Here is a 210536-nt window from a genome sequence, read left to right as displayed (position 1 = left end):
TGCACACGACTTATTTGCAAATGTTATTTAAGTGACCCTGGGTCATTCACAATCAATTTGAAAATGAGCCAAAAAGAATGTTGGGTTTTTTTCTGATTTGCCCAATTTGTTGAGGTGAGTCAGCCACTAATGGACATAACAAAAAGTGTCCGTTAAAAAAATACCAACATTCAGTAGAACAGCAACTCCGTTCATAAGCTTACTTGTCGTCATGGAATATGATAAGGTAGGCCTGTCGCCTCGCTCATGTTGTTCTTGTCTGGAATCCTGCAAAAAGCTCTGTCCAGCTGGGGTTCAGCAGAGCCATAGATAAAGGCTCTGAAGCCTTCTACCTGTGGGAGGGAAGGGGAAGAAAACACTTTATATGTAATAAAGAACATGGATGAAAAAGGCTTAGTGAACAAAGCAGCACTACCCTGTCACATCTGGGAACCCTGGTTAAAAAAAATCCAATTAGTTCTAACTGTAGTTACTACAGTGGTCCTAAATCAGCCCCAAGAGGACAATTGCATCAGATAAGCACATCACGCAATTACTCCAAACATTCTCTCTGAGGTTTGCCACAGATGGCAGTCTCCTTCCAAGAGAGATAGGTGCCCATTAGCAGAGAGTCAGAACTCAACTAAGTGCCTCTCTTGCTCCCAGAGAAGGGGTGCTGGCAAGAAATGGAGTCGCATGCTAATGGTGATGTACTGAACTTTCCCTTCTGTGCAAAAGAGACCACTGTTCTACAATCTAACGTCTAAAAACTCCTGGCAGATATTCTTTCACTGTAAAGACACTTGGGTAGGGCCCTCAGCATTGAGCCCTATTTATTCAAGTGCTGTAGTTCACTAAGTACAAACCACACCATATCAGGCTAGCAGGGTTCTCCTGCTGGTTCACCTTGTGAGATGTTGGAACCCAGTAGGGATCTGCAGGTTAATTAAGACCAATTTACTAGGGCTGGAGTAGTTCGTTAGACTCCATCCTGGAATTAAGGAAGGCAGAAGTAGCCCTCTGGGGAGAGGAAGGCAGTGTCTGTGGAAAAGGAATCTTAGGTACCGTGAAATCTAGGGAGTAGGCTGAGGGTATATGCAACTTGGTTGAACTATGCCGTTCATTAACAAAACCAAACCTCAGAAGGGGGGTTCTTTTTGACTCTGTAAAACAAGAGTGTGATTTGATGAAGGTCAGTGGTGACTCTGGTACCTGACATACAAAACCAATTAAAAAAACCCTACACCATCCTGCTGGACATCTCTGAAAGTGACTGCATGGTGCTATGCGTTTAGGACTTGATCCACAAAGGGGACTTAGACTCAGTATTGCAACACTTAATATTGAGGCACTCTGCTGCCTGGTGAAATCCACAACTCTGAGTTAGGCACACAGGCTCCCTACAGGATGCACAGGGAGAGTTAGGCATCTAAGAATGAGATCCACAGAAGCCAGCATGCTGAGCAGGGAGATGCCTAAGTAAGCCAATAGAAACAACCCAGGTGAGGCATGTGGCCTAAGCTCCACCCCTCTCCTGGAGTTAGATGGCTAAGCCAGGTCAGCCCTTTCTCATACAATATAGCAGTGGGGATACCCTCCCTTCTACTGTACAGCCTGGTGGTGAAAGTACTCCCCATCGAGGAGGTGACAGACCTGGGTTCAACACCACACTATACCTGATTCAGAGCTGGGACCTGAACACTAGTCTCCACTCCTAGTTCCTAAGAGGGTGCCCTAACCACTGTTCAGGGAGAGCACTAGCAACACTCCTTCCTCTTTCTCCATTTTGTACAGAGCCTGATCTGGCTGGCAGTCTCTGAGCACACCTACCAGACAGGCCCCGCAGGTCAGATAGGTGATGACATCCCAGTCTGAGGATCCCCCGGGGCTTAGGTGTGAGTTAGGTGCTGAGCTGCTTGGTAGTGCCAGGACTTAGGTGTCTGTGTGCACGCCAACTGGCAGAAAATAGAGGCCTAGAGAGCTTTGCCCTAAACTTAGATGCCTTGGGAATTTAGGCACCTACAGGGTTAGGCAGTGGTTTTAAGGATCTGAATTTTGGATTTAGGCACCTAAAGTGGCAGATAGGCACCTAAATCCCTTTGTGGACCTAGCCTTCGGTTGTTGTCTAGGTTTGTCATTTTAGGCCCTGAATGGGATTGGGCAAGTCACAATATTTTTAGAAAAATATGCTATTAGTTGTAGAAGTTTGATTTAGACCTGCCATCCTTTATGAAATCTCAAGTCACACACAAATCAGAATTGCTTGTAAGCTCCTATAACAATGAAAACCCCAGCACTGTTGCCCTTTCTAGAATTAAAAACCACTTGTTTTTTTTCTTTTAGCACTCCTGATAGAAGTGATGGGCAGCAAAAGGAGTGTGGTCCAATTTCTCAAGAGACAACATGTAGGTACTTACAATATTTCATGTCAAATGCACAATAACAGCAAGCTGATTATCATTTTAGATTATTTCCTCGGGACCCACAGAGCTCTCATCTCAGTTTGCTGTCAGTAGTGGATTCAGAACAGTCACCTATTGGGCATTTGGTATAGTCGTAAAACAAGGTTAAGAAAATCACAATGAGGCTAGAGATTATTTCCCAAAATACCCAATCTCATGGCAACTTCAGAGCTCTGATTATGTGAATCCACCTCCATCCGTGATGTTTTATTGTGCTGAAAGCTCCTTTGTTAACTACAAATTAGACTATGTGATTCTTAAAGAATCCTACAGGACAGAGATTATGGGCCAGATGTGGGTGTTCAGCTAATAGGATGTGGCATAGGGTCAAGCAAATTTAGCATAATACTCACTGGGCACTATTCCTCTCCTGGAGCCACTGAGCCTAGTCCATGCTAGTTGCTTCTGTGAGCCACAATCAATCATGTAACAGAAATCAGAAATGACTCAGAGGAATAGAAATCCCATATTCTCTATTCATGGAACAAGGTGACAGAACAGTGTACAAGGGTACAGGAAAGTGACATTCTCCAAGTTCAGGTAAACAGGCAGCTCTCTCTGGTACCATTGCCCTCCGGGTACTGCTGTAGACAAAAACCCAATGTACAAGTCAAGAAAAGCCAGCCACTGATATATTTCCTACAGGGATAAACATCAGAGACTGGAAAATAGTCACCCTATATTAATAGGCTTTTGAGCTATGCACATGAAATGAAATTGGTCAATAAGTTACACCTTTAATGCATCCTGGTCATGTCTGGGAATGGTTTCAGCTGGGCCTGGAATCAGCTATTTTTTTGCTTGCTTTCTCAAAAGAGAATCATCAGTATTGCCAACCCCAAGTATTTACAAATCATGATACAAGCCCCCCAAAAATCATAAGGTGAAAAATATTGCAGTTCTTATTTTCTTTGGGGTTCTGAGCCTGTGTGGAGTCACGTTATCAAGGTTTTCTCCACCACAACCACAAAGGCTAGAAACTTTCTTATAAAATGATGTGGAGATTCTAACAAAGCCCTAGTTGCTGGAGTCATTGGCTTAGTAAATGTCACCAAATGTCACAAGACAAGTAAAATCATGAGAGTTAGCAATGTTAATATATGTAGCTGTCTTTTGGATTAGTTTCAGCCTTTGGAGGGACATCAGTTCCCTTTCCGTTTCTCTCCAACTCGTAATCAACAAGATCAGAGCTGCAGAATATGAATCTATTTTGGAGTCTATGAAAATACAAACTAATGGTGAGACTGCTGTACTTGGGCACATCAATCATTTCTATGGCAACAGACTATGATACAACAATAACGTATAGAATCAAGCAGAAGCTGGATTGTGTGAGAGAACCCATTTATACAGTACAAGTATTTTCATTGGCTGCTTGTGGTAGTAAAAGCAAAAGGAATAAAGACAATTATAGGTAAAAATAAATGGATTTTTGTTTAAATGATCACAGGTTTTAGTTTTCCCTAGTAGAAAAATCTTTTAATACAATAGTGAACAAACACCTTGCTATATTCTTCTCTGGGTATTTGTAGGTTCTTATTTCTACTACACAAAAGACTGTATATCTATCTATCCATACATACATAATCAAAGTTTATTCCTCGCAGATAGCACAGATGGTAATAAGCACATGGGAGTTCAATATCAGTATCTGTTTCACCCTATCACAATCATTCTCTTATTGCCATGATATCAATCATTAATACCAAATTGTGGTAGTAACAGTTTCAAAACTAAATATTATGATGTAATTAATATTATAAACCTATAACTGAGCCCTTAAGAGTTCCAATCCTGTACCCTTTACCCATACAGCAATCCTAATGCCTTCGAAGGCAGGCAAGATCAGGCCCAGAAAGGATTGATTTACTTTGGATGTGTTGTCTTGGGGTTTGGGGGGGGCATGGTGGGGAGGAGGAACTTTTCCAGAAGCAATTTAAAAATAAAGGATGCTTTATACTAGGGAAGTCTATACTACCTTAAATGCTACTTTTCTGTGGTGTTCCAAAGAAATTGAGCCATCTATACCTACCCTTCTATCAGGAGACCATACTGAAATACTGTTACAAGTATTTTATACATTTTGCCTTTTGTTTGGATTTGTTGTTTGTTTTGTTTTTTCACTTTTAAAGTGAATTTAGTGTTGATAAGCAGTGGATGACAGCCGTGTAGACTGAAGACCTCTCTCCACAGAGCAGTGCGGGCAGCGGTAATGCAAGCAGCGTGGGCAGTGGTAATTGCTCTGTAAAGATTCTGCAAACCTGACCCAGAGGAAGAGTAATTCATTCTTATGCCCATTTAATCTGTCTGTCTACTTAGGTGCCAAATAGTACTGACCATGATTTTTATGATTTGGACACCTAAGAGAAACTGGATGAAACCAACTTACATATCAGAAGTCACCATACAGTTGTCAGATATACACATTTAACTTTTATTGGAAAAAAATGTACAGCTAGCAGTGGCAGCAGGTTTGTATAATTTTTGGTGGTGCCCAGAATGGGTCCAAGTCCCCACTCTCCCCCAACTGCCTTGTAAGCTGATATATATATTTTTTAAATAATGTAAAAATGGACTGGAAACAGCGTCGAACAGTTTCCCTGTCAATATCACTATCGTAAGAAAAATTAATTTAACTAAGAATATCAACTTTATTAATACTCTTTTGAATATGGAAACAACCAAGCACTCTTGGATCAATAACCCTCAAAAGCAAATACTTTCTAAAATTAAAACAAAATTTTGTTTTTTGTGATATTCTTCAGGAGGCAGCAAATAGTATTTTCAATGGAATTTAAAAGAATAAAAGAGGGGGAACATTTTTCTGTTGTGTCTTAAGAGTTTGTTTTTATAAAACTAATTTTTAGATAAAGTGAAGTTGTCACCTTACTAAGGGCTTGTCCACACTGGGGTTTCACACTGAGTTAAACTGTGCCAACACAAGTCATGGTTAACTGGGTATGGATTGTCTATGCTAGGGGCTTGCACAAATGAAACTATGTTGGTGTAAAATAACCTAGTGCAGACAAGGCCTACAAGTCAGACAGTCTAGCACCCACAATCATAGGCGCCAACTTCTCCTGGTGCCGGTGGGTGCTCAACCCCCCCAGCCCGCCCCGACTCCACCCCTACCCCGCCCCCATTCCAACCCCGCTCCAAACTCTGCCCCTCCCTGCCCCTATTGGACTCCTTCCCCAAATCTCCGCCCCGGCCCCGCCTCTTTCCCTGAGCGCGCTGCGTTCCTGCTCCTCCCCCCATTCCCCCCCACAACTTGTTACACCATGAAACAGCTGTTTCGTGGCAGCAAGCACTGGGAGGAGAAGCGGGGACTGGGCGCTCACAGGAAAAGAGGTGGAGGTGAGGTGAGCTGGGGGCACAGGGCAGGGAGCTTGGTTGCCGGTGGGTGCAGAGCACCCACCAATTTTTCCCCATGGGTGCTCCAGCCCCGGAGCACCCACGGAGTTGGTGCCTATGCCCACAGCAATGCACCCCTAAGAACCACTTATAAAGAACAAAGGAAAGAAATGCCAACTCCGAAGCAAAGAATGGGGCCAGGGATGAGGGGTTCACGGTGCAGGAGCAGGCTCAGGGCTGGGACAGAGGGTTGGGATGCAGGGGGGTGAGGGCTCTGGGTCGGGGTGTGGATAAGGGGTTTGGGGTGTGGGAGGGGCTCAGAGCTAGGGCAGAAGGTTGGGGTGCGCGGTGAGGGAGGTGGGGTGGGGGTGAGGGCAGCGGGGTGGGGCCAGGAATTAGGGGCTCACAGTGCAGGAGGGAGCTAATGGCTGGGGAAGAGGTTTGGGGTCGGGGGGGTGAGGCCTCTGGCTGGGGGTGCAGGCTCTGGGGTGGGGCTGGGACGGGGATGAGGAATTCAAACTTCGGGGTGCAGCAGGCAGGATGGCCCAGGGCCCATACAACTCACTGTCCCTGACAGCTAGATACGAATATTCTTAATCTTGATACAAAATGGTCTATTGCAAGAGGACCTACATAGTCACACACTGAAATATGAAGTTTTGCTTTACATTTATATACACAAATACTATTAGACTAGATCTTCAGGGCTGGTATTATGTCATGTACATTTCTACCACTGTAAAGCACTATGTACATTTACAGTGCTATATAATCATCCAGTGCCAGACAATGCAATGTAATAGCTGTATATGTTTTCCAGGAAGTCTCTCTTATTTCAGTCTCCATACTTCTGGCCAGGAGGACTCAGGTAATAAAAATGAACATGCGTCAGTCCGCACTGCTTTGGATTGTTATCGAGCAGAACCTGTCATCAGTATGGACGCGTGTCCCCTATATGAATCTTTAGTGCATCTGACACATAAATATCTTGTGACACCGGCTACAACAGTGCCATGAGAACACCTGTTCTCACTTGCAGGTGACATTGTAAACAAGAAGCAGGCAGCATTATCTCCTGTAAATGTAAACAAATTTGTTTGAGCAATTTGCTGAACAAGAAGTAGGAATGAATGGACTTGTAGGCTCTAAAGTTTTACATTGTTTTATTTTTGAGTGCAGTTTTTTTGTACATAATTCTACATTTGTAAATTCAACTTTCATGATAAAGAGATTGCACTACAGTATTTGTATTAGGTGAATTGGAAATACAATTTCTTTTGTTTTTGTACAGTGCAAATACTTGTAATAAAAATAAATATAAAGTGAGCACTGTGCACTTTGTATTTGTGTTGTAATTGAAATCAATATATTTGAAAATGTAGATAACATCCAAAAATATTTAAATAAATGGCATTCTATTATTATTTAACAGTGTGATTAATCATGATTTTTTTTTAACATTTGCTAGATATGGCTGATGTGTTAAATATGTGTATATAGATATTTCATTCAATTTAATACAATCACTAGAAATGACAAAGGTGTTGTACTGATGCTTTCTCTGTAATATAACACTGTTAAATAGAAAGATCTGATTACTATAGTCTTCTTTAAACAAAAGCTAATTGTTGTAATGATTGTTTTGTTTCTGATAGTTACATGGCAAAGATTTGTAAACATATTAAAACTTCCTAAATAAACACATAGAAAAAAAGTAGAAGTAGGAGTTGTTCTGTGCCTTTTCTCTAGCCAAAGTGACTTCAGTGTGGTTTGCTGAACATTACAAGTGTCTCTAAAAGTTTCATCACTAGGACTTTCGCTATTCCCACTAGTGGCTTGCAGCTGAAAACAGACTCTATTATGTATGCACAATACAACTGAAGATACAAGTCTGCTTTGAGACATAGCAAAAACAACTTTGTGATTAATGTGAATGTTGTGTTCCTGGTGACGAGCTAAGTATTTTCTTCACTCCAAATTAGTTACAGGCCAAATCCTGCCCTCTAGCAAGGCTCCCACTAGAGGCAAAGCGCATTTTGGCAGACCAGGAATTGGGTAAAGACTGCAGGATCTGGACATATGAAGACTACAGCTTTACTAAAACACACCCATAGAGTTACAGTGTATTCTGCATATGAAAGGGTTTACACTGCATTACTAAGTACCTTGAGGTGAATAAAAATTCCCTCAAATTGTAATGTTTACAAAGGCACCATATGTCAAAAGAATAAAAAAATCAGAGAGGAAGGTGGACACATGTAAAGATTTCATTGTTTGGAACTAGTTATTTCAGATGTTGCTTGTGGCACTTTATGGCTATTTACTAGATTACTATAAGAGGGCCACCCTCCCTGGAAATGCCAAGGTCAGGGCAGGCTGCAAAAGGGATAGCAGATACTCCCAGCACTGATGGGTAACACTGAAGTTAATCTCCCCAACCAGTCACAAACTACTTCTGATCCATCAAGAAGCAGAAAGAAAAAAAAAAGGCATCACATAGCCCCTTCTTGCATTCCAGTTCTCTGGCTCCCAGTTAGCACCTGGGTCCAGTACAGTGAGAAGTTATGTAAAAAACTCTGCTCACATATACAAAATGTTCTTCTGATCTGACCCCAAAGGGCCAGCCACGTTACCAGGTATAGGTTTGGATCTCACCAAAATACCAATCCGCCAGCCAATCCTTTAGTGCCTAAAACTAAAGGTTTATGATAAAGAAAAAAGAACGAACAAGAAGAGAGGTGTTAAATGGTAAAGCAGTCACATACATACAAAGACGTCAAAGTCCATATATCAGGTTCTTAGCAGTATTGGTGAGTTTGCTGGCTTGAAAGTCCCTCTGGAATACATCCACAACTTGGATGGGTCACTCAGTCCTTTGTTCAGAGCTTCATTTTTAGAAGTTACTCCAGAGCTAAGAAGCAGGATTGAAGACAAGAAGCAGGACTGAAGACAAAATGGAGATGATACAGCTGTCCTTTAGCTATGTGTCTGGTACTTCCTTTGTTTCAAACACAAACTCATAGCACATGGCATTGGAAGGCCTTAGCGTTCTCTCCATAGGCATGCCTCTGCATGCCTTGCTGAGTCATAAGATGTATTACCAGCCCTTTCAATGGGTTCATTGTAGAGTTGATGTCCCTTGATGGGCCATCAAGCAGGCCTACTGCCTATGCCAACCTGTCTGGGGGTGTCAACCAGAAACACAGCACAAGTTTGGAAATACAGATCTACCATACATATCGATAATTCACAATACGAAGGTGATACAAACATATGAACAAGATCATCATAGTTGGCAAATTATGACATTTTTGCAGATACCTCACATGGCATATCTGGCACGATTCATAGCAATTTTATAATATTGGTATCAACAATATCATAAAGTGTCTCCCATGTTCCATACAGCATCACAACATGTTTATTCTTAAGTGAATGAGAAGAAAAAAGACTCAACATCTCTCACCAAAAATCAAACCAAACACAAATAAAAAGCAATTGTGATCTGCACCTCTGAGGTGTGACACATTTCCTCTAGAATTACAAAACAGTCCTATATTTTCATTACAAGATACATTGATATGTGAAGCTAACACACCTAATGACAGGGAACGGCTGCCAGCAAGCAGGTGTGAGCTAGCTTTCCTAAGACCAGGCCCTTATCCAACTGGGTGGAGACAAAGAAAAGGAAAGATCTTTTCACTCAGCTATATCATTGCAGGGTGAGTCAAGGGAGTCATACTCCTACTTTGGTGCATTGAAACTCAGAGTGGGTAGGTACAGTCATGTTCCCATTAACTTCAGTTCCAGTCTTTCAGGCTGCTAGCTGTCCCCTTCCCCTTCATCTCCCCAGTGCAGGAAAGCAATTTATGCCTGTCCCTTACATGGCTATTCCCTCTCCCTGCATCCTCTTCCTTTCTCACACAACAACACAGCAGGGTGTTGCAGTTTAGCCCTATCAACCCATTTTTTTTCCTTTGGACACTTGGCCGCCGGTGCCATTGGCACCAATGAAACAAATTCTGCCCTCTAACATGCACACACAGCTCCCACTGGCTTCAGAGGAATTTGCAAAGGAATAACTAAGAAGAGTTTTGCTAAAAGGATCTAAGAACTGCATCTTAATAGAGTAAATGTAATGAAAATGCAACATCAGCTCTGTGAATGGCAGTAGTGAATATTTTTATAAAAAAGAATTCTACTTCATAAATAGAACTGATTGAAGAGTAAACAAAAACCTGGTTCATTAACATTTTTGTGATGAAAGTGTTGAATTCAGCTCATTATTATTTGTGGGGGACTATATTATTGATTATTTGTGAATATTCACAGAACTGCTACATATTTCTGTAAATGCTCACAAATCCTGTGTTATGAATTCAGCATGAATTATGTGCCTGAAAAGGCATACAAGAAGCAAATTTATCATTCCTTATCTTTCTGGTATAAGTTGTAGTCCTCTGATGAGGGAGCAGAAGCCATGCCATACTTAGGTGATCAAGCACTCAGTGTGAATAGTTAGTAGTCAAATCAAACATTTCACACACAACCCATAATCTGAGTATTTGAAACAAGTATATTGAAAGAAAATTAGGATTGTTTGTGAACATTTCACTAACTCAAAAAGGGGTTAAATTAATAATTAATATTTTCAATTACTTTCACCAGGTTTACCCAGAAAGTAAAACACAAAATACTTAACATGTTTGGAAAATCACTGTTGCTGCTAGCTGCAACACAAAGGAAAAAAAGTCATCTGTTGTATAGTCCAGAGGTTTAAATTAGCAAATTCTCATTTTCCTACCCAATCGTAGAACTTAGAGAGGGAAAGCACCTTTTATATCAACCCATCTCCTTCTGTCAAGGATTAATCTTTAAAAGTACAAGCAATGGGGCTTTCATCACTTCTCTGGGAGACTATTCCATGGCCTAACAGATCTCCCTGTCAGGAAACTTCAGCGGGGAGCAATATGTTTCACTTTTATCCCTAAACTAAAATCTGAGTAATTGGCCATCAGCAGGGCCGGTGCAACCATTTAGGTGACCTAGGCGGTCGCCTAGGGTGCTAGGATTTGGGGGGCAGCATTTTCTTTGGCAGTGACTGCGGTGGCCGGATCTTCGGCCGCCCCGGTTGCCGCCGGCATTTAGGCAGAGGGAGCTGGGGTAGAGGAGTGCGGGGAGGGCCGCCTGCAGCAAGTAAGGGGGGGGGCACACAGGGTAACTCCCCGCCCCAGCTCACCCCTGCCCCGCCTCCTCCCCAAGCACGCTGTGGCTGCTTCACTTCTCCCGCCTCCTAGGTTTGCGGCGCCTAAGCTGATTGGCGCCGCAAGCCTGGGAGGCGGGAGAAGTGAAGCAGTGACGGCGTGCTCGGGGTGCTCATGGTCGTGTGCGGAGTAGGGCTGAGCTGGGGCAGGAGGGTGCCTCAGGGCGGAGGGGGGGAGCTTCCGTGGGGGGGGGCACCTCAGGGCGGGGGCTCAGGGACGGGGGAGGGCGCAAGGTGGAAGTTTCGCCTAGGGCGCAAAACATCCTTGCACCGGCCCTGGCCATCAGGAACAGTTCAAAACTTTCTTAGCTGGCTGTGTTATATTTCAGGACTGGCTGAGCCATGATACACAAAGATTTCCAATCACCTCTTAATGCCGAGCCTTTAGTGGGATACAATGCATGTGTGAAACATGAAGCTTCAAATACCCACTGTCAGAAGCTTCTAAATTACCACAGGCCAATCCACAATAATACAACATAAGGACCCACTTAGCTTACATAGGTGGGTCAGTGACTATCTGTAGCTCTTAAGAATGGAGATGGGTCCAAATCAACACACTGAATCCAAGCATCCAAGAAGTTTTGAGGACATTTAGATCAAGATTCAGCAATGAACTTTCTGACTGATCCTAAGGGCCCCATCTAACTTCACTGATTTCAGTGGGAGTCTCCCTTTACTTTAAGAGTAGTTGTATCAGGCCCTGTATGTGGAATGGACTGGACCCAAACTCCAGATCTGAACACCTGCAAGCTTAAGGAATACTTAGCTTCTGATCTGAACTTTGCAGCTTAGATTTATCTCTAATCGAGAATCTTCCCCTACCTACAGTATATTTAAGAGAAATTCTCTGTAATGAGATTAGTGTATCTGAAGCCAAAAGCTGACCTTCCACTAGCACCTAGGAATGATTTTCAATAATCTAGAATACAGGGTGCATTCTGATTGTATAAATATTGTATGCAGTGATGTGATTAATGATAATGATGCATGAGGAAATGTTTGCCATGGGCTTTGGCCAAAAAGGTCTGAGTAAGATCATGCATATTTTTAGCTAAACTGAAAAAGCTGATATGAAATGGATCTTTAAAATGGAAATGAGCTAAAAGAAAACAAATCTTATCAAGAAGAGAGACAAGTTCTGCTTCCTGATGAACAATTATTTGTGATGTAAGCCTGGAGATTTTGGTCCAGATCCTACACTGCAACTGGGGACTGCAGAAGGCAGCTCAGAGTGTTTGTGTGTTAGGGGTGGGGGGAGGAAATCAGTACAAAAATGGCTTTAAACTCAACTGATTCTGGGGCTCTCCACGCACCAGGCAAGTCCCCAGCAGCCAAACATACATAAGGGATGTTCCAGAGAAAGAGAATTCAAGCTATGCCTCCATTTCTCCAGCCACGTGCCCTGCACTGATGGCCAGGGATGGGGATGCAGGAGCTGCTATAGTAGCTCCACCTGGCACAAGGATCCCCTGACAAAGGGAGACTGCTCTAGTGGCCAGGTTATATAGTTTAAGGCAGCATTTTTCAAAGTGCGGGTCGCAACCCAGTACTGGGTTGTGCCATATCAAGCACTGGGTTGTTCTGGTCAGCACCGCCGACCGGGATGTTAAAAGTCCCATCAGTGGTGCTGCCCAGCTACCTGTTCTGACACCGCGCTGTGTCCCGGAAGCGACCAGCAGTGGGTCCGGCTTCTAGGCAAGGGAGCCACAGGGCTCCACATGCTGCCCCTGCCCGAGCACCGGCTTTGCACTCCCATTGGCCGGGAACTAGCCAATGGGAGCTGGGGGGGGCAGTGCCTGCGGGCCTCTGCCTAGGAGCCTGCCTCTGCACCCTGGCTGCGCCGCTAACTGGGAGCTGACAGAGGTAAATCCATGCCGCAATCCCCTGCCCCAGCCCTGAGCCCCCCCCCACAAACCCAGAACCCCTTCCGTGCCCCAAACCCGTCATCCCCGCCCCACCCCAGAGCCTGCACCCCCAGCCCAGAGACCTGACCCCCTCCTGCACCCCAAGCCCCTGCCCCAGCCCATAGCCCCTCCCACACCCAGAAGCCCTCATTCCCGGCCCCACCCCACGGCCCTCACCCCCACACCCCTACCCTCTGGCCCAGCCCTGAGGCCCTCCAATGCCCCAAACCCATCATCCCCAGCTCTGTTGGGTCATGGGCATCAATAATTTTTTTCAACTAGGTCCCCAGAAAAAAAGTTTCAAACCACTGGCAAGGTAGCTTCACACTGACAGTGGCTTCCTAACACAGGACAGGATCTGGACCTTTGTGTTCCTGTTGCAAAGTAAATAGTAGTGGGGTGTCACAGCTGTGTGCCTTACCCAGTATCAAGACCCAGCCACTGATTCACATTCCCCTCAAAGATGGTCTTTCGTAGGCTGATAAAGTGATTTGACCTTCTAGCCAAGTCAGTAAGAAACCTCCAGGGCATGAGAGAAGAATGCAACAGTCCTCAGGTCCTCACCAAGCACAACAGTCCTTCTTCCAGAATTTACCTGGGCTTCTCACTTGGTCGGAATCCTTTCTCCCACTCTTTGTGGAAGTCCCCGACTGGGGCTCTAAACAAAGACACGTGCTACCACTGAATCTGCCACCACCACACCAATACTTTGTCAGGCCTTTTCTTTCTTTAGTGTCATTCCTCTCTAGTGTCCTTCTACATTCTGCCCACATACAGGCCTCTTCCACAGTCTCTCTTGAGCCAAGAGTTTCTCCAGTTCTCTTTGTGTAGAGCCCCTAACCAAGTCTGGTCTCTCCTTGTGCTACTGCAGAGACACTTACAAGCACGTCCTGCTCTCCTCAGTCTATCGCTTGTATAAGCCACAAACAGTTTATTTAAATCTTGCCATCACATGACACCACCCCTCATCCCTGACCCTTTTAGAGACTACAGCTCCTGTCTTCTAAAGGCCAGACTTCAAATTAGGAGGAGCTAGGCCCAAGCCTATCCTTAAAAGGACAGCTCATCCTGTGACATGGGGGAGACCAAGTCATTTTATGATGAAATCTATTTAAAACACCCTCCAAAACAGTGGTTCTCAAACTTTTGTACTGGTGACCCCTTTCACATAGCAAGCTTCTGAGTGTGACCCCCCCTCGCCCCCCGCTTATAAATTAAAAACACTTTAAAATATATTTAACACTATTATAAATGCTGGAGGCAAAATGGGATTTGGGGTGGAGGCTGACAGCTCACGACCCCCCTGTAATAACCTCATGACCCCCTGAGGGGTCCCAACCGCCAGTTTGAGAACCCTGCTCCAAAGAGACTTCTGTTTGTCTTCCTTGTTTGTGCGTCTGCACAAGGCCAGGTCACACTGTCTGGCTCCAAGTGACTAGTCCAAAGTTGTACAGTGAGTCAGCAGCAGAGCTGGTAATAGAACTCATGAGTCCTGACTTTCAGGTCTTACCGTAATCGTGAGAAGACAACAGACTTTGCTTTCCCCACACTTTCTCCAGCAACATCTTAATGAGTAATAAGGGTACAAAAATACCAGCCATAATTATGATTTTTCCATTGAAATTCTTGATAGAGTAGCATTGCTGCAGATTTATGAGCCTCTGTCTGGATTTTCTCCAGTCTCTCGTCTGAAATGCCATCTGTAATTCCTTTCCCCTTTATCCCCCATTTTTACTTCAATAACATTTCACCAGTTGAATTCTGTAGCTTTTATTACTCATAGTGTGAGCAAACTGAATGCAGCTTTTGCAGGTGAAAAACTAATTTCGCTGCAAAATAAATAAATAAATAAATAAATAATGATTAATAATAATAATTAATAATATTTTTGCTGTGAAACCAAAGAATTTCTCAATTCTGCCCAAAGGAAAGTGAAAGTGTATTGCAAAGACTAGTGTTGAGTGACAGAAAAGGCAGCATTTCATAGGAATTCAGAAACAATGCTCAGGAAAATCCTTTCCAACCCCAAATTGGTCATTTGCCCAATTCAATATCCAGTATTCTTAGTCATTCTTTAGTAACAATTCATCCTCCTGCAGAGGGGTGGCATAAAGCCGTTTACAACAAGACCAATAGGGGAACTGAGGGCAGAGGCGTCATGCAGTAAGGCTGCCACACCCTCTGCCTGCAGCACAGACAGTCTCCATGCTAGCTCTAAATAGGCCAATGTGCTCACTACGCACAGTGTGCAGAGGGCAGCAATTGATATGCTAGCCTTTAGAAATACTAGAGAGAGAAATTAGGTATCATAGATAGAATGGTATTTAGCGTAGATAGAAGTATAGCCCCACAGCCTACCCATTGGTTCAGGGATTGGATTCTGTTCCCCATTCCTGCTTGTTCTCTGCACAAAGCCAAATTACGCAGGTTCTGTGCTGTAAGAGATGAATTTCGCAGTCCTTGTTCATTCCTTACTCCATGTTCCTATTAATTTTGGACTTGCAGGATATGGCCCATTCAACCAGCAAGATATACATTTGTTTATGTATGACATAAACTGATGTCTAGGTAGAGATATGAGGTGATCACTTGTGAATTGATTTTCCTTGATACCAAAATCTTTTCTAAGCGCTGTTGTCGCTAGGCATTACAGTTAAAGACATTCTCAAATGTTTTATATTACATGGCAGTTTTATATTTTAATTATGGCAACCTTAAACAGCCCCTACAAAGATACAATCTTTTCAATTTGCAGCAGAAGATCTGACTGCATGAATGACAGTATCTCTTTTGGAATCTTTTTTTTCATTTGACTAGAGAGCATGAATTATATAAATGCATTTATTTAAAAAAAACAATGGTGATAGAAGTAATAGAGATCTTGTAATGAACTCATCTAAAAAATCTTATTTATAATAACTATCAGACCAACTATGCTGTTTTACGGACACAGGAAAAGATATTCCAGCATCCTGCAGGGATATTTCTTCTAGTGAACCTCTTGGGAAGAACTAACAAGTGAGACTGAGGTCATAACTCCCAGACTCCTGAAACATTGTCTTTGAAGATAATATTGTAGCAGTATAATCACAATACCACTTGGTTACAACCTTAGGGTAACATTTTTATGCTAGTATTTGCATAGAAGCAAACCCTTAATTTTTTTTTAAAGAGTATGCTCTCTGATCCACTATGTTTAACTCACAAAAGTATGTTGGGTGAGCTATGATTCGTTGCCCACTTCACATTGCATTTTGGAAGAGTTATGCTTCTGTTGGTGCTCTACTTTATTTTACTAGTACAGTTTAAATCTGGCCTGAAAGTGTCTAATATGATGTGCTAGTTAGTACATTTTCTCCAGTATGACTCATTGTCATAATGAGCTTACTAAATTCAATGTGATCATTGTTTGCCATGTCAGCAGGCATTGCACAGACCTTAGCGTTATCTCTTCCTAGCTTTTAGACCACTGACTGGGGCAAATAATTCTCTCTTCTCTCCTGCCTCACCTGTGGGGACACAGTAGCAAGGGGGAGCTAGTTCAGCCAGCGCTGCACTCTACCAGCCCCACCAGAAGCAGTAGGAAAACCTAAATACCCTTAAAGGGGCTGGCTCCCAGTTCCTCCAGCCATTCACTCCTCCTCCCACTGCTGGGTTCATGGCACCAGGAGAGGGGCCACTGTTTACTTTTGAACAATTTTGAAAATGATTGAGGAGACAATGAGAGAGATTGAGAGCTGTGATTCCTCTCCCAGCCCCTCCCTTCAGTATGGGAGTCCCCATCAGGAACAAGGCTCCCAAAGGGCTCTGCTGCTCTACAGGGAAGCTGCCCTAAGCCTAAGCCCTACTCTTCCAGCCTTCACCACCATCTTCTGACCAGGAGGACATTTTACAGCTGCAACTCTCACATACTACTCAATAGTAAGTGTGATCTCCCTTCCTCTTTCCCCTCCCCTAAAAGAGATAAAGGCAGCAGTGGCATCATGACAACAGACAGCTTATTTCAAGGGAATGGATGTCTGATGCTATTGACACTCCCATTTTCTGGGTTTTGACCCTACCTAATATTATTGTTGCTATTATTATTTCCATTGTTGTTTTGCCACCATGCTTCCAACACACTCACCGCTCCCAGGGCAGATTGTGCAAGCTCCAGCCATTCTTGAGAATCAACCAGGTCAAAGTGCCAAAAGGTTATCCATCAGACCTGCCTTTCCCATGGTATTTGATGAACTGAACAACCTTTCCTCCACTCAGAGCATCTCAAGACACAACTCACTATTTCACTTATCACAGTTCAAATTGAGAAGAACAGTCCAAGGAGACAGCAGAGCAGACATAAGAAACTGGACACTAGACATTTAGAAAGTGAATAAGAAAGTGTTATTTACTCCTTCACATAGCACAAGAACTAAAGATCACCCAATAAAATTAATAGGCAGCAGGTTTAAAACAAACAAAAGGAAGAATTTTTTCACACAACGCACAGTCAACCTGTGGAACTCTTTTCCAGAGAATGTTGTGAAGTCCAAACTATAACAAGGTTTAAAAAAAAAGAACTAGATAAGTTAATGGAGGATAGGTCTATCAATGGCTATTAGCCAGGATGGGCAGGGAAGGTGTCCCTAGCCTCTGTTTGCCAGAAGCTGGGAGTGGACAACAGGGGATGGATCACTTGATGATTACCTGTTCTGTTCATTCCCTCTGGGGCACCTGGCATTGGCCACTGTCAGAAGACAGGGTACAGGGCTGGATGGACCATTGGTCTGACCCTGTATGGCCATTCTTATGTTCTTATATTCTTATGACTAATCCATTGCAAAGGACCATTTCTGAGACATGAGCCCAAAGGAGGTAGCAAAAGGCTAGTTGAACTAAAACTGATGCTGATCAATGGAAGATCTATCACCAAAGAACAATATACAACTTCATCAGCAACGAAGCACCCAATAAAGCTTGCATCACCAGGGTCTGTCTGGATGACCCCAGGAGCCCTATGCTAGCCCATCTTGTCCCCCACTCTCCAGGATACTTGGCCCATCACATACCACACAGACAAGAAGGCAGGCAGCACTGCATTATCTTCTCTTCACACAGGCATGACAAGTTCGTTTGAATTCATTCACCTGACAATAGAAACCAGAGCCAACACTAACATAGATTTAATGCATATTTACAGACCACATGAAACTAAATGATTCATAAAGGAGCTCAATGATACCTTGCTGGTGATGGTAGTGAAGTACCTCAGACTTGTCCGGAGAAAGTTCAACATTCATATTGACAAGACCACAGATGCCAAAGCCCAAAAATTCATCTCGTCACTTGCCTTCCTAGGACTTTAGTTGGTCATCTCTGGTCCAACACACACAGCCAGTCACATCCTGGATTTGATCTTCTGTTTAGGTGACAATATTAAGGACAAAACAAAACATTGTCTTAAAGAGCTATCACCTAATTAAGGCAGTGGTCAGAGATCTCCCAGCTCCCAGACAACAAGAAAGACCCCTGACCCTGATTCAGCTATGAATCTTAAACTCCCTCTAATCCAAAGTATGTTGTAAGACAACAGCACTCCACCTACAAGATAAGAAGTTGAGAATCATTGTATGCTAACCTTGACCACTGACACACTGACCCCCAAGCAGCAAATAGATCTTCTTGGGTTGATGCCCTTCAGATGAAGAAAGAGTCAGAGTCAGAAATTCAAGCACAGCTGGTAAAAAATGAAGGCTGAAACAGAGAGATTGAAACAAAGAATTACTCCAAGCTTACACTGAGGCTGTATTATAAGCCAAGAGAACCTTCCTATCAGCCTCCATTGAAGCTGCCAAATCTGTGCCCTAAGGAGCCACCCAGGACAGTAAACCATTTCATCATTTCTGAGTGCCACAGGAGAACCCAGCACCAAGTACTGTAAAGAATTATCATCCTACTTCATGTAAAAGATTGTGCACGTTTGGGAAGGCCCTCAAACAGATTGGATCTGTTCCTCCTATCCTGGCCATAAATCAGATTACCTGCATTCCCAGACTTCAGCACATTCATTCTTCAAGAAGTATTGGACACCCTAAAGAAGTCTTGACCCATGGCCTGTGAATCTGACTCAAGCTCTTCATGGCTGGTAAAAAAGAGTCATGAGTAGAGCTGGGCAAATTTTTTCTGAAGACTAGTAAATTTGCCCAAAACTGCATTTTGGGGAGGGGCGGGGACCAAAACTATTTGTGAATTTCAGTTGAATTGGGCGAATACTTTCAGTTGAAAAAAAATTGGAAAATTTTTCAAAAATGTCAAAATGATTTTTTTTCAGGTTTTTTTAATTTTTTAAATGAACTGTTCTGACATTTCAAATTGCAATGAAATGTCATTTCAAGATCATATTTGAAATGTTTTGTTTGACTGAACACATTTTTTCAGATTTTTGTTTTGGTGACAAAACCAAAAGAGTCATTTTGAAATTAAACAATTTTTCGGTTTGGCCACTTTGACTATAAAAGCATCCCAGTGCAAGATGGCAAGGGGCTCACTGGTATGTGGTAGTGAGTTTCAACTGGCCTGACCAGTTCAGTGTACCCCAGGGGCCACCGCTTCCCGCAGCTCCCATTGGCCAGGAACGGTGAACCGCAGCCACTGGGAGCTGTGAGTGACCGTACCTGAAGATGCTCAGCTAAACAAAGCATCTCGTGGCCTGCCAAGGCTTACCCTGAACAAGCTGCGAACCAAGTTTGGGAACCCCTGGTGTACCCCAATTTTTAATGTCATAAATTGTATCTGATATGTGTCATGTAAGGTATCACTGGAAAACTAAAAACCCACTGCTCACTAATATTCTTGCCTGGTGTCTGTACAGTAAATGCCCTAGGGACCATATAAATACGAAGGAAATGTGAAACTAAAAATGTGTTTTTCAGACAAGTCTGGGGAATGGGTAAACAGGTTTCTACCAGGCAAAGGACAAGCTGATGCTTCCAACCAAGTGTCATCAGAGTCGATTGGCAATCTTATATCAAATGGCCATTCATTTACATCAGAAGAGGCAGGAAAAAAAATCTATTTTCATTACAGCAAACAGCAGCAGGGGAAGAAACTAGCATGGGACTTCCTTCCCCACCAGACTCCATGTTTCCTTCCTCACAGATTAAATGAACTTTATTTTGGGGGATAACCTTCAGAAGAATCTATTTTAAAGGGTCACTGGACTACAAAAGAGAGGGGCAAAGAACCCCAACTTATCTTTCACCTAAGAAGACAAAGGAACTGAGCACTTTGGACTTTGTGGGAGATCCTGACCAAGGGGGTGGTCAACCATCTTGCTGGAAGAAAGTTTGATCAGAATCTTATCTTGAACCAAGACTGCATATTCATTAAATCTTAGCCCCTAGAAAGCATTTTTTACTTTTATTTGCTTGTAACCACTTCTAACTTTATCCCTTACACTTGAGCTCACTTAAAATCCTATCTCCTTTTGTTAATGAACTTGTTTTACTTTTAATATAAACCAACCCAGTGCTGTGTCTGAATTGAAGTGATTGTTAACTCCAGTTAATGGGGCAAGCTTTTGGATATTGACTCTTTAAGGGAGCAAACCAGTCTTATTATTCCTCTGAATGGTCCAGGAAAGGACTGGACATTGCAGAGTCCATGATTTTGGGAAAATTCAGGCCTGAGAGTGTGTTGGGGTCACTTGCCTAATAATAACCAGCGCTGGTGGATACCAGAGTGTGGTTGGGGTGTAACAAGCAGGCTGCAGGAATCAGAGTTGCTGAACTAGAGCTGTCTAACACAGAGACATTCAGTGCATGCTTGCCTGCAAGCTGTTGGCATCCAGGCTGTGAGCCAAGCAGCAGAGCATTTAAGGCACCCAAGGTTACAAGGGAGGTGATGACACAACCCCTTACTTGTCCGTACTGCGCCCCAGAACATGGCAGTCACTGAACCAAACAACCAATTATTCACTCAGTTCTAGTCATACTTGGTGCTATTTGTGACCAAAACAGCAAAAGCCTCATTTGGGAAATTAATGTTCCCTTCCCTCCTTCAAATATGCAACAGTCCAATCAACACTGAAGAAATCCATCCTGGATATATCCGTTCTAGCTACCGCCCAGTATCACACCTTCCATTCCTGAGCAAACTCATAGAAAAGCTAGCCAAAGGCAACTACAAGTTCATTTGAACTAACCTTGTTATCTCTAGCCTGCTTCTTGCTTGCATATATATACCTGCCCCTGGAAATTTCCACTACATGCATCCGACGAAGTGGGTATTCACCCACGAAAGCTCATGCTCCAATACGTCTGTTAGTCTATAAGGTGCCACAGGACTCTTTGCTGCTTTTACAAGTTCATCTAATTCAAGATGTTTCCTTGACCCAGCACAATCCTGATTCAGGCTAGGACATGGGACAGAAACAGCTTTAGTGGCACTAGTGGAAAATCTCCTGCTGTCAGTGGAGAGAGGGACAAGATCTATTCTCATCCTCCTGGAACCCTGTGGAGCATTCAGTATTGTTGAGAGGTGGCAGGGGTTCAGGAGCATACACAATTTACTCCTGGGGGAATTCTGCACCAAAAAAATAAAAGTGCCGCGCACAACATTTTAAAATTCTGTAAAATTCTGCAAATTTTATTTGTCAAAAATAACACTACAGAATCACATCAGTTTTAGTTATTTTTGTAATTTATTTCAAAATACCCATCAGCAAGAATGTCTGTAACAATACAGGCACAAAAATTCTCCCAGGAGTAGAGAGTTAAAAAAAAATGTATGACAAACCAGTTCCTGTTTCTCTGCTCCCTCCTCCTCCCAGTCCAGCCGGGGGACCAGACACCCACAACCCCTCCCTCCCAGAGCCCAACCATCTGGCCCCCCCAGCCAATACACCTGAATCCCCTACCTCCCATAGACTAGCTGCACCCTCCCCGCAGCTAAGACCCCACGGATCCAGAGGGAGAAACAGCCTGATGCTCAGTCCCAGACTTGTGTGGAATTACCTGCACGTTGCCACCTCCTTTCCTCAGAATATGCTGGGAACTGCAGTTTCCGAGATCCCTGTAGCTCCTTCCCAATCCCTCTGGCAGGATCTTCTATGTGTGAGGGGGGCTCTGCCATGTCCAGCGGCCCCTAGTGGTAGCCAGTAGCACTGCAGCCCATCTCTGTGGGGGAAAGGAAATTCTGCACAAAAAGCATTAATTTCTGCAAAATTCTGCATTGCGCAGTGGTGCAGAATTCCCCCAGGAGAAAGAAGTAGTGATTGGAAACTGTACCTTTGCCACTAGACCCCTCTTTTGTGGATTCCCACAACAATCAATTCTCTCACCGGTCCTGTTCAACGCTTCCCTGCAGCAATTAGGTGAATGGGTCACAAGACAATGCAGCTGACAAACAGACCTGCTTAGCCTTCACCACATATGACCACAGCACCACCACCAAGATGACTTTGTGCTTGGATGAGATCAACTAATGAATGTAGAACAGCTGAACCAAGCAAGACAGAGGTCATGCTGGTGGGCAGAGGAAAGTACTTTGAAGAGTTTGCAGCCATGGGGAAGTATCCTTTGGTTGATACACCCACCCCCCATTGGTCAATTCAGTGTGTAGTTTAGAAGTGGTCCTGGGCTCCTTGCTGATGTTGAGCTCTCACGTAGCAGCATCTGCAAGTAACACTTTCTATCATATCCAGTTGGTGAGGGGACTCCATCCCATTCTGGCAGATGAGAACCTGGCCTCAATTATTCATGCCCTCAGCACCTCCCATCTGGACTACGACAATGCAATATATCTGGGCATGCATCCATCAGCCCTTAGGAAACTTCAGTTAGTACAGAACACTGCAGCATACCTCCTCAGCAACACAGGTTACTTCAAGCACATTAAACCTGCCCTCTGGTCCCTGCACTAGCTTCTCAGTACTGCTTTTGCCAGAAGATGGTTAGACCATTTGTTCTGACAATGTTATGTCCTGGGGGTTTAGTTGTCTTAACCAGTTGTGATCAGGGTGGATTAATTTAAATCAAAGTGATTTAAATCACCAATTTTAATCATGATTTAAATCAGCAAGTAAGGAATCTTGATTTTAATAATCGATTTTAATCATGTTTTGCATTTGTACTTCAGTTATTTTTCTAAAGAAAGGTTTAATGGTAGCCCTTAAAACATAGATGTTGTTTTGCAATTAAACAGAGCCTTTGTACTAAACTTTGTAACCAGGAGGATAGATTATATGTACACACATTTATTTAAGCAATTATGTACCTTAATTTATATTTATTCAGTTCTTAATTTGTACTTTTATGTTAGAAAATAGTGAATAATATTATTTACAAGCTGATCATTTTTTTTATTTGTGATCTGTGTCAAGCTCCGTTTGGATAGAAATTCAAGTTCAATTAAAATGCACTAAAGCAGCTCTTAAATTTTGTTTTAATTTAATTAAATACCTCTAATGTGCTAGATACATAAGAAAAAAAAGGTTATCTAAAACAATTTTGCATTTAAAATTAACTGATTTATTAAACAAAGGAAGTATTATTTGTAGATAGAGAACTGAACAGATTTGTTTCTGATCACCATGTCCTTTAAGATTTTATAGATTAAGAGGAAAACAAGTTTTCCTGCTTTTTCAGCTCTCAGCCAGTTTCTTATCTTTGGATGAATTAGCCACTGAACCAAACTAGTTCAATAAACTGAAATGAAGAAAATCTTTCTGCACCTGCAGAAGAGACTATGGCTGTCAAAGGCTGGTTTCCAAGGGCTTAGCAGTGACTTCCCCAAGTTCAGTGGTCTGACCTTCTTCAAAACTTGGCAGCAAACGTACTACTTAATATTTTTTTAAATGTAATGTTTTAATAGATTATAATAAGTTTAGGCTTTGACAGAGGTTGTGAATTTCAAATTTAGTTTTAAATAGGTGAATTTTTAAAAAACAAACTTGTATTTAAATTTAAAAACAATGATTTAAATAAAAAATGCTATTTAAATGAAAACAATCTGATTTATTGATTTATTTATTTAAATAATCAACTTTGAACCACTCTGGTTGTGGCTGTTGCCTAACTGAGACTTTCTGAGGCAAAATGGCAAACTCATCTCCCCTTATCTCCCTCACTTCTGGAAGCTGGAGATTCTGTCACTTATTCTTCCTCACTACACGTCCTTCTGGGCTGACAAGATTGTAAGAATAATGAAGTAAATAAATAACAATGTCTATTTCTTCTATAGCATTTTTCATCAGTAGATCTCTAAGTGCTTCACAATCTTTGAATATATTTATCCTCAAGCATTGTTTCCCCTATTTTACATATAGGGCTGCCCAGAAGATTCAGGGGGCCTGGGGTCTTCGGCGGCGGGGGCCCCCTGCTTTGGCAGTAATTCGGCGGCGGGGGGTCCTTCCGCTCCGGGACCCGCCGCCGAAGTGCCCCGAAGACCTGCGGTGGGGGCCTCCCGCCGCCAAATTACTGCAGAAGACCCAGCACTTCGGCAGCAGGTCTCACTTCGGCGATAATTTGGCGGCAAGGGGTCCTTCCCCCTGGGGTGGAAGGACCTCCTGCCGCCGAAGACCCGAAGCGGAAGAAGCTCCAGTGGCCCGGGCTCCGCGAGAGTTTTCGGAGCCCCTGGAGCGAGTGAAGGACCCCACTCCAGGGGCCCAGAAAAACTCTGACGGGGGCCCCTGCGGGGCCCGGGGCAAATTGCCCCACTTGCCTCCCCACCCCGGGCGACCCTGTTTACATATGGGGAAATTAAAGCACATAAGAATCCTGTGGCACCTTATAGACTAACAGACGTTTTGCAGCATGAGCTTTCGTGGGTGAATGCCCACTTTGTCGGATGCAAGAGTGGAAATTTCCAGGGGCAGGTAAATATAAGCAAGCAAGAAGCAAGCTAGAGATAACGAGGTTAGATCAATCAGGGAGGATGAGGCCCTGTTCTAGCAGTAGAGGTGTGAAGACCAAGGGAGGAGAAACTGGTTCTGTAGTTGGCAAGCCATTCACAGTCTTTGTTTAATCCTAAACTGATGGTGTCAAATTTGCAAATGAACTGAAACTCAGCAGTTTCTCTTAGAAGTCTGGTCCTAAAGTTTTTTTGCTGGAGGATGGCCACCTTAAGATCTGCTATTGTGTGGCCAGGGAGGTTGAAGTGTTCTCCTACAGGTTTTTGTATATTGCCATTCCTAATATCTGATTTGTGTCCATTTATCCTTTTCCTTAGAGACTGTCCAGTTTGGCCGATGCACATAGCAGAAGGGCATTGCTGGCATATGATGGCATATATTACATTGGTGGATGTGCAGGTGAATGAACCGGTGATGGTGTGGCTGATCTGGTTAGGTCCTGTGATAGTGTTGCTGGTGTAGATATGTGGGCAGAGTTGGCATCGAGGTTTGTTGCATGGATTGGTTCCTGAGCTAGAGTTACTATGGTGCGGTGTGCAGTTACTGGTGAGAATATGCTTCAGGTTGGCAGGTTGTCTGTGGGCGAGGACTGGCGTGCCACCCAAGGCCTGTGAAAGTGTGGGATCATTGTCCAGGATGGGTTGTAGATCCCTGATGATGCGTTGGAGGGGCTTTAGCTGGGGACTGTATGTGATGGCCAGTGGAGTCCTGTTGGTTTCTTTCTTGGGTTTGTCTTGCAGTAGGAGGCTTCTGGGTACACGTCTGGCTCTGTTGATCTGTTTCCTTATTTCCTTGTGCGGGTACTGTAGTTTTGAGAATGCTTGGTGGAGATTTTCTAGGTGTTGGTCTCTGTCTGCGGGGTTAGAGCAGATATGGTTGTACCTCAGTGCTTGGCTGTAGACAATGGATCTTGTGGTGTGTCCGGGATGGAAGCTGGAGGCATGAAGGTAGGCATAGCGGTCGGTAGGTTTTCGGTATAGGGTGGTGTTAATGTGACCATCACTTATTAGCACCGTGGTGTCTAGGAAGTGGACCTCCCGTGTAGATTGGTCCAGGCTGAGGTTGATGGAGGGGTGGAAGCTGTTGAAATCGTGGTGGAATTTTTCCAGAGTCTCCTTCCCATGGGTCCAGATGATGAAGATGTCATCAATGTAGCGTAGGTAGAGAAGGGGTGTGAGTGGACGGGAGCTGAGGAAGCGTTGTTCCAGGTTGGCCATAAAAATATTGGCATACTGTGGGGCCATGCGGGTGCCCATAGTGGTGCCACTGATCTGGAGATATATATTGTCATCAAATTTGAAATAGTTGTGTGTGAGGATAAAGGCACAGAGCTCAGCAACCAGTTGTGCTGTGGCATCATCAGGGATACTGTTCCTGACAGCTTGTATTCCATCAGTGTGTGGGATGTTTGTGTAGAGAGCCTCTACATCCATGGTGGCTAGGATGGTGTTTTCTGGAAGGTCACCAATGCATTGTAGTTTCCTCAGGAAATCAGTAGTGCCATGGAGATAGCTGGGAGTGCTGGTGGCGTAGGGTTTGAGCAGAGAGTCCACATATCCAGACAGTCCTTCAGTGAGAGTTCCAATGCCCGAGATGATGGGGCGTCCAGGATTTCCGGGTTTGTGGATCTTGGGTGGTGGACTCTCTGCTCAGACCTCAACTGCTAGAACAGGGCCTCATCCTCCCTGATTGATCTAAACTCGTTATCTCTAGCTTGCTTCTTGCTTGCTTATATTTACCTGCCCCTGGAAATTTCCACTCTTGCATCCGACGAAGTGGGCATTCACCCATAAAAGCTCATGCTGCAAAATGTCTGTTAGTCTATAAGGTGCCACAGGATTCTTTGCTGCTTTTACAGAACCAGACTAACACGGCTACCCCTCTGATACTAAAGCACATAGAGGCTCTGTGACTTGCTCAAGGTCACACAAGAAGTTTATGGCAGAGTAAGGAATTGAACCAAGGTCTTTCACCTCCTCAGCAAGTGCCTTAACTACTAGACCTTTCCTCCCTTCAGCTGATACCAGTGCGCTTTGCAGCCATTGATTTATAGCCACACTGGAGCAGGAGGTGTAATTTCCACCTTGGGCAGACATACCCACAGTAGCTCTGACCTAGCTAGCACATTAAAAATAGTAGTATAGCGGGAGTGGAACTAGCTAGCTGCCCTGCCTATGCTCCCTCTGAAACCTTAGGTATGTACTTGAGCAGCAAGCCCACCCCCACTGCTCATGCTGCCACGGCTACACCTCTATTTTTAGTAAGCTCGATCAAAGTGGGCAGGGTATGTCTACCAGAGTTGGAAATTATACCTCCAGCTCTGCTGTAGACATACCCAGAGATGCATACTGTGTCACATTCATGAAGTGGTGGCAGCTCCCAGGGCCCCAAATCATATTGCTTTTTTTTGTTTAGCTTTATCTGTCTTTTTATATTTCTGTCAATCCCCAGTTCCTCTGACCTCAACTTCTCCCATGACAGGCCTTCTAGTTCTCTTTTCTGTTAAACAAAATGTCTGTATGTGACAAACCATGTTTTATTGGTGTGGTTCTGTAATTTAACAGTGCTAAGTACAGATCAATGTTTTACTCTGTAGCCTTTTTCAGTAGTCACCTTATTATTTTAACATCATTTTCCAGCCACCGGTTGTGTTATCTCAAAGGGGAGCCAAGATAACTCTCCATGTGTGAAGTGGTGTAGGTATCGGAATAGAAACAAGCTCCTTTTTCTCAAAAGAGCAGATTCGCCCTCTGCTGTATCTGTCACCGATGGACTGGGGCAGATCTCCTCCTCTCTCCCCTCATGTGGTGCACGATAAATATAACTGACAAGAGATAAAATTCAAAACAAACAGGTAAATGTAGGCCTGCATCCGGAGGGGGAGAGGATGGTGTTCCAGGCCAGAGTTTCCCGCTCCTCTTGCCTTCCCCCCAACCCTGCTCCACCTTAGGTACTCAGGTATGCTCCCTCGCAGCCAGGCCCTTCTCCCTCTAAAGGCAGAGAGAGAGACTGTTGAGCTCCTGGCTCCCAGCCTCTTTATACAGGCCAGCTGTGGCCTGATTGGGGCATGGCCCAGCTGCAGCCACCTCAATCAGCCCAGCTTAGCCACTCCCAGCCACAACCTTCCCCCAGGACTGTTTTAAGCCCTTCAGGGCAGGAGCTACAGAAGACCAGCTACAGAAGGCCAGAAGAAGGGGTTTGGGAAAGATTTCTTTTACATCCCCCTCCCCAGTTTCTCCAACCTCTTCGTCAGAAGGAAGTTCCCCACGGACCAAGACACACCAACTCAAAGTGGTACCAGACCCTGCCAGAACAACAGATGAGAAAACCTGGAGCCATATGTCCACTGCTACAATGATCAACACCCCTCGCAACACACCTTTCAAAATCCAAGGGTCCTACACATTCCTATCACAATCTGTGATGTACCTCATCCAGTGCACGAAATGCCCCAATAGCAACTATGTGGGTGAAACCAGACAATCACTACGCTCTTGAATGAACTCACACAGGAAAATGATAAAAGACAAAAACACCCTATCACCTGTGGGTGAACACTTTTCAGAAAGCGATCACTCTATAGCTAACCTAGCAGTCCTCTTCCTCAAGTGAAACCTGCACAACATTGTCAAAAGATGGAAATGTATTAAGGTGGGTTGAAAACAGGGCTTTCGGTAACCTCTGATGGACTACAATAAATATCTAAAGTAAAAAGCAACAAAGAGTCCTGTGGCACCTTATAGACTAACAGATGTATTGGAGCATAAGCTTTCATGGGTGAATACCCACTTCGATGCCACATTTTTATGTTGGCACCCACAAAAGCTTATGCTCCAATACATCTGTTAGTCTATAAGGTACCACAGGACTCTTTGTTGCTTTTTACAGATCCAGACTAACACGGCTACCCCTCTGATATTATCTAAAGTAAGTACATGGCTTGTGTCTTGTGGTTTCTTCTTAGCTGAATAAGGAAGGTGTTCTCTACAGTCTACCAAGCCCATAATTCACAGCCACTGGAAGAGTGATAAGGTAAGATGAATCTTCCAAATCTTTTATGAAGCTCTCTTTCTACAGTATTCTCTGCATTGGATGAATTATATTCAAGAGTAAGGTATGTTATTCTAAAGTATGTTAGGGAAATGAAGAACTATGGAGGTGCCCTGACACCTCATGCCCCCAGTCCAAAATATACAATATATATTGACATAAACCAAGATATCTTGGTTTATTCTAATACTTTGGATTTCAGTTGAGTTCAGTTGCATGAGATGGGTTCATATCAGCTACAGAAATTCAGAAAGAGAAGTTAATACAAACAAGCAAAGCTGATCCTTCCTCTCTTTGGCTTTATGACCAATTCTCAGAGCCCCTCTCAAAGGAAGCAGGGGTAAAAGTGAGTTTTCATGATTGTATGGAGGATACAAGGGCACCCATTTGTATATTGCAAAGGATGTCCTATGACTTTGGACCAGACTTGTGGCTAAGAGCTATAGTAATGGCAAATGACATACCCCCTTTCAGGGGCACCGGAACGGAGCGGTCAGGAGGCCATGGCCCGATCACTTTTAAAAGTGGGAGGGCTATGTCCTCTCACTTTTTACCAGCCATAAGGGTGAGTGACCGGGGGGGGGGAGAGGGCGGAGCAAGTGGGGGACTGGGTCTTGGGGGGAAGAGGCAGTGTGAGAGCAAGGTCTCAGGGGAAGACGCAGTGTGGGGGCAGGGCCTTGGGGAAGAGGCGGTGTGAGGGTGTGGCCTTGGGGGAAGAGGAACAAAGGATTAAAGAAACAATGTAATAAATCAGTACAAAAGCTGAAATACAATGAATAACTGCTTACGCTTAATAAAGATCTTTACATGTATACATCTGAGTCAAGTCCATGGTGCTTTTTTATTTGAATGTCCAAGTGAACCTGGGAACAAATTATATTGTTACATGGAGTGACAATATGCATTTTCTTTATTCATTATACATGACTCTTGCAGTAAATTCTTTTCTTAAGACTTTTGCTCCCTTAGCTCTACTTTCTTCACCAGTGATGTCCCAGGAAAGGTCCTATTCACATGAAAAGATCCAGTCAGCACTTTGACAGTGGTGCCTAAATTAAGTGGCTGGATTTTGTAGCAACTCCCATTGAACCCACTGAGAACAATCAGAACTGCTGGGTGCTGGGTACTTCCAAAAATGCTCATAAGGATCTGATCCAAAGCCTATTGAAGTCAATGGAAAGACACTCATTAATTTCATTGTGCTTTGGATCAGACCTCCTAAGTGATGAGTTCTGTAAGACAGCCCTAAGCTGATAGATAGATATCTTCGCTATCACAGAGCATTAGAAAGCATTATAGATAGTTGTATTGGGCAGCTATATTTTCTTTGTGGTATGACCAATAGTTTCTCTGATAAGGCCAAAAGTAAAGGTGACAATGAGTACTCACACCTATTGTGCCAAGCAAATACCATTAAGCTATAACATCTGACTCATAAACGCTGCTGTGATAGACATACATACATGAAGTGTTTTTTCTCCAGACCATAAAGTTAGGACCTAAACCACACAGAGCTTAAAATTTAAAATCCCTTGAGACCTCCAAATGCTTTTTTCATTGTCAGATGATAAAACAAATGTTGGAACTTGTGAAGGCTGAGCAGAGTAGTTCTGATTTAGTGTTTGCATTACACTGCCAAATGAATTCTGCCCCTGGACAAAACTCCCCTGGTCTTTTATGCCATACTGTTCCAAGTGTACTTGTTAGAGACTTGACCAGGGCCTTAACATTTGTGTTAAGGTGCAGAAAATGCCTATGTGGCCCCTATATCCTAAGTAAGTCTACCTGTTTTTAACAAAATAAAGGTGGTTGCATCACACAGACTAAAAAGTCTTCATTTATTTATGTATTTGTTGATGTATTAGAAGCACTTATCTATGACTTTAGGTGCTTTTACATCATTACAATATACAAAAGAAAAGGATTAAAAACCACAAAATGCATAGCAAGCCACCCAACAAAAAAACATCCAGACTAGAGCATTACTTATAATAATTGTAATAATAATTTTTAAAAACCCACTCATTTAAATCCTTTGGGTTAAAAATATAAAGCCTGTTGGATATTATGGAAGCACTACATTCTGGAACGCTGTAATATAGCTTATTCTTTTTCTAAGTAAATGGAATTAATTAGAGTAAAAAGTTTAGTGCTTATTATGCAACACTAGTAAAAATGAATTGAAGTCTAAAAATAACGGGTACAAAATATTTAATTTAGTAAAATAATTAGACTCCAGCAATACTTTTCTAAAGAAAGAGTTTGCTGAAAAACTTCAACATACTAAAAGTACCACGTAATAAAGTGCTTGTGCAATTAGTGATTAATCACTTTTACCAGTGACCTTTATTACTTATGAGAACAAATTAAAAAACTGCTTTAATTTCTCTATCTAAATCCTCAATAAGTAGCAGATATAGAGAAAACATCATAATGGATTTAAAAGCAATGCCACTTTTACCTCTGTGAGAATGATGAAATAACACTTGGCCCAATTCTCAGGTACATCTGAGCTGCTCAGACCTGTCAGAATCAGTACAGGACCTGAAAGGATGGGATCAAAGGTGGTTTTATACCACCTTTACATCCCCTTCCCTAATCCTGTGATTAGTTGGGACCTCCAGCACAATTTAGAGCAGCTTGAGAGCTGCTCTAATTTGGGGCTGTTGGCAACTGAGCACAAGTGGCTATTCTGGCACCCAGAAATATACAGAACACAGTGGTCCTGCAGCCAAACTCTCTACATGCTCCCCTGGGCTGGGAGCTGCAAGCAAGGGGGGTCATAGAGACAGGTGTGCCAGCTGTATGCCACGTAGGGATTCCTTCAGATCAGGGGACTCTTTCGCTGGCCAAAGAAATAAGCTACATATTCCCTTTCCACTGACAAGGCAGCACAAAGGGTCAGAGAGAAAAGTGTAGCCAGAAATATTGAGACATACAGCTTCAATTGGCTTATTCAAAGCAGCAGTGAGGTTTGGAACTGGGTATCTCCTTTGTTCAAGGGGCTAAGGCATTAGTTCATATTCTGTGCATTGCTAAATCCTCCTTGTTGATCACACTAGTTTTTACAAACGTTTTCATGTATATCTTTTGAACATTAGGGTGAGAATTTTGCCCCAGTTCTGATCCAAGTAGGCTGACTGGCAAATTTCCTGTGATTCCTTTTGCCACAGACTCAGGCCCTTAATTCCTTTCAAGAACTACAATGACATTGTTCTTTTATTACAAGAAAAGGTGGTTGACAGAGCCTGTGCATGTCCACAGGCTGCCCTCAGGGACCACCCACATCCAGCGTCCAGCTCATGTAGTTGGGACATTTTATTCATTAAGTCCTTACCTCAGTGCTTTGCAAGTGATACGGATTATGCCTATTTAGTCTGCTCAGAATAAAAGTATATTTCCTAAATGCAATGAATATTCCTAAAAATAATCCTTTCCACTACTTGGGAGCCTGCAGGAGCTTGGTCGTTCACCGGGACCTTGGTGTCTCTGGCTTCTGCCATCAGGGGCCTCAGCAGTTCCCGCTGAGTTGGGCTGCTTCCTTTTATACCTGGTCTCCAGCTGAAGCATGCCCAGCAAGGCCGAGGGAGCATGGCCTCATCAGCCCAAAGAGTAGAGTTAGCCCTTGCAGTACCAGTGCTGGGCGAGTTTCTCCTGAATGTTATTTGAGAGATGGGACAAGGTCACTGCTTCAGCTACAAAAGGTTGGATAATCCAGACATTCAGGGTGCATTTCTTTTGGGAAAATATTTATCCAAACTGGCTCTGAGAGAAGTCAAGTGATTCTTGATTGGCTCCACAACACTCAATTGTTCAGATTCTGTTTCGTCAATATCGTCAGTTAAGAACAGGAATGGAATCCTTAAACCAGTTTTCATCTTTGTTTTCCAGAGCTCTAGCTTTCTCTTGAATGCCGATATCTTGTTGTGCAGGTCAAAAATAGTACATTCCACTCCTTGCAATGAGACATTTAGAGAATTCAATTTGTCAAAAATATCAGCAAGGTAAGCCAAAAGCACAATGCAGCAGGGATCACAGTGTGTCTGCGTTGCTGAAATTCAAATCCAATAGGAAAAGTCAAATTTAATTTCTCAGTTCATAAATGTGTTGCAATACTTTCCCCTGGATAGCCACCTGATTTCCATGTGAAACATCAAAGCATCGTACTCTGATCCCATTTCTGCACAAACCATTGCAAAGAGATGTGCCTTTTTGGGCTGCATCTTGATAAAGTTCATGATTTTAATAGCAGAATTCAGAACATCAGTAAGTTCTCGATCCATGTTTCGAGTTGTTGTGTATCATACAATGAGTCCACAATATATGTGAAGTAATTCCAAACACTTTGGCTTTCTAGCCTGCCCTACCTCTAGACATAGAAGGGGCTCCATCTATGCAGATTCCGATGCAGGCTTCCCACTTCAAGTTGTGAGAAGTTAGGAAGTAATTTAAAATGTTAGAGAGTTCGAATCCAGTTGCCCACCCGCATCTTAATTGGCTTGCAGAACAAAAAAATCTTCCAATATTGATGTTTTGTGAGAGTACTGAACATAAGCAATTAAATGAGCTGCTTTTGATATATCCGTCACTTCATCCAACTGGATTGCAAATAAACTGGACTGCAATCAAGAGATCAGCTGTGCCTTGATATTTTCTGACATGTCAGAGATTTGGTGGCTGACTGTGTTGTCTGACAGTGGGATCATTTTTAACTTCTCTGCCGCACTGTCACCAAGCATCATCCTGCAAATGTCAGTTGCAGCTGGGAGAATCAGTTTTTCCCCAGTTGTGTAAGACTTTTCATTCTTGGCAATGTGGTATGGAACTTGCTATGATGTGCTTATCATACCGCATTTTTCATTGTGTTTTTTAGTTAGTTTCTTGTAGATTTCATTCAAAAAAAATCTCTGTTCTCTCCTACCAGATTACCATGTTTTGTTTCTAAATGGCATCTTAATTTTGTTGGCTTCAGGCTATTGTTTGCTTAAGTTACTGATTGAAGCCTAATTTCTTATTAACTGCAATGGAAGTGAAACCAAAAGTCCAAATATGCTTCATAATATTTTTTTGTTGTTGCAGATTTTTTCTCTGTATCAACTTTAGCCATTTGAGATTCTGGCTTCCGTTTTGGAACACTACCATCTTTTGGCAATATGTAACAACCCATTTTTCACCATGCAACGATATGAAAAAATATCAAACTCACCAGCAGAATAACTACTGCACAACTGTTTGTTGTAAGGACAGCATATGATACTGAACTGGAAGGCGGGAAAGGTAGTTGTTGCTATAGAAACGAAGGGCTGGTGGTTGGGCTCGCACTGTCAGCCCCGGCAGCTAAATGTGGGGCTCTGGCTTTCAGCCCCAGGGCAGCTGGAGCTCCAACTGGCAGCCCGGGGTAGAGGTGGGGCTCCTGCTGGCAGCCCTGGGTGACTGGCAGCCCCCCAGAATGTTTCCCAATGCCAGTCCGCGGCGGGGAACCCCACACTTTTAAAATCTCTGACCTAAAGGAACATACTGAACTCCAGAAACATCTGTGCTCAGAGAAACTTCAGAGCTGTATTTCCTTTGGAGCAGTTCTTTTCTGCTTTTATAAAATTCTCTTATATGGACTTTACATTAAACATTTTTCTAGCCAGTCCCTGACCTCATTCCTTCCCCCACAATTCATAGCTTCGCTCCACAAACATCCCTGACGCATAAGGGACAGTCAAAAATGGTTTGCAGGTGGTCGCCTACTCAGGGACAGAAACTAATGTCAGGGCTGCTGTTTTATTCACCAGCCTCAGAGTGACTCATCACCACTTTTTTATAGAGTTTACTCAGTTATTATTTAATAAGTGTAGCATACAAAAGTATAGCACAGTTATAGCCTAAGTAACACATTTATTCATCTTATAGCACAATCACCAATGGCAGATGATCATCTGTTCCTATTTAACGGAAAGATAACCCAACTACACATTCAGCATCATAAACAGCACAAAAAGAAAGAATGAGTTTAAGCACAATAAATACCATTTAGATTTGGAGAAACAAATTTGGCATCCTGTGCCAAGAACAAGTGAACAGGTTGCATCATCCATCCTATAAGTTTTACATCAGTCTCTGCTGGACAGATAGGCAGCTAAGCCCAGATCCTCAAAAGGTTCCTGGTATGGGCGCAGAGGTGTTACCTCAAAGGGGAGCCAAAGTAACTCTCAATGTATGATGATGTAGATATTGAGATGTAAAACAAGCCCCTTTTACAGACCCGCCCTCTGCCGTGTCTGTCAACTGGTGGACTGGTGTACAGGTCTTCCTCCCTCTTCCCTATGTGTAGTGCAAATAATAAAAACTGGCAATAGGTAAAGGTAAAAACAACAGGTAAGTGTATTGGGGGGATAAATTTACAAATCAGGGAAGGGGTAATTGTGAATAAACAGTAACTAGATAAACAATACAAAACAGTGAAACAGCAGCTTTAAAACAGGAGCATGAAGCTCGGGCCTAAAATATAAATCACCCTGGCAATAACACATATAAACCACCAACTGAGAAAACCCTATTTACCTCACTATATTGTCAGCACGTCTGTGGCGGCAGTGAAGTCCAGGACCTACATTCATTGGGTAATTGGAACCTGCAGAGGAGGAGCACTGGAGAGTCCCTTGATGTCTCAGGTGGAAGAAGCGGACCGAAACCCTCTGGTGATGTTGTATCCAGGAATAGGAGCAGGTAAGATGGAATGTCTTCTTCCCTTTCTCTTCACCTCAGGAATGGCGGTGCCCTTCAACGATGCACTGGTGCTGTGAAGGCCTGAACCGTGCACGCACAGTCACTAGGATGGACTGCGCCACTTGTCAGTGAGTTCAGTCCCTTTATGCCTTTAATGGTGGAAAAATATGGTACAGTCCCAGCAAAGGCGGGAAACAGTCTGAGGTAAAATTGTCCTTGGAGTTGCCATTGGCGGGAAAAAACAGTTGGATCCAGTTATGACTGGGCCATGATAACAGTAAACAACAAGATGGCGGTCACAAGATGGCAGCTCAAACTCCATCTTGGATTGCTGCTATATATTTACAAACTACATATTGGATTTAATATGTACATATTTTAACTATATGACTATAACACTATAACAAAATACACCCAACAGAGGTCCCAGGACCATATATAATCCCTGATGTAAGTTCATAGGTCTCGCCACCTGAAGCTCCTCAAGATCAAATTCTGGGTCTTGAATTGGCCAAAATGGCCCTCAAGTGGTGAATCATGGAATAGTTTCAATATCTGAAGACTAGGTTGACCCTCTGGAACATAAAGACAACTCTTGTGACAGAGGAGGCCATTCTGTAGTCAGAACTCATTGAAGGTCTGGTGGATCTGGGTCGCAAATATGTCATCAGGAAGCAGAGTGTGCATGGAGGACATCAGACTGCTGATGATTTTCCCCTTGACAAAGTTGGATGCCTTGAGCATGAAAGCAGAGGGCTCTTTGCCAGTTTTGAGATATTCATCTTTATGGGATAGGGCGTCTGCCTTCCCATTTCTTGGTCCTGGCCAATAGGTTACAATAAAAGTCAAAGTAAGTGAAGAGGGACCAATGGATCTTATCTTGGTTAAGGTGTCTAACAGTCAATAGGTATTCCAGATTCTTATAGTCTGTCAGGACTTACTTAGGGAATTTGGCTCCATCTGGAAGGTGGCATTAGGCCTCGAAAGCTGCATTGATAGCCAATAGCTACTTGTCACAAATATCATAATGTTTCTCTAGTGGTGTTAGCGTCTGAGAATATAAAGCACAGGGGTGGAGTAGGTTGTGAGATCCTGCATATTGAGATAATACTGCAAAGCGCAGTACTGAAAATATGGCAAAGTTCAAGGCATTGGCCTCAATCATCAATGTTGTACTGGCATCTCGGTGAATCAGTTTAGCTGCCAAGGTAAATGTCCTTTTCAGTTGATCAAAGACTGACTGAGCCTCTATGGACTGGGCCCCCTTTTGCAGGAGTGTCATTATAGGTGCAGCAAGTCTAGAGAATCCTTTAATAAATCACCTGAAGAAACTGGGAAACCCCAGGAATCTCTGCACTCTGCATACATCCTTGAGTGCAGCCCAGTCAGATATTGCTGCCACCTTATGTAGGTTCATGATGAGTCCCTCAGGTGAGCCAATATATCTCAAGAATTTCATAGTATCTTTCTTGAACTTGCACTTCTTAAGCTTTTTGTGGAGGTAGTTTTGGCAGAATGTCTCCAAGACAGTGCATACATGATGATTGTGGAGGCCCTGACTTCAGCAAAAATGAGGATGTTGTCCAGGTAAATGACAAACTGTCATTTATGAAATGACACTTATGGAATTCTGGAAAGTCACAGGGTTGTTTCACAACCCAAATGGAATGACCAAATACTTGAGGGGACCATATCTGGGAGGCAGTCTTTCATTCATCTACTTCCTAGATCCTCATCAGGTTATAAGCTCTGTGGAGGTCCAACTTTGTTAAGACTTTGGCAGAGTGGAATCTTTTGAACAGCTCATTAATAAGCAGTAAGAGATACTGGTTTCAGATTGCAATCTTGTTCATCATTTGGTAGTCACACAAGGCTGAAGGAAGCCATCTTTCTCCGCCACAAAGAAGATTGTGGCCCCCACTCAGGATGTGGAGGAGTGCATGAATCCTTTTGGCGGGTTTTCATCTAGATAGTTCCAGAGTGCCTGTAGTTCGGGTTCAGATAAAGAGTAAATGTGCCCAAAGGGAACCTCTGTTACTGGCTGGAGGTCAATGGAGCATGCATAGCTGCAATGGGGCTATAAGAAGTCAGCTTTCTTTTTGTTGAACATGTTGACAGAAAGTTGCTATTTAACAGGAATCCCTGCAGCTGCTGGGGAAGTCATGGGGGATGCAAAGGTCACATCTGAATCCTCTCTTTATATCTCTGAATTCTTTGGAGGACCAAGTAAGCCACAACAGTTGCTGGTCCTGGATTGGTTCTCAGTAAACAGGATTGTGGGCAAGACAGGGAGTCAAAGTGTATCGTCACTTGTCAGAGAGAAGGCTTTGGATTCCTTGACCATAGGATGGTATTCCAAGAAGGAGGAGTGCTAGGCAGAGACGAGCTCCACCTAACGACGAGAGGGAAGAGCATCTTCACAAGCAGGCTGTCGAACCTAGTGAGGAGGGCTTTAGGGTATGTCTACACTACAAGACTATTTCGAATCAACTTAATTCGAATTTGTGGAATCGACCTTATGAAGTCGAAGTTGTGTATCCACACTAAATACACTAGTTCGACTGTGCGAGTCCACAGTAACGGGGCCAGCGTCGACTTTGGAAGCGGTGCACTGTGGGAAGCTATCCCACAGTTCCCGCACTCCGCGCTGCCCATTGGAATTCTGGGATTTCCCCCCAATGCATGCTGGAGGGAAAAATGTGTCGAGGGTGGTTTTGGGTAACTGTCATCATTGAACCGTCAATCACGCCCTCCCTCCCTCCCTCCCTCCCTCCCTGAAAGCGCCTGCGGGCAATCTGTTCATGCACTTTTCTGCTCAGTGACAGCGCGGGCGCCACAGCACTTTGAGCACAGATCCCGCTGCAGTTATGGCCGTTGTCAACTCCTCGCACCTTATCGTCCACCTCTTCCACAGTCAGCTGCTGAGAAATAGGGCTACATTTCAATGGTGCTGCGAGCACTGGTGGACCATGGGGGATTTTAACAACATCAACGTCGAGTGGCCAGGCAAAGTTCATGACGTGCGTGTTTTCAGGAACTGTGGTCTGTTTAGACGCCTGCAGGAAGGTAGTTTCTTCCCGGACCACAAAATAAGTCTTGGGGATGTGCAGATGCCTATAGTGATCGTCGGGGACCCAGCCTACCTGCTAATGCCCTGGCTCGTGAAGCTCTGTGCAGGCGCCTTGCACAGCGACAAGGAACTCTTCAAGTACCAGCGAGCAGCGAGCAGCGTGACCTGTGACTGTTCAGTTTCTTTACAGAGAAGCTGAACCTGCCCCTGTTTCTTTACCAAGTGACTGTTGACTAGCATCTGCAGTTACATACCCCGCCCCACCGCTTCCCCAACTTCCAACACACGTTTAAAATAAAATACATGTTCCACTGTAACTTTACAAAGGTTTCTTTATTGATGACTTTGCGTTACAGGGTTGAAACCGGGACACGGACTGTGCTGGGTAGGGTGTGCAGTGATGTAAAGACCGCCTGTAAACTCGAGGAATGACAGGCTCCTGCTCCCAGAGCAGTCTGCAGTGCCGGACTGGATGTTTCAACGGAGCCTGCCATCCCTCCTTTTTGGGACTCTGTGTGCGGGGGCTATGTGGCCTTTTGGCGGGGGAGGACGGATACAGATTCCTCTGCTGCGTGGCTCTGTGGTCCAGGACAGGGACCGTTGCATGAGATCTGTAACCCCCCTCCCCCGCTACAAAGTCACGTACCCCCCCACCCACACAGAACCTGCAAACCACCTCCCATACCGACCAGGGTGCGTACTGACTGCAGTGTGTGTGTGACCTGCTGCTGATCCTGCCCCCGTGTCTGTACCGTGGTAAAGGTGATTGTCCTGTCAAATTACCAACCCCCTTCCCCCCCTTCAAACACAGTCTCCTCTAAAAGAACATGACGGAAACAGTAATTAACAGAAAAGTATTTTTTATTATCAATTAGACAGTTAGGGGATGAAACTGGGTTGGGGGCTTGGGTGAGGCGGGAAGGAAAGGACTTCTCAAAATTTAGGGTATGAGAGCTTTTGGGTACTTGAGCACTCTGCTGGGGTGCAGTGACAGTTTACACGGCCTCTGGCGCCCCTCCTTCTGGTTACCAGCCCTTTTGCACTGCCCCATGTGCCAATAGGCTGATGATGAGGACGGATACCAGCCAGATTGCACCATCAGCCATCCATAGCGTGGGGGGAGCAAGGATGTTGGTGTTGAGTGCTGCACCATCGCGTCTATCTGCAGCATTCAGTAAAGATAGGGTGACATGTAAAAGAGTCAAGAGAGGATTGTTTTCCCTTTCACTTCTGGGGGTGGGTGGGGGGCTGCGTAAATTGCCTAGCTATGCCCTGACCCACCGTGGACACTGTTTTTGACCCTAGAAGCATTTGGAGATCAGCCAAGAATGCAAATGCTTTTCGGAGACAGCAGGAACTGTGGGATACCTTGCGTCCTCAGTCCCCCCTCCCTCCATGAGCGTCCATTTGAATCTTTGGCTTTCCGTTACACTCGTCACGCAGCAGCGTGCTGAGTCTCTGCTATGCCGTCTGTCCGGAGATTTTTTACAAATACTTTGGACCAGGCGTAACATTACAGTAATTCCCCTAATTAGATGCAGGAGTCTCCGAGCGAGATCACCCTGAGGACGGTCACTGAAAGAGATAGAGAGCGCATGCTGCGTGAAAGCCAGCACAAACCAGGGGACTATGCAGCCGTGCTCGGGGAGGCAATGCTCCCTGAGTAGCTCATGAAAGCCTCGCGCAGAAAACTGTGCTACCACGGAGCACCCAATAAGGCAGCTCTCCCCAGGAACCTCCTGTGGAGGCTTTTCGATTACCTCCAGGAGAGCTTCGTGGAGATCTCCCAGGAGGATTTCTGTTCTATCCCCATATATAGAGAGACCTCCTTTTCACATACTTCAGATTCCTGTTATATTAAGAATAAAAGTTTACATGGTTAAAGCACTTACCGACTGCTCCTTCCCCTGATTCAGGATCCGGGTTAATGGCCGGGGAGGGTTGGTAGGGGATCTCCGTGACGGTGATGAAGAGATCCTGGCTGTCGGGGAAACCAGCGTTGTAAGCGCTCTCGCCTGCCTCGTCATCCACAAACCCTTCCTCATCTTCCCCGTCCGCGAACATTGCCGAGGAACTGGCCGTCGACACTGTCCCATCGTCAGAGTCCATGGTCACTGGTGGGGCAGTGGTGGCAGGCTCCGTAGCGTCCGTTTGCCGCTTTGATTTTTTGGTAGCCTTGTCTGGGGTCCTTGATTTTCACGCGGCGCTGCGTTGCATCCTGGCTGTATCCTCTGTCTCTCATGGCTTTGGAGACCTTCTCGTAGGTCTTTGCATTCCGTTTTTTGGAGCGCAGCTCCGAAAGCACAGACTCCTCGCCCCACACACCGATCAGATCCAAGAGTTCCCGGTCAGTCTATGCTGGGTCCCTCTTTCTATTCAGAGATTACATGAACTCCTCTGCTGGAGAGCTCTGCATCGCTGCCGGTGCTGCTGAGCTCGCCCCGATGTCCAACCACGAAATGAGATTCTAAGTGTCCAGACAGGAAAAGGAATTCAAATTTTCCTGGAACTTTTCCTGTGTGGCTGGTCAGAGCATCCAAGCTCGGACTGCTGTCCAGAGCGTCAACAGAGTGGTGCAGTGTGGGATAGCTCCCGGAGCTAGTAAGTTCGATTTGCATCCACACCTAGCCTAATTCGACATAGCCATGTCGAATTTAGCGCTACTCCCCTCGTCGGGGTGGAGTACCAAATTCGAACTAAAGAGCCCTCTAGGTTGAATTAAATGGCTTCCTGGTGTGGACGGGTGCATGGTTAATTCGAATTAACGCTGCTAAATTCGAATTAAAGTCCTAGTGTGGACCAGGCCTTAAACTAGGTTCACCGGGGGAAGGAGACCAAAGCCCTGAGGTAAGAGGGGAAGTGGGATACCGGGCGGAAGCATGAGCAAGAGGGCGCAAGAGGGGAGGACTCCTGCCTCATACCGAGAAAGAAGGATGATCAGCGAGTTATCTGAAGTGCCTCTACACAAGTGCAAGATGCTCAGAGCTTTGGTATGAAACTGCAGAAAAACCTGAGTCTCTGGATTAAGTTTAGAAGTGTGAGCAACAAGGGTGATGTTGTGGTGGGAGTCTGCTATAGACCACCAGACCAGGGGGATGAGGTGGACAAGTCTTTCTTCTGGTAACTAGCAGAAGTTACTAGATCACAGGACCTGGTTCTCATGGAAGACTTCAATCACCCTGATATCTGCTGGGAGAGCAATACAGCAGTGCACAGACAACTCAGGAAGTTTTTGGAAAGTGTAGGGGACAATTTCCTAGTGCAAATGCTGGAGGAACCAACTAGGGGCAGAGTTCTTCTTGACCTGCTGCTCACAAACAGGGAAGAATTAGTAGGGGAATCAAAGTGGATGGGAACCTGGGAGGCAGTGACCATGAGATGGTCGAGTTCAGAATCCTGACACAAGGAAGAAAGGAGAGCAGCAGAATAGGACCCTAGACTTCAGAAAAGCAGACTTTGACTCTCTCAGGGAACTGATGGGCAGGATCCCCTGGGAGAATAACATGAGGGGGAAAGGAGTCCAGGAGAGCTGGCTGTATTTTAAAGAATCCTTATTGAGGTTGCAGGAACAAACCATCCCGATGTATAGAAAGAATAGTAAATATGGCAGGCGACCAGCTTGGCTTAACAGTGAAATCCTTGCTGATCTTAAACACAAAACAGAAGCTTACAAGAAGTGGAAGATTGGACAAATGACCAGGGAGGAGTATAAAAATATTGCTCAGGCATGCAGGAGTGAAATCAGGAAGGCCAAATCACACTTGAAGTTGCAGCTAGCAAGAAATGTTAAGAGTAACAAGAAGGGTTTCTTCAGGTATGTTAGCAACAAGAACAAGGTCAAGGAAAGTGTGGGCCCCTTACTGAATGAGTGAGGCAACCTAGTGACAGAGGATGTGGAAAAAGCTAATGTACTCAATGCTTTTTTTGCTTCTGTCTTCACGAACAAGGTCAGCTCCCAGACTACTGCACTGGGCAGCACAGCATGGGGAGGAGGTGACCATCCCTCTGTGGAGAAAAAAGTGGTTCAGGACTATTTAGAAAAGCTGGACAAGCACAAGTCCATGGGGCCAGATGCGCTGCACCCGAGGGTGCTAAAGGAGTTGCCAGATGTGATTGCAGACCATTGGCCATTATCTTTGAAAACTCATGGTGATCCGGGGAGGTCCCAGATGACTGGAAAAAGGCTAATGTAATGCCCATCTTTAAGAAAGGAAAGAAGGAGGATCCAGGGAACTACAGGCCAGTCAGCCTCACCTCACTCCCTGGAAAAATCATGGAGCAGGTCCTCAAGGAATCAATTCTGAAGCACTTAGAGGAGAGGAAAGTGATCAGGAATAGTCAGCATGGATTCACCAAGGGCACTTGTGCAGACTTCACTGGAGTTGCAGTAGGGTAGTAATGGCAGAATTTGTCCCTTTATTTTTAATAATTCCTCATAGAATAAGCAAGTTGTACCTGTAGGGGCAGAATCCAAACTGCAGTCTAATCATTTACAATTCTAACCACGTGTAACTTTAGCGCCCTCGTGGCCAAGATGGAGTCTGCTCTGCAGGCAGCTTTGGCCAAGAGAAGGCACGCACAAGAATGCAGCAGGAGAAATCCCTTCCACCCCAGGGGCAGCTGTTCCAAACCCCCCAGAGTGAACAAACACACCCACCAGAAAAGTACAATGGATATCAGAAAGGGAGATATTTATTTACAGAGGGATAAGAGGAGAAAAACAACAAAGGGAAATATAGGGGGAACAGTAGAATAGGGCTGCATCCAAACCAAGGCCCCGCGGGCCCAGTGGTAGCACAGTCTGGAAGGGCAGACACTGAGCAACGTGTCTGCACGCAGAGTTCAGGAGGCCTGAGCAAAGTTCCAGCCCCGTGGTGAGTCTTGGGTGCTCCTGGTCATCTTCGGCACCAGTGAACTTTCCCCCAACAAACCCCTCCGGTGCCCTCTTCTGCCGTTTTCTGCAAAGCCACACAGAGCGACCACCTCCCCACTTAACTAGCTAGCAGCCTCCCTCCTTGTTCCCAGTGCAGAGTCACAAGCCCCAGTGCTCACAGCCCCATGCAGTGCTGGGCAGCCATGATACTGGGTCCAGCTCCAGCCTGTCCTTCTCGGGCGATTCCTCCCTGGCACAGGGCTCCTCCTGGCTCCTGTCCTGGGGTGTCCCCAGTCGGCCGCCCTGTCCTTTCCAGGCTTCAGGCAGGTTCTCTGCTACTTCACTTTGCGAGGGCCTCCAGGCCACCCCCTCTCTCCCTCCCAGCTACAGAGTCACTCCCTGGAGTTTCTCTCCTTTTTTCCTCGCTTCCCCCCTCCCACCTAGGAAAAAGATTTAAAGGGGCCATGCTCTCTAAACCCCAAAGGGGTTACAAGTGTGACTTGTTCATTTGACCCTGGACTCCATTTTGTGCCTGTAATTTTCCACAAACTGTGCTGTGAGGCTTTTCCATGTGTCTGGAGATTCTCTGTTTCAAACAGAGGATATGAAAGAACCTTGGATTATCTCCATGTTGCCTCTTTCCTGCTCTGATCTCTGGACTATGGATTTACACTAAAAGGAGCATTTGAACTATGGACTGAGGACCTGAAGTTACCAGAGACTTTACAAGCCAGCAGATTGTAACATCACTGCTACAAACCTGATCCAAGAACTTTCAATGATTGTGTATCTTTATATATATATATATATATATATATATATATATATATATATATATATATATGATTTCTTGGACCAGTTTGTAACTCTCTTCTTCTTCTTTTCTCTTATAAATAAATTTCAGATACTAGATACTAAAGGATTTGCAAAAGTGTGATTATTGGGTAAAATCGGAGTTATATATTGACCTGGGTATGTGGCTGATCTTTTGAGATCAGAAGAACCCTTTTGTTTGATGAAATTTGTTTTCAATAACCACTCATCAGAAAGTCTAGTGAAACAAGGGCTGGAATGCCTAAGGAGACTGCAGTTTGGACTTCTTGCTAACCAGTGTGGTGAGACGGAAGTTTCTGGCTTGTTATATCTAATAATAGAATAACCACCAGTTTGGGGTGAGTCTGCCCTATTTCTCAGCAGTTTGTCTTGAATCTGGCATCCTCAACTGTGACCCACTGAGGCATGGTGACCCCATTGATGGCCTTCATCCATACAATGCCAAAATGACCTTCATGAAGAACTTCCAAAACCTAAGACTGAAGTGATTTTGGGATGGTCACTCACATTCCCCATAAGATGCAACCATGATTCATATATAATTCACATTGACATGACACAAACTGTGTAAACAAGGGATTTTTTTGATCCAACACTGCACCTCTCACTACCATTCCCTTCACAAGAGAAAGCACATCATTCTTAGTGGTTTCTTTGTTGATGTCTGTGCTAGTGATGCATAACCAATCCATCACATTGAGATAGAACACTTAGTCTGAAATCATTTTGGGTTGACAGGAACTTGGGCATGGCAGGCATGACAGCCCATCAGCATTGCTGTGCTGAGTTCCTTTATGGAATTGAATAGTATAGGAAGGAGGAAAGTAGCAATGCCCATTATTGCATATGAACAGCTAATGATAGAATTCCACATTTCAGTGCAAAAACTCAAAGTAACAGGTGTTGAGCTGTCAGTAAGGCAGTGTCTACCATACAGATAGGTGTGTAGCTTCCAAATTCTGAAGACAATGCTGAGACCATCTCTCTCTATTTGTGCATAGTTCCTCTCATGAGTGGTGAGTGTTGGTGATGCAAAGGCAATTGGTTTCTCCATGCTATTAGGAAAAATGTGGGAAAGAACTACATCTGGTGAAGCAACACAAGCCAAGTCCAATGGTAGAGAAGCATCAAAGTGCATGAAAACTTTGGCTGATGTCAACAGTGTCTTTGCTTCCGTAAATACACAATCACACTCTTTAGTCCATTTCCATTTTTTCTTTGCTTGTAACCTTTCATGTAAAGGTGCCAATACTGTTGCCAGATTAGCCAGAAATTTACTGTAGTAGCTAAGTAGTCCTAAAAATTAGCATAACTGCGACCCATTCTCTGGCAGTAGCACTTGAAGACCCACCTTCTCTTTCTTCTGTGATTTCCTTCAGCCTGTGGCATCAATCACATGTCCAAGGCATTCACCTGAAGGTTTGAAAATCTCTCATTTTTCTTGACGTACTCTCAGACAATGGTCTTCCACATGTTGCAAGACCTCATCCAAATTTGGATGATGATCCTCTTGATCCTTTCCTGTAACAAGGATGTCATCCACATCTACTGACCTTGGTTCAGTCCCTTCAGAATCTCATCAATGGCTTTCTGGAACAGGATAGATGCTGAAGCAATACTGAAAAGCAACCTGTTATAAGAAAATAAGCTGTTTTGCATGTTGTCAGACATTTGTGAGATGCCGAATTGATCTCTATTAGTAGGTATACATTGAACAAATCTAATTTACTGAAACACTGTCCCCTCTGAAGAGCAGCAAACATATCTTCAGTACAAGGTAGTGGAAACTGGTCTGCACATAAAACTGGATTCAGCGTCACTTGGAAATCTCCACAAATTCAGTATGAGCCATCCTTCTTGGTCACTGGTAGAATAGGATGTAGCCCACTCACTGTGTGAAACCAGTGAAAAGACTCTGATGTTCATTAAACAGTCCAAATCTGCTTCTACCAGAGGCATCAAAGCATAAGACACAATTCTGGGCTTCCTATATTTTGGCTCTTTGTCAAATTTATGAGTGAGCTTCACTAACATGTTGCTAATCTATCCAAGCTTTTTAAAAAACTTTGGAGTGTCTGTCCAGTACTTCTTGAAAAATTTGGGGTGTTTTTGTGATCACCTTGATCTTGCTCCAATTCATCTTGAGCTTCTCAAGCCAAGATCTGTAAAATAATGGTGGACACTTCCCTTCAATCACATACGAGGGTAAAACAATTGATTGTCCTTCTAGTTGAACTTTCACCTGGAATATTCATTTTGGAACCAACTTTTCTCTTGTATAAGTCTTCAAAACTGTTGAGGTTTCTTCCAGGGAAACTTGTGACAAAGTTTGGTGATAAGAAGATGCAGAAATCAGTGAGATGGCAGCTCCAGTATCAAGCTCCATTCTTGCAGGAACTCCTTCAATCAAGGGTGTTACCCAGATGCCATCTCTGATTCCAGCTTCCAATAACACATGTAGTGCTGATCATTGTCACTAGAGCTTCTGTCTTTTCCCCAGTATGAATTCCCAACTTCTGTCTTTTCTTAGGTTCAGTCTTCATAGATGTCTTCTTGAATGGATAGTTACTTTATGTTGCTGATTGTTGAACTGTGCAGCAGGTCTTGGTGATGTGTCCTTTTTTTCTGGCACTTTCTGCAAATGATCTAGTGTGCCCAGCAATCCTTCTCAGTATGTGTCATTTGAGCACAACAGTGACATGGAAATTATTTACATTCCTGTGGTCCTTTGTCTCACTGATGCAGGAGGTGAACTTCTCGGTTGACATTAAAGTCCAGAGAATCCTTCCCTGTGGTCTCCATGGCAATTGTTATTTCCATATCCTTCTTGAATGGATGTGCTGATACAGTTAGTAACTTTTTCTGGATCCAGTCATTTCCTAATGCAGAGATCAATTGGTCACACAGTGCATCACTTAATGTTTGTCTGAACTGATAATGCTTTGACAACTTCCTTAGAGCAGCAACAAACTGTGCTACTGATTCTCCACTACCCTGATGTCACCATAGAACTGATTTCGTTCTGCTATCATCGATGGAGTAGGAGAAAAATGTTCCTACATTGCTGCAGTAATTGCAGCATACAGTAACTCCCCACTTAAAGTCCTCTTGCTTAACGTTGTTTTGATTTTACGTACCTGCTCCGTTACAGAACATGCTCCGTTTAAAGTTGTGCAATGCTCCGCTGTAACATTATTTGGCTGCCTGCTTTGTCCACAGCTGGCAGCCCCCTATCAGCTCCCCTACACCCACACCCACCACCTGCCAGCAGACCATGCAGCTCAGCGCCTTTTCCCTGCTCCCCTCACCTCCTGTCCGCAGCAATCAGCTGGTCTGCGGCATTCAGGAGGGAGAGGGATAAGTGAAGACTTTGCGCGCAGGGTCCCCCTCCTTCTCCTCCCCCCTGAACACCGCAAACCAGTTGATTGCCGCGGGCAGGAGGCATGGGATGGAGGGGGAGAAGCGAGGATGTGGCGTGCAGAGTAAAGGGGAGAATGTGGGGTGGGAGAGGAGGCAGGTTAAGGCTGGCTTGCAGATCCTGAGTTATGAGGTTCCTGACAGGGAACACAGCTCCAAAGTGATTGGGGAGTTGGTCATCTAATGACTTGCTGTGAGGGGGCAGTCCCGCCCCGCACTAGGCCCAGCGGCATCAGACCAGTAGCTCTGACGGAGGAAGTCCCGCCCCATTTGTACTGAGCATGCTCCAAATGCTCTAGGAGCATAAAAGGAGGGAACTCAGCTCAGTCTGGGCTGGCGGCTGCAGGGGAAGGACCTAACCGGGAAGCTCCTGGGAACAGAGGCTTCTACAGGCTGGCATGAACCCCTACTGCGGGAGGAACCAGGGGAGGCGATGGACATGGAGATCTGCAGAGAGCCTTGGGATTCGTGGGAGGCCCCCAACTCCCAGGCCAGTAAGAAGTGATCTGGAGGGGGTGGGGGTGATGAACTAGTACCTCCCCCCCCAGTGAGCCTCAGTGTGATTCAGTAGGACCCCCCTCCACTGCTGAGCCAGTAGTAAGGTCCTACTACCCTGAAATGAGGGCTTATGCTATGGACTCTGGCCACTAGGCCATGCTACCCTGCAACGAGGGGCGTAAACCCTCACACTTGCTATAAAGAAATTTACCAAGGAAAAAAAAAGGAAAGCAAAACAACAATCTCTAGATGTGTTTTTTCAAGTTCAGAAAGTTCAGCAAGAGGAGCAGCTGGACATTCCACCCTCTTCCACTCTCTGACTCTACCACCTCCACCAAGCTTCATACTCAGCAGTAATGATTGTAGTATTAAAATGTTTCTTTAAAATTGTTTAAAACTTAAACCTCTATGAAATTGCTTGTTTAAAATGTATATAATGCCTTTTGTCTGGCAAAACATTTTTTCCCTGGAACCTAACCCCCCCTATTTACATTAATTCTTATGGGGAAATTGGATTTGCTTAACATCGTTTCATTTAAAGTTGCATTTTTCAGGAACATAACTACAACGTTGCAGTTCCAGGCACTGTTGGAGACAATCGGTCACACAGCAGACCGTATGCCTTTGAACATATCTCCGTCAGCAAGTTCAAAACTCTTTGTCCATCTGGAATGGAATTGCAACCTTCAAATTACTTAATGTTTGAGGTACATTACCCATGGTTTGCAGATTTCACCAAAAGTCCACAAAAGTTGCCATTTCTCTGCTCTTTTGTGGGACTTCACACCTCCTAGACATCTCAGCCACAAGAATTTTTTTTTTTTATACTGTGCACTATTTGCACCAGATTTCCCTCTGCTGGCTCTGTCTACACTACAGAATGCTTCCTTTGGCTGCACTTGGGCTCCCTCTGCTGGCTATAAACCCTCAGTGTAGACTACAGGCTGTTTCTCTGCCTGCCTGCTGGCACATGGCTGCTTGCTTTCCCCCTCACTGTTTGTTTTGTTTGGACAGCTGTGGCAGTTACTACAGAACTATTATCCTTTGTTCTATCTTTATTTGTCTACTTCCCCCTCTCTAGCTAGCTGGATCACTGTCCTAGCAGCAGTTTGTCACCTTGTGCTTCTAGATGATTCCCCCACTCTTTTTTTTTAATTATTATTATTATTATATACATACTTTTTCTTCCCCTTGTCTAGGCAAATAGTAACAGTGGACATCTCGGCACAGAACGTTATTGCCAATATGTTATATCTGGATACAACAGAGAAGGAGATAGACACAGAACTAATAGAAATGCAGCTGCCAGCAATGGAGATTTTACTGTTATGGTAGCAAAACTGTAACCAATACAAAAGTGAGGCTTTGTACTGAGGAGGGGGAATGCTCAAACATTTAAAGGGACAGGACATCACCCAAGGGACCCTATTAACAGCAGCCCTGTATCACTTACTTCAATTTGTTACTGCTTATTCCCTTGGCCTCTTCCTACCTGGCCTCTTTATCTTTACCCATTATCTCAGGGTTAAAGTTCTCAGACCCTCTCTTTCCCAGCTTAACCAATGTAGCCTGCACCAGACTCTGGCTATCCCTCAAGCTCCTTTGGCCAGAGATAACCTTTCCCCTCAGGTCCCAGCCAAAACTGACCTGCTAATGTTAAGGCCCTGAAATGCCTTTTATCTGAGCCTGCTGGACTCTGATGGGATGCCTCTGTGAGGCTTCTCTAAGAAGGCCTGGAGGACCTATCTTTGCTGCTCCTTTCCTAGGGCGGGGTGTAATAGTGTGATAAATGAATGGGGGTGGGGGGAGCTCCCTTTTATGGACACCCAGCCAGTAGCTATAAAATCCCTCTTAGTAGCTGTTCTCTAATTGCTCTATCTGTAAAGGGTTAAAAAGTCTCGTTGCGATGCATAGGTAAAAAGAAGTGAGTGGGCACCTGGCCAGAAGAGCAATGGGAAGGCTAGAACTTTTTAAAGTTGAAACAAGTCTTCCCTTTTGTCTGTCTGTCTGTTCTAGGGGAGAGGCAGACAGGGAGCAGTTATGCTATGAAAAGCTTGGGCCAGGTATGAAAAATCATCAGTGTCATACCTAGAAACTACTCATCTAAAACCCCAGATATGTAAGGAAATCAGGAAATGTCTAGGAAGACACGGTTAGATTTATCCCTTTTATTTCTTTATGGCTTGTGGATTCCTCTGTGCTAACCCCAGGTGCTTTTGTTTTGCTTGTAACCTTTAAGCTGGACCTCAAGAGAGCTATTCCTGATGCTTAATCCTTGTAATTTTTTTTTAATCTAGCAAAAGCCTAAATTCCCAGATGTATTTTCTTCTTTTTTATTAATAAAATTTACCTTTTTTAAGAACAGAATTGGATTTTTGTGTCTTCAGATGTTTGTGCACATTATTTAATTAGCTGGTGGCAACAGCTGATTTCCTTTTCTTTTTTTCTTTCTCAGCTCTTCCCTGGGGGAGTGAGGAGGGTGAAAGGGCTTGAGGGTACCCCACAGGAAGGAATTCCCAAGTGTGCCTTCCTGGGTTCTCAAAAGGGTTTTGCAACTGGGTGGTGGCAGCATCTACCAATCCAAGGTCAGAGAGAAGCTGTAACCTTGGGAGTTTAATATAAGCTTGGAGTGGCCAGTATTAATTTTTAGAGTCCTTGTGGGCCCCCACCTTCTGTACTCAAAGTGCCAGAGTGGGGAATCAGTCTTGACAAATAGGAACATAGGTCCCCCCATGGGGGGGGCTCCCACTATTTCCATCAGGGATATTGATCTTTGGGGAATACACGATTGCTGCATCAGCTCTAGTTCTCTTATTTTTGTGTTGGGCGGCTTAAACTGTCTGAGCTCAGGACATGTGCAATCATGCCAAATGACTGGAGCAGGAGTCATGTCGACTGGTTAGAACAGGAGTCAGTAGCTAGGAATAGGAGCTCAGGGTCAGAGCTGGAGTCAGAGGCCAGAGCAGAGGGTCAGAGTCAGGAATTGGAGCCAAGGGTCAGAGCTGGGTTACCTGGAGTGAGGCAAGGCAGGACCAAGGTTATTGCAGCCAGCGGTGAATGCTTTGAGCAGCCACTGAACAGCTGCTGCTGCTGGGATTAAGAGCTAGTCTCCTGACACTTCCAACAGTCAGGCAGTGTAGCCATTTAGGTAGCCTACTACAGGCCAGCTAAACTCCTTAGATTGCCCAGAGACTGGCTCTGCTGCAGGCTCTGCTTCCAGACAAATTTGAGAGCAGCAATAGTTGGAAAGACTATCATGAGATATTAGATGTTTGCTTAAGACACAATCACTTATTTAAGAGAAGTTGGTACCTTGCCCTCCCTTGAGGAGATAGTCATCTCTAGCATAGCCCCTACAACTCCCTATGGCTTCATAGCTGTAGGAGCCCTGCTTCGTTAACACTGATTCAGCAATCTATCCCTATTCAGCAAAGCACTTAAGTATGCACTTAACTTTGTGTTTAGCTTAAGTGCTTTGCCAAACTGAAGTGGACTTAAGCATATGCTAAAATGTATTGCTGTACTTGGCCTTGATGCACAAAAGTGTGCATTAGCCCCCCATCACTTGCCGTAAAAGCCCTTGCCTTACTGAAAAAGTTGCATACAACACTTGGTGTGCCTCGTGTGTACAATAGTGTTCTACTCCTATCTACCAGACAGAGGCCCTAAAGAGCTTTGAACATGTCAAAACACTATGTTCATGGTGAAGGTGATTGCAGTTCTGTTTTGTTTTTGCTGCTGCTTCAAGTGTTGTGAAACAAAGAAATATAATCTTGTATTTTCTAAGAGCAACCAGGTTGATTTATTTCAAACTGAGAATTGCAATCTAGCTAGTATCTTCAAGATCTCTGTTCACAGTAAACCGATCAGATTGAGATAACAGCTGATCACTTGGCACCATTAAAATATCAAAGGGAAAAACCAGTCATTTATACAGATGCTACTGCACCATCCTGCTACACCCTGGTAGGTCATGTCGTGGAGATATGGAAAACAACAAAAATTCAGTGGATGAATTATTTCTTGAAGCAGCATGTTTACCTTTCTCAAACAAGACTTTTGCTCAAACACTGCCTAAACCCTGTCGTTCGTCATTTTAAAGACCTACTTGTATACTGTTCCAGACCAAGTTTCTTACCTCTTACCCATCATTAGGGCCCTATCAAATTCATGGCCATGAAAAAACCATCATAGACTGTGAAATCTGGTCTCCCACCATGAAATCTGGTCTTGTGTGCCTTTACCCTATACTTTACAGATTTCACAGGGAAGACCAGCATTTCTCAGATTGGGGGTCCTGACCCAAAAGGAAGTTGCAGGGGGGGTCACATGGTTATTTTAGGGAGTCACAGTATTGCCACCCTTACTTCTGCGCTGCCTTCAGCTGAGGCCGGAAAGCGGCAGCTGGTGGCTGGTGCCCAGCTCTGAAGGTGGAGCCCTGCCAGCAGCAGTGCAGAAGTAAGAATGGCAATACTATACCATGCCACCCTTACTTCTGTGCTGCTGCCTTCAGAGCTGGCGGCTGGAGAGTGGCAGCTGCTGACTGAGGGCCCAGCTCTGCAGGCAGCGCCAATGACAGCAGCAGCGCAGAAGTAAGGCTAGCAGTACTGTACCCCCACCTACAATACCTTGTGACACCCCCCCCCACCCACACACAACTCCTTTTTGGGTCAGGACCCCTACAATTACAACACTGAAATTTCAGATTTAAATAGCTGAAATAATGAAATTTATTATTTTTTAAAATGCTATGACTGTGAAAATGACCAAAACGGACTGAATTTGGTAGGGCCCTGACCATCATCACCAATTTCCACAGGAAAATAGATCAAGCAACTATCTCATAGAAAAATTTGTATTTTACTGCATTGAGTCAGTTACACTACTGCTACCAATGGTGGAAAAAGCAATGGAGACAAGATGCAAGTGCTTTGAGGACCATATAATCTTGCACTCTTCAGAATCTGTGCCTTTTCTATACTACCACTTCTGCTGTTGGTAACACTGGTACAGAAGAATGTTTCGCCAATTATAGATATACCCATAAGGGTGCCAATACTGTCCTGCTTGGCAGTTAGGGGGATGGTAACTGAAGAAGCACCTGGCTGAAACTAGGAAGCAATTATGTGCAAAATAAACTATTTAAGGTAATTTCTGACCCTTTTATGACCTCAAGGGTTGATTCAAATTTGTTCTAGCTACAGGTGAAGGTTGGAGGAAAGGAGTTTGCTTGGGGTTTTTTAATCAATTCAACCATACCTAATTTTAGGTCATAAATTAGTCTTGATTCAAGGGCAGATATTTTCCCTTAAAATGTGTCCAGAGGAGTTTCATTTAACATAAAGAGGATATCCACAACAGCAATAAAGTAGCCTGGTGTCTTTCAAATTATGGCAGAATATGGAGTTATGGTACTGTCTTTATAATCATTATGGCCCCAATCCTGCCATTGGAACTGAAGGGACAGACCCTGGAATCCATGGTGCCGCAAAGTTCTGTTTGATTAAACTGAAGGATCAGAGCTTAAGTTTACAATCAAAGTCCTTTAACCATTTGGATACTATGGTTTTGTCTGAAAATTGCCAGGATTATTCTGAAGGATAAGAAGAAATTTTCTGAAAAGTGGAAGAAAATTGAGTTTCAAACTTGTAACAAGGCACTAAGCCTTAGGGCACATGTACTCATCCTCCTGTCAGGAAGCTGGACATCTCTGTGACAGTGGGTACTATTTCTTACACCAGTTAAATCATGCATCCAGGCAGAGTGCTTTTGGGTGGGGTCCACTGACTCCATGAACAACTTTTCACAGTAGTGGATTCTTTTGGAGAATTCTCTGCTCAATTTTCCCTTTCTGGTTCCCTTGTTTTTAACCTCTGACCCAAGCTTGTCCCTGCTTGATTTTTGTTGCTCCCAGGAGGTCAATTGGTCTCCACATTTTTGTGACCCCTTCCCTTTGAAGGGGGAGGTTGTTGTTTTCCCAGTGGAATTAGTTTATCTTGAGGACTCCACCTACTTCATGGCATTTCAGATAGACCCAATGTGCCTGTAACAGTCCTTGGTCCCTTTAAAACTGCAAGCTGTGGTCACAATAGATGTAAGCATAGGATCCACATGATATAGGCTGCCTGTTTCTTAGGGGCAGTCAATAGGAGAGATCCAGGGTCAGGAAAAGACTTTTCTATAGTAGCCAAGATTCAAGAAAGGCTACAAGTGGGGGGAAAGATGTGTCCTTTCTACTACCAGCTTGCAGAATGCAGGGAAGGCTATTTATTAGCCATTTCATATTACTTTGAGCCTTTTGCATTTTTTATTTAATAAAATCTGCCCTGAGAAGAGCAAGATGGAACTGACTGCTGCATTTAGGCTTATTTTGGACCATCGCAGCTAGTGAATCTGCCCACTAACTTACAAGACCACTAAATAACTGGCCTGATTTGAAATATTGACTTGTCTAACCTTTTTGGCATTGCTGTAGCCGTTCATACTAAATCTCCTTGGAGATTCATATGCAGTCTACACTGGGAAAAACAGTTGTCAGGGCTAGGCTGTGGGTGGCCTGTGTGCATGAGTTAATTACCAAGTTATGGTCAGGAGATAAGTAGCAGAGTTGGGGTTGAGCTGGGTCAGGAAGTCAGGGTCAACCACTGACTTGCAGACAAAAGCCAAGTAATGAGGTCGGGGTCAAGATGCCAGGAAGTCTGGGTCAGGCACTGAATTACAGATAGGAGGCAAGTAGCGGAGTCAGGGTCAAACTGAGTACTGGGCCAGAGTTTGTGGTTTACAGCAAGGCAAAGTCTGGAGCATAAGCAAGCAGAAAGTCTGCATCGTAACTCAGAATCTTCTTGTGATGGCTTCCTGGTTTATATCCCCGTATGGGCAATCTGTGCGATGTGTAGGACTCTCAACTAAAGCCCTGATGGGCGGTACTTCCTGTTGTTTCTACTAGCATCACAGGATCCCCCAGCAGAAACCTGGCTTCTGGTCGCAATACTGAAGCGGTGGCCTGGAACTTCCTGGTTCTAGTCCTGCAGGTTGTTACTAAGGCTGTTATTAAACAGAGTTATTAATGACCGTTGTACCTAATTGCACTGGTTACTGTGTGTGTACATGAGCCTGTGTTTTATGCGACAGTTTTCAAGGATGGGCCTGAATCCCACATTGAGAACTGTGTGGATGAAGGGGCCTGCAGATGAGGTTCTCAATACAGTACTAGGGTTCTACAGATTAAAAGCAATGTATATTATACATTATGGCTTGTGTGCTGCCCCCTTAAGTGCAGGCTAGAATGTAGGAATATAACATGGACTAAAAAAACACATCTACCTTCAAGCTGTCTTTTTTTATTTGTCCCCCCTTTTTAAGTTATTTGTCTAAAGCAATGGTTTTCAACCTTCTTTCATTTGCGGACCCGTAAAAAATTTCAAATGGAGATGCGGCCCCCTTCAGACCTCTGAGACATAATCTGTGGACCCCTAGGGGTCTGCAGACCACAGGTTGTAAACCACTGGTCTAAAGACAAGTTTGTTTTGATCCTATTGTCATGATAAATACAACAAATCTGTCTGTGTAAAACCTTTCTGCTAGGGTATCAACAGTTAATTAACATTGAGAAGCCATGGCAGGTTCTGAGAGGCAGAATTCTGATGTAATTCAGTTCTGTCCACTAGGAAGCTTTTAGATGCTCCAACCATATATAATTTATTATTGTCAGTCATGTGGTAATAAAACTCATTTTGCATAATGGATGCTTGCAATGGAAAAGTGCTTAAAGGGTTTCAGTGGAGCAGACAGTCTTTTCATCTGTCTATATCAAAGAGAAATTAAAAAATTATGGGAGTTTAAGGCATCCTTATATAAAACCCTGTTAGTAATGCTTTAAAATGCCCACAAAAATGTATTAAAAGAGTGCTTACGTTATCCAAATGTACTGCTGCGTAATAGCTGCTTTATGCCTTTACCCAACATCTTTGCATACAATTATTTACATGTCATTAGTTTTCCTACATGCAATTCACACAGAAGTCAGATCTGGGAATGTTTTACTGAGTTCCAGGAAAGACCCTATTAAGGGTCAGAAATTTCGCTCTGTTTATGTTGCTGGGTACCTTAGACTTTGCTCCTGCCTAGCACTTGTGTACATGCTTAACTTTAAGCATGAGTAGTGCCACTGAAATCAAAGGCTCTTTCTGCACAGTTCCAGTTGCAGGATTGGGGCCAGGATTATGATGATGAAAAAGAAATGACTGTTATCCGTACTGTTGACAATATTGTAGATGTCAGGATGTCATTTTATTGCTGTTATGAGCATTTTGTTTATTAGAAGTGAAAAATAACTAGGACTGCTTGTGAACTAAGGTACTACTCAGTGTAAGCAAAGATGTCCTTTGTATTTTCCAAAGTTCTTTAAGAGGCTCTGGGCAATCTTTTGTGCATCTCATTGTTTTGGTACTAAGTGTCTCCAATTATAGACTTCATCCTGTTTCACTGGAAGTTAACCTCAAACATCCAACTGACTTTATTTGCGCAGGACTGGGCCCCGTTTGTACCCAATGAAGGCAAAGATGGAAGTCACAAGCAAAACTTTCTTTGTCAGTGGGCCCAGGACTGGGCATAAAGGAGAAGTACAGAAGCTGCTCCCTGCTGGTGCCTGTTTGAGGAGTGATGGAAATCAGGGGATGCAGGGCGCCAGCTTTGCGGATTAGGGGGAAGTGAAGCCAGGAGCAATGATTTCAAGAAAGCGAGGCTGGCTGGCGGACTTGGCTGTCTCTCTCTCAGGCTGGAGACGGGAGAGCTGCGAGGGTTTCCCCGGGAGATGAGGCGGGAGGGGCACGGGGCTGGGTGTGCAGCCGGTGCCGCTGAGCGTTACAGTCCGCCCCCGAGGAGCCGGGTCCGGCCGGGCTACTGCCGCGCGAGACAGTCCCTACGGCGGGGAAGGGGCTGCGAGCCCGCTCCGGGCGCGTCCCTTCCCGCCCGGCAGCGTTTTCCTGGGCCCCCTGCCGCCCGCGGGCTCCTCCGCAGCAGCCCGGCCCCGCCTCCCTCCGCGGGCTTCGCGCGTTGAGCCGCCTTCGCCCGCCCCGCGCTCTGGAACCGGCTTCTAAAGTAAACAGCGCCCCGGGGGCAGCAGCCCCTGCCCGGCCCCGCAGCGCCCCCCGGCGGCCCCGGGCTTGCAGAGGATGGCGGAGGGCGCGGAGGTTGCCCCGACCAGCAGCAGCAGCAGCAGCAGCCGCTTGTACCACTCCATCACCCAGTGGTGGGTGCCCGCGCCGGCCCCCGCGCTGCCCTGCCCGGGAGGGAGCCTCCCTTTCCCCGCTGCATGGCCTGACCCTCGGGGTGGTTTGCAAAAGGAGCCAGACCTGGGCTTTAGCAGCCCCAGGGCGGCAGATGCCTATAACTGCTCTGGCAGCTCCCGGCATGGGGCAGAAAGGGGCATTATACTGGCCACTGCGCTGGGACCTCCATGGCATGGAGGTGAGGCACCATGTGCCGCTTTGGTACCCCCACGGCTGGGCTGTTTGTGATGAGATGTGGCCACCACTTTGCACAATGGAATAGGTGCTATTTCACAGATGGGGCACTGAGACATAGGGCTTGGCTACACTTACAAATTTGCAGCGCTGCAGCAGGGTGTGAAAACACACCCTCTCCAGCGCTGCAAATTGCGGCGCTGCAAAGCGCCAGTGTGGTCAAAGCTGTCCGTTATTCCCCATAGGGAGGTGGAGTACGGACACCGCTGGGAGAGCTTTCTCCCAGCGCTGGCGCTTTGACTACACTTAGCCCTTCAAAGCGCTGCCGCGGCAGCGCTTTGACGTGTAAGCGTAGCCAAAGCCATAGACAGGCTAAGTGACTTGTCCAAGGTCATAGAATATCAGAGTTGGAAGGACCTCAGGAGGTCATCTAGGCCAACCCCCTGCTCAAAGCAGGACCAATCCCCACACAGATTTTTGCCCCAATCCCTAAATGGCCCCCTCAAGGATTGAACTCACAACTCTGAGTTTAGCAGGCCAATGCTCAAACCACTGAGCTATCCCTCACACAGGAAGTCTGTAGCAGAGCAGGGAATTGACTACAGGTCACATGAGTCCTAGGCTAGCTCCTAACCACTCACTGTCCTTTCTCCTCAATGAGCTTGTAGATCACCATCTTATATTCTTTCTGTGATAAGTTTATACAAGTTTGAGTTTTATTTTCTGTTTGGTATGTTGACTATAAAAATACACAAGATTTTGGTCCAAAAGTAGTCTAATACTCAGCATGAAGGCTGGCATAATGGCTGGTGGACCTAGCTGCGAAGGAAAGGATCACCAGGCCCAGCCTCTGGGGTGGGCTGTCCGGGCCCCTGTCCAGGGCGGCCCGCCAAAGAGGGCAACATGCGCAGGGTTTGGATTCCCGTCTGGCCTGCTGAGGGCCAGCTGGGCTGGCGGAGGCGGCGGGCAGGCGAGCGGCAGAGCTGGAGGGTGGGGAGAGACCTGAGCTGCAGGGGCAGTTGAACGACCAGCCGTGGGAACCAGGTGACTCCTCCGGAGCAGGGATTCCCCTCCTTCCCCCTGCTCGTGTGCAGCCACTGCTGTTCCTGCCCCCTACCCCACCCCACCCCCGCCCCAGCCTCCCCTGGCAACTCCGGACTGGGAGCATCCTTCTGTCTGCTGGGGGGGGCTTATGCTAGGGTGTCCCCCTCACCCATGCACCCGATTTCCACTGAGATGGGATGATCGGGGACAGGGGGGAATCTGTGTGTGTGCTGCTGCCTCTCTGGGCCTAGAGCTGCTGGCGGCTGCTTGTGTCTGAACACAAGTCTTCAGGTTCCTGACCCTGTGTGCTTTCTTAAAGAGCCAGCACACTCATACACTCAGGCACACACACATTCACTTCAACCCAACACACACTCTCTCTCACACACACACACTCTCCCCCCCTGCCCCCCCCCCCCGCAACACACACAGCAGGGCTCCTTGCATTCAGGTCACTTGGCTATGCTGAGGCATCAGCAGCTGCTGCTCTCCTGCCCTCTCCTTATGCAGCCCAGGGGGTGCATGGGGCAGAGGAGCAGGAGTCCAGTGGGGGAATGAGCAGCAATGCCAGCTGCTTTGTGTATCCAGGTGGGTCAGTTTCCTCACGTGGGTGCAGGAGGGGGATGCAGGGGTTAGGGACTCCGGAGGAAGGTGCAGGGGGTAGGAGTGAAGGGGGCACAGTGAAGGGGTCGAGGCACAAGAGAGAAGTGCGGGGGTTGGAGTGAAGGGGGCATAGTGCAGGGATTAGGGGCGCAGGAGGGGTCAGGTATTGGGGCACCGGAGGGGAATGCAGGGGTTGGCGTGAGGGGGCACAGACAGTGCAGGGGTTGGGGCACAGGACAGGGAGGGCAGGGGTTTGGGTGAAGGGGGCATGCACAGTGCAGGGGTTAGGGGCACAAGAGGGAGATGCGGGGATTAGGGGTGAAGGTGGCACAGTGCAGGGGGTGGGGGAAGGGAGGGTGGGGGGACCATAGGCAATGGTGGGTAGGGGCACCAAAATGCAAGTTTGTCCAGGGTGCCATTTTCTCTAAGGCCAGCCCTGAGGATCACATACAATGGACAGCAAACCCTGGAAAAATATGAGTCCATTTGGAACAGTTTCCTAGAACTGGTCAACTAAACAGCTCTGCAGGAAACCTGGTCAAAAGATGGGAGATAAATCGACACCCCCCCTCTCCTCTTTGTCTCTTTTCTCCCCACCACCCTTTTCTTGCTTGATTTTGATTTCCTTAGTTTTTGTTTGTTTCTTTAGATCTGTGCCACAAAAATCCATGTGCTGGAAATATTGTGGTTAATACATGGAAATCCAAGCATTGCATTTCTTCTTGGTCTTTTTTCTGATGCATAGTACTTCTGTACTTCTTTTATATGTTGGCACCTAGAATATGTTTGATATGTTTTAAGAAAAAAGATTGAAAAAAAATAACTAAAAACAAAAGTAGTTTAATATTATGTCAATAAATAGTTAAATGCACAGGCAAAACTATTGGATAAAAACATTATTGAAGTACAAAACTTGCATTCTTGTTTCCTAGAAAACTGACTAAAACCCTAAAGAAATTAATCTCTTTTGTAATTCAGTGGATTCCAGCGGTGTTATACCTGGGATGAATTTGGATCCAGGTTTAATACCTCAGGGACGAATGTTCAATTCTTAAGGGTTTTCTGATGGTTCTTTACCCAGGGAAAGGGAGGATTTATGGCTGCTGAGAGGCAAGTAAGGACTCTTCACTAGACCGAATACTATTTCCTCACCCCCATGATGGGAACACCCCATTATCTCAGCATGCCCTCTGCCTGTGTTCACTACCTTGATGCTGGTTGCTCATCCCTGCCTCTAGCTGTGAAGCAATTCATTCACAACAGGAGATGGTGAGAAACTGGCAGGAAGCCCAGAGCAGCTGTGTGCAGGGAGGTGAGGCCAAGCAATACTCTCAGGTGGTGGGCTGACAATCTGAGGTTGTAGGATTGTTTAGTGGATGAGTGCATAGGCTGCGAACAGGTGAGAGGTAGGGAGGTAGGCCTGGGGGGTCTCTTTAAAAGGGAAAGAGCAGAAGTGGGGGGACACTCTGTGGAGGAAACGAGAGGAGGCATGAGTAAGAAGCTGAGTTGAAATAATCCAGTCCCTCACATTAGAATACCCAGAAGTAATGTTCTTTCTCAGTTATATCAAATAATCTGTTTCAGCCAACCAGATTGTTGGAATCCTAACCCATTAGGATAAAAGATAAAGCAGAAAGATAAATAGAACAGGAGTACTTGTGGCACCTTAGAGACTAAGGTGCCACAAGTACTCCTGTTCTTTTTGCGGATACAGACTAACACCGCTGCTACTCTGAAACCTGTCAGAAAGATAAATGTTAACCAGCCTGAAATCAGGTTGTTAATAAAAACAGCCAATGCTATTTTAAAATGTGTACTTCATGGATAAGCTAGTGCTTCTAAGTCTGTTTTCTAAGGCAGTTTGACTGACTGACTAAAGAATGTCAGTAAAGGTACTATGAGTAACTGACTGCTAAAATAATTAAATCAACATAAATTATTTGGTATAACAGAAATAAAGTCGCTGTAATTGAACATTTTCATATGATCCATGAGTCATGCTTTGAAAATTAATCTTCTCCCTGTCTCAACATTTATTTCCCACAAATGCGTCAGTTTTGCTTCAGTATTTGTGCTATAGGAAGTATTATTCTTAGCCTGGATGCCATTGGCATTATCTCTTAATTAAACTGTATTTTTCTGGTGGTGATAGTAACTTAGGCTAACAAGAAACTACATTCAAAATCTTCCTCATCTTACTCACACAAGTAGTTTACTTTAATGTGACCACTTAGGAGAGTAAGGTGAGTGGGATTTGGCCCAAGAATGAGCATTTCAGCCAGGGTTCGGCAACCTTTGGCTCGGGGCCCATCAGGGAAATCCGCTGGCGGGCCAGGACAGTTTGTTTACCTGCAGGTTCAGCCAATCGCAGCTCCCACTGGCTGCGGTTCGCCGTTCCAGGCCAATGGGGGCTGTGGGAAGCAGCATGGGTCAAGGGACGTGCTGGCCGCCGCTTCCTACAGCCCCCATTGGCCAGGAACGGCGAACCACGGCCAGTGGGAGGTGCGATCGGCCGAACCTGCAGACGCTGCAAGTAAACAAGCCATCCTGTCCCGCCAGCGGATTTCTCTGATGGGCCTCGTGCCAAAGGTTGCCAATCCCTAATTTAAGCACATCAAGAGCAGTCTGGATATCAGCAGTGATACTGAGTAGTAATATCAGACTAAATTCTGCTCTCTTCTATACTTGTGCTAAAATCAGTGGGATTTCACAGGTGTGAATGACATTAGAATTTGGCCCTTTGTATTCTGGTGCGGTCTAACGTTTGTAATGCCCTGTTATACAGCATCTTTTAAAAATGAAAACAAATGCTTAATTAATATATTACATTTGGTTGTGGAGCCTTTTATATTTGCATTATACATTAGAAGATCACAGTAGTTTCCCATTTTAGAGATACTAATACTTTTCCATGTCAGCTTTAACTTTGATGTCAGTTTTAACTATGATGCTATTAAACTATAGTATAAAACAAAACCGCATAGTATCTGATAGGTTTGTTGCTCTGTGGAGTATATTCACACAACGTCTTGATACATAGGAACTGACAGGTCTTCCAATGGGAATTCAAAGGAACCTGAGAACAGTCTCTAATTCACATATGTGAGGATGTACCATTTTCTTTAGACTATGGATCCACTTAGAAGTAGTGGATGTGATTCTGATCTCACACTGTTGTAGATTAGGAGTAACTCTATCGAAGTCAGCAGAGTTGTACCAGTGTAAACCTGGAGTGATATCAGAATCAGGCCAATAACTTTCTAATCTTGACATAAATTGATATACATTTTGTACCATTTTGTTTTAAAGGATAGCGGATAATTTCTATGTTTGTGAAGGATACAGCATACCTCGTTGTCTACTTTATGAAATGTATATAGAGAATTGCACTCAGAATGCTCAGAATCAAGTAAATCCAGCTACATTTGGAAAGGTACAAAGCACATTGCTTTTATAGCATATATGGGGCTTAAGATAATGGGCTGAGACCTTGTGTAAATTCATAAAGAGACACTTGTACAAGGTTTGATCATGTTGCAAACTAAGGGAGCTTAATTTACAGACAAGGATAAGTAGTTATGCAATAAGATACCTTCAATGTAGAATGCTGGGAGAGATTTTGTTTGAAAGCTGCTATCCTATCTCTTGGTATAATATCCTCTTTGGCTCGCTTGGGGAATTTTATCTCCATTATTTTCTCTCTGAGGTCAGGTCTACATTCAAAACTTTTGCTGGTATTGTAATGTTGATTAGAGATGTGATTTTTTTAAAATGACATTTCTATACCTGCAAAAGCTCTAGACACAGCATAGATGAAATTATACCAGCAAAAAAGTCCTTTTGCTAGGACAGCTTATTTTATTCTTCAAACTGGCATAAGAGTTAAATTGTGTCTACAACAGGAAGGTTTGCCAGTATAGCTATACCAACAAACCTGTCAGGTGTAGACTGAAAACTTTATATTTCATGTAAACAATTAGCACTGTATTTTTTTATCCAAGTTTTGATGCTGCAAAGCATCCTGGTCTTCATGTTGTTTATCAGTAAAAAAAAAAAAAAATTTACTTATGAAGATTTTGCTCCACACACAGAATGTGTGTGTGTTTATAGAATCATCCAAGCAAAGCACGATGCAGGAGTAAAAAAAGTACTTTAGACAATGTCACTCTTCTAATAGTCTGGAGCTTTTATAGCCAATAGGGGAATTATCTTTTAAGACTCTAATCATTCAGTCCTAATAAACAGATGCCGTCCTGCTTAAAGAAAAAATAACATTTTTGACTACTGTTACCCTACACATTTTTTGCTCAAAATTTCCCACTATTGCTACCACTGGTGCAACTCCACTGGTATTCAAGCTATTGCTGGTATTGTAGGCCTTGTCTGCACATTAACTTGCCGCTGTTTAATTAGAAGTATTTTTTTAAAATCAGTTTAGTTTAGTTGTATAAGTTGTATGTAGCTATTCTTATTTCAGTTTCAGAGTAGTTTATTGTCGTTTCACAGGATTAAGCTAAATCAAAATAAGCAACTCTTAAACCAAAATATGGCACACAAACTTGCACTGGTTTAATTAAATGGGTTTTAAAAGACACATTTTGTTAAACTGGTGCAAATTGGTCTGTAGACAAGTCAAGGGATGAAATCCTTGTCTTATTGAAGTGAATGGGAATTTTACCATTGACTTCACTGCAAGGATTTCACCCCAAGACCTTTAGGTTATGTCTATGGAGGAATAAAAGACCTGTGACATGGCTGCTGAGCTGGTCCAGGTCAGCTGACTTGTGCTCGCAGGACTCGGACTGTGGGGCTAAAAATTGCTGTGTAACATTTGGGCTTCGGCTGGAGCCTGGGTTCTGGGACCCTCTCCACTTACAGGGTCTCAGAACTCAGGCTCCAGCCCACGCCTGAATGTGTACACAGCAGTTTTACAGCCCTGCAGCCCAAACCCCGTGATTCCGAGTCAGCTGACTTGGGCCAGCTGCTGGGTGTTTAATTGCTGTATAGATAAAGCTCCTTTATTTTTACTACTGTGTCATCTAACTCAGTTTAGATCAAATAGAGGTAACGCCATGGTAAAAATGCTGGCAGACACTGCCAACCTGGTTGCATTAGAACTCCCATCGTTACTACCAATGTGGGAGCTGCATCTTAGGGCAATTGGAAAAAAAAGTCTAGTGTAGACAAGGCCTTTGACACCAAACAACTTCATACCTGATTCATTTTGTTCCTACCCTGCACAACAAAGACTCCCAAGGTTTATCTAGAGTAGATGCCTTGTGTATTTGATAATCTGTTCCTGTTCTAAAGAGGAAAAGTAGCATGAGCTCTCTTGTTTTGTCTGTGGCTTTATAAGATAGCTCATACTCATGCTGTGTGTGTAATAATAGCAATCTGGATTATTACACTTAAGTATTATTACATGGTGCTAATCTTGAGAGGTGCTGAATGATTTCAATTCACATTTCCTTCAATATGAGCAAAGAGGATACTCAGCAACTTGATGAACTTGATTAAAAAGATTCATGTCAGACCCAATCCTGCAAACATTAGTTACATGAGAAAGCTAACTGAAGTCACTGGGGCTACTTTATATGTTAGTATGACTTGCCCAGGTAACTCTTATCTTTTGTGTTTTTTAGCTTGTTCGCTTAGTTTTCCCTGATCTGGGGACCAGAAGGCTGGGCACAAGGGGAAGTGCCAGGTATTATTTATTTTATTTTAATTATTTGCTTTATTTAAAAATGTTAATTACACCCTTTTGGGGGGGAAATAATAGAAATAACTGTATCCTCAGCTCTGTTAACTTGAGACACTGCTCTACCCCAGCTGAGGTTCTTGTTGAATGTCTGTAATAAATCACAAGAACAGCTCTATTGTGATTGATGGTGTTACCAGTAAATTAAAATAGGATTAATGTAATGAAAGTCACCATATCCAAGCTGTTTTTTTTAGCATATGAATTCAAGATAATTTTAATTTTCAAAACTTAAAAAATACTATTTAAAATACTCTGGTGCTTTTGAAGCACCGGCTTGTGTTGGGGGGGTGCAGAAGCTCACTGCCCTACTAAGGCGCTCCAGAGGCACTGTGTCTCAGGGATTCTTGTGATCAGGTAAGCCCAAGGACTCTTATTTTGGCCAGCCCTATGCAAGAGGCCCTAAAGATAGGGAGTCTCTTCTGTCCCTGCACACCCATTGAGTGACCCTTCACAATCTGGCTCATAATGGAACTGTTATAAACTGTTACTGGCTCCCTGATGGATTTCCCCCTCCCCCACACCTATACAGAGCATGGAGAGAATTGAGGCCCATTGACTTTTAATCCATTGATTTAATGTCCAAATTCATAACTGCTGAACAGAAGAAAAAAAAAGATTTTTAAGGTATGTTGATTGCATGAGCATTTTGCTTAATAAAGATGAAAGGACTGCAATTAAAATACTGATTCTGAGAGTGGCATATGTTTACTTTGATCTTCTAACAAATCTTCTGCATCAGCCTGGCCCCATCACTTCCAATTACTGCAGTGCCATTCTCACATTAGAATTTTGACTGATACACATGGCTGATGCTAGAGCAAACTAGGTTCTTTACACCAGCATAGGATCAGCTCAGTGAAGCTCTGAAATACACCCACACACCCAGTCTGACACATATCCTAACCTGGGATTAGAGGTGGCTGGTACACAAACTGCCTACACTCGGTTTATGCCATGCACTCAAATCGGGGGGACCGGATTATTTCTGCCGCAGAATATTTAAGGAACTAGCACAGGGAATTACTATTATTGCACCAAGGATTTTTAATAAACCTATCTATTTGGGGGTAGTACCATATGACTAGAGAATAGCTAACATCATACCTATTTTTAATAAAGGAGAAAAAATGTGATCTGGGCAATTTTAGTCTGACCTCATTGGTATGCAAGATTTTAGAACAAATTGTGAAGGGAAGAATAATGAAATTTATAGAGGTAAATGGTAAAGGGAGTGCAATGCAACATGGGTTTACCAAAGAAAGATCATGCCAGAGTAACCTGATTTCCTTCTTTGAGAAAATAATGTATTTTTTGAAGGGGGGGAGGGTAAGGAAAATGCAGCAGGTCTAATATATTTGGACTTCAGTAAAGCATTTGACACAATACCACATGGAAAATTATTAGTTAAATTAGGGATGATGTGGCTCAGTACAAACATAGTAAGGTGGATAAGGAATTGGATAAACTGGAGAAGGCATTGTGTTGTGCTGAAAGGTGAATTATCGGACTGGAGGGAAGTTACTCATGGAGTTTCTCAAGGATCAGTCTTGGAACCAATCTTATCCAATCTTTTTATTAAATACGAAAAGTAAGAGTGTGCTAGTGAAATTTGTTGATTATACTAAGTTGGGAGGCAACATCCATACACAGGAGGATTGAAACATACAGGAAAATCTAGATGATCTTGAAGACTCAAATAACAGAAATGGGATGAAATTCAATAGTACCAAGTGCTAGGTCATACACTTAAGGTTTAATAATAAGAATTTCTGCTATAAGCTGGGAGCTTTTAGTTGGAATCAACAGAGGAAGAGAAAGACCTGGGTGTGTGGGTTGATCACAGGATGACAATGAGCCATCAATGTCATGCAGCTGTAAAAAAGGCAAATGGAAAATATGATCCTAGGATGAATTAGGCAAGGCATTTCCAGTAGAGATAGAGAAATATTAATGCCATTGCACAAGGTGCTGATAAGACCTCACTTGGAATATTGTGTACAATTCTGGTCACTCATGTTCAAGAAAGATTAATTTAATCTGGAACAGGTGCAGAGAAGAGCTACTAGGATGATAGGGGAATGGAGGATCTATTTTATGAGACTAGACTGGACGAGCTCAGCTTGTTTAGCAAAAAGAAGGCTGAGGGAGGATATGATTGCTCCTATAAATACATCAGGAGATTAAATACTAGGGAGGGTGAAAAGCTATTTAAGCTAAAGGACAATGTTGGCATTAGAACAAATGGGTATAAACTGGCCATGAACAAATTCAGGCTGGAAATTAGAAGATAGTTTCTAACCATCAGAAGGGTGAGGTTCTGGAACAGCCTCCCGTAGGAGTTGTGGGGGCAGACCACTTAATTAGTTTTAAGAAAGAGATGGATAAATTTATGAGTGCAGTTGTATGACAGGGTTATTTCTGATGGTGAGGACTGGGTTCAGGAGCTCTGGACTCACTTCTGGTTTAAGTCCCATGTTCCTAAAGCACATGCTTCAGGATTTTAGCCAGCTACCAGCAGAGGTTAGGAAAGGAGTTCCTCCCTCCCCACCCCTAGTATACCTGGGGAGATTTGGGTTATTTTTTTATCTTCTTCCACTGAAGCATCTGCAGATGGGACACAATGCAGGGAGGGCCACGGCTCTAAAGTAGCACAGAGCATTCTTTCTCAGGTGCTTGGCTGGCTGGTGCTTGCTAATATGCTCAGGGTCTAACTGATCATCAGACTTGGGATCAGGAAGGAATTTCCTTCCAGGTCAGATTGACAGTCATCTTGGAGGATTTTTGTTTTCTTCTGCAGCCTGTGGGTATGAGACATTTGCCAGGACCATCTGGGTATATCAGTCATTTCCTCTGATATTGTGGGGCCCTAGGCACTGGTGCACCATGTTCTCTCCTATTCTCTGCTTGTGGCACATAATAGACTAGTTTCCTGTGGGTTGTAATATGTTGGTTTTATCATGGGTGCAGGATGGACCTCCCCTTCGGGGAGGCTAGCCACATGCCCTGCCCCTTCCACATGAGGCCCCATCCCCCATGGCAGGAGCCCTGAACCCTCCCCCCTCCGGCCCCTCCATTCCTGCAGTGGGAGAAGTCCTGGGCTGGCTGGAACCTTGAGCTCCCTCCTCCCCCACCACCTGAGGAGCCTCAGACTGGCCCTACTCCCGGGCCAGCCCCAGCCAGCCAGCTGGCCCGAGCAGCCTCAGTCCAGCATCCGGTGGCAATGGCTCCAGCCAGGGAAGCCAGAGATTTCCCTGGCCTATTATACCCACCGCCCATGGGGTTTCGTTTTGGTTACTGGGTTAGTGTGCGGTTGCTGGGTGGGTTGGTGGCTTGTGCTATGCAGAAGGTCAGACTAAATGATCTAGTGGTCCCATCTGGCCTTAAACTCTATGAGAGAGTGACTCTGAGGAAAGGGGAAATCTCTGCTGGCTTATTATGGTCAGAATTCAGGGGGTAGCCATGTTAGTCTGTATCCACAAAAATAACAAGGAGTCCGGTGGCACCTTAAAGACAAACAGATTTATTTGGGCATAAGCTTTCATGGGTAAAAAAACTCACTTCTTCAGATGCATGGAGTGAAAATTACAGATGCAGGCATTATTATACTGACACTAATACTGACACTAATCAGCAACTACTGACACCCACCCAGCAACTCCTCGTTGTTTTTATGGTCAGAATTGGGCCCACTAAGTATTGTTTACTGTCCAATATGTATCAGGCAAAAAGCCAGTGGGGAAATGGTACTTCAGAAGCTGTACAGTGGCATGACAGCAGTGTGAACAGTGGTTCCACACCACCCCAGTATCAACAAGAGGTGCCAGTGCTCAGTGGGGGATTTCAAAAAACAAGAGATTGAATTCCTCAGGCAGCAACTGGACAGGTGGTATCTTTAACTTGAAGTGGTTTTAATCTGCCATGGCTGGAGAATGGAGGCCAGATCCTCAGCTGACATAAATTAGTGTAACTCCACTGAAATAGCTTCTTTGACTTCAATGGGGATCCTGCCCTAGACTCTGTGCTTCTGCTACATTGGTTGACTGCACTCCTCACACTGCTCTAGGGCTGATAGTTTTTTAAAAAAAACAACATTTTATTACTAAATTACCAATGTTGTTTTAAAAAGTGATTGTAAAGTTATTTATATTTAAAAAAGTTTGTCAAAATTATGTGCTTATCAAATATTAGACAAAATAAGATTTAAACAATTTTAAAAATAAATACAGGTTTCCACCTATTGTTTTCTTATTTCAAAAGAATTACGAGCTGCTTGCAGAATACAGATGTGAATTCAGTGATGACTTGGTCTTGCAAACTGTATACTTGTCAATCCATCACATTTTGTATTTTTTTAGGTATCACTACGATGGAATACATATCAAGAAGAGCTCTTCCTTCTATGCTCATTATTGCTATCTTCTGGCTGAAAAAAAAAATCACAGGTTTGGTTTTAAATGTTCTTAATGATAAAAGGTGCATTAATACAATTTTCTTTAAAATCTACTTCATTGCCTCCTGAAAATCGATAACAGAATTGCATTTTCCTATAATAATGCATGTCATTAATACAAAGGCTCCCTTTTTAAAAAGTGGCAGTTGCATACCTAATTGAACACAAAATCACACTTCCATGCACTTGACATTTTCAACAGATGGCTCTTAAGTGCAGGAAATCTATGACAAAACTAAAACAAGAGCTTAAAAATGCTGAGAAACTAAATAAGAGGAAAATATAAGTGGTCAGCACCAGTGGTGTGAACACTTATTTAATCATGCTAGTGCATCTTGATTGCTAATCCTCACAATTTAAGCAATGTATTTGCACTTATAGTAATTGGGATTTATTGAAATGTATTCTATTTGCAGTTCTTTGTTTTCTGTTTCTTACCATTCAGATTAATGAGGGCTAGTCTTTACTTTGAAAAGGCCTACTTTGTTTTGGTTTCCTTTATATTACAGTTTTAGAGAGTTAAAAAGACAGCCACAAAAAGGGTGCAACTGTGAGAAAATACATTCAACAAAAGAGAACAAATTGTTTTATTTTTCACGTTTAGTCTAAAAATATGGTACAATGTAAGTCACTCCTGCAGACTCTTGTCTATGGGCAAAGGGATTGATTCTGTCCCACTGAAGTCAATGGAAGTTTTGTCATCGACTGCAATAGGAGCAGGATCCGATCCACAGTTCTCTACCATGAGTAGTCCTGAGTACTCATGGTAGTAAGCACTATGCCTGTTATTATTTCCAGGATCAGGCCAATAGTTTAAATAAGCAACTGTCAGGCTGATTCTCCACTGACTTGCACTTTCATGCCTGTGCAAAGTGGATATAAAATGCTATGAAATCAAAGTTCACTCATTAACAGTATTTGCACCCATTTCTCATTCATTTCCTACAGGAGGGGTAGGATGTCCCAGCAGATAGGGTGCTAGGCTGTGACTAAGGAGACCTGGGTTAAATTCTCTGCTTCTCCACTGTCTTCCTGCATAACCTTGGGCAAAATGGCCATTTAGGGTATGTTTACACTGCAAAAAACAAAAAACAAAACAATCCTGCAGTGTGAGTCCAGGTCAACTGACTGGGCCTTGTGCTCCGGGGCTAAAAATAGCCATGTAGCTATTTGGGCTCAGGCCAGAGCCTGGGCTCTGAAATCCGCCAAGGGGATGGTCTCAGAGCCCAGACTCCAGCCCAAGCCTAAATGTCTACATGGCTATATATCCCTGCAGCACAGTTTACCCAAGCTCTGAGACTCACTGCTGTGGGTTTCTTTTCTTTTTCTTTGGTTGCTCTTTGCAGATGTACTATAGTCTCTCTGTGCCTTCATTCCCCTTCTGTAAAATGGGGATAATATCACTTCCCTACCTCACAGGGGTGTTGTGAGGATACATACATTAATGACTGTGAGGCGCTCAGATACTATGGTAATGGGAGCCATATACATACTTATGATACTATAAATGACTATATGAGCTGCAAGGGAATTGAAAATTAGACCCCATCACTTTGATTGTGCACCCTGTTACACAAGTTTTACAGCAATGTAACCGTATAGAAGTCAATAGAGTGATGCTGGCATAAAACTGGTGGAATGGGGTGGAGGATCAGGCTCTGTAGCTGATCAACTAACAAATACTTATTCGGAGAATAAACAAATTGTTCTTAGAGAGTCCCAAATTCAAATAGTATCCATAGCTACCTATAGACATGGGTTTAGAACAGCCATCATGGGGAGCTCGCCTCCTGGTTCCTGTCTAGGAATGTGGCAAATAGATGTCTCAGTCTGCAGCTCCCTTGTCCTCCAGGAAAAGAACTAACAGTTCTAGTCACTGTACGCCTTAGCTTCTTCCTGTTGAAGAAACCACATCCAACTGGCACTGCCTCTGTTGCTGGGCTTGGCTTAGCCACAGGGGGCGCTGCTGTGTAACAGTGCCAGCAGCACCTGCTCCAGCAGCGTTGGTCTCTGGCTTACCTGCAGTTTGTCCCTCGCCCCTAAAACAAGCCACTGAGATTGGACCTCAAGACCTGCAGATCTAGGTGTTCTGCTGGAGGCTACCTGTTGGAAACTTTGTGTCACTACAGTGACTGTGGGGCCCCCTCTTCCCTTTTTCATCTCCCTGCCAAGGATATCCTTAGCCTCTGAAAAACAGTCTCTCCTTTGGTCACCCTGGTGATCAAGAGACATGCTCCAGAAAGAGGGCTGCTATGACAATGACAATGTAATGACCTCTTTCCAGTTTCAAGAGAGATATTTTGAGTTTTGTAAATCTAAATAAATAAAATAAACTCCTCTTCCTGGTTATAACAAAGAGAAATTCAACAAACAGTGTGATCATGTTTGTCTTAATAGTATTAACACACTTTCACAGGCCTCCCCATTGAGTCCATTACTTTCTGAAATCACCATCATCTTACATATGGGGTCTAATTAAAGCTGATAAAAAAACTGGTGAAATATTTAACTTTAAAAAAAAAAATTTACATCAACATTTTCAAAAAATCCAAAAATTCCAACAAACTTTATTGCTATTTGTAACCCCCAAACCCTGCAAAAACCATCACGAACAGTTCATCATTTTTTAATCATTTAAATTTTTTTTGGCAAAATATATAATAAAAATATCAAAATATGAAAGACTGGAGTTGGAGATTTCCAAAATCTGGTGTGATTAATTAATAAATTAACATAGAAGAAGATCTTAACATTTTCTTCTAAATAGTGGAAATTAATCTTGAATCTGCTATGGAATCTAATCTCAATACTCTTTCTATAAAACAGTTTATATTGCTCCTCCAACTGGAAGGAGTCTGAGAGAGGCCTCTGAAAAGGCTCTATTTCACCTGCCTCTCTTTTACCTGCCACCCTCTTCTTCCTCCTTTCCCTTCAGTCTTCCTCTTCCCCTTTTTCAGGCCTATGGTATTGTCCCTTCCCCACGATTTCTTTCCCATTTCAACTGCAGTTCCCCCCCGATTCTCCCCCAAAACACATTAACAGGAATGAATAAATATCAGATGATCTTGTTGTTACTCATCCTCCCCTTCCTCTACCACTTCCTTTTCTTTCTTTCCTTTTCACTTGCATCTTGAACTTATTGAGATGGTAAGTTCATTAGGGCAGGAACTTGTCTCGTTCTCTGTTCCGTGTGATACCTATCACACTTTTCGGTACTGGATAAATAAAAATAATATTTGCTAACAGTAGAGTCACATATATGTTAATTTTTCCGTGGCAGAGATCAGACGGTGTTTACACTTAATTATCTTTGAGCTTTCATCTGGCTGTTGAGCGGAGGGAGAGTGCTGCCACTTGTCCGTTTCTAGGCAGCAGCAGCTCTCGCACTCGCATGTTGCCTGACTGGCCCTAATGAAGGGGGGCAGCACAAGAACAAGTACGCTATGCCAGCCAGCCTACTGAGCGAGAGCAGGGCTGATATGTGTTGCCATAGTAGCAGCAGCACAAGATACAGCTGGTCACCTTCTCAGAGCAGGAACTGAAAATTCTCTTTTTTTTACATATTTTAGAAATCTGCAAAATTAACAAAATAAATGACAGGAAATACTTCTAGTTCTAAGTTTCTTCATTTCTTCACTCACCAGCTTAAAAAGCTCTGGATTTTGGGATAGTGTTGGCATTAAGCATATTATTGAACATACATAGTGTTACGGTCATGGCCCATAATGGTCACTGATCAACAATTTCATTTTTCCAGCAGAATGGAGCTTTCATGGGAGATCATAGTGGCAGAGGGAGCGGTGATCTCTCAGGTGACTAGATCCACCTTTAAAACCATGGATGGTTTTAAAACCATGGATGGTTTTAAATATCAGGACAGAGACCTTGAATTGGCCTCTGTTCTTGATGAGAAGCCAGTGCAGACAGCAGGGTGATAATGTGTTTTCAGTGACTTGTGTTTTTGAGGCCTGATCTACACTGAAAAGTTGATTCAGCATATTTATATCAGGCAGAGCTTTGAAAAAAGAGTGCTTCTGTCAACTTAGGGTCTGTCTATACTTAAACCACTACAGCAATGGTTCTCAACCAGGGGTACGCATAGCCCTGGGGTATGCAGAGGTCTTCCAGGGGGTACATCAACTCATCTAGATATTTGCCTAGTTTTACAATAAGCTACATAAAAATCACTAGCGAAGTCAGTACAAACTAAAATTTCGTACAATGACTCTATACTGCTCTATGAACTATGCACTGAAATGTAAGTACAATATTTATATCCCAATTGATTTATTTTATAATTATATGGTGAACATGAGAAAGTAAGCAATTTAGCACGAATAGTGTGCTGTGACACTTTTGTATTTTTATGCCTGATTTTGTAAGCAAGTAGTTTTTTAAGTGAAGTATAACTTGGGGGTACGCAAGACAAATTAGACTCCTGGAAATGGTCTGGAAAGGTTGAGCACCACCCACTGCACTACAGTGGCACAGCTGCAGCTGCTGCTCTATCGCTTCAGTGTACACTACCTAGGCCGACGGGAGGGGTCTCCTCTTGGTGTAGGTAATCCACTTCCTCAAGAGATGGTAGCTAGGTCAATGGGAGAATTCCTCTGTTGACCTAATGGTTATGGTGGCATAGCTATGTCTCTCAGGTAGAGTTGCCAATCCAAGATTGACCTGGAGGCTCCAGGAATTAAAGATTAATATTTAATTAAGATTGTTATGTGATGAAACCTCCAGGAATGTGTCCAACCAAAATTGGCAACCCTACTTTAGGGGTGTGGATTTTTCATCTGCCCAAGAGACTTAGCTATTCTGATGTAAGTTCCCATTGTAGACCATCCCTCAGATACTTTTGTTCGGGGAGGAGTTTTCCTAAACTGACAGAAAAACCCTTCCACCAAAGTAGGCTGCAGCTACACTACGGGGCTATGCTGGCACAGCTATAATGACATAGTAAATTGGTATAGTCTCTGTAGTGAGTGACTAATATGCCCTAAGCAGGGGCGGCTCCAGGCCCCAGCACGCCAAGCGCATGCTTGAGGCGGCAAGGCACGGGGGGCGCTTTGCCGGTCGCCGCGAGGGCGGCAGGCAGGCTGTCTTGGGCGGCATGCCTGCGGAGGGTCCGCTGGTCCTGCGGCTTCGGCGGACCCTCCGCAAGCAAGACGCCGTGCTTGGGGTGGCAAAATGCCTAGAGCCGCCCCTGGCCCTAAGTAGATATGCTGCTGCATTTTCCGTGGTTTGAGTTATTTCAGGGTGGGTGGCTTTCTCTCTACACACAATGAGTTGCAGTAAGCAAATCTTGAGGTCACAAATGCATGGATCACCATCATGAGGTCTGGACAGTCCTAACGCAGCTTCTGGGCAGCCATAAGTGGAAGTGTACTTTTTACACAACCGTGACTATGCTCCAAAAACACTGAGGAGTCCAAAAGGACCCAAAGCTATGAAAGTTCTTCAAAATGCTTCCCTCTTCCTGTCAGTATTACATCTCTCTTCTCTGTGATCAGCTTCAGCCAGCCAACCACAGAGAGAGCTGGGAGATGGTGTTGTTTACAGCGGCTGTAAAACAGGTAGAGCTGCATATTTTCTGCACATTCCTGGCATTTCAATCTATGTTGTCAAACAAGCTTCCTCAATTTGTTCATATAAATATTGAGTAGGATGGACTAGAGCTGAGCCTTGTGGGACACCTCAGATACATTACAAAGCTGAAGATCCAGTTCCCACTCTGAACAATTTACAATCTAAATTGACCATAAATGGGGGAGGAAGGGATAGGATGCACAATCAAAGTGATCAAGATGGTAAAATGGGCCCCTTTCATTATTTACATGTGTGTACTTCTTTTGTGTGTTTGTTTCAATGGAGTTGCATCCACTAATGTGAAATAATGAATTTGGCACAGGAAGCTGAAACAATCTAATCACCCACCTTTGCATTTTAAAATGGTCTTTTTGTTGATTTTATTTGCATGATGATTTTTTAATTATTATTACACAAATGGTTGTCAGTCCTAGTCTGATAACCTAGCTAATTAGAGATCATTTTCATACTAAAGACCTAAGAAGCCAACAGTTTTTAAAATTGGCTTTATATGTTATGTGTATTCCACCACAGTGGGGATGGTTCCAGTTCTGAGGATGCAGCAAATTATGAGAGCAACGGCTACAGAAAAGGAACGGTGAGTATCAAGTAAAGTGGATTTACTACAAAACTGAGAGATCAATAACGGTTTAATGAGCTAAAACTGTCACATGTTATGTCTTAGTGAAATGCAGCCTGCCCATAATACCCTTTAAAGTAGTATGTCTCTGTGCATAGGCTCATTAGCTGGTTACTTTTTTTTTGCTTACTTACTGGTTAAATATTTTTGGTCACCTCACTGTCTGCCCAAATCATTAGCTAGGCTTAGTGTGGAAGCTGTGGCTATCAAAGCCCAGGTTTGTGTCTTATCGGTGTCAGTAGGACATGGCCTTCCCTGTGCAGGCCCACACTTATAGACTCATTTCCACGAAACATCGGGCTGCTGAGCCAGAGTAGTACCATTCAAGGAGACTGTACTGGCATAACAAGAATTCAAGTATTGCCAAAGGGTTAAAAAAAAAAAAGACTTTTCCACCATTAGGGTCTGATGTGAAGCTCACCTACTAGTGCAGATGTTTCTGAAATAACACTGCTGGGAGTTGTCTTGACATTGGAATTCTTGGTAGTCTGCCAACAGGATGTGACCAATATGAGAACCCTGATTAAACTGAAGGAAAGGAGGAGTGTGGATGTATCTCTTATTTTTGTAGAGCACTCGGATATAGCAATGAGTGTATTACAAGTGTATGCAGTGATAATAGATGAAAAACATGCAGATACAGGACAATATTATATCTAGTGACCTCAGTAGCAGAGCCAGCTATACTTAAGATTATTTAGAATGTCATTATTATGAAATTTGTGTTAGTATGTCTACACTGTAGTGTAAGCTCGGGTGCAAGGCTAACCCCACCTGTGTCGACACTGCGATTGAGCTAACCCAGGCTAGGGCCCTGGACCCTGCAGGGCTGGAAGGTCCAAGCTCGAGTCAAGCCGGGACCCAGAGTCCAAACCCTATTGCTTTGCAGTGTAGCCACAGCCCTGCTTGACTCAGGTCCAGAAGTATTCTACAGTTCCATGTGACAACTTCCTTAGTCCTCTGTATCCCAACAATCTGCAATCCACTCTACTGAAAATGAAAGCCCTCACCCTAACTCCTTTGGCAAACAGCAGCATCTCAGGTCAGCATTAACCCATTCTGTTCTGATCACCGATCTGTAAGCCCACTATCACAGAACCTCCTGGGTTTGCAATGGAGAGTGAACCGACCAAGCTTTTGCAAAGTGAGATGCTTCCTGGTAATGTGCAGGGTGGACAGTAAAGTTTTCTCACAGTCAGGGCTGCCCAGAGGGGGGGGCAAAGGGGGCAATTTGCCCCGGGCTCCGCAGGGGCCCCCAAGAGAACAGCGGAGGCTAAAAAGTTCAATCACTTTTTAAAACAACGTTGGTAATTTAGTAATAAAATGTTTTTTTTTTTTAAAAACTATCAGCCCTAGAGCAGTGTGAGGAGTGCAGTCAACCAATGTAGCAGAAGCACAGAGTCCCACTAACCCTGGATTTACATTGCAGTGTAGACATACCCATAGAAAAGGTACATAGGATACACATATCACCAAATACATTCTGTGAAAAGAAATGTGTATTCTTTAGGCTCTGGATTTCTAGCCAGCCCATCCCTGTTCCTTTTACACACCCCTACTGTCCAGTGAATAGGTGAGGTGTCACAGTTCCAGGTTTAGCTGCCTCTAGCCATCACCTATCTATGGGTGGCAACTTGTATTCCTTTCCCCCCCAGACCAGAGTTTTAGGGTTGCAATTCCCTTACAATCCACTGTACTTACCCCAGCAGTCTGAGATTATGCAGTGCCTGCTCTGCTCTCTCCCAGGGCTCTGATAGGGTTTACCAGTGATCATCCAACTTTCACAGAGCACAGTATATTTATTTAGGACAAAAGCATTACAGAGAAAATGTATCATAAATGAATAAACAGTCTCCATCAGGGGTCGGCAACCTCTGGCACGCGGCTCGCCAGAGTAAGCACACTGGCGGGCCGGGCCAGTTTGTTTACCTGCCGTGTTGGCAGGTTCGGCCGATTGCGGCTCCCACTGGCCACGGTTTGCCATCCTAGGCCAATGGCGGTGGTGGGAAGCTGCGGCCAGCACATCCCTCAGCCTGCACCGCTTCCCGCAGCCCGCATTGGCCTGGGACGGCGAACCCCGGCCAGTGGGAGCCGCGATGGGCCGAACCTGCTGACGCGGCAGGTAAACAGACTGTCCCGTCCCGCCAGGGTGCTTACCCTGGCGAGCTATGTGCCAGAGGTTGCCAACCCCTGGTCTACATACATGCCAAGCTTACCAGGTGTCACCCATCTTCTATATGTAGACCCTTCCAGCAGGGTTTTGCCCTCTTAGTTAAAATCTCATGTCTGTTCATGGATTGAGCGAGGAAGCATGTCGTCCCTCAAGCTCCCCGATCCTCCCTCACTCCCACCCCCACCCCTCCCCCGGCTGCCCCAGTCTACTCAGGGCTCAGGCTGCTTCCTTATCCAATTCTCCATTCTTTGCCTGCTGGGCCTCTTGAAGCTGGTCAAAACTTGCATATGCAATTCCCCCCAGGTTGTTTATGTATGCATTAAATACCCCCATCAGCTTCTCCCCAGCTCCAAAACATGCACTGCCATGCTCAGTCTTCATCAAGGAAGTTTATTTCCTTAACAGAGATAGAAAACAGTCTTTTAACTCAATCCTTTGCCCCAGGCTTCAGGGCCACCCTTCCCAGGGGTCTCTGGCACTCCAGTGCCTGGCAGCATCCCAGTCTCAACCAGCTCTGCTCTCTTTTTGGAGCCCCAGCCCCAGAGATGCTTCCCACAGCCCCTGGCCCCTTGCACCAGGGACCTACCTCAGGAGCTAACTCCACTTCAGTGTGGGCCTCCCCTCCCCAGGGCAGAACCTGTCTCAATCAATCTCCCCTAGTTCCCCACTAACAAACCCTTCATAGACCCAGGGAGAGCCCAGCCCTCTTTAACTGGCTGGACTGGGTTTACTTGTTCTGGTCCAGGGGAGCTGGGCTTAGTCTATCCACAGAAGCCAGCTACCCTGTGATATCCTCCAGTGATTTAAGTTCCTGCAGGAAGATCTGTGATCCTCCCCCATGGAGCCAGAATTGAATCCCCTAGCTCACAGAGCTATATATAGAATTTACAGATATAATAATCTATGAAGAACCCATGTGCATATAATATCCGGCACATCTCAATAAAATATTCTTTGAAGCTTCTGCACTATGATACTCCTTGGGGATACCCAAAGTTGTGAGGCACCTCACTGCCACCTGGCCTTAACATGAAGCAGTTTTGTGTTTGCCTGCTGTGGATCAGCTCCCTGAAACCAATAGCCTCTGGCATCACAAACACTTCCTACCTTCCAGGCCTCTGAGGGCCTTGCTCACTCTCTGCAGGGAGTGACAGGCACCACCAACCACTGCGTCCTCCAAGTGTTCCCTGCAGTGTCTAGCCCTTTACCCACTGAACACACACACAATTACCAGGCCAGCTGTTTCCAAAGGAACAGTACACACCAGCTTTAAAGATTCAACATAGAATCATCACTTTACCTAACCCCAGCACTTAGATGTATTTATAGTGAAAACAAGAATAAGTTTATTATTAAAGAATAAAGATTCTATACACTTTTATAGACTGTAAGATCAGAAAGGACCATCATGATCATCTAGTCTGACCTCCTGCCCATTACAGACCGCAGAACCTCACCCAAGTCCTCAAATCATTATTTAAAGACTTCAGGTTACAGAGAACCCACCATTGACTCCAGTTTAAGTCTGCAAGTGACCCAGGCCCCATGCTGCAGAGGCCAAAACAAAACAAAACAGGGTTTCTGCTAATCTGACCTGGGGAAAAATTCCTTCCCAACACAGAATATGGTGATCAATTAAGTGGGTATTCACCCACGAAAGCTCATGCTCCAATACGTCTGTTAGTCTATAAGGTGCCACAGGACTCTTTGCTGCTTAATTAGATCCTGAGCATATAGGCAGACCCACTAGCCAGACTCCCGCGAAAGAATTCTCCGTAGTAACTCAGAGTCCTTCCTCCCTGTCTTGTGTCCCCTCTCTGGCCAGTGAGGATGTTTGCTATTAGCAGTCGCAGATGGGCCACATGTCATTGTAGGCAACCTCATCATACCATCCCCTTCATAAACTTATCAAGAAACAAGTTAGGTTTTTTACCCCCACTGCTCCACTTGAAAGGCCGTTCTAGAATTTTACTCCTCTGATGTTTAGAAACTTTCATCTAATTTCAAGCCTAAACTTGTTCATGGCCAGTTTATATCCATTTGTTCTTGTGTCAATTTTGGTGCTCAACTTTAACTCCTCTCCCTCCCTGGTATTTATCCCTCCACTGTATTTTAGAGAGCAATCATATATCCCCTCAGCTTTCATTTGGCTCGGCTAAACAAGCCAAGCTCCTTGAGTCTCCACTCATAAGGCAGGTTTTCTGATCTTCCGAGAAGCCCTTCTCTGCACTAGTGTGAATTAATCTTTCTTAAACATGGGAGACCAGAATTGCATGCAGTATTCCAGATTAGGTCTCACTAGTGCCTTGTATAATGGTATTAACACTTCCTTGTCTCTTCTGGAAATACCTGATGCATCCTAGGATTCATTAGCCTTTTTCACAGCCACACCACGTTGGCAGATCATAGTCATCCTGAGATCAACCAATACACACAGGTCTTTCTCCTGCTGTCACCTCCAGTTGATACATCCCCAGCCTATAGCAAAAATTCTTGTTGTTAGGCCCTATTACTCATGGGGGAATTCTGCATCACTGCACACAGGGCCATCCCTAGCCATTTTGGTGCCCTACGCAGCTCCCCCATGGTACAGTCATTATACTGTCAGTATCACCTACCTGACCTATCATTGGTATCGGCACTATCTTTCCTCTTGATGTCCATTATCCTACTTCTGTTGTTCCTTTCTCCATTGCTATATCCTTTCTTACTTGAGTTTCCTCCCATTCAGTATTACAATCAGGTGTGGAGAATACAAGAACATCTCCCAGCTGTCTCGCCCAGATACCTAGTTTGAAAGTTCTTTTGATCAGTTGTGCCAACCTCCATCCCAGAAGTCTGTTTCCCTCCCTACTCAGGTGGAGTCCATCCCATGAGAATAGTCTTCTGTCCATTAATGCTTTCCAGTGATCAAATACCCCAAAGCCCTCCTTATAGCACCACTGCCTGGCTATCATCATAATGGTTGATCATCATATTGTTGTCTCACCTTCATTCTCCTCCTCTAGGGACAGGTAGTATCCCACTCAAAATCACCCGAGACTCCATTTCTTAAAGTGTCTTACCCAGCCTGGCATAATCTCTCTTGATGCGTTCCAGCAAGAATCTAGTGGTATCAGTTGTTCCCATGTGAAGGACAGTAGATTCTTCCCTGCTCTCATTAGGATTCTCTTCAGCCCCAGATCCACATCCCATGTTTTAGCTCCCAGCTGACAGCACACCCTTCCGTTTTCCAGATCATCTCTGGTGACAGGTCTGTCTGTTCTTCTTAATAGGGAGTCCCCTATTGTTGTGATTCTCTGGTATTCCTCATTCTGTTCTTTCTGGCTGCAAGTCCTCTTATTTTTTGCTCTTCCTTGCAATCTTCTGCGAGTTGTCCCCTATCTTTCTGGGGCTCCAAACCCTGGCAATCTGCATTTACTGTTCCCCTCTTCTTGTAGGACTAGCCACTCTTCTCTTCTTCTTTGCCCTCCCACCTTCTGTTGCAGCCTGCTGTGCTCTTCATTGTACAACTCAGCAAACCTGTTCCTGAGCTCTATTTCTCCTTCACTAGCTGATCTTTCCCTCTGCCTGGTTCTCATAGTCCCATGCTTTCACTGGCCACTTTCCTCATCCAGCAGTCTACCCTCACAGTTCTCCAATCCAGCTTGCATCTGTGAATCTTGAATTTTCCCTTCAGCCTCCTCTTGCCTTCCCTTCATTCTCTGCTCGAATTCCAGTTGAAACTCAACCATTGTTTTTGTCTGTGTCTCCAAACCTTAGCTCTTCTCTTCCATCAGCTTTATCAGGTGGCCCTTCATACAAGCAAAGCACTTTTTGGGTACCCTCTTCAGGATAATGTACATCACACAGCTTCCACATTCCAGTCATCTTCATTGTCTCTTCCATTTCTTGGGTCACTACCACTGCTGCCTCTGTCACTGTCATATCCTTCCCTCCTAAGCTTCTGTCAAGGAAAACAAAAAAACCAAATCCAACCCAAAAAAACCCACAAACCCCCTTTCCCCCCAAAAAACACACCACACACCAAATAAAAAGACCACCACTTACTACCTTGCCCAAACTCCTACTCCCCTGTTTTCAGCTCTGTTTGCTGGCTTCTGGGCCTTTCCTTCTATGCTCCTGGCTGGCTGCTTGGCTGCCTTTATAGGCCCCCTAATCAGGGCTCTGCTGTGGTCAAAGGCTCTGCTTCTTTCACAGCACACTGCCGTCTACAAGCCTCTGCAAACTGAAAACAAACAAACAAAAAACAAAAAAGCAAGCGAAAAGCAAGCAAGCAAACAAACTCTCAAGAACTGGATTTAGGGGCAGACGACCCAGGCAAACTCCTGAGGTGCTGGGCTTGGGGGCATTGGGCTCAGGGCAGGTATTCAAAAATTTAACAAATGGGGGGAAGACGGAAGTGCTGAAGACGATCCTCACCTGAGGTGCCATTTGGTCTCAGGCCGGCCCTGGGGCCTGCCTCTCTTCTCCTCTAACAGATTGCCACTCAAAATCCCTTATTTTCAGCTATTTGCTGACTCCTATGCTGCTGCTCAAGTAATAATGAGTAAGAATATTGCAAATAAATGGTTACATACCAAACAAAATCATAAACTTTCTAGAGACTAAACTTTAACAGGTTACTCTCTTGTCTAAAGAAGCTTATCTCACCCAAAGTTCTCCCCAATGTTTTCAACCAAGCCTGGTTGAGATCCCTTTTTCATAAAGCAAAATCATTGTCCTTTTATTTCCTCAGTGAAGGGTGTCCCCCTGTAATGATCTTCAGTCGTGGGGAGTGTTGCCTAGTGGTCAGAGACTTAGGCCCTTCGACCTGCACAGAGACTTAGGCCCTTCGACCTTCTTAGGGGAGCCCAGGCCCTGCCACTCCGCCGGACTCCAGCACAGGGCCCTCTGAAGGCAATAAAAGGGTCTGACGCCCATGAGCGCTTTAAGGCTGCCCTCTCTGGACCACTCCCTGCCACCCCACTATTGTCCAAAGTTCGGCGTCTCTACAGGAAAGCATGAAGGGGGTCAGCTCACCACTTGGCACCTCTTCTTCACGGCCAGGCATGGCATGATAACTCTCTTCCTCTCTTCTCATGCCTGGGCCTCTGGCCAGGTCAGTTCCAAGTCTCACCCCTTCAGGGATAGTCTATAAGCCAAATACAGGGAATCAACACAAATCAATGGGTTAGTAATAGGTGAGAGGGGGAAATGCTTCCCTCTCAGGGTCTATCAGAAGCCGGTCCTCTCTTGCCTCAGGGAGGGACCTTCAGGCAGCTGTGGATGGGAGAGATCCTGCCTTCCCTCAGTCCTTTCTTCAGAAGCTGCAAGGTGATGAAGGTCCTTTTTCTTCCCTGGCCTGCCTCCAAGTAAGCTGTTCTGCTCCCTTTTAATTCCTCGTCCAGTCTGTGAATCTCTTGCAGGTCTGGCAGGGCAGGGCTGGCTGATGCCAGAGCAGCTCCTTAACCCCTTGTTGTCCAGTGCAAGACTTGTGTACCCCATCACACTCCCCATATATACTCCAGAAAACCTGTGATCTGTACCACCAGATAAGGTTCTCTCCCCACTGCTGTTTTTCTCTTCCTGTCAATTTCTTTCTGAAGTCTCCATAATCCTTCATTTGCATTTAGTTCAGACTGGTGATGGGAGACCCATTGTGAATGAAACGATATTAAGTTTACATGTAAACAGATAGATGGGTATACATCTCTTGTCTGACAGAAAGCCTGTTTTTTCACCTTTGCTGGTGACCACTATTTTTATCTAGACTTTAAGAACATATTTTCAGCTCCTTACGTGGTATGTACATATACAATTCACAAAATTATTGATGGCCAGTGTGACACTGGCTTTTATTTGAGACTTTACATAACACTCTTTTGTGAGCTAGAATGTACATGTCAGGTCCCAGTGATCTCTGTAATCCCTCTGCACCTCCTTGCTGGTTGGCACTAAGAGGTTCCTGAGTTCCATGCACTTCTAAGGTCTCACATCTTTCACAATAGGTATTGGGACAAGAATTCCCATGGAGAAATAGATGAGTTGCTGACAATACTGTTTATATAACATATAAACACACTAAGGCCCAGATTTTTAAAGGTATGTAGATGTTACTTTGCTCAGTGTCACAATGCCTAACTGGTTTAGGAGCCCAAGTCTCATTTTCAAAAGGAATTTAGGCACTGGGGAATCTAAATCCTATTGACTGTTGAAGGTATTCAGGCTCCTAAATCAGTTAGGTGTTGTGATGCTGAGCACAGCAATGCCTAAATACCTTTATAAATCTGGGCCTGAGTGCCTTTAATATAATGTGAAATGTTAGTAAGATAAGTGTGTTCTTCTTTTATTATTGTTTACATTTAAAAATCTAAGAAAGTGATTGTTTAAAAAAGCAAGCCTTTAAATTGTTTCCAGTCTGGTATCAATTTGAAGACAGAGAAGGACAAATTTGGATCCCCTTTGCCTGAATTCAAGAGATTTTCTTCTTGGGAACAAGAGTTAGGAAAGACACACTCTTATAAAATAGTAAGTTTAGCCATTCAGTGATCAAGAAAATTAGCTCTTGGCCTGTGTGATTGTTTTGCAGACTCTTTTTTGTTTGCATTCTCTAGGTTGCATTGCTTGCTGATGAGTATTGTAACTACTGTCAAGATGTTTTACAGAACTTGAGGAACAAAGAACTTGACAGGGTATGCCATTGTTTTAACAACATATCTGTAAATATTATTATTAGTGATTTATTTAGATGACAAAAACTGATTGCAATAACAAAATTATTTCCATGTAGTTCACTTTCTTTATGTCAGGTGATGATTATTTATATGCAAAATGAGCACTCAGTTAAATCATTCTGGAATACTTTATTAACATAACATACTTACGTGTTCCAAAGGCCAAACTATTTAGGTGCCTAACTCCCATTGAATTTAAAATGAGTTTGAATTTAAATACTTTGCAAAGGGCAGATGCTGACTTCTGAAAGAGGAAAAAATGCTTGGTGGATCTCAGAACACTATAAGGAGAACAAGATTTCTATCTACCAAACTTTGCCTTAGTTTTTGGCTGATTTGTGTTTAAACATGGGTTGGTTGTGGGGGTGATTTACAGAACTGTTCTTGAGAAAGGCCAAGTTCATATTCAGCCAGTTACCCCCATATCTGGGGCCATATTTACGCTACTGCTTCTTTTCTTCTTTTTTCTTCAATTTTGATTCTTCCTTTTAAGGTTTAACTGGCTCCCCCAGGCTGCTGTAACCTGGGCCTGAACTAGGACTAGGATGGAGCCAGGATGAGAACCAAGGAACCACTATCAGCTCCATCAGAGCTCCTCTCTCTGCTGCACTGGGGAGTGCTGTGTTGTTTGCGTTCAGTTTAGCATTCCACAAGTGCAAATGTAATGAAAATTAACCAAGGAATTTGTGCAATAGGTGGAAGACCTTATCACATCATTCTGGAAGTCTTTGCAGCCTGAAACAATAATGCTTATGTCACTGCCAGATATATGCCAACTGTTTAAATGCTATGATAGACAGCTGTTCAAGGTACTGTAGACACAGATTTGTTTATTGCAATTATTTTGCTATCTGTTCACATCTTTTCAGTAATTCTATTTGAGACAGAATCACAGTTGTTTATTATGCATCTGCACCCAGAAATACCACCTGAATCTTAAGTCTGTTCTTTGTACTCTATGTTGAAACTCTATGGCTGAGGTTTTTGGATGAGCCCATTGGAGTTTGACACCCAACTCTCACTGAATTTCCATAGGCTCTTTTAAAAGATCCAGCCTACATCAGTGGAATTTGCTTTTATGACCTTGGGCTATTTTAACATGAGGTTGCATGTGACTGATGAAGAATGAACATTGGATTGGTGCCATTTTTAAAAAAACACCAAACCTATGTTGTTCCTTTGACAGCAGTATATACTTTTAGTGAAACTTCCATATTGAAACATATAGTTCTTCATTCATAAGAATTTACCTTTTACCTGAAATTGGCCATTATAATAATGTTTGATAACTAAATAAAGAAATGATATTTAGGCTTCTATAGTTAGGATCTGTTCCTACTGCCATTAAAATCAATGGGAGTTTTGCCATTGACTTTAGTGGAAGTAGGAACAGGCCCCTAGTATTATGCAGATTTAGGCCATAAATATAATTTTGTCTTATGATTCTAGAAGCATCTGTAGCAAGCCAAAAATAATGTCGTTTCCCTATGAACCTCTGTTTCAGGAAATGGAGAGCATTCTGCTTGATGATTTCCTGGAAGATGTCACTATACAATATTTGAAGTCAGTCAGATTGTTCAGTAAAAATGTTAAACTCTGGCTGCTTACTGTTTTGGAAGATTTTCCACTCTTACTACGAATGTCCAAAATCAAAGGTATTCATGAGTAATAGAGAAATTATAAGTGGATGGATAGATGGATGGATAGAAATTGTTCAAAACTTTATAACAAATCTATTTTTAAGCTCCACCTACAGTGGAAAGAAGACTGTTACTAAACCATTTTTAAAATATGATTTAAAAAACTTTCAGGAGGCATGATTTTGATACCTGTGAGGATTAATTTGGTTACAACAAAAAATAAGTAGTCTCAAACAATTTGTAAAAACAGTTTTAACCAAATTATGTCCAGTCAATGCTAAACCATGCTAAGTAAGAGTGTTTATAAAACTTTTTGGAAAACCAGTGCCTTGGCATGGTCTCTTTGGCGGTGTCGATGATTATGAATAATGTGCAGAGACGGTAGATCATAGTTAGAAATAGCTGAAACTGACAGCAAGGTCTATCCTAAAATTATTGTATATCACCAACATTTTGGTAAACAAACTTTACAAACAACAGATAAATAGTGATACCATTTTGTAAGCTGTAACAAACTTCAAAATTCCTATTCATTTATGAAATTATATGCAGAGTTGGTAGCATCATCTATTATTAAGGTTGCCCAACACTTTCCATTATGAGACCCTGTTTTCAGTTTCTTATAACTTTGCTAAAGTTTAAAAATTTGGGTTGAAATTTTCCATGCTAGGTGACTGCCTTCAACTGAATTTTCTTGGAAAATTTCAGAGGGAACAGTACAGTCATTTATGAGAACGAGGCTAGGAGAAAATATGTTGTTTTGCCCATGTTAAAAAATCTGAAGCATTTTCTTTATTAATTATTAATTATTATTATTATTATCAGTCATCATAATCATCAACATCATAGCACCTGGGAGCCCAGACATGTACCAGAGCCCCATTGTGCTAGGTGCTGTACAAACACGGAACAAAAAGACAGTCTCTGCCCCAAAGAGCTTGCAATCTAAGACCAGAGACAACAGATGGATACAGACAGACAGATGGGGCAGTACAAGGAAACAACCAGCATGATAGGCCTCACAGCAAAGTACAGTTTTAAGGAGGATTTTGAAGGTGGATAATGAGGTCGCTTTGTGGATGTTTATAGGGAACTTCTCCCAAGCATGAGGGGCAGCATGGCAGAAAGCATATAGGTATTTGTTAGAAAATTTTAAGAAGTGGGTGATGATGGCTGACACCATGGGCTGATCAGAGTTGGGAGTCAACTTTTCATTACTGAATGAGAGATGTTAGGTAGGGTGGAGATAGGTCATGAAGGACCTTGAAAGTGAAGAGAAATGGTGTATGTTTGATACGATAGTGGAGAGGGAGCCAGTGAAGGGATGCAAAGAGAGGGGTGACATAGTCAAAGCCTAGGAGAATGATCTTTGCAGCAGCTTCTGAATGAATAGCAACAGGGCAAGGGCGAGGGAAGATGATGTTGCAGTAATTGAGATGCGAGATGAGAGCTTGGACATGAGTTTTAGCTGTGTGGATGGATAGGAAAGGCTGTATCTTAGAGGTATTATGCAGAAAGAATCTGCAAGACTTAGACATAGCCTGGATGTGAGGACCTAGGAAGAGGTCTGAGTTGAAGATAACACCCAGGTTACTAGACTGAGTGGCAGAGAAGATGGTTGTGTTGCCAGTGATTGAGAAAAGAGATAATGGGAAGGGTTTGGGTGGAGGATTAGGAGCTCTTTTTTGCCATGTTGAGCTTGATGGCTGATGGCTAGACAACCACAAGACGATGTCTGAGAGACAGGCTGAGATTTTAATTTGGACAGAAGGAGACATGTCTGGAGTAGAGGTAAATCTCTGAAATACTCTAGTGCCCTCATCATGCCTTGAATTTTGACCAAGAGGGAGGAGGAGGCTTTGTGTCAGGGATGTGCCTTATGCTGTCCCTGTGAAAATCAGCCCAAATTTGGCCAAGTTATGATCTTTGAAAAATTTCAGTTTGCACATGCTTACTAGATTTACGAGAGATTATCAGCTAAAATCTCTCACTGAGCATGCTCCATTCCCTCACAGCTCCTAGTAGGGTGACCAAATGACCCAATTTTATAGGGACAGACCCGATTGTCTGCTAACTGCAAGCTTTAGAATGATAGGGCTGAATCCTACAAGATGCTGAGTACCTCAACTGTCTTTCCCTATCAGCACTAAATACCTTGCAGGATTAAGCCCTCAGCCTTTCGCATTGCTTCCTCAGGGGCCCATTTTCTAAATTATAATAAAATCTATCTTCATAAATGTGCTTTAGAATTTAAAATGCCAATGATAAGAAACACCTGCCTCTTCCTCCTTAACAGAAGTTACTGTGTTTGTAAAAAGACTAAGAAGAAAGACGTATCTTTCTAATATGGCAAAGGTATGTTTTATGTACTTTTTAAAACCAGAACCCATAAAGCACAAGGCTTGAACATCTCCCACGTAATAAGCCTGACCTAATTTTTGGTTATGTATTTTACACACTCTTTTTGTAATATAACAACAAAACATTTCTTATGTTTGTGCATTGCTACAAGCCATGATTGGGAGACAAATCATACCTCCTAGGTCCACACACGGAGAGCACTCTCTTTTGCACTGTTTACCACTCTAGATCCTGCAGAAGCCTCTCAAATAAAGTCAGGATCCATGCTGGGGGAATCAGTGGAGACTAGCCAAACTTGTACAGGATGGTGGCTGCACATTGTCCTCCCTCAAATCCCAGGAGATGATACAACCTGGAGTTGTTACATAATAGGTTGCATTTAGTACTCCTCCTCCCGCCATTTCAGGGTGCTGAAGCCATCATGCCTGGTACCACAGCTGGTACCACAGCTGTAATGAAGCCACACTAGCAGGGAGCTGAGGAGGAGTTAAAGATAGAGTTCAAACTGTTTCAGAGACACAAGGCCTTTGCATGGATCCCTGGGGATCAGTCAAGTGTGGAGACATGCCTGTGCCCTTTTCCACTGGGGTAGGCCATCCTCACCACTCCATCCCCAATAGGACAATCAGCAAGGATCTCTGCAAGCTTGCTTTCACTCATCTTTCCTCCTCAGGGTCTCGTTCGATGGGTTTTGTCACGGGAGGGATGATCTTGGTCTAAAACTGGAAATATAAGATCAGGGGTCAGCAACCTTTGGCACGTGGCTCGCCAGGGTAAGCACCCTGGAGGGATGGGCCAGTTTGTTTACCTGCCGCGTCGGCAGGTTCAGCCAATCGCGGCTCCCACTGGCCATGGTTCGCCGTCCCAGGCCAATGTGGGTGGCAGAAAGCAGCATGGACGAGGGATGTGCTGGCTGCGGCTTCCCGCCACCCCCAATGGCCTGGGACATGGCAGGTAAACAAACTGGCCCGGCCCACCAGTGTGCTTACCCTGGTGAGCTGCGTGCCAGAGGTTGCCGACCCCTGTATAAGATCAATGACAGTGTGTGTCTCCCACTCCTTGTTGGCCCCACAGTGCTATTCTTCCTAAATAAAATGACAAGAAAAACTTCAGCAAGAAGCTGGCTTTTTAACCTCATAACTAGTGTGTTGTGTATTTTATAACAAATTGTATTTATTTATGGCTAGATCGCAGGGTGGGCTGCACTTCTCTCCCCTCCTTTGCATGAGCTACCTTTACATTGGGTCTAGATTTGGAGGGATAAAGAGTACTGCACATTTGCTTACTCTACCCCAAGCAGATAGGCAAGGAGTGGGCAGGGAGGAGGAAGGAAATGGGTGGTGTCTCCAATATGCAGACCAACAAAGGTGAGTCAAAATACCAGTGGTAATTACTACCCACCTCTTCTCCCTGCCCCCACCCCTCCAGTGCAAGGGGAGTCAGAGCTGCCTCTACCTAGGTCTGGCCTTTCATTTAATTTATTGAAAACCATATCAGCAGCAAAATAAAAAAGACACAATTTAAACAACTAAAAATAGATCAAACATTTTTAAAAACCAAATTGCCCCTTTCCACACACACCAGGCCTGTCCCGTGAGGGGACAAGCATTCTCAACTCCCACTGACTGCAGCATGCCTTAAGGGTGCTGAATACCTCAAAAAGGTCAGGCCCACACATCCCTAATCACTATTTCTTATGCACCTTAGAGAACGAGTGCAAGACTCAGGGTGCCTACAACTCCCATTAATTCAAAATTTGTTTATTTAGATTTACTGGGCTTGTTTTGTCACTGTCAATTTTACATTTCAGATCTCAAAGATAGGGCTGCTGTTATATTTTCTGAGCAGGATGTGAAAAACTGCCTGTGAATTTAATTGAGACACACACATCAATGTCCATTGCCATTGAGGAAAAGTTAGTCCTGATACACCTTTTCATTCTTCAGTCTTTATAAGACTACAATATTCTTTGATATAAGAGCAACAGGCTCACATACTGAAAATTCACCAGGCCAGTTTATTTTATATTGGTCAATATTGTCTGCTCCACTTGCTCAAGAATACAGAATATAGTTGCGAAGTAGATCATCAATTGCTGAACATTCTGTGAGGAAAATTTGAAATGTGCCTAACTAGTGTTTTGGGGACTAGACTGTTTGTGTAATGTCATTAAACTCCGTGTTCTAACTTAACACTGAACAAGGAGTACTTTTTGACAGAGAAGGGTTTAACAAAATTAAAGGTAATTCCTTTTTTTTCTTTATCTATAGACAATGAGAATAGTCTTGAACAACAGCAGCAGAGTTACTATTTTAAAATCAGACTTGAATGCCATCATCAACCAGGGAATTGTGGACATTCCTGGAAACCCCTTGCAAAATAAGTTTAGAAATATGGATGAAATGGAAAGTGACATGGAACTCAAATGTAATATTTTTATATCTTTTCTATTAATTGAAGCACTTGGCTCACATGTTATTTAAGCTTTAGCATTTCCCCATGTTTGTTTATTCATGATCTGTCTTAATTGGAAGCGTAGTCTTGCTATAACACTAATTATTGGAACAGGTCCAGTACAATTGAGATTGGTGCATATAACATTATCCCCTACGCATTAAAGGATAAGAATGATAAGCTTTCAGTTATGGTTCTGTCTTACAGCTTTCTGTAGCAGCAGCAGCATTTTTATGTCATTATTACAATGTACTTTGAGCAAAATGTTGACAAATGAGTATATCTATGTTTTATTGTTGTCTTTAATAAAAAAGAATGGAGAACTACATTTTGCATGATCCTGTGTTATTAATCAAATCACACTACATTATATTCAAATGGACAGATTTGAATATTGTACAATGAACAGGACAAAGGTTATTGACCTTGCAATCTGTGTCTTTATACTATGTCATTTATAAACAACAAAATGCAACATTTCTATGGAGCAATGACATAATACATTTGCCATTATAATGAATAATGATAGGACTATAATGACAAGTTTAATTCTTAGAGTAATGGCTGCCATTTAAATTAGGCTTGGTCTACACTGAGGGGGGGATCGATCTAAGATACACAACTTCAGCTACGACAATAGCGTAGCTGAAGTTGACGTATCTTAAACATCTTACCTCCCATCCTCACGGCGTGGGATCGACGGCCGCGGCTCCCCCATCAATTCTGCTTCTGTCTCTCGCTCTGGTGGAGTTCCGGAGTTGATGGCAGAGCGTTCGGGGATCGATTTATCGCATCTCAGTGAGACGCGATAAATCGATCCCTGATAAATCGATCACTACCCACCAATCCGGCGGGTAGTGTGGACGTATCCTTAGTGAGAGATGGGCAACTTGGTCTACTGGACTGAACATATGACTGGAAAAGAAAATCTCGAGTTTTGTTCCTGGTTCTGCCCCTGACTTGCTATGTGAATTTGGACATTTCATCTCTCTGTGATTCTTTTTCCTAGTTCACAGAGTATTTGTGAGAACTAATTAGATTATGCTTATATAATGCTTTAAAAATCCAAAACACTTTGTAAATGCAAAGTATTATTGCTACTAGAATTAGTGAGTACCTTATTTTTACAGAAGTGGATTTATTGATTGTTCTTGAACCTTCTTGAAGGAAGAAGACACAGGGACAAATTCTACTCTCAGTTATACTGGTATAAACCCAAAGTAACTTTACTTTTGTTACAGAATAATATTGACTTTGGTGTAGATCATAGTATAGCATTTGGCTTAGTATGTTAATTTTCAAACATTTTTGCTTTTGCCACATCTGAACTGAGTTTGGGCAATGGTGGCTACATTTTTTATTTCTCAGCAAAATTTCAGAAACTCCTTTTATCATTTGAAAGCAATTGTCTCCACATCAGCAGGTGAAAAAGACAGCTTTGTGAATCAAGTGAAAACTTAAATTAATAATCTGATAGTGTTTACAAGCTCAGTCCCTCCATTCTCCTTTCACATTTGAAATAACCTCTACTCTTAGAGGGCCAGAACCTGCCACCCTTACTCATAGTGAGTAGTCATGTATTACAGTGATGGAAAAGGACATGAACCTGAACAGAATGGAATTAATTTCAGAGTTAGGTGCCACCCTGCATTAATGGGGGTGTCAAAATCTGGTCCAAAATGTATTAATTATATGTTATGAGCAGTTTAATGTTTTTTTTTTACATTACTGCTAAAGAGAAGTGTAAACCAAATGCTACAAGCAATGCATATTCCTTTTATATTTTATAGGCTTGAATAACTTGATTTCCTTGCTGGATACTTCCACAGATGTTAGGGTTTTCCTGAACTGTATGTCTTCAAATCTTCAGGCTTTTGTCATTCAGGTACAAAATTAACTCATTATTTAAAAAAGAAAAAAACACTCATAAGAACATAAGAATGGCCCTACCGAGTCAGACCAAAGGTCCATCTAGCCCAGTATCCTCTCTTCCGACAGTGGCCAATGCCAGGTGCCCCAGATGGAATGAACAGAACAGGTAATCATCAAGTGATCCATTCCCTGTCACCCATTCCCAGCTTCTGGCAAAATCACACCATTTATCATATGTTTGTCTTTCATGTTACAGTCAAGTCAGTTGTTATCCTGCTTGTCAGTAGTTTGCAGCAGTGGTATTGCATACCAATACTCAGACTAGATTATCAATATTACATAAATTATGTAAAAGAAGAAAGCAATTTGTCAGACAAAAATTCCATCTTTGCATGCATCTTGTATAATCACACAGCTGGGAATGCAAGTCTAACTTCATATCCATGACACATTACCTTCCTTTATAACCTAAAAGGTATAAGAAAAGGCAGATAAGGCTGAGAACTATGCTTCATGATTTAGGAGATGCTAAAATCTGAGCAGCTGGTAGAAAAGTGGCTTTTCCTACTGAAATAGCTGTGCCTATGGAAATAGATGTAACTATCTTAATACTGTGTATACGTCTTCCCTTGACTCACCAGCCTTTCAGTATTTCCTCCAGTGGTAGATGAGAATTATCAGTAGCTGCAGTGGTGCTGGTAGTTTGGGCTAGATGGGATAATCATGTAAATTTAAATGGAGTTATGTACTTTTTTTTTCTCCTTCGAAGGAGCAGGGGAAGCTGTACTCCCTGTTAATTAATTATTCCTTGTTAGTTCCTGCTGTGATTTTTTTAAAAGTAATAATAGTACTTTGAACTTCTGTAGCATCTTCCCTCAGAGAATCTCAGACTGCTTGTACTGTTTTTATTTCTGTATACAAATTGCTTGTGAAGTCTTCAGTACTACATGTACATTCTTTATTTGACCTTATCATGAGTCAAGTCATTGTCTATTTACAGCCAAGCAAGAATAAAGAAGAGTTTAGAAAATTAGCAGCTAACTTCCAACTGAAATGGAACTTCCTCTTAACTGCAGTAAGCAAGGCTATGACACTGTGCCATACAGACAGTTTTGGTAAGTAAGAGCTTTTTTCGTGCTCCATGCTGCAATGAACATAGGCCCAGATCTTTGTCCCCTTTGTGTCAGAAAAGTCAGTGCCAATCTCTCATTGGCATTGACTCCTAAACCTCCAGCAGGCCCTTACTTTCAGGACACTTCAAGGTCTGGTCTCAGTTGCCTTCAGGCATAAGGGAAAGATGAAGAAGAGAAGCACTGAGAGGTCTTTAACTATTCTCTTGACTTGCTATCGAGATCTGATATTTGCTTCAGGAGGGCAGTTCTGCAATTCTTGTTTAATTAAAACTCCTTAGCCCATCCTCCTGGGGATTGCACCAACAACTACACTTCTACAAGTGGAAATATGCAGAGACCATTTCAAAGAAGAAAAAATGGTTACCTGCCTTATTCATAGATTTTTTTAAGGCCAGAAGGGACTACTGTGATCGCCCAGTCTGACTCTCTGCATAAGACATCACCACACACTTCCCTGAATTAATTTCTGCTTCGAGCTGAATAGCTGTGATTGAACTAGAGTATATCTTTTAGAAAAACATCCAGTCTTGATTTAGAAATTTCCAGTCATGGAGAATCCACCACAACACTTGGTAAACTGTTCCAGTGGTTAATTACACTCACTCACAAATTTGCGCCTTATTTCTTGTCTGAATTTGTGTAGCCTCAACTTCCAGTAATTGGATTTTGTTATACCTTTGCCTGCTAGATAGAATTTCTATTATCCAATTTCTGTTTCCCACATCGGTACCTCTGACCAGGGATCAGCAACCTTTGGCCCGCGCCGCTTCCTGCAGCCCTCCTTGGCCTGCAGCGGCAAACCGTGGCCAGCGGGAGCTGCGATCGGCCAAATCTGTGGACTTGGCAGGTAAACAAACTGGCCTGGCCTGCCAGGGTGCTTACCCTGGTGGGCCGCGTGCCAAAAGTTGCCGATCCCTGCTCTAGACTGTGATCTAATCATCTTTTAATCTTCTGTTTGTTAAGCTAAGTAGATTGAGTCTCTCACAATAAGGAATGTTTTCCAATCCTTTAATCATTCTTGTGGCCCCTCTGTGAACTCTCTCCAGTTTTTTAACATCCTTCTTGAAGCGGGGACACCAAAAGTGGACACACTAATCCAGTAGCAGTTGCACCAGTGCCAAATACAGAGGTAATATAACATCCCTACTCCTCCTTGATATTCCCCTGTTTATACATCCAAGGATCACATTATTAGCCCTTTTGGCCACAGCATTGCACTGAGAACTGAAGTTCAGCTGACTATCCACCATGACCCCCAAGTTTTTCAGAGTCATTGCTTCCCAGGTATCCTGTAAGTGAAGCCTACATTTTTTGTTCCTAGACCATAATCCAATAAGAGCAGAGGCAGTTTTTCAATTAAAAATTAACAAGTTCCTAGGCACAGCACCTTAACTGAAGATCCTTCCTAGTTTATGCCCATGTAAAGTGTTCATTCTTTGTTAAGATTCTTATTAATTGCTTATTTAGTGCCAACAATGTGCTTGGTGCGGAACAAGCCACGGAAGAAGACTTGGTCTTTTCTGAGTGGGGTTTACAGTCCAGTGAAATCAACGAGGGTCTTTCCATGGGCTTTGGCACAGGCTCCAAGTTAGGCTTTTCAGCGAGCCTCAAACTATATGCAATCAGTAGGATTTTTTGTTTGGGGAGGACTGGAATTATTAATCAGTGTGAGCAAGGCAACATAGATGATGGGAAGTTGTTAAGCCTTGCAAAAGAAGGAAGATGGACAACCACACTGTCCCATATTGTTAAAATAAGGGGGATCCCCTTTAGTCCATATTTAAAATCTGTACTTAGTGCATATTCTGCCTGCATGTTGATGAGCAGGCACACATAGTTCAAGAGTTCTTATTTGGTGAGTACTATGCTCCAAATCCTATTAATATAATGACACCATGTGGTTTACAAAGGAAGATGTACCTGGTTAGGTAGAGAATTTATATGAAACTCTAAAAGTGATGATGTTGCAAGTGACTTTTGTTGCTGTTTAAACCTAGGATCCTGGCATTTGTTTAATTTGCTACTTTTGGAATATGTTATTCACATTCTCCAATCCCATATAGAGGAGGAAGGAGATGGAACTCTCTCAGACATGCAGCAAAATGATTCACCTACCCAGCTAGCTCATGAACCTGCTCACCTTTGGGACAATTTTTCTGCTGAGCAGTTTCGAGCCAAAGCCCCAGAGCCAACTCGGGTAACTCTGACACAGAGCCAGAGTGATGTTAATCTAAACAGCATTATTCTCAGGGTCCTGAGCTGTCTGGTAGACTCAGCCACAGGCAACAAGGTAAAAGTAACAATACATTTGTTTAACAATAAAATAGAATTAATTTTCAAAACCCAACTGCAAGAGATGATGGCATGCGTGGATGTGTATTGAACATCTAAGAGTAATATAAATAATATTGTACATATGTAAGAGTTTTCAGATTTCTTCTTCATATATTGGCAGCATATATCTTAAATCTTTCTAGAAAGCAGCATCTAATGGAACTGGACACATGTTAATTGCACTAAGATTCAGACCTAAAGTTATATTATAAGGAGTTGTACCTTGACCCCACTCCAGTTCCTTTGCTGCCAACCTTATCTCCCAAGATTTACCACCTTATACACGTCTTCAGTGACAAGAGTGGAAAGGTACTGAATTGGGGTCAGGGCCACTGCTTCTTTCAGTCAGCACATTCAGTGCCACAAGTGAGCATCGATGTGGCTTCAGAGTGACATCAGAACCTGCATTCTGTCAGCTTCAGCAGAACACCACACAACCCAGGTATCCCATCTCTACTAGCAGCCAATGGTGTTATGCAACCCCACTCATCTGCCCAGCCCCATTATGCTTCCCACCTTCAACCTCCCGATCCTTACTTTCTCCCTCTACTTTGTCCTTCTCCTTCCCTATGCCTTTCCCCTAAACCACTCTACTCTCCATTTTCCTGCATTCTCCCCCTCTGCTCCTCCTTTCACATACCTCCCTCATCTCTCTTTCGTCACCCCAACTCTACTACTCCCTCAAAAAATAAATCACTTTAGAATGCAGGTTTTGGTATCACTGGACCAGGAGAAACAGGGTCTGTAAAGGTGCTGCTGGTGCTGTGTTCATTACTGCGATTGTTGAAGAAACTACAAGAGAGCTGGAGCTTATAGAGCTCCACCCCAAGAAGGTTGTAGGAGGAGTCAACTGATAATGGGGAGCCGCATAATGGTGGGTGATGCTGGACCTCGTGTCTCTGGGACAGCCAGATTTCTTGACATAACCTTGTCTTCTCCTTGTCTTCATGAAACTCCTCCATCTCTCCTGTCTGTCCAAAGTGCTGCTGCCAAAATCACCTCCCTTTCCCATCCCTTCAACTATATCACCCCCAGTGTGAGTCACTTGCCTGGTTTCCTGTTCCTCTGTATATCAAGGGTAAATTTCTTACCTTTGCACACAAACCCCTACCTTATGCAGCCTCTGCAAATATCTCTGAGCTGGTCTCCTTCTGCCTTTCCCTTCTTCCCCTTTTGCTCTGCCAACACCAATCTCCATATTCTTCATCTTCTTCTCTCACAGGCAAGTCCATGCTTTCTTCCAAGCAGCCTGTTATGCTTGGAAAACCTGTTTGTCACACTTCCACCCTCATCTTCTTGAAGTCACTGCTGAAAACACAGTTCTTCTGTGAAGCCTACAAGAAATGAGAGGGAGGATTAGGAATAATAGTCATAAATAAAAACCCTTGAATCAGAACCATCAATATGTGCCTATGTCTTACTGATTTCAAAGGAGCAGCCGTGTTAGTCCGTATCTTCAAAAAGAACAGGAGTACTTGTGGCACCTTAGAGACTAACAAATTTATTTGAACATAAGCTTTCGTGGGCTACAGCCCACTTCATTGGATGCATAGACTAGAACATACAGCAAGAAGATATTTATACATACAGAGAACATGAAAAGGTGGAAATAGCCATACCAACTGTAAGAGGCTAATCAGTTGAGATGAGCTATCATCAGCAGGAGAAAAAAATTGTCTTACTGAGTAACTCTGTAATGTTATTATCACCCTTGTCCATCCTCCTTCCTCCCATCTCTATCTGTTTATGACCCTCACTTGCTGAATGTAGAAGACTACAATTTTTGGCATAGGGACCATGTTTTTACTTGCTATTTTGAAAGGCACAGCACAGTTCTGAATACATAAACATCATCATTTATAATAATCATCTGGAAAATGGGTAAATATCAAGTTGCTTATTACAGAGCTTGCACTGTCTTTCCCTCAGCATGAGTAATGTTCATTCATCCATAAAACCCCAGCCTACACACACTATGCTTTCTCTGTTTACCTGTTACCAAATTAAAATCCCATTCAGCTGCACACCTGCAGTAGGTTTATCTGCAGAGCACTGTGCTGTAGTCAGTTCTACACCTACATTACATACAATACACTGTAAATCACAGGAAAGAGACCTAGGTATCTTATAACCTCAATGGACAACAATGGCAAATAAGCAAATCAAATGTTTTGATTTGTTAAATGGATAGAAAAAATAAGGAAATAATTAACTGCATTATAGAAATCAATGGTGTGTCCTCATCTCAAATACTCTATCAAAAAGGATATAAATGTGTTAATTAAAATGATTAGAGGCAGGGTAAATCTGTGGCCCCAAAGAAATTAATGGTATGAGTCCTATTGACTTTAACGAGACCAAGATTTCACCCTAATGAGGTATGCCACAGGAGCAAAGATTGAAAGGACCGGGGTTACTTATTTTGAAAAAGAGAAGAATAAGAGGGATATGACAGGGTATATACAATTATATATTATTATACTAAAGGCTAGCCTGGTGATTCTGTTAAACATATCCCACATTATGAGGAGACTTAATTAAATGAAAAGGTAAAAAATTTGGGGGCACAATCCTGCAAGCACCTATGCATATGAATAATCTCACTGAATTCAGCAACACTAATCATGTGCATAAAGTTATTCACAGGCATCATAATACCTAATTCTTATACAGTGATTTGCATCAGTACAGCTCAAAGCACTTCACTGTCTATATTGTAGCTATATTTACAACACACCTGTGAGACAGGGAAATACTATTATCCCTATTTTACAGATGGGAAAACTGAGGCACAGAGAGGCTAAGTGACTTGTCCATGGTCACACAGGAAGGCTGTGGCAGAGCAGGGACTCACTCCTGGATCTCCCATGTCCTAAGTTAGTGCCCTAATCACTGGATCATCCTTCTTCTAAACATAAGTGTTTGCAGGAGCAGGCCCTTGAAACAGATAACAGAAAAGACATTTTATTCAATAACAGGAGGAGCAGGTATATAATCACTCCACAGTGATAATATTTACACTTCCATGTTTTATTTGCAGCTCATCCAAGTCATGTTGGAAGACAAAGCTACTAAAAGTTCAGTTAAACTAAATCTTCCAGTTGGAAAGGAAGCACTTGTTACTCTGAAAGATGGACAGAGATTTATTATTCACACCTGTGATTCACAGCAGCGTTGCACTAGCATTTGTTACAAGGAAATCAAAACAGACTTATAAGAATTGTTTACAGGGGATTTATTGTACTTACCTGTATGCTTAATATAGATTTAAGAAAAATGTTTTATTTTTCTGTGAAATGAAAGGGCTTTTTGCTGTAAATACTAGCTACAGAACTGTGTTAAAGTATTATTTATTTATTATTAATTATTATTATATTTATCTATTTATTTATTTATTTAAAGTTTTCATGTATTTAACTGTTTGGCTTATTTGAGTAAATATATAAGAAATCCTAACATGGACTGTACCTGCCTACTTGGTTTTTGTTCTTCTCTGTTTCTCATAGCTCTGTCATTAATAATGTTAAAAACCTACCTGAAACCATAATGCCAAAGAAAGTCAACAGGAACTATGGAATGGACTATTAACCCCATCAAAATTCTTCTTTGTGTCTACAATATGGACACCAGAGTTCAGGCTGCTATTTTGTCTTTGACCTATCCTATTATGCTAGGTATCTCAATTTATACAGAGTTCAGCTCTAATCTCAGATCCATGGATATGCGTTGCCATGAATCTTGGAAAAATTCCTGCTGAACTTCCCATTTCTGCAGAATACTGTGGAGTCAGTATCTCACATACAATGTTATTAGTTAAGACAGAATAGGTCCTATAATATGTAATTGATTTTCCCATATGTCCAACACAAAATTGTCTCAATTTGCTGTCTGACCACAACACAAGCAGAATTATACAGAAAATATTGGGAGATACTGGAAATAAATGTGTATAAAAGTTGTGGTTTTCTACAGGATACTAAATTTATATCACACCAGCATTTGCTTTGGGAGACTGACTAGCTGTGATGTGGGCAACACTTGGGAATTAGCTCTTTCAAATAGTTTTAAGAAGCATTAGTACAGGAAGTTGATCCCACTATGTAAAATGTAATTCACTATTGCAAGAAACTGGGAGGCAAGGGAAGGCTATTTGATTAGAGCTCCCCTGACATTCCCGCTTTCTGCTTTTGGAAATCCTCACTTATCTTTCATATGCCTCCAAGTGGTTCTCAGCCCAGCCATGGGGAGGGAACTCAGAAGTGAGGAGGACAGTCCGGATAGCCTGCCAAGGGTCAGGTTGGGGTTATTTGCTAGAGAAAAAGGGTAGGGGTTCATTCTGTTGTGGGGATGAGATTAAAAGTCTGGAGATCTTACATATGTTGGGGAAAGAAGGGGATTGAGGGTCAGAAAAGCAAGCTTTCGTGCCATTGTTTAAGAATATCTCCTATTTTCACCATTTTTGCAGGTGTTTGTAAATTAAGATGAAATATTGCAGATCTGTGAGTCTGATAAATAGCACCATATCCCTTACATGAAAAATACTTAATAGTTCAAGTGATTTCAGTTCACTTTTATTTATAAAAATTCATATTTGAGATTAGAAATGCCACGTATTCTCACAAGGCAGTTCATCATGTAATGGAACAGGAGATCTAACTTAAGACCTGAACTGGGACATCCACTCTTCAGAACTGTAAGAGACTAGGACCTATAAAATGTATCTGAGTCTCCAATGAAAGGAAAAGGCTCTGATGAAATTACACGTCCCTGCCCAACCTTAAATTTGCCCCTTTTAATAATTTGCACAAAAAGTTAATAACACATTACTAAGAGAGAGTAAAATATCATTTCCTTAGCAAAGAGTCTACTATAATGCTAACAGATAGTACACAATTACTTTAAAAAATAAAGTACAAATGTTGAGCTCCAATCCTGCACAGATTTATGCCTGTACTTAATAGGACTAATCGTGCATAAAGTTAAACATGTGCTTAATCTTTGCAGGATCAAGGTCTTAGTTGGTAAACATACCAATTAACAAGGGATATATAAACAAATCTAAAAAGGTAGCACAATTTCTACACTGATCTACACCTTGTAAAATTCCACTAAATCAGAGAGATTACCTGGGATGTAAATCAATAGGAAATTTGGCCTCATGCATTCCATAATCCCAAAGATAACATTTTACCTTTTTTTCATAAAAATTCAGTTAACCTATACTAGCAGAAAATGTGTGTGGAGTTCTGACAAACACTACTGCACGATGGGGCTAAATTAGTTTTTAAATCTGTAGTCCAGATTAAATCTATAGAATATTATTTCTTTTGCAACTATCCAACAAGTCAGTTTAGAACATAGTGGGGGGTGGGGGGTGGGGAGGGGAATAGTGTACGGTGAAGAGGAAGGAGAGAAGATAGTAAATGGAAAAGGTATATTTGGCATGACTGAAGTGGCTGCATCCTTTAGCTTGTCACTGCCAGACTTTTGTCGGAGAACAATTATTTTGTGGAAATTATAATACATTTCTTGTATGCTCAGTAGACTCTGTTGATGTATACTTTCAAGCTGAATTCTTTTCTAGCCAAATTCTTTTGTTAGCAATCTTGCCTAGGCTTTTGTTTCAGGTGGCAGGGTTGACTTTCTATGCAGGGAGTTATACAGGCTGTTGATGCTTTAGCAAGAGTGTAAACTCAATCTAATCCATCTCTGAGCCAGCTTTCACCACAGGAGGGTGCTGCTATCATTCCAAAGGTTCAGGCTTTGCAAGGTTCAGTGTGGATCTTAGCGTGGAGTGTTTATTACAAAATGTCTGTGTGCTGCTGTCAAATACAGCTGAGGAAAAGGATTACACCAATATCCTGGCTTTCCTGGGTTCTGTGGTGCAGTGTGATGCTGTCTCCTGCTTGGGGGTATGTGATAGTCAACTCGGTTTCGTGGTCAGTTACCAATGAGGTGGAGGAAGAACTGGATAGCTCCTCAAACGAGGAGGCTCTCCCTGCGCTTCTGGAAGACACGACTAGCATCTGGAAGCAGAGCTACCCAGCCTCTGTTTACAAGGAAGATGGGGAAATGAGGTCAAGGCCAGTGGCTGGGAGATCCAAGCAAATCTCTTCTCCTTCTAGGATGTTTTCCTACAGGAGAGAGAGTGTCAAAGGAACAGACAGCATTACTCCTCAGGAGCAGGCAATCAGAACTGCCCGTTTCCTGACCCATTATAACAGCTGGGGCTTCTTGGCTACCGAGTCCACCCAGGAAAAGGTACCGTAAGTCACATCCTCTGCTAGACATTGACAATTCTCTTTGAATACTGGACTTATTTACCCACTAACAGTGGGGGAGGGCTTGCACATTGCTTGCTTGTATTTTACAGTTCTGTAAAAGGCAGTAAATCTGTTTTGAGAAAGCATTTAGTATATAAATTACACAAATTCTTTACTAGCATTAGCAATTTATTATAATGCAAAGCTACATAACAGCATCCCAGCACTGTTGTGGAGAACAATATTTACTGTCTTATAATCAACTACGTACTGATATCAGCTACAAAATATGCAGATAATAAAAGCTGTCAGTAATATTATTTAATCAGCCTGTAAAAATACAGTGCTGATGCCACATATTTAAGCAACATTCCCAGCTTTGCTTCTCTGCAAAAGATTTCTAGGAATAGAAATCATGCTTACAGTACAATAGAAGAGAGATGCTGAAGAACAGCACCTCCTGGCAAGATGCAGAAAAAGAAGAGAAAAACATTGGGCTAGATCCTTTGTTGAGGCCAAGGAGCACACACTACAGAGCTCACGGAAGGATGCCTTCGTGTTCCCCCAATCCTGGGCTGGCTGTGTGTCCTGCTGGTTCCCCAGCATAATATAGAGCAGCCTAAAGCCTGCTATAACTAATGCTGGCTGTCAACAGCCCCAAAGGGCTGATACAGTAGCCAGGGATCCGCAGGATATAAGGGGTATGCCAGCTGCGCTCCTTTTGCTTCCGCTATTCTCTCTACACTAGGGGTGGGGGTGGAAGCTACAGCACTGGCTCTAAGCCACTTGAAGATATGCCTGTTTGGGGGTCAATGGCGTAGCCACAGGTGGGCCTTGGTGGGCTGCAGCCCACCCACTTAGCATATGGTCTCACCCAAATATGGCTCCCTCTGCCCATGTCGGGCCAGCTCCATGGGCCTCCGGGACCAGAGCCCAACTCCTTCTTCCCATGTCGGGCTGGCTCCGTGGGGCTCAGGGAGCCTCTGCCCATGTTGGGGCAGTTCAATGTATGGTAAATTTATATTGGGATTTGTTTTTAGAGTGCATCCTATTGGGCAAATAGATAATTTTTTAAAAAGACTTTAGCCAGTCAAAAACAAAGCCATGTCTGTAAGGAAATGTGTGGGTGGAATATTGCCCGTCTGTAATAATTTGCGGCCCACCCATACTTACATTCCTAGCTACACCACTGATACGGGTGATCCTACTTTGACCATCTGTTCCCACTTCAGGACCACTTTGTCAGCGGTGTGATGCTGAGCAGCTGGCACACCGTGAAGAATGTGGGTCATTATTTTTCTAGCTGTAAAATACTCTCTTTTTTAAAAAGATGGTTTTGAATTGTGCATTAGTTTTCAATAATACTGATGCACAGGAAAAGTGAGTTTAACATTAATTCTCTTGTTAAAATGTCCACAAATTAGGGATTAATTTTTTTAGTTACATAAGAAAGAAAGAAAGAAAGAAAGAAAGAAAGAAAGAAAGAAAGAAAGAAAGAAAGAAAGTTAGCACCCAGTAAAACTTCTGGAAAGATTTAGTAAAGAAGCAGCTGCCTGGCAGTTTGTGAAATGCAAAGCATCAGAAGCTAGAAAAAATATCATTAATAAAATATTCCCAGTTGTACATCTGAAGTCTCTAATTCCATCTCTGGGTTCCAAATATGCTATTAAATCATATGATCTTAGTTGCTATGGTTTATTCTCTCATCAGAAACCTTTGATGGAATTACAATCTTATTAAAATATGTGCAGTTTGCTGTCCGTAATTATAATACATAAGTAATACCGAAAAATGGATTCATAATAAAACTTGTAATTCATGGGTGTGATGTCTTTGCTGTGAATTTTGAGTTATGTGGCCTAGACTCACAGTTCCTTTTTGAATGTGAACTGTAAAGTTTACCATGTATGAAAGACTCAAACTTAAGTGATTGAAATTTATAATGTTATTGACAACTTCTATTTTTTATTTTATAAACCTTAATAAGATTGGCTGGTTTCCTAGATATGTGTCTTCATAAAAAATACCCCCTATCATTTGCAGTATAGATTGTATATAAACATTAAAAGTGTATAAACATCATAAAATGGAAAGCATGTGATCCAGGTTAGTATCACCCATGGTTTTCTCAGTAACTATTCATGTTTAACTACCTTTTGTTACAAAAACCCATTGGTTATGCTGCATTAACTCAATATATTGATTATGATTTTTACTATCTAACATCTAATTGGTCATTTGAAATTACATACCTGAAGATATACTAAAAAAAAAACAATACAAGGTGTAGATCTGCTACTGTGATTTCTAATGGGATGAGAGACATGATACAATTATCATGTTATAGAGAAAATTATCCATTGTCATTCCTAGGCAATAGAGCTACAAACACAGGGTCTCCTTTCCAAACGTGGGTGCAAATTTTTGCACATGGAATATTCACTGCGCATGTGCAAGTCAGGGGAAAGGAGAGCCAACTTTTGAAAAACTAGCACAGTAGGGGCCTGCTCCTGTGCCCAGGCATGTCAATGGAAGTTTTGCTACTGACTGGGGATTAGACGGCCTATCGGGATTAGATGGCCTAGCCATGCTGAGTTGTCTGGAACTGTGTTTAAATTCAGTTCTAGCTAAAATAGTTTCTTCTATAGTTTGGCCAGCCAATGTGGCCACATTTCAAAGCAAGGTTAGAACCTCAGTGCAGAGGGGGCCAAAATCAGAATTAATCAAAATCTGAATTGGAATACGAATCCTTTTAGATTCCTGAGAAAAGATATCAGTGCCATCTGGGGCAGATGCTTTCATGATTGCTTTTTAATGCAGACATGTTTTAGTACTTGCTAGTTTCTTTTAAATGTTTGGCAATGTAAAGAAAAGGAGTTCTCCATATCACCATCGGGGATGGGGGGAAGGGGAGAGAGATTTGTTACCACAGCAGTATGATAAGTAAATCTAATTTAGAAAACAGTGGGGTCGAGTGGTGAGAATGGAAACTGGGAACCAGAACAACAGGTTCTATTCCCATTTCTGCTACTGACCTTGGGTAAGTCCCTGTCTTTATGTACAATGTATAAGTGCAAAGTTTTGAAGCATTGATTGTCTGGATTTTCTCAGATCCAAGGTGTACCATTTGGGAATTGTTTACTAGTCAGTGATGGGCCCATCAATAACAGCACTGGAATACCTTTCTTTTATGTGACTCCAAAGGACAACACTGTGATAGATCTCATGAAGAACTCTGTGGCTTCGCTGACATTGCCAGAGGCAGAAGGAGAATTCTGCAGGTACCAGCAGTCTGTCTTTCTGACAGCAGTCAATGAAAACAAATTGATTTCTGATAGCATTTACGTTTCTGTGTTGTGAGTACTGTACAACATTATTTGAAATACTTTTGGTTAAACTGAAGCAATACAGGCAGAGGCACCATCTAAGCATAGGAACAAGAGCCAAGAAATCCAAACACTACTTTGACAAACACCCATTCTGGTTTTGGACAATATTTTAGGCCACACATTTAAAAAAGTGACCTCCAGTTTTAGGTACCTGTGTTTTTGTGTTCCTAATGTTAGATGCTTAGGTCTGATCCAAAGCCTAATGAAGTCAGTGGATCCTTACACCCTGATTCCTACATCTGACATGAAGGGGGAACAATGGTGGCTTTATGCCACCCTTTCAGCTTCCCACTTCTGGGGCTGCATGGAGGTTATTTTGGCCCCCTGCACAAGCTAGAATCTCCACAGATTTGTTTTATATTATAGGAGAAATGCCTCAGCACAATCTCTTATAGGAAAGCCGAAATATGAAGTATATTCTAATATCTACATCTAACTACAGAGAGTAAGAGACATAGAACCAGTGTGCAACACCACTGACTTCAATGGCATTACAGCTACCGGTACTTTCAGAGGGTATGAACTGGTCTAGTATCATTAAAAATGTTTCATTGTCTTAAATACAACAGCTTCACAGTCAAAGAGGAGGCTTTCATTTTGATGGTCTGATGGAGGTTAAGATAGAGAAAATGTAGCTCACCCTTTGAAAGCATAAGAAAGTCAGGAGAACTGTAAAGTCGCTGTAAGGATAGTTCTATCCTTTCTTTAAAACATTTGATTAATATTTTTAAAATTAATTATTTTTAAATTGTACATTTTCACTCTCCCAACCTTCTCATGCATTTAAATGATAAGCTGAATATCTTCACCAAGAGTTTTAAAACTTGATGAGTAAAGTTAGGCTTCTTTGTCATAACACTTAAATAAGTGGCTTCATTTTCAGAGACACTGGACATCCAGCAGCTCCCGCTGATGGCAATGAGAGCTGCTGGTGATCAGCAGTTCAGAAAATCAGGCCACCAGTTTAGGTGCCTAAATATTGACGTAGGACCCTAACTTTGAGGGACCATTTTTGAAAATCTTGGTTTTGTGTACAGCTGACCTCATCAGACTTAACCACATGCTTGGGACTTATCAGTCCATAGGCAGCAGTCAGAGAGACTATTGGCAGTTTATAGAAATACTGAAAAACCTTTGAAACTTCATGTTTACTATATACTTATTTAGTAACTATTAGTTATTTGAGGTGCTAAAACTCACCTCTGCCATTTTCCTTTTAATGCTGATCCTCCAGAAGCTGCTCTCACTTATGACCAAAGCCAGAGCTGTCCCTTGAGTAGGGCGAATCGGGGCGACTGCTCCGGGCCTTGCGCTTTGGGGGGGCCCGTGGGCCGGTGTGATTGGCTGTGGGGGATCAGCCCCGGAAGACAAATCCGTCACTTCCGCTCCAGGCCCTCCACCACCCTAGGGACAGCCCTGACCAAGGCACTGTATATTCTGCAGCCAGCAGAACTGAAATTCTGCTGCAGGTAACTGTAGAACTTTGGTGCTAAATAATGTGTGGCAAACTTTAAGTTTGGTGTCAGCTGCAAGTAAATTAAAATGTAGATGTTGCTATTGCATTCAATATGAACATAAATATTCGAATCACTGTGACATTCCTTGCATTATTTATATGGATATTACGTTCCGTTTATTTTACATTATTTCTGAAGTTATCCATTTGCACAGATTTAGTATTAACAACGCAAAACTGCACTGGACAAGTTGTGAGAGTAAATGGGAAAGTTTGGAAGCTTATGAGTCACCATTGGGGTTTTTGGTCCTAGGCATGCGTGAAAAGATTTCTACAGGCTTTTGCACCTAGGAAGCGGTTGGGAATTTGGGCAGTCGGAGAAGATAACTCTTTCCTTTCCCTTCCCTCTGTGATCAGGGTCAAAGGTGATTTTAACTTTTGGGGTAGAAAAGCAACCCTTGACAGCAGCCAACTGTCACCTCCACCTCCATATCTGCAACTGCATCCCCTGAGTGATAAGTACATAGATGTTTGGGTAACCTGACTGGCAGTGAAAAAGTTATCAATTGCTGGTATTTAAATTGTTTTTGTTCGGTGTCAAAGTCATTCCCCAATTGAGATGACCAAGACCGTACACGTCTATGCAAGCTCTTGCTTAGGACTGTCTTCAAATGCACGAAGATACCACTGCACTGGTTTACATTCAGTTCATGTTTCTAAAGTTTTCTCCACATCCCTAAGAGCTAGACATTAAAATAAGTAATAGTTTGGATACTGCTGCACAGATCTGCCTCTGGGGGTAGCTTCGGGGCCAAATCCACAACCAAGAATCACAGGATACCTGGGGCCTTTCTTGCTGTCTGTGCAATGTGCTCTTCTGTGTCCTCCAGTACTAACTCTAGTATTGACAGTGCTATTGGTGACACTCTCATACCACAGGCCCTTCTGAACTGGCATTGCAAGCGCTTCTGCTGTGTGTATGTAGGAGGTATAAGGACAGTGCCATGTAAACAGCAGAACAATATCAGTGCAGCAGAAATGTCTCAATGACATCAAAGCACCTAGCACTATCCCCAAAGTTAGTATCATCAGAAGGTTAGGGCCTACATTTCTCAGTGCAAGGTTTTAAATGGGTGGATTGTTTTATATGCAGGTCGTTTTCTTCCCTGCTGCCCATTCACCATCTCAGAGGCAAGATCTACAAGCCCAACATAGCCTACAATGTCTGCCAGCTCAATGTTTCTCTCCACTGCTAGCGAAATAGTGAGATGAATAGCTATTTCTTGCATAAGAAAGTTCCATTGTATGAGTTTTTAATATAAGGTATCTTGCACAGAAGTTGTCTCAATCAAGGGTATCATTCATTTTAAAACTGAAGAACCATTATACAAAATAGCTAAACAAAGAGTGGATTCCATGAGAAAGGTTGTACCCAGTATGCGAGCAACGAATTTGGTCCTGTATCTTGTCTGCATGCAGAATTCTATTAGAGTATATACATACCCCAAGTTATAAAAAAAGAAAGAAAACTTGAAAGCAATCAAAACTCTTAGGAATAGTTTGGCACTCTGCTAAGTAATACTTCTGAGTTATTCTACACAAAATAAATCTCTGGCTTTAGAAACAATACACAGTTGGCATTTTAATAGACTTTTTATAACTAACAATTATCAGGTGATGTGTGTTCACATGTCAGACTGGTATCCAATTTATTGATTTCACAGTCTTACGCCTATTCAGTTGGAAAGAGAATTTGAAAAACCCAAACTTAAACTAATAACAGAAACAAAACTTCTAGTCATGCGAGAATGAGGGAAATGGCACCATCCTAGTAGGGGCTAATAGCAGTATATTATGATATTGTGATTATAATCTTGATTCCTCATCACTGATCAAAAGATTTCCATTTCCCAGAAGGATACAGGGGTCATTGATTTTTAGAGCACTCCCTGATGGCCCGTCCATGGAATAGCATTAACAAGTATCTTCAGAAGATACCAGTTGAAGTGTAGGTGTTATTCTGAAGAGGGACTGTAAGTGGGAAAAAGAGGGACAAAAAATTAAATGGCAAAAGGCCATTCCTGGAATGAATTAGTATAAAATAGCTCACTCTCCAGAAAAGGAGAAAGGGCCCAATCCTATTCCTACAGCATTCAGTGGGAGCAGGATTGGGCTTTAGATTAAGAAGCAAAAAACAAACCCAAAATACCATTGTTTTAAATTAAGACTGACACATGAGCTGCTTAGATTAGAGCATTTCTCTTAGCAAAGTACCAGGCCTCACTATTGCCCTGATCCTGAAAACACCTAAGCATGTGAATAGTCTCACAGAAGTCAAGTTAAGCACATGCAAAGGCGTGTCCAGGAGCAGGGCCATATACTGACCTCCTAAAGTAGTAATAGTTACAGAACTTCCTATCGTAGACTGACTTCCACACTGGAAAAAAAAAAGTGAAAAGAACATTCTGACAAAAAGCAGTTTTCTAGGTCAGTCATGTTTTTTGTTTTCCTTTTACTGTTAGGTCAGATGCTGGTGTTTTGAACAAACCTTTTGTTTGATCCACATAATCCTGTATTTGTGAGGTTACAGTCTGTTAACATGAAAAGGAATGGAATGCCACAAATTCAGCATTACACCTTCAGGCAAACCCTGATTTCGGTCTAAATATCTGACAATGAGTAAATACAGTAAGAAAAGCTATAAAAGCTAATTGAAAGGCAAATGAATTTGCTAGAGATGGGCCTGCACAGAAACCCTGAATCCAAACACCCCTGAACTTTGCAGAAGTTTAGATTCAGATCCCAATTTTGTGACACAGGAACATCTTTGCCTCTCTAGTATTTATGTTGTCCCTCTTTAGTCACATTCAGGATAAACACTGATGCCACAAGTACTCCTGTTCTTTTTGCGGATACAGACTAACATGGCTTCTACTCTGAAACTTCAGTAACTGTTACTCCAAAATCCATATTTAAAGATCCATCCAGCAAACACATAACTACTAAATTAGAAAGTTAAATATGAAACCTATTATCATCACCACGCAGCACACACAATATAGCTCTAAATTATTGTTTTCTTTTTTTCTTTACACTTAAATAATCAACTGTAGAAAATTCCAGTCTAGTACACCAAGGTCTGTTTCTTTCTCTGTGTTTACTGAAACTACCTAATGCCGTGATCCTCTTTTCACGGGGCTGACTGTTACCATAAAATTGGCTATCGCTGTGCCATACAAAATTCACTGCTTAATCATGTAATTCATAAGACCGTAAGAATGACAATACTGGGTCAAACCAATGGTCCAACTAGCTCAGTAGCCTATCTTCTGGCAGTGGTTGGTACCAGATACTTCAGAGGGAATGAATAGAAGCCTGCAGTTATCGAGTGATCCATCCCGTCAGCTTCTGGCAGTCAGAGGTTTAGGGACATTCAGAGTATGGGGTTGTGTTCTTGACCACCTTTCTTAATAGCCATTGATGGACCTATCCTCCATTAACTTATCTAATTCTTTTTGAACCCAGTTATACTTTTGGCCTTCACAACATCCCCTGGCAATGAGTTCCACGGGTTGACTGTATGGTGCATGTGCAGAAATACTTCCTTATGTTTGTTTTAAATCTGCTGCCTATTATTTTCATTGGAAGACCCCTGGTTCTTGTGCTACGTGAAAGGGAAAATAATACTTCCCTATTCACTTTCTCTGTACCATTCATGGTCTTATAGACCTCTACCATATCCCCCTTTAGTCATCTCTTTTCTAAAATAAACACTTCCAGTCTTTCTAATCTTTCCTCATATGGAAGCTGTTCTATACCCTAATCATTTTTGTTGCCCTTCTCTGTACTTTTTCTAATTCTAATATATCTTTTTTGAGATGGGGAAATCAGAACTGCACACAGTATTCAAGGTGTAGGCATTCCATAGATTTATATAGTGACATGATGATATTTTCTGTCTTGTTATCGATCCCTTTCCTAATGGTTCCTAACATTCTGTTAGCTTTCTTGACTGCCAGTGCACATTGAGTGGATGTTTTCAGAGAACTATCCACAATGACTCCAAGATTTCTTTCTTGAGTGGGAGCAGCTAATTTAGACCCCATCATTTTGTATGTATAGTTGGGATTGTTTTCCAATGTGCATTACTTTGCATTTATCAATATTAAATTTCATCTATCATTTTCTTGACCAGTCACCTCGTTTTGTGAGATCTCTGTGTAACTCTTCGCAGTCAGCTTTGGACTTAACTATCTTGAGTAATTTTGTATCATCTGAAAACTTTGCCACCTCACTGTTTACCCCGTTTTCCAGATAATTTATTAATATCTTGAACAGCACTGGTCACAATATAGATCCTTAGACACTCCACTATTTACCTCTTTCCACTGTGAAAACTGACCATTTATTCCTATTTATTTATTTATCTTTTAACCAATAACTCATAGACTTAAGGTCAAAAGGGACCATTATGATCATCTAGTCTGACCTGCACAATGCAGGCCACAGAATCTCACCCACTCACTCCTGTAACAAATCCCTAACCTATGTCTGAGTTATTGAAGTCCTCAAATCGTGGTTTAAAGACCTCAAGGTGCAGAGAATCCTCCAGCAAGTGACCCATGCCCCATGCTGCAGAGGAAGGCAAAAAACCTCCAGGGCCTCTGCCAATCTTCCCTGGAGGAAAATTCCTTCCCGACCCCAAATATGGTGATCAGTTAAACACTGAACATGTGAGCAAGACTCACCAGCCAGCACCCAAGAAAGAATTCTCTGTAGTAACTCATATCCCACCTCATCTAACATCCCATCACAGACCATTGGGCATATTTACCTGCTAATAATCAAAGATCAATTAATTGCCAAAATCAGGCTATCCCATCATACCATCCCCTCCATAAACTTATCAAGCTTAGACTTGAAGCCAGATATGTCTTTTGCCCCCACTACTCCCCTTGAAAGGCTGTTCCAGAACTTCACTCCTCTAATGGTTAGAAACCTTCATCTAATTTCAAGTCTAAACTTCCTAGTGTCCAGTTTATATCCATTTATTCTTGTGTCCACATTGGTACTAAGCTTAAATAATTCCTCTCCCTCCCTGATATTTATCCCTCTGATATATTTATAAAGAGCAATCATATCTCCCCGCAGCCTTCTTTTGATTAGGCTAAACAAGCCAAGCTCTTTCAGTCTCCTTTCATAAGACAGGTTTTCCATTCCTCAGATCATCCTAGTAGCCCTTCTCTGTACCTGTTCCAGTTTGAATTCATCCTTCTTAAACATGGGAGACCAGAACTGCACACAGTATTCCAGATGAGGTCTCACCAGTGCCTTGTATAACGGTACTAACACCTCCTTATCTTTACTGGAAATACCTCGCCTGATGCATCCTAAAACCGCATTAGCTTTTTTAACGGCCATATCACATTGGTGGCTCATAGTCATCCTGTGATCAACCAATACTCCAAGGTCCTTCTCCTCCTCTGTTACTTCCAACTGATGTGTCCCAATTTTTAACCAAAATTCTTATTAATCCCTAAATACATGACCTTGCACTTTTCACTATTAAATTATATTTCATCCTATTACTCCAGTTTACAAGGTCATCCAGATCTTCCTGTATGATCTTCCTGGTCCTTCTCTGATCCATGAGAGGACCTTTCATCTTATTCCATGACTGCTTGCTTTGTTTAAGAGTCTTTGGTGAGGGACCTTGTCAAAGCTTTTCTGAAAATTCAAGTACACTGTCACCCCTGTCCACGTTTGTTGACACCCTCAAAGAATTATTGGTGAGGTATAATTTCCCTTTACAAAAGCCATGTTGACTCTTCTTCAACATATTGTGTTAATCTATGGGTCTGATAATTGTGTTCTTTACTGTAGTTTCAGTCAGTTTGCCTGGTACTGAAGTTAGGCTTCCTGAACTATAATTGCCAGGATCGCCTCTGGAGTTTTTTTAAAAAATTGGCATTATATTAGCTATCCTCCAGTCATCTGGCACAGAGGCTGATTTAAGCTATAGGTTACATACCACAATTAGTAATTTGGCCATAGAAATTTGCTATTTATATGACCAAAGACAGTCAAGCATACCGAGAGCACTTAAATTGAAAGAAAAATCAGCCTAGGGAGGAAGTTCTTCTAGGAATTGTGGGGTGATCTAAACCGAACTAAACCGGGCATGTGACCAAACACAGAAATCAATTCTGTACAAAAAAGCCATTTTTTCATTCTTTTCTTTAACCTCGGGACTTTCCTTTGATTTAAACTGGAAGACTCTACATCCAAAAATAACGATGCCTTTTTAACTCTGTTTGAAGGAAGAATGAGAAAGAACATTCTTTTTTGTCCAAATCAGGGGGAAGGCAGGGCAATCGTACCCTGCGGCATCAAGCTGACGGCCAGCAGCAGCTTTTCAGATTATGAATTTTGTTTTCAATAGAGATTTTGTCCGATGTTCATACCACACAGATTAGTAATGCTAATACATACTTTCTATTTCAGATCCTTCAGGGTTGAATTTTGATGGCATATATAAGGCACATAACTTGTGCTTTTCTAAATATAAAATCAAAGTGCTGTGTGTTTTAATACACAACCATGATAATTATTTGATGGCATAACATTTTCTTCTGTAGACTTTAGAAAATAAATTCCTATGGTGTAGAACAGTGGTTCTCAAACTAGGGTTGCCACTTGTGCAGGGGAAGCCCCTGGCAGGCCGGGCTGGTTTGTTTACCTGCCGCATCCGCTGGTTTGGCCAATCGCGACTCCCACTGGCCGCGGTTCGCCGCTCCAGGCCAATGGGGGCTGTGGGAAGCGGTGGCCAGCACATCCCTCAGCTGAGTGGGCTTTCCCTGAACAAGTGGCGGCCCTAGTTTGAGAACCACTGGTGTAGAATATATTTCCAGAGTAGAAATTAACCCTGTGATCCTCATCTCAGTGTTGAGCTGTTGGAGCCAAGTGGAAGTGACTAATGATGCTAAAAGGAATCTTAAACAGCCCCTAGATTTGCATGTGTGGGAGCAAGAGACAGAACATTATCAGTGGAGACAGGGCCCTCGACATTGGAATTTACTCCTAGCAAAAGCTCTGTTTTGTTGGGTGTTAATGTAGCCATACCACTCTGAATTATAGTTTTGTCAGATCTGGACCTGGCTAATTTTTGGATGGGAATTCTCCAGTGAAAACTCAGGAGGTGACTGCAGTGACTAGTGTTGGGTGTACTCTCGTGCATGTAAATATTTTAATAAGTAGGTGGCACTCGTTACTCTGAGTCATTTTTGAACCATGACCCAACATGGGTGGAAATAGAATGGAGTGAAATGGGTGGAAAATGAAAATATTTGTTGGTGTGCACCTAGAGCATTGTGTAATTCCTAGAGATATTTCATTAGTATATGGTTTTTGCCATAATATGATCAAAAGTGACAGTTTCTTTTAGGGCTTAAAGCAGATAGTATGGTTCTTTTCTGTAGGACTGGAATGAAGTGAATGCTTTTGTATGCAGCTCTCTCCAGGACTGATCACACATGCTTAACATAAACAACTGGCTGACCAGAATCAAGTGTTGAATGCATGGTTTGTCCCCCAGGAGCAGAAAAATTGGGTAAATCAATTCTTTCCTCTCCTCAAACCTGATGAATAATTGAGATAACCTCTCTAAACCAATGTGCACATCAGCACTAATGTAGCTCTAATAAAATGCATAAGCTTTTGTCTGATTCCCATTAAGTCTGGCTTTGTTTAATCTCTTTAACAAGGTGTGTATCTTTTTATGTAAATGGTATTCATCTTGATTCCTTTGTCTCCTTTCCCAAATATGATCTTATGATGCTTTGGGGTTCAACCCAGACCATTAAGGGATTGTGTCACCACCTGCCCGGCAACTCTGGATGCCTTCAATGCTGTGCTGTTGACCAAAGGCCCTCATTCAAGCATGTAGGTCGCAGCCTGGCTTCCACTGCCCAGGTATTTTGGAGGGTGACTGAAAACCCCCCTCAGTCCCAAACTTCCCCAAAATCACCTGCTAATGTGACAATCTGCTGAAGTTCCCAGACTTGTGAGATACTGTGTAACCCCTCTCAGTCTCAGCAAGTGAGAATTTGGCTATTAAGATGGGTGACAACTCCCTGACACACCATTTTGTCTGCCTGCCCAGCAACTCTTCAGGACTCTACCCATTCCAGCCTTGCCTCCCAGGTAACAAACTATGAGCCCCAACTCCCGAGTTCCTCAGAAACGTCTCCCTGCAGCATCCAGCCCTCTTACTGAACATTCACAGAAGTTACTAAGTTTGTTGCTCCTTTAAAGAGAAAATACACTGCAATTCTTTAATTGAAGAGGGGTTGGACAAATACTCTTATTTCAATCACAGCACTGAATTGATTTATAGTAAAAGGAAAACAATTTTATCAAACAAAAAGTCATAGGTTTAAGAGATACCAAGTATAAGGAATAAAACCAGAAATGATTACAAACATATAAAAGTAAAAATACATCTCTAAGATTAAAACTTAATTTCAGCAAGTTACAGTCTTTGCCTAAGCAGGTTTCTCACCCATATTCAGTTCTGAGGGGCTTCAACCTCCTTGGCTGAAGGATCCAATGTTCTGTGATTTGAAGAGCTCTGACCCTTTTAATTCCCCCCCAGTGATAGATAACTATCTCCCTTTCTTTTTATAATCCAGTAAACCTGTAATTTGTACTCTTTGAAAAGTAAGCTTCTTTCCCTTGCTGGGGAAGCCCAGCTGTTGATGCCAGGCTGTCTTCTCAAAGTTCACTGAACTTGCTTCAAGAGGCAGGAAGGCTTCCTGGGGGTGCAGTCTCCATCCCCCGTTTATTCATATGTAAGTAGGACTTTCACTGTTTTGATTCGACACTACTTCATTTACATTGGAGACAGGTAGATAGCTGCCTTCCCTCCTCTCTGGGAGAAAATCTGTTTCTCACTGTGTCTGGTCACAGACTGTAAAGCAGGAGTTCTTAACTTTTTTCTTTCTGAGGCCCTCCAGCATGCTATAAAAACTCCACGGCCCAGCTGTGCTACAACACCTGTTTTAATGCATAAAAAAGCCAGGGCAAGCATTAGCGGGTAACGAGCAAGGCAATTGCCTGGGGCCCCATACTACAGGGGCCCCCACAAAGTTAAGTTACTTAGGCTTTGGCTTCTGCCCTGGGTGGCAGGGCTCAGGGTCCCAGGGTTCAGCCCTGGGCGATAGGGCTTCAGCTTTCTGCCCTGGGTCCCAGTGAGTCTAATGCCAGCCCAGCTTGGTGGCCCCCCTGAAACCTGCTTGTGGCCTCCCGCAGCGGGCTCCAGACCCCTAGTTGAGAAATGCTGCTATAAAGCATATCAATGTGCATCCGTAATTCCTCATATTGTATTAATACCTACATTTCACAATTATATTAATCACCAATGTGTCACAGGCTTTCATAAAAGGCCTTACTTGATATGCTTTTATAATGCAGTAATATTGTATACAATCAATTGATTCAATTGTTCATCAGTTGAGGTTTAGACCCTCACTGTTTATAGTTAAGAAGCTATCTCCCGCACTCGCTAGTTTGATGGCTTTGTTTACCTTTTATGTAAATGTACCTTCATTATCTCTGTCTGATGACCAGGCTGGTCAGACAAGCAAATATACATTCCTTTCTCTAGGGCAAACTGGGCTTATGCATTGTTTGCCAAACATATTTTAAGACCATAATTCTGGTGCATATTTGTAACTCTTTGTACACATCCCATAAATACATCATGCTAGAATTTTAATGATCAGTGAGTTACTAGTTTTTAATTATATATTATATGCCACCTTTTGAGTATATATCATGAAAACAGCATATTAGATGTAATGAATATGCCAGGCCTGATAAGTTACTGAAATAGAACAGCAAATCACCAATGGCCCTCCGTGTCACAAACATACACCTACTTTTACCTTCTCACTCAGTTTTGTGCCACAACAAAGCTAAGATGGATCTGAGGAGTGAGGACTGAATGTGCATGTTTTTATATAGAAGGCAAGAAATCATTACTAAATGTATAACTATATATCCCACTGACATGCATGAGGAGTTTATTAATGAAGAGAGGCCACTGGCTCACTCCGTATATCCATCTATTTCTGGGCAGCAAGTACCAAATTTACATCAGCTATACCAATAACACACTGAAAACACAGGACTTGTCCGTATTAGAGACAGAACTGTGCTAGCTACAACATTAGTGCTTGTACATGAGCTTAGAAAGAAAAAAAGCACATTGTAAGGGGAATACTATACCAAAGAAAATGCAAAAGTAGATTTCTTTCAGAACATTAAGCCTTTTGTTAGATAAAATACCAATGTCAATGTAAGACTAGGATACAAAGTTAACTGTTCTAGAATGGAAAAACATGATAAAAGTCAGTGATAAAAGCCATGCCAAAATATAACAACATAGTGTACCAAGTTCAGATGTGTCACTGTCCTTTTCTAGTATTTTGTCCAATTTAATCTTCACACAAAATTTGCTTGCTGATTTGCCAGCAAAACAAACTGCACCCCCCTACACTGAATATTTAAATATACAAACTACAGTTTGAACAAAGCATTCCAAAGACTAATAGTGTTTTAATCACATGTTCAAATAATGTAACAGCCCAACCAGTGAGACAAAAACATAGTGAAATCTACAAACAAAGGAAAAGGCCAAGGAGAAAGTACATGTTCAAACATTCTAAATATTGAGGTACGTATCTCTTGGTGTAGGCCGGTACTGAAAATTAACAGATATAATTATTTGATCTTTTTATGTACACATTTCTCTTTTATTCTAAAAGTTAGGAGGACGGATCTAACATGCTCTCTGACAGCTCTTGATTATAACTCACGTAGTCAAATCAAATCTCCCACCGCCATCTGTCCCATGAAATCTAACCTTCCAACAAGAAAGAATATCATTTTATATTTCCTTCTACCTGTAAGTAACTTGCAACAACTAACTAAGATATACCAAACAAATGCACTTACAAACTAATTTGCTTTTATCCACTGTTCAATTGTTTTGCTCCCTTTTCAAATATCTGATGGGCATGTAATGAAGAAATAGTCATGCATGCAGGTAGAAACAGGCTTATTAATTGAATTGACTTTCTACAGGTACAGATTTTGCTTGTTAAAAATTTCTTTCACTTATTTTTAAAACTAATCTAATTAAATAAATAAATAAGACAATGCTAATGCAAGCTTGAGGTTAAACACAAAAAGTCAGAGGGCTGGACTAATCTCAGTTACGTAGTGTAAATTGGGAGTAACTCCACTGACTTCAATGGACTTATGCTGATATAACTGAATTCAGAATCTGGTCAGGGGAATGCAGATTTTCAAGTGCACAGAGTAACACTAATTCCTCAGTCTGTACTAAAAAATGTTGCTGGAAAATTTCTAGATCATAATTTTTTAAAATAAACCAATGGTAAATAAAAAAATTGAGCTGGATCCTAGCCCCAACTCTGGTCTCTCCCTCTTTCCCCCACTGAATGTAGAAGGTGGGAGGAGGCATGATCAAAGTACACATTGATCTCAGTCAGCATAAGAGCTCCGTGGTAGCCATGAGGCTGCTCTAAGCTTCTGGGGATGGTAGAAAACCATCTTGAGGGTAAGAGAACCACATATTGTACCTTTGCAGCTTATGCTGTCAGCTGTGCCCAGTGCTTATTGGGCACAGCTGAGTATCAGCCCATTCTATTTTCTGGCATATTTATGTTCTTGGTCCTACATATAAAAGCAGACACTTTATCCAGTAGGCTACACAGTTTTTTATTACCATCTGTGGGGAATTTGCAGGTGTTAAATTAGCTGCAGGAACACTCCCATATGTTTCCATGCAACAGAAACATACTGAGAATTATAAGGAAAAAAGTAATGGCAAATTGCATATACAGTGAGGGTTCGGGCTAACGAGTTCAAGTCAAGATCTATGAGTAAAACTGCATGCAGATCAGGCTTAATTTACTGCAGTTTCCTTCTTTAGGTTAAAACACTTTAGAACAACAACTGCAATGCTTTTTTCTTAATGTGAGTCTCTGGGCCTGATTAAGCTGTTGTGTAGGATCCAACACTGTGCTGAGCAATTTCAACTTCTTTTGAAACTAATGGAAGTTGAGGCCACTCAGCTTCTCACGCAATTAGGCCCTCACAATGGTTTCATTATGATTTTGCTAGCAGTGGAGTTACTCCTCATTTATACCAATGTAACAGACAGCCAAGATGGTCAGGGATGCAACCCCATGCTCTGGGTGTCCCTAAACTTCAAACTACTAGAATCTGGGACTGGATGACAGGGAACGGATCACTCGAAATTGCCCTGTTCTGTTCATTCCATCTGAAGCATCTGGCACTGGCCACTGTCAGAGAAAAGATACTGGGTTAGGTGGATCATTGGTCTGATCCAGTATGGCTGTTCTTACGTTCTTAGAATCAGCCCCATAGCTGCACTTGTGATTTATTTTAAACGTCATTACAGTACAGGCAGAGCTGGAGAGCAGTCAAGAGCCCCCTAATTTGAATGAACTAGAAATGTAACAAAGAATCAGAGTTCTACTTTTAAAAATAGTGAGACTCTAGCTCTTTTCCTCGTGCAGATAGCCTTGAAAACATAAAGTGATGTAAACCAATCACTAGGGTAGAAACAAACAAGCAAGTGGGTCTACAGCAGAAGGCTACAAGGAAGGGAACTAAAGTTACATACACATTCATTTTTGTAATCGTGTAGGTTTTGGGTGTATGCTAACCATTTCACTAACCCTCCTCAAAACCCTGTGCATAGTGGTGTGATAAGAGTGGACAAGAATCAGTGAGATTTTTGAGGTGCTTGGGTGGGGCAACTTAAAATTGTTTTACAGATCTACACAAAAATTCTAAGTCTGGTTCTGTGCATGGATGGCTAATCCTAATTTTTGTTGCTACAGAATGACATCTATAAAAGTTCAACAGAAAATCAGCTTACAACATAAAAGATTAGAACAATTACAATTTGAATAGACAGAAGACATCATCTACCAATTAATTATTTTTAAAAGCATGGTTAGAAAATAGATGAATCTCTGTTTTGCTTCAAACTTTGGACCTGATCCTGTAATCCTTGTTCATGTGAATACTCTTCACCCACATGAACAGTCCCATGGACTATCACTACTCATGTGTATAAAGGTTTGCAGAAGCAAGCCAGGGGCTTAGAATATTACAGCTGCTAAATATGTGAGCACGAGCTCATATTCACCCAGAGCATGCTATATATTTAGCCAATATGAATAGCTTTTTAAAGACCTCTGCTGTAGAAAACAATCTGTTATACATGATTACTTTTCTCTGTGTGCAGAAAAAATATAATTGATCCTGAGGATCCACGGTGTGCCAGACTGACTCTCACAGGACAGATGGTCATGGTACCACCAGAGGAAATGGAATTTGCCAAACAAGCAATGTTTTCTAGGTCTGTATGTGATATTTATGTAATATAGTAATACCTACAATTTTGAGATGAATAAATTGTGAGTGAGGTGGCCAGTTGGGATTGAGGATCCCAGGAGTAACAGGCTTGCTCTTTACTTACTAGGCTGCTTAGGCCTTGGCTACACTTGAGAGTTACAGCGCTGGTAGTGGCTTTACAGCGCTGTAACTCACTCCCCGTCCACACTGGCAAGGCACATACAGCGCTGTATCTCCCTGGCTACAGCGCTGCATGTACTCCACCTCGACGAGAGGAATAAAGAGAATAGCGCTGCTACTGCAGCACTGGAGTGCCAGTGTAAACAGGGAATAATCTTACTACGCTGTAACTGACCTCCGGAAGCTTCCCATAATGCTTTTAAGTAAAGATAACTCTCTTTGTTTTGTTTTGATGCCTCTGTTTGTTTTGTTGTGAACTCGGGGCTCCCGGAGCTGCTTATCAAAAAAACAAACACAGCTCCTGTTTGCTGTGAATGAGCAAACAGGCAGGAGGCTCCCTTTGGAAGGCCCACAGCTAGTGTTTGCTTGAAGAGAGGGGAAGGGAGGGGGCTTGAGGAGAGAAGCAGCACAGCATGCGGGGGTGGGGGGGTCCGTTTCGGGGAGGCTGCTTATCTGGTCTGTGAGGAAAAAAAAGAAAGAGGGCTATTTGCTTTCAGTGAATGAGAGAGGGGTGGAGGAGGGGGTCGGAACTTGCAAGGCAGCTGCTGACACAGTGTCGGCTCCAAATATCCACTCTCTCTTTCCCACACGCTCCCTGTCACACTCCACCCCATCCCTCCCTTTTGAAAAGCACATTGCAGCCACTTGAATGCTGGGATAGCTGCCCATAATGCACCGCTCCCAATGCCGCTGCAGATGCTGCAAATGTGGCCACGACAGTGCACTGGTAGCTGTCAGTGTGGCCAGACTGCAGCGCTTTCCCTATTCAGCTGTACGAAGACAGGTTTAACTCCCAGCGCTGTACAGCTGCAAGTGTAGCCATACCCTTAGTAAATTATCCAGGCCTTTAGGACTATCTTGGTACTCTTGGGACAGTCAGATACGCCATCCAGATAAGTAGCGATCAACATGCATTTTGATAGAAAATGCTGTATATAATTCTAGGATTTACAAAAGTATTAAGAGTGATTCCTTTACCACCAGTATGTGTCGTCATATCTGAGGTTTCCGTGACTAACACTTTTGGCTTTTCCTCCCTTCCACAAAACAAGATTGTGCCATTTAGGCACACTCCATAGAAAGGGGCAGTGATAAAATCTACTGCCCCATAGGGAGATCCAGGAGGCAGCCTGAATGTTGCTACTTACACACCTTTGTGGGCTGCAGCTTAACATCTTCCATGCAGCTAGCCAGGTGTGATGGTTAGTGGGACAGAATTATGGCCCATCTCTGCCCCCACCCCCTTTGAGGTGCCATGCACTCTCACAGGACTAGGGAAGCAGTAATCCTGATGTTCCCCAAAGCACAAGGACTGCAATTCTTCCAGGCCTTTAAGTGAGCCAAGCAAGGGGATGAAGGCACCTTGGCCCAGATCAATAGAGGTACTTAAGTGCCTGAACCTCAGATTTTGGTGCCCAAATCCCAGTTTTAGGCTCCACTGTGATCCACAAAACCCCCACTCAGCTTCCACCTAACTCTGTAGGCACTTAAATTCACTGGGGGCATAAAGTTTCTATTGTGAAAGTTATTTAGGTGCCTAAGTTTCTGCCTCTGGGCACGCATACTGCTGCCTTACTCTAGGCATCTGTACACCTCCATTTCATCTAAGCCCCAGTGCAATCCATCAAGCAGGGGAAAATAGGCAGTGAACATCAATCTTGCCTGCAGGGCCCAATCTGGTAGGCATACTCAGAGGTCACCTACTGGATCAGTCCCCTTCAAAATCTTGCAGTGAGGTAGTGGTGCCACCACCACCTTGCAACTTTTAGCCCAGTGGTTAGGACATTCTCCTGAGCGGTGGGAGATCTCTGTTCAAATCTTTTTCTCTCTGTCAGACAGAGGAGGGAATTGAACCCACGCCTTTCATATCCCAGGTGAGTGTTTTAACCAATGAGCTAGAAAAGGCGTTGGCAAACTATGGCCCACGGACCGGAGTCGTTTTAAGCCAGCCCGCAAGCTCCCACTGGGGAGCAGACTCTGGGGCTTGCCTCATTCTGGCATTCCAGCCGGGGCCCTGGGCTGGGGGCCACACCACATGGCTTAGCCCCGCTCCAGCCAGGGCGCTGGGCTGGGGGCCACACCACGTGGCTCCCAGAAGCCGCAGCATAGCCCTGCTCCAGCGCTCCAGCTGGGGTGCTGGGTTGGGGGCCGCTCCGGCTGGGGCACTGGGTCAGGGGCCGCTCCATGCAGTTCCTGGAAGCCGCAGCATAGTTCCGCTCCAGCTCCTAAGTGCTCCAATGGGAGCTTCAGGGGCAGTGCCTGCAGATGGGGCAGCGTGCAGAGCCGCCTGGCTGTGCCTCCGCATAGGAGCTGGAGAAGGGCCATGCCACTGCTTCTGGGAGCCGCCTGAGGGAAGCGCCACTCAGAGCCTGCACCCCAAACCTCTCCCCACGCACCAACCCCCTGCCCCAGCCCTGATCCCTCTCCCGCTCTCCAAACCCTTTGATCCCAGCACAGAGACCCTCCTGCACCTCAAACCTCTCATTCCCAGCCCCACCCCAGAGCCCGCATCCCCCGCTGGAACCTGCACCCCTTCCTGCACTCCTGCCCCAGCCCTGATCCCCCTCTTGCCCTCCAAACCTCTCGGTCCCAGCCCAGAGCACCCTCCTACACCCCAAACTTCTCATCCTTGGCCCCACCCCAGAGCCCGCACCCCCAACCACAGCCCTCACCCCCTCCCGCTCTCCAACCCCAATTTTGTGAGCATTCATGGCCTGCCATACAATTTCTGTTCCGCGATGTGGCCCTCAGGCCAAAAAGTTTGCCCACCCCTGAGCTAGAAGTTATAAGGTAGGCAGCTCTGCCCTCGCCATCTTCTTTCCATTGTGTGTGGAGTCAGGTGCCTGCCTAGCTCATCCTCACATGAAGTGGTTTAGCTGCCTGACTCTAGGAAAGGGTTCCAAGCTGTGGCCGAGAAGCAGAAATAGGCAGGTGATGATCTCTGTGAGAGGGGCAGGGCTTGGGACACATCCCTTTCATCAGAATCTCCCACTGGCTAATTTAGGCAACTCCCTGACTAGGCTGCTGCTTTTGTGGATTGCATTCTTGGGCACCTTTCTCTCCCCATTTGTTGTATAGTTGGCCTAGGCACCTAACCCAAGTTTTGTGGATCCCATTGTTGTTCCAGTGATTCTCTAGGTGCATAAAAGTGAGTCACTGCAATGCTCCACATTGCAACACCCAAGTCCCTTTGTGGATGCAGGCCCTTGTGCCCTCTGCCAGCACTTTCCACCTATTTAAGGGCTGGGCAAAATCTGCCTTTTAATGATGGGCCACTCAGGTACCCTTCCTGCACTTTTATTTGCTGCCACATGTAGGTTTGGAGCAAGGTTCATTGCAAGTGAACGTGAGCATAGGTCAATGATGCTGCCTGGTACAGCCCAGATTTTACTCAGGTAAACTATTCTAGTTGCCCGAGAAAGTTAGCAACTACTGCATTGAAGAAAGAAGTCCACTAGAAGTGCATTTTGGCAAACCTTTTTGGAATTCTTTGTCTTTTCAGGCACCCAGTTATGAGGAAGTGGCCTCGTAACTATGAATGGTTCTTTATGAAAATGAACATTGAGCACATCTGGCTTCAGAACTGGTATGGAGGAGTTTCCACCATTGCAGTGGAAGAGTATTTCAAAGCAGTTCCAAGTAAAGAGTGATTGGGTTTGAAATATAAATCTTCAGTTTTCATATTTGCTTTCCAAAAACTTTTCCCAACACCATGTTGTTGGATGGGTATTTTACATAGATTTTTTTCAAAAGCATTCAGAATGGCCCCATCTTTTTTACTTGGATCAAATGCTAATAAACCAATATGGATCTTTATATTAAAAATGATATGTGGATGGTAAATCCTACACTGGAACACACAATCTTGGCATTTCAGATAGGATCTATACTTCCTGAATGCTACTTAAAAATGTTTTGGATCTGCCAGTTTTGATTTTAGTGTCATCCACCCATGTGACACTTATAATATATGCTAAATATGGCATTCTGATTTACAGAAAAACTAATTACCCATAAATGACTGCTGTACATTGTGGAAGTATTATTGCTACTTACTATCTTGTTTTGTAGGTGTTCTAAGCAAATATCCCTAGCTGCAACTATAAAAAGATGTTTTAAGTTTGCGTTTAATACTTTTAATGAAGAGATCCTTATTTTGGAATTTATGTTTTAGTCAGTCACACCCTTTTCCAAATTATCCAGTTAAATATTTTGCTTGGAAATTGAGGAGAAGGAGTGGTGGACCTTGCTGGCTATTGCAGTGGCAAAGTACAAGCAGCTCAAACAAAATAAATTCAGTACACAATGTCTTTTACCAGCACAAGGATGATTAAACATGTTAAAGGGTCAAACAAGAAATCAGACCCACCACAGGATAATCCCAATACATTTAACATTCTTTTTTAAAAATGTAGTCTCTACTAAACCTGTTTTAGATTATGAGACAGGAGAAATATTGAGTTACTTGCCGGACTAAGGTCCTATGTTTTTCACATCCTGTCTCTCCCCTCAGTTTCATTAACTCATTCCTGAGACAGACTTTCATAGCCAGTCCCTGGTTTCCCCCAGTGGTGGAGCCAGCCCTTTAATCTGGTTCCCTAGGTAGGTTTAAAAGGGAGTCTCCCTGACATTGTCTTTGTAAGGGAAACCTGGAATAATTAGTAGCATTTTCAGTTCAAAGACCAAGCAAAAAATTTCCATTCTCCCTATGAGGAAAGTCAAAACTTCACTGCAAAGCATCCGTTGGACTGGCAATTTTTTCCTGCAGAGCCAAGTGGGGCTGCTTTATCAGTTCTTAGCCTCTGCTTACTTTATGATATACCACTAAGGTTGTTCTACACCACCTGACCTAGAATATCTTACTAAAAAGGGTTTGATGGCTTAAGTGGCTACTTAGCTACACAGCTTGTAAGGAATGTGTGTCTATTACTTACCATTAAATTATACAATAGCTCTTACTGTAGCGCTGTAAGAGCTAGAGACTGTAAGAGCTTTGTTTGCCTGTAAAAAGTACAGGTCTTTTGATTCCTCCTAGTGCAGCGGTGGGCAACCTGCGGCCTGACAGGGTAATCCACTAGCAGGCCATGAGACAGTTTGTTTACACTGGCACGGCTGCCTGCAGGGAAGCGGCGGCTAGCACGGCCCTGTGGCCCGCGCTGCTTCCCACAGCTCCCATTAGCCGGGAACGGCAAACTGCAGCCACTGGAAGCTGTGGGTGGCCATGCCTGCAGACGGTCAATGTAAACAAACTGTCTCACGGCCCGCCAGCTGATTACACTGATGGGCAGCGGGCGGCCCACGGGCCTCAGGTTGCCCACCACTGCCCAGTGGGAACCTCAAAAGGCCTGATACTGTCCACCCCAGTGCACTCCTTAGCGGAAATAAACTAGGTAAATCAGCTAAGAACCTGGGCTTTTCTGCATTAATGCCCAGCCAGAGTTCAGATGCAGTTCAGGGCTACATTGCCAACTGGAAGCTAATTAAGTGCAGCTGAGCCTACATAGGTCCAATGTATTAAGAGAGGGTGTTATTCTCAGGCCACGTCTAAACTAAGGGCTTGTCTTCACTATGGGGGGAGATCAATGCTGCTGCAATTGATGCAGTGGGTATTGATTTAGCAGGTCTAGTGAAGACCCACTAAATCGATGGCAGAACGCTTTCCAGTTGACCCCAGTATTCCACCTCTCCAAGAAGAATAAAGGAAGTTGACTGGAGAGCGTCTCCTGTCGACACAACGCAGTGAAGACACCAGGATAAATTGACCTAAGTTACATCGACTTCAGCTACGTGAATAACGTAGCTGGAGTAGCATAACTTAGATCGACTTATACCAGTAGGGAAGACAAGCCCTAAGAAATTTTAGGAAAATTTACCACTGATGCTGGCAATACTGAGAGCCTACTGCAGACAAGCTGATGGCAGTCACTGTCATTATAACAACCATGCTGATTACACTTCCTACAAGTCTAAATGAAGGTTAAAAGGAGGGCAGCAGCAACTTGTCTACACTATGGGTCTGTAGCGGGGTAGTCACCCCGCTCAGGTCCAGAGGGGTTAAAAACAGCCCTGGGAGGGGGCTGTGGCTGGAGAAAGCAGCTTTTAGGTTGGGCTGATTGGTGGAAGTGGCTGCAGCTGGGGCCACGCCCCAAACAGACTCAGCTGGCCCTATAAAGGCAGAGAAGCCAGGGGCAGACAGAGTGTCTCTCTCTGGTCTGGTCTACACTAGGGGGCGGGGCGTCGATCTAAGGTACGCAACTTCGTAAGGTACGCTATTCACGTAGCTGAAGTCGAAGTACCTTAGCTCGAATTACTTACCCGTCCTCACGGCGCGGGATCGACGTCCGCGGCTCCCCCGTTGACTCCGCTACCGCCACTCGCTCTGGTGGAGTTCCAGAGTCGACGGGAGCACGTTCGGGGTTCGATATATCACGTCTAGATGAGACGCAATATATCGAACTCCGAGAAATCAATTGCTACCCACCGATCCGGCGGGTAGTGAAGAAGTACCCTCTGTTTACAGAGGGAGATAGGCCTGGCTGCAGGGAGCTAGAGACTGGGTATCTGAGTGGAGCAGGGCTGGGGAAAAGCTAGAGGAGCTGGGGAGTGCCAGCCTGGAGAACCCCAAGGCTGCAGGCCTTGATAAAGGCTAGGACAGGTACTTGGGCTACAGAGGGGTAGCCAAGGGCAGGCAAAGGCAGCAGGTCCAAACCCCCCTTTGCCAGTGATGAATGGTGTGTACACTGCAGTCTGCCCCAGGAGTGGGGGCTAAATGGTGACTAGCAGTAGCCATATTCTGAGGTGAAGTGGGGACAGTGGGTGGGGGTTCCCCTGGGAGAGGGAAACCCAGAATTGTGGGGGTACTGCTGGGGGGCAGCACCCAGTTAAAGGGGCACTGGGTCCGGGAGGGACACGGGGCCAGAGGACATGCAGATCACCGGCTTGCAGAGGGCGCTCTGGAGCTGGAATGAGCTAATTCCTGGAAGTCATCAGCAGGAGGCGCCGCAGGGGTGAGTCCGCACGCCTACAGGGTCCCAATGTTGCTAATACTTGGACAGCTAAACCAGCATTAGTAACCAGGGGGAAAAATTCAGAAAATATCCCTGCGGTAGACAGCGTCTCAGAGGGGATAAAGATATGGAGTTCAAGTCATACAGACTAGGTTGTAATTGACTAGAAGGCTACTGACTGCACTCTGACTCCACTAAGAGGAGATACAAAACACAAAGGATCACTTACTGATGCTCTGAGCATTATCAAATAATGTTTAAACAGATTTTTATCTGTGTTGATGCAGAAATATGCCACTGTAGCTTTGCCCGCATGAGGCCTTTTGCCAAATATCTCCCTGTTGCTACCACCAATTCAGATCCACCAGCACTAGCAGTGGTGGGAGTGCTAATTAAAACAAAGAGCTGGTAGCCACTATCTGTACCATGGCATATAGATCTGCTTTGAGCAGAATTGGATTACATCGTGCTTAAACTACCATGAGCCACCCAGGCCTCTCAACTCTGGGGTCCCCATTGTTGACATCACTATTGGAGCTGTGCAGGAATGGTGGAAAAGCTAGGGGCGGGGAACCTAAGGTAGACGCCTCGCTATCATATTCTTTTCTGTCCTCTTTCCCTTTTTCAGCAGGTTTACTGATTGTACAGATATTTTGCAGAGGGAACCGTGGTGCCTGCAGGACTAGTGGAGGAAATACCCTGCATAGCTGTTTTTCCCTTGCACTTTTTTCCTACAAGTTTGCCCAGACTGCACCCCCACTTTGCTCTGTGTAATGTAGGAGCACAAGAGTTGGTCCTATACAGATGTGTGGAATGCTATTAACTGATGCTTTCCCACATTGTTGTTGTTTTGACATTGGGATCTCTTTTCATTTTGGGTCTGATCCTAAGCCCATTGAAGTTAATAGGAGCTTTCTCATTGATTTCAATACGCACAGGTCTAATTCAATAAGGGGATCACTAAAGGTTTGCACAAATAGTGACTTGTAACTGTAATTACACATTATTTTTGCCCCAGTTTACCTTTATACCCAGAGATCCCTGAAAAAGTTCACACAAAAAGCAAATTAGACATTAAAGTTGGGAAAGTCTACGCACGTTGAAGAGGGGAAGAAAAATCAAAGTGTTAGGCATTAATAATTACTCATTCTTTCCTCTACATATTTTTCTACTGGCCTGATGACAGTAGAGTTCACAATTCCTCTCTCTCCTGTCAATTAATACTCTAGTCTTTGACGGGCTAAGGAGTTTTACCAACACATTTTAGGTTCTTGTCAAACCCCCATGAGACATCCAGGGAGAATCTTGAAACAGCAGTGAGGACTTAAGATGGGAAAGGAGGCTTCTTAAACAGATAGTCATCTTAATCAAAAGTCTCACTTCCACACCCCAAAAGCCTCTGAAAGGCAACAGAAGCCCATCACAAACCTGCCCAAGTAGCCTTGAAGTGACTTCTCTGAAAAAATGGGTTTGGGAATGGCGGGGTGGGGGCGGAGGTTGTTTGTTTAATTGGGCCTTAAATTATTAGCTACAAACTATCAAAAAAATTTAAATTGCCAAATTTCTCAATTTATACCATCATGTGGTATGAGTTAAGTGAATAGAGTTTATTAAACTTTTGACCCAAAGATTATTGTAAAGATTCTATAATAGATTAAAATTTCCCTCAGGCTATTGGTTATGACCCTGGGGTCTGATCTTGCACCTACGGATATCAATAGTAAAACTCCCTTTTATTTCATTCTGATCTTAAGGATTTGATCCTCAGTATCTATAAAGCACTGCAACTTACCAACATGCAATTTATTTTCATGTATTCTGTACTTCAGCAGTAAGAATCACATTTTAGTTTAATTATTTTACAGCTTAATATTCATTAAATATTCTCATTTCAGAAAAGCCTTGTTGTGCAAGCTTTCTTTAGTTAAATCTTCACTTGTGGTTCTGTAATAGTCTAGAGACGCATTTATTTATGACTGTATGTTAGCTGGAAAAAAGAAAATGAAGTTATGAATTTTGACTTCTGATGACCAATGTCCTTTACTAATTTGTACCAACGTAATGCATGTACAGTATTAAGCACAGCTAGTTTTAACTGCTGTTCTTATTTAACCAAAGAATGCTTCATTTCTAAAATAATTGTCATCATTTACTTGTATGTACTGTTTATGGATGCGTTTTGCACTTTGCAATGTATTTTGACTTGTAAAGATAATGAATGTTGTTTACAAATTGCCCATCAAGCATTAAATGCAAATAAATAGCAAAAGAGAAGTTGCTGCTTGAATATTTTGATGTCTGTAATATGATTTTAACAGGAATGAACAAGAGGAAGCTTGGTTGACAGCCTTTAAAATGTCTATCTTATCTAACGACTGTCTTTTTTTTCTCAGTCTTGTACAATCTTCCTGGTGGAAAGAAGGCCATCTTTGTTCCTTTAAAGGGACTCTGGGAATTGACAGTCAGATCTTCAGATGTTTAGGGAGGAAGGAGGATACACTGGGAAAACATGCACTTTTCTCTCTTCCCTCCCCCCCTGGCCATTCTTCTCTGTATTTACTTTAATCTCAATGTAACACAGCATCTGATAGCCATACATCATTCTTAATACAGCTCACCACTCACTCCTATACATGCAGGTATCAGGCAAGTGACTGGGCATTGGTTTCAATCTTTTGTGAATTAACAATACTATGGAACTTCATTTCAGTGCCATTTCTTCCCCCTCCCATTGCTCTCCCTAATCCTCACCTCCATTTTGTTCTTACTGACTACTCTCTGGCCAAGGCCCACCATTCTTCTCCTCTTCTTCTCCCACATTACCTACTTTCAGTAACCTTTAAGCTAGCCACCTTCCCCCATCAGAGTTCCTGTGCCCTATCCAATAAATTAATTTGACTCACAGGCTTTAGCTCCTATTTACTCCTCACAATCCTTGAAATCCAATCCATCTCTCTATCTCCAGACCAATCTCTTTCCTTGTGGCCATAACTGGCCTCTTGCCTTCCAACACTGTGGCAACAGTGTTGGGCTCCTTTCCTATCCATCTAATCAGTCAGCACTTTCTCCTCCCATTCCACCACCCTACATTCTGAAAACTGCATGCCCTGCAGCTGTTGTGTACAGTTTCCTTCATGTTACTGACTTCAATGCCAATTCATTCCTCCTCTCATCTTAATCTCCTACTCGCATCTGTGGTAACTTTAATTTCCATGTTGATGTCCACTGGCTTTTAATTGCCTTTCCATAATCTCCTTATTTGATCTTCACTTTTGGACTGACTCAATGCACCATCTCGGTCACCTCTCTCAATCAAGTTTTTATCAAACACTGCTCTTTTGTTCACTCTGAATTCCCTCTCTTGTCACTTGCTCTCCCTCAACATTGCTCACTTTTTGTCTGCCTCTATTCTGTCACTAACTCCATTCATCATCTCCAACTTATCGCCCCCTGACTTCTCTGCTGCTCCTACCCCCCCTTCTTTCCTCCTTTCTTTCAACTCCCATGATCTCTACATTTAACTCTTTGGTCTCTGCAGCTCTTGACTCCTTTTATCCCCCATCCCACTGCACCCCACCCCTGGCAGTACTTTATATGTTCCTTTAATTCTCAATCTTGGTTGTCCTCCTGATTTTTGCCACTTTGATCTTTTTCTTGAAATGCTGAGTGCCTTTGAGGAGAGTCCTAAAACTACATTGCCAAGAAGTTGTAGGGAGTGCTCTAACTATACTGGCTTCCTCTACTCCAGTGGCTCTCAACCAGGGGTATGTTTACCACTGGGGGTACACAGAGGTCTTCCAGGGGGTACATCAACTAATCTAGATATTTGCCTAGTTTTACAATAGGCTACATAAAAAGCCACTAGCACAGTCAGTACAAGCTAAAATTTCATACAGACAATGACTTGTTTATACTGCTTTATATACAGTACACTGAAACATAAGTGCAATATTCCAATTGATTGATTTCATAATTATATGGTAAAAGTGAGAAAGTAAGCATTTTTTCAATAACAGTGTGCTGTGACACTTTTGTATATTTGTCTGATTTTGTAAGCAATTAGTTTTTAAGTGAAGTGTAACTTAGGGGTATGTAAGACAAATCAGACTCCAGAAAGGGGTGCAGTATTCTGGATAAGTTTGAGAGACACTGCTATACTCCTCTTTTAAAGAGTGGTTGGATTGGGGAATTTTTACTTTAAAAAGGACCCCGGAATGGAATTTTAAATACATCAACCTTCATGCTGACAGGGAAAATAGCTGTTCTGCTGGTATAAATAGGGTCAACAGTGCTCAAGGCTTGGAACACTTCTACAAGGTATTATGATCACTACTGGTTCAATCAGCTTAGTGGGAAAAGGAGAAGCCTCGTTTGATAACATATCAGATGTAATACGATCATACCACATAACACATTTTTTTCTAAAAGAAAATGATGGTGACAGAGCATTAAAAAGTGATTGAGGACTACAGAGAGAAGCTGGGGAAACATGCAGATTACTTGGGCACTAAAAACAGCAAAATCATTAAATCCTTGATATACATTTTATTTTGTATAGCTCAAACTTTCCATACAACTAAAACAATATATAAAACTTATCTTTATTTTTGTTTTAGGCTTTTCTCATTTTGTTCACTTTTCTTTTTATAATTCAGTGTTTTCCAGTCTACAGGTTTTCCCTCAGACTAATAGCTATAACAGTGCTTCTGAACCTTTTTGGGCTCAGGACCCATCTGTAAATGTTTATGGCCTGTCATGACCCAGTAAATAATAGTCTGAGGGTGGAGGCCCTGTGGTGGTTTCGGTCAGGTTCTGCCTGGCACTCACCTGACACTGGTATCTCCTGTGCTGTGGGACTGGCTGGGCTGGGTTTGGCTCTCTGTTCTGGGCACTGCAACCTCTGAGGTTTCAGCACCTCTGGGGTTTGGTCCTGCCCCTCTGACTAGACCAAATTTGTGTGAGTGAAGGTGTGACCTGGCTCATGGGGTTGTAGTGCCACTCAGTCAAATTTGGCCTACCCAGAGTCCCATCATCATGATGACTGGGCCAAACCTGAATGCTAGGATCCCAGATGTTGCAGCGCCTGGAGCAGGTAGGCAAGCCCAGCCAGTTTTGTGTGACAGGAGCCACCGCCTGACCCTCTGAAACATTCTGGTGACCCAATTTTGGGTCCTGACCCACGGACTGAGAAATCCTGGTCTACAATTTGTTCATCCCTTTTAAAGGGGACACTTCCTGGACACTACAGTGCAAATAAGTGATGGTCACATAAACACCACCCTATACTGGAAACCTACTGACCGCTATACTTACCTACATGCCTCCAGCTTCCATCCAGGACACATCACATGATCCATTGTCTACAGTCAAGCTCTAAGATACAACCGAATTTGCTCCAATCCCTCAGACAGAGATAAACACCTACAAGATCTTTATCAAGCATTCTTAAAACTACACTACCCACCTGGGGAAGTGAGAAAACAGATTGACAGAGCAAGATGGGGACCCAGAAGTCACCTACTACAGGACAGGCCCAACAAGGAAAATAACAGAACACCATTGGCCATCACGTACAACCCCCAGCTGAAACCTTTCCAGCATATCAGTGATCTACAACCTATCCTGGAAAATGATCCCTCACTCTCACAGACCTTCGGAGGCAGGCCAGTCCGCGCTTACAGATAGCCCCCCAACCTGAAGCAAATACTCACCAGCAACTACAAACCACCAAAAGAAACACTAACCTAGGAACCAATCCCTGTAACAAACCCTGTTGCCTACTCTGTCCCCATATCTACTCTAGTGACACCATCAGAGGACCCAACCACATCAGCCACACCATCATTCAGGCTCATTCACCTGCACATCTACTAATGTGATATGTGCCAGCAATGCCCCTCTGCCAAGTACATTGGCGAAACCAGACAGTTTCTACATAAAAGAATAAATGGACACAAATTAGACATCAGGAATGGTAACATACAAAAGCCAGTAGGGGAACACATCAATCTCCCTCGACATTTAATAACAGATTTAAAAGTAGCCATCCTTCAACAAAAAAACCCTTCAAAAATAGACTTCAAAGAAAAAATGGCAGAGCTACACTTCATTTGCAAATTTAACACCATTAATTTGGGCTTGAATAGCAACTGTGACTGGCTGGCTCACTACGAAAGCAATTTTCCTTCTCTTGGGATTGACACCGCCTCATCAATTATTGGGAATGGACCACATCCACCCTGACTGAATAGGCCTTGTTAACACTGGTTCGTAAGGTAACTCCCTTCTCTTCAGGTGTCAGTATATTTATGCCTGCATCTGTAACTTTCATTCCATGGATCTGAAGAAGTGGGGTTTTTTACCCATTAAAGCTTATGCCCACATAAATCTGTTAATCTTTAAAGGGACACTGGGACTCATCAGTTTTAAATGTTTATTTGAGCTCTCTTTATCTCTTCTCCTTGTCATGCGCTATCTTTGCTCATCCCTTCTATCTCTACCTGGCTCTTGACCCTTCATTCACCCTCCCTTCCTCTCATCCATTTTGCTCCTTCCCGTCCTCCTCTGGGGTGACCCCTACAATTAAGGTGCGGAGTGTTTTGGAGGGTGGAGTGACTGACTTAACTTGTGTGTCACTGACCAAACGTGGGCGAGCCAGCACCCGGGCCTTCAATTAGTCACATCCTCTTGCTGGCATTAAAAAAACAAACACAGACATGCAAGTGCTCATCAGCCTCCGGGTCTCTTCTGCGTTGGCCTTTGCAGCCCACGACCTACAACCTACGCCCCGCTGGCAGGGCTGGGGGGGGGGGCGGGAATGTCTTGCCTCCAGACCCTGCAAACGCTTCAGGGCAGGCGCCCGGTTTCGCTTTGATCATTTTCGGGGGGGGGGGGGGATCAGCTGAGCACCTGCTTCCGCGTGGCCTCACGCGCTCACAATAAGGCCGCTGAGCGGGCAGCCGCCCCTCTCGCGCAAGCCGGGAAACGCCGGCTCCTCGAGCACGCTCAGGGGCGCGAGCCGTTCAGACTCCCCCCCACCCCCGTGTTCTCAGGGCCAACGGTCGGGGGCAGGAAGCAGCGGGTCAGATTTCGGGGTCAGGGGACATTAACTCTTCCGGTGCCTGCGCGCGCACAGGGCGGGTCTGTTGGCGGCAGCGGTTGGCGGGAGAGCCGCGCGCAGAGCTCACCCCGGGACACCCCCTCCCTTGGGAGCTCACCGGTCGGCCCCACCCACCGGTCACGCTGAGGGGGAGGAGCCGGCTCAGCCCGGCCTCCGCCTCCCATTAGCTGCGCTCCGGCCGCAACTCCCACTGGGGGCGGGGAGGGCGCCCGTTACCTGCGCCGCGGCGGCGGCGGCCTGGCTGGGGCAGTGGGCGGCGCCCCTCCGGCTCCCATTCTCCCCGCGGACCGGGAGGAGACAGGAGCGGCAGAGGGCGCAGCTCGGTCTCCCGTGCCATGCTGTGCCGTGCCCGCCTGGCGCTGCTGGCGGCGGCGCTGCTGGCGCTGGGGGTCCCGCGCGGCGGCGGCGGCGCCCGGCTCCTGGAGTGGTACACGGCCTGGGTCAGCACCGCCTACACCGAGCCGCTCAGCAACCGCACGGTGCGGGGCAGCGCCGAGAGCGGCCGCTACGGGGACAGCTCCCCCAAGGAGAGCGCGCAGGGCCTGGTGGGCATCCCCCGCGGCGCCTCCGCCCGCCACATGGAGGGCTGCGCCGCGGACACCGACTACGATGTGCCCCTGCCGCCGGGGAGCCGCGGCCCGCCCAGCGGGGGGGAGCCGCCGCCGCCGCCCTGGATCGCGCTGGTGGCCCGCGGGGGCTGCACCTTCAAGGACAAAGTCACCAACGCGGCCCGGAAGCGGGCGGTGGCCGTGGTGATCTACAACGAGCCCCGCTTCGGCAACGCCACCGTCTCCATGTCCCACCTCGGTGAGCGGGGCCGCGGCCGGGGCGTTGGGTCCCGGGGCCTGGAGTCGCGGCGGAGGGCGGGGCCTGGTGGGGAGGGGGCTCGAGGAAGAGGGTCCGGTGGGACAGGCGGACACGAGTGGGGAGTGGCGGTGGAGCGAGGAGGCGAGGGTGTCTGGGTTCAGCATTCCCCGGTGATACTCGGTGCTTTTCGGGGGAAAGGGGAACACCATGAAGAGCCCCTAAAAAGGACGTGTGGGGCTTGTTTCCTGTCACTACATAGACTACTAATGTACGTGCGCAAAGTTTTACACCAAGTCTCCAGGAAGGGACAGAAACTATCAAGAAGTGTTGCAATGAACCCATTGAGCAACTGCCCCAGGCCTTTCTGTGGTTTGTCTCCCAGTAGTATCTGAACATATGATACATAAGTTAATATGTTGCTCTTTAACTACAGGCTGAACAAAATTGTACTGGAGACTGCAGGGATATGTGAAAATGGCCACTTAAGACAGGGAATTACCTATTGGATGAGTCCTCAGTGCAGGCTTTATTGTAGTACTTACCACTTCATCATCAAAGTACACATAGTCCTCACACTTCTCTGAAGTACGGTGAGAATATAGTGATGTATAGAGGGATCAGATTGACTTGTCTAAGCGTGCCTGCCTTTCTGTAGCCTACAGAAGGTGTCTGTCACTATGCCAAGGTAAGAGCTCAGGTGTCCTGGCTCCACACAGTCTGCTGAATTTTTTGTGTGTGGTTTTTTTAAACTATTAAGTAGGTTTAAAGGCATAGGAGGAGACCTTCAGGGTAGGATATAAGGAGTAAGAAATCAAAGCATAGTGGGAAAGACCCTGTTGCAGATATCAGCGAACCTGCCACTGTGTAGTAATCTTACTAGTATCCAGGCAATCTTTCAAGAGGGTTTTAAATAAATTTTAGTCGTTTTTTTTTTTAAAAACAAGACACCGCTTTCTTTTTCTCTAGTAAAATTAGCTGAAAAAAGTCAACTTTGGAGTACCGTTGGCTCAAAGTATATTTGAGACCCTGAAAGGAAGCATGTCCCTCTTGAAATAATAAGTGAGTGGCAGCATCCTGCAAGTTGGAATCACGATTAACTAGTACTATTAAGCTGCTTTGTAGGGCTATGTCTACACCAGCACTTTTGCTGATAAAACTTCTGTCAGAGGTGTGAAAAAAAATCCCCCCTCCCCCCCACGACAGACATTTTACTGACAAAAGTGCCAATGTAGACAGCACTGTGTCGACGGAAGACGCTCTCCTGCCGACATAACTACCGGTACTACCGTTTGTTAGGGGTGGTTTAATTATGCCAATAGGGAGAGCTCTCTCCCACTGGCATAAAACTGGCTATGTGGGAGACCTTACAACCGCACAGCTGCAGTGGTAAACATACCCGAAGACTGTGTCTGTGTTACGCACTTTACAGCAGTGTGGCTGTGCTGCTGCAGCCTTGCTGTTGTAAGGTGCACAGTGTAACTGCTCTTTGTTGCTGGGAGAAAGCTCTCCCAGCAACAAAATAAAATCAACTCCAATGAGAGTATGGCTACACTTGCAGCTGTACAGCGCTGGGAGTTAAACCTGCCTTCGTACAGCTGAGTAGGGAAAGTGCTGCAGTCTGTCCACACTGACAGCTACCAGCGCATTGTCTTGGCCACATTTGCAGTGGCATTGGGAGCGGTGCATTATGGGCAGCTATCCCAGTGTTTAAGTGGGTGCAACGTGCTTTTGAAAAGGGGGTGGGGGTGGAGTGTGACAGGGAGCATGGTGGGAAAGAGAGAGTCGATTTTTGGACCCAACACTGTCCGCTCCCTGCCTTGCAAGTTCCGACCCTCCTCCACCCCTCTCGCACTCACTGAAAGCAAACAGCAGCTGTTTGTTTGTTTTTTCTCACAGACCAGATAAGCAGCCGCTTCCCAAAAGGGACCCTTCCCCTCCCCCCTGCGCCGCCTTTCTCTTCAAGCAAACATTAGCTGTGGGCATTCCAAAGGGAGGCCCCTGCCTGCCTCTGCTCATTCACAGCAAACAGTAGCTGTGTTTGGTTTTTTGACAAGCACCTCCCAGCGTTCACAACAAAATAAAGAGAGGCATCACAACAAAACAAAGAGAGTTATCTTTACTTAAAAGGATTATGGGGAGTGTCCGGAGGTCAGTCACTGCGTAATAAGGTTACTCCCCGTTTACACTGGAGCACCAGCATCTCAGCCACTCTGCAGCAGCTGTTGTTCCTCTTGGGGAGGTGGAGTACCTGCAGCTGTACACGCCTTGCCAGTGTGGATGGAGAGTGAGTTACAGCACTGTGGGCAACTTTATTGCGCTGTAAGTCTCAAGTGTAGCCAAGGCCTGAGGGGCACTAGCTTTGTTGCTGGGAGCACACCTTCTGCCAATGAAGTGCTATCCATATCAGTGCTTTTCATCACTAAAACTTTTGTCACTCAGGGGGGTGTTTTTTCACACCTCTGACAAGTGTTACTGACAAACATGTTAGTGTAGACATAGCCTAAGTGTCAGCTTGGGCTTCCTGGGTTTGGTTAATAACTCTCACAACCCATTAGGCCTCTTTCTCTGTCCGATGATACTCCTGTCTGTAGAAGGAAAAAAATATAAAAATACTTCCATCTTCTCCTCTCTGCTTGCAACAGATGCCTTTATACTATGCCTTGTCATAGTTGCTATCTTTGCTTTTCTGTGAAATCTCTTCTTCCCTTTAACTTTCTGCCTACATTCTATTCTTTCTTTTCCTTTCCTCTGCTTTTTTTCCCCCCTCTCCTTTTTAGTTTTCTATTTTTTTGTTTTGTTTCTTGTTTTACTTCCCTGTGCCCGCATCAGAAGGATTCATGTTTCTCAGGTTAGGTTTACACTACAAACTTTTCTTGGTATTGTCGATTGGGGTATGAAGAGACTTGATTCGTGACCAACATAGCTGTGCTGGCAAAAGCCCTTAGTATAGACAGGGTATACTGACAAAACTGCATTTTTGCTGGTATAGCTTATTTCATCAGAAGAAGGGAGAGACAACGAACAAGAGGACAGAGCAAATATACTTTCCTGTTTAAGATTTGCATACATGTGGTTCTGAGCTATACACATCTAGGTTAAATGTGCATCTGGCGTGGGATCCGAGCTACTCATGGGACTTCCTTGGGTCTCTATTTAGTACTAAGCTACACAGAATACATTTAAAAAGTGCTTAACAAAGGTTGATAAACAGTGCTGATAAGTAACCAGATATAAAAAAAAATTCATCTGTTGGATTACAAATAAGTAAAAGTATTTAATTTCGGTTGAGTGGCTTTGCAGATGAAATTGCTCTCTATAGCTGGTAATGGTCTTTGGCTTGGTTTAAAGATGGAAATTGTTTCTGATTTCTCCCTCTTCCTCCCCACCCCATTAACTAATTACTTGTTTTTATCCTTGTAAGGCCTAGAGTGGTGGGTGTTCTGTGACTAAAAGGCCAACTGACATTAAGATCTAAATCTTCTGGAGGGAGAGTCCTATTCCATTGGAAGAGCTCAAGCTTTAAAAACTTTGTAAAGATTTTTTGATGAGGATATTTGTATCTTTGAAATGAATTCTCAGTTTTCAGTATTTCTTTATGTCCACTTTAGATTGTAGGTTCCTCAGGGCAGAGACTTGTTTTGCTGGTTTGTAAAGCTCCATGTACAGAAGTGGCAGTGGATTAATTTCTTAACATGGATGAGTGTGCAGTCCTCTTAGGTTTGTGCGAGAACCCTCCTGCTTTCAGCATTATCCTGTCCAAGGGTTGCCTCTAAAGGATTTAAAAAATACTGGAGTCAGAAAATCTGGCCTTCTCTTGGTGGGTAAGGAAGGGGTAGGTTGAATTGTTAGCTTAACACAATTGAAATACCCTATTAAGATGCAGGCTAATACATTTGGAGCTGCAGTATGTTGTAGCTTAGGAGGGAGCTTTGGTGACATGACCAGCTAACATCACTTCAAACACAACAGCCTACATTTTATGGAGTTTAACACAATAGGAAAAATATTTTTTCCCATTAACACATCTTCATGGGGAGGAAGTAGTCTTGAATAAGCAGTCTGGAATGTATAAGGAAGCCCATGATGTCGATCCCAGCTTTAAAACCTGAAGTCAATAGTTTTATGAGTAGGGTGGGTTGAAATTATTCTCTATGCCACCCCAGGTATCAAGCTGGCTTCTTGTAGTTCTATTCCTCCTTTTCTCAGAACTGGGAGGAGAAAATCAGTCAGGGAAATACAATCTTTTGAGGAACCATAATAGTTTTAGCATACAGGGATATAGGGGACGATACAAACCGCACTCTTGTCTCCTCCCAGGTCACCTGAAAGTTGCACCTGTGGATCTCCAGAACAATGTTAGCAAGTAACTCCCTTTTCTTTGAGTATGTCTACACTACAGGATTATTCCAATTTTACAGAAACCGATATTTGGAAACAGATTGTATAAAGTCGAGTGCACGCGGCCACGCTAAGCACATTAATTTGGCGGTGTGCGTCCATGTACCGAGGCTAGCGTCAACTTCCGGAGCGTTGCACTGTGGATAGCTATCCTATAGCTATCCCATGATTCCCGCTGTCTCCCCCGCCCATTGGGATTCTGGGTTGAAATACCAATGCATGATCGGGCCAAAAATTTGTTGCAGGTGGTTATAGGTAAATGTCGTCTGTCTGCCATTGCTTTCACAGAGGGAGGATTGACTATCATTTCGCGCCCTTTTCCCTGGATTGCCTGGGCAGACGCCATAGCACGGCAACCATGGAGCCCGTTCAGTCTTTTTTCACTGTCACCGTATGTCTACTGGATGTTGCTGACAGACGTGGTACTGCAGCGCTACACAGCAGCATCCCCTTGCCTTTGCAAGTTAGCAAAGACGGTTACCAGTCATACTGTACTGTCTGCTGCTGTCATGGGTGCTGCTGGCTGGCCTCAGTGAGGTCGGTCGGGAGCGCATGGACAAAAATGGGAATGACTCCCCAGGTCATTCTCTTCTTTGTTTTGTCTAATGGAGAGTCAGTCCTGCCTAGAATATCAGGCAAGCCTACTAAAGAACCAGAGAGGCAAACGGCTGCTCTGGGTCAGAGCCCCAGACATCCCGCAGAAATGATGAGCTGCATGCCATTCTAGATGCAACAACGCCACCCGTTGCTTCCCTCCTCCCCCACCCCTCCTGGGCTACCGTGGCAATTATCCCCCCATTTGTGTGATGAAGTAATGAAGAATGTATGAATAAGAAACAATACTGACTTTATTGCCTATCAAAGAGGGGAGGGGAGGGCAGCCTCCAGCTGCTATGATATTCCAGGCAGGAGTGAATCTCCATTAGACAAAGCTTAAAGAAGAGAATGACCTGGAGTCATTCCCATTTTTGCCCAGGCGCCCCCGGCCGACTTCACTGAGGCCAGTCAGGAGCACTCACGGGACGACGATGACGGATATCAGTCCTACTGTACTGTCTGCCGTCCGGAAGGGAAGGGGATGCTCCTGTGTAGCGCTGCAGCACCGCATCTGCCAGCAGCAGCCAGTAGACATACAGTGACGTTGAAAAAAGGCGAGAGAGGATTTTTTTCCCTTTGCTTTCATGGGGGGTGAGGGGGAACGACATATACCCTGAACCACCCGCGACAATGTTTTTGATCCTTCGGGCTTTGGGAGCTCAGCCAAGAATTCAAATGGTTTTCGGAGAGTGTGGGAACTGTGGGATAGCTACAGTGGTCAGTCGCCCCTCCCTCCGTGAGCGTCCATTTCATTCTTTAGCTTTCTGGTATGCTTGTTTCAGCTCCTTAAGTTTCAGCACTGTGTTGAGTCCCTGTTGTGGCCTCTGTCCATCATAGCCTTGGAGATTTTTTTCAAATGTTTTGGCATTTTGTTTATTGGAACGGAGTTCTGATAGAACAGATTCATCTCCCCATACAGAGATAAGATTCAATATCTCCCAGATGGGTCCATGCTGCAGCTCTTTTTTGATTCCGGGACTGCATGGTCACCCGTGCTGATCAGCGCTCCATGCTGGGCAAACAGGAAATGAAATTCAAAAGTTCGCAGGACATTTCCTGTCTACCTGGCCAGTGCATCCGAGTTCAGATTGCTGTCCAGCGCGGTCACAATGTTGCACTGTGGGATAGCTCCCGGAGGCCAATACCGTTGAATTGCGGCCACACTAACCCTAATGCGAAATGGCAATACCAATTTCAGCGCTACTCCCCTTGTCGGGGTGGAGTACAGATATTGATATTAAGAGCCCTTTATATCGAAATAAAGGGCTTCATTGTGTGGACGGGTGCAGGGTTAATTCGGTTTAACGCTGCTAAATTTGAGACAAACTCGTAGTGTAAGCCAGGCCTTTGTTAGGTGCAATTTATTTACTTTAGAAAGATGTTGCAACAGACACCTCTGACAAAGGTCTAATAATGTGCTGTTTTCAATAAACTGAAATAAAGCCCTAGGGAGGGGGAAATTTTGGTTTTGTTTACAGTAAGTCCCATGCATGTCTTCTATTTATTGTCTGGCCTGCCACAGTGCTCTGTTTTTTTTTTTTTAAAAAAAAAGCACTTATAACTTCAAGTAACTCTCACAGGAAGATAGGGACTCTTGACTTGAAACGGTCTTAAGTATTTCCACAGCAAACTCTCTGACAGATACCGTTTAAAAAGACTTGAAATTCCTGTTGGTCCCATCCCAGAGTTGGATGGAATCTGTCTTGAGTACTTTGGGATCTGGCTTGAAACTGTCTATTACATATGGCAAAATGATCAAGCTCTTTTGTTCGATCTTCAGCTACTACTATAGAGTTATGAATTAACAAATGGATGCTCGTGAATGCATTTTAGTACTTTAAATAGAGACTTTAAATAGAGCCTGATAAATTGTATTGATCTTTTTATTTGCTAAATGAAACTTAAGATCAACATCCCATTCTGTGGAATGAGGCATGCAGGGCCTCAATAGATATATTTTATTTCAACTATTTCTGGTACGTGTATAAGTTCTTATTGTCTTTGTGAAATTCTCAAATGCAATAATATATAATGTAAGCTGTTTTAGTAATTAAACTTGCTTTGTCAAAGTAAATCTGCTTTGTGTTCAGAATTGTAAGCATTTTCCATTAATGTTGTTCTCCTCTTACATTTTAACTTTAAATGATTGAATTGCATTCAGATAATAAACTGGAGTAAGTGTGCATTCTGACTTTTTTTTCCCCTCTCTTCTCCAACAGGAACAGGAAATACAGTGGTAATTATGGTTGGATATCCAAAAGGGATAGAAATTTTGGAACCAGTACGCAGAGGGATTCCAGTAAAAATGACTATTGGTGTTGGCACAAGACATGTGCAAGAATATATCAGTGGACAGTCAGTTGTGTTTGTAGCCATCGCTTTTATCACCATGATGATTATCTCACTAGCCTGGCTCATATTTTACTATATACAGCGTTTTCTATATACTGGGTCACAATTTGGAAGCCAGGTAATTGCAGATAGTGATAATGATTTTAAAAGTAACCTTATTAACTTTTTCTCTCTCCTACATGTCTCCTGTAAAATTCTTTGTGTCCGATACTAATTTTATTGAAATGTTTTAGCACCATATTTTCTTGTCTATAGTAGTCCATGGATACTGCTTAGAATGAATACATTTTTAAATGAATACACTTATAAGCAGCATGTTAATTGACGTCTCAAGCCTATTTAGTTTTAATAACTAGATTTTTATCTGAAATATCTGCCTCCTACCAGATCATATTTAATTTAGAATTGAGCAACAATTTTAGTGGAACTTGGTACAGAGCAATGTTTGACTAGAGCTTACTGGGTGAGATGTATTATTTCTTTTCCTTCCTCCCAATTAAAACTGTAACTTGGGGAATTGCTTCCTCTTCCTTTTCCAATCTTCAGCTAGAGAACTCTGTTGAGTAAAGTTTAATGGAGAGTCACTGGTCCAGCCATTAATGCTCTTAAATTAATCCAGTAGTATCCTATAAACCTAAAATGTTGTATTGTAAAGCTTTACAAAAGCTGACCCTGAAGCCGTCGTCGTGATTGTAGTTCAGCCCGAATCCTCTGATGGGCCACAACCTGGAAATTGATTTCAGGGTGGATGCCTAGTGAGTTGGAGCAAATTACCTGGGCCACTAGGACCCAGTAAGAGTGGTGGGGGAAGGGAGAGGAGCAGTTCATTCCCTCCAGTTGCTGCTGCAGCTACTTCCTTTGCCTCTTTACAATCCCTGTGCTTTTCAAGAGCAGTTCCTCTGTGCTCACTGCTCCAAACTAATGGAGATTTGGCCCCAAGCTGAACCACAAAGGGCTGTGTAGTCAACTTCACATCTCTTTAGGACGTGCTGTTTCAAACTTCTGGACCTGATTACTGGGGAGAGAGTAGGCGATCAGTAGCCCCATTGGTGTATCTCATTTTTTTTAAAATTTATTTGAGACCCACATTTTTTGGGATGTGGGACAACTTCAACTATTTTGTGGGTTGCAGATTAAAAAAAAGTTAATCATTAGTCTAGTGGACTGCATATGGGGATGAGAATCAGAAGCTACCTAGTTCAAACTCTGCTTTTGCTATTGACTTACATGCCTTGGATGGGAGGCAATCAGTAATCTGCTTTCCCAGTCAGTAAAATGAATACAGTACCTCAGAGGTATTATAAGAAGCAGAGGTTTTTGTACAATGCATTGAAAATGAAGCCTTGTGTAAGGATTAGGTGTTACCGATAAAAATGTTTCCTGGAACTTCATATTTCCAGTCCAAAACAAATCGGCGGGGGGAATACTTTCATATCAGTATGTGCAAATTGCTAATAGTTGACAAATCATCTAGCTTTATGAAACAGATTAAGTATAACATCATAATTGGATAGATTACAGAAAGATAATTTTTAACATATGTAATAGGGTGCCCCAAGATGATGATATGGGAAATGTCATTTCCCATATATGTAAATATGCCTAAGAATGTGATCCTGCAAACTTTACTTATGGAGTAGTCTTCAGTCATACAAGTTGGCCTATTCTCTCAAGTAGGGTTACTTGTTTTAGAGTTACAGGATCAGGCTCTAAAATTGAGAAGAGACTACTACAGGCTGTCTTTTGGAATCGCTAATTTGATTGGTAGAGTTTGGGGGGAGAAACTTTTGCAGTTGGAAGCACAGTTATCATTCAGGGGCAAAATCTGATAAAATTGATTAGAAAAAGTGTATAAAGTTATATTGACAGGTCTATCTTCATTGTTCAAATTAATATTTGTGCAAAAAGTAGATATTAAGTTCAGTGTTTTTATGGGGGAACACCTGAAGTGGTATTAGTATCTTATGCCCTGATGCTGCATTTGGGTTCATGTGGCACTCCATTGGGTTTCTAAATAAGCATGAAGCTACACCTGCATGGATCCAAATGCAAGATTGAGATCACCCTTAAGAATTTTTTACTTTAATGAACATTTAACTGTACAGTGTCCTCTTAAATTGAAGTCCTTTCCTCAGGCCATTCATGTTACAATAAGGGGCATATGTTTGCATTTGCAGTGGAAAAGAAAATTGAGCAGACTGAGCAGAAAAATATTTTTCCATAATCACTTTTTCCAGATGTATTACAATCTTTATTTTAATCCTCATTCTATATCAAGAGGGGCTATTTAAAGTGTGACTGCTCCTCCTCATGCCCTCCTGTTTTACATGTAGTTGTAACTTTGCAGGGAATATGTAGCAGGTTACATTGATTTGGAGAATTGTGCAATTGATATTGTTTCTTAAACATCTCAGGTTAAATTAAATACGTTCTCTGATCATTGTCTGTGTCAGACCACTTGGCAAGATAACAGGGAAAATTATCAGTATGCTGCAGATACCCAGCTGTGTGTCTCCACGGTCCTTTTGACTATCCAATATGCACCACCAGTATATATGCTCATTGGATTAACTGTGGTCCTGTTATGTCTCTCCTTCTTCCCTTCTACACTGGTTGCCTAGAAAGTGGGGAATTGATTTTGTCCTTGTCTCCACATGTATCTCCACTCTGACAATATGCAATTCTTATGCATCTCACCAGTGTTTATATCAATAGATGATCATGTATTTGCTGTAGTGCCCCATACAATGTGGAACTCACTCCTCCTTAATGTGCATTGGTGGGTGGAAGGCTTTATAAACTTACTATAGTGACAAAAGATAGGAATTTCCTGAATGTATTCAAAGGCTTTGTAAACTATACTGAATACTCTAGTATTTAAGGCTTGTTCATAATTCGGTACTCTTTCACTTAACTAAACTGAATTTGTGTAACATTATTTTAAACATTCTCTCACCACTTTAAGGGCCACAGAAAAGAAACCAAGAAAGTGATCAACGAGCTTCAATTGCATACTGTGAAGCATGGGGACAAGGTAAGAGCTGAGAAAGAAGACAGAAGAGATTAGCTATTGCCACCAGCTAATTAAACAACATACAAGTCTGTCGCAATTTACGTACATTTAACATGTGCGATTTCAGCTTTACACTGTAGGGCCAGAGTCTGGGGGGGCGTGGCCTCAAGATTTAAAGGTCCTGGGGCAGCAGCTGTGGCTGGGAGTCCCAAGGGCCTTTAAATCACCCAGGGGGCTCCCAGCTGCAGAGGTGGCTGGTAGCCCCTGGGGCGAACTAAAGGGCCCGAGGCTCCAGCCACCGTGGAGCTCCAGGCCCTTAAAATGCCAGCCCCAGCCCAGCTGCCAAAGCTGCGGGCGGGATTTAAAGGACTCCTCCGGGCTCCCCACCGCAGCGGGAAGCCCCGTGGAGCCCTTTAAATCCCACCTGCAGCTCCAGCGGCCAGGCCGGGCGCGGGGGGCCCAGAGGAGCCCTTTAAATGCTGCCCCGGCCTGGCCACCGGCGCTGTGGGCGGGATTTAAAAGGCTTGGGAATGTAATTTTGAGTATACGCAGTTTTCACTTTATGTGCTAACCGCGGAACGGAACCCCCGCGTAAGATAAGATTTGCCTGTATGCACAAACCTCTTAGGACACCAAAAATCCAATCCTGTTTTTTAAAAAAAGGTAAATTTTATTAAAAACAAAAAAGAAAATACATCTGGAACTTCAGCTTTTGCATGATTTTAAAAGAGCAATTCTAAAAATCAAGCACCTAAACTAGATTTTTTGGGGGTTCAGCTTAAAGGTTTCAAGCAAACAAAAGCATCTGGCATTAGCACAGAGGAGTTCACTAGCCTAAGAAGTAAACAGAAATAAACCTAATCGCGTCTTTCTAAACATTCCTGATCTACTTGCATATTTGGGGTTCCAAATAAGTAGTTCTAGGTATGATCTATGATAGGCTTAAAGCTTCTCATAGCATAACTGCTCCTGTTCCCCTCTCTCCCAGAGAACCACAACAGAGAAAGGGGAAGTTTTTTTTCCCCATTTTAAAAAGTTCTAGACTTCCCATTGGCTCTTTTGGTCAGGTGCCCACTCCCTTTCTTTTACCTGGGGGACTTTAACCCTTTACAGATAAAGCAAGCAGAGAACAGCCACCAAGAGGGACTCCACTGCCAACTGGCTGGGCGTCCACAAAAGAGAGCTTACTCTCCACCCCGCTTCATCCATCACAATTGTAACAAATAATGTAGGGCTTTTTGTGTTTATAGCAACATTCAGAGTTGAAGCACTTTGAAAACACATGCATGTTTACAGTTGTGTGGATCTTTTATGAGCAGTTTGGGGGATTACTGTCAAATGGACACTTATTTGATTATGTGCTACATATGCCATGGTTGGCATCTGCCCCTGTTTTCAGTGAAAAATATCTGCAGTAGTAAATGTATTTTATGAATTTAACTTTAAACGTACAGACTGGCAACTAATATATAAATGTTACAAGTAACTTTTTATTTAAAATGACTGACTGTTACATACAGTGTACAAAATAGAAATTATGGGCCTGATCCTCCAATCTTACTCACATTACTAACTCATGTAAGCATTTGCAGTAATGGACACCCATACTTTTTAGTAACCTGATATGAAAGACTTGCATTGTGTTTTTATGCTAGGACCCTATTTGGATATCCTTCATATATTAGCTTTTGTATACAACTCAGTTAAAATTACTTTGTATACCATGTAATCAATTATCTTCATATTTAAGTTTTCCTTCACATTTATATTGCAACTGTAACTACAAAAGGGGCAAGACATGTCAGAATACATGGAGGAGTCTCCCAAAAAGTGTTAATTGCATGAGTAATTGCACATTGTACTCTGACTACAGTGCAGTGGTTCTCAACCTGCAGCCCAGTCAGCACACAACTGTGGCTATGTGACATCTTCAGGCCCATACAAATAGTATATATATTATGTGGATGCAGCCCATGTAACACACAGCTGCATATGTGGCTCACAATGGTAAATAGGTTGAGAACCACTGATCTATAGTCTCAAGGGCTAATGAGCATTCAATATACTCTTTTCTTACGATTGAATGAGTGAGAGGTTAGAGAGAGAGAGGTTTTAAGAATCTCTTGTTAAGCTGCTTAATTTGGAGTATGAGGGAGGATTCTTTCCTCTCCAGTTCTTCTTAGATTTCCTGTGCAAGCCTGTTTACCAGGGTACTGTGGGAGGAGAAGGCTGAAGAAACAGGATGAGGCACCATTCAACCCTATAAGTGTATGTAGAATGCTCATTAGCTCTTGAGACTGTAGATTGGGAGTTAAATGAGTTTCTGTTGCCATATCTTTCATGCTTACTTACCATGTGAAATCTCATACATCTGGAGATGGTTAGCTTTATTTATTATTTTTAGTTTACTAAAACGCTTGATTGTATCCCATTAAAAACACCAGTGTTCAGAGAAGTCACCTAAAAAGTGCTTGGATTGACATGTGATATATCTAGGTTTAATCACAATCAGTGACTTTGATTATATCAAACCACCTTTTGGTAGAGTATTTCTAATTGAATTAAATAAGAGAAAATTGCTTATTTATGACATTTTAAAGCATTCTGTTCAAATGATTATGCTGCATGACTCGTAATGCTTGTTATATTCATGATCTTTTTAATGTCATGGTCTACCTGTACATTTAAATGTGTTTTCTTTAGGGTTTAGATGTTGATGCAGAAAATTGTGCTGTGTGCATTGAAAACTATAAACCGAAAGATATTGTACGAATTCTGCCATGCAAGTAAGTTTGCCTTTTAAAATCTATTTTTACCATACTTTCCATAAGAAATATTTAATGAGGTTCCTAGAAACCTAAGCCATTTCTGGAGCATTGAGGTCGTAAAGCTATACAATGCACTGAAGTTGTGCTGTCTGTTTGTCCCGTAACATATGCAAGGGCATGAAGAGATGGTATTTCATAGATGTGGTGGGGAGTTCAGCCTCTCAAATGTTATAAACTTGTTAATTAAAATATTACCATATGTATAAATTATATAGCATATATATACTCGATCATAAGCAGGTTTGTTTATAAGCCTACCCCCCCCCCCCCAGATGGATAAGTAAAAATGGAAATTTTTTATAACCCGTTCATAAGCTGACCCTACAATTCAGGGGTCAGCAAACTTTGGCTTCCTGGGCCATCAGGATAAGCTGCTGGTGGGCCGAGATGGTTTGTTTACCTTGAGCGCACGGAGGTAAACCTAAGTAAACAGTGTCCCGGCGCGCCAGCTTACCCTGATGGGCTGGGACAGCAACTGGTGGGGACACTTTTGGGGGGGGGAGGGGAGAAGCTGGGAGTCAGGGGAGTAACCTGTGACTGCCCCCCACATGACTCCAGCCCTTCCCACCTTATCTGGGGAAGGCCAGGGGAGGATGTCTCTGACCTGGCTGGAGCTGCTCCAGCGGGCCAGACTGGGCGGCGCAGCCGCAGCCTGCTCCGGAGCTGCAGCTGCTTTGGAGGCTGGGGGGAGAGTAGCGTGGCCAGAATCAGAGAGACTCTGGCCCCGCCTCTTGCCTTCTGGCTGTGCTGTCTCTCCTTGCTCCCTCTGTTGGGGGGAGGGGCTGTGTCCCACCTCTCCCTCTCTATACTTGTTCATAAGCCGACCCCCTTCTCTGGTGCTTGCCTTTTTTACTAAAAAAAAAATTCAGATTACGAACAAGTATATACAGTATGTGACTATTACTAGTTTTGTGGGAACATTTTTTTTTGTAGTGAGAAACCTTTCTCTTCAGTTAAAGAAAATTAGATGTATAATTAGAAATATGGCAGACGTAATCTTGAAAGCAGCAAAGAATCCTGTGGCACCTTATAGACTAACAGACGTTTTGCAGCATGAGCTTTCATGGGTGAATACCCACTTCTTCGGATGCATGCTGCAAAACGTCTGTTAGTCTATAAGGTGCCACAGGACTCTTTGCTGCTTCTACAGAACCAGACTAACACGGCTACCCCTCTGATACGTAATCTTGAAAAAATCTTGGTACAAAAGAGAATTTGTAAACTAACGTTTCCACTTCTATTTGGGTTTTAGTGTGTTTGAAATATAAAACATTAATTCCTTATTTGTATTAATGTTTTGATCAGTCCTGAAGTGGTCATTTCTTTAAAAATGTCTAATCAAATGTCTTGGTTATGTGACAATGAAGAACAATTAGCCCTTGATTGGTAAAGTATTGTACTTTAATAAGAACAGTTAAAGATGAGATCTAAACTTTGTGCATAGTTGTTTCTGTGTATTACCAAATATTTGAGTAGTATATATTAGATTTAAAGGTTACTATAAAAAAAAAAAGTACTAGACATTACTTTCTCCTTTTTAATCACTTAGGAGTGTGGACTGATTCTTTAAAGAGAGGCTCTAGCTATAGATTCTGTCAGTATGCTTGTCCATTGCCTTCCACCTTTGGCAGATAGGTTAATATATTGAATAACTACTAAGATTAAAAAGGTATCTAATAACCTCAAGATGGACATACTAGAAAATGAATAGGCTGGCTGAAAGAATAAATCATAGTTTAAAAAAAAATAAAACCAAGTATACTGTTTTTCTTCAGGCATATCTTTCATAGGACCTGCATTGACCCCTGGCTGTTGGACCACAGAACTTGTCCAATGTGTAAACTAGATGTCATCAAAGCTCTGGGATATTGGGTGAGTTACATATTTATCTATCTAGTTAAAACTACACTGCAGACATTCAAAACAGGAAGCACGACTGCACATCAACCTGTTAAAAATTCAGAGCAGTTGTTTCTCCAGATTATTGCTGTGTGTGCGTGTATATATAGATATAGATATAGATACCACAGTGATGGCTGTGGTACAAGAACCCAAACAAGAGAAATCTGTAATGATTTATAATACTCATCCTTAATATTGCACTTAACAAAATGCTAACTATCTTGTAATACATTTCTGTGGTAGGAAAAAAATTCATTCTTTGAGTGTTTGTATATGTCCTTTACACTTAGGGGTGTGTATGCACCAGTGCCAGAGTTTTCCTTAGAGGTACCCACAAGGATAACCTTACGTACACCTGAGTGCTGCAAGGTTATAAAGCCACCCCTACCCGTCAGTGGTCTGAGTGTTTTGTGTGCTCTGTGAACAAAAAACTTCTCGGTGCTCTGTTGTCATCTAATGGTATTCCTTTTTTAAATCACGTGATGCTTAATTTTTCATTTTTTATTTATTTTATTTCAAATTTAGTTCTTAGCTGCATTGCAATGTTATGCTGTCAAAGCGGTAGTGCCTCCTGAAAAGTTGACAGGACACACGATCAGAGCATAGTTGATCTCAGCAGCCTTTGTAGCACATGCTGATTACGAACATTTATAGGGTGGCAACATGGCCTTCTCTTCATACATTCCCCAAGCATTGTGCACTATCTGCTGCTTCAAGGGAGGATGCAAATGTGGGAAAAGTGGTCATACCGTTCCCCCTTCTGATGAGACTGAGCCCCACTGCGTGGGATAACAGCTTCGGAGTTACCTACAGTGTAATGGACATATCCAAGCACTTGAAGAAAAATAGTTACTTTTTATCTGTATTTTGAGATGTGTTGCATTTGTCCAATACACGACCCCCCACTGCCTTCCCCAATGCATCGGAGTCTGCCATCAGCTTCCATTGTGAAGGAACTGAAGGCGGCAGGGTGGCTTCACTCTTTGTAGCCTCACTTCTGATCATATGGAGTTTTGGTGTGGGTGATGCCACCCCATAGGTACTTCTAGGGAAAACTCAGACATGGGTACATGGGACGCCACACACCAGCAGTGTAACGGACATATGCAACACATCTTGAACAACAGTTACGGAAAGGTAAGCAACTATTTTTATCCCCATTTTACAGAGGGGGAGGAAACTGAGGAAGAGAAGTGACTTGCCTACAGCTGTACAGTTGTAGAAACCAATTTCATGCTTCAGCTTACATGGACCTCAAGTGCCCTTTTGCTTTTTGAGTCCTTGAAACTTTTCAAATAGCTGGAAAAATTAGTTGACTGGGTCTGTATGCTCCCAGATATGCTGAGTAAGCATTTGATCTCTCTAACTGAATCAGTGTTCACTAAAACCTTCCTGAAAAATTTTAGCAATACTAGTCGAAATGATGTGCTTTCATTTTTCTGACAGTACCAGCAAAGAGGGATGAAGATATGTGGTAGGTTGTTCAATCACTGTTGAGAAGTAGTCTTGAGAAAACTCTGCCTTCAGTCCCACTAATAGGACGTGGATATCTATGTACCACTCCTCTAGAGATCTCAATAAATAGGGGCACTTACCATAAGAATAAAGTGGTGTGTTTAGAATGGTGTCTGGGATCTTTTCATAAAGTGCCTGCATTTTTTTTAACTTATAAACAAGAATACTGTTTGGAATGGTTGGAGACTTTACAATATACTTCATCTGATGCACTACTTATATCTTGTCAATGTTGTAAGAAAAGCAGTAGAATCCTAGATCTGCTCATCTACATGATTTCATTATGCAAAATGAGGCAATGGTTATACCATGTGGCCTAAAGATTCAATTGTTGTGGAGACTGGTCTGGAAGCTACGTTAAGACTCTAATAAGCTAGTTTGTCTTGTTTTCATACTATCCATATAGTTGAAGCCCACAACTCTACTTAATGATGGAAATTAGCAGAAAATGTATTTTATCTGAAAAATGGGTTTTTGTGATTATTAGAGTATCTGAGTTCCCTGAGTTCAGATTTTTGGGATGGACATTGATACTCTACCCATCACCAGCCCAACATATAACTTCTCTCCTGTTGATCAGACACGTCTCTTCATTGCTTGACAAAGGTGAATGTAGGAAATGTGTCGATTGCAACCCCCCATTTATTAAGGTATTCACAATGGATAATTAGTTAGACATCACAAGTTCAAACCCCATTCAAGTTGATAATGTGGAAAGTTACAATCAGGCAACCATTTAGAATCAATGTGGTGATCAGTCCATTTTAAGTAGATGAGCATTCTCATTACAGAAATCATCATTTCAACTTGTATCTTCTGCAGAGTTTGAATTAATAACTAGAGAGAACTGAACTATTCATAAATCTAAAAACTTGATACACCTCTACCCCGATATAACGCTGTCCTTAGGAGCCAAAAAATCTTACCGTGTTATAGGTGAAACCGCGTTATATCAAACTTGCTTTGATCTGCCAAAGTGCACAGCCCCGCCCCCCCAGAGCACTGCTTTACTGCATTATATCTGAATTCGTATTATATCGGTTCGTGTTATATCGGGGTAGAGGTGGACTTCTGGAATAGCTTGGAGGAACTTTAACTTCCATTGCCTGTTGTTGTGTGCTTGATTTGTAAATGGAGGACTTTGGTCCCCAAGGTGACTGTTCCAGTCTTAAATTCACTTGATTAAAAAGGAACCCCAATTGACAAGTTAACTACTTTCTGATGTAGTAGTCTTGCTAACTTACACTATTGACGGAGTCACCCATTGTGAATTATTGATTTACGGAACTAGCAAGTGCACAAATATTTGGGGGGTACCCAAACAACTCAGTGTATTTTATTCACTTATGTTGAAAAATGTAGCTTAGTTTTTAATTTGATACTTGAAAATATACTGATTATCTTTAATACTGTGTTGCTAAGATTTTAAATTGATGGGCATCCTAGAAATACCTTGTGTCTTACAGATGCGTGACCTCACTATAAAGCACTATACTAAGGTTTGCTGAGGAGTAGGGAAAGTACTATTGTTTATACACTACAAAATGGGCAGAACAGCTAAATTGTGTTGTAGTTTACATGTACAAGTAAACTATGAACTCATGTTGATTGCTGCTTTTTGAATATCAGTTTAATTTTAAAATAATTCTGTATATATACTCCTCCCATTCATTATAGGTGTTTGTAGTGATGCATATAGTTAAGGTTGCTGAGTACTTTCCATTAAGGTCTCCATTTTCAGTTGCTTATCACTTTGCCAGACACAGCTGTTTGTTTGGATTGAAATTTTCCATGCCAGATGACTGCCTCAGCCAAACCTTTTTATCCAAAAAAAAGAAGAAAAACCCCGCTCATTTCTAAGAAGGTGATTAGGGGAAAATGTATCTTGCCTCTGCTGACTTTTTAAATAACTGTTTCATTGAGACTTTAGTAACTTCATGCTTTGGGAGCAGGGACTTGAAATTTGGCCAGGGGGATTGGTGTTAAGGATGCACCTTGTGCTGTCCCTCTGAAAATCCACCTAAATTTGCCCAAGTTATAAGTGCTTGAAAAGTTGCAGTTGCCCATGGTCAGTGGTTTGTTAGCGGCCGGCAGTGGTATTCTCCAGAGATCTCCTATATAATGACCATGTTGCCTCTCTCTCGGCTCCTAGTATAAACCAGATTGGGATGACAAGCCCCACAGAGGGATTTAGCATGCTCCATTCCAGGGCTACTGGGGCTGGACAGGAATTTACCTTCAGTTGCTCCCCTCAGTTACTGTGGGCCACTCAGGTGCAAGACACCAAAACTGAGTGCAGAGACACCCTCCTATGCTCTCAGTGCTTCTGCTGGTGCCCAGGCAGCATGGAGGAGGAGGAAGCAGACTGATTTGATTAGAAAGGGGAAACAGGACTGCTGAGAGCAGGTTTGGGCCCCGGTGACACACTTTTTTTGGGCCTCCCAGCAAGGGTGGACCGGCTAAACAGGGCCGGAGAAGCCGGGCCCCACTCCGGACTGCCGGGCCCTGGTAATTTGTATCGGCTTCCCCCCTCCCCCTCGTCGGCCCTGGAAACAGATTGATATTGATGGGAGCTGAGGAGGGTGGATAGGAGAAGAGAAAGATAGGGACGGCTGGAGGGAACAGGCAGAGAAAGGTCTATGACCACTATAGTAAACTCCCTCCTAGAACCTGAAATTGAACCAAGGATTCCCAGGTCTCAATATTCCTTTGTGTTTAACAAGTAGCTGTGAATGCCACTGGCAAATGTCTCTTCCCCTCTAATGGCTGCAACACACAGAGGATAATGGCCTAACACTATTACCAGTTTTGTTAGCTCAAGTAGTAGAGGTCTCTTTTGTGAATATAAAGTTCCCAGTCCTGCTGATGACAGTATGCTTCCGTATATCATTTGTTGTAGTGCACTTTTCTTTTTTAAATCTTTGGAAATTACTTCCTACAAAACTACATTAAGAGAATGTTAAGGTTGCAAAGTCAAGCGCTCAGAAGTTAGGAAATGCCAGAATTAAGGGGACTCATGAAACCTTATTCACCTCCCCCTTGTGTGTATATTATGTACAATACAATCTTTAATTATGTGATAGTGCTATCTTTTCCCCCACAGGATGGAGAGTGCTCAAGGGTTGGGTAGTAAAGAAGGCTCTCTGTAGGTCCCCTACCTCATTTGTTGCAGAGGTTGGAAGATGTGACGTGAATAAAGCAGGGAGCTACAGGAAAACAGAAGATGACTTTGTAGCTAAGACAGTTGAATGCCAGCCTAGAGAACTGGATTTTATCCCTGCCTCTGCAACAGAGTTCTTGTGTGATGGTAGGCAATCACATAAACCAAACTCTTGACAGAATGATAGCTTCCCTTAGGGGCATACTGCAATGTCTTTGCAGCACTCCTATCTGTTGGTCCAGGAACTAATGGCCAAGATGCTTTTGGGCATGGTAATGCAGCACTGCTGGATCCATATGGTCTAGGCAAGCCTGTTGTTCTAAATTGCTGTGACAAAATCAAAAACAAGATCACAACTATGATGAGAGGAACCTGTGTAAGACTCAAGAATGACTTGCAGAAAAATCTTTTATAAAATATAAATCAACTCTTGTATTAGGAAGGGCGAATAGCTTTCCTTCAATTAATTCAATATGTAAAGGTTAATCAAAGAAACTTTTACTTTTGCAGAGTCATTAGAAACTTTGTTTTCTGATGTCTAAATAATTGCTTACTGAATATTTTGTCTACTTCTGAAGGGTGACCCTGAAGACGCACTTGAAGTTGCAATACCTGAATCGATAAGTGGCAGTGTATCAGTAGGAAGTTTGAGTATAGCTTTACAAGAAGATGATAGAAATGAAGTAAGCGATTTGTCAGCCTCCTCAACTAATGAATCTGTGTTACAGTGTAACAGTTTAAAAGAGGATGCAGGTGAAACCACAGCATTACTTGGTAAGTACAATGTAATGTGTTTCAAATCAATGTGTAAGCTATATAATAAAATTCCAGGATTGTCACTCTAAAACCTAGAATCTCTGAATCAGTGTGAAGCAATGGAAAGAATTACAAGCATGGTTGAATTTTTTTTAGAATATCACCAGATTCAGTATCAGTGGGATTTGTGGTTTAATATCCAATATTTTAAGTTCTCAGCCATTTTTTCTTTACAAATTTCACCCATGTGACAGCATGGGCTTTCAGTTAGTCAAACATGTATCTGTGCCATGCCAAGAGTCCTAGACCATTGTGATATCATTATCCCTCAACCAATCACCACTCTTATTCTACAGCTAATTTGTATGCAACAGTTTATTGGTTGTATGAGAGAAGCAGCATAGATAGTGGATTACCTGGCCCAGTGGTCACAGTTTAACCCATACACAGATCATCACAACTTTCCCAGAACATCCCTATTCACCCACCGTCACTCATATTTACCATAAAACCAGGTCTTCGCGAATCATTTGGATAATTCTTTAATTTTATTAATTGGAACTTTAGAACGAAAACTCTTCATTCTTGAGTTTACTTCGGAACTCTCAATACTGTGATGTTGAGGTGATGGCTCTAGTGAGTAGTACCGTTTTCTGCCACTTGGATGATTGGGAAACAAATTATTTCAGGCTGAAATCATGCCAGCCTTGGAAAATTGAACTTAATCAAAGAATGATCGATATCCCCCTTGCTCAGCTGCTGGCGGAGGCGTGGCCAGGCAGCTCTGCATGCTGCCTCAGCCCAGAGCGCTGGCTTCGCAACTCCCGTTGGCCAGGAGTTGGCCATGCCTCTGCCTAGCAGCTGGGGGAGGGGGATGTTGCCGCTTCCGGGGAGCCCCCCCCCAGGTAAGCGTCGCCCAGAGCCCACCTCATGCCCCAATCCTCTGCCCCTTCCCGCGCCCAAATTCTGCTGCTGCTTGGGGGAGGAGGCGTGAAGCCAGGTAGGGAGCCTGCTGGCTCTGCCAACCCCGCCACCAGCGGTAGTCCCGGGCTGCACACCGCTGCCACATGCCCCTTCCCTCCCCCAGCAGCCATGTGTTTTATTCACAGGTATTTTTAGTATAAGTCATGGACAGGTCACAGGCCATAAATTTTTGTTTACTGCCTGTGACCTGTCCATGACTTATACTAAAAATACCTGTGACTAAAATGTAGCCGTAGTTATGGTTTCTAGAGCAGAGCACATTATTTGGCAGGGTTCTTGCTCTGCACTTCATGGTGTTGAATTACAAAACTTGTGGCCAGTAAGATAATTACTTAATCAGGGAAGATTCATCTAGTTTTTCTCATGTTACATGAGACCAGAGTGGATGATTCAGCTAAGAATTCATTAGGTCATGTTTCCAAATGAGTGTCCATTATGATGTAAGGGAAGGTCTTAGAGGTGGTCTGCTGGGGCTGTCTGCCTCTGACTTCAGATGTAGATGTTCCATCCCAAACTGTATTCGTGTCCATCAGGGCATTCTTGGTGGAAGGCCTGCATGTATACCATTTGCTGCCAGTACTTGCCCAACATATTCCAAGTTTGATCTTCAGGGTATGGTGTGAAGTTCATCTACGGGGGGAGGGATAGTTCAGTGGTTTGAGCGTTGGCCTGCTCAACCCAGGGTTGTGAGTTCAGTCCTTGAGGGGGCCATTTAGGGAACTGGGGTAAAAGTCTGCCTGGGGATTGGTCCTGCTTTGAGCAGGGGGTTGGACTAGATGACCTCCCTGAGGTCCCTTCCAACCCTAATATTCTATTATTCTATTTTTCTTATGCTTTTGGCTGATGTTGATAGTATAGTCAAACAGTGTCAGAGTGGTTATTTCTTGGCTAGACATTTGTCACTGCCTTAATGTGTCTGTGTTCATTGGTGCACTTTTAAAAGTCTCTGTAAAATTTAAAACAGTAAACAATGGCTCAAAAGATGTGATTCCTAAGAGTTGGTTAGAGACTTGTTGCTCTTTTGTAACAGTTGCAATTTAAATTAAGACTGCTTAACATCCTCCTTGCTCTTATTACTCCTTGGGTTCATTCATGTACTCACTGACCTGGTGTTAATGGAAACAGTATTCTTGTTCACCGCTGAAAGGGCCTTTCTTCTCTGGAAAAATGTAACTCCAGTAAAGGCACTGGCAGTAGTAATGTTCCAAATTGTCAGGATCTTTGTCAGTGCCAATTTCCAATCCTTCAGCTAAAGCTGTCAAGGCTTCGAAGGCACTGTTTATAGAAGAGGGCTGACTGCCTACTAGAAAACAAAGTTTTGATTTTGTTGTATCCATTCTGAAGACAGCCACTGTTAGCAGTGCCAGATCCCATGCATCAGACTTAGCAGATCCATCAGATTCTGACATAGTCTCTACGATTCTGACTTTGAAACCCAAATTGGTTCCAGGTTTTACTTTGAAGTCCAGTGTTTTGCAGTCGAACATTAAATGAAATCTCTGTCCAACTCAGAACTCCTTTTAATAGGTTCCATACCAGACTCAATAGAAGGGAAGGATTTTCATCCAGAGGACCGGTTTCTAAAAATAGAGCAAGTGGCTTTGCAAATTTGAATTTGCCAATCCTGGAAGGTGATTGTCATCCTGAGTCTCATGGGCTTACTACCACTTATGTAACACCCTTTGATAGTCTCCGAATGAGACTGATGCAACATTGGAAGTCTCAGGTCTACACATCCAGTAGGGACAGTCTTCAAATGTTTGTCACTGTGCTTCAGGACATTCTAGATTAATTGAGGTGGTGGATGAAAAGATCAAATGTTTTCAGAGGTTTCCTGTTCAGTCCCCCTTCACAATCAGTTATAACAAGGTGGACAGGGAGCCCATTCAGGTTGGCTTACGATCTAGGGTAGCTGAGCTTTTGAGAAAAGAGCTGACACATTTGGCTGGCACATTTGGTTCTCAATCATTCATTATATAAAAGGGAAGATTGTTTAGTTGATAATACAACTGTTTATATATCACGAGAATAAACAAGGGGAACCTCATTCTTTCCAGTTATGTGCTGAAGTGGTCGGATTATGGGACTGGTGCATTTTTCACAAGATCTAGCCTTTGGCCCTGCATTTAGCAGAGGAGAGCAGTGTGTTAGCAAATAGTCTCAACAGGGACAGTTCTCAGATTCACAGATGGTCCCTGAAAGATCAGGTAATAATTCAAGACCCCTTTTCCCATTGAGGTTGGTCCAACATAGATCCTTTTGCAACAGGAATCAACCAAGTGTCCTCTTCTGTTCTAGAGCAGGGAGGCAGAGTCAGTCCATTTCAGATGCCTGCCTTTTACATTGAGGAAAGGGCCTCCTGTATCATTTCCCCTCTCTCCCCTTTCCAATGATTCAGAAAGTGGTGAAAAAGGTTCTTCAGGACAGGGCTAAAATGATATTGATTGATTTGCCCTAGCTCAGCTGAGACAGCAATGGAACATAAACTTGCTTCAGCTCTCAGATTGTACATGTGTCTTCAGCTCTCTTGACACAGCAAGAAGGCAGTATCCTTCATCCAGATCTTCAGTTTCTTCATTTGACAGCCTGGGCTTTCAGACTTTGACTAGTCTTGAGCAGTTATGTTCCTCATTGATACAGAGCATACTGCTTAATTTTAGAAAACCGTATTAGAAAGTGTTACTATTTAAAATTGTCTAGATTTGTTGCTTGGATGTGAGGAAAATCTGATTCTCCAGTGGCAGCTTCCATACCCTATATTCTAGAATATTTACTGTACTTAAATCTGAGTAGTTGTCTAATTCTTTAAAAGTTCACCTAATGGCTATTTGAGCTTACGTTTTGGTCAATAGTAGATCACCAGTTGTACATGATTCTGCTAAAAGATTCATGAAGGGGTTACCTAACGTGTCCTTCCATCTTGATATCTCAATCTGGTTTCATCTATGCTTATGAGATCACCCTTGAACCTCTTGAGGGAGTGTTCTTTTGTTTACCAAAATGATCTTCATTACTGGTGTAATGCAGCCAGAAGGGTCAGTGCATTATATGCCCTGCTGGCTATCCTGCCACTTACGATTTTTTTAGAGAAGGTAGTTCTTAGATCTGATCCGCAGGTTTTTACCAAAAATAGTGTTTGAGTTTCATATGTTACACAATTGGTATACCTTTGTCTTCCCCCTCTCCAGCCTAATGTAGCAGCATCTTTGGCTTGTCTTAAGCAGGTTCCTATTAGGGAAATTTGCAAGGCTGCTAACCTAAAAGTAAGTGCATACACTCACTAAACATAGTGCTCTGGATCTAGCTTCTAGAGTGGATGCTATATTTGGCAGATGAGTTTACAATCATTAGGGCTCTATGCTTGTCACAGAGGTTGCGGAAGTGAGATTCTGTGACTTCCTTCAACCTATGTGACTTCTGCAGTGGCCAGTGTAGCTGGCTCTACAGCCAGCCGCTCAGGCGGGCCTGCAGCCAGCCAGCCACGTCAGCTGCTGCTGCTGCAGCCTCAGCCCCAGGGCCAGCTGCACTGGCCGCTGCTCTGGCAAACCTGGGCAGCTGGCCCTGGGGACTGCCTGAGCAGCGGTCCCGGGGGCGGCTAGAGCAGCCACAGGTCGGCGGCTCCTGGCAGCGGTCCCAGAGTGGCCGGAGCAGCGGCTAGCCCTGGGACTCCCCCTCTCCCTTCCCCCCTCCTCACCTGGTGGTCATCAGTGCACACGTTCTCCTTCCATTATGCCATCTCTCAGTGGGCTAGATATTATTCCAGATTTGGTCAAATTGTTCTGCAGTCAGTAGGTCCATGAACTCTGATCCCTCCACTTATTCAACTGCTTGGGAGTCTCCTAGAGTGGAATGCACATATTTACTAATCTTCCATAACTGTTCTTCAAAATGTTACACATGTCCATTCCATAACCGGCCCTCCTACATCGGAGTTCTCTGGAAACAACTAAGTGAGGGGGCTGGGCACTTTATACTGGCACTACAGGCACGCAGGCTCGAGCTGCCACGATGGATACCACTGAGGAAAAATTTCTAGCAACTCTGCTTGGGACATGCACACCCTAGAGTGGAATGGACATGTGCAACACATCTCAAAGAACAACAGTTACAGAAGGTCAGTAACTGTTTTTTTCCTGCGCACTTCCCCCATCTCAGTCCTGTTATGGTCTCCCTGAGTTACTGGTGGAAGGAACTGAGGTGGTAGAAGGTGCAGTGCCCCCTCCCTGTATTTTGCCACACAGTCTGAATACTCCAAAACGTTGAGGGGAGATAAGAGGAGGGGTGCACATGCTCTCCTAATGGGCACTGCTTGAAGAAGGTTCTACCATTGGGTGCCACCAGATGGCGCAACATCCATAAGTGTGACTATGCACTCATCTCAAAGAATTCTGGTTACAAGTAACCTTCATTTTCTGTGCAGAATTTTGCTTTGCCATTGAAATCAAAAGGAATTTTACATAATTGACTGTAGAACTTGTCTCCAAGTTATTTCTCTATGGGCTAGCGTCAGTAAATGTAATAATAGCCTACCATGTTAATATTTAAATAACTGATTTAACAAATTATGATTTACTTTTTGTAACTCCCAATTTTTAGACATGGATGGCAGTGATAGTCGGCATGGAGAACATCTGTCTAATGGAAATTCCCACTGAAAAACTTCGTGGAAGACTCTGATTAGACTGCTTAAAGAACTTTTTATTTAATTAGTATGAACTTTTGCCTAGTTGATGGAAAAATAACAATGTAATTTATTTTATCTTGAGAACTTTTCTAGTTCATGTTCCAAAAGGGCTAATAACTAAGAATTTTGTATAAAGAGGATTTTTTAAAACTGATCTGTCTGATCCTATGAAAGATGCAATACCTCTGATATAAGAATCATTACAATGTCAGTGTGTTCCAGAGGGCTGTAACAAAGATGTAGACTAGGATGAGAGAACAGAATATAAAAAGTTTAATGGATAAATGTTGGTTACACTGTTTACGTTTAGCATGTGCATAAAGCTGAAAGCATTTACAACACTACATTTTATTAAACCGTACTTTAAAAAACAAATTTTACTGTAACTGGAGCTGGATGTTTAAGAAGCATGCAAATAGATTGAAAATATCAAATTTCTTTGATATTACATGGCATCTTCCACTCTTCCCACCACTGGATGAAAAATAATTGATGGCAATTTTCTTAATATCGTTGGTTCTTAGTGTTTTCCAACTCAGAGCTGAGTACTTAAATTTTTCCATCTCGTTAACTTCTACTAGTAACAGTTGACTTCAGTGTCTTTGCTGGATAGTTTTAACATGATGTGCGTGTTGACTTATCTAGCATTCATGTCAATTACCCCTCTCTCTCTCCATGTTTAACTCAGTAAAACAGAGTAGAAAAGGGCTATTATGGCTAGGGAATTTATTTCTGTTTTAGACTTCCCTCTTACACTCTTGCCTCCATTTCTATGTGCACAAGTTGGGATCCCTTCTTAAGATCTTTTTATGAAGCTAGGGGGTCTTTGCTTTTGTCCTATAGCCAAAAGAAATTTCCTAGTTTATTTCCCATTATGACTTTGACTGGGGTTGTCATTAGATTTTTTCCTTTGCTAGATTAGCAGTATTGTGCCTTAGTTGGTTTTAGTTTTTGTAAAAAAGCACTTATTAAACCCAAAGCATCAGAGATGAAATATCAACCTCTGCTTCTTTTTGACCTCCTGTTCAGATAGATACATATGATATAGTATAAGGAAATGCTAAATTGTTTTGTAAAGAACTATGTATATTTACAGTACTGTATACATTTTAATAGTGTTGAATTCTTAGGCTTTTAGTACTGCCATGTCACAAATGAATGTATATGGTACATTCCTCAGACTTTTTGTAAGGTTGCCAGACATTTGTTGAAATGCACTTTGTTTCTAAAACAATGTGTATTTGAAGTGTTTTTAAGAAAATGAAAATATGCAATCCTTTTCTAATTTGTATTGTGCTTCAATTGGAGCAGTAATTTTATTTTAGAATGAATGTTCCAGAAATGAAGGGGTTTTCAACTGGGAAAAAAATTGAGCATTTACTTTACCAGACAGTTCATCAAATATTTGTGTTTTCAAAATATCCTTAGTAGTGATAACTTAAGATCTGCCTCTTTCTTTCCCAGTAGGCGTGCCCCCCGGTTAAATTTCATGGAATAATTGTCAGGGCATAGTTCTCTCATTTCACCAGCAGGTGCAACTTTTGTGATGCCTCTATCTGATGAGAAGCACATGGGGAAGTGGAGTATTTAATAACTGACATCCCCATCTCCAAACAGTTGTGATGCATAGGAACCAGTATGCCTCCAGAGCAAGTTCATCTCTACTTCCAGGACTGCCTTTTTAATTTACTCTTTCATATAGCAACTGAGTCTTCTCCCTCTTCCTTAACACAAAGTTGAACATTCTTGGTGGATAAATGTCAAGAGGGTCACAACTCCAGCTCGTTAGCCAGGAGCCTGTAGGAAGTTATCAGAGACATTGTGAGTCTCCAGATGATGTTGCAGATATCAGCAAGACATGGAATCCACATTGGAGGGAGCATTGTGGTGAGTAGTACAACTTCTATATAAGTAAGGCCCTACTTGAATTGTGGGATGATTGTCCAATAATTGCAGCTGAGTGGTGGACAAGAAGTAGAAAATCACAGAAAAGTAGTAATGCCCTTTTTCAATTGTGGTAATTTGGAAAATCCAGAGAAGACCTATTTAAGAAAAGAAATTTGCTGGAACAATATAAACACAAGAACTGCTAACTTTTTTTGATAACCAGACATTTTGCTGCAACTATATTACAATCCTTACTGTGCAACGCTGACAGCAGGAGCCCTTTGGGCAGCTGGGATCCCCCGCTGTCAGCCGCATAGCTGAGAAAATTTAGGTGGAAATGTAATATTCTGGGATCTGCAATTTCTACAATATCCTGAATTGAGTAGGGCCTTATATAAACCATTAAAATGTGAAAAGGAATGAATAGATTGTCTCCTTACTTAAAGAACAGAATGTAAGATTGGAGAGAGATGTGGCAAAGGAAGTTAAAGAATCTACAAATTTGCTTATAAAATTTTCAGAGGAAGATTACAAAGCTGTCTCACAACATACCTGTACTGTATCACCCTCTGCTGGCCAAGCATGGTGCTCCAGGCTATCCCTGGCTCAGTTTCCCCTAATGTGTCATCAGTAAGTTCAATGAGGCCCAATGACAATACAAGCAAACCATCAGAGTCTTAGCTGGGAAATGGTCAGTCTTAGTTTATCCATTTCAACCTGCATCCAGTGCTTCCTTCCATCCAGGCCCTGTACAAGCAGAGTTCTCTCAGCACAGGTCTCTTCCCTGGAATAAGGCCTCGTGCCACTGTCTGAGGAGAATCCTTTCCCAAAGCCAAGGGTCTGCAGAGATATGTCAACTGCAGCTCTTCTCTGGGGCAGTGTGTAGTTCCTGACAAGCTGGGCTTCCTGCCACTGTTTGGGAGTTCCTTGTCTCTAAGAGCACACCTTCTAGACTCCTTGCTCTGGTGAGCTCTCCTGGGAGCATATTTCCTCAGGAGCTTCCTGTTTCTAGAATACTCCCCACCCCACAGCTGAGCCCTGGTAACCCTTTATCAGGCTAATTAGCTACCAACCAGCCATCTTAGATTTAATTATGTCCTGGTGGGTGTGGGTTGACTTCTTTTACAGGAGCCTGTCACAGATAAGATGGCGCTGACTCCCCTTCAAGGGCCAGCCAACCATTGACAAGCTGTTTCAAAATATTAAATTTGACTGATTTAGAAGAGTTGTCTTGTAGACCCTGGACCTGGCAACAAGGATTCCTGGCATATGTCTTTAGCTCCGCCACTGACTTTTTGAAACCACGGCCAACTCGCTTGCAGACAGATTTTCAGAAATTTCCATAAATTTTGTGCAACCCAATAGTTGAGTGCCCAACTTGATACCTTGTTGTTGTTCAGAGGTGCTGAGAATCCACAGCTTCTGTGGGAATAGTTATGGTGTCCCTCATAGCTGCCTAAATGTATATAAACTGATTCAGGATTTATAGTAATAACTACTACTATCATATGATGCAATCATAAGGTATCCTTCTCTTTTGATATGCCAAGCTTTGTAAGGACTTCTGTGTTGCTGAGGAATGATGACAATAAAAGGCCGAATTGCAGTGTCTCCATAAGCAGTTTGCTCTCTTTGGAAGCACAATGACAAAGTCTCCTGAAGCGAATTATTAGTCTGACCTCAGTAACCGCTTTTCTAGAGGTAGATGGAGAAACACAGGTGGTGGAGAAAACCCTCTCTGGATTTCAAATGGTAGCAAAAGACTATCAAACCTCCTGAAATACATTTTTTCCCTTGTCCTAAGTCAATAACCAGTCTAGTGTTACTATATAAGGTGACCTCTAGATCAGTGGCTTTCAACCTGTGGTTTGCAGACCCTGGGGTCTGTAGACCAAGATTTCCAAAGGGGTCCACCCCTCCATTTGAAATTTTAAGGGTTCGCAAATGAAAACAGTTGAAAACCACTGCTCTACATAAAATGGACTAAGCCGTTTTAGAATTAACTGAGAGAGATACGGATAGCTGAGACAGATCTTGCCTATCCAGAACCTAGGAATTGCCATATTGGATCAGACTGAGGATGAGAGAGAGTGTGCTAATATTTTAAAAAGGGTAAATGAGAACCTGGGAAATTGTAGGCAGGTTAGCCTGACATCAGTCCCAGACAATATCAAGGAAATGCTGGTATGGGACACAATCAGTAAAGAATGTAAAGGTGGCAGTGTAACTAATGCCAATCAAAGAATTTTATGGAAAACAGGTTTTGTTAAGACAACTTTATCTTTTTTTATAAGGTTCCAGATTTGCTTGATAAAGATAACAGAGAAAATATACTTAGTCTTCTGTAAGGTGTTTGACTTAGTCCTGTATGACATACTGATTTAAAAAAAAAATACTATTATTCAAATTCAACGGCTCATATTACATGAATTAAAAATTAGCTAACTGAAAATGGAAAAAAAAATGTAAATGGAGAATAGTCACCCAATGGGACTGTTTTTAATGAGATCCCACAGGAGTCTGTTCACTGCCCAGTGACATTCAGTATCTTTCAGGGATCAGGAAGAAAATATAAAATCATTACTGGTAAAATTTTCAGGTGACACAAATTGGTGGAGTGGTAACTGGCCATTATACAAATGTGGATCACACGGTAAGATGTGCTTATTTGAATGTTTTTAGTACAGCCATATGCAACATACATTATTTGTTCCTAGATGTATGTTACACTTAAAATATTTGACTATATCCTTGAAAGTAATGACTCTGGAAAAGATTTGTGGAAACAAGGTAGATGAGCTCCCACTGTGATGTTGTACTTAAAAGGGTAAACGTGATTCTTGGGCATATAAACTGATACATATCAAGTAGACTGATAGATTCCAAGGCCAGAATGGATCATTGTTATCATCTAGTCTGAGCTTCTGTATAACACAGGCTACAGAACTTCCAAGGTAATTCCTATCTTTTAGAGAAACAAGTAGGAGTGGGGAGGTGGTATTGCCTCGGTATCTGGCATTAGTGAGAATTATTGGGATACTGTGTCCAGTTCTGGTGTCAACAGTGCAAAAAGGGTGCTGACAAATTGGAAAGCCTTCAGAAAAGGGCTATAAAAAGATCTAAGGTCTGGAAGACCATGCCTTTTAAATTGAGCTTCTTTAGTCACAGTATATTTAGTTTATCCAAGAGAAGGTTGAGATAAATTGATCATGGTCTACAAAGTACCTACATGGGGGAGTCAAGACTGGTTATGTTTCCAAAAGGTATGCTATAGTTCTAATAGAAGTTATAGATTTGATGAAGTTCTTTATCCTGTGTGAAGCAGGAAGTCAGACTAGAATGATACTAGTCTATTCTGGCCTTATTTTAGGAATCCATTAGCCCAGTATCTTGTCACCAACAGTAGCCAATATTATATGCTTGAGAGAAGGTACCAAAACCCCTGTAATAGTTATGGGATAACCTGCCACCTGGGAAAGTTTCTTGTTAATCCACCAAAGGCTAGCGGTTGTGTAAAACCTTGCACCATGAAGATTTTATATCCCTTTCGCACCCCTTTTATTTTTTTAACTTACTACTATAATTCTAGCATCTTTAAACATATCAGATCCCATTTTTAATCCTTCTAACCTCTTGGCTTCTATTATATTGTAGCTAATTGTGTGGTGTGAAAGTTCATTTATCAGACCTCCCACCAGTTTACTGTGACTTCTCTGTCTCACTTTCTCCATCTGTAAAATGAAACAATTGTGCCTTGTAGGGGTGTTGAGATTGTTTAGAAAGCAGTGTTAGTGATTTTTATATTATGGCTGCAGTCAGATGCTTTGTCCTCGCTGGTTAAGATGGTTATATAACCCCAAAGCAGGCATCTTTTCCCTAGAGGAGAGTTTTGATAAGTTTACTATTAACAATGCCAGCAATTTTGAGACTATATGTACAATAAATTAAGGCTGACATATTCAGTTTGTGGAACCTAATCCCAAATATGGTAGAGGCTACAAAGAACAATAAACATGCCCTACTGTCAGCACTTTAGAACCACTCCACAGCATTTGATAACATTGGAAAATTGTGGTGCAGAACATAAGGGCAGTGACTTCATTGTGGAGGTTGTGTATAGCTTTCATCAGTGATTTTCAACATCATGTGCTATTTAATGCAGAACTACTTCTTGGTGGAAGACATGAGGTTATCCAATAGGGGAGCATCAGATCAGCCCTTCTGCCCCGGGGAACAGAGTGAGCAACTGGAGTTTAACTTTGGAGAAAATGACAGTGCTCCTAGTAGATTTAACCTAGCAGTATGATGGAATTTGGCAGATGCTGCTGTATAGATGAGATGTGGTGGCCAGCAGCTGAATGAACGAGTGCTATTTTTCCATTGTCTGACTTCAGCCACAACTAGCAGTCTCTTCCCTTTCATCAGTTCTACAACTTCCAACACTGCACCAAAATAACAAATTATAAATTACATTCTTAATAGGACTCTCTTCTTTGTGCTATTTACTGAATATTCTCTTCTCTTTCATACAGGTGACATGGTGTGACAATTCTGGAACTATAAAAGATGCACATAAGTCAAGTTAATGTTTTCATGTATTCAAATTGGATACTGAACTCTAGTCTTGGATAACTTGCCATATGGCAAAATTTTGACCTGAGATTGTTTAAAGTAGGATGTCTTTGTGATTGCTTGCATGTATCTGTGTAAGGGAATTCAACACACTTAACAAATCCACCTATACTCTAATTGTACAGGGATCTAATTTAGTAGGTATATCACCTATACTGTATTCCATCCACAGTATGGTATTGCTGCATATTTAATTACTGAATATATTTCAGTCTGAAACTGGAATTCCTACCGTATTTCATTAATTCAGTAAGTAGTCATGAGAGCTTTAGTTTTTTTCCTAAAGCTCTAAGTCAAACTTAATTCAGTTAAGTTTGATCTTTCTGGTGAAAGACAATCTGCAAGTAATTGCTACTTGAACTTGCTCACTGAGTTACCATTAATATTTGAAGGCTTCTTGGTTTTTTCAGTCACCAAGTGGGATCATCTGGTGTTTAAAAAATGAAGACATTAAAAACTTAACAGGGAAATATGTATTACAGCTTTGACCCCACTGGTGGGACTTTGCCTTTGATTGGCAACTACAGAGGCAGCTTTGGGATTGCATTGGTCTAATGCTTAAGCAAATCCACAGAAATAACTTGTTCAAACTTGATTAATGTTGAGCAAAACCAGAATGAATATACTACTACTCACAATCAAACTGTTTGACTTTGATAATGGCAACCCTAGTGCTAACTTTTTAATGAACTGGTTGCATTGATTGGATTCAGCACATTAAACTTTTTTCACTGTGTACTTTAAACTATTTAAGAATGTTGAATTAAAGAAATCAATGTTATGTATTGTGTATTTATTGATTTTAAAAAAACCTAAGAAATCCCATAAGTCGTATGGGCCTATTAAAGGTAATGGTATTAGAAAACTTGACTGCTTTCTTACTTTATTATTGTACCAGCTAGCTTTTCATTTGCTTCACCTGCAACTGGATCTTTCACAGCTTTAGGAAAGAAGGAGTTTCAGCATTGAATGCAGAACTAGAAAAACTTGGGGTTTTTTTACCCATTGGTAGGAACACAGAGGTGTACTAGTCTTCCATCCTTAAATCTGGGTTCCGATCCTAGCTGAGAGTTACAGGACACCCCCGTCCCCAGAAGAACAAGCCAGATACAAGTCCTATGTGGCCTCTCCTCCATAGCTGTGTGTGATGGGTTGGATCACAGAAACCCCTCTGGGAGCTGCCAACTGATGTGCCCGGACTACCTCTGCTCCTGTTTTCCCTGACAGCTCAGGGCCCCAGCACCCTGTCTTGCTGAGCCAGGGTCTGAATTACTTGCTCCAGAACTGTAGGTTTACCTGAAAGCAGCGAACAGAAGTGTGCTTGTCTAACAGCCAGATGCCCAACTCCCAATAGGATCTAAACCCCGACAAATTCGTTTTACCCTGTATAAAAAAATTGTTCGCCTTCTAACACTGATAGGGATGCACAGTTTTCTCCCCCAATACATAAGTAAAAAGTGATTTTTATTAAATACAGAAAGTAGGATTTAAGTAGTTCCAAGTAGTAACAGACAGAACAAAGTAAGTCACCAAGCAAACCTATGTCTAATCAAACTAATCAGATAAGTTCCTCACCAGTTCCAGAAAACTCCCTTTTACAGGCTCATCTCCTGTTAGCCTGGCTCCAGCAATCACTCACCCCCTGTACTTACTGTCCTTTGTTCCAGTTTCTCTCAAGTATCCTGGGGGGGTGGAGAGGCTCCCTCTTTAGCCAGCTGAAGACCAAATGGAGGGGTGTCCCAGGGGTTTAAATAGACTTTCTCCTCTGGGTAGACACCCCTCCCTCCCCCTGTGTACAATCCAGTCACAAAATGGAGATTTGGAATCACATGGGCGAGTCACATGCCCATGTATGACTCAGGACTTGCAGATAGCAGCCATTAGCCACATGCTACTTTGAACATCCTCAGGTAGACTTTTTATGGGGATTGGAGTCTTCCAAGTTCCTTCCTCTAAGTGCTCACTCAGGAAGCACTTAACTTGAACATTCCTTTCCCAAGAAGTGACCAAATGTGCTAAGGCTACTTAGAAATCAGGCAATTATACAGCCAATGTTCATAACTTTGAACACACAAGTGGTACCTGCATACAACTAGGATGAACATAACCCATAGCTCAAAATCTTTACATATGTTACATGGCATATGTAGCAAAATCCTATTCCAGTTACAGGATACATATATTTATAAGCACCCCAAAGCCTTATGAGGACTACTATAGCAAGGTTGTTCTAGTCATCTTGAGAGGGATGCATTAAAATGTTGAAGCTTTTGTGATGCCTGTAATCCAGTTGCAATTAAAAAAAAATTCAGATTAGGGGAGTCCTCTTAATGAACTTTGCATTTAGCTTGCTTTGCCTATGCTATTATGTGGGTAGCCCTTTCTGAGGTGGAGCACACAGAAGGTCCCTCTAGTGTAATGGCGTTTTTGTGAATTCAGCTACTTTTCAAATGTAATAGGCTTCTAACCCTCCCCTTACTGAAGTGGCATGTTACTATAGAGAACTATCTACCATGTGCAATTTAAGCAACCCTGTTTAAGCTACAAATGTTTCAACCTCACACCTACAGGAGCTGGAAAGCACTAGCATATAATCAGGGCCCTGTGTACTCTGCAGCACATTTTTGCATTATCAACTCAAAGCCTACAGCAATACTAATTTATTCCATCACCATAGACTATCCCTCATTCTCACTCATCTCAAGCAGATACAGCTAAGATTGAGTTGAAAATCTCTAATGTAAAATTCACCAGATCATTATGAGCTCTTCTGCTATGCTCTCTGCAGGCTCAGCGGTTGTCCAGGCAGTCCAGCAGAAACCCCTGGCACTTAGGGAAGGAGCAGTTCATCAGTTTCAGTAGCTCAGCTCCCTGGCTGACCTGATGAGTTGTTCTATAGGTCTATTCCCTTTGTGCCCTGCTTGCAGCTAGACTTCAGCTCGGGCTCCAGGGAACTGGGGCAAGCAAGCACTGTAGTTCAACTTTTTGTTAACATAAGAACAGCCGTACCAGGTCAGACCAAAGGTCCATCTAGCCTAGTATCTGTCTACCAACAGTGGCCAATGCCAGGTGCCCCAGATGGAGTGAACCTAACAGGCAATGATCAAGTGATCTCTCTCCTGCCATCCATCTCCATCCTCTGACAAACAGAGGCTAGGGACACCATTCTTTACCCATCCTGGCTAATAGCCATTTATGGACTTCACCACCATGAATCTATCCAGTTCTCTTTTAAACACTTACTTATAGTCCTAGCCTTCACAACCTCCTCAGGTAAGGCGTTCCACAAGTTGACTGTGCACTGCGTGAAGAACTTCCTTTTATTTGTTTTAAACCTGCTGCCTATTAATTTCATTTGGTGACCCTTAGGTCTTGTCTTATGGGAATAAGTAAATAACTTTTCCTTATCCACTTTCTCTACATCACTCATGATTTTATATACCTCTATCATATCCCCCCTTAATCTCCTCTCTTCCAAGCTGCAGAGACCTAGCCGCTTTAATCTTTCCTCATATGGGACCCTCTCCAACCCCTAATCATTTTAGTTGCCCTTTTCTGAACTTTTTCTAGTGCTAGAATATCTTTTTTGAGGTGAGGAGACCACATCTGTACACAGTAGTCAAGATGTGGGCATACCATGGATTTATATAAAGGCAATAATATATTCTCAGTCTTATTCTCTATCCCCTTTTTAATGATTCCTAACATCCTGTTTGCTTTTTTGACCACCTCTGCACACTGCGTGGACATCTATAGAAAACTGTCCACGATGACTCCAAGATCTTTTTCCTGACTCGTTGTAGCTAAATTAGCCCCCATCATATTGTATGTATAGTTGGGGTTTTTTTTTCCAATGTGCATTACTTTACATTTATCCACATTAAATTTCATTTGCCATTTTGTTGCCCAATCACTTAGTTTTGTGAGATTTTTTGAAGTTCTTCACAATCTGCTTTGGTCTTAACTATCTTGAGTAGTTCAGTATCATCTGCAAACTTTGCCACCTCACTGTTTACCCCGTTCTCCAGCTCATTTATGAATAAATTGAATAGGATTGGTCCTAGGACTGACCCTTGGGGAACACCAGTAGTTACCCCTCTCCATTCTGAGAATTTACCATTAATTCCTTTCCTTTGTTCCCTGTCTTTTAACCAGTTCTCAATCCATGAAAGGCCCTTCCCTTTTATCCCATGACAGCTTAATTTACGTAAGAGCATTTGGTGAGGGACCTTGTCCAAGGCTTTCTGGAAATCTAAGTACACTATGTCCACCGGATCCCCCTTGTCCACATGTTTGTTGACCCCTTCAAAGAACTCTAATAGATTAGTAAGATATGATTTCCCTTTACAGAAACCATGTTGACTATTGCTCAACAGTTTATGTTTTTCTATGTGTCTGACAATTTTATTCTTAACTATTGTTTTGACTAATTTGCCCGGTACCGACGTTAGACTTACCGGTCTGTAATTGCTGGGATCACCTCTAGAGCCCTTTTTCAATATTGGCATTACATTAGCTAACTTCCAGTCATTGGATACTGAAGCCAATTTAAAGGACAGGTTACAAACCTTAGTTAATAGTTCCGCAACTTCAAATTTGAGTTCTTTCAGAACTCTTGGGTGAATGCCATCAGGTCCTGGTGACTTGTTAATGTTGAGTTTATCAATTAATTCCAAAACCTCCTCTAGTGACACTTCAATCTGTGACAGTTCCTCAGATTTGTCACCTACAAAAGCCAGCTCAGGTTTGGGAATCTCCCTAACATCCTCAGCCTTGAAGACTGAAGCAAAGAATCCATTTAGTTTCTCCACAATGACTATCCTCTTTAAGTGCTCCTTTTGTATTTCGATCGTCAAGGGGTCCCACTGGTTGTTTAGCAGGCTTCCTGCTTCTGATGTACTTAAACATTTTATTACCTTTGGAGTTTTTGGCTAGCTGTTCTTCAAACTCCTCTTTGGCTTTTCTTCTTGCACTTAATTTGGCAGTGTTTATGCTCCTTTCTATTTGCCTCACTAGGATTTGACTTCCACTTTTTAAAGGAAGTCTTTTTATCTCTCACTGCTTCTTTTATATGGCTGTTAAGCCACAGTGGCTCTTTTTTAGTTCTTTTACTGTGTTTCTTAATTTGGGGGATACATTGAAGTTGGGCCTCTATTGTGGTGTCTTTAAAAAGTGTCCATGCAGCTTGCAGGGATTTCACTTTAGTCACTGTACCTTTTAACTTTTGTTTAACTAACCCCCTCATTTTTGTATAGTTCCCCCTTTTGAAATTAAATGCCACAGTGTTGGGCTGTTGAGATGTTCTTCCCACCACAGGAATGTTAAATGTTATATTATGGTCACTATTTGCAAGCGGTCCTGCTATAGTTACCTCTTGGACCAGCTCCTGCGCTCCACTCAGGATTAAATCTAGAGTTGCCTTTCCCCTTGTGGGTTCCCGTACCAGCTGCTTCATGAAGCAGTCATTTAAAGTATCGAGAAATTTTATCTCTGCATTTCATCCTGAAGTGAAATGTTCCCAGTCAATATGGGGATAATTGAAATCCTCCACTATTATTGGGTTCTTAATTTTGATAGCCTCTCTAATTTCCCTTAGCATTTCATCATCACTATTACTGTCCTGGTCAGGTGGTCGATAATAGATCCCTAATGTTATATTTTTATTAGAGCTTGACATTTCTATCCATAGAGATTCTATGGAATATGTAGATTTGCTTAAGATTTTTACTTCATTTGAATCTACATTTTCTTTCACATATAGTGCCACTCCTCCCCCTGCATGACCTGTTCTGTCCTTCCAATATATTTTGTACCCCGGAATGATAGTGTCCCATTGATTGCTCTCAGTCCACCAGGTTTCTGAGATGCCTATTATATCAATATCCTCCTTTATCACAAGGCACTCTAGTTCACCCATCTTATTATTTAGACTTCTAGCATTTGTGTACAAGCACTTTAAAAACTTGTCCCTGTTTATTTGTCTGCCCTTTTCTGATGTGCCAGATTCTTTGTGACTGTTTTTCATCTGATCTGGCCCTTACATTATCCTCTTCCGTCCTCTGCTCCTGACTATAACCTGGAGATTCTCTATCATCAGACTCTCCCCTAAGAGAAGTCTGTGTCCGATCCACATGCTCCTCTGCAGCAGTCGGCTTTCCCCCATCTCCTAGTTTAAAAACTGCTCTACAACCTTTTTAATGTTGGGGGGAAGAGGAAAAAGATGGGGAGCAACAGGCAGGTAGCAGGAGAGGGACAAAATAAAATGCCAGGTGCTAGTCTGCAGCACAGTAGGGAGTTTCACATCAGAAATCCTGACAGTATCCTGTTTTGATACCTCACATATTGAACTATTTCAGTAAGGAAAGAGTTTCTGGGATTCCATGTGGCAAATTCACAGTAACATTTTACACACCTTGTCAATATTTAAATGTATAGTATTAAATCCTCAGTCATGGTTCATGCAGTGATCCCCACACATCCAAAAATGGTAGCAATCATGACAGCTCTCTACATCTTCAGCCAGAGGGAAGAGGCCACACCCACTTTTGTATTTTTATGCATGGGGCTGTCAACTCAGTCTGGTTGTCCCCCTTGCATAGATTCAGAAGTTTCAAAAGCACTGTCCAGTAGGAAGGGTCATGCATGCACTCCTGGCCTCATGTCCCCTCTCCAGAGGGCATAAAGTGATAGAAGGAACTTGAGGGGGTGACTAGTCACACTAACTGCCCTTTGGCATAGTCAGAACTGTGCAGCATCCTCCTCAGCCACAGTTTTCCTGTGTAAATTAGTTTCCTTGTTTCAACTGTTAGCCTGTTTTTAAAAAATGGTTTTAGTTTAGGATTGAAGTAGTTTTCACTCTTTGCCAGATCCATATTTGTTATGTACATTGTTAGAGAGATTTCCCCCTCTGAGCTGGACATAATCTGTTTTGTTTATGAGCAGCATTTAGTCCATCAAAATGCACTATGTGCTGCAGGAGTTTTTAAAAGTGCACCCACACTTGACAGGGCCAAGATTGGGGGTCCTCTGGATCATTAATTAGAACTCAGCCATCAGTGCCTCAGACTGGAGGTAACCAGTCTCTTTACCCTCTATCAGGCACTGTTCTTCGAGTTCTCAGGCTCATCTGTTGGAGCAGTCAGTTACTCCTGCTGCCCACCGAATTAAGCAATGCTGTGATAGATCAGTTGCCAGGAAGCAGTCACCTTCCCCAGTACCATAAAAGAGACGAGAATCCCCTGGATCGGGAGCTGCTGAAAGCAACACCAAGCAAGTCATCAAGGAGCACAGTACCACAGGGATGTGCCTCTAGTCCAACCCCACATCTGAAGGGATTGTTAAACTCCCTCAGCACAGGCTTTTAGGGTTCCCATAGGACCAGTCTGTGGCACTGCCATACACTCTAACACTGGAACTCTTAGAACCTGCTTCCTCAGTCCTTACACAAAGTGTGTCAGAGATCAGACTCTGCAGTACCAAGAGCACCTCCTTCTGCTAAGGAGCAGCCAGCACCTTTGCTACAAGTACACTGAACACTGCAGCACTCTCCTTCAGGGAAGCAGCTGATACTTGGATAACACTTCAACTACAGTCTCTTTCCTTGTATTATATCCCCTGTCAAGCCACCCTCAGGATATCCCAGGGAGCCAGTCATGAAAATTTTGCTGGGCTCCCATATTCATGGATAATGATAGTCTTTCACAAATGCCAGCTCAGCATTGAGACTATCCTCCCTTCTCAGGATTCATCTTCATACATGCCACTCCTTCTCAGGTTAAGGGTCACATTGAATAACTGTTCTAGGATGCATGCAGTGTAGTTGTAGCGATGTCTGTCCCAGAATATTAAGAGACAAGAATTCTTGATGGAGTACCCCTTCATGATCACTTTAAAGATTACAAGGGGAGTGATTAGCATGTTGCATCTATATTTTCCCTAGAAATGTAATTTTATTTTATTTTTTATGTAAAGCTCTACAGGTACCATGAGTTTATAAAAAAATTGGCATGATGGAATTTGGAGTGATGATATTCCCTGTTTCAGTTGGCAGTAGCAATTCTAAGCTTGCTTAGCATGATTTGAAACTAGTCACTGAACATGTTGAACAGTCTCACCCTCTGTCTTTCCCTCTCCAAACTTATTTTGCTTGGACAGCACCATCACATAATTGTCCAGTAAAATTTAAGTCCCTTGGAAGTAAACAATGCTTGCACTTTAGGAGATTCTTCCATTAAGGATTAATGTTACCCCGGCTTAATAGCCACGGACAGAAAATGTGGGGTGTCCAGTGTCAAAAGTCAAAACAAAGTCAAGATTTTCTAGTATCAGAAAAGCAATATTTATTGCCTTGCTTAATGCATAAAATGCTATTTATACAGTATTAAACCAAGCAATCCACTGATTTAAGTTTAAAATTTATACACAAAAAAGTAATGATACAGAACATTCAGCTGACCGCTGTTTCACCAAATTTGAAAGGGTCTTATTTTGAAGCTTTTGCCTCTGAAGGATTTTCCCCAGTATCCAGTGTCTTGAGCAATCTGAAAAGGCCAGCTGCTTCTCGTATCCGACTGAACTCAATACAAAATGCCTGCACTTCTATAAACAAGTCCTGTACATTAATAATTTTGTTCCGGATCAAGGATTGGAGAAAGACACAAACGAGACGTACCAGGCGGTTCTGGAACAGAAAAGGTCTGGCTTTAATATCTGAAAATATGCTCAAGCAATTCTGTTAAAGAGTCTGACCCTTTGTACTGGTATTTTGTGACAATTCAGCAGGAATTAGTTACATCAGTTAACCTACCTTTTCACTTCAAGATTTATACAATCTGCATTTAGCCCTTTATTTTTCCCCGTTTGCTGTCCTATAGTACTGATAAATATTAAGGATAGGGAGTTGGACATGCTCTTCAGTCCTGCATGAGATTTTTTACTGATTCTAGGAACCAGGTCCTATCACTGTACACTTGCTTTATATGTAGGTGGCATGGCTATCTCTAGGGCCAAAACTTACATCCTAATACAATATTTCCACAATAGAGTGACTCAAGAGGATATTAAATAGATGTACTGAGCATTACAGGTAACTTAGTCATTACTTTTAGGAAAAAGAGCCCATTTTAAGAGTAATGTTTCCTAAAAGAAATTATTGCAGAATAGGTGACCCTCATGCTAGAGAATGTAGAATGTTGTGGATTTTTTCAGACTGGGCGGAATTTTAAAAAGCTGGGAGCCATGCCAAACTCAAGGCAAGAAAGTTGGAAATACAGGGTGCTGCCTCACTTTGCAAAGGTTTTAGAAATGCCACACACTAGCCCTTAGAGCCATGTTGTTTCCACTTCAAGTGTAATTCTTTTTTGCACAGCATCTCCTTAGAAACAGAATGCCATCTGTTTTGGTTACTGTGGGCACTTCCTCTACAGCACTGAAAAGTGCAGGAGAGTCTAGAGTGTTTCTGATGACAAAGCACACAGCTATGCAGAAATAAAGTTAGAAGTGGAAGGATCTGGAAGCTTGAGGACAAGGAGAAGAGGTAAAACATCTAATATGTGGATGGAGAGAAGGGTACCAAGTGAGAAATCTGAACCTCTCTGACACCATATATAGACCTGAATAATGTAAGGGAAGCACTGTACAATTACTTTGCTACTGAATGCACGAAGTACTTTGCAGAAAATTAAGACCACTACCTGTGCCCCTTTGAAAATGCTGAAGGATCAACCCCTACTCAATCATATGCTTATTAAACATCAGAATTTCATTAAAGCAGTATTTTGCTTCTTGAAGCCACAATTTGTAAAGAGGGAGTATGTGAATTCCCAGTGTAGTCACCTTATTAAACCTCATCTTGACTTTTAACCAAGTCATTCTCAAATACCCACCTGCATGTATTTATCCTTAATCTGTTCACAGGTAGAGATGCAATTGGAGATATAAAGGTGAATAAATTCAGGAGGGAGATCAACTGCTGTAGTAAGCCTGTTAAACATAAAACAAGCTGATTAATGTACAGATAAACTAGCAAGTTAATCATCCATAGTACCATTAAACAATGGACAAATACAGTTAACCTCATAATTCAAATGTGTCTATGATTCATTGACAATCCACTGTAATGTCTCAGGGAGTTAACAAAAATGTTTGAAGTTGTGGGCTTTTGACATGTCGAATAAGTGTGTTTCACTAGCCTGACACCAACATCAAAAGGCAAATCTATTTTTACATCAAGTGCAATACAGAAATTGGTTTTATGTAAGGTTACTCTCTAGATGTCTGCATGCAGGAGGCCTAAGTCAAAGGCATCCATGTGATCTTTACTCCCTGTCTAATAAGCGGATACCCTACAGAAGCTAGTGATGGGCACCGCTTGCAGAGCAACAGAAACTCTCAAGTTGCTTATTTGAGTGACAATTTCATACTGTAGCAAGCATCAAATGCAACTGTGTATATCAGCATCAGATATCAAGTCTAGAAACTGAAGCATTTCTTCTAAAGTACACAACTGGAATAGCATGATTTTGTGCATCATAATGTTAGTTTGCCTTAGTTTTTTTCAGGGTTCTGAATTTAGAAGTCATGGGAATTAGAACATGATTAATATCTGGATTTCAAAATAAGGGCAAAAAAAGAGTTCAAATGACTAAACATGTTAATCACACTGTAGGGGTGAAGAACCAGAAGTGTCTCACCAAAGAAAGAGCTAGAGAACATTTTATTAAAATACCAAAAAGCAAGAGAGCTTGTGCTTTCACAATAGTGCTATAGACAGAATATCTTCAATCACCCAATACATGTACTATACTAATGGATCATTAAGGTGTACAACTGCCATCTGACTTTTGTTTCAAATTGTTTTTAAGTTGTTTGAATACCCACATACGAAGAGGCAATACAACTTATGAATGATCTTACATCACATTTGAAGTATACCAGTTAGATGCCAGCTCTGCAAGATGCTCCAGCTTGCACTAGACTGCTATGCAACCAACATGGAACTTTGCTAGATCACAAAGGTTTTGGCTTTTTAATGAAGTGGTTAGGAAGACTGGAGCACGTAGATCTTTTATCATAAGACTTTGCAAGTGTTTTTTATATCCCACAGGACATTTACTTTACCTGATCTCCCTCACCTCAAACTGCCCTTTTGGCACTGCCAACCATTTTAAATTTTATGAAAAACTCCTGCCCTGTATCTTTTGTGGAGAGGACCCTGCCTGCATCAGAACTGATGTGATTTTCACTGTGCAGGGGAGACCAGAACACCTGTGATCTTCTGTGGTTATACTAGACAGGAGTGGGAACCCATTTACCTACTGCCATTCCATCCTAAAGCAGAGCAGAGACCCCAGCAGCTTGATGGCTACTATAAGCTCAAAGTGGGTGGAGCTGTCAACTCAGCGGTTTAGGGAAGGCTTGGTACTTATACTGTGCACCTGAGGCAGGATTCATCAACATAGCAGAAATGGAACCAGGTGTTTAACAATGCCTGGAATAGCAATAGGTAGTTTCTTCAGCCTCTTTGTGAATAGTTGGGGAAAGGTTCCAACTACTTCTCACTTAGCTTGTAGTCTCTGGGAAACTTTCAGGTTAAATACTTTAAACATTTTACTCAGGAGACTAATGCAGATCCATGTTAGCAGTTTTGCTTTTTTAAACAGCAAGAAAAGCAGTCTGCAGTGCTGAAGTGGGGACAGGAAGGTAGAAAACTACAGCGTTTGGCATGTGGGAAAGAAGAATGAGGCTTCTCGTTCAAAAATAGTTGCTTAATGCGTGAACATACAAGCAAGCGACATGTCACTACAGTAACATTTAATCGTGGGTATGAAACCCAACTGGCCAATTAGAATAGATCTGGAAGTCAAGGTCCAAGCCTATTATAAAACTTCTCAGAACATACCTATCTGGCAGTAGTTTGGCCCAACTAAGCAAATTTGAGTGCATTTCTGATGCCAGAAGGGGAAGAAAAAAAAAATCAGCTGTATTATAGGTGAGGATGGTAGCACTACACTTCCCATTAAGACCCTGTTTTCAGTTGCTTCTGACTTTGTCAAACTTTAATATCTGCACTGAAATTTTCCATGCTGGATGTCTACACCTCAGCTTGATTTTTTTTTAAATGTTAACCAAAATAATTCAGCTATTCCAAACAATGAGACAAGAGAAAAATAAGTTTTGCCCATGTTAAAATATTCTGGTGACCTTTTCTCTGAAGCACTCCCCTGCCCCCTTGCTTTGGAACAGGGACTTGAAATTATGGCAGGGGGTGGCCTTCATGTCAGTCAAACACTCAAGAGTTAGAAAGTACCTGAATTAAGGTTGCCTGTGCAGTCTTAATTTGGCCCCCTTGTGTGCATGCATTATGAGACAGTATTTTTTCCACAAGACCTCTGGTTCATTTAGTGCACAGGATGGATGATGCTCACTAAGTGAGCAGAGCAGCTATTCAATATTTTGCTTTATACTCATTGTTCTCTATGTGGCCCTTGGGCCTTAAGTCTTATTTACTGCATACTATTCAAACCCTGCTCTGAATGCCCAGCACTTCTGCAAATCAAGTCAGGCACTCAGAAAAGGAGGAACACACAATTAGTGACCACATGCGAAGTGTTTGGTTCCAGTGACTCGTGTAGCATCACACAGGAACTCTGGCAGAGGCGGAATACAATTCTCCAACTGCCTTAACCATGAGGTCATCCTTTCTCTTCACTATACACCTTCCAAGTTCTGCCACAAAGGAGGCAGGGTTCGAGATAGTCTGTTTCACTACACAACCCTGATTCAAACCCAGAGCAAGTACATCCTGTGCACTGAAGGCAGTGGGGGTCCTGTGGAAAAATTGTATGTGATCATGTAAAGACAGACTATCAATGTATAGGCACAATTAAAGCTGCACAGACAACTTTTATTCTGGCATTTTCCAACTCACGAGTGTGACTTTGCCATTTAATGTTTTCTAATCTAGTTTGTCTGTAATGTAAATAAAAAGCAAAGAAATACCCCAGTTCTGTTGTATCCATCGTATGCAGTGGAGCTTTTGCTCTAGAAGTTTACAGCATCCATAAGTGTAGCATTTTACAGAGGCATCAAAATCCATTTCTGTCAGCATCTCTAAGTAGACTCTCTTAAAAGTAACACATTTTTACCCTAGCAACACCCAGTGGGTCGATTGTGGAGCCTCCTTGTCCCTTCTGTACCTCTCCTGGAAGAGGGCATTCCTTGTGGCGATCACTTCAGCAAGGAGCATATCCGAGATCAGAGCCCTCACTTCGGAACCACTGTACACGGTCTTCCATAAGGACAAGGTGCAGCTACATCCTCACCCTGCCTTCCTTCCGAAGGTGGTATGAACTTTCCATGTCAACCAGGACATTTTCCTCCCGGTCTTCTAGCCGAAGCTGCATGCTACTTGACGGGAGCAACAGCTGCACTCCCTGGACGTTCGTAGAGCCCTCACCTTCTATATTGCGCGTACGAAGCCGTTCAGAAAGACGACCCAGCTCTTCGTTGCTGTGGCTGACCGGATGAAAGGCCTCCCAGTCTCTTCATAGCGCATCTCCTCTTGGATTATGTCCTGTATCCGTGCTTGCTATGACTTGGCCAGCGTCCCGGCCAAGCCCCTCACCGCCCATTCTACAAGGGCTCAAGCCTCGTCGGCTGCTTTCCTGGCTAAGGTCCCGATATAGGAGATCTGTAGAGCTGCCACTTGGTCCTCAACACATACTTTTGCTTCTCACTATGCGATAGTCCAGCAGTCCAGAGACGATGCTGCACTCGGCAATATATCACTCCGACCCCACCGCCTAGGTAAGGCTTGGGAATCACTTAATTGGAATCGATATGAGCAAGCGCTCGAAGAAGAAAAGACGGTTACTCACCTTTGTAACTGTTGCTCTTTGAGATGTGATGCTCATGTCCATTCCAAACCCACCTTCCTTCCCCTCTGTTGGAGAAGCCGGCAAGAAGGAACTGAGGGGGCACTGAGTCAGCTGGGGTATATATCCAGTGCCATAAGGGCGCCACTCCAGGGGGCTCCACAGCCAAACCACCGGGTGTTCTGGGGTAAAAATTCTCCAACGATCGTGTACGCAGCGTGCACACACCGGACCGATGGAGGCTGTGGTGCCAGGGAACGCCGGTGATGTGGGTTTCTATCAGCGTCTGACCGCAGTGCAGTTCCTACTGGTGCCGCCGGGGCGCTGCACACCGAAGCACTCAGTGCCAGGTCTTGGTGCAGCACTGGAGGTTGAGGGCTAAGAGCCGTCTCCATGAGGAGCCATCACAGATGAAAGTCCTGCTCCTTTTTAGTCCGGGGCCAGAAACCTTTGCAGATCCTGCACTTCTCAGTCTGATGAGATTCCCCCAGACACTTTAGGCAAGAGTCGTGGGGGTCGCCTGTTGGCATGGGCTTGGAGCAGGACGCGCAGGGTTTAAAGCCCAGAGCCTTGGGCATGAGCCCAAGCTACCAGTGGGAAGGAGGGCAGATCCCTACCAACCCGCTAGAACTATTTACACTATAACTATATGAAAAACCATATAAAACTCTATAACTACGCTAACTATAAACTATTTACACTGTTAAGAGGAAAATCGCTAGGGAGAGTGGAAAGTGGCAAAGTCGAGCTCCACAGTTCCAACAACCGTCACGGGTGGTAAGAAGGAACTGAGGGGGCGCTGGGTCGTCCGGGGCATATATCCAGCACCATAAGGGTGCCACTGCAAGGGGCTCCAGAGCCAACCCACCGGGTGTTGCTAGGGTAAAAATTCTCCAACAATCGTGTATGCGGCGCACACCCACCTAATTGGAATCGATATGAGCAAGCACTCAAAGAAGAACCTTCTGTTAAAGAATCACTGCATTGACTCCAGATGTAGGGCTTTTCCCTCTATGGCAGGTGGCACTGCTTTCCAGCTGACTGAATGAACAAGAACTGCATGTTTCTTGCTGCTCCTGTTCATTCTGCCTGCTGTAAAACAGAAGAGATAAGGTGGGAGAAGGTGTTTGAGAAGAGAGGAAGTGAGAAAACAAGGAAACGAGATCGTAAGTTTACCCTGGCAGAAGCAGTACTTCCTCAGTGTCACACTAGTAGTGGTTTTGGTATTAAAATGCTCCCAGATTGTATTTCCATAAACTCTAGGCAAAAAACGACAATCTGACCTTTCACATGTGCTGGACACCCTTCCCACAGCCCCCACTGGCCTGGGACGGCAAACTACGGCCAGTGGGAGCAGCGATAGGCCGAACCTGCAGACACGGCAGGTAAACAAACTGGCCTGGCCCGCCAAGGGCTTTCCCCGACTAAACGCGGGCCAAAGGCTGCTGATCCCTGTACCATACCATTCTCTCACTAGAAGGGAAAACCTATAATGGCAGCAGGCCGTAAAAAAGACCCAGTTTGGGAATAAGAACCATTCAAGAAATATATTTTTGCTGATGATGTTTTAAAGAAAGTCACACCAGTGAACTGGGTCTCAAGCACTTGGATTCAGAGACTGCTGAAGTGATAATCTCACTTTTAACAGCAGTAGCTTCTTCTGCCAGTGTAGAAAGAATACTTTCTTCCTTTGGACTAATTCATTCCAAATTGAGAAACTGTTTGGGACCTGAAAAGGCAGGAAAGCTTGTTTTACTTTTCCAGATTATGAACAAACTGGAAAATGAAGGTGAAGACGACTGAGTTAGCTGCAGAAGCCAATATTTTAAGTTTCTCATGTGACCTGGCTGACACAGTGAATTTAATTTTTGTTTTTTTTAAAACAAATATTTAACTATTTTAGTTAAAAACTATTTTAACAAAAACAAACCTGATTTTAAAAAACTTGAAATGTTTAAATTAAAAAATTCATGCTTGTTTTGTTAAAATATTATGTTTGCTGTTGAAGAAAAAAATCCAGAATATATAACGTTGTTGTAGTTAAATAAAGCAATTTAAATGTCTGTCTGGTGACGTTCTCCTAATACAGCATGGCAAGAAAATCCTCCAAATATTAATGATTAACCTGTTGAATTGGAGATAGTCATTGGGAGGTGAACTTCATAAATATCTGCTTCAATTACCTTTGGTAAATTAAATAAACAATCATTCATTTTCTGATATAGCTGCAAAGCTAATCTGAAAGGTTTTCAAAATAAATCACTTTAAAAATACATAGTGTGTGCCTTCTAAAAATGAAACCTACACCTATTTCTGAGTTGTGAAAAATATCTATTAACGTTATAACAACCAACATGAATGCACTTTTATGTAGAAATCCATGATTAAATCAAGTCTTCCTGACTAGTGATTTAAATCAAATCCACCCTGAAAAATGACATTGAAATCTGTCTCCAATTTCAATATCAAAGGTGAATCTGAGATTGCCATTAACCTAATATAACTACACTTTTATATTAAGAGGTGAGATATAAATATGAATTTCAGATAAAACGCAAGATTTCAGGATTTGCCCTATTTCATTTGCACAACAAAATGGTGGACCCAAGACTCGTATCACACAGGCAAAACCACTACTACAGACAGCTTTGCTTTAAGATATATTGCAAAATTATTTTTATGAACACTCCTACTGAAATGAACAGTGCCTCTCATTTTAGCAGCATTTCATGCAGAAGTGTTTATTACATTTGTGTGAATTAATTAGCAATATTACACCTTTCATATGAATAAACCAATAAAAGGGATGAAACTAACTTGACATACAGGCAGTTTTGAGTGATAGAGTTCAGAGTTCTTTTGGCAAGAGGCCAGGTAATTCAAAGCTACTTCACTGCATTTTAGTGAGTATGCTTATATACTATAAATTGGTATATTTAGTCAGATGAGTTAAGCACTTTTCCAGCCAATGATCATGTCCTGCAGTAAAAGAGCATAGAGGAGTCTTCTCTGCCCCTTTCTTGCTTTAATGTGTCTGGTTTGTGCATCTTGTTCAGCCCAAAACCAATTTCAATGAAATTTGACTACTATTTCCTAAACTCCTGCCAACTTTGGTAGCCTTTAGGGGCATAGTGGAACAAGCTACTTTTCAAATCTGACTATATCACTATGCATAAAGCCAAGATCAGTAAAACACATCAGGTACTCCCTGTGAAACATTCTGCTTTCATTTTTTTAAAAACAACACTGATCAGAGCACTCCAGTGCAAGAACTCACAAAAACAAGTTTAGATTTAAGCTAAGAAACACTTACCGATTTACAACTTCCATTGAATGCAAGGACATGTCCATGTTGACCAGGACAGAAAAATACTCTGTTATCTGACTGGACTGCATTAGTTTAAGCAACATTTCTATAGCAACTAGAGGATTATTTTCCACCAGGTCAGGCAGTTTGGCAGGAGTGAGGCCAATGTGGTAAACAAGCTTGGGGTCCTTTTCTAATTCTCCAAGAAGCTATAAAAAAAAATCATCATCTTAAATTTGAATTAAACTGTACATGTTTGATCACAACAAGAGCAGGTGAACTAGAAACCCAATCTGGATTTTATTATGATTTAGTTTAATAAAAGATGTTCTGCCTTGTGCAGAAATTCCAATGATATTAACAGCGACTCAAAGTTTCCTACAATCGTCAACAAGTTATGCACTTTTTACAAAAATGTTGTAGCCTGCAAAACAAAAGCAATAATCCATCTAAATTACACAGAGAGAGTAATTCTAGCCACTTGGATTTAAGTACTTCTTCTTATACATATTTTGTTTTCTTCTAATATTTCAGTTTCTGCCCAAGGGCAAGTGTGCACAGAAAAGCCTTTATAAGAAGCTACGGTCTTGAAGCTCATGGCACTTAGTAGCCTTGTATGTCGTGGAAAAATTTAAACCCACATAATCCAAGTTTCTTTTTTGTCTCTTGCTCTAGCTCTTTCATTGAACTGGCAAATACACCTCTACCCCGTTATAACGCCACCCAATATAACAAGAATTTGGATATAACGCAGTAAAGCAGCACTCGGGGGGGGGGGCACGCTGCGGCGGATCAAATCAAGTTCGATATAACGCGGTTTCACCTATAACACGGTAAGATTTTGGGGCTCCCGAGGACAGCGTTATATCGAGGTAGAGATGTACACTGTTGAACTGAGCTGACCAACAACTTTGATAAGTTATCTTAGACAGAAAGAAAGTTGCACTAGAACATCTCCCTCCTTATACAGTACAATGATAAGACTAAGGCCCATTGAAGTCAGTAGTAGCACTCTGACTAACTTCAGCCAGACAAGATTAGGCCCGTAGCATTTCTAAATAACCATCTTATTGAAAAGCCTCTGCCAAATCTGAAACAGCATTACTGCAACAAGGTTATCCTAGCAGGGAAAATATTGTTGCTAGTTACTAGTCACATTTTGCATTTGTTCAGCTAATGAAGGTGTGTGTAGAAACAGCAGATAGACGAGTTTTAAAAAATACTTTCCTTATCTGACCATACACAAGCCAAAACTCTGGAATTTTGGTATTGAGACAAGACAACTCAAACAATATTGAGATTTCCTAAATTTGGAGACAGTTTTAAGCAAGTCCACTCCTTGGCAGGACAAATCTTCAAACTTTTGGATTGCCCACAGACAGATTAATGCTCTACACAGGATCTTAGAGAGTTTAAATCTTTTAGTGGCACTTCCATCTTAGCACCTCAGGCTACTGTTTGTTCGTTTCACCATATATACATCAATGCAAAATATTTCCATCAACAATAACTGAAATGTACAGATAGGCCAAGTAAGAACAATGCTGCTTGAGAACTTAAAGGGTTTGATTTAAGGATATTTACTTTGTATATTTTGACATGTGATGTTGACAATTCGTCTTTTAATGGCTATGAAGCTTTAACTTTTTGAATCTCAACATCTACTGTCATTAAATAATTGTCGGACCCCTGACCCCAAATGTTCACAAATACAGGAAATTGATATTATCCACTGAAATTATTTAAAAAAATTGAATTCCACCAACCCTAAATATGAGATGAAGATTATTTAAGTCATTTAATTTGACCCTAGTTTTCTAAAATGTATGAAATATAAGAACATGCATAGGAAAAATTAGAAGGGAGGGCAGCTGGCACATAGCACCCACCTGTGTTTGCTGGGGCGAGGACAAAGGACTTTTGAAAGCCTTAGCCATGATGCGTTTGATCTCCACTCCAGTGCTGTTTTTAACACACATTGACTTGTCCCACTGAATTGCATGATCTGGCTCTATTGGGTTTAGCCAAGCCAGCTCATCCTCACAAATATGGAGTGGAGGTGGTGGCCGGATAAACTCTGGTCGAAAGTGACCTGAAAGACAATGTTGTGAAGATTTCTTTCAAAGGAAAATTAAAGAGGTGAAGTCCCTTTTGTATTACTCAATGAAAAATCATTTCAAATTTAGAAGGCTACTATATTGTATATTTAATATAAGGGTGACAATAGCAGTCTGATGAGTGGTCCTCTCTCCCTCCCACAACTGTAATACTTTTCAATGTACAATCAGATTAATTTGTTTTTACTGGCATTTTGTATTGGGACGTTTGAGCTTGGTCACATACAATCCAATCTAGAGAAAAGTAGCTCAACACATCACTTATGTCATTCCTTAAGTAATTGTGCCAAAGATTACAGAAACTTAAGAGTAAACAAAGATGCACATACTTTCTATAGGTGGTTTTGGTCCACTCACTAAAGCTTCAGTGATCTGTGAGGCAACAGAGCTGTCAAAACCAGAATTTGAGGAATCTGGATCAGGATCGCTGAGAATGCTGGGGAAGCTAGCTTTGCTCTGTGTTGGCAACTCAGACTGACGCTCTGAAAAAAAAAAAGTTCAGTCCACGATATTAAAGCATACAACCAAAATACAGATGTCAGGAATACTAAAAGTAGCAGGAGACAATTTGAGCTTTAGAACAGCATTGGTTTAAAGAGACAGTGTCAACATGAAATCTAGTTCAGGTTTGTAAACAGTGGGCCATGGAGCATTTGCTGGTGGTGTGCAGAGTTGATTGGTCGGTCACATGGTGTTGGCTCTCCTTTCCACTTCCTAAAACTGAATGATATAGCTAAAAATACTAACACCTTCCCAGTATTACTTTTCCACGTAATCAGTAATTGTCACAAGGGTTTACATAATAGCAAATGGGAGCAATGCAGTGATTGACTGTGAATGGGAGAGAACATAAGCTATCTGTGAGAATCCTCTGGGACAGTGGTTCTCAAGTGGGTCCACAGTCCCCTGGGGGGCCAAGAGCTGGTTTTAGGAGGCCATGCCCTGCGAGGCAGGAGCCCCGGCACCCTAGGATTACCATATGTCCCAGGACATAGCCTCTTTTGATTCTCTACTGTCTGTCCAAGCAGGTTTTTCAAATCAGAGGCTACATCCAGGCTTTTGCAGAGCACAGGTAGCTCAGAAAGAGCTGTCTCTGCACCTCACTGGTTCCTTGCCTTCCAGCTGATTGGGCAGCTGCGAGGGACCAAACAGCTTCTTAATGCAGCATGTCAGCCTGACACTGCCAGATCCTGAACCCCTTCTCCAGGGAGCAGCTCCAGCTTGGGCTGCATTTCACAGCAGGTAAGCTGGTGGGAAGGGCAGAAAGAGGACAGGCTGTGGCTGTTTCCAGGGGGGAAGCTATGTGCAGCTGCTGGAGGTGAGAGACTGGCTGCACCAAGTGCCCAGGAAGCACAGGAGGGGAGTGCAGAGGTCAGGGTAGAAGGGGTACAGGAGGGTTAGGGGACTCCCCCTTCCAGCACCTCCTCTGCCTCCGCCCTCTGGCAGTGTCCTCTTTTAGGGAACCTGAAACATGATAACCCTACATGGGGCCACAGCCCTGAGCCCCAGCAACCCTGCAGGGCCCTGAAGTTTTTATAGCATGGGGGAGAGGGGGTTTCAGAAAGAAAAAGGTTGAGAACCCCTGCTCTAGGACGTGACCTAGCCTGTGGAAAGAGTCAGAACCCCTGATCTAGTCAGTTTCAAAAAATGAGTTCAAGTAAATTTTCATGCACTATTCTTGCCACACTTGTCCCCCTGCCAATTGTGCTTTTACAGTCACATTTATCTCTCCCTCTTCCTGCTTCCCCCACTGTTGTGTGAAGACCCACACAAACACAGGCATTCAGACTCCACAATAATGGGGGCCATAAGAAAATCTAAATCAGAGGTAAAAGATTTTTCAGCGTGGACTGTGTTTTTAGTGATGTTGCATAGACTAACTACCCTCCCCCATTTGTTGTCACAACATCCAGTAGCACCTATAGCAATTGCTTACATCGAAAAAATATATTGGGAGTCTAATACAAATTAAAATGTTATGCAGCTGGAAGTGAGCCAGCAGCATGGGACATCCAGCACTATCTGGACTGTGATTGGTAACCAAGAATTGTTCAGAAGTGGACAATGCTCCTAAAAAGGCCAAATTATACAGCATAGGAAACATTATGCAGTAATACTACTAAATCCAGTAGATATACTTTGTTACTGCAAAGCTGGTTACAGAGACAGGAAAAGAAGTTTTAAACTTATGGATACATTCTGAGAAACCATAACATGGCTTCTGTCATAGGAGTGCTCAAACAAGCTGAGGACTGGGAGTGGCTGACCCTTTATTCCTAATCCTAAATTTCAGGCTCCAACTCTCTGTAGTACTGCGAGAAAGGATGTCTTTACCTTCTGTCACCCTGATCAGTTCATTTTAAAATAAGTCAACCTTACTGCGTGAAAGTCAGTAGCTGACTAACAGATGCCAGCCCTAGAGCACTGCTAACCGATTCCATCTGCAAGGGGAAGTCTAAGTATGTGCTTATCTAGTCATTCAGGGAGTTTTCATGCTTTTGTAGGCATTTTTTTACATAGCATGCTCCTCAATGGATTCAGCCTCTGATAATCCAAAGCTTGACATCTTGATTCCATAACTAATACAGCTCTTGTTTTGGGCCCAGCAGTCACTGAAGAGAGCCACCATCCTGAAATTAAACTGCTGCTTCATTTTCTGTGTAACTGAGCTTGTATACTGCCTCTACCTACACTGAAGCTATTTATACTTTCTCCTTTATTTACAACCTAGTGAGCTAGTACTCATAGCTTTTCTCTGTAGAAATGTTCTTCATGTTAGATATGGTCCTCTAATTATCTAGTGTTCAAAATTTTAACTGAACTCCCTCTCAAAAACAGACTCAATGTTAGATAACAGAACTCTCTTCCACAGATAACAATAGCCTGCTGAGTCCAAAAGTTTTTTCTAGGTGTATTTCCTAAGGCTGGCAAGGGCGCAAGGATGTACCTTTTCCATCAAAGCAAAAGAACAAGCAGAAGTTATTAAGTTTGCAAAGTATCTGGTGGTTTTCTGTTCTATTTTATCTGAATATTGACTCACTGAACTAACTTGGTAGGATATTTTTCCTTCAAGGATATGTATTATATACTTGATTACTTTCTTAGCAGTTTCCCCAAGAAAAGATATTTGATTGCAAAAAATAAAAATCCAATTTCACCAATTTTCAGAATGCTTCTACTGGTTTATAAACTGTTTAGAACTTCAGTATACAACCCTAAAAAGAATATTTTTCGGAATATTCTTGACCAACTCCTGCACATTACCGTTAAACCAACTAGCTAAATGTGTCACATCTGAAAGATGAGTACTGTATATACTCATTCATAAGCCGAATATTTTTGGTAAAAAATGATGCATCAAACGGGGGGAGGGGTCAGCTTATAACCGGGTCTACACCAAAATACGATGATTTTAAACTCCATGGAATCATTGAATTGAATATCTAATACACTGTCGTTTTGTTTACCTGGAGCGTCTGCAGGCATGGAGCCCCTCAGCTCCCTGTAGCCATGGTTCGCTGTTCCCAGCCAATGGGAGCTGCGGGCCCACAGCTCTCATTGGCTGGGAACGGCAAACTGCAGACACTGGGAGCTGAGGGGCTCCATGCCTACAGGCGGTCCAAGTAAGCAAAATGTCCCGCCCCACCAGCGGCTTACCCTGATGGGTCGGGAGCCAAAGTTTGCCAACCCCTGAAATATAGGGCCGGCTTATTAAAGGGTCATACAGTTTTTGCTATTTTTACCTAACGATCTTGGGGGGTCAACTTATAAATGAACGGACTAACGAATGAGTATATACGGTAGATATCATTTCAATTTGGTGGCATTGTGGTATGCAACTTAAGGTCATAGCTGGTCAACAGTTGCTAGTAAATTATAGGTTTGCTTTGGACCCCAGTATTCCCAGACAATAAAATACCATCAGATATTATAATGAGATCCACGACAGGTGTAGGCGCCAGTCCTGCAATTCAGTGCACACATGAAGACTCCTGAGCTTGTAAGGAGCCTCAAAAGAACTCAGTGAAGCTCCATGTGATCACTGTAGTCTGCCCACATCAGGGCCGGCTCCAGACCCCAGCGCGCCAAGCGCGCACTTGGGGCGGCATTTTGCCGGGAGGGCGGCAGGCCGCTCTGGTGGACCTCCCGCAGGCATGCCTGCGGAGGGTCCGCTGGTCCCGCGGCTCCGGTGGACCTCCCGCAGGCGTGCCTGCGGTTGCTCCACCGGAGCTGCGGGACCAGCAGACCATCCGCAGGCACGTCTGCAAGAGGTCCCCAGAGCCGCAGGACCGGCGACCGCCAGCGCACCCCCCCGCGGCGTGCCGCCATGCTTGGGGCGGCGGAATTCCTAGAGCCGCCCCTGGCCCACATGCAGAAGGTTACAGGATCAGGCCAGATTGATTCTTTGGGATTAAAGAAAGCAAAAGCTGTATTTAAAGCAGAATCCTTAATAAAAAAGCTAAAGATTAAATTGTTTATGGGAAGAGCATAAGCTCCTTAACCCAAGCCACCTAAAGTAAAAAAGCTATTCAAAGGCAAGCAGTTGTTGGAGATCTATTGTGGTGCTACATTTTTTCTCTTCTGTAAATTGCAGGAAGCTTCCTTTGATTCCTAACGGAAGGTGCTGAAATGTTTTGGAAAAAGCAGCTTTGACTACAAGCCAATTACCCTTAACCAACGTAGTCTTCTGTCAGGCTAACCGTATCGAATAAAGGCAGTATTTTGCCAGAAAACTTCCTTTTTCCACCAGCATCAGAAAATGACGTTTTTGGCAGGATAATGATCCAAACAGGCAGAAGTACAACTAAAGAAACAGAAGCAAATAGGGCAAATTTTGCAAAAACATTCTGAAAATCAGCAGGTAGAAGTTAATACTGATCAAACAAAAAAATGTAAAACAAAGTCCTTATGAAACTGTATTTCTGCCCTTTAAAAAAAGCAATTACAGCTGCAAGTCAAATTGTTCACATTTAAATTCTGATTGTTACTTAGGATATTGCTCAGAGAAGATCAGATATTAAAGGACAGGATACATCTGTTGTCTTTCCCGTATGTAATTTAATATTTAGGATAGTTATCCTCACAGAATGCTTTAAACATTTTGAATGGCAGTAATTCTTTGTGAGGTACATTCTAGAACAAGGTCCAAACTTGTCCCTAAAATGAATCCAGGGATATTCTGAATAGGAGAACACCTTTACAGAAGCCATCAAGATTTACAACCCTTACAGGACAAGATCGGCCAGGAAAGAGGGACAAATATAAACAAAGATCTCAATAACTTTGAAGTTTAAGCATTTTTGTTTCACTCTTTTTATATTTTATAGACTACTCAGTTAACTTCTTTTCTACATCTTCGATTACTGGGAAAAATGTGGACTTGAAACAAGTTATTTTATAAATGGAGAAGCCAGTCAAAAAGGTGATTCCTAGGTGTCAAGCCTACAGCAAGAGGAGTTGCCTTCATATGAGGCACATAGACAATGGCAGGTATTTATTCCAAGAAACAAATCTTGTCTCTCTCACCAACAGAAGTTGGTTCAATACAAGATATTACCTCAGCCACATTGTCTCTCTCATGAACATGTCAGATCAGTGGTACCCTAAGGTCTCTATGTAGTCAAATTAGTTATGTATGTGATTTACTGTATAATTTTGTTGTATCCACTACATATAGAATAAGCATTGCACATTCAGCTACTTATTTTTAAAAGTAACCAATATCAATGAATTTGTTCCATTTTCAAAAATACTACTGGCTTTGTATTTTGAAGACAAGACAAACCAGAATGTATGGAACCTCCAGCAAAGAGAGTAAATTTAGTTATTTTGGGTTCTTAATTTAACACCATTCAGAGGGCACGTACACAGCTCTTGTGAAAAATCAGACCCCTTCAATGCATTGTAATTTGGGCACCCAAAGCGTCACGTCATTTTTAAAAGTTCAAATCAAAGAATACAGAATTCACAAAAATGCTCAGAAAGATTCAAAGAGGGAGACACCGGACTGAGGCAGGAAAGCTCAGGCAATAGGTTGAATATCACACTAATATTTGTCTATTAAAAAGTTAGTTCTCAAACAATGAGAAAAAACAGTCTTGAAATCATAGCCAATGGTTATCACATCCTTATATGGACATACTTGGATTTTTGGTGCTCCAAACTGCCCCCCATTCACTATATCCATCTTTCCTACTGTTTTAATCAGTAGCTCCAAAAGTGACCTACTAAAAGAGATGGCTCACAAACATCACCTTTTTCTCTCTTTCTCCTGCCAAGTGGTCCAAAAGCATCTTTTACTAGATACAGTCAGCCAAATTAACCACCTTCCCAATCTGAAGGCAATACTTAGGAAGTTACAAAAACCTGAATCATCTCAGATTTATAAAAATACCAAAAATTCAGTTATAATACCTGGTCTTGCCAAAAGATATAACTGAAGAAAGAGGCGTAATGGCTGCCTGATAGTAAGTTATCCTGGGTTTCTGAAATTGGAAACACTGCACAAGATACAAGGGAATAAAATTTAAGCATGAAAACTGCCAACAGAACAAAAGACATTTTTCAGATGTAGAGACTTCCTATATTGTAAAAAAAAGTGTCTTCACAGCCTCAAAGAAGAAAATTCCGTGTATAAAACTTGCTTGTTAAGCCAAATATAAGGCAGTTAAAAATGCCCTGTGCTTGAAGTTTCTACAGTCTAGAATTATAGCTCAACTCATTTTACACTTGAAAAGAAATATCTCACTTTCACTATTATCTCAAGGAAAAGCTGTCAGGATATACCTAAAATGGTTTGTTATTTCTTACCTGCTAGTGCTAGCTGAAGTCCACTTATATCCACTGACTGGGCCATGTTTCCTATATCCATTAAGGCAATCTGTCGAGGAGTCTTCTTGAACAGTTCTCTAGGAGGAGCCAACATCAGTTGGGAAAGGAAGAATTTTTCTGGTGGAGTTATGGGAGGTAAGAAACCTGAGAAAAACAATTTTCCTCACTTGTTATACAGCGGCAATTAATATTTTGCACTTTTTACTACGAAGGAGCGATGTTTGCTAAACAAACTATGGTACAAGTATTAAAATGTATGAATTAGGCTGACACTAAGAATATTCAGTTGTGTTAATATTTTAAATTAAATCCACGCCTCTGCCTATGTAGTATTTAAATATGACCTATGCAGAATAATTTTGCTTAAACTGTCTAATGAACTAAACCCAGTCAAGGTTTCTTTGGTTTTAACTATTAAATAGTTTTAGACTTACTTCAACAGCCCTATGTCTCCATTTTTGGATTGAAGGCTAGGTCACAGCATACCATAAGGGCCAAGGAAGCCATCTAAAATTAATTTAATTATTATAATTAATAAAACCTAGTTCTTCAGCTGTTACCAATGTTTGGTCATTCATATTAGTAAAATATAAGCTCTTAAACTGCAATTGCATCTATGAGACCCAGGCTGTCATATCAAGCTCTGTTACACTTTGGGGAATAGTTTGCATTTGGGTGCTCCAGCAAAGAAAGGCAATTTGATTAAAACTAGGCAAATACAAGGAAAGCTGAACTCTTCTGTAAGAAAATATTGAATACAAACAGGCCATCAGGAAAGGAACAAACGAGAAAAATGTGCCAGAAGTAGTAAACAGCTCCCAACCCTTCCCCACACAACTTTTAAAATTTAGTTTTAAATGTCAAGCAGTCTTGATGCATCGTTTTGTTTTCTAATTTAGACCAATGATCAATTAACAACAAATAACTGGCACATTGCTAGTCACAGCCATAATATTCATTGTAGTTTGTGGTGAACAAGTTGCTATTAACACTACAAATTATTCAAAGCGAAAAACTTTTAGAATCCAGTTTACCTGTCACTATTTAGAGTTTGATTTTCATTTCAAAGCCAAGAAATACAAATCACATCAGTTTCCCTTTCAGGTTCTTAATGCTGCTGAGTTTGGGCTTCATACACTGCAGGGAATGTTTGTTTCAAAACAACTTTGTTAAAATTATGGAAATGTTTCTATTAGTGTTGAATGTTTATAAACAAAGTTTTATGGAACTTTATTTTTGGGCCATGTAAAACAGACAGTATCCCTTTACAATTGAGCAGAACTTGCCTGTTTTTAGAAGTTTATAGCTATCAAAAGTGTTAAACAAGTTCTCCATTTTTTGTTAAAGCAGAATTTATAATACTTTGTAAGTTTTGAATTTTGTACTTTAGCTATTTTAGTTTTCAATGTAAATAAAATTTAAACTTGGCACATCCATACACCTTAGCAAGCACTATAGTAACTTTAAAAGACTTTAAAATTTGAACTTTTCAAATGAAGTTATAAATGTTTGAGACTCATTTTGCAGCATGTTATAAATACTCCTTACTGAAATCTATACCAAAGGACAATATTTCAAGTAGTCACATCAAAGATAATCATTCTAATAGCCATCAGTGAATCCACAGAATTTTACTTTCAGCTGAGGGGAAGTTTGATTTTGAAAATCATTTGGATTTAAATTAGTGGAATACAGCAAGTTTATATACTCTCTAGAGCAGTGCTTGCAAAGTTCAACACCCTTTACCCCACATTCTAAACCGTCACCAACAGAGCTTGGAGAATATTGCAAAAAAAAAAAAGCTTGCTTCAATATTTAAATGTTCAAACGATTTGACTGTGCTTTCAATAAACAGTCTTGAAAATATGAAGTGAATGTTTTGCTGAAAAAGCAAGTTTTAAACTATTCAAACTCAGAAAGAATCCAGAATTAATTTGTATTTGTTTCAGAAATCAGAGACTAAAAATAACTCATCCAATCAGAGATGAAACATTTTACATGTGATCAATGGGTACAAATGGCTCAGGTTTTGAACACTCACAATGAGCTGTTTGCAAACAAGCAATAATCCAACAATGTAAAGAAGTTACTTGGCAAAAAAACAAAACCAAAAAAATTCCTGCTTGTTTTTACATTAAAATACAAGGAACTTCTTTTGTTTTCTAAAAAGCTTGACTGGGTGCTCCCTCAGCTCTCAAATGCATGAAAGTGGTGTGGAGCCCTGAATCTTTCACAAAAGAACTTTTCTGTTCTTTCCAGTGTTTGTCTGGAATTTAAGGTGTTTTTTACAGTGTGATTAAATTAGGAGTTAATCAAATAACACTGCCCCTCCAAATTCCCTTTCCTTCAGCTCCTCTGGTTTCAGCACCCTGTGATATTAATCCCTCTAGTTCTTCAAAGCAAACCCTGATAAATCTCATGTCAAATGCTTATTTTTAAGTGATGCAGGACTTCCTTAATCATCATAAAACAGCACACACACCCCCTTTCCTTTGTAGGGCAATTTCAAAGACAAAATATTTAAATACGCCTGTCAACAGGGGTCATGCATCACTCAGTACTCATCACCCTGATTCCCAGTATGGGGGGCACTGGACTAGGTTTTCCTGTCCCTTGCCCCCCATAAAAATAAGTATCTGGAGCAGAGGGCCCCCTTTTGGCCCTGGATCACACAGAGAGGGCCCTATTCCAGGGATTTATTTGTACTGGGAACAGAGGGGACAGGTAAACCTCACTTCTTGCAAATTCCCCCATGCATAAACAGCCTCTTACCTGGCTTCAAGCAATCAAGATCTCGCCAATGCTGGGGAATAGAGTTAAGCATGCCTCTCTCTCTTCAGTTTATCTGCTATGTATATTAGTTACCTTAACAATCCTTCTGATTTTGAAGAGGTAATTTATCCTTATGCACAGTTTCTCGGTTTTCATGGCTTTAATCTAATGCCCCCAAAACTGAGAGCCAGAGTGATGTGCGCTGCCAATTGAATGGAGTGGTGCATGACCGCTGTTGAGATGTGCTTTTAACCATGCTTTCTGAACTGCATTGCAAAGGAAAAGGGTGGGTGGTATTTTATAATATGTAAAAAAAGACCCGAAAGCCTTATTTTGAAGTGTTTGACATGACAATAATCGGGGTTTCTTTTGCTGCTTGCTAGAGGGCAGTTTAGATGAGCGAAGAACTAAGGGGACAGGCGCCGGACCCGGAGGAACTGAAGGAAAGGGGCTGTACTCTGATGAACAAAGAGGTAACTTAACCTCCTGAAAACTTCAGCGTGAAAAATTCAGCCCCCTCCCCCGCACACAGGGCCTGGGGAGGGGGGCTGGGGCAGGCTCCGGCCCAGTGGACACAAAGCGAAGCTCCGTCCAGGGCCCCGATCTCTGCCACAGCCCGGGAGCCGCCACCCCGCCCCCGCGGAGCCCGGGCCCCGCAGCGCCGTGACGGCGGCGGAGAAGCGGAGCCGGTCACTCCGGGGAAGCCCCCGCGCCCCGGTCGGTACCTGAGAGCGGCGGCCGCTCGGCCTCGTCGCCGCGCTCGGGCGCGGGGTTGAGCAGGTGGGCGAAGATGGCGGCGAAGGGGTTGGCGGCCAGCGGCTCGGTGCGGTACATCTCCCAGAGCAGGTAGAGCGCGGTGAGGCGCTGCGGGGGGCTGGGCAGCAGGTCGGGCTGCTGCAGCAGCAGCACCAGCACCGAGCCCAGGCGGAAGTGCTCGGCCTTGCCGAAGTAGTGGTGGAAGGCGCTGGACAGGCCCTCGAAGGTGCTGCCGCCCGCCTCCTCCGACACGATGCTCAGCAGGCTGGAGAGCTCCTTGGGCGACAGGCTCATCCTGCCCGCCGGGGCCGCCGCCGCCGCCGCCGCGCCGCCCGCCTCCCCCCCGGCGCCGGGGGCCCCCGCCTCCGCTCCCACCAGAGTGCAGGGCGCCGGGCTACCCCCGCCCCCGGGCATCCAGCTGCCCGCGCGAGCGCGCGCCCGCGCGCACACCCCGGCGGGCCGGCTCGGCTCCGCACCGCCTCCCCCCACTCCGCCGAGCTCGTCGTCCCGCCGCTACCGTAAAGCTGCGCGCCGGCTCCGGTACGGCGCTTTTACGACACTGTCGCTCAAGGATTGTTGTTGGAGGGAGGGAGCTATCGCGGCTGGGGATTGGCCCAAGGGGAGCCGGAGTGAGGCAAAGGATTGGCCGGCGCCACCGTAAAGTCGCGCTCCGGCTCCAGCACGTTTAACTTTGCGACACTGTCGTGCAGCAGACCAGGCGGTTGTGCCGGGGAGGGGGTGAAAGGGGCGATCCGGCGTCAGGGCATCGGCCGGGGGCGGCGGCTGCTGCTGTTAACGGGGACGGGGCCGCCCCAGTTCGGAGCGAGGCCTGTGCGGGCTTCTCGCGCCGCAGAGCGCGCCCCTTGGGCCCCCAGGGCCCGGCCGCCGCCGCAGAGCGCTTTGCCCGGCCCGGCCTGGCGCTGCCCGGCGCGCCGGAGCCACCTGCGTCCGCGAATACAACCGCGTCCCGCCAGCGGCCCCGGCCGAGCTCCAGCCTCTGCCGCCAATAACTTGGGAACCCGGAGTCCCGCTGCCCCGGGCCCTGCGCTTGCTTATTAGCCCACACGCCTTCCTGATGCAGCAGAAGCGCTGCTCAGGCAGAGATGCCCATTGCAGCCCAAACAGTGTCATTAGCAATTTGGCTTGGCAAGATAACGCTTTAGCAAGATGTTTGACTGGCAGGGTAGTGTTAGTAATTTTAAAGGAATTCTACTTGTATTGCCATAAATCAGATCGTGATAGTCGCACGCATATTAGATTGATTTGTTAACAGTAGGTAAAGCTAAAGAAAGAGCTCTGTGATTTGATTGTAGAAGTTGCTTTTCTTTGCTTGCTAAAATGCTCTGTGACATTGTTTGCAACAGCAACAAAGAGTCTTGTGGCACCTTACAGACTAACAGACGTATTGGAGCCTGAGCTTTCGTGGGTGAATACCCACTTCGTTTGCAACCACACTTTGAAATAGAGAAGAACAACAGAACAAAAATATCCAAGGACCAGCAAACCCCAAATACATTTTGTAAGGGAGGAGGCAGCAGAGAGAGCAGGGGAGGGAAAGAGACAGAAAAAGAGTTATAGCAAATCAATTTGCTATAGAGATTGTAAAAAGAACAGGAGTACTTGTGGCACCTTAGAGACTAACAAATTTATTTGAGCATAAACTTTCATGGTTGTAGTTTAGTTTCTTTCAGCAACCAGGCTAAATAGTTAAAAATAGAAGAAACTCCCTGCCCACCCCCTTTTTTTTTTTGTTAGATCACCTGCCTTATTTTCAAGAACAGGCTGAGGAGGGGTGAGATCCACCCTACAGCCAAAAATGAAATTAAAGCACTGCCAGATTTTATTATTCTCATGAGTTTTTCCTCAAATATAAATTCCTTTCCTTGAATGTTAAAGTGTTCCATCCCATTTGGGATATTTTTATATAGTAACACTCATGGAAGGAGAAGATGTAGTCGATCTGGGTCTATTCACACATCTTTCTAGCAGTCATACCCTGTGATGATTCCCCCCCCCCCGCAAAAAAAAGGAAGCCTTTCTCTAAGAAAGGCTTTCTTCACTACAACTAGACATGTCAGAAAACCATGAATGAGACAACTATAGCAGAAACAGATTTTTTAAAAAACGTATCTGTAATTCCTTGTAATGAGAAATATAGACCTATTGGCATAGCATCGATACTACAGGAAACTCCACAAGCCTTACTGAGTAACCATACAAGAATAAATCTTAATGGTTAATTTTTAAAGATGCCAGCTTGAACATTTGGCCATAGCTCCAGGCCCAACCATTATAGTACAACAGCTGCATAAGTGTGCTGAAAACTGGTTGATTTAGAAACATGAACATGTCTACACAGAGAGGTATCATTGAGCCAATTAGCTGCTGTACATTGTAATGAAAGTTCCCCTTTTCAGCCGATGTCAGAAGTCCACATAGATAGGCATGCTAAAATTCATGTAGCTCTACATACCTTCCACAGCATAGGAGATGCCTTCATTAGCGCTGAAATCCTGGCCCCACTGAACTTCTACTGCTTCCACCCAAAAGCAATTTAATTTAGGCCCTGATCTGTGCAGATCCAGTTGCAGGATCAGAGGCTTAAAGGCTAAATTAATGTTGACTATGAACCTGAAATTCACTTTTAAAGAATCTTACAAATAAAACTGTTTGCATGAATGTTCAGAAAAAAGCAAATAAAAAGGGCGGTGAATGTGGTTGAAGCAGCCAAATTGTTTGTGAATCATTTTTCTGTTTATCTGCCTAACTATTCTATACTATCTGCCTACTATTCTAAAACAGTTTTTGCTATTTCTTACTCACAAAACTGGGTAGCCTTTAGGAAGAATTCCTCCTCCCCCCCCGAGATATGACAAAGTGCAAAATTTCAAGGATTGTTTTAATAAGTATCAATCAAATAAATTAATGTGAAAAAAGTTATTGACTATCAGTTACTATCATGAGATGCCCAATTTCTGCAGCAAATCTTGAACTCCTTATTTATTCCTTAAACTAGCAAAGAAGTTTTGTCTGCACAAGGACTTTGTAAAAATAATATTTGCAGCTGAAAATTCCATTTATATATTTTGGTGCCTACCTGAACATGACTGTAACCACCACATATTTTAACATATGGCTTTTGGTATCCTAGGAAGTTCTTGTTTGGTACCCCAGCTCAGAACTCAAGGTTAGATGCCGATGGTTCTTTGGAGACTGTTTTTCATGTATAAGTCCCATTCTAAGGCAGATAATTCTTCAAAAATTTTACCCTGAATGTAATCTTCCTCCTTCCTCATATAGTTAAGGAGAAAATGTTAACCTTGGTATAGTAACTCTACTGAAGTAAATGGAGTTACACCTTGCTTACACCACAACTGATGTTGGTCCAATATGATGAATTTGAAAAAAGTCATCTCAACCGCATAAAGGGTGGTATGTCCAGACAAGAGATCAGAATAAGTAAGGAGAACACATAGATCCTGGCCATATGCACAATAGTTTAGCTCACAAGGAAATTTTGCTTTTTTAAAAACAATTGTTCCCATCCCATTCTCTGTAGCAGAAAGGGAATTTTATTTTTTCAATTTTTTATATTTTGTTAATGTTAAATCACAAAGTTCTGATTATTTATGTGCTATTTCAGACAGAAGAAGCAATTTACACTGTCTGAATTTGGTCCCTATGTTATCACAAATGATGTCACTTTTCAGCAAGATGATGGTCACCAGGAAGAGGCTCAGAAATATTAATTTTTAAATTTGCTTTTAGGACTTAATGTGATTCTTCTCTGCAAGGAAAATAAAATGTGAATGGTATTTTTAGATACATTACTTAGCTTTGTGGAGCAGTGATATAGATCAAACAAAGGGAAGATGACAAGAGCCACAAGCCCATTTGTAAAAGTATCTTTTAAAATGTTTTATTACTTTGTTTTCCTCAGCAGTTGGCTCAACACTGACACACTACTTTCCCTCACACAGTCCTTTTTTCTTCATTTGATAATGTTTTCTACACACCCAGTGAATACTTTGCTGGACATTCTTTCCAAATCCCTCTAAAGTTTCCCATTTGATTCTTTATTGCCTTTTAAGTATGCTTCGCATCCTCAGAATGTCTCATTATTTTCCCTAACTTCCATTTCTGTTAAAAGCTTTTAAAATACATTTTAATGATGCATAAGAGGCTGAGCAGTACGATGAGCCTAATAGCATGCTATTGATTTTCATCTGAAACAGACATTGCTAAATGGCTATTGAAATTTTCAAATGTGTATATTTAATGTGGTTTGAAGACAAGGCAAATACAATGGTCTTTCTACTAAAATTAGATACAAATTAATTAGTTGCAGTAAGCTACCTTAAAAGCCTCTCTTTTTCAGTGTCTTCAAAACGCAGTGTTAGTAATAACCGCTGGTGCAGGGAGTAGAATAAAAAACCACAGGACTAATGTGTCCACACACAGCTTCCACTTATCTGCAAGTCATGGTCTTAATAATTCAGCGACAGGCGTTGCTTGTGGAGAATATACTGTTTTAGATACAGTGAAGCAGTTCTCAAACAGTGGTTCGGGACCCCAAAGTGGGTCAGGTCCCCATTTTAATGGGGTCGCCAGGGCTGGCCTTAGACCTGCTGGAGCCCAGGGCTGAAGCTGAAGCCTGAGCCCATGACCTGGAGCAGCAGGGCTCAGACTTCGGCTTCAGTCCTGGGTGGCAGAACTTTGGCCCTCCCACCTCAGGCGGTGGGTCTTGGGCTTTGCTCCCCCCCGCCCTGAGTCATGTAATAATTTTTGTTGTCAGAACAGGGTCGCTGTGCATTAAGTTTGAGAACTGCTGAAATAAACTGCAAATCACAGTGTGACATCCCAATTGCTATATGGAAACCTTTTGGGCATGTCACAGCCAAGCACAGAATAGGAAATAAAGCAGGAGGTCATTTGTCCATAATTCAGACTCAATGGGCAGACTAGAAAGGAAAACAAATGAGTGTAAAACAGGTACACATGCCAACATGAGGTATTAAAAAAATAAAAAAGCAGCATATCTATAGCAATCCCTGATTGCCAAACAACTAGGTAGTTTTGCCCTATGAAATGTTCCATGTTCAGGAGAGGTTTGAAGTCAATTTCATAAGAAAACTGTGAAGCATTTGTAATTTTCACTAAGTATACCATTTGTGTAGATGCCACAAAGTAACATTAACAATAGTGTTATCTAGGTGCACCAAGTGATGTATCACTGCTGCATCCCTTGTGTATTAACTAGGGAACTTTATTCTAGGGCTGTTACATCCTTTTTCCTGGACTAGTCAACCACATGTAGATGCAAGCCCATTTTGCACCAAACACAAACAACCCGATCCAACTTGGCCATTCTTCTTTTAGTTTGCACACTGCCTCTTGAGTGCATGTAATAGCTATTATCTGTACAGCAATTTAAATGTGTATCACACTATACAGACAAATAGGAGGCACAGTTCCTGCCTAAAGATGTTTATAGTCTAGGTAAGATCGGACATAATACCATAAAGGGAGAGGTAACAGGCAAGAGAGTGAGGATCGGAGGAAGACTTACACAACATAAGGTCTTGAATTTACTAGTTTTTACACTATCCATATTGGTTTGTAACCACATTAACTAGCCAGGGACAGCGGACAAGTAATGACTCAGACTGCGTAGCAATAAAGAATAACCAGACGGGACATTAACAAAAATAAAAACCAGACCAAGAATTAATAGGAAAATGAACCACCCCAGAGAAATGATCAAGTGAGATACACCCAGATGATCCTGGCAAGCGAATGGTGCCACATGCTGCAGAGGAAAGTGAAAACCCCCAAAATCCCTGACATTTGTTAGTCCAAAATACCAGAGAATACTTAAGCTTTGATCACAACTTTTAATACCACCCCTAAATCCTTTCTGATGCCTGGCCTCTCTTTTTGGGATCCTATCAGAAGTGAGCTCTAGGATAAAAATTTTAAAGCCTCATAATGCCTGGATGATCCAAAGACCTGTAGGCATTGCAATGCTGAATGTGGCAACACTTAACTTTTAAGTTCCTAGAAAATCACTAGAACAGCAATAGGATTCACAAAGCTTCCTATACAATGAATGGGGAGAGATAAGCACCTAAGGCCTTGGCTACACTTGCGCGTTATAGTGCAATAAAGCTGCCAAGAGCACTCTACCTCAGTCCCCGGCCATACTGGCAAGGCACATAGAGCGCTCTGACTCTGCAGCTGGAGCACTCCTGGTACTCCACCTCCCCAAGAGGAATAACGTTTGTTGCGCTCTCGCTGGAGCTCTGCAGCAACAGTGTGGGACCCGTGCGCTCTGATTGGCCTCCATAAGTGTCCCACAATGCCTGTTCTAGCCACCCTGGTCATCATTTTTGAACTCTGCTGCCCTGTCCTCAGGTGACCAAGCATCAGACCCAACCTTTAAATTCCCTGGGAATTTTGAAAATCCCCTTCCTGTTTGCTTAGCCAGGCGTGGAGTGCTCTCAGCACATCTTTCCAGGTGACCATGCCTCTACGTGCCAGGCGATCCCCAGTATGGAGCAATGGCGAGGTGCTGGACCTCATCAGTGTTTGGGGGGAGGAAGCTGTGCAGTCCCAGCTGCACTCCAGCTGTAGGAATTATGAAAGCTTCGGGCACATATCAAGAGCCATGATGGACAGGGACCATAACCGTGATGTGGTGCAGTGTTGGGTTAAAGTGAAGGAGCTACGGAATGCCTACCACAAAGCCCGTGAGGCAAACAGCCGCTCTGGTGCTGCTCCCATGACCTGCAAATTCTACAAAGAGCTGGACACGATAGTTGGGGGCGATCCTACCTCCACTGCAATGACCACCATGGACACTTCTGAGCCCAGCACAGCAAGGCGGTGGGAGGAGGAGGAGAGGGAGGAAAGCGCGAGCAATGGTGCTGAGGCCGGGGGAGACACCCCGGAATCCCTAGATGCGTGCAGCCAGGAGCTCCTCTCGAGCCAGGAGGAAGGCAGCCAGTTGCGGCGTCCGGTGCTTGGGGAAGGACAAACAACAGAAGAGGTTCTGGGTAAGCAGCTTTCTTTTTGGGAAGGAAGTTTTTAGGTACGGGCTCTTTGGGCAAGGAGGGTAAGGGCTGCATTCATGCCTAGATGTGGAATAGCACATTGATGAGATCTATCACATTGCGGTAATCGGCATCGGTGATCTCTTCAAAAGTCTCAGCCAGAACATGGGCAATGCGCCTGTGCAGGTTTATTGGGAGAGCCAGCGTAGTTCTTGTCCCAGTCAGGCTAATGTGTCCGCGCCACTGTGCCGTGAGGGGTGGGAGGACCATTGCTGAGCACAGGCAAGCTGCGTATGGGCCAGGGCGGAAGCCACATTGTAGGAGAAGACCCTCCCTTGCTTCCCTGGTTACCCTCAGCAGTGAGATATCTTCCAGGACGAACTCCTGTGGAGAATGTTGGGACAGTGTTCAGTGTAGGTGCCCCCTGCAGCTGTTGGCTCTCCCCAAGGCACAGAAACCCAGAGGACAGTACAGCCGTGAAACAATCAGTCCCCATGGACCCAGTGCTTACTCATCATTTCTGGGGCTCCCGTGGGTTATGTACACTAGCTTTGGGACAGGCAAAGTATGGTTTTTGTGACTGCCCTCCTTAAGTGCGGGGGAATCGTTGCTCTGTCTGGTGTATACAATGCTGCCTCTGTTAAGTGTTGCATTTTGCCTGTCTAGGCGCAACCTTGAGATCTCAGCCATCATTCTTATCACCGGCCGACAGACTGAGAAGACTCCGTAAGAGGCCGCGTAAAAGCAAAGAAGACATGCTGCATGAAGTCATGCAGCAGTCTGTAAACGAGAATCGAAAGGCACAGAAGTGGAGGGAGAGTGAAAGGAGGATCTGCCAGGAAAAAGCGACGCACCGGCGGCAAAGCATGGAAGGGCTGATTAGCATAATGGAGCGCCAAGCGGACTTTATCCAGGCACTCATCACCATACAGGCAGAGCACTACCACGCTCGCTGGCCCCCCCTGCCCCGCAGCCCTTGTCTCAAAACTCTTCCCCTTGTGCCCCCATGTCCCCTCCAACCCACTTTCCCCAACATCTGGGTTCTTACCGCCCGCAGCTGCCTCCTACACCCGTAGTTTCACCACCCACCCACGAAAACTACGACCCTTATCCACTGCACTCAACCCCCTTCAACATGCCTTATAGCCATCCTGAAGTGCAGCACTCAGTGCACAGCACTCCAGACAGGATTCAAGAGTATGAAATCAGGACGTACTCAAGCCTATGAGTGAACCAGTCCCCACCCCACCCCCTTGCCCTTTTGGTATTTCTGTGTTACTTTGGGGTTTTTTCAATAAACGAATTTTCATTTCAATAAATGGAGTTTTTTACTTTGAAAACATACTTTATTAGTGCATAAAGCAAAATATACCTTAGCCCAGGAAAGCAACAAGCACTGCAAGTCAGTGTACCAAACACAGCCACTGACCTAACTCCCATGCAGAGCACCAGACATTACTGGTGGCTTTCAGCCTCAAATTGCTCCCTCAAGGCATCCCTAATCCTTGCAGCCCCATGCTAGGCCCCTATAATAGCCCTGCTCTCTGGCTGTGCAAATTCAGCCTCCAGGTGTTGAACCTCCAAGGCCCATACCTGAGTAAAGCTTTCACTCTTCCCTTTACAAATATTATGGAGGATACAGCACGCGGAGATAACCACGGGGAAGCTGTCTTCGCCTCTTCGGCCAAGTCCAGCTTCCCATAAAGAGCGCACCAGCGGCCCTTCAAACGGCCAAAAGCACACTCCACACAGTCATTCGGCACCGGCTCAGCCTGTAGTTAAACCGTTCCTGGCTGCTGTCCAGGCTCCCTATGTAGGGTTTCATGAGCCACGGTATTAAAGGGTAAATGGGGTCTCCAAGGATCACAATGGGCATTTCGACTTCCCATACGGTGATCCTCTGATCTGGGAAAAAAAGTCCTGGCTTGCAGCTTCTTGAACAGGCCAGTGTTCCAAAAGATGCATGCGTCATGCACCCTTCCAGGCCAGCCTGCGTTAATGTCAATGAAACGACCACGGTGATCCACAAGCACCTGAAGAACCATGGAGAAATACCCCTTTCGGTTAACGTACTCAGAGGCTAGGTGGGCTGGTGCCAGAATAGGAATATGCGTCCCATCTATCACCCTTCCACAGTTAGGGAAACCCATTTGTTCAAAGCCAGCCACAATGTCATGCACATTACCTGGAGTCACGGTTCTTCTGAGCAGGATGTGATTAATGGCCCTGCAAACTTGCATCCACACAATTCCAGCCGTCGACTTTCCCACCCCAAACTGGCTAGCAACTGATCAGTAGCTGTCTGGAGTTGCCAGTTTCCAGATTGCAATAATCACCCGCTTCTCCACTGGCAGGGCAGCTCTCAATCTCGTGTCCTTGCGCCGCAGGGTGGGGGCGAGCTCAGCACACAGTCCCGTGAAAGTGGCTTTTCTCATCTGAAAGTTCTGCAGCCACTGATCATCATCCCAGACTTGCAGGAGGTAATTGTGGTGTGGGGCTCCCTGAATCTTTATTGTTGACATCATTCCACTTGAATTAAATAATTATGTATTAATTGGGTCAGAAAAGAGTGTGAATTACGCTGTTGTCCAACAGTTAGGGGACTTAGCTGGGAGCCTGTTTCAATGCCTGTCGAAATTCCTTATCAGGCAAAGGGGGAATTGGAGCAGTGTCTCCTGTATCTTGGATGAATACCCTAACCACTGGGCTAAAACGGAAGCATCCTCTGGCTACCTTGTGTGGAGCTAGGCAGGTGCCCTGCTTTCATATGGGTATAAATAATGAGTAATGCTATTGAAGTCAATGGAGTTACACTAATATAACACCTGTGTGAGTGGCTACTCAGACCTTGTATTAGTGGAAAAGGAAGGAGCTACTGCTATCTCTTCTTCAGAATAAGTAGTTCTGGTGTAATAGAGGAAACTCCAAACAAGCATTCTTCCTTTGAGTCTGAACAAAGAGACATGAGGAAATGTTTTATGCAGAAACCATCAAGGTATGGATCAACAAGCCTATGCTCTCTATTCTCAGCTCTTCTGCTAGGAGGAATGGCGGGTGAGGGGGGGACACACCACAAAATATCATGAAAACTATAGTGTCCTTTCTGCTTTGAGGTAAAGTGTAGAAAACAGAATGCTGTTATGCATTGAAGAAATGGGAGAAAAAAGAATTATAGGTAAATATTATTCATATTTATCCATTTCACATTCACACTAAAAAATTATTACCAGCATAAAACAAAAGTGACTGTGACTTGATATCTCCCACTAAAAAGAGGGGAAGATAACAAGTAGTTCCACACTTTGCTTTAACAGGTACCGTAACTTAGAGGCCTGCAGAATAAAAATTGGAAGCTATCTTTGCTACTGAGGATCCACCATTTTGTCTCACAAATCCTTTCAGAATATTTGTTTATACATGTATTTATAAATAGCTGGGACGGGATGGGAGAGGAAGTGAGCTTTGAAGAGAGAATGAGTTTTGAGCAGGGACTTGAAGGAAGAGAGGGAGGTGTGTGGTTTATGGAACCCCTAGATCATTCTGGGCATAAATGACTGCCTAAGAATTAGCACAGAGGCTTTTACGCCACTTCAAAATTGTCAGTGAATGGATTGTTGGTACAAATGGACTTTAAACCAACTTTCTATCTACCGTTAACCTGATCAGGGTACTGGATGCTCTTTTACACCACCACAGAATCATGCCAATCTTTCCGTAGAGAGTGGATTCCATATTTTGGGCCAAATTCTGCATGCACATTGATGTCAGTGGACTTGCACAGGTTCAACTGGGCAATATAGGAATTGCCATACTGAATCAGATTGATTTCAATGTCTGGTCTCTGACAGTGACCATCACTAGATGCTTCAGAGGAGGGTGCCAGAAACCCCACAGTGGACAGATGTGGGATAATCTGCTCCTCAGGAAGGTCTCATCTTGATTGAGACTGTCTTAACCCTGGAGATGTATGAGATTTTATATCCTTTCAACAACTCTGGTTTTAGTGGTAACTATTATAACTCTGGTGTGATGGGGTGTCTGCCGCATACTGGCAGAAAAGGGGTTAAAAGCAGCCCTAGGGAGGCGGCGCAGGAGGCGTCCAATCACAGAGGACTTGTAAGAACAGCCAATTGGGGCCAGGCTGGGCCATATAAGAAAGGCTGCAGAACAGACAGGGGCAGTCACTCCCTGGAGCTTGAGAAGGGAGGAAGATTGGCTGCCTTGCAGGCAGAGGGCAGTAAGCACCCTGGGCAGAGCAGTGGTGCAGGCAGAGACCCAGGGAGCTAAAGGCAGCTTCTGGCAGGCTGCAGGGATCTGCAGACAGAGGCCCTGACACAAGGGCAAGTAGGGTGCTGGAGCCACTGAAGGGAGTGGCTGGACCATGAACTGCAGATACACACACCCCCAGAAGGGGGGGAAACAGGGTGTGGCACAGCCAGAGGGCAGTGTCACTGAAGAGGATGCAATGGTCCTGGCAGTGATGTGGGTCCAGGAACAGAGGTGAAAGCTGGTGAGATGCCACCAGAAGAGGGTACAGCACTAATTCCCCAGACAGCAAGCAGGAGGTGCTGCAGTGGTGAGATGTACCCTGTCACACCTGGATATTCTTGTTATCCATAAAAATGTCCAATCCCTCTCTGAATCTTGTTATGCTCTGAGCCTCAATTCTATCCTGTGACAACAAGCTCCACACAGTTTAATTACATGTTATGTGAAAATGAATGTATTTTTATCAGTTTTGAATTTACTCCTTTCAATTTCATTGAAAGGGAAGAATTTGCATATTCTTTGTTTTATTCCCAGTTACACCTCACAAATTAAGGTTACACTACAAAATTAGGTCAATTTAAGTTATGTTGACATACAGCCACTATAG

At 43.0% G+C, this 210536-nt stretch overlaps 4 protein-coding genes, 3 long non-coding RNA genes and 1 other non-coding gene across 11 annotated transcripts; 4 read left to right on the top strand and 4 right to left on the bottom strand.

The window, feature by feature from the left end:
• Positions 1 to 207: 207 nt before the first annotated feature.
• Positions 208 to 18686, bottom strand: LOC123364227. Its single transcript, XR_006577044.1, has 4 exons — positions 18583 to 18686; positions 18187 to 18363; positions 18014 to 18091; positions 208 to 332 (listed from the first exon to the last, which is right to left on the bottom strand). It is a non-coding gene; the product is annotated as an uncharacterized LOC123364227 (long non-coding RNA).
• Positions 18687 to 21964: 3278 nt separating this feature from the next.
• LOC123364220 lies at positions 21965 to 35696 on the bottom strand. Its single transcript, XR_006577039.1, has 4 exons — positions 35508 to 35696; positions 29694 to 29768; positions 27469 to 27679; positions 21965 to 22120 (listed from the first exon to the last, which is right to left on the bottom strand). It is a non-coding gene; the product is annotated as an uncharacterized LOC123364220 (long non-coding RNA).
• RFX8 (regulatory factor X8) lies at positions 35540 to 99845 on the top strand. Of its 3 annotated transcripts, none has more exons than XM_045006103.1 (15): positions 35540 to 35622; positions 62735 to 62858; positions 65068 to 65129; positions 69542 to 69628; positions 75757 to 75820; positions 84435 to 84545; positions 84632 to 84709; positions 85447 to 85560; positions 86256 to 86406; positions 88688 to 88746; positions 91023 to 91179; positions 92997 to 93091; positions 94079 to 94193; positions 96209 to 96501; positions 99586 to 99845. In XM_045006103.1, exons 2-15 carry the CDS (start codon positions 62796 to 62798, stop codon positions 99760 to 99762), a joined length of 1626 nt encoding a protein of 541 aa, XP_044862038.1. In that variant the 5' UTR covers positions 35540 to 35622; positions 62735 to 62795; the 3' UTR covers positions 99763 to 99845. The 3 variants fall into 3 exon arrangements, with proteins under 3 accessions (XP_044862038.1, XP_044862022.1, XP_044862032.1); XM_045006087.1 differs by lacking the exon at positions 35540 to 35622 and adding an exon at positions 57424 to 57564; XM_045006097.1 differs by lacking the exons at positions 35540 to 35622; positions 84435 to 84545 and adding an exon at positions 57424 to 57564.
• Positions 68768 to 136291, bottom strand: LOC123364232. The gene is made up of 5 exons (XR_006577046.1): positions 136240 to 136291; positions 97657 to 97879; positions 71656 to 71739; positions 71383 to 71532; positions 68768 to 69609 (listed from the first exon to the last, which is right to left on the bottom strand). It is a non-coding gene; the product is annotated as an uncharacterized LOC123364232 (long non-coding RNA).
• CREG2 (cellular repressor of E1A stimulated genes 2) lies at positions 102354 to 124959 on the top strand. Its single transcript, XM_045006136.1, has 4 exons — positions 102354 to 102806; positions 105920 to 106089; positions 121020 to 121133; positions 124812 to 124959. Exons 1-4 carry the CDS (start codon positions 102354 to 102356, stop codon positions 124957 to 124959), a joined length of 885 nt encoding a protein of 294 aa, XP_044862071.1.
• On the top strand, positions 135444 to 169754 carry RNF149 (ring finger protein 149). Of its 2 annotated transcripts, XM_045006123.1 has the most exons (9): positions 135444 to 136243; positions 143458 to 143708; positions 146556 to 146624; positions 149307 to 149389; positions 151207 to 151303; positions 156587 to 156782; positions 162345 to 164319; positions 166875 to 166972; positions 168852 to 169754. In XM_045006123.1, exons 1-7 carry the CDS (start codon positions 135772 to 135774, stop codon positions 162401 to 162403), a joined length of 1227 nt encoding a protein of 408 aa, XP_044862058.1. In that variant the 5' UTR covers positions 135444 to 135771; the 3' UTR covers positions 162404 to 164319; positions 166875 to 166972; positions 168852 to 169754. The 2 variants fall into 2 exon arrangements, with proteins under 2 accessions (XP_044862058.1, XP_044862049.1); XM_045006114.1 differs by lacking the exon at positions 166875 to 166972.
• LOC123362298 lies at positions 165891 to 166004 on the top strand. The gene has a single exon (XR_006576406.1). It is a non-coding gene; the product is annotated as a small nucleolar RNA SNORD89 (small nucleolar RNA).
• A 7517-nt stretch (positions 169755 to 177271) lies between the features above and the next one.
• On the bottom strand, positions 177272 to 199066 carry CNOT11 (CCR4-NOT transcription complex subunit 11). Its single transcript, XM_045006076.1, has 7 exons — positions 198578 to 199066; positions 195060 to 195224; positions 188579 to 188731; positions 188022 to 188224; positions 186139 to 186341; positions 178836 to 178932; positions 177272 to 177631 (listed from the first exon to the last, which is right to left on the bottom strand). The coding sequence occupies exons 1-7, from the start codon at positions 199020 to 199022 to the stop codon at positions 177434 to 177436; spliced, it is 1464 nt and encodes a 487-aa protein (XP_044862011.1). The 5' UTR covers positions 199023 to 199066; the 3' UTR covers positions 177272 to 177433.
• Between the last annotated feature and the right edge of the window lie 11470 nt (positions 199067 to 210536).

The sequence above is a fragment of the Mauremys mutica genome, chromosome 1, assembly GCF_020497125.1.
Source record: "Mauremys mutica isolate MM-2020 ecotype Southern chromosome 1, ASM2049712v1, whole genome shotgun sequence".
Classification (NCBI taxonomy): Eukaryota; Metazoa; Chordata; order Testudines; family Geoemydidae; genus Mauremys; species Mauremys mutica.
The sequence above is the reverse complement of the archived record's forward strand: the minus strand, read 5'-3'. Positions and strand labels throughout refer to the sequence as shown.

What these genes read in the sequence shown, in the direction of transcription:
- CNOT11 (XM_045006076.1), bottom strand. Translation starts at nt 199,022, where the DNA reads ATGCCCGGGGGCGGGGGTAGCCCGGCGCCCTGCACTCTGGTGGGAGCG. An exon ending in CCTCGCCCCAGCAAACACAG is followed by an intron (nt 186,342 to 188,021) that starts GTGGGTGCTATG and finishes TTTTTTTTATAG; the next exon opens with CTTCTTGGAGAATTAGAAAA. An exon ending in TTAAGGATAAATACATGCAG is followed by an intron (nt 177,632 to 178,835) that starts GTGGGTATTTGA and finishes TTTCTGTTCCAG; the next exon opens with AACCGCCTGGTACGTCTCGT.
- RNF149 (XM_045006114.1), top strand. Translation starts at nt 135,772, where the DNA reads ATGCTGTGCCGTGCCCGCCTGGCGCTGCTGGCGGCGGCGCTGCTGGCG. An exon ending in GGTCACAATTTGGAAGCCAG is followed by an intron (nt 143,709 to 146,555) that starts GTAATTGCAGAT and finishes CACCACTTTAAG; the next exon opens with GGCCACAGAAAAGAAACCAA. An exon ending in TCAAAGCTCTGGGATATTGG is followed by an intron (nt 151,304 to 156,586) that starts GTGAGTTACATA and finishes CTACTTCTGAAG; the next exon opens with GGTGACCCTGAAGACGCACT.
- RFX8 (XM_045006087.1), top strand. Translation starts at nt 57,488, where the DNA reads ATGGCGGAGGGCGCGGAGGTTGCCCCGACCAGCAGCAGCAGCAGCAGC. An exon ending in ATGATAGACAGCTGTTCAAG is followed by an intron (nt 85,561 to 86,255) that starts GTACTGTAGACA and finishes CCTCTGTTTCAG; the next exon opens with GAAATGGAGAGCATTCTGCT. An exon ending in AAGTGACATGGAACTCAAAT is followed by an intron (nt 91,180 to 92,996) that starts GTAATATTTTTA and finishes TATATTTTATAG; the next exon opens with GCTTGAATAACTTGATTTCC.
- CREG2 (XM_045006136.1), top strand. Translation starts at nt 102,354, where the DNA reads ATGTCTGTGTGCTGCTGTCAAATACAGCTGAGGAAAAGGATTACACCA. An exon ending in CCGAGTCCACCCAGGAAAAG is followed by an intron (nt 102,807 to 105,919) that starts GTACCGTAAGTC and finishes GGATTTTCTCAG; the next exon opens with ATCCAAGGTGTACCATTTGG. An exon ending in GCAGAAGGAGAATTCTGCAG is followed by an intron (nt 106,090 to 121,019) that starts GTACCAGCAGTC and finishes CTCTGTGTGCAG; the next exon opens with AAAAAATATAATTGATCCTG.